This window comes from Hyperoodon ampullatus, assembly GCF_949752795.1.
Source record: "Hyperoodon ampullatus genome assembly, chromosome: X".
NCBI classification, from domain to species: domain Eukaryota; kingdom Metazoa; phylum Chordata; class Mammalia; order Artiodactyla; family Ziphiidae; genus Hyperoodon; species Hyperoodon ampullatus.
This window is the reverse complement of record NC_136913.1, coordinates 101,014,302-101,302,659: the sequence shown is the minus strand read 5'-3', so window position 1 is coordinate 101,302,659 and position 288,358 is coordinate 101,014,302.

The following is a 288,358-nucleotide window of genomic DNA, read 5'->3' as shown; positions in this document are numbered from 1 at the left end:
CAATTTCATTCTTCATTCTTCTGCACATGGATATCCAGTTTTCCCAACACCCGTTCATTGAAGAGACTATCCTTTTCCTATTGTGGGTTCTGGGTACCCTTGTTGAAAAATCAGTTTACTGTACATGTGTGAATTTATGTCTGGGCTCTCCATTCTGTTCCATTGGTCTATATGCCTGTTTTAAGGCCAGTACCATACTGTTTTGATTATTGTAGCTTTGTAATATATTTTGAGATCAATAAGTGTAATTCTTTCAGCTTTGTTTTTCATGCTCAAGGTTACTTTGGTTATTTGGGGGTTTGTGTGTGTGTGTGTGTGTGTGTGGTTCCATATGAATTTTAGGATTTTTTTTTCTATTTCTGTAAAGAATACCATTGGGATTTTGATAGGGATTGCACTGAATTTGTAGATCACTTTGGTAATATGGATATTTTTAACAATATTAATAATGTTAAAATAGTGTAACCACTTTTGAAAACAGTTTGACAGTTTCTCAACAGGTTAGACACAGAGTATACCATATTGCCTAGCAATTCCACTCACATGCATATACCCAAGAGAACTGAAAGCGCATGTCCACAAAGAACGTGTACAAAAATGTACATAAACATCATTTTTCATAATAGAACAAAAAGGGGAAACAACCTAAATATCCAACAATTAATGCATAAACAAATTGTGATATATCCATACAGTAGAATATTTTCATCCCTATAAAGGAATGAAGTACTGACACATGTTATGACATGGGTGAAACTTGAAAACATTATGCTAAGTAAAATGAGCCAGACATAAAAAGACCACATATGATATGAAACCATGTATATGCAATTTGTAGAATAGACAAATCCATAAAGTCAGAGAGTAGATTAGTGATTCTAGAGGTTTGGAGAAGAGGGTAAAAAGGAGTGACTGCTAATTGGTACAGAGTTTCTGTTTAGAGTGATCAAATGTTCTGGAATTAGTGGTGACCACTGTACAACCTTGTGAATATATAATGTGGTATTAAGAAAAAGTGGATTGCAAAAACTAATTTAGTAAAATCTTACATCAGTTGTCTAAAACCAAATTGTTACTGCTTTCTGTGGTTTTTATGTCCTTAGTCTATGAACATAGCAATATGTACTTTAAAATGAAGACAGGAATCAATTTAGAAGATAATGGCCAATGTCCTGCCCTCAGAAATATGACAATTGAAATGAATCCAATGCTTCTGATTTTGAATCATATCTGTTCTCCCTGAAAGAATAATAAGCAGGCCTTTTCATCCTACTGATCCTTGAAAATAAATGGCAAAGCTTTCCTTACTGGATTTGGTTATGAAATAGAATACTAGGATCATCTACTAATAAAGGCTAACAGAGGGCAAACATGAAATAGACACAAAAAATAAGGCAATTTGAAATGATGGGCACTTCTCAAATTTACTCCTAAGATATATTATAAAAAATTCTCCTCAAGAAAAGAATTCTATGGTAAAAGATGTTTGGAGAGCACTGCTTATCCTTTTTCTTAACTATCTTGGATTCATATTGAAGGCCGAAGAAATTCTGCAGTAGTCTGTTAAACTTTTAAATCCAGATTTTGCTCAATATATTTGATCAATAAACACTATTCCAGACTCCTCTAAACATCTCCCAGTACTTCATTTGCACAGAATATACTTTGGGAAACACTGATTGGGCAATTCATAATTTGGCAAATAACACAAGTTTCTTGATAACATGTAAACATGTCACTTAGACCATTTGTGAATCATTCATGCCTTGCTACAAAGATGGCTACAGTAAACATAGCTAGGATACTTGCATCTGGAACTATGAAAGTAGGAAGCAGGAGGCTCATGTGAGGTATGGCCCAGGGTAGCTTTGGGCTAGGAGGAAATGCTGGATTTCATTAGCCCTTTTTATTCAAGGCTTCATTCCCCTAAGAATTTTCCAGTGGAAAGTAGAGCTTTCATTAGAAACCTTGTCAAGAATATGGCTGAAGGTGGAAAACACTCATTTCTCAGTCCAGGAATAATAATACCCAAAAAATAGAACATTGGTGGGTATGTCAAGAGACTAACACCCTAGATTTGGAAATACTGAAGGAAATAGTGACTTGCAGATACAATATATATATATTTTTTCTCCCACCTCTCACCAGCCCTCAGGAAGAAAACCTCTAAAACCTGCATTCAGAGATCTCAGGCACTGCACTAGGAGCAAAGATTATATAGTGCCAGTAAACTGCAGCACATCTTAAAAGCATGTAACCAGGCTTCTCTGGTGGTGCAGTGGTTGAGAGTCTGCCTGCCGATGCAGGAGACACAGGTTCGTGCCCCGGTCCGGGAGGATCCCACATGCCGCGGAGCAGCTGGGCCCGTGAGCCATGGCTGCTGAGCCTGCACGTCCAGAGCCTGTGCTCCACAACGGGAGAAGCCACAGCAGTGAGAAGCCTGCGTACTGCAGAAAACAAAACAAAACAAACAAACAAAAAAGCATGTAACCAATTTCAGCTGAATTTGTGAAAATAGGCAACTAACACTGATTAGCAGGAAAAAATGTCTGACCACCTCTTGCTGATAGACAAAGAAGGGCATGACTTTTGGAAAGCTGGTGAGACTATTATAGTTAATTCTGATCTCATTTTTCCTCCATTTGACTAGCCAAATCAGATTTTACTCTGGACCCAAGGACTACCTTGTTTGATGTTATTCAACATATGCCATTGTTTCTTCTGTTTTGGAATCTTTTGAATTGGATAAACTTGACCCTCCCTAACTTCTTAGTTTATCTTTGTAAACGAGAAGAAAAATGTGATGGAAGGAAATGTTTTTTGCTTTAGTAAATCATTACTAGAACATCAACTACCACCACCAGAAACCGTGCGTGCCAATATTTTATCTGCCTATGTAGCAGAAGAAAAAATATCCCTTTGTTTTATAATTTAGAATAGTTATCATATCTGTTACCAATAATTATATTTTTTAATGAATTTAAGTATGTTCCCATTCTGAGAGATACTCGAAATACTTATAAATGATTGTTTCCCTTCTGGATGATTCTCGTATTTAAGAGTTTAGATAAGAACACTGTCCCTGTTATAGGAATTTCAGGCCTCTGGAGGTAGGGGAGGTACACGTCAATAATCAAGAGGTCTTACTTTCTAATGTTTTGATGAATCATACCAGGTAAGCAGTAGCCACTCTGCCTGTGTATAAAGATAGCTCTACAAATGACACGTAACAATAGCCTTTTAAAGTTCAAAGAATGTCCTGATTGGAAAAAACAAACAAACCTAATTTTCTATGGTCTGTTATTATTATCCTTTGGGGGAGAGTGGGGCTATAGGCAATAGTGTTCATATAGGAAGCAAGTACTTTTTGTAAGAGATGGCCACCAAACAGAAATTGACTTTGTTCACTTTATTCTGTTAAGAGGTGCCAGTTATTACTAGATCTGCTTCATCTGGGCAACAAAAGAGCACTTACCAACACAGGTTAGGTCCACCCAGTGCTGCTATGTCTCCTTAACAATACCTGCATAGGGCTGAAACTCAAGACATCATAAAGATAAAATTGTATCCACCTTGTGGAACAAACTATATATTGGACGTTCAACAGTTTTCATAAGCATAAGCCTGTGTTGTATCATAAACATAGAGTGAATTATAAATATATTGATAGAACTTTTTAAAGCATAGATTGCCTGCAAAGCCCAGGAAGTTAACACAAGTAAGCGGGCCAGCTATAAGCAAACAGTGTGATAGAAACTGGGAAATTGGGGAATACACGCTCACTCTAAATAGGGCATCTATTATTTGTCTAACACAGGTTGTGGCCACGTGGAAATGCAAACACAGGTGTGCCAGATTTTCTGAGTTTTCAAAAGAAGTTGGCAATTGGGATTTGTATTAGTTTCCCAATTTTGAAATCACCCGATGTCTGTAAGTCAAATGTGGCCCATTGATTGCCAGTTTGGATCCTGTTCTGGCTGCCAACCCTCCTCTACAGGATATTAGCAGAAGCACTTGGTCTGAAGTGGCTAGGATGGTGTCTGTCCCAGTTCTCATCTGTATTACTTCTTCCACCGGCCTTATTGGCACTTTTATGTCCATATCCGGTGCTAATCTAGACCCTATGAATTCACATCCTACATGCTACTTCTCTTATCAGTCAATGTATATTACTTAATATTAATAGCTAATACTAATCTTTGGATTAGTATTAGCTCTTGCTCAATGTTCAGCTTTTAAAATTTAAAATGCTGTCTTGCACTATAAAGAAAATCTGCTGGGTATCTGTTGTTCTAGCTATTTCTTTTCCTATTTTCTACCCTTCAATGTGGTCAGTGCTGAAATGCAGAGTGCCATGACCTCAGAATAACAGTCGTCTCTGCTAATGGCTTCTGCAAAATAGCTTTTGGAACTGTAACTTCTCTGACTTCTCTGTAACTTCTCTGACTGTAGGGAAGGAAAAGAACATCTTCCAGGTTAAGTCCTGTTTGGAAGACATTGCTCCCTGAAATACTTACTGCTCTAGTGGTTACCGGTTTCCCACTATCAACAGTTGAAATTAAAAGGAATTAAGTGACTATATTCTTTATTTTTTTCACTGACATGTTAAGTTTTCTTATTTTTAATTTTTTTATTGAAGTATAGTTGATTTACAATGTTGTGTTAGTTTCAGGTGTACAACAAAGTCATTCAGTTATACATATATATATATATATATTTTTTTTCAGACTCTTTTCCCTTATAGGTTATTACAAAATATTGAGTATAGTTCCTTGTGGTATATAGTAGGATCTTGTTGGTTATCTATTTTATATATAGTAGTATGTTTATGTTAATCCCAAACTACTAATTTATCCCTCCCTGCTTCCCCTTTGATAACCATAAGTTTGTTATGAGGTGACTATAACAATGTATGTTATACATACATTGTATGTATAATTATGTGTAATTGCACCCACTATAAAACTCTATCATAGTCCTATTGTCCATCTCCTCTACTAGACTGAGTGCTGAGGACACTCTTATTCATTTCAATCTGCATAATGTCAAGCACAGTGCTTGGCACATCATAGATGCTCACTAAATATTTGTTGAATAAATTAATGAATAAATACATCCATCTGACACAGACACTTGCCACCCCTCCCTCCAGTGAGTTAAATCAGAACTAGCCGGTATTCTTGGTAATGAAGTATGAAAACCATGCCAGGAAGTATCCTTATGTGTAACCCACAAATCACCAATCAACACTTTGCACGTATTTTAGTTCTGAAGAAAACATCAATGTGAAGCGAATACTCTGTAGAAATTTGGTAGGCTGAATAATGACCCCCCCAAAGATGTGCATGCCCTAATCCCCAAAACCTGTGAATATAAACTGTTACCTTACATGGCAAAAGGGATATTGCAGATGTGATTAAGGTTACAGACATTCAGATGGGGAGATTATCCTGGATTATCCGAGGGTGGCCAATCTATTCACACAAGTCCTTGAAAGCAGAGAACATTTTCCAGTGTTGAGAGAGAGATGTGATGATGGAAGCAGGGTCAGAGAGATGCAACATTGTTGGTTTTCAAGATGAAGGAAGAGGGCCATGAGCCAAGGAATGTAGATGGTTTGTAGAAGCCTTCTAGAACCTTCAGAAGGAACACAGCCATGGTGACATTTTGATTTTAGCCCAGTGACGCCCAGGTGAGATTTCTAAGTTACAGAACCATAAGATAATAAATTTGTGTTGTTATAAAAGCCAGTAAGTTTGGGGTAATTTTTTTTTTTACAGCAGCAATAGGAAACTAATACAAGAACAAAGCCAGTTGTCACATTAAGAAGTTTCTGCTGATACTCATATTGCTAGATTTGATTTTTCCTTTATTGAACATTTGTTAACTGTTAGATAAAAATGATCATTTAGCCTTCATAGGCCAAACTAGAATATGCTTTAATGGCAGCAATGTTCAATAGAATATTTTATAAGCATCCTGTTTATCTTTAACAGCATCCATTTCGTAGAGTATGGTGATTAACATTAAAAATTCTGAGTACTGGGCAACATTATCCAGCTGGCTGGGAGAACAAGGCCTTCAGATGGTCCTGTTAACACTGGCATTTACAAAGCCCTCTACAAGGTCCTGGAAAATAGGGGCTATAACAGGAATTGCAAGGAGGTGAGTCCATTTTTTTAAAGTATTTAATGTCAGACAAATTTGGGGACTACAAAAGCACTGCTGGCCAGATATTTTTCTTCACTTACAGAAGAGTCTCTTGGAGTTTTAAAGTAAATGGGCCCCCTCCTCCTATCCTGGGGAATGAGACTGGTTCTGTGACACTCCAAGATCATCAACAATAATGTCTCAAACGAGAGCTCATATATGAAAGCACCTTGAAACTCTAAATTGGTATATAAATGGAAGGGACTATTATCGCTGCCACACTCCCTTCAGTGGATTCCAGGTCTTCTTCAAGGCTCTACTCACATCTAGCATCTCATTAATAAATGACTATAGCAACTCATATTTCCAGAGGTATTTTAACCTTCCAGTGTTACTTTATTGTATCTTCTCATTCTATTCTTCTGAGAAACCTGTGCCATAGGAGGTTCAGGTTGTATTAACCCCATGGGCAGAGGAGGGCACTGAGGTTGAAATTAGGTGACTGCAACTCAGCAAATATACTAAAAGCCATTGAATTGTTACACTTTAAATGGGCAAATGGAGTGGCATATGAATTCCATCTCAATAAAGCTGTTATATAAAAAAATCATTGTTACCTACAAATTTTTAGAAAACTATTAAGTGACTGGCCCAAGGTCTCATAGACAGCTACTTTCAGTGCTGGATCTTGCTGGCAATGATGGAAACTCAGGGAAGTGGAAGAAACATAGAAGCAGAACAGTGATTATTATAAACCACTAAATGTCAGATCACGAGACATGATAATTTCAAGCTCTGCTCAAAACTGAGTTCTCCTCTCCTCACTCCCCGCCACCGCGGAAGCTTTTAAATTTCTTCATGCCTTAATCAACTCCTCAGGAGCTATGTTAAACCTGAACCTAGAGGTGAAGGCTGTCAACAGATGCAGCTCTGCAAAGCAGGTCAGACAGAAACATGGCAACAAAGCAGAATTGCCAATGTGCTTTCCCAATGGACTGTGCTTACTGACATTTGTTCTGTTTGTCTTGTGCCACATAAAGAAGCTTTATCTGCTGAGTATGCTCTATAATAATTTCCAATCCTAACTTTTAACCGGGAAAAGAAAAGCGGCAATCACGTCCAAAGTTACACGACAACAAAAAACAGAGCTCAGAATAACCATCATTCTTCATTTATTTTTCCATTAGAGAAAGAATATGGATCTTGTTATGAAACAAATATTGGTGAGAATTTTCTAGGCAGAATTGTGCATCTCTCCCAATCCCCATAAATGATGTATGCTGATTTTACTTCCACATAATTCCCAGGGTGCACCTGATCTACAAGCTGACATTTCTTTGTGAATCTTTAAGCTAATGTCTGCTCTGGTCTCTTGTGCAGAATCAAACGAAAATTTGCCTACTCAACTTTAGTTAAGTATTATGCATTTGCTTATGAACGTTGCCTGGGAAAAAATGGGTCATCTATTTTAAAGAGATTATTTTGTATTTGTATAAATGAGGGTCCCTAAAAGGCTTTTGGGGGATTTTATTCGCAAGAACACATTTCAAAGAAGCTTTACATTTACCCAGACTATAGAAAGCTGTCCCAGCTGGAAAATGAAAATACCATCTCACTAATTACATCCTTTCATTATTGGAATAAAGTTCTGTTTGATGTACCGTGGCTGTTTCAGTAAATAAGTTCAAGTGTCTTTCTCTGAAGATCAAGGGCATTTAGTAGACTTCATTGTCCTTAGAGGTGTGTCACCTAAAAAAGGTGTGATGGGGGCTTCCCTGGTGGCGCAGTCGTTGAGAGTCCGCCTGCCGATGCAGGGGACGCGGGTTCGTGGCCCGGTCCGGGAGGATCCCACATGCCGCGGAGCGGCTGGGCCCGTGAGCCATGGCCGCTGAGCCTGCGCGTCCGGAGTCTGTGCTCCGCAACGGGAGAGGCCACAACAGTGAGAGGCCCGCGTATCACGCAAAAAAAAAAAAAAAAAAAAAAAAAAAAAGGTGTGATGACCTGCTAACTATGGGAAGCCTTTTGCAAGTGTCATTTTCTGTTCCAGAATTTTACCATTACTGAAACTTTTCATTTCAACTTATCTACCTGTAACAAGCTTTTATTTTGCAACTTGGATAACTGACCCATAAGAATACGTGCTAACTCTTCAGTTTCCCAAGTAAAAAGATTTTCAATCTTGACTCAAATTTTTACTGACTTTACATACAACCACATCCTTATGAGCTTCTGTTATATGCCGACCCATTCTGGCCACTCTTAACTTGGTGACCTTTCCTTCATATGTCTAACATTTTTTCACTAGACCCAAGTTTCACCTCCATAATCCTTTCTTGACAACTGAAATCACTACATATAGATTAACCACATTGTGTTAATGATTTATTTTAATTTGTCCATCAACTTGGTGAGTGGTGGAGAGTGAAGCTAACACACAGAGAGAAGGAAGCAGAAGCACTTATAAATCAGAAAGGATGAAAGGGGCTTTAGAAATTATCTGGTCTACAGTCAGAATGGCCATCATCAAAAAGTCTACAAACAATAAATGCTGGAGACGGTGTGGAGAAAAGGGAACCCTTCTACACTGTTGGTGGGAATGTAATGGAGAACAGTATGGAAGTTCCTTAAAAACTAAAAACAGAGCTACCATATAACCCTGCAATCCCACTCCTGGGCATATATCCAGAGAAAACTCTAATTTGAAAAGATACATACACCCCAATGTTCATTGCAGCACTATTTCCAATAGCCAGGACATAGAAGTAACCTAAATGTCCATCAACAGGTGAATGGATAAAGAAGATGTGGTATATATAAACTATGGAATATTACTCAATCATAATAAAGAATGAAATAATGCCATTTGCAGCAACACGGATGGACCTAGAGATAATCATAGTAAGTGAAGTAAATCAGACAGAGAAAGACAAATATCATATGATATCCCTTATATGTGGAATCTAAAAAAAATGATACAAATGAACTTATTTACGAAACAGAAATAGACTCACAGACATAGAAAACAGACTTATGGTTACCAAAGGGGAAAGAAGGGGGAGGGATAAATTAGGAGCTTGGGACTGAAAGATACCATTACATATAAAATACACAAACAACGAGGACCTACTATATAGCACAGGGAACTATATTCAATATCTTGCAATAATCTATAATGGAAAAGAATCTGAAAAAGCACATATATATATGTATAACACACACACACATATACACATACATATATAACTGAATCACCTTGCTGTACACCAGAAACTAACACAGTGTAAATCAAATATATTTTGATAAAAAAAATTATCTGTTCTACATCCTCATTTTACATATATGGAAACTAAATGTCACACAAAATAAATTACTTATCAAAAGTCACAATTAATAATCATGAGAAATGTGGCCCCTAGAACTCAGGTTTCCTATAGTATTTCTGTCTATGCTTCTAACTTTTACTGCTTCATAGATCTATATGAGTTTGGGCATCTCTTCAACCTTACAGTTTCCTAAACACTTCTCCTCACTCACCTAGCTTGCTTTCCCCTCTGTTTTCTTCTTTTATATTACCATAATACTCTGTGCATACTTTTATTGCAGCATTCATCATGCTGTACAGATAGAGTTGATTTTCTTATGTTTATGCTCTTGGACTGTGGATTCCTTGAGAGAAAGAGCTGGGTCTTGTTCAACTCTGACTCTTCATGTACAGAACTACACCTGGCACAAAATAGGTACACATCAATTGTTTGTGAAATAAAGTTGGATTTAAAATATTAGCCTCAACTTTCAAATTAAAACTGCACTAAGATACCATTTTCACCTACCCAATTGAAAATAATCTCTAAATCTAACAATATACCTTTTGTTGGTGAGGCCATGGGGAAAGAGCCATCTAAATCATTGCTGCTGAGAACGCAGAAAACAATAACTTCAGTGGAGGGGAATTTGGCAATATCTAGGAAAATTACATACATATTTAGCTTTTGACCCAGCAATCTCACTTGTAGGAATTGATCTCAATGACATGCTGGCAAAAGTATGGAAAGATGTGAGCATAGTACTGTTTACCGTAGCACTATTTGTAATAGCAAAAGACTGGAAAATCACCCAAATCTTCACCAAAAGAAGATTGAATGAACAGACTACAGTACATCTACAAAATGAAGTATTATGCAGTTTGAAACAGGGTTGGAAAGTATCTGTACATCCAACTGTCAAGTAATCATGAGGATTTTTTTAAATGAAAAGTAGCAAGGTGGAGGAACGGCTGCATAATATTCTAGCATTTATCTACTATTTATCTAAAATGTATTTGCTGTGTTAAAAAGAAAAATGAAAGGATAAATTACAAAATAACAAAGTAATGGTTACTAGCAGAAGAGAAGGAGTAGGGAGAAATGAACAGTGATAGAAGCTAGGCTTCTTGGTTTGTAGATTTGCTTAGGAGAATATACCTTGTGTTTGAATATACCTTATTTTGTAGCTTTGACTTTAAAACAATGCAAATATTTTTATAATTATAAAACAAAATTCCATTTAGAAAAGCAATCCTAAAATAAAAAACAATGTAAACAAATGAAACTAACCATGTATCCATGACATAATCACATAAGGAGGAAGAATTCTGAACAACTGTAAATCACAGTAATTTGGTGGTATTGACTTACAGGGATGTGCCCTATGGATAAACTGCAGAAAGCATCTTACAGGTTTTTTTTTTTTCAGTAATCATATCATATTAGTAATATTGGCATTGTTATTCTGAGGTTCGATCAAATGGGCATTCATAGAGTGGTCATTGATAAGCATGCTTTTCAGTGTAGTTAAAAGGAGATACATGTATAAAATCAATAAGGTTAATTAGAATAGGAATAGAAAGTATTAGCATGAATTTGTAATATATTTTACCTTAAAAATAAATGAAAACAATACATATTCCCTAGCTCTGAACACTTAAGGGACTAGAAACAGTGACTATCCCACCAGCACTAAGCATCCCAGTGTCTAAATTATGGTTTCAAAATACAACTTCTTACTTAAAAGAAACCACAGCTCTTTGGGTAAATGACTAATTTCAACAATGGTACAGGGAATGTACAAAATAAGCCTGGAACATGTGTTAGTACCATAAAACAAGAAGACCATCAAAAACTTCTGGAGTCATGTCAAAAGAACTCAAGAAAAAATCTGAATAAACTCAGAATGGCTTAAGGTGGGATCATATGAGCATCAATAAGGATATGAGTTACAAAAAATTTAAGTAAATTTACATACTTTAAATATGTTGATATTCATAACTTCATAGTGATACTAAAAAGAATCATGGTTCACTTTTGGAGGATGCCAGGAAAGAAATCCATTATTTTGAAAACTGGTAAATGAGGAGAAATAATCATTTTTCTTGCTTTTCCTATATGCCCTACACATCATGGTTACTAAAGAGCAGATTAGGGAAAGTTCCTCTTTGTGGAAGTATCCCAGCTAATAAATGAAGAAAATATAATTGAATGAGAATATCAGCATTTGATAATCCCTATTAAAGTGATGGTTCTGGGCAATAATCATCAATGACTGACAACATCACAAAAAAGGACAACCAGGTATCAGGTACTTCTAAGGGAAGCATGCTGCACCATCTATGATGTAGTCTTGACCCCCCAAATTGAATACATATCTGATCAAGCCTATAGATCTAATGACCAATTTACAGGAAATATGAGGGACAGAGAAATATGTTAATGACACCATGAGGATGCAGGCAGCAAAACCAAACTGTGAGAACTTCCACAGACAAAAAATTAGTTTCTCAAAAAAAAATTACAAAGAAAAATCAGTTATTTGTGTACCTAGAGATTAAAAGAGACTGAAGAGCTATATCCATTAATTCTAATATATGGATGTTATAATTTTCTGGGGTTTTTTTAAACCAGAAATGTTTTTATTCTACTTTTATGCTTAACTCGTCCATTTATTTAGCTGAAAATAGAATCCTTGATTGAAAATCATTTGCTTTCAGAACTCTGAAGGCATTCCTTCATTATTTTCTAGTAGTTAGTTTCGTCAATGAAAAAAATCTGATGTCAGACTAATTTTATTTGTTGATTACCTGTTTTTTTCCCTTGCTGGAATATTTTAGGATCTTTTCTTTACCCTTTATGTTTAAATCAGACAATTTATATATGTTAGGTGGACCTTATTTGGATTCTTATTCAAACAAACTATAAAAAAATAACTACTGAGGAATGGCTATTTGATGATATTAAAGAATAATTCTCATTTATTTTTAGGAATAATTTTTAAAGCACCCTTAACTTTAAAGATATATTCCAAAATATTTTTCAAATAAAATAATATTATGTCTAACATTTGTTTTAAAATAATCCTGAGTCTGGGGCTGGGGTGTAAATGAAACAAGATCAGTTATGAATTGATAACTGTTGAAGCTGAATGATGGGTATATGAGGATTTGTTATACTATTCACTCAACTTTCATGTATGTTTGAAAATTTTCATGGTAAGATACTCAAGACTTCAGCCTGAAGTTTATCAATAAGAAAATAAAATTTGGCTTAATATTTCATTATCAAACCTTCCATTGTAACCATTTTAGTGTCTCCTGCCTAAATCTCATTAGAAAGAGAGAATGGCAGATGGATCTATTCTACAATATGTACCACAGTCTTTAAGAAAAAAATAGTTGATTTTTCTTCCTCAGTCACACTTAGGGAAAGGTTGAAAAAATCCTTCAGTGTCCTCTTCCTACATTCCATCAGGATAACTTCTGTCAGCAAGTTTAAGAAGGGTCATGATGAAGCTAAGAGGATTTACCCTACTAATGAACTAGTTCCAAAGGAGAAAAGAAGTAAATGAAATGGTCTGCTGTGTAAAGCCCAATATAAAAAAGATGGGTAAAACTGGGCTAATATAGGTTGGTCTAACTAGCTAAGGAGAAGACCTATTTATCGTAGCAGCAGTCTTCATAAACTGAAACAATGCTCAGAACCAGATGGGTAGCATCGTCTTCCATTTTTGTCTAATGTTCCATTTTTATCCAATAATAGAACGATAGCTAGTGTAAGGTGAGAAGGGCATCAAGACCCAGCTTCAAACAAAATGGAGCTATCAAGAGATAGTCAGGGAATCTAGGACCCTCTCAATTAGTCTAGGAGTTCCAGAAGGAGCTTGGTGTACAAATTAGGGAATCAAGACAGACATCACATGATACAGACTTGACAAATATAATAGTATTGGGAGAAGGCTGCAGCTTAGGCAACTTGAAGTGTCATAGCTGTTCAAAGCCAGTACTAGAACCTGGATAATGAATACGATCATAAACACCCGACTGACTTGTCACATATGGTTTAAAAAAAAAGCATGGGTCTAAGCTTGTAGGCTGAAGCCATTCAGTGACTACAGCTAAACAGGGATGGGAGAAGCAGGGGCTGACACACTCTGCTTATTTCCATGCTGTTAGCCCTGCCTGTAATGCATATTTTCCTGCTGAGGTACCACTTCTCATCCTTTAAAAACCGGGTCAAATATCATAGCTTCTAGGAAACATTTCCTGATGGAGATGGAAAAGATCGTTCCTCCTTGAATTCCCCAGAGTATTCTGCCTGTAATTCTTTTATGACATTTATCTTACTTTGCCTTTTCCTTTCTCTTGTATAATTAGCTTGCCTTTAAGAGATTATAAACTCTTCAAGGGCACGGATCATGTGCTCATCTTTTTATCACTCTCACCACAGAGTAGATACTATAAAAGTGATGTGTTTGATTGAAAGTTTGTCTTCCAAGTTGAAAAGTTGATTCAGAACTTCAGGTTTAAAGTGATGCGAGCTAGTAGTTTCTGTTTCACACGCACCCACTTTCCTACAATAATACCTATGAAGACAGGAAAAAAGACCAAAAAAAAAAAAAAAAAGAAGATTGACAAGCAAGTAATTATCAGAACCTGGAATAGGTTTTGTCTAATTATAGGACATCCAAAATGAAATTGGCAATGGCAAGTGGAAGTTGGCAGATGCTTTGCAAGCAGAAATGAAAAACACCTGTTGTCCTGATAGCACTGGGGAGAGGCGTCATCCCTCCCACACTGCCTGGCCCCAGGGTAGGTACCATTCAGAAAAACAGGCAGGCCAACCAATACAAGGCAGGTATTTTTTTTAGGTGACCAAGGTACTATTAAACTCTCCTATCAGGTCTTACCTTTCTCATTCATTCAGTGCCTATAACTCAAGAAAACCATGTGACAGAAAACGTGAAGTGAACTAGGAACTGGCAGTGATATACTGCATTCTGCAAGGAATAGACCCAAGTTCACTAGCTTTGTTTGAATTAGGAAGAGACACTCCCTCTTAGTGGATCCAGCCTTATACATGCACATCTTGGGGAATGAAGTACATGCTGGGTTACACCCCACATTAAACCAGATGACCCTGTGTAGAGCCAAACCTGCACAACCATACTCAGCAGCTCTGAAGAGTCCCAGGAAGTAAAAGGCTATAGTTGGAGGAAGGGGTGGAAGCGTAACTAGCACTGGTGGGTGCTGGAGCTTAGAGTTTTTCATTTTCTTCTTTAGTTCAGTGTCAGAGAAATGAGCATGGAGAGAAAACTAAAACATAAATGGGGATCCCACATCATTCTAACAAAGTCTGCTTAGATAAATGGTTCTCAGCCCAGGGGCAATTTTGGCCTCCAAAGGATATTAGTCAATGTTTGGAGACATTTTTGGTGGTTATACTAGGGGAGGACATCATCTTTGGTGGTCACACTGTCATCTAGTGGGTAGAGGCCAGGGATGCTGCTAAATATCCTATAATATACAGGACCACTCCCCCCCCCCCAACACACACACAAAAGAATTATCTGGCCCAAAGTGTCAGTAGTACCGAAGCTGAGGAACCCTGAATTAGATAAATGCCTGCTAGCAATGTAAATTGAGTGAGGAATAGAAATATCAATCGAATTTGAGAATAAGATTTTATCTATATATATACTGGAAAAGATGAGGGGAAAAGGGATGCTTCTCATACCTCATGACATTGGGACAGACTAGAGCTCTTCTTGTTCCAGGAGAAGGAGAACAAATGATGAACATGGGGTCTATGAAAGCATACTGCAGAACAGAGGAAAGGTGATATTTTTGAAGGCTTAGTGGAGAAGCGGATTTTGACAATTATTTGTCCCAGGAAACAGAGAAAAGAAATTAAACTTCTTAGCATTCTAAACAGAATTCAACAAGACGTGGTCTCTGTGAAATAAGAATAGAGAAAAATAAATAAAAGATAAGACAATGCTATGCAAAATCATCTAGATAAGCTGAAAAGAAGTTCTGTGGGAAAACGATTCTGAAGAAACTAAAAGAGCAAACAATGAATAAAACACACTCTACAAGCAGAAAACAACAGAACTAACACTAAGGAAATTCCATGAAACAGCGGGCAAGTTGAGAAACTGTAGCAGTGAGGAGAAGACAGTCAAAAACAATGAGAAAAATAAAAAGAGAGATTCAACCACAGATAATTGTCATTCCAGAGCAAAAGACTAGAATAAATGGAACAGATATAATAACAAAAAGTATAATAATTGAAAACTTTTCTGAGCTGAATATATACCAGAGTCCAAAATTCTCAGGGTTTCCTGAATACCAGCAGAAGAAGTTTTTTGGTTTTTTTTTAATAAAAAGATCTACAGCTACACATTTTCTCACAAATATTTCATTTGACTTTATTAACAATAATTAAAAATATCCTACAAATTTTGAGGCATGCATGGATAGGGACATAATTATCTACATAGAAATAAAAATCAGCCATTTCAGATTTCACAAGTCTTCCTTGATATACTCAGAAGAACATGTTAATAATTGTGAAATATATACAGAATCCTGAGGAAGAAACATTCTGCAACAAGAACTGTATACTTAGACAAGGTGTCATTTATTCATATCAGATATGAAAGAGCCTGAAAAATGCACCAACCAAAAGCCTTTCTTAAAACAAGCAAACAAACAAAATACTTGACCACATGGTGTTCCAGACCACCTAGCAATGAAGCTCGATGGATAAGTCAAGCAAGGGCTATTTCTACCTTAAGAGAACTGTCATTGCTCACTGAATGGAATAAAGCATGGAGCCTCCCAAAGGATATAGATATGATTGTAAAACTTGAATGCAAATGGCAAAAAGTTGTATTATAAGAGATCTATGATGAGAAAAACATAATGGCATACCAAAACACTAGATCTTAAACTCTAATGGAGGGAGATGGACAATTAATAAGGAAATGATTGAGCATATAAATAAATACATAAATAAACAAAAGAAATCATTATAAATGCTATTAATACTATGAAGGAAAGAAATAGGATTCTGTGATGGAGAATAACTGGGTAACCTACTTTCATGGAATAACTTTTCTAGGATGTTTCATTGAAGCTGAAATACCTGAAGGATGAGTAGGGAGTGAGAGGAGCAGAGTGCGCTATGGGTGAAGGTCATGACAGGCGCACAAGCCCTTGTGGTGGGAAGGAACATGGCACATTGGGAGAACCAAGCTACAGCCTCACTAGCTTCTTTCAGAGTGAGCCTGAGAAAGCATGGTTGAGACTTGATGCTAACGAGATAGGCAGGAGCAGCCACATCATCTGGGATCTTATAGTCTGTAGCAATGGTTTGTGGGTTTATTCCAAGAGCAGTAAGTTTTAAATTGAGGAGGGGTAGAATCTGATTTACTTTTCAAAAGAAAAGTATAACTGCTCTGTGGAAATATATTAAAGTTCTTTTATATGACACAGAGACAAATATTTTGTCATGTACATAAACTATTTCAAAGCACAGAAAAATATGAACAGCTTCCCATATGATTTTTTGAAGAGAATATAACGCATAAAATCTGAAAAAGATAGCTCAAAGAAAGAAAGCTAGAGATAAATCTCATTGTTAATATAAATGTGAGTTCTAATTAAAATAATGATAAAACAAATTTACTGGTATATTAAAAGCAAAAGGTACCATGACAATCCCAGGGAAATATAGATCCCAAGGATTAATCCATTAAATTAAAAAGCTGAATGAGAAAAATGAGATAAATATCATCAAAGATGGAAAAATAAAGTACTTGATAAAATTAAAGGCCTATTACTGACTTTGAAATTTCCAAATAAACTAGGTATAGAGGCATCCTTTCTTAAGATGATGTAATTTATCTACTGTAAACACCCCCTAAAATGGATTATCCCAGTGTTTTCAATATCTTTCTTCAAGCTGCCAAAAAATGTAACAACATCAATAATAGTAAGAACCGCCATAGAAACATTTATAGAGGATTTACCATATGTAAGACAATGGTTTATTTTATGTGACTTATTCCCTTTAATTTTCACAGCAATCTTCACAATAAAATGAGTTCTATTTTATCTCCATTTTACAGATAAAGAAATTGAGATTTTGAGTAGATATGATATATAGAAAAAAATATGCAAAATTAACATTATTTGTGAACAATAGTATTATATGCCTAAAAATCGAAGAAAATACATTTCAAGTAGAACAGAGAGTTCAGTTATGTTGGCCAGATCTTTTTTAAAAAGACATAGTTGTACAGCAGAAAAGAAAAACAAATACATTGAGACATATATTTTATGTATTCAAAATTGTAAATTTGTTAATTCTTGCCAAACTAATTAATATATGTAAATCAACTCCAATCAACTAAATTCAATTATTATTATTTTTTATTGAAGTACAGTTGATTTACCATACTGTGTTAGTTTCAGGTGTACAGCATTGTGATTCCATATTTTTGCAGATTATACTCCATTATAGGTTATTACAAGATAATGGATATAATTCCCTGTGCTATACAGTATATCCTTGTTGCTTATCTATTTTATATATAGTAGTTTGTATCTATTAATCCCATGCCCCTAATATTTCCCTCCTACCTTCCCTCTCCTCTTTGGTAACCACAAATCTGTTTTCTATATCTGTGAGTCTGTTTCTGTTTTGTGTATATACTCAGTAATTCAGTTTTTTTGAATTGATAAATGGGTACCAAGATGAATAAAAGGGTGAGAATATCTGTGGAAAATGTGGAAAAAGAGTAGTAAGGAAAGATTTGTCCTATCGGATAAAACACACATCATAAATCTAAGAAAATGAATATCGTAACATTATTGCAAAAGTAGAATATCTAATCAATAGAACAGACTAGAAAGCCTGAAAAAAACTTTAATATAAAAGTAATGTGGAATAAAGTATGTTATTTCAAATAAGAGTAAAATGATGAATTCTTCAATTAATTTTCCTGATACAACTGATTTGGAAAATATTATGTTTGAACTCAATCTGATTTCATAGCACTAAACTATATAATAGGTAGACTAAAAAATAAACTGTAAAACAACAAATACGTAATAAAGCCAGATGGACTTCCCTGGTGGTCCAGCGGTTAAGACTTCACCTTCCAATGCAGGAGGTTTGGGTTTGAACCCTGGTCAGGGAGTTAAGATCCTACGTGCCTCATGGCCAAAAAACCAAAACATAAAACAGAAGCAATATTGTAACAAATTCAATAAAGACTTAAAAAGAAAAGAAAAATGGTCCACATCAAAAAAAAAAAAAAAAAGCCAGAAAAAAACATAGGTGATTATTTCTCACAACTTGATTTTTATAATTGAAACCTATTATCGCTTTGGAAATAAAAGTACTAAAAAATGATTTAGAGCAATATAAATATCACTACCCAATAGAAAGAGGGCAAGGCATATAAAGAGACAGTCATTAAAAGGAAAATAAAAATAGTAAATAAACATTAAAAAATTTAACTGAAATATATGTATGATCTTGGGCAAGAACATACTTAAATTCTTATAGGCTCAAAATCCTCATTTGTAAAATGATAGAATAAGAAAGGGGAATACTTTGTCTTCACTGTCCATGAGTGTAAAGCCAACTAGTCATAAAATATCTACTGTGATAAAAATTAGTACATACGGTCTTTGAATGGGGGCTGCCTCCTTATTAAGGCATTTACCATGCCAAGGAAACGCAGGCTGTAGTAGATACCCAAGTGGATTCGTTGATAGGAAAGTGGGTCACAATGCCCTTTCAGCATAGCCAAAGTGCAGTTCAGTCATCAACATTTTGTAAAGGATCATTTTTCTACTTGATTTATATAGGTGATCCCAGCCAAGTCCGTATTTCTGTGCTTCTGGGGAAGACGAAATTTGTTAGGTGTTTTTGTCACTTTGCAATTATATGTCACAATTCGACTATTCTTTTCTCTTTTTAATTATTTTATTTATTTTATTTTTGGTGCATTGGGTCTTTGTTGCTGTGCGCGGGCTTTCTCTAGTTGTGGCGAGCAGGGGCTACTCTTCGTTGTGGTGTGCGGGCTTCTCATTGCAGTGGCTTCTCTTGTTGTGGAGCATGGGCTCTAGGCACATGGGCTTCAGTAGTTGCAGCACACTGGCTCAGTAGTTGTGACACAGGGGACCTAGAGTGTGCAGGCTTCAGTAGTTGTGGCACATGGGCTCAGTAATTGTGGCTCCCGGGGTCTAGAGTGCAAGCTCAGTAGTTGTGGCACATAGGCTTAGCTGTTCCACGACATGTGGGATCTTCCCGGACCAGGGTTCAAACCCATGTCCCCTGCATTGGCAGGCAGATTCTTAACCACTGCGCCACCAGGGAAGCCCGACTATTCTTTTCTCTTGGAAATACAGTGTCTCAGAACAGACTGCAGATTATGTTGACCCTTCATGTCCTATGTAAAATAATAAGTACTTTGTTGAAAACAATTGCTCTCACAAGAGAAAAACAAATCTACGAATTTTAATTTGTCTTTAAATCTGAGGGAAAAAAAAGATGCCAAAATATGGAGGAAAGAAATGGCACCAACAATAAACCTTTTGCTACAACCTCACAGCAAATTTATAAACCAATTTTTAAAATGTGGGATACATTCAATAATAAATAATAAATAAATAAATAAAATGTGAGGTAGGAAAAAATTAAGCGCTTCACTTATCTGGTGCTCAGATCTGTGTTATCCAGAATTTTTGAACAAATATATTTACTGAATGAGTGGATGCATAAACTCAAAGGTTGTTTATCTAGTATTCCATCTCACAACAGATTATAAGAAGCACATTAGAAGGGGCCAGATTGAAAAAGCTGTTGAAGACTGATAGTCTGTAATAAAAGAAATAGCATATTGCAAAATTATTTAAACACACACACACACACACACACACACACACACACACGAACACAGCCTAGAGCCATTTGCTGCAGGGACAAACAGCTCTGTAAGCAATAATGGACCCTGGGGATGTCAGAGACATTACAAGTCTGAGCAGTAATAGACATAATAACAGCTCTTATTGACGGAACATTTACTATATGGACAGGTACTATACCAAGGGCTTTATACACGCCATTTCACTTCATCCTCACAACAATCTTATGAGATTGGTACTATTATTATCCCAATGTTATAGTTGAGGAAACAGAGAGATTAAGCAATTGTCAAAGGTCACACTGATCATAAGCAACAGAGTTTGGACTGAATTCCAGCCTCTCTGACTCTAAAGCCCTGTGGCCTTATTCATTCTGCTGTGTTGTCTTCCCCAGTCAGGTTCACACACCCTACTGTGCTGCAGAGTCCGAATCCCCATTTCTTGTCCAACACTGTTTGTCAATCACTCATTTCACAAGTATATTAAGCGCTTAATGGGCCTAGCACTGTTCTAGGGACTGTCCTAAAGGAGGGTTGTCCTATAGGATTGTCCTAGTCTAATGAGGCAGTGCGTGTGCAAAAAAAATTATCAGCAATGCCATAAAGTAGCTCTAGCATTTTTCTTGGTTGGTAGAGGGGGATAAATTATCATTACATACTTGCAATTCTTTACAACAGAATCTAATTTCAGTGCATATTTTTCATCTCACTTTTGTTCATAGTTATCCAAGAATGCTGCCTCCTGAAGCCCAGTGACATTTCCACCAGCCCTTCAAAAATGATGGAAAAGGGGGAGGGAATTCTAAACATAGAGAGGAGAATACACAAATGTATGAAAGTAACAGAATAATAATGAATGCAGCGACTGGAGAGTCTTCTGGATAGCTCACAGTGGTTCTCAAACTTGAGGGATCTGGAGCATCTGCAAAAAACCAGATTCCTGGTCCCCATTCCAATGATTCTGATTCAAGAAATCTGGGGTGGTGCCAAGAATCTGCATTCTAAGCAAGCCTTCACCCTCTCACCCAGATGACTCTGATGCAAGATATGGGGAAGAAACCCTGCACTAGAGTTTTCTGAATGCAAGAAACAATGAAAGGCCAGACTCAGGAAACCTAACAAAGAGCCTTGTACAACTTTGGCATCAAACCTGAGGCAGACTCTTGGGCCCCGGCTCTGGCCCCTCTGCGGGGTTATGTACTACCACACAGACCTTTGAGTCATTTTGCCTATAGGCTGCAGGTATACATACAAGCCCAGCCACCTATGGTCTTTTTTTTTCTAAGCATAGACTCCAGTGCAGTCCTCGGAATGAAGCTTCTTAGTGGAATCTGTGTGCCAGGGGAATGAACACAACCAAGAGCACGTCATGAATATTAGTTATTGGCCAAATCTATCCTTAAACAACCCATCCCCTACCCCCCCATCTCCCCCACCCCCACCAGTCTGCCCCTTTCTCTCTTGGCAGATGGCAGGTCTCCAAGATTGCTCATGAGCTACAATTAGTCCATAAACCAAAGAGGAACTGTGTGTCTTTCAGGAATGATTTGCAGACCTTTGGCCCCAAAGGTATGGAATGGGGCCAGTTTCTGGCTACTCCCCTTGAAGTATGAAGCTACGAACCTATATTTCAAGCACACAAGTTTTAAACTCTCTCTCTGAGATATCTCAAACAGGAAGGTGGGGAAAACGAGTCTGCGGGAAAGAAAAACAACCACTACACCACAACAAAATTTAGAGCCAATTTAATATTTGACCAGTATTCATTAAACAACTGATGTATTCCTGGAACTGTACAAAATGCTACAGGAAAGGGAATGACATTACTCCTGTTCCCAAGTAGCTTAGAGTCCAGGTGTGAAGGAGAAAACTAAAGCACATGAAGATGTGTCTTTAGGTCTTGCACCCAATTCTGTGTATTGAGGTGTAATGTCCCAGACACCAGCTGGGTGTCTTACAGTTCAACTCAATTCTGACAGTATCTACCAGGAGACAGCATCAGATTCCACAGGTTAAGGTTCAGTCCCACAAGGCTGTCGCCCACTCCCAACCCACACACACTTCAGACACCATTCTCAAGTCCAGGTTATCACCTGTGCTTCTGACCAACTCTATAGACCAGAGGTTCCAGTGACCCCTCCTTGGATTCTTGGCTCATAGAACTCAGGGAATCACTTACTTATGTTTACCAGTTTATTAAGGATATGATAAATGATATCCCAGATGGAAGAGAGGCACAGGGCAAGATATGTGGGACGGGACACGGAGATTCCATGCCATCTCCAGGTACACAACTCTCCCCAAATCTCCATGTGTTCACCAACCCAGAAGCTCTCCAAGCCTTATCCTTTTGGGTTTTTTATGGAGGCTTAATTACATAGATACGATTGATTAAATCGTTCAGCATCGGTGATCTATTGACCTCCAGTCCCTCTTGTTGCCCCAGAGGTCTGGGGGTGGAACTGAAAATTACAACCCTCTAATCACAAGGTTGGTTCTGCAGGCAACCAGCCCCTATCCTTGGGTGCTTTCCAAAAGTTACCTCATTAACATAACAAAAGACACTTTGATCTCTTTCATCACTTAGGAAAATCCAAGTGTTTTAGAAGTTCTGTGCAAGAACATGAGTGAAGACCAAATACATATTTCTTGTTGTAAATCACAATATCACAGTGTGTCAAGTTGGACTATAAAGGCCAGTTTTATCAGTGTTGGGACATTTCCTTCAAGCTGATTAACTTTGTATGGGGCTGGGAGTTGAGGGGAACTAGGCAGGGCCCTGCTCCCTGCAGATATCCTAACTAGGTGGTAAGGGAAGATACCAAGAACTCAGAGATGAAGCCCCTTTCCTCTGAGTTGTTACGTACAATAGGGATTCAAAGACAAGACAAAATACTTAGAAAATTACTCAAATCACAAACAACAAAATGTGGATACATTTATAATCAGCAGCAGCTGGACACAGCTATATACAATAAAACCTCAATTAACTAATCAAATTTCTTAATATTTGGGTTTTTTCCCACATTCTAAATTTAAGCAAAAGGCTGAAGTAAGTCAGTCAAAGACAAATATCATATGATATCGCTTTTACGTGTGGAATCTAAAAAAAATGGTACAAATGAACTTATTTACAAAACAGAAATAGAGTCACAGATGTAGAAAACAAACTTATGGTTACTGGGGGAAAGCAAGGGGCGGGGGGATAAATTGGGAGATTGGGATTGACATATACACACTACTATATATAAAATAGATAACGAATAAGGTCCTACTCTATAGCCCAGGGAACTCTTCTCAATACTCTGTAATGACCTATATGGGAAAAGAATCTAAAAAAGAGTGCATGTATGTATATGTATAGCTGATGCACTTTGCTGTACACCTGAAACTAACACAACATTGTAAATCAACTATACTCCAATAAAAATTAAAAAAAAATTTAAGCAAAAGTCAATGACCAAAGAAACTAATACAGAAAATTTCAATAATAATAATATCTATTAGGTATGTCCAAGAGTCAAAAGAGACTTACTTCTTTCATTTAATTAACAGTCCTGCATAAGTTATTGAGAACAATAAAGTACATTTGCAGATTACTATACTATTGGCAAAGTACTATTCATATATATTATCTCATTTAATCCTTATATCAGCCAGTGAGACAGGTATTTTTATGACTAATATCACAGGTGGGGAAATTTGAGACTCTGACAATCAATCCCAAATCAGTAAAAAGACCCTGAGTCATCAAAAAAATGTCCATTTTACCCAGTGTATTATTTTTACTAAGAAGAAAAAGTCATCCTACACACTCTAAAAGAATTTTAAATAACAACTGAAACAAATCAAAACATTTTACACTTTTAAACAAAATTTTCTAGTTAATTTGAAATTTTAAACTCAGAACACTCATACATGTTATACAACAACCAAGCATTATGGATAATCAGGGCCTCAATGTATATAATCTTTGGGGAGTATTTAGTCTGATGGAGTGGTCAGAGGGGCAGGGCGAGCCAGGGACACTGGCAGGAAGGGTGTGGAGTAGGTCTGACAGTAGAATTGAGATGTTGAAGAGCAATTTCAGACGTACGAGGGGGAGAGTAAATCCAGGAGTGGGTGATGACAGTTAGAAAGTCAAATATGGGACTAAGGAAACCAAAGTTAAGAATGGACAGGTTTGTTTGGTTGAGGATGAATATGAATTAGAGGATAAGGGAGGATAAAGTCAATGTAATTAAGCCCGTTTAAAGATTTTTAGCTAAGTATTATTGACAGGGCCACAATTACTCTTTATTTCAGAGTCAAAAGCCCACATATTTTCCATTTAGAGCTGTTCTATTAAGTTTTGTACAACCTATTCACTTTATAGTGGAAAGAACATGGGATTAGGAGCTTGACATATTTATGTAGAAAATATAGATTTTATTTCTCCAAAGAAGACATACAGATGGCCAACAGGCACATGAAAAGATTCTCAATATTGCTAATTATTAGAGAAATGCAAATCAAAACAAGAAGGTATCACCTCAGGCTGGTCAGAATGGCCATAATTAAAAAGTCTACAAATAACAAATGCTCAAGAGGGTGTGGAGAAAAGGGAACCCTCCTACACTATTGGTGGGAATGTAAATTGGTACAGCCACTATGGAGAACAGTATGGAGGTTCCTTAAAAAACTAAATACAGAGCTACCATATGATCCAGCAATGCCACTCCTGGGTCTATATCTGGAGAAAACCATAATTTGAAAAGATACATGCACCCTAATGTGCATAGCAGCACTATTTACAATAGCCAAGACAGGGAAGCAACCTAAATGTCCATTGACAGATGAATGGATAAAGATGTGGTATATATGCACAATAGACTACGACTTAGCCATAAAAAATGAAATAATGCCATGGATGGACCAGAGATTATCATACTAAGTGAAGTAAGTCAGACAGAAAAAGACAAACATCATATGATATCACTTATATGTGGAATCTTTAAAAAAAAAAGATACAAATGAACTTATATCCAAAACAGAGACACACAGACATAGAAAACAGATTTATGGTTACCAAAGGGGAAAGGGGGGGTGGTGGAAGAGGGATAAATTAAGAGTTTGGGATTAACATATACACATTACCATATATAAAATAAATAAACAACAAGGACCTACTGTATGGCACAGAGGACTATATTCAATAACTTGTAGTAACCTATAATGGAAAAGAATCTGAAAAAGAATATATATATATATATATATATATAGTTGGATCACTTTGCTGTACATCTGAAACTAACATAACATTGTAAATTAACTATACTTCAATTTTAAAAATGGTTAATAAAAAAAGAAAGCATAGGTCTTGACACTCACTATTAAAGTGGTCTTGGCCAAGTCACTTGTACTTTTGTGGTTTCTGCAGAGTAGAATGTTTAGAGTAAGACCAAGTTTGAAGCCTAACTCTTCCACTTACAAGTTGTCTGGCTGTGGGCAAGTTAAATAACCTCTCTGTGCTTCTCCATAAACTTCACAGGATTGTTATTAGAAATAAGTAACATACTTTACACACCCAAAACAATACTGAGCATCTCTAGGAGCCTAATAAACATCAGTGATTATTATTTCCCTTTGAGAGCCAATGGGAGTTGGCAATTATCAGATAAATACAGATTGTAAGCTTGGCTGCTAAATTCAACCAACACACTTACATTTATTTTGCCACAAATCCCTGCCACAAAAGGCAAGACTCACACCATGACGCACAGAAAACCTCACTTGAACCTCAGTAAACATTGTATTTCTGCAAGTCCTTCTGCTGAAATGTTGTCTTGGAAAAGTTTGGATTTGCTAATAAGGGACACCTATCTCAGCCTAAAATAATGGATCTGGCACTCTCCCTTCAAAACTGGTACCAATTAAATCACAGAATAAGTGAGGTTAGCCTCAGCTGAACTCAATAACTGGAGAGAGGTTAACACCAACCAACTGCCAGTTGGTTAGCCTAGCAAGCTAGCGCTGTGAAAAAGGTGTATGAGTTGGGGCCACAGAGATCTCAGTTGAAGTCTTGGCTACAGGCTTACATAATGTCTCTAATTCTCAGATTCTACATATGTAAAATATGAACAACAATAGCTGCCATTCAGGGATTTTGGTGAAGATTAGCGATATCTAATGCACTAGTTAGGGCCAATAGTAGATGCTCCATGAAGAAAGTCTTTACTATTATAAGTTAAATTTACCTTTTGGTCTCCAAGTTAACTGAGGTGGTAGGTAGTTTTATTCTTAATCCCACCTTTTGATGGCTCTTTAATGAGAACTCTTCCAACAAACTGAAGATAGCCGGCCAACATTCAACCACCTTGGTTTATAACAGTGTGATGTGTAATCACCTAATGTTTTTAATAAAATAAGTATGCATAATAGAATCACTGATAATTCTTAAATTTGTTTTAGCCAATGCTTTCAACTTCTTCAATAAGTCTCTTGATTTTTGCAACAAAGAAACACAAAAATTGCTGTCAGTTTCTATCATTTTTATTTCTTTTCCCCACAATCTGAGAGTGGTGATACTAAATAAAAATACTGGGAGGCAGGGCTTCCCTGGTGGCGCAGTGGTTGAGAGTCCGCCTGCCGATGCAGGCGACACGGGTTCGTGCTCCGGTCCGGGAGGATCCCACATGCCGCGGAGCGGCTGGGCCCGTGAGCCATGGCCGCTGAGCCTGCACGTCCGGAGCCTGTGCTCCGCAACGGGAGAGGCCACGACAGTAAGAGGCCCGCATACTGCAAAAAAAAAAAAAAAAATACTGGGAGGCAATAGGAAAAAAGAAAGGAAATTAACATTTATTGAGCTCCAATTATGTGCCAGACACTGTTAGGCATTTACATGTATCATCTCATTTTACCAGTACAATATCCCTAAAAGCAGAGGAATTCAGAATTCTTCTTATCCCCAATTTACAGATGGAAAACTGAGCTTACAGTTTCCCCAAGTCACACAGCTACTAAGTGGCTAAGACAAACTGAAACGAACACTTTGGTCTTTTCATACAAGAGCCTGAATCTGATTGCCAATGGCTCTTAGGTCTGAGATAATCAGCCTCAGGATACTGGGACAACGGCAGTGGCAATTTCATTTGTAGAGCGAGGTACATCTTGTGTCCAGCCAGAGTGTTAGAAGGCCAAAATCCAAAAGATCGGGGCCCATTCCTTTTCCTAATTTCTGTTAACTTTCATAGTCAGTTGGAGCTGTGCTGCTGTTGTTCCCTTCAGCCTATTTGTCCTGGGGATTTGCTAATTCAATTATTTTATTCTTCTATATTGATCCTCATATTGTGCTCTAAGCCTTTGCTGGTCCTGTTCCCTGAAGCACAATGATTTCCCATCAAGTTTTTTTTTCTTTCTTTCTTTTTTAAAAAATATTTTATTTATTTATTATTAGTCAATGATTTTACACACATCAGTGTATACATGTCAATCCCAATCTCCCAATTCATCACACCCCCACCCCCACCCCATGCCGCTTTCCCCACTTGGTGTCCATACGTTTGTTCTCTACATCTGTGCCTCAATTTCTGCCCTACAAACCGGTTCATCTTTACCATTTTTCTAGGTTCCGTATATATGCGTTAATAAACAATATTTGTTTTTCTCTTTCTGACTTCACTCTGTATGACAGTCTCTAGATGCATCCATATCTCTACAACTGACCCAATTTCATTCCTTCTTATGGCTGAGCAATATTCCATTGTATATATGTACCACATCTTCTTTATCCATTTGTCTGTCGATGGGCACTTAGATTGCTTCCATGTCCTGGCTATTGTAAATAGTGCTGCAATGAACATTGGGGTGCATGTGTCTTTTTGAATTATGGTTTTCTCTGGGTATATGCCCATAAGTGGTATTGCTGGGTCATACGGTAATTCTATTTTTAGCTCTTTAAGGAACCTCCATACTGTTCTCCATAGTGGTTGTATCAATTTACATTCCCACCGACAGTGCAAGAGGGTTCCCTTTCCTCCACACCCTCTCCAGCATTTGTTGTTTTAGATTTTCTGATGATGCCCATTCTAACTGGTGTGAGGTGATACCTCATTACAGTTTTGATTTGCATTTCTCTAATAATTAGTGATGTTGAGCAGCTTTTCATGGACTTCTTGGCCATCTGTATGTCTTCTTTGGAGAAATGTCTATTTAGCTCTTCTGCGCATTTTTGGAATGGGTTGTTTATTTGATATTGAGCTGCTTGTATATTTTGGAGATTAATCCTTTGTCAGTTGCTTCATCTGCAAATGTTTTCTCCCATTCTGAGGGTTGTCTTTTCGTCTTGTTTATAGTTTCCTTTGCTGTGCAAAAGTTTTCAAGTTTCATTAGGTTCCATTTGTTTATTTCTGTTTTTATTACCATTACTCTAGGAGATGGATCAAAAAAGATCTTGCTGTGATTTATGTCAAAGAGTGTTCTTCCTGTGTTTTCTTCTAAGAGTTTTATAGTGCCCAGTCTTACATTTAGGTCTCTAATCCATTTTGAGTTTATTTTTGTGTATGGTATTAGGGAGAGTTCTAATTGCATTCTTTAACCTGTAGCTGTCCAATTTTCCCAGCACAAATTATTGAAGAGACTGTCTTTTCTCCACTGTATATCCTTGCCTCATTTGTCATAGATTAGTTGACCATAGGGGTGTGGGTTTATCTCTGGGCTTTCTATCCTGTTCCATTGATCTATATTTCTGTTTTTGTGCCAGTACCAGATCGTCTTGATTACTGTAGCTTTGTAGTACAGTCTGAAGTCAGGGAGCCTGATTCCTCCAGCTCTGTTTTTTTCCCTCAAGACTGCTTTGGCTATTTGGGGTCTTTTGTGTCTCCATACAAATTTTAAGATTTTTGTTCTAGTTCTGTAAAAAATGCCATTGGTATTTCGATAGGGATTGCAGTGAATCTGTAGATTGCTTTGGGTAGTAGAGTCATTTTCACAATATTGATTCTTCCAATCCAAGAACATGGTATGGCTCTCCATCTGTTGGTATCATCTTTAATTTCTTTCATCAGTGTCTTATAGTTTTCTGCAATCAGGTCTTTTGTCTCCCTAGGTAAGTTTATTCCTAGGTATTTTATTCTTTTTGTTGCAATGGTAAATGGGAGTGTTTCCTTAATTTCTCTTTCAGATTTTTCATCATTAGTGTATAGGAATGCAAGAGATTTCTCTGCCTTAATTTTGTATCCTGCAACTTTACCAAATTCATTGATTAGCTTTAGTAGTTTTCTGGTGGCATCTTTAGGATTCTCTATGTATAGTATCATGTCATCTGCAAACAGTGACAGTTTTACTTCTTCTTTTCCAATTTCTATTCCTTTTATTTCTTTTTCTTCTCTGATTGCCATGGCTAGGACTTCCAAAACTATGTTGAATAATAGTGGCGAGAGTGGACATCCTTGTCTTGTTCCTGATCTTAGAGAAAATGCTTTCAGTTTTTCACCATTGAGAATGATGTTTGCTGTGGGTTTGTTGTATATGGCCTTTATTATGTTGAGGTAGGTTCCCTCTATGCCCACTTTCTGGAGTGTTTTTATCATAAATCGGTGTTGAATTTTGTCAAAAGCTTCTTCTGCATCTATTGAGATGATCATATGGTTTTTATTCTTCAATTTGTTAATATGGTGTATCACATTGATTGATTTGCATATATTGAAGAATCCTTGCAGCCCTGGGATAAATCCCACTTGATCATGGTGTTTGATCCTTTTAATGTGTTGTTGGATTCTGTTTGCTAGTATTTTGTTGAGGATTTTTGCGTCTATATTCATCAGTGATATTGGTCTGTAATTTCCTTTTCTTGTAGTATCTTTGTCTGGTTTTGGTATCAGGGTGATGGTGGCTTCACAGAATGAGCTTGGGAGTGTTCCTTTCTCTGCAATTTTTTGGAAGAGTTTGAGAAGGATGGGTGTTAGCTCTTCTCTAAATTTTTGTTAGAATTCACCTGTGAAGCCATGTGGTCCTGGACTTTTGTTTGTTGGAAGATTTTTAATCACAGTTTCATTACTTGTGATTGGTCTGTTCATATTTTCTGTTTCTTCCTGGTTGAGTCTTGGAATGTTATACCTAAGAATTTGTCCATTTCTTCCATGTTGTCCACTTCATTGGCATAGAGTTGCTTGTAGAAATCTCTTATGATGCTTTGTATTTCTGCAGTGTCTGTTAAAACTTCTCCTGTTTCATTTCTAATTTTATTGATTTGACTCCTCTTCCTCTTTTTTTGATGAGTCTGGCTAATGGTTTATCAATTTTGTTTATCTTCTCAAAGAAACAGCTTTTAGTTTTATTGATCTTTGCTATTGTTTTCTTTGTTTCTATTTCATTTATTTCTGCTCTGATTTTTTTTTTTTTTTTTTTTTTTTTTTTTGCGGTACGCGGGCCTCTCACTGTTGTGGCCTCACCCGTTGCAGAGCACAGGCTCCCCACGCACAGGCTCAGCAGCCATGGCTCACGAGCCTAGCTGCTCTGCGGCATGTGGGATCCTCCCAAACCGGGGCACAAACCCGTGTCCCCTGCATCGGCAGGCGGACTCTCAACCACTGCACCACCAGGGAAGCCCTCTGCTCTGATCTTGATGATTTCTTTCCTTCTGCTAACTTTGGGTTTTGTTTGTTCTTCTTTCTCTAGTTCCTTTAGGTGTAAGTTAGATTGTTTATTTGAGATTTTTCTTGTTTCTTGAGGTAGGCTTGAATAGCTATAAACTTGCCTCTTAGAACTGCTTTTGCTGCATCCCATAGATTTTGGATCATCATGTTTTCATTGTCATTTGTCTCTAGGTATTTTTTGACTTCCTCTTTGAATTCTTCAGTGATCTCTTGGTTATTTAGTAACGTACTGTTTAGACTCCATGTGTTCCTGTTTTTATGTTTTTTTTCCCTGTAATTGATTTCTAATCTCATAGCGTTGTGGTCAGAAAAGATGCGTGATATGATTTCAATTTTCTTAAATTTACTGAGGCTTGATGTGTGACCCAAGATATGATCTATCCTGGAGAATGTTCCGTGCGCACATGAGAAGAAAGTGTAATCTGATGTTTTTGGATGGAATGCTCTATAAATATCCATTAATCTATCTGGTCTACTGTGTCATTTAAAGCTTGTGTTTCCTTATTAATTTTCTGTTTGGATGATATGTCCTTTGGTATAAGTGAGGTGTTAAAGTCTCTCACTATTATTGTGTTACTGTCAATTTCCTCTTTTAGAGCTGTTAGTAGTTGCCTTATGTATTGAGGTGCTCCTATGTTGGGTGCATATATATTTATAATTGTTATATCTTCTTCTTGGATTGATCCCTTGATAATTATGTAGTGTCCTTCCTTGTCTCTTGCAACATTCTTTATTTTAAAGTCTATTTTTTTCTGATATGAGAATTGCTATTCCAGCTTTCTTTTGATTTCCATTTGCTTGGAATATCTTTTTCTACCCCCTCACTTTCAGTCTGTATGTGTCCCTTGGTCTGAAGTGGGTCTCTTGTAGACAGCATATATATGGGTCTATGTTTTTGTATCCATTCAGTGAGCCTGCGTCTTTCGGTTGGAGCCCTTAATTCATTTACATTTAAGGTAATTATCCATATGTATGTTCCTATGACCATTTTCTTAATTGTTTTGGGTTTTTGTTTTTCTTCTTTTTTTTTTTTTGTGGTACACGGGCCTCTCACTGTTGTGGCCTCTCCCGTTGCGGAGCACAGGCTCCAGACGCGCAGGCTCAGCGGCCATGGCTCACGGGCCCAGCCACTCCGCGGCATGTGGGATCTTCCCGGACCGGGGCACGAACCCGTGTCCCCTGCATCGGCAGGCGGACTCTCAACCACTGCGCCACCAGGGAAGCTTGGGCTTGTTTTTGTAGGCCCTTTTCTTGTCTCATGTTTCCCACTTAGAGAAGTTCCTTTAGCATTTGTTGTAGAGCTGGTTTGGTGGTGCTGAATTCTCTTAGTTTTTGCTTTTCTGTAAATCTTTTGATTTCTCCATCGAATCTGAATGAGATCCTTGCTGGGTAGTGTAATCTTGGTTGTAGTTTCTTCCCTTTCATCACTTTAAGTATATCATACCACTGCCTCCGGCTTTCTGCTGAGAAATCAGCTGTTAACCTTATAAGAGTTCCCTTGTATGTTATTTGTCATTTATCCCTTGGTGCTTTCAATAATTTTTCTTTGTCTTTAATTTTTGCCAATTTGATTACTATGTGTCTCAGCATGTTTCTCCTTAGGTTTATCCTGTATGGGACTCTCTGCACTTCCTGGACTTGGATGGCTATTTCCTTTCCCATGTTTGGGAAGTTTTTGACTATAATCTCTTCAAATATTTTCTCAGGTCCTTTCTCTCTCTTCTCCTTCTGGGACCCCTATAATGCAAATGTTGTTGCATTTAATGTTGTCCCAGAGTTCTCATAGGCTGTCTTCATTTCTTTTCATTCTTTTTTCTTAATTCTGTTCCACAGCAGTGAATTCCACCGTTCCGTCTTCCAGATCACTTATCCATTCTTCTGCCTCAGTTATTCTGCTATTGATTCCTTCTAGTGTATTTTTCATTTTAGTTATTATATTGTTCATCTGTTTGTTTGTTCTTTAATTCTTCTAAATCTTTGTTAAACATTTCTTGCATCTTCTCGATCTTTGCCTCCATTCTTTTTCTGAGGCCCTGGATCATCTTCACTATCATTATTCTGAATTCTTTTTCTGGAAGATTGCCTATCGCCATTTCATTTAGTTGTTTTTTCTGGGGTTTTATCTTGTTCCTTCATCTGGTACATAGCCTTCTGACTTTTCATCTTCTCTATCTTTCTGTGAATGTGGCTTTTGTTCCACAGGCTGCAGGATTCCCCCATCAAGTATTAATTGTGCAGTGCACTGAACTAGATCAACATCACCTTCTCCTTGGTATTCATCTGCCCAGACTTCCTAATTAGTCTTTAAAATTAGATTTCTCTGCTGCCTGAAGCAGGGCCCTCTACTTTGTTGCAACGGTGGAATGGCTTCAGCACCTTCTCAAGGAAGTTGATATGGAGCCACAGCCCAATTTTCAAAGAAAGGGACCATATAACCAAAGTTTGATGCAGTTCACTAGTTTCAAATGCAGATGTAGCCCACAAAAAAAGTCATAGCATAATTATTATTAATTCAAGAATCCTCAATGTTTTGGTAGAGTATTATGAAATATTTTATTTAAAAAATTTCTTAGGAGAGCATAATGTAGATGAAGGGTGACAAGATTAACAAGAGTGGGGGAATGAATGAGAATGATCTGAAATCAGGTCAAAAGCATTTGATTATAGTACTTTAAGAAATGACACTTGAGAAATTAAATGTCACTTTTTCTGTTGAAGGCCTATCTTGTCTTTTCTGATAACCTACATAATGACAACTGTAAGACCTATCTTTGAGATCCAGATAGATCATATATAATTGAAAAAACATGCCAGGTGAATCAGCCAACATATTTGACAGAAGGTATCATGGTTTAGGTGATTTAGCACTGGACTAGGACAAGAAAGATTCGGCCTCATCATGAGAGCAGTTTTAGTCAAGCAGTGAAGACAGAAGTCTTTGGTTTTAAACAAGGATGAGTTGATGGGAATAAGCAGCCATCTTTCAACAAGGGTAGTGATTAAAAGTCACTTGTGGAGGTATCAGGGGTGAGGGAGAGTTGTTCTAAGATAGGAGAAAACTGACGTACATTATTTTGGTCAACGTCATTATTTTTAGCATAATCCCTAACAACTTAGTTCTTACCATATGCCAGGTATTCTGCTAAACACTCTATGTAGACTATCTCACTTAATGCTTTGAAACCATCCTGTTTGTTCATGGATAGGAAAATAAACTCAGAAAGGCTAGATGACTTATTCAAACTCACACAACACTGAAGTAGTAGAATTAGGGTTCGAGTCTAGAGTCTGTGCTTGTAAACACTATGTTATATTAGCTTTCAAGTATAAGCAGAAGAAAAAAAAAGAAAAACATGAAAGAAGGGCTTAAAAATACTTGAAGAAGGTTATAATTGATGCAGTATGGTCCCAGAAGAAGAGTGAAGACAAAGACAAGAGATATTTGCCTTGGAAATAAAAGGGAAACTTCTTTCAGACATCCAGAACAAGGAGAGAAGCTAAGCAAAAAAAAGGAGAGAGAGAGAGAGAGATCTTGAAATGGAGAACTGTATCTTTTTTTTAAAAAATTTTTTCTTTGATGCAGACAATTTTTATAGTCTTTATTGAACTTGTTACAATATTGCTTCTGTTTTATGTTTTGGTTTTTTGGCCACGAGGCATGTGGGATCTTAACTCCCCAACCAGGGGCCGAACCTGCACCCCCAGCATTGGAAGGTGAAGTCTTAACCACTGGATCACCAAGGAAGTCCTTGAGAACTATATCTTGAGGGAGCATAAAATATATAAATCAAGTAAGAGGCCACAATCTAAACAGTCTGCAGTGGTAATTGGGTCTTGGGATAGGGAGTCTCTAAGAATATGAAGATTCTTAAATATAATGAGGGCCCTCTAAGACTAAAGAAGATGGATTTTCAATGAACCTCGTGAACATTGTTTGATAATTTTCTCAGTGTAAATCCCTACAGTCCATGATATGTTATCTGTGAAAGGCAATAAGTTTTAGCTAGGACAGTATTTAATATTAACAATAATAATAGTGTCTAAGGGACTAGAGATTCTAGGAAGGGAACATGGTGGGGTGGCTATGGCATCTACTAGCTCAAGCCACTGCCTCTGTTCTCTCTTGGTGGCGACACTGTGCTGGACTCATCACAGATTCAAGATTGGCAAGATAAATGCTAGTTCTTTGGGCAGCCCCAGATAAATTGGGACACTGCACACTTAGCCCAACTTTTCCCTCCACAGGGGGAAGCTGAGAGCTCAGATTTTTCATCTGCTCACTCTGTGATGAACACGGATCTATGGCACCTACCAGCCTAAGCTATTACCTCCATTCTCCCCTGGGCAGCTAGTCTGTGCTGGACCCATTAGGGCTCCAAGACTAGCAAGATAGAAGCTAGTCCTCAGGGAACCCCCTTGGAATAGTTGGGCCACTAGGTGAAGTTGCAAGCCAGGGAGTCTCCTCCTGATCTTATGATTTTGCACATATGGGCAGGGTCTCCAGTATAAGGGTGTCTTCAATTTTCTACCAGCTTCAGTGAGTCTGGTTTCAGGCTCAGCTGGGGTACAGGAGATTTTCAATTGATTTTTGATTCCTCACAGATGGAATGTGCCTGTGGATTGTTGCTGAATCAGTATGCTTGTTGGGGGAAGAAGGGTCTAGGACTTCCTACACTGCCATCTTGCTAATGTCAAGCCTCCTCCACCCCCATTTTTTAAAATTAGATTCTGCTTTCTTTTACTGGTATTGGTTGTTTTGGTAGAATAAATCTTTCAGTAGATTCAGACAAAAATGTGCAGAGAAGTTAAATTTTCTTTTGTGTATTCTTTTATATTTTTTATTTTATTTTATTTTTTGACTTGACATATCTAAGCACATGTTTATTCTACTCTCTTGCTTGATCAATATATTTTTTTGATCAATATTTTTTGACTGGGTATAGAATTCTAAGTGGAAAATAATTATCTCTCAGAATTTCAAAGAAATTACTACACAGTCTTATAGCTGTCAGTATTGCCATTGAGAAGCCAGGTGTCATTTTGATTCCTGATCTTTGTAAGGAAGAAAGAAAGAGGAAGAAATTTTCCTCTACCCTTTTAGGTTCTTTTAGCTGGCCTAAGGATTAAATTGACATGAGACAGATTAGTAGGAGAAAATCATGCAAAATTTTTAATGACATGTATACATGGGAGAGACCCAGGAAAACTGGGTAACTCACCAAAATGGTTGAAACCCTCACCTTAAATACCATCTTCAGCTAAAGACAAAAGAGGATTTAGGGGCTAGTGGTTTGGGACTTCAAAGGCAATTCACATGGAGGTGGAAAAGCAAATGTTTTGTAAACAAATGTTTGCTGGGCCAGGCAGAGACAATGGGACCAGGAGTGGACTCTGATTTATAAGAGTTCCCCCCACCACACCTAGCCCATATTCACTGCAGATAGCTCCAGTGATAGCTTTAGTCCAGAAACAGATCCTCTATCTACATTCTTTTAGGTAGTTAGGGGGAAGGTCAAAGTTTCTTCCTGAGTCTTTTTGTCCTTCATTGTTTTCAGCTCAAAATAATCTATATGCCAAAGAGACATTTTAAGGGGGCAGGTTTTGTTCCCCTACTTAAGTAACCTACTTCTTCCTACCTGAAAGCATTTACAACTGTATCTTTGTCCCTATTGTTCTGAAACTTCACTATGATGTGCTTTCTGTGGGCTAGCACATCAATATGTGGGCTAGCACATCAATTTTTGTGGGCTAGCACATCAAAAGCCCACATTTGTGGGCTTTTTCCATATTGTTTTCAGTGGGTCCATTCAATCTGGAAACTCAGCTCTTTTCTTCTGGGAAACGAAAATCATCTTGAATCAATTCCTCCCATCTCACAATTTTTTCTCTCCTTATGGAATTCCTATTACTCAAAGATTTCACTTCCTAGGGTGATCCTCTAATTTTCTATCTTTATATCTTTTTATCCAGTTTGGTTTTATGTACAAGTCCCTCAGCTTTGTCTTTCATCCATTCATGAATTGTTTTATTTTTGCTAGCATGATTTTAAGAGCTACTTTTTATAACCCTGATATTAAAAATGTACAAGAAAAAAATGAGAAAATACAATTATAGATGAATCTTACTAATGAATATAAATATATGTCATATAGCTTCAAAATTCCTTAAAAAATGTTTGATCAACTGAATCTAGCAAGACTTTAAAAATAGTAATATAACATATCATGGCCAACTAGAATTTATCCCAAGAATGCAAGAATTGTCCAACATCAGAAATTCTATTGGGGATAGTGACAACAATATTAGATTAAAAAAGAAAAGATATTGTCATCTCAAATTATGAAGAAAAAAAACATTTAGATCAATTTAATTTTAAAAATGTATGTATATATTTTTAGCAAATTAGGAAGAGAACTTTAGGACTTTGAAAGTCAAGCATCATACTTAAGAATGAAGCAAAGGAAGCATGTTTATTACAATAAAAACCAAACAAAAACAAACAAAAAACCAGGACAAGTATTCTTGCTACCACTAAAATTATTCAACACCATGCTAGAAGGCCTAACCAATGTAATGAAACAAAAATAAATACATAAGACATGAGGACTAGAAAAGAAATTCTTAAAAAAAATTATTAGAGAAAATATACAAATTTAGCCAGGTTTTTTTGAGTACAGTATCTATATACATGAATAAATAGCAGTCATAACAAATTAGAAAATGTAAATGAAGAAACAATCTTACTCAGAATACCATCAAAATATTTTAATAATCCACTTTGCTACCTTGGACTAAAAAAAGCAAAAGCTATAGACAGCCTTCAAGAAGAGAATTATGAAGCAGCACTGAAGAACATAGAAGAGTTAATAGAGAAACCCAGTGGTTAGGAATAGGAAGATTCAATTATGTAAAGATGTGAGGAAACCCCAAATTAAGCAACCCAGTGTACTTTCATTCCCAATGGGATTTTAGTACAAAGTGATTAGAAGACCCACATGGCAGAATAAACATAAAAAATAACAAAGACAGCTCTTGGGGATAAAAAGAACAAGTAAGGAGGATTTGCCCTACTGAACACAAAATTTACTGTCATGCTATAATATTTAGTTATTACACTCTGGTTGTATGGTATACTACAAGCCCACCTATTACAAAACAACAAAATCTTTCTTAAAAAATAATTTCTGCCATGTTCCAGGGATTACAGGAAATGTGAAAAGTTATCTAAAAGAAAAAAAGGAAATTTTAAAGGAAAATCTCATGGTAATGAGTGCTGAAATGGTAGTTATAAGGCATAAGTATGTAAGAAGGGTAGATTGCCCTGAGAGAAAATACATTTCAACACTATGATATGGAATTCAAAGTTTGGCTTAGATATAAAGTAGTTGTTAGGCTGAGTGACTACCAGATTAGCTTGAGTAGAAGAGGACTGAAATCCCTCTTGGTCCCAAGTCAGTAATTCTCCTGAGACTATTTGCAGAAAAAAATTCAAATTTCCTATAAAACAGAGAACCTTCAATTTACAACCTTAATATTTTCAGAGATTAGTGTCAATTAAATTAGTTCACAATAAAAAATAACCAATTGATAAAAGGCAGTGAGCCAGGATAGAGAACAAATATATTTAGACAGCCCTCATCTAAGGAATTTACATCCTGGAATTATCATGTTCAAAATATAAAATATCAGTGGATTTTTTGAATGAAGGAGTGTATGAGTCAGAGTTAAACCAGAGAAGCAGAACCAGTAGGATATGTACAGTCTTGCTCTCCCTCTTGCTGTTGCTCTGGTTATCACTCTCACTCTCTACACTATCCTCCCCTGTCCCCCCTTCTTGAGTGCCTGCCTTATAGATTCTGGACTTTCTTAGTCTCCATGGCTGCAAGTCCAAATCCACAGGGCAGAAATGCAGCAAGCCAAGTTCATGGGGTAGCTCAAACTCCACACTCGTGGGTTGAAGCTATAGTCCCCAGATAGCATTTCTTCTCTTTAGCTCAAGGGAAATTTTAGCCCTGCTTTTAAGCCCTTCCAAAAAATTTCATAAGGTTCTCCAGTATTGTCCTAGACAATCTCCTTGACATAAATTTACAATTTAATCACATGACTTTAATTTTATCTTCAAGATACCCTCACTTCAACACCTAGGTTAGGGTTTTATTGAATAACTGTGTACTGTAGACTAGCCAAGTTGACATATCAATATAGCTATTACACAAACTCTAGATAAAATACAAAATTTAACGACTTGAAGGCTTTGGAAAATAAACAAAAAACCAGCAGATTTTGGAGAAGAATTGATATTTGAAAGGTCAACATGGGTGAGTTCACTGTTTTTATAAATTTAGCCTAAGTATAGGTCACAGTAGAGATGCAACATGAGGTCACAAAAATTGTGTTTTTTTAAAAAGCACCTATTTTCTCTCCTGAAGAACCAGAGATCGTAGCCACTGAACAACATCAGCCACTGGGAAGTGAGGAAGGAATCTCAGAGAGGAGAGAAATAATAAAAGGGAATCCTAAATTCTGTGTATAATCTCTGCTTAAATTTCTGTCAGATGGGTGAACCAAGCATGTGTGAGACAGTCTAAAAGCAGAATGCAACTAACACTAAAATAACTGATCTGGGATTTGAATTTCTGTCCACCACAAGCAAGATAAAAACTGCAGTTTGAACATAAAGAAGGTAATTGCTTGCTAAAACAAAAACATCAACACTACAAAAGATGTTCAATGAGTTAATGAAACAAATACTTGTAATAAATGAAAAGATAGGGAATCTAAAGAGAAAAATGTAAACAATAAAAATGAACCAAACTTTACCTAAGCTTCACTACTTGACCTTAACTTAAATCTTGCATGTTATATAAAAATTAACTCAAAATGGATCAATGACTTAAATGTAAAATGTAAAACTATAACATTGTAGAAAAAGAAACGGGAGAAAATATTTAGACTATAGGGCTAGGCAGCAAGTTCATAGACTTGACATCAAAATTACAATTCAAAAAAAAAAAAAGAATTGAGGGGCTTCCCTGGTGGTCCAGTGGTTAAGACTCCATGCTCCCCATGGAGGGGGCCTGGGTTCAATCCCTGGTCAGGGAACTTGATTCCACATGCCGCAACTAAAGATCCCGCATAACGCAACGAAGATCCCACATGCTGCAATGAAGATCCCGTGTGCCGCAGTTAAGACCCAGTACAACCAAAATAAATAAATAAATAAATAAATAATATTAGAAAAGAAAAAATTGATAATTGAATTTCATCAAAATTGAAAAGTTGTGCTTGGCAAAAATCTTTGTAGAGAGGATGGAAAGACAAGCTTTAGACTGGCAGAAAATATTTGCAAAATACATACCTAGCTAAGTATTAGCTTTAAGAATATATGAGGAACTCTCAATAATTAACAATAAGGAATATATAATATACTTAGAAAATGGAGAAAGCACATGAACATATATTTCACCATAGAATATATACAGATGGCGAATAAGCACAGGAAAAGATATTCAACATCAATACCATCAGAGAAATGCAAATTAAAACCACAATGAAATACCACTGCATGCAATAAAATGGCAAAAATACAAAATACCAAATTCTGGTGAGGATATGATGAAACTGTGTTAATCATACATTACTGGTGGGAATGTAAAATGGCTATCTTGAAAATTGTCTTGGTCTTTTCTTTAAAAACTGGAACTGAGGATTAGATCCATTAAACTATAACTTGCTTGTCTAATAAACAGTAAATCGTGGGACTTCCCTGGTGGCGCAGTGGTTAAGAATTTGCCTGCCAATGCAGGGACACGGGTTCGAGCCCTGGTCCAGGAAGATCCCACATGCCGCGGAGCAGTTAAACCCATGTGCAACAGCTGCTGAGCCTTCGCCCTAGAGCCTGCAAGCCAGAACTACTGAAGCCCATGTAAAAGCAACTTTCAAAGACCTAGAGCCCATGTTCCACAACAAGAGAAGCCACCGCAATGAGAAGCCCAGGCACCACAACAAAAAGTAGCCCCCGCTCACCTCAAAAAAGACCCAACGCAGCCAAAAATAAATAAATTAATTAAAATAATAGTAAATTGTAGGAGGCTTCCCTGGTGGCACAGTGGTTAAGAGTCCGCCTGCCGATGCAGGGGACACGGGTTCCTGCCCCGGTCCGGGAAGATCCCACATGCCTTGGAGCGGCTGGGCCCGTGAGCCATGGCCGCTGAGCCTGCGCGTCTGGAGCCTGTGCTCCGCAACAGGAGAGGCCACAACAGTGAGAGGCTCGTGTACCGCAAAAAAAAAAAAAAAAAAAAAAGTAAATTGTAACCTTCCTTCACTAATCAAGATCACTTTAATTATTCTTGCAAATTGCATACCCTCTAAGCTTCACATAGCTTAAACAATATATCACAAGATTCCTTTAACTGTCCCTATAGGTAACACCTCTGATGGTGTTATGGGTCACTATATATATATCTATATATATATAGATAGATAGATAGATCGATACATATATATATATATGTCACTATATATAATATATGACATATATATATATGTCACTATACTAACGGTTGCCTAAGTTGTTTTTCAGGAACTTAGAGTTAGTTCTTGCCCAGCTCAAGTCAGTCAAGACCACTGACCATTCAATTGGGCTTGTGTGAGTGTCCAATGGATGATCTTTTGGTGTCAGAGGGCCAAAAACTCCTTTCTCAGAACATGCTAACGTGGCCATTTTCTGAACATGTGTCCTATGAAAAATCATGAAGTTTGACTATGCTTGCACAGACCACCAATTACCTCACTTTTGTTACCTCCAATCACCTTTCCCCATGCCTCAGACTACCCTACCTCTTTATCCCATACATATTCCTAAACCCTATCTCTGGGGAGGTGGATTTGAGATTTGTTCTCCCATTTCCTCACTTGGCTGCTTTGTGAATAAAACTTATCTCTGCTGCGAACCTTGGCATCTCAGTGTTTGGCTTGCTGTGCATTGGGCAAATGAACCTGGTTCAGTAACAAAACTAAAAATGCAACTACCATACAGACTAGCAATTGCACTCCTAACATTTGACAAGTGAGCCAAGAATGCTCAATGAGGAAAGAATAGTCTCTTCAACAAATGGTGATTGAAAAACTGAATAACCACATGCAGAAAAACGAAATTGGATTCCTATCTTACACCGCTCACAAAATTAATCAAAATAGATTAAAGACTTAAACATAAGACCTGATACTGTAAAACTCCTAGAAGAAAACTTAGGGAAGATGCTCCTTGACATTGGTCTTGGTAATGATTTTTTGGATATAACACCAAAAGAAGAAGCAACAAAAGCAAAAATTAACAAATTGGATTCAATCAAACTAAAAGTTTCTGCACAGTAAAATAAACAATCAACAAAATGAAAAGGCAACCTATGGAATAGAAGAAGATATTTGAAAACCATATATGGGATAAAGTGTTAATATCCAAAAATATATAAAGAAGTCATATAACTCAATAACAACAACAACAAAATCCCCAAACAATCCAATTAAAAAATGGGCAGAGGAACTAAATAGACCTTTTTTTCCTAAGAAGACATTCAGATGACTAACAGGCGTATGAAAAGATGGTCAACATCACAAACCATCAGGGAAATGCAACTCAAAACCACAATGAGATATCACCTCCACATGTTAGAATGACTACCATCAAGAATAACAGAAATAACATGTGCTGGTGAGGCTGTGGAGAAAAGGGAACCCTTGTGCATTGTTGGCAGGAATGTAAATACTACCATATGAACCAGGAATCTCACCTCTGGGTATATATCCAAGTGAGATGAAATGAAAACAGGATATCAAAAAGATGTCTGCACTCCCATGTTCATTGCAGCATTATTCACAATAACCAAGATGTGGGAACAAACTTAGTGTCCATCAGTGGATGAATGGATAAAGAATATATATATATATATATATATATATATATATATATATATATATATGAATATTATTCAGCCATGAAAAAGAAGGAAATTCTGCAATTTGCGACGACATGAGTGAAACTTGAGGGCATCATGCTTAGTGAGACAAGCCAGACAGAGAAAGATAAATATTGTATATCACTTGTAAGTGGAATCTAAAAAAGCCAAGCTCACAGAAACAGAGAGTAGAATGATGGTTACCAAGGGCTAAGGGGTGAGGGAATTGAGAAGATGGTGTTAAAGGGTGAAAATATACAACTAGAAGATAATAAGTTCTGGAGATCTAATGCAGAGTATAATGAGTATAGTCAATACTTTTTTATATACTTCAAAATTGCTGAGAGACTAGATTTTAAATGTTCTAACCATAAAAAAGAAATTATAATTATGTGACATGACAGAGATGTTAGCTAAAGCTTCAGTGTCATCATATTGCAATATATAAATGTATCAAACCAACATGTACACCTTAAACTTACACAATGTTATATGTAAATTATATCTCAATAAAAAAAGGAGTGTGTCTTCACTAATTCTTTTCAGAAAGGAAAAATAGTGGTATGATATACCAAGTTCCTTTAAGTATATATCAAATGGTATTATCATTTTTTAAAAGTATTTAAAAATGCTTTTAGAAATATTTGGGATACTTATATAATCATCTGATTAGGAGAAGTGGGACTTTTCAGGGTAAATAGGATCATTATCTAATGAAGGATAACACAGTCTAACATATCTCTTAGTCAGCCCTGTCTCATATCATATGTGTGCACTTGTGGACGCACACATGTAAATTCTAAGAGCATAAGAGACCATGCTGGACTAGACTTCTCAGTCTCACTTCTCTGATACAAAGTTTATTTCCATTGCTCTTCAGCCAAATTTAACTGCCTCTCTATAATTTAACTCTGTGAGAATCTGGAGATTTGATGGTAAAGTCATTACTCATTAGACAGATTTGTAAGGAATAATTTTTAATTATGTAGAATGGATGAGGAATGAAAACACTGCAAGCAGAACAGTGGAAAAAATTAAATTACTTGGTATGGACTTGGGAACAGTTAGAGATAAGGACCTTCCTCTTTGCCCACTCCCACCCACATCTACTAGAAACAAACAGGAATTTACAAACACATCTACAGATTTTATAGAAAAAAAAACTTATAGTCTATAAACATGTAAATTTCACCACAAGTGTTTAATATACAGTATGAACCATCCCCTATAGTTTGCACGGAGTAGTGTGGCAATCTTTTTTTAAAAAACTCTCTTGGATGTGAACACTGGTTTCTTAGTAGCAGACCTGATTGCTCCAGGAACACAAGGAGGTACCGAAATGATTGTTCCAGAAAATACTACTTTTCAATTCCTCTTTTCTCCCAACACATTCTCATCACCACTATTATATGAAGAAAGCAGCCAACAGATACCACCTTTTGATTGCTACGTAGTTTAAGGAATCCCTGTTAAATGTTAAGTACCCCAGCCTCAAGCCAGATCACACAAAAGCAGATCTACATTATAAATAGCCTAGAATTTTGTTTTACACTGGGATTATTCCCAAGCTATGTGAACACTGAGCCAGTTCTGGAGATCTCCACACTTAGCTTTCCTTTCTCCAATCTCCTTATTATCTCTCTTCCAATGCTGAAACAGCTCTAAATCATTGTTACTGTAAGTTTAAATTAAGTCCCTGTCAGAGAAGTCCTTGTTGAAGGACTTTTAAGCAGCCAGTGAGGGAAATCCACCCTCCTCCTTTGCTTCTGCTCTCTGAGCTATTATAGACTGCCTAAGCCATCTAAATTGAATGAGGTTGAAGTTAAATGGCTCCTCTGATCAAATGCCACAGAGTGTTTGTATCACTTCCCTTGAGAAGCCATCTAATTTGCCAGAAAACCATACATCATGCATGAAGCACCCACGCCTGAAATTTGAAAGAGCTATCTTTCCAAATGGAATCTGAACCTTTTCAAATAGTCACCATACACCTTCAGAAGCCAAAATGATTTCCGATTACTGCTGTCTCATGAGTCCCAGGGTACTCTGTCCCAATATACCTCCATCTGAGGCAATTTTTCTCCTCCTATCTCATCATTTAGAGCCCTGAGAATTGGTGACTACATGTACTGAAACAACGCCCAGAATTATATTTTTGATATAATATCTGTAGTGCCTCTCAAGGGAACAACTCCTCTCTACAATTTTCTAAGATAAACAGAAAAGAACATTTTACACTGCTTCTTGGGCATTCTAAATGCCTAAGCTAAATCAAAGGAGTCTTTAAGCTCCCCTGCCATCATAATATCCACAATTCCCTTTGTCTATTTCAGTTGCTGTGGCTCTGAACAGTCATACTTTAGGAAGAAACTGCCATTCTTTAATTGAAACATTAGTGAGTACATTTCTAAACAAAAAAGCTCTTGTTTAGAAATCGTTCTTTTTCCACAAACCATGCAATTAGGCCCTCAACATAGTAACAAAGCTTAGAATTTAACTCTAAACTTATCCTTTAACATTTTTAAATGAACTTTAAATTTTGGAATAGTTATGGATTTACAAAAAAGTTGTGAAGATAATACAGAGAGCTCCAATATATCTCATATCCAGTTTCCCCTAGTATTAACATCTTAACATCAGTTTGGTATATTTGCCATAATTAACAAACCAGTATCAATACATTATTATGCACTAAAGCCTATACTTTAGATTTCCTTGATTTTTAACTAATATTCTTTTTCTGTTCCAGAATCCCATTCAGAATACTACATTACACTTGGTCGTCATCTCTCCTTAGCTATTAGACTTTCTCAGATTTTCCTTTTTAAGACCTTGACAATTTTGAAAAGTACTGGTCAGGGATTATATAGAACGCCCCTTAATTGTGACTTGCCTGATGTTTTTCTCTAGAGTGGACTGGGATTACAGATTTTGAGGAGGAAGACCACAGAAGTAATGTACCATTTTCATCATACTATATCAAGGGTACATAGTATCAACATAACTTATCACTGTTCATATGAACTTTATGCACCTAGCTTGAGGTTAGATTCCTCCACAGTAAAGTTACTCTCTTTTCTCCCCCTTTTCATACTCGTAGGAAGTCACTAGGCACAGGGCACACTTAAGGAGTGGACAGTTACTCTACATTCTTGCAGGCACAGTATCTATATAAATTACTTGGAATTCTTTATGGGAATTTGTCTCTCTTCCTCTATTTATTTATTAATTAAATCATTTAGTTATGTAAGTGGGGGCCCTAATCTTGTACAACATGAATCATTCTAGCCTTCTCCCCTTGCGTGCTTATCTGTAAATTCTTTTTCTTTTTTTTGAATTTTTGAATTTTATTTTATTTTTTTTATACAGCAGGTTCTTACTAGTTTCTGGAAATTCTTACTCCATCCACGGGAACCCTAATTCCTGCCATACGCCATCCATTTACGTTAATTGTTCAATTCTTGTATACTCATATAATGGTTTCAAAATTGTTAGCCCACTTGTGTGGGAGCAACATTATCAACTGGAGCAAGGTTCTTATGTACAGTTCCTTTTGCCTTTAGTCTTAACAATCTCTATTCATTTCTAAAATGACTTAGGTCAGCACTTATTTTTCCCGCACACCCTCAACTGAGATTGCTTATACATTTTTTTTGTTGTTGTTTAAAAACATTTTTTTAAATTGGAGTATAATTGCTTTACAATGGTGTGTTAGTTTCTGCTGTATAACAAAGTGAATCAGCTATACATATACATATATCCCCATATCTCCTCCCTCTTGCGTCTCCCTCCCACTCTCCCTATCCCACCCCTCTAGGTGGTCACAGAGCACCGGGCTGATCTCCCTGTGCTATGTGGCTGCTTCCCACTAGCTATCTATTTTACATTTAGTAGTATATATAAGTCCATGCCACTTTCTCACTTCGTCTCAGCTTACCCTTCCCTGCCCCGTGTCCTCAAGTCCATTCTCTATGTCTGAGTCTTTATTCCTGTCCTGCCCCTAGGTTCTTCAGAACCATTTTTTTTTTAGATTCCATATATATGTGTTAGCATATGGTATTTGTTTTTCTCTTTCTGACTCACTTCACTCTGTATGACAGACTCTAGGTCCATCCACCTCACTACAAATAACTCAATTTCATTTCTTTTTATGGCTGAGTAATATTCCATTGTATCTATGTGCCGCATCTTCTTTATCCATTCATCTGTTGATGGACACTTAGGTTGCTTCCATGTCCTGGCTATTGTAAATAGAGCTGCAATGAACATTGTGGTACATGACACTTTTTGAATTATGGTTTTCTCAGGGTATATGCTCAGTAGTGGGATTGCTGGGTCATATGGTAGTTCTATATTTAGTTTTTTAAGGAACCTCCATACTGTTCTCCACATTTGTAATACAGTAAGATTGTTTTGTCACAGTCTGCCTTCCATGCTGGGAACGGAACCTCCTAAGTGATTTTTTTAATTTGCATACATTAATGTTTACTCTTTGTGCTGTGAAGTTCTATCAGTTATGACAAATGCATAGTGTCATGTACCCACAATTACAGTACCATACAAAATAGTTATTTTGCCCTAAAATATCATCTATGTTTCACCTATTTAACCTTCCTCTTCTACCCCCCAAAACCCCTAGCAACCACTTATCTGCTTACCATTTCTGTAGTATTGCTTTTCCAGAATGTCATATAAATGTAATCATACAGTGTGTAGCCTTTTCAGATTGGCTTCTTTCACTTAGCAACATGCATTTAAGATTCACCCATGTTTTTTGCATGACATGATAGATCTCATGTGTCCCCTACATAGTTTCCTTCAATGGTAGAATATTGCAAAATTATAGCAAAATATCACAACCACAATCTGACATTGATACATTCAAGATACAGAATATTTCCATCACCAGAAAGATTCCTCATTTTGTCATTTATAACCACACCCACTTCTCTCTCTTTTCCCCTCCTAAACCCCTGGAAACCACTAAACTCTTTCCCACTTCTATAATTTATTATTTCAAGAGTATTATATAAATGGAATCATAAAATAAGTTTTGGGGATTGGCTTTTTTCACTCAGCATAAGTCTCTGAAGATTCATCCAGGCTGTTGCATGTATCAATAGTTTGCTCCTTTTAATTGTTAGGTACTAGTATTCCATGGTATGTACCATAGTTGTTTTTTATTTTTTAATTAATACTATAGGTTTATTTATGATTTATAAATTTAAAATCGAGCTTATGATTACATAATTCAAACATACACAAATTTAGTAGAAAACAAACATTTTTTATTTGAATTCTTATTCTGGTAAAAACTACATAACCACAGTTTCTTTAACCATTCATCTGTTAAAGGACATCTGGGTTATTTTACTTTATTTTTTAGTTGACATATAGTTGATTTATAATATTATATTAGTTTCAGGTGTACAGCATAGTGATTCAATATTTTTATAGATTATACTCCATGTAAAGTTGTTGCAAAATAATGGTTATAATTCCCTGTGCTGTACAATGTGTCCTGCTGCTTATCTATTTTATACATAGTAGTTTGTATCTCGTAATCCCATACTCCTATATACCCCTCCCCACTTTCCTCTCCCAACTGGTATCCACTAATTTGTTTTCTATATCTTCGAGTCTGTTTCTATTTTGTTATATATATTCATTTGTTTTATTTTTTAGATTATACATATAAGTGATAACATATAGTATTTGCTTTCTCTTATTTCACTAAGCATAATACTCTTAAGGTCTATTCACATTGTTGCAAATGGCAGAATTTCATCACTTTTTATGGCAGAGTAATATTCCAATGTATATATATATACCACATCTTCTTTATCCATTTGTCTGTTGATGGACGCTTGGGTTGCTTCCATATCTTGGCTGTTGTAAATAGTGCTGCTATGAACATCAGGATATAGGTATCTTCTTGAATTAATGTTTCATTTTTTCAGATATATACTTAGAGTGGAATGGCTGGATCACATGGTAGTTACATTTTTAGTTTTTTGAGGTACCTCCATACTGTTTGCACCAATTTACATCCCCACCAACAGTGTACTAATCTTCCAACAGTATTTTGAATAAGGGCAGTGAGAACAAACATCCTTGCCTTGTATCCCAACAAGGGAAAGCATTCTGCTTTTCACAATTAAGTATAAACTTAGCTGCAGGTTTTTTATGGATGCTCTTTTTCAAAGTTTAGGACATTTCCCTGTATTCCTATTTTTCTGAGAGTTTTTACCATGAAAAGGTGTTGAATTTTTTTCAATGCTTTTTCTTAATTGATTGATATGATTATGTGACTTATCTTCTTTAGCCTGTTAACATAATTTATTACAATGAATATTTTTTTAACATCGATATAGCCTTTCATCCCTGGAATAAACAATTCTTGATCATGTTGTATAATTCTTTTTGTATATTGCTGATTTATATTTGTTAATATTTATTAAGGATTTTTGCATCTATGTTCATGAACGATTTTGGTTTGTAGTTTCCTTTTTTGGCACTTTTTTTTCCAGGTTGATATCATGCTACTACAGGGCTCATAAAATGAGTTGGAAAATGGTCTTTCATTTTCTATTTTCTGGAAGAGATTGTGTACTATTGGTGTTAATTCCTCCTTAAATGTTTGATAGAATTCTCCAGTCAAACCATCTTGGACTAGAGATATCATTTTTGGCAGTCTTCAAATTATAAAATCAATTCCTTTAATAGTTATAGGGTTATTCAAGGTATTTATTTTATATTCAGTGAGTTGTGGTAGTTCATAGTTTTCAAATGATTGGTCCATTTCTACTGAGCTATCAAATTTAGAATTTTTTTAGTACTCACTTATTATCTTTTTGGTGTCTCCACGGTCTGTAGTTAAACCTCCTGTTCATTCCTAACACTGGTGATTTGCAGACGGATTTTTTGTTTTGTTTTTGTTTTTGGTTTTGGGGGTTTTTTTGGTCAGTATTGCTAGAAGTTTGCCAATTTTATTGATTTTTTAATTGAAGATTCTCCTTTTTTCAAAAAAATGTGTGTCCATTGTTTTTCTGTTTTCATTTTCATTGATTTACACTCTTAGGTTTATTATTTCCTTCCTTCTATTTGTGTTGAGTATATTTCCTCTGCTTTTTCTAGTTTCTTGTGGGAGAATCTTAGGCTATTGAGTTGAAATCTATACAATTCTCTCACTCAAGATTGCCACCACATTGCACAACACCAGGGAGCACCAAAGCATTCAATGAGAAAAGTGCCCACTGGAGATGTGCTACCCAGTGGCCCTACTCTTAACAATATAGGAAAACCAAATACCAGCAAATGTGTTCAGCAAAAAGATTGTACACCAGTTACAACAATGATTCAACTATGACCTTTTTTCCTTGAAAATAAATAAACCTATCACAGGCAGGAGTTACCATGATGTCACTAAAAATATTTCAACACAAAGTAGTATATCTTTTTGTCCATAGTAGATATAGCTGTATCTGCCATTCATATCTTTTCTAATTGCTAAATAAATTAAATTTTGCCTTTTAACATTTCTCCTGCAGATTTTCTGAAATTTTAAGTGTTTTATAGTTTAAAAATGTAATTTATATATTCAAATTAGGCTTCCTAAACCCTTCTGTTGCCTGCACCTTCTCCTAAAGTACAAACAAACAGTTGTGGTTGATTAAAAATCATTTTACTGGTCTTTTTAAAAACACTTACAAGTGTTGGTTTAAAAGGGAGGGTGGGAGGGGTAATTGCTTTAATAGTTGGCTTTCAGGAAACTAAAAGCTGCAAGACTAGTTAGTAAGTAATTTCCTACAAATTACCTGGAGTTAGAATTGACCCAACTTGGCAAATGACTGGCTCTATAGCCAAGCGGCTGTGAGAAGTCAAAGATTATTTCAAGTTTTTAAATCTGTGTGGCTGAGAGGTGTTTGCTCTATTAAACAAAATAGAGAAAACAAACAAACAAAAAGCTGAAGGTGTGGAGATAGGGCAGAACATCCAGACAGAAATACCCAGCTCAACAGGCCTTTGCAAAATTGGAAATAGGTGAGGGTCAGAAATATAGAACTCATTCCTTTCAAAAAAGTTTATTGAGTGACTACTAGATGCCAGATTCTGTTCTCTGCTGTGGGACGCGTTTGCACAGAAAGTAGACTTGCAGTCCTTAGTGAAACCCAGCTGTACACTGTGGGACTCCTGGGCACGGAAGTCTTTCTGTGTCCCCCATTCCTTGTTTGTAGGGAACAGATTCCAGCCTCCATGACCTTCCCTGAGTTCCAAAGGGCAGATTCGAACAGTTTCTAATCAGGGAAGGGAGGGGATGCAGAGGGAAGGGAGGGGATGCAGAGGCAAGGGAGGAGCAGCCAAGAAACAATAGTGCAGCCTTGGGGCAGGGTTCTCCTCAAGGGATACACATAACAATATCTTTGAGCTCTTCTGCAGAACTAAAACCTCCAGAAAAATGGCAAATAGCATTCTTCATTCCAGAGAAGACCACCTGAGGCCAGAGTAAAGGAACCAGAGAAGCTCATCAGGACACTACCTGAGACCAGATTAAAGGAATGCAGGCCCTTCACACACACCCAATCCTTATCAGCAGCCCCACCCTTGAACCACTGCTATAAAACCCCTCACCAAATCCTCCCAGGTTGGGACACACAGTTTTTGAGAGGCACAAGGCTGCTGTGCCCCCCTTTGCCTGGCAAAGCAATAAAGCTATTCTTTTCTGCTTCACCTGTAACCAAGCAGGACCCTATGGGGCCTTCCCAGGACAGGCCTTCCCCCATAACCTCTACTTAGGTCCTCTCTGAAGTACCTAGATAACAGTATTTGATGCACATTTCCTGAGCTGTTTTACAGATGTGAAACCCCCCCACCAAATGCAAGATGTTAACTACTTCATGATCATGAGCACATAACCCCAGGCCTCCTGGAGCCTGAGGACTGATAATGTTAACCCCTGTGACAGCACCCTGTTACCTCACCATCAACCAGTCAGAGAATTGTACACGAGCTGATCGCATACCCTGAGACTCCCTTCCTTCACCGGCTTTTAAAAATGCTTTGCTGGGGCTTCCCTGGTGGCGCAGTGGTTGAGAATCTGCCTGCCAATGCAGGGGACACAGGTTCGAGCCCTGGTCTGGGATGATCCCACATGCCGCGGAGCAACTAGGCCCGTGAGCCACAACTACTGAGTCTGCGCGTCTGGAGCCTGTGCTCTGCAACAAGAGAGGCCGCGATAGTGAGAGGCCCGCACACCGCGATGAAGAGTGGCCCCCGCTTGCCACAACTAGAGAAAGCCCTCACACAGAAACGAAGACCCAATACAGCAAATGCTTTGCTGAAACCCTCCAGAGAGCTCAGGGTTTTGGGTGGCATAAGCCACCCGTATCCCTGCATGGCTCTGCAATAAACCTTTCTCTGCTCCAAACTGTGATGTTTTGGTTTGTTTTGCCTCATTGTGCGTCAGGCACACGAACTTGAGCTAACACACCCAAAACTCTGTCTCCAAAATTTGATTTGGCACCAGTGCACAGAGGCTGAGATCTCAGCAATGTTACCACTGGATGAGACTATAAAGGGTGAGTATGAGGAGAGGAGACGAACCAAAGCCACATGCTTCTGTCTCTCTTACTCTTAGGATATGGGAAAAGGGAAGTGGGAGAAGGAAACATTAAAGAGGTTAATAGAAGAAGCAGGAGAATGCAGTTCAACAGAAGCCGAAGGAAGAGAGAATTTCAAGGAAGGGATGATAAACGGCAAAAAAAGGGCTTAGGAACTGAAAAAAAAATACTGGATTCTGTGTGTTGAAGATAACTAGTAATCATAATAATTAGTATTTATTGAACACTGTTTCACATTCATGATGTCATTTTATCCTCACTTCAATTCTGTAAAAAGGGACATTATTATCTCTACTTTACAGATTGAGGAGACGGGCTTATTGAAGGAATCCAGAGCAAGTAGTTAAGGCAGTTAAAACAGATTTTATTCAGGAACTGTTGCCATGGGGAAAAATACCTCAGTATAGAACTAAGCTCAATTCTGGATACAGCAAGGACAAGTGAGAATGTATAGCCAAGGTGGATGATGGTGAGGAGGTGGAGGAAACATCAAGGGTAGGGTCATCCTTGCTAAATCAACTTAAGCAGATTATTGTTGAAGGCAAGTCAAGATGATCAGATATTAAGCAAGAGTGGAGAATAAGGAATTTGGTCAGATATCAAGAGTATCAGAGATCAAGAGTGGGAGGTCCTCTATCTACAAAAAAGAAACAAACTCATAGACATAGAGAACAGACTTGTGGTTGCCAAGGGGGAGGGGGGAGGGAGAGGGATGGACTGGGAGTTTGGGGTTGGTAGATGCAAACTATTACATTTAGAATGGATAAACAACAAGGTCCTACTGTATAGCACAGGCAACTATATTCAATATCTTGTGATAAACCATAATGGAAAAGAATATAAGAAAAGAATGTATGTATGTGTATAACTTTGTCGCTTTTCTGTACAGCAGAGATTGGCATAACAGTGTAAATCAACCATACTTCAAAAAAAAAGAAAAGAAAAAGAAAATAAAAAAAAGAGTGAGGGTTGTCTTTTGGTCTTGTTTATGGTTTCCTTTGCTGTGCAAAAGCTTTGAAGTTTCATTAGGTCCCATTTGTTTATCATTGTTTTTATTTCCATTTCTCTAGGAGGTGGGTCCAAAAGGATCTTGCTGTGATTTATGTCATAGAGTGTTCTACCTATGTTTTCCTCTAAGAGTTTGATAGTTTCTGGCCTTACATTTAGGTCTTTAATCCATTTTGAGCTTATTTTTGTGTATGGTGTTAGGGAATGATCTAATCTCATACTTTTACATGTCCCTGTCCAGTTTTCCCAGCACCACTTATTGAAGAGGCTGTCCTTTCTCCACTGTACATTCCTGCCTCCTTTATCAAAGATAAGTTGGCCATATGTGCGTGGGTTTATCTCTGGGCTTTCTATCCTGATCCACTGATCTATCTTTCTGTTTTTATGCCAGTACCACACTGTCTTAATTACTGTAGCTTTGTAGTATAGTCTGAAGTCAGGGAGCCTGATTCCTCCAGCTCCGTTTTTCGTTCTCAAGATTGCTTTGGCTATTCGGGGTCTTTTGTTTTTCCAAACAAATTTTGAAATTTTTTGTTCTACTTCTGTGAAAAATGCCAGTGGTAGTTTGATAGGGATTGCATTGAATCTGTAGATTGCTTTGGGTAGTAGAGTCATTTTCACAATATTGATTCTTCCAATCCAGGAGCATGGTATATCTCTCCATCTATTTATATCATCTTTAATTTCTTTCATCAGTGTCTTATAATTTTCTGCATACAGGTCTTTTGTCTCCTTAGGTAGGTTTATTCCTAGATATTTTATTCTTTTTGTTGCAATGGTAAATGGGAGTGTTTTCTTGATTTCATTTTCAGATTTTTCATCATTAGTGTACCATAAACAAGACCAAAAGACAACCCTCAGAATGGGAGAAAATATTTGCAAATGAAGCAACTGACAAAGGATTAATCTCCAAAATTTATAAACAGCTCATGCAGCTCAATAGCAAAAAAACAAACAACCCAATCCAAAAATGGGCAGAAGACTTAAATAGGCATTTCTCCAAAGAAGATATACAGACTGCCAACAAACACATGAAAGAATGCTCAACATCATTAATCATTAGAGAAATGCAAATCAAAACTACAATGAGATATCATCTCACACCAGTCAGAATGGCCATCATCAAGAAATCTAGAAACAATAAATGCTGGAGAGGGTGTGGAGAAAAGGGAACACTCTTGCACTGCTGGTGGGAATGTGAATTGGTACAGCCACTATGGAGAACAGTATGGAGGTTCCTTAAAAAACTAAAAACAGAACTACCATATGACCCAGCAATCCCACTAGTAGGCATATACCCTGAGAAAACCATAATTCAAAAAGAGACATGTACCAAAATGTTCATTGCAGCTCTATTCACAATAGCCCGGAGCTGGAAACAACCTAAGTGTCCATCATCGGATGAATGGATAGAGAAGATGTGGCACATATATGCAGTGGAATATTACTCAGCCATAAAAAGAAACGAAACTGAGCTATTTGTAATGAGGTGGATAGACCTAGAGTCTGTCATACAGAGTGAAGTAAGTCAGAAAGAGAAAGACAAATACCGTATGCTAACACATATATATGGAATTAAAGAAAAAAAAAATGTCATGAAGAACCTAGGGGTAAAACGGGAATAGAGACACAGACCTACTTGAGAATGGACTTGAGGATATGGGGAAGGGGAAGGGTAAGCTGTGACAAGGGGAAAGAGAGGCATGGACATATATACACTACCAAACGTAAGGTAGATAGATAGTGGGAAGCAGCCGCAGAGCACAGGGAGGTCAGCTCGGTGCTTTGTGACCGCCTGGAGGGGTGGGATGGGGAGGGTGGGAGGGAGGGAGATGCATGAGGGAGGGGATGTGGGAACAGATGTATATGTATGACTGATTCACTTTGTTATAAAGCAGAAACTAATTAAAAAAAAAATAAAAAATAAGAGAAGCCACCGCGATGAGAAGCCTGCACACCACAACGAAGAGTAGCCCCTGCTCACTGCAACTAGAGAAAGCTCGGGCACAGCAAAGAAGACCCAATGTAGCCAAAAATAAATAAATAAAGTTATTTAAAAAAAAAAAAAAAAAAAAAAGAGTGAGAGGTTCTTGCTAAACAGACTTTGCAGGATTCTTGCTTCAAATGGACTAAGCAGGTGAAAGACAAGCTGTAAGAACAAGGCCTAGTCAAAAAGTAAGCTCAGAGGAACCCGTCTAAAGTTTGGTTAAGGAGAATATTTGCCAGGTTCAGTGGTTAACTTTCTTGCTGAAGGGAAATGGTAGAGTAGAAGTTTAATCTCATCTCTATCTGGTCCTAGAATTATCTACATTTTAACCTCAGAATAAAGAGTTTCAGTCAGTGTAAGCAAAAGCCAGCAGCTCCCAAACTTTGTTGCACGTTAGAAATAACTAGCGACCGGGACTTCCCTGGTGGTGCAGTGGTTAAGAATCTGCCTGCCAGTGTAGGGGACACAGGTTTGATCCCTGGTCTGGGAAGATCCCACATGCCACGGAGCAACTAAGCCCATGCACCACAGCTATTGAGCCTGTGCTCTAGAGCCCTCGAGCCACAACTACTGAAGCCTGTGCACCTAGAGCCCGTGCTCTGCAACAAGAGAAGCCACGGCAATGAGAAGCCCGTGCACCAGAATGAAGAGTAGCCCCCAGCTCGTGGCACCTAGAAAAAATCCGTGAGCAGGAACGAAGACCCAATGCATCCAAAAATAAATGAATGAATGGAAGAAAGAAAGAAGGAAAGAAAGAAAGAAAAAAGGAATAACCAGCGACCTTTTCAAAATCTCGATGCCTGAGTCATAACACCCATACCAATTAAATCAGGATATTTGGTATCAGTATTTTTTTTTTAAAGATTCACTAGATGATTCCAATGTTCAAAGTTTGGGACCCCCTGGGATAATGAATAAGTAGGCCAAAAGGAAGAAGAAATCAATGTAAATGATGGCTTCAAACAATTTGCTGTTGTAAAGAAGGGAATTAAGTTAGACAAGTTAGGAGTGTTGGAGAAATAGAACTAAAAGAAACAAAATCTTCTACTCACCCAGAACACCTCTCCACAGAGGTAGTAGAGACAGAAAACAGTTTTATTATTGAATAAACATTAAACCAGAAGGCGATGCACATCACAGGCAATCCGTTATGAGATCATAAAAACAGAAAGCAATTTTAACCTTTATATAAAAGACTAAACAGGTAAAATTCATTATGTACGTATTTTCAAGAAAACAATCACTAGTCCTTATGTAAGAGGACTTGACAGCATCTTTTGTCATACTTAATTCATCCTAACTTTATCATGAAATTTGGGGAAACCATCCGTATTAGTTGATTGACTTTATCCGGTAGGTAAAAAAGCTTTTCATATCTTAATGATGAGAGGGAGTTTTATAAATTAGAGCAAAGTGCCCACTGACATTAGAGTCTGACCCTCATACAGGAATGGGAAATAGGGGTGTTATCTCCCTTGATGTTTGCAACTCAGAATGATGGCTTTCAGGTCCTTCAGGAAACAGTCCTGAGTTGTGAGACTGCTAAGAGGACTATTTAGTCATTATAAAGATTTATATACATTTGAAAAGGACAGAGAAACAAATTCTCAAACAGAAGGGGAGGGGAGAGTCTGGTCTCTTATTTTCAACAGGCAGAATTAAGCCTCTTGTTTTTAACTTGTATCTGCCCTTATAGGAGATATCAGGATTAAAGAGACTTTCTTTTCTTTTCTATTGTAGCGGAAGAAAAACAATTTTCCCTCTACCCCTCTAGGGTCTTGGCTGAGACACCCGCCCACCCGCTACCACCCACCTCCGTATAAAAGAGAGATTAACAGGAGAAAAACAATGACATTGAATAACATGTATCATTTTCTGTATACATGGGAAATAACCAGGAAAACTGAGTAACTCCTCCAAGTGGCTTAAACTGTGGCTCTAAATATCATCCTCAGCTAAAGACAAAGAAAAATTGGGGTGGAGGGGACCAACTGTGAGAGGTTATCAGGAAAAACTCGGTAAACACGGATAAGGTTGTTATGCAGATTCAAGTCTCTGCCTTATGCATTGATAAGAATTTCTAGAGATTCATCCTCCTCTTGCTGGGACTGAGAGGGAGACATCCTTACAAATGGAGATTTCCCTTATAAATGTGTGTTTCTTACAAAATGGTAACTCCTACTTGGTTTTCAGAGTTTTCCCCATGTCTTCTGTTTCTTAAAAATAACCAGCTCAGAATTAATCCTTATGCCAAAGAGGCATATTTTAGGGTGGCATATTCTGCTCCCCTTTACTATTTTTACATGGAGAAATGTGAAAAAGTTTGTAAGCTGAGGGTAAAAATCTATGCAAAGAGAGGACATTGAATATGCAAGAGAACAGAGGTATTGATGGAGAAAATTTCCAAGGCAGGAGAGAAGTAATGACATCAAAAATCTAAGTGAACTGGTAAGTTTGGGCCAGGAGGAAGGATACCTCTTTCTCTGAAATGAGAGAGTAAAGATGTGGATATATGATTTTATGGAGGGAGGGAAGTTACCTGTCTTCCTCCTCTGGAAGCTAGTGTTCCTCTGAGGCCAGAGACAGATGGGCTCCAGGCTGAGTAGCTGGAAGTTGTCCTTTGTGGACAGATACTCCAAGATGAAGACAATAACAGGAGGGAGGAGAAGCTGAGCTCTGCCCAGATAAGAGATAAGGAGACCATGTATTACTCATTCTCAAAGTCAAGGAGACTTTCCCGACTACATATGCACAGAAAGGCTCCTCGGAGATCAAAAGTGAGGGGGCACCACCCCATAGTAGGTGATGTCAACCTACCCATAGGCCTCTTTGCTAGAATCCTTCTTGGCTAAGAGATGTGCACACACATGGGAGGACCCTGAGATAAACCAAATATGGACTCAGAGCCAGGCAAAGCATGATGATCGGCCCCAGGAAACCCAGAAGAAATACCCCATATGAGTGATTCAAACTACCACGAGGGTGGGACTGTCTCTCTGAGTCCGCCTGTGTGTCTATCCACACATACTCTTTTTCCTCCTAATAAACACTTTACTTGTTTTACTACTTTCTGTCTCTTTGTGGGAATTCATTTCTACAAAGCCGACAGGCCAGGGACCTTGTCACTGGCCACTGGCCCTCGTGGTCTAGTGGCTAGGATTCAGCACTCTCACTGCTGTGGCCTGACTTCAATCTCTGGCTGGGGAAATGAAATCCTGCTTCAAGCCGCTGCACGCTGAGGCCACCCAAGAACACTTCCATTAGCATCATCTCCAGGGACCAAGCCCACTTTCAGCAGTAACTGCCCAGTGCTGGAACATTTCAGAAGGATGCAGTTAACAGCAGCATTCCTCCAATCATCCACTGGTGAGGAAGATTATAACAGACAATGCCAATGATTTATTTGAATTTGCTCTGATTCATATTACCAAAATATGCTTCAGGCATTATCAGAGGCCTTACATTTCCAAGCAATACAGGGTCATATAGCTGACAAAGGGGAACTCTGTAGGATGTGTCAAACCCAAGTAGTTTTTGACAGAGGTCTCTCTATTTTATCTAAGACCTCTTTTATAAATTCGAGAGATCAAACAGAGTTATCTCTAACAAACACAAAGAATAAAATGAGTTAAATGGAACTCAAAGAGGTTTGTTTGTTTGTTTTCCCTGCTGCCACTTCAGGTTTTCATCAAGTGTCAGGTGTCCCACATCCAAGGTCACTTGAATCCTCCTGTTAAGTGCTCCATGAAATATTTGTATTTTCATCTATTTAAATAAATTGAAGATGGAAGAGGTAAAATCTTAGATGAGAAGACCAGATTTGTGTAGAATTGTATGATAATATGGACACAGCGAATTGAAGGGCAAAGCCATAGGCCTAACAGGATTCTACAGTGACAGCTTGTATGCAGGAGAAAAAGCACAGGGTTAAAGATTCTAACTTTGTCCTTTTCAATACTGTTAGTTGGGTGACCTAGGGTAATGCCCTGAGTTAACCCCTTTTTGGTCCTCAGTTTCCTGTTTGTGTAACAAAAGTGTTGTATTTGTTCAATTAATTAAACAAGGAGGCCATTAGACTGGGGTGGCTCTAATAGCACCCACAGAAGCAAAACAAAATCTAAGCCTGTAAATACATCAAAGTTATGAAATTGAAACCAAAGGACAACCAATCACAAACAGTCAACTAGGTTTAAAGCTATAGCTAATCAATAATTTCCTTACTTTGATTCTGCCTTTTCTCTATAAAATTTTTTCGCCACCTCCTGACAGCAGAGCACTTCTAAACACTTTAATTTGGTGTTGCCCAATTAAAATTGATTTTTGCTCAAATAAATTCTTAAAATATTAATATGTCTCAGTGTATCTTTTATCAGATTTCATAATTTATCCTTCAACTTCTACTGAGAAAGGAACAAGATAAAAAGACTTTAAATGGCAGCGTAAGGAGTTAGGTCTTGGTATGAGAAAAAAAAACTTCCAGAGTATTGCAGCTGTACTGGAAGAAGGCTTGAAAGTCTTCCTTGGATACTTTTTAAATAGGAAAACTCCCCATGTATGAAACAGTTGTGAACAAAGGTACAAGAAAGAGTCTCATTTGATAATCCTTCTTGACCATGAATATAACTGATTCTACTAAAAATAAGTAAGTTAAATCTTCTCCAGAATCTAGCTTCACTGGAATCAGGCAACTGGCAGTTAGAAATATTTGATTCATGCACCATGGGTGAGCAGCTCCCACTGTGGTCCAAAAGTAACCTGACCACTAGAAAGCTCTGGATTTGTCTCCAGAGCATTAGCATTTTTATTACTTTATTATCCATTCATATCCATATAAAAGTGATTTACTCCCTTGGTATGTGCAATATAATATTAAATAATTAGCACTGGAACAGCCTCAGGGGTCAATTAACCCAAACCCAGAATTCTAAGCAGTACAGATTAGTTTTTGGAATGTCTCCCAGTAATTAAATCTAGCAATGAAGGTGATTCCACCACTTTCCTTAGTACAATTTTTTTTCCAACTCTTAACTATCACTGAGCCTCATCTCCTCATGTGTATAAAAATTACTTAGGGATGATTATGAATATTTATATTGTAGGAGACCAGTATAGGCCACCCCAAAATGTGACTGTAGGATTTCAGAATATGCTATCTTGAATATGTCTCTTTGGCATAAGGATTGGTTTGAGCTGATTATTTTGAGAAACACCAGACATGGGAGAAGTTTGAAAAGAGTAGAAGTTACCCTTTTGAAAGGGAAATCTGCATTTATAAAGGAAATCTCCATCTGTAAGAGTTTCTCCCTCTATATGGGGAAGAGAAGGGTGACTCCAAATCACAAGAAGATCTTAACAATGGAGAAGGCCCAATTTAAATCTGCATAACAAACCTTACCCTTGTTTACCTAGCTTTCCTGGGTCACCTTCCTATAACCTGCTTCTTCCACACCCTTCTTTTGTTTTGGCTGAAGATTATATATTTTTTCCAGAGGCATAGGACTTTATTTTTACAATTCAGCAAGCATTATGTGAGCATTGTCAGAGAGTAAGAAATTTTTCCTCCACCCTTCTAGGTTCTTCCGACTGGTCTAAGAACTAAATTTACATGGGAAGTTGTTAGGAAGAATTTAATAATTGTATTCTCCATTGATCAGAGTATCTAGAGATTTGGTCATCCTCCTTTTCCTGGTTCAGTGAGGGAGACACTCTTACATATGGAGATGTCCCTTATAAATCTAAATGTTCCTTACAAAAGATAACTCCTACTTGGTTTTCAGAGTTTTACTCCCCCCCCCCCATATCTGCTGTGTCTCAGAGAATAACCAACTAAAAATAATATATCAAAGAGACATATTTTGGGGTGGCAAATTCTGCTCCTCTACAGCATCAACAGCATCAGCCTCATTCCCTTGCCCCCCTCCCCCGTGTTCTTCAGGGGTGATACAGAGGGCCCTGATGGATTGATTGCCTGCACAGCATCCATCTTACTAGAATTCAGGCAGCTGAAGCAGAATTACCTTTTAATCTCCTAGCTTCCCTTCTGGCCAGGCTGCCACTCAGAATATGTACCAATCAGGCCTACCTGAGGTTACTAGTAGGAGAAAGAGACACATCATGCCCAGGAATGCTCAGGGAAGAATCCTGAATTTTCAAAAGTTTTATATACTTCTCCTCCCCTTTCCCCTTATTATTACCCAGGAGGAAGCCAAAGGAGATCGACCCCCTCTGGTGTTAAAAAAGGAAACAATAGGCCCAAAATGGAATCACTTGTGCTAAGCCTCACATCAGCAACCCAAAACTTAATACCAAACCTAATTGCAGTTTCAGCTTCTCCCAGGAATGGAATTTTAAACCAATCAGTCTGAAATTTTCTCATCAACACTAGTGAGGTAATCTGCATGATAGACCCCTGCCCTTCCCCCAAAGGAAGTTGACCCTGCTTGAAACAATCCCTTCTTTGGTTTATGACTTCCTTGTCCCACCCCCTTCTGCCTATAAAAACTTTCCATTTTGTACAACTCCTCAGAGTACCTTTCTACTTGCTAGATAGGATGCTACACCATTCATGAATTATTTAATAAATCCAATTAGATCTTTACATTTACTCAGTGAAATTTTTTTAACACATTTTGTGGCAGTGGTGGGATATGAAATGAACTTCTATTGACATTCAGGGACAATGAGAAACTCAGGCATGGTACCCTGCAAACACTTTGAGTTCACTCTCTTTCTCACCATTTCTGAGGGCTGTGGTTAAGTAAGTTCCTCTTGGTTCTGAGCTCTACTCTCTTTTGTTGAGTTCATGATCTAATTGACTTTCCTTTACATGGAAGTTCAGCTTGAGCTGGTAGATGATTCTGCCTGGAACCCAAATGAGCTGACAGATGGTTCTGCCTGAAGCCTAGCCTCTAGCCTTTCAGACTCCAATTCCCAGGTATTTTAGTGGAAAACCAGATTCCACATTAGGAACTGCTGGTGGTTTAGTCTGCAGATTCCCATTTATTTGAAATCCCTCCCCATTTGGGAGTTGTTGGTAGTAGCTGTAGTTCTCCATTTATTTAGAATCAGTCTGCTGTCCACATTTTTTTGAGGTCTGCTGATTCAATTCTTTCCCCAGCCCCTAGTTCATTGGTTACTGCCAATATTAAGGTGCACATGTTTGTTTGTCTTGTTTTTTGTAGATAAAGGCTAATTGCTCATGGGAATCTAGGAAGCCAAAAAGACACATATTGGTGGGCACAGATTGAGCATCTAAAAGCTGTTAGAGTGCTTTCCACCAAACCCAAAGTCTCCCATGTAAGGATAAGTTGGTCATGGAATGGCTTAGTTTGACACTGGGTTACTTGCCAACCTCAAGAAAATTTCTGTGCAATGAGGTACACTGTAAACACATGATATCCAGCCCAGTAGCACATTCCCTTTAGGTATTAATTGGAGGTGAGAGACCCAAAGGCTTAGCTACAAAATAAATAATAACACAATGATATCCTTAGAATCCAAAGAGTTAAGTGCACCACCTTCTGTGAGAACTATGGTCCTCAAAACTATAGTATCTATAAAATGGACAAAATCTTATTAAAGACAACCTAGAACTTTGTGTCCTGAGAAACTACAATGGCTGTTATGAGAAGCATTCCAATTAGATAAAATCATTTAAGAAGTGCACTTGAAAGCAAAGGCTTCCAAATCAAATAGAATGAGACACTTATTTCAGCTGGCATGCAGAAGGCTCTAAGAGGTTCAAAATTCCAAAATAGCTTCATTGAAAGATTTGGTGCAAAGGTTAAAGAAAAATTAAAGATATAAAAGGTACCTAAAACAAAAGACTATAAGATTGATGTAACTCTTACTGCTCTCCTCTATCCTTTGAGTACTCATTCTAGTAATTTTCTCTGAATTGCCTTTCCACTCTGAAGAGACTATCAAACAGTTATTAATACCACCAGAAATATTTACTGTTTGTCCCGACTGAAACCTGGCAAGATATTTGAAAGAATTTAATAACTGTATGATTAGAAATTTGGCCAAATTTGAAGCTGATATTCAGAGCCCGATAGGAATTATTTTTTTGGCCTTCTTCTTTAACCTAATGTATCCAGAGAGAAAGAAAAACATTCCAACACAGGTGGATAGGTGTTGTAATTCCTTTGATATCATTTAGGTGGTAACCCAATTCTTTGAGGAATTAAAAACAACTGTTCTTGTTTTACAAAGATAATCTTTACAAGACCAGCGATGTGGTTCCAGAAACAATTCAAAGTCCACCAATCCTTTTTATCAATTCTCAAACTACCCTGTGTCACCAGGGAAGTCTTTTTTTTTTTAACCAATCCATTTTAAAATTATTAAATTCTTGACATTACAGAACTAAACTGAAATTTATTAACATTCCACTCTTACATTTCTTACCGACAAACAGAAATAAAATTCATGACCCCAAAACCCAAAACAAAACTAAAAACAGGGAAAAGCTTATAAAACTAAATATGGATCCCAGCATTAACAGCTGAACAGAGAATGTGATTTTTAAATTCTTAGCAGATGATAAAGTTGTGTAGAAACTGAACACTTACAAATTTATCTCAGAAGGCTTGTCCTTGTGTCTTTGAGATGTAAATATTCTACCTGGTCCTCTCCAGGAATTCTTATCTAGGTCATCTCTTTGAAATGCAAGCTTCAGGGAGGCAATTCCTATCGAAAGGGAGAAAGCTCATCTGAAACTAAGGCAAATGAAAATCCTAAGCGTCATTAGCCATCTGAGTAAGTAACCTTAACATACTTCGTCTACCAGAAAAATAACTTAGATCAAACTTCTTTTATAACTAGTGAGTTTTATATTATAATACCTGATTCATGGTGGTAATTTTAAAACAGAAGTTATAAGGTCTCTGTATCTGTCAGTATGTGTGTGTCTCTATATGTATGTTGTATGGTATTTTTCTACCTCTGGATGGTATTGCCAAAATTAATTTTTAAAAGAGCTCTATTTAATTGGCCTAAAGAAAATTAAGCACTTGTATGAGTTATGTACACATAAAATTCTTAAAAATGTAAAAAAAAACCCAAAAAACCCAAAGGCTTTTCAGGTTCACATGATTTGAGATAATAAAAACTAGTTTACTTGTTGGTTTAATTAAAATAGGTATGTCTTTAGAGTTATCAACATTAAAAATAATGTAGACATACAACTTTTATTCTACCTAGGCTTACTAAAGGTCAAATAAGTTCATGTTATTTCTTACAAAATTTTTCAGCAAGCAAAATAGCTTGAGATGTGGCTATGTCTAATGTCTCATTAACTTTTGTGGGTAATCTAAACATAATTCGTAAGAACAATAGAGGGAAGTAGTATAAAAAGATTTTAGGTGAAATTTTTTTTTTTTTTTTTGCGGTATGGGGGCCTCTCATTGTTGTGGCCTCTCCCGTTGCAGAGCACAGGCTCCGGAAGTGCAGGCCCAGCGACCATGGCTCACGGGCCCAGCCGCTCTGCGGCACGTGGGACCCCCCCCCCGGGCCGGGGCACGAGCCCGCGTCCCCTGCATCGGCAGGTGGACCCTCAACCACTGCGCCACCAGGGAAGCCCTAGGTGAAATTTTTAAATAGTTTCCCCAAATCTTTTTGGTAACCTGCAAACTTTTTTGCTAACTTAAATGATAAGCTAAGTTAAATTCATTAAATATCCAGATCATTTCCAAGTAAGACAAAGTACTGAAACGTTAATTACTAAACACAGGTTTATCCAGTTTGGGCTTCTTTTTACAAACTAAAAGATATTTGGGTTTATTAGGAAACATGTTTTATGCCACACTAAAAGATTATACTATTTATAAAGGCATATGTTTCTAGAAATTATAAAATATATTTATAAGTTTGCCAAGCCATGGTATGCTAATGTAAGAGTTCACAATTGCTTACTTTTTTATTCTCACTAAAAATTAAGGTTTTTGTTTGTTTGTTTGTTTTTTGCGGTACGCAGGCCTCTCACTGTTGCGGCCTCTCCCGTTGTGGAGCACAGGCTCCGGATGCGCAGGCCCAGCGGCCATGGCTCATGGGCCCAGCCACGCCACGGCATGTGGGATCTTCCCAGACCGGGGCACGAACCCGTGTCCCCTGCATCGGCAGGTGGACTCTCAACCACTGTGCCACCAGGGAAGCCCCAAAATTAAGGTTTTTAAGGATTAAATTTTTCAATATATAAAGCTGCTAGAAATAATAATGCAAACATCTCTGTCTGCAAGGAAAGTAGGATGTGTGTTTTCAGTAAAATAAGGTATGAGGAATGGAGATACATTTCTGTTGACAAAAAAGAAAGAGGAAAAACATAGGATAAAAACTGAATGTAAAAAAGAAAGTTATAAATAGTATGTGGAAAGGAATCTTTGGGAAAAAATTTTAATGTGTTGTCAAGCTGGCTAAGATTAGAATGAATTTAATTAATTTAAATGAGCTCTAATAACAAAAGCAAAATTAGAATTTAGTCTTCTCTCTGTTAAAAGAACAATTTTTTAAAAACTATTGGTCTGCTCTTGATAAGAGATTGTAAAATGTTTTTCTTTACCTTTTAAGTCATCTGGCTAGAAAGCAAAAAATGTTGTGTTTTGTCAAAATAATTTCTTGTGCTTCATGTTTTCTTAATCAGGTCTTTGATTACTTAAGAAAATAATCTTCTTAATATTAAAAGAGCTGTTTTGCTCACAATTATGTAACCTTTGGTATTTGCATTTAAAATCTTTATCAATTTGGTTAAATACATAACTAACTATTATTTTCATAATCTGTGATCCTTTTTAGTCAAGTGTCCAAACCTTTTGGATAGGTTTTTTTTTTTTTTTTTTTTGCGGTACGCAGGCCTCTCAGTGTTGTGGCCTCTCCCGCTGCGGAGCACGGGCTCCGGACGCGCAGGCTCAGTGGCCATAGCTAATGGGCCCAGTCGCTCGGCGGCATGTGGGATCTTCCCGGACCGGGGCACGAACCCGTGTCCCCTGCATCGGCAGGTGGACTCCCAACCACTGCGCCACCAGGGAAGCCCCTTTTGGATAGTTTTGACAAACTTCCCCAAAGTAAATTCTAAATGAATAATTTTTGACCTGGAAGTAACTTTGGGATTTTCCGGAGGGTCCCTAGAACATCTCAAAATATTTGTTCTCTCTTCTTATAAAAAGGGAGATCAACACTAGTGAGATAATCTTCATGATAGCTCACTGGCCTTCCCCCAAAGGAAGGTGACCCTGCCTGAAATAATCCTTTCTTTTGTTTGTGACTTCCTTGTAGCAACCCCTCCTGCCTATAAAAACCTTCCATTTTGTACAACTCCTTGGAGCACCTTTCTACTTGCTAGATGGGATGTTGCCTGATTCATGAATTGTTTAATAAAGCAAATTAGACCTTCAAGTTCATGCAGCTGAATTTTGTTTCTTAACACAGGAAATAGCCATATTCAGTGACCAAACTGTCTTACTAAAGTATGTTGGCCAGGAAGAAATAAGGTAGGTAGAGTCAAATAATTTTTAGATGATTTTAAAAAATCCATTCCACATCTCAGTGATGTCAGCATCTGAAGATGATAAGGGAAATGAATGCCCATCAAATACCATGATCATCAGTCCATTTTTATGTGGCCTTTATGACAAAAGGTAAACAACTGTCAGACTGTAGATGATTTTGAAAGCAGAACATGGTGGAGTTTTGATTCAAGGGTCATAATTGGGTAGCCAGAGTTATCTGAGCAGACAGGAACAGCAACACAATGAGCTGAAAAAGTGTTGACAGTCATGAATTACCAGAGATAGCCTTAAGAGAGGGATCAAAGAGTCCAGTAGTCAATCTACCAGAGAAAGACAGGAGCAATCACTGTTGCAATGTGTCTTCCCACTGTGAGTCAAATGGGTCTACTTTTGGCAAGAGTCACAAGTTTGTCTTGAAGTGGTAATTTCTGCACCAGAAACATATAGTCCTTTTTGCCCCATTTACAAAAGTGTATGTGTTGCCATGTCCAGTATGATGATAGACAGGTAGTGATGATGTCCACCAAGCAGGCGTGATTAGAAGCTTGATTCCAATTGGTCTCTTCAAAGAATTGGTCCTTACTGTAGACATCTACTTTAGTGACTCAGTCTGTCTGACTGCCAGCTGAGATTTGTTTCCACAGTTCATGACTCCAAAGAGGGGTGCATTTAATCTGCCAGTCTGTAGTCTTCCAAGTGGCAGACCAGATACCTAGGACATTGACAACATCCCAAGTGTTAGCAAAAATGTGAAAAGATTCATCAAGGAGAGCACTGGCCAGGGCTATTAAGACTGTCTTGAGTTTAGCCCACTGAGTGGCATAACCACATTCACTTTTGTTTACAAACAGCTGGCACCTAAGCCTGAAAATCAGTAGTGGCCCTATAGACATAATGAAGTTTTAATTTAATTGAATTTCAGAAAGTCAGGCCTAGAGATTTAGAACATCTATGAATCAAGGGTCTCATTGAGGCAGCAGCATTGTTTCATGAAGGCAGTAGTGTTGAAGATAATAATTCCTCCAAAGCTGTAACTGCCTCTTTTTGATATAAAACCAAAATGTTGTTCCAGCCAGTCCACCTGTGCTCTTGACTATTCCATTTCCATTGGATTTGAGGCATGTTGTGCTCTTTCCTTGTTAATAAGCCTGGACAAATTTTTATCTGTTTAATGGCTATTTCTCTTCATTTTCTGTGAATTGTCTTTTCAGTTGTTCATACCTATATTGCTTTGTTGACTTTTTTAATATTTTCCAATGAAGATGATATTTAAGCCCAAATTTTAATCCACCTCTTTTCCCCTGGGTGTCTCTCATGTATATATGATATATATGTGTTAATAAACGTTTTCTCTGCTTAATCTGTCTTGTTTCAGAGGCCTCATCTGAGAATTTAGAACAGTAGAGGGAAAATTATTTTTTCCTCCCCTACAATATGCATAGAAGTGTTATTGGAGATTAATTGTCTCTGTGCTTCTACAAGACTCCCAGGAGAAACTATGACCTACACAGAGATTATTATTTTTGGTTATGAGGCCCAGGTAAGAACCCTCCACACTGCACAGCAGATAAAACATTTTTATCAGGAAAAAACTGCTTATAGCCCAGTTTTAGCCTATGTGTGAATGTGTATATGCTAATGACCAATAAAAGGGAATATTCACTATGGAAATAAACACAGGTGTTTCAACCAGATTGAGAAGAAAGAAATCAAGGGTAACAAAGGAACAGCCCAATTTTTATAGATCGTGGAGGACCAGAAGACCTAAAATGTAGAAAGACATGGACTGGTGGCTAGGAGACAGTCTTTAACTACCCTGCTCTTTGAACAGGTGAAATGTACTTACCCCAAAGCTAATACTACGCTGTTGTAAGTGCTTGGTACTGCTGAGGAGGACTCTCTGCAGAGTTGAAGGGAGAGAGTCTCTCAAAGAAAGATGAATCAGAATCAGATTGAAATGGTCAATTAGGAGAGTCACAGGATCATAGAATTGTGAAGGAACCAAAGAAAATAGACCAAAATTCTCATCCAATGCAGAACTCCCCCTATAACACCTGGGCCTGTTGAACATTTAGTTTCTGCTTGAATACTTCTAGTGATTGGAAGTCCTCTGGAAAAGGAAAATGTGAGAATAGTCTTCCTTTGGTTGGGCAGGAACCTGCCTTCTATAAATGCTATTCATTGACTTTATTTCCGCCCACAGAAGCTACACATGTAACCCCACATTCATGAAACCTGTTCGAATATTTGAAGATAGACCTATTTACCTTGAAGTGATAATGTAAGAATTAAGTTTATAATCTATGTAAAACACTGCAACACGCATATACAGAGCTGAACATGTTGCTCTAGATATATTTTGAAGAGTACAGTCCACAATAGACTATTAACCCTCCCTTTTGATAGACTTCTATTTTCTATTAATGTAGCCTAAAACTGCCCTGCTGCCACACACCATGTCACACTGATGGCGCATACCAAATGAAATCTGGTGTTTCTCATATAACCTTACTATTAAGCCCAAAGGCCCCCCATCCTATCCTTGATACCTATTTCCTTGACCTTTAATGAAACATGTTATAGACAGTGTTGGATTTTACCTGAGCCCTATGCACCTGGAAAACAGAGGTTAAAGGAAACTTCCACTCTTTTGTGTCCTGAAAAACAGCTTATTGCAAAAAGTTGTCCTTCCTCATATGACTTAGATAAGACACACAAATGACCCCCTAGTTTATCTATGGCAAGTCCAGACACAGATCCTCCAAAGTCCTATTCTTTACCTCATAAATGATTAGATGAAATGCTTGTCACCACTGATATTTAGGAAAAAAATGCCTGTTAGCCAAACTTTGGTTAAGATTCTGTCCTTCCCATAGGCCCCTGAAATTTGGCTTAGTCTCAGTGTGATACAGTATACAGCAACTCGGCCCCTCCTGGAAAACAGGCTGGCCTCAGGCTAAAACATTATCCAGTTTAGTATCTGATTATGCCTCTTTAACCCACTTCTGTACACCTGTTTCTTTCCAGCCTTGTTTACTCCTCTCCATAAAAGAAAATTTTTTTACCCAACCCTTGAGATGCTTTGCAGATCTTATGGTCATAGTGTTCTCCCTATTATGATTGTTCCCCTTCCCCTATTGCAATAGTCCCTTCTCCACCCTTTGCAGTAAACCTTTTGAATAAAATCTCTCCTCACTAAGTCAGGATTTTTAAAAATTTGGCATCATATATATCCTTACTGAATTCCACCTTGTTAATTTCAGCCCATCATTATGGCCTGTCCAGAACCTTTTGAATCTTAGTTGTTACCTAGCATCTTAAATTTTATGTCACCTGCAAATTTAATGTGTTCCTTCCATATGTTCCCTCAACGTACTGATAAAAGTGTTAAATAGGACTATCAAGGTCAGAGCTCTTCAGCAGAATACATTCCTTCAATTTGACACCCAACCTCTTAGGTTATAGTAACCCAACTATCTCCAGATATTCCTAACAATGCTGTTTCCAAGTTCACTTTTTTTTTCCATAAAGACACCATGAGTCATACTGCCAAATATCATGTTTGATATATCCAGACATAATCCTTATATATAATGTCTGTGTATCCCTTGATCTAATAGTTTTTGTTACTATTCTTTTAAAGGGACTCAGAATCTTCTCTAACTCTAAATGGGAAGAGAAGAGCATTAGAGAGATCTCTCTCTCTTTCTCTCTCCTTCTCTCATCCTGTTTCTTTCTCTTTCAAGGAAAAAGGAACCGAGATTTGAAATTTTATGTGCCAAAATAATCTTACTGACATAGGCCAATTCACAAACTACCTAGAATATCTCTGCTATTCAGGAAAATTGAATTGTTTAGTGTCTTTTCTCTCAGGGTTCAGGGCTGATTCAGTCTAATGGTTGGAATTTTACTTTCATAATCAATACTGTAAAACAAGGAATGTTACTCACCATCCAGTTCTACAAGGATTAAGTCATTAGCCACTGCAGTCACTGACCAACAGTGCACCCTGAGAGGAGTTTGAGATGAGAAACAGGGTGAGGCACTCTGTGCTTTGGAAACAACAGGCCCCTTAGATAGATGTATATCTTAGGAAGAATTTTAATGAACCCAGAGTTTTGCATCTTTCTATACATAGAAAAGCACTAAAGTCATTAAGATATTTGTTCCTTGTGACTAGCAGTAATCTTTTACCAGGACGTATGCTTGACTGCACATAATCCCTAGCCCAAAATCATATATATATTGGCTTCTCCCCTACCTCTGTGGAGCAGTTCCCTCAGAGCTACTGAGAGGCTTTTTCCTGGGCTATAGTCCTCAGTAAGGTCCCTAAATAAAACTGAAATGCTTAACTCTTATGTTGTGTGTTTTTCTTTACCATACATTTGTTTAGTGTTTTGCTAGTTTCTGATATTTGTCTTGAGAGATTCTAGCAAGAACAGGCTGCCTTTAGCCTGTCTTATATTCTCTCATTGAACAAATATGGTTTGAAGTCCATGCCATGGTGGACTGTGTTGATGCTTTGAGAAAATGTTTTCAATCAAACAAATATTTGCATAGGTTTTCCTGTCTCCATTCTCATCTTCTTGATATATGCTCATGAATGAACACCTGAAAGGGGAATACAGGAATTATATCTTCTGAGTAATGTAAACAAATATCAGTTGAGAAGAACTAAATCCTCACCAGAACTACATATAATTTAACAGATAAGGTATATAAATAGTAAACACATATGAATATACTCACTCAAACAATAAAACAAATTAGAAATGTAGACTGCAAGGGTAAGGTGATGACATTTTCTTCAAGGACCTTCCCCTCCTTAGGATGACTCTTGAAAGTCTAATTGGCTGAAGAAGAGGCCAACACTTTTGACTTTATAATTCAGTTCACATATCATCTATCCCTTGGAGCTATAAACAAACACTTCTGAAATTAAGTCTCTCAGGAGATAATCAAGAGACAACCACATGTGTATGTATTTTTCTCTCAGGGAGATAAGAGAAGTTTTCATTGTTCTGTCTTCTGTTTCAGGGTATAAATTTATGTGAAAGTCTGTCCAGACTTTGTAAATTGATCTGAGTGCTGTGCTACCTTACATGCATGTGAATGTGATAATGCTCATTAAGTATTAAATTGTGTTCTCTCTTCTCTATTCATGCAGAGGGGTCTACTGCTGGCAGGATTTTAAAATTTCCCCATCAAAATATCACTAGGATCTCTAATCCCCCCTTACTAGAGCATTGATATAAAGGCTTTTCTTATTTTGACTACAGTAGTCCTGAATTTCCACATTACTCCCAATTCACCTCCTTATTTTATGATTTTGGTTCTATGGCCAGTGGCGGAGGAAAATCATTTTCCCTCTTCCCTTCTAGGGTCTTGCCAGAGACCTCCCTGTAATAAAAGACAGATTAACAGGAGAAAAATAAACAGAAATTTAATAACATATATGCCTCCTGTACACAAGGGAGAGACCCAGGAATACTGAGTAACTCCCCTAAATGACACAAGCCACCACCTTAAATATCATCTCCAGCTAAAGACAAAAGAAGTTGGGTGGAGGGTGTGGGAATGGGGGGAGACCAGTTGTGAAAGGTGACCAGGAAAAGCACAGTAAACAAGGGTGAGGTTGTTGTGAAGATTTCAGTCCTTGCCTGCTCCACTGATAAGTTTCTAAAAATTTAGAGCCATCCGTTTCCTATACAGAGAGGGACAGCCTTACAAATGGAGATGTCCCCTATAAATGTAAATTTTTCTTACAAAAGAATAACTTCTACTCAGTTTTCAGAGCTTCTCCTCTGTCTGCTGCTTCTTAAAAATAACCAGTTTAAAATAATCCTTATGCCAAAGAGGCATATTTTGGGGTAGCAAATTCTGAGCCCCTTAAGACCCCAATTCCTATGTTCACATGAGTTATAAGCAGATCTTAATAATTCATGGTACTATGGCAAAGTATTTGTAAACTATCTATCCTTAAAGTCACCCCCCCACACATGTACACATACACACACACAAAGACTATTTGCCTAAAACACAGCTAAACTGTCATCAGTTCCTATTTGCAAGGAAACATTTTTTAAAGTGATATTACTATGCATTCAAGTTTTCAGATGGATTAAAAATAACAGATTTGGAGGGACCTTCAAGACGGAGGAGGAGTAAGACGTGGGGGTCACCTTCCTCCCCACAGATACATCAGAAATACATCTACATGTGGAACAGCTCCTACAGAACACCTACTGAATGCTGGCAGAAGACCTCAGACCTCCCAAAAGGCAAGAAATTCCACACGTATATGGGTAGGGCAAAAGAAAAAAGAAAAAACAGAGACAAAAGAATAGGGACGGGACCTGCACCAGTGGGAGGGAGCTGTGAAGGAGGCACGGTTTCCACATACTAGGAAGCTCCTTCGCGGGCAGAGACTGCGGGTGGCGGAGGTGGAAAGCTTCGGAGCCGCGGAGGAGAGCACAGCAACAGGGATGCGGAGGGCAAAGCGGAGAGATTCCCGCACAGAGGATCAGTGCCACCAGCCTGAAAGGCTTGTCTGCTCACCTGCCGGGACAGGCTCCGGCTGGGCTTTGGAGGGCAGATCGATCCCTGGGAGAGGACTGGGGTTGGCTGAGTGAACACAGACTGAAGGGGGCTAGTGCACCACAGCTAGCCAGGAGAGAGTCCAGGAAAAAGTCTGGAACTGCCTAAGAGGCAAGAGACCAGTGTTTTGGAGTGCACAAGGAGACGGGACTCAGACCACCACATAAACGAGCTCCAGAGACAGGCGCGAGCCACAGCTATCAGCACAGACACCAGAGACGGGCCTGGGATGCTAAGGCCACTGGTACCGCCACCAAGAAACCAGTGTGCAAGCACAGGTCACTATCCACACCTCCCCTCCCGGGACCCTGTGCAGCCCGCCAATGCCAGGGTCCCGGGATCCAGGGACAACTTCCCCGGGAGAACGCACGGCGCGCCTCAGGCTGTTGCAACGTCACGCTGGCCTCTGCCGCTGCAGGCTCGCCCCGCATCTGTACCCCTCCCTCCCCGCAGCCTGAGTGAGCCAGAGCCCCCGAATCAGCTGCTCCTTTAACCCCGTCCTGTCTGAGCGAAGAACAGATGCCCTCAGGCGACCTACATGCAAAGGCGGGGCCAAATCCAAAGCTGAACCCCGGGAGCTGTGTGAACAAAGAAGAGAAAGGGAACTCTCTCCCAGCAGCCTCAGTAGCAGCGGATTAAGTCTCCACAATCAACTTGATGAACTCTGCATCTGTGGAACACCTGAATAGACAGCAAATCATCCCAAAATTGAGGGAGTGGAGTTTGGGAGCAACTGTAGACTTGGGGTTTGCTGTATGTGACTGACTGGTTTCTGGTCCTATGTTTATCTTAGTTTAGTATTTAGAGTTTATTATCACTGGTAGATTTGTTAATTGATTTGGTTGCTCTCTTCCTTTTTTTTCATATATATAGATATATATATATATTTTTTCCTTTTTCTCTTATTGTGAGTGTGTATGTGTATGCTTCTCTGTGTGATTTTTGTCGGTATAGCTTTGCTTTTACCATTTCTCCTAGGGTTCTGTTTGTCCATTTTGTGTTTTGTTGGTATAGTTTTTAGCACTTATTATGATCGGTGGATTTGTTTTCTGGTTTGGCTGCTCTCTCCTTTCTTTCTTTCTTTCTTTTTTTAAATTACTTTTTAATTTTTAATAATTAAAAACTTTTTATTTTAATAACTGTTTTCTTTTATTCTTTCCTTCTTTTTTTTCTCCCTTTTCTTCTGAGCTGTGTGGCTGGCAGAGACTTGGTGCTCTGGCCGGGTGTCAGTCCTGAGCCTCTGAGGTGGGTGAGCTGAGTTCAGCACATTCGTCCACCAGAGACCTCCAGGCCCCATGTAATATCAAAAAGCAAAAGTTCTCCCAGAGATTTCCATCTCAATGTTAAGACCCAGCTCCACTTAACGACCAGCAAGCTACAGTGCCATGCCAAACAACTAGCAAGAAGGAACACAACCCCACCCATTAGCAGAGAGGCTGCCTAAACTCATAATAAGTTCACAGACACCCCAAAACACACCACCGGACATGGTCCTGCCCACCAGAAAGACAAGATCGAGCCTCATCCACCAGAACACAGGCACCAGTCCCCTCCACCAGGAAGCCTACACAACCTACTGAACCAAACTTACCCACTGGGGGCAGACACAAAAAACAATGGGAAATACAAACCTGCAGCCTACAAAAAGGAGACCCCAAACACAGTAAGTTAAGCAAAATGAGAAGACAAAGGAATACACAGCAGATGAAGGAGCAAGGTAAAAACCAACCAGACCAAACAAATGAAGAGGAAATAGGCACTACCTGAAAAACAATTCAGAATAATGATAGTAAAGATGATCCAAAATCTTGGAAATAGAATGGAGAAAACACAAGAAACGTTTCACAAGGACCTGGAAGAACTAAAGAGCAAAGAAACAGTGATGAACAATGCAATAAATGAAACTTAAACTTCTCTAGAAAGAATCAATAGCAGAATAACTGAGGCAGGAGAACAGATAAGTGACCTGGAAGATAAAATAGTGGAAATAACTACCACAGAGAAGAATAAAGAAAAAAGAATGAAAAGAATTGAGAACAGTCTCAGAGACCACTGGGACAGCATTAAACACACCAATATTCAAATTATACGGGTCCCAGAAGAAGAAGAGGGAAAAAAAAGGGACTGAGAAAGTATTTGAAGAGATTATAGTTGAAAACTTCCCAAGATGGGAAAGGAAATAGTCAACCAAGTTCAGGAAGCACAGAGACTCCCATAAAGGATAAATCCAAGGAGAAACACAAGACAAACATTAACCAAACTATCAAAAATTAAGTACAAAGAAAAGATATTAAAAGTGGCAAGGGAAAAGCAACAAATAATGTACAAGGGAATCCCCATAACGTTAACAGCTGAGCTTTCAGCAGAAACTCGGCAAGCAAGAAGTGAGTGGCAGGATATATTTAAAGTGACGAAAGGGAAAAACCTACAGCCATATTACTCTACCTAGCAAGAATCTCATTCGGATTTGACGGAAAAATTAAAACCTTTACAGGAAAGCAAAAGTTAAGAGAATTCAGCACCAACAAACCAGCTTTACAGCAAATGCTGAAGGAACTTCTCTAGGCAGGAAACACAAGAGAAGGAAAAGACCTACAATAACAAACACAAAACAAGAAAATGGTAATAGGAATATACATATCAATAACTACCTTAAATATAAATGGATTAAATGCTCCAACCAAAAGACATAGACCTGCTGAATGGATACAAAAACAAGATCCGTATATATGCTGTCTACAAGAGACTCACTTCAGACCTAGGGACACATACAACTGAAAGTGAGGTGATGGAAAAATATATTCCATGCAAATGGAAAATAAAAGAAAGCTGGAGTAGCAATTCTCATATCAGACAAAATAGACTTTAAAATAAAGACTATTACAAGAGACAAGAAGGACACTGTATAATGTTCAAGGGATAAATCCATGAAGAAGATGTAACAATGGTAAATATTTATGCACCCAACATAGGAGCACCTCAATATGTAAGACAAATGCTAACAGACATAAAAGGGGAAATTGACAGTAACATAATCATAGTAGGGGATTTTAACACCCCACTTTGACCAATGGACAGATCATCCAAAATGAAAATAAATAAGGAAAGCTTTAAATGACACATTAAACAAAATGGACTAAATCAACACTTATAGGATATTCCATCTTCTCAAGTGCTCATGGAACATTCTCCAGAATAGATCATATCTTGGGTCACAAATCAAGTCTTGGTAAATTTAAGAAAACGGAAATTGTGGGAAGTATCTTTTTCGACCACAAGGCTATGAGACTAGATAACAATTACAGGAAAAAATCTGTAAGACATACAAACATATGGAGGCTAAACAATACACTACTAAATAATCAAGAGATCACTGAAGAAATCAAAGAGGAAATCAAAAGATACCTAGAAACAAATGACAATGAAAACGTGATGACCCAAAACCTATGGGATGCAGCAAAAGCAGTTCTAAGAGGTAAGTTTAGAGCAATACAATCCTACCTCAAGAAACAAGAAAAATCTCAAATAACCTAACTTTACACCTAAAGCAATTAGAGAAAGAAGAACAAAAAACCCCCCAAAGTTAGCAAAAGGAAAAAAAAATAATAAAGATCAGATCATAAATAAATGAAAAAGAAATGAAGGAAATGAGAGCAAAGATCAATAAAACTACAAGCTGGTCATTTGAGAAGATAAACAAAATAGATAAACCACTAGCCAGACTCATCAAGAAAAAGAGGGAAAAAACTCATATCAATAGAATTAGAAATGAAAAAGGAGAAGTAACAACTGACCCTGCAGAAATACAAAGGATCATGAGAGATTACTACAAACAACTCTATGCCAATAAAATGGACAACCTGGAAGAAATGGACAAATTCTTAGAAAAGCACAACCTTCTGAGACTGAACTAGGAAGAAATAGAAAATATAAACAGACCAATTACAAGCACTGAAATTGAAACTGTGATTAAAAATCTTCCAACAAACAAAAGCCCAGAACCAGATAGCTTCACAGGCGAATTCTATCAAATATTTAGAGAAGACTTAACACCTATCCTTCTCAAACTCTTGCAAAATATAGCAGAGGGAGAAACACTCCCAAACTCATAATATGAGGCCAGCATCACCCTGATACCAAAACCAGACAAACATGTCACAAAGAAAGAAAACTATAGGCCAATATCACTGCTGAACATAGATGCAAAAATCCTCAACAAACTACTAGCAAACAGAAACCAACAGCACATTAAAAGGATCATACACCATGATCAAGTGGGGTTTACCCCAGGTATGCAAGTATTCCTCAATATACACAAATCAATCAATGTGATTCACCATATTAACAAACTGAAGGATTAAAAACCATATGATCATCTCAATAGATGCAGAAAAAGCTTTTGACAATATTCAACTCCAGTTATGATAAAAATCCTCCAGAAAGTAGGCAGAGAGGGAAATGATCTCAACATAATAAAGGCCATATATGACAAACTCACAGCCAACATCTTTTTCAATGGTGAAAAACTGAAACCATTTCCACTAAGATCAGGAACAAGACAAGGCTGCCCACTCTCACCACTCTTATTCAACATAGTTTTGGAAGTTTTATCCACAGCAATCAGACAAAAAAAGAAATAAAAGGAATCCAAATCAGAAAAGAAGAACTAAAACTGTCACTGTATGCAGATGACATGATACCATACATAGAGAATCCTAAAGATGCTACAAGAAAACTTCTATAGCTAACCAATGAATTTGATAAAGTAGCAGGATACAAAATTAATGCACAGAAATCTCTTGCATTCCTATACAGTAATGATGAAAAATCTGAAAGAGAAATTAAGGAAACACTGTCATTTACCACTGCAACTAAAAGAATAAAATACCTAGGAATCAACCTACCTAAGGAGACAAAAGACCTGTAGGCAGAAAACTGTAAGACACTGATGAAAGAAATTAAAGATGATACCAACAGATGGAGAGATATACCATGTTCTTGGATTGGAAGCATCAACATTGTGAAAATGACTATACTACCCAAAGCAATCTACAGATTTAATGCAATCCCTATCATACTACCAATGGCATTTTTCATACAAGTAGAACAAAAAATTTCACAGTTTGTATGGAAACACAAAAGACACCGAATAACCAAAGCAATCTTGAGAAAGAAAAACAGAGCTGGAGGAATCAGGCTCCCTGACTTCAGACTATACTACCAAGCTACAGTAATCAAGACAGTATGGTACTGGCACAAAAACAGAAATAGAGATCAATGGAACAGGAGAGAAAACCACAGATAAACCCACACATGTATGGGCACCTAATCTTTGATAAAGAGGCAAGAATATACAATGCAGAAAAGACAGCCTCTTCAATAAGTGATGCTGGGAAAATTGGACAGCTACATGTAAAAGAATGAAATTAGAACACTCCCTAACACCATACACTAAAATAAACTCAAAATGGATTAAAGACCTAAATGTAAGGCCAGACACTATAAAACTCTTAGAGGAAAACATAAGCAGAACACTCTATGACATAAATCACAGCAAGATCCTTTTTGACCCACCTCTTAGAGAAATGGAAATAAAAACAAAAATAAACAAATGGGACCTAATGAAACTTAAAAGTTTTGCACAGTAAAGGAAACCATAAATAAGAGGAAAAGACAACCATCATAATGGGAGAAAATATTTACAAACGAAGCAACTGTCAAAGGATTAAACTCCAAAATTTACAAGCAGCTCATGCAGCTCAATATCAAAAATACAGTGCTTCCCTGGTGGCTCAGTGGTTGAGAGTCTGCCTGCCGATGCAGGGGACACGGGTTCGTGCCCCAGTCCAGGAAGATCCCACATGCTGCGGAGTGGCTGGGCCCATGAGCCATGGCCGCTGAGTCTGCAGCTCCGGAGCCTGTGCTCCGCAACGGGAGAGGCCACAACAGTGAGAGGCGCACGTACAGCAAAAAAACAAAAAAAACAATCCAAAAATGGGCAGAACACCTAAATAGACATTTCTCCAATGAATATATATATAGATTGCCACAAACACATGAAAGGATGCTCAACACCACTAATCATTAGATAAATGCAAATCAAAACTACAATGAGGTATCACCTCACACAGGTCAGAATGGCCATCATCAAAAAATCTACAAACAATAAATGCTGGAGAAGGTGTGGAGAAAAGGGAACCCTCTTGCACTGTTGGTGGGAATGTAAATTCATACAGCCACTATGGAGAACAGTATCAAGGTTCCTTAAAAACCTAAACATAGGGGCTTTCCAGGTGGCGCAGTGGTTGAGAGTCCGCCTGCCGATGCAGGGGACACGGGTTCGTGCCCCGGTCTGGGAAGATTCCACATGCCGCAGAGCGGCTGGGCCCGTGAGCCATGGCCGCTGAGCCTGCGCGTCCGGAGCCTGCGCTCCGCAACGGGGGAGGCCACAACAGTGAGAGGCCCGCGTAACGCAAAAAAAAAAAAAAAAAAACCTAAACATAGAACTACCATATGACACACTAATCCCACTACTGGGCATATACCCTGAGAAAACCATAATTCAAAAAGAGTCATGGACCACAATGTTCATTGCAGCTCTATTCACAGTAGTCAGGACATGGAAGCAACCTAAGTGTCCATCAACAGATGAAAGGATAAAGAAGATATGGCACATATATACAATGGATATTACTCAGCCATAAAAAGAAATGAAATTGAGTTATTTGTAGTGAGGTGCATGGACCTAGAGACTGTCATACAGAGTACGTCAGAAAGAGAAAAACAAATACCATATGCTAACACATATGTATGGAATCTAAAAAAATAAAATAAAAATTTTCTGAAGATCCTAGGGGCAGGACAGGAATAAAGACACAGACGTAGAGAATGGAATTGAGAACTTGGGGAGGGGGAAGTGTAAGCTGGGACGAAGTGAGAGAGTAGCATGGACATATATACACTACCAAGTGTAAAATAGACAGCTAGTGGGAAGCAGCCGCATAGCACAGGCAGATTAGCTTGGTGCTTTGTGTCCACCTAGAGTGATGGGATAGGGAGGGTGGGAGGGAGATGCAAGAGGGAGGAGATATGGTGATATATGTATACATATAGCTGATTCACTTTGTTATACAGCAGCAACTAATACAACATTGTAAAGCAATTATACTCCAATAAAGATGTTAAAAAAATAACAGATTCATTTTTCTCTGTGATTTTTAGGCCTTTAATGGCACTCAGGTACTGCAAATCACTGATTTACGTGGGCCCTAGGATGATAATAAAGAAAAAAAAACTTTAGCAATATTTCCTAATGTGTCACCGATTAAAACAAAATACCATTTTAAAAAAGTGAATAAAGTATCTAGGTAAAAATTACATTTACATACCCTCATCCTGACCCTGTAGTTCTTTCAGTTGTTATTCTTTTGTTTAAAAAAATGCTGTGGTGCTATGGATCAATGGCTTCGAATATGAGTCCATTTTTTCAAATTAATAGACGGTAACTTATAATGAGCAATAATAGACAAACAAGAAATTCAATTCCAGCATAATTATTGTTAATGGAATTAAGAAATGTTTCATTGAGTAAGAATATAAAAATAAAATTTCATTTTCCATAGCTCAAATGAATCATTATAGGATTTACCTGGTGGCCAGAAAAGTAGCCAAACAGGAAGTTCCAGAACTTCAACCTCTTCTTATTAAGTGTGATTAAGTTTCAATTTCCTGCTCTGGATGTTCCTGCTCTGCATAAGGCCCACAATAAAATACATACAATAAAAGGCACACGGAATATCTGATGTACAGACAAATGTTTTGCTTTCTCTGTGTCTACTTAGTAAGGAGATGAGGTGTGATGTCAAATGACTCACTAAACTCCAAATTTTCCACTAATTTGAAACTTGCTACCTCAAACTTTTGTCATTTCTACCAAAATGCAGGACAGCTGGCTATCTGGTAAAAAGGTGAATGCTGGTGTAGATTTAAGGGTTTCAGGATATTTGGTTACATTAGCATGGGCTTGATTTAATAGAAAAGGCCTGGAATGTTAAAGCTTAAATTAATTAAACAAGGAGGCCATTAGACTGAGGTGTCTCTAATGCCCTGGTGACCTCTATAAGCAAACCAAAATATAAGCCTGTAAAGGCCTCAAGGTCACGAAATCAAAACGCTAAGGACAACCAATCACAGCCAGCTAGGGTGTAAGCTGCCTCCAATCAACAATTTCCTTTCTTTGCTTTCTCAATTTCTCTGTATCAGTCTTCCCCTTGGTTCCTGTCAGTCAGCACTCCTAACCACTTCTGGTTTGGCACTGCTCCATTTGCATGGATTTTTGCTCACATAAACTCTTAAACTTTTTAGTATGTCTCAGTTTCTATCTTTTAATAGGTGTGCCTGTTTGGTGATGGGGAAGAGGATTGCTTCATTTTGCTTAGACATAAGGAAGGGGCCTAGTTTTACAGGCATTTAAAGTCTGCATCCTGATGTTTCATCTAGCATGTTCTTAGGTGTAAAAAGTTACACTGTCCATTGAAGTTCTTAAGTAGATGGTTGGGATTCTGTTCTCAGGCATGGTAGCAATCCAGGACATATTTATGTTCTAATGTCTAAAAGACAAAGAGTTAATGGTAGAAGAAAGAACTGATTTTTATTGTTTTTCTGAGTTAAATATGGTCATAGTCTTTCCTCTCTTTCTTGAGCACGGATGCACAAATAGTGGCTAGAAATGATTGCAAATACATAAGTTTGCTTTAGAAATACACGATTTGAAAGATTTAAAATAAAATCTGTTCCAGTCTTTTTCATTCTTCAGCTTTGTCCTTTTGTGATGTGTTATTTATAGCCAAAGCTTCGGGAAAAAAATTTCAAGTCAACTCACAGTGTAGATTAAGCCACTGAAAAATGGTGATTGTGAGACGTATTCAATAGTGTTCTGTAAAAGAACTCATTTCACCACCATCACGATGAGACACTGATATTTGGCACAGCGATTCCATAGATTTATAGCTTCATCATCTGCTTTGCTGATTGCTAGTCTCTGAAGGACAAATGGGCTCTCAGACACAATTGTAAATATCCAGGATAAAGCAATGTTAAGTCTACTCTGAATGGTTATGCCATAATTAGGAAAAAGTTGCTAAATAAACTTAATTGAGCATTTAGAAGGCTATATAAAACATTTTTTAAATTTCTTCCCTAGAGGACCATGCTGGGTTTTTATTTCAAACTATTATCCACTCTCTCACTGGCCATCTCTTTCTTCTTATATGTTAATTGCCTCAGTGGTATTTGGTGAGAGGGGTCACCATTTTCACAGAGATGTGTAACTCCCCCACTCCAAAGTGTCCAGGGATCATTCATTCATGTTCGTTCCTTCATTCCTTCCTTTCTTATTTTTTTAAATACTGGAGAAATTTGACAATGACTAAGCCCTTCAGGTATGAGATGAAGGACAGTCAGAGTTTGAGAGAAACATAAGAAACTTTAGAGAGAAAAATCTATTTGGAAAAGAAGACATAATTCTGCTAAACCCTCAGGGTAGGGAAAATAGCCTAGAAATGAGAGTGAGCAGTGATTAAACACTAAAAATGGTTCCTTTCAATCACCTCTTGACATTTATATGGTATCATAACACCTCTGGTAACTCGGGTTTATGAAAACAACAATAGAATCACTGAAATTACTCAGTGATTTATTCAAAAAGCAATAGACAAGTCCATTGAATAGAAAGCATTTTTTTAAGTTACTAAAGCAGAGAACTTTAGCTGCAGGGATGCCTGTTAGGAAAGCACTGCACATATTCATAGCAGTATTGAGGGCTTGATGGACATTTAAGCTGTTTCCAGTTTTTTGCAAATGGAAACAATGCTGCACAGCCTTGTACGTGCATCTTTGCTCACCTGAGTAAGCACTGCTTTAGGAGGCATTTTTAGAAATGAAATAGCTGGGTTAAAGGGGATGTGCATTAAAAATATTGATAGAGGGCTTCTCTGGTGGCGCAGTGGTTGGGAGTCCGCCTGCCGATGCGGGGGGCACAGGTTCGTGCCCCAGTCCGGGAAGATCCCACATGCCGTGGAGCGGCTGTGCCCGTGAGCCATGGCCACTGAGCCTGTGCCTCTGAAGCTTGTGCTCCACAGTGGGAGAGACCGCAGCAGTGAGAAGCCCACGTACAGCAAAAAGAAAAAAAAATATTGATAGATACTGTTAAATTGTTCACCAAAGAGGTTGCACAGTGTATGAATGTGCTCACAACAGGGAGCTGTCAGGGTTTTAATCAGCTTCAATGATAGGGGGAAATGGTGGCTGGTTGTTGTTTTATTTTGCATTTCTTAACGAAGGAGTGAAATTGATCCTTTACATATATATACTGGTCTTGAAAACTACATCTTTTAAAAGATTTTTAAAGCATCTTACAAAGCAAGTTTTAAATAAAACTAAATCTAACATAAGATTTTTAATCTTCATCAACTTATTCTAAGAGTAATTTAATATGGAGCCACTGATTAAACTGATGAGAGCATTTCTGTGACTCACCTTGGCATGCCATAGTTTGGGGTTGAAGTTCTTCCTCCCAGTTTTCAGACAGGCTTGATTTTAAAGGGCCTCTGGCTACTTTTCTCTCAGAGCTAAGTTTTGGATCACATCTAAACTCTCCCTTCAGCTGTCGGTGATGGAAAGGACAGGAATGGGAGAGACAAAAAGTGATAACACCAATAAAAACACCACCACCACCACTAATAATAATAATAGCAGCTAGCCTGCATTGAGTGCTTGCTTTGTATCTGGCATTACTCTAAGTCCTTTACCTGTAGTATCTTATTTAATCCTTGCAAAAATATATTTAGCTATTAAGTAAACTAATTCAAACAAGTTAAGCGGGTTACCTAAAGACTCATAACTATTAAGTAGCAGAACTGGGACTAGAAACCAGAAGAAGAAAGTATTAAAAATATATACTCTAGAAGCTGATTACTGAAGATTTCCTGCCTGTGTGACCTTAGTCAAGTTGCCTAAACTCCCTGTGCCTCTGTTTCCTAATACAAATATTGGGATAATGGTAGTGAAACTGAGCAGGACCCTGTGGGGCTCCTGGGCATGAAATTCTTTCTGTGTCCCCCATTTCTTGTTTGTAGGGAATAGGCTTCAGTCTCCATGACCTTCCCTGAATTCCAAAGGGCAGGTTCAAACAGTTGCTAATCAGGGAAGGGAGGGGATGCAGAGACAAGGGAGGAGCAGTCAAGAAACAATAGCACAGCCTTGGGGCAGGGTCCGGTTCCGCCTCAAGGGATACACATAACAATATCTTTGAGATCTTCTACAGAATTAAAACCCCCAACAAATGGAAGATGTTAACTACCTGATGAAGCATTCTTCATTCCAGAGAAGGTCACAGTTTGATAACTTTGAGAACCACAGAGGCTCATCAGGAGACCACCTGAGGCCAGATTAAAGGAGTGAAGCACACTCCCTCATTGTTAACAGCAACCCTGCCCTGTACCATTGCTATAAAACTCCTCACCAAATCCCCCAGATTAGCCCACTGCGTCAGCCTTTGCCTGGCAAAGCAATAAAGCTATTCTTTTCTACCTCACCCAAAATTCTATCTCCAAGATTCGATTCAGTGCCGGTGCACAGAGGTCGAGTTTTCGGCATCGGTAGTACTTACCCTCATGGGATTATCACAAGGATTAAATTAGTTGAGATATGTAAAAGTTTAGAAGATTGTCTGGCACATAATAAGCATCATGGAAGTGTTAACCATTTTTATCCAGAGGCCATGACTCTCCCCCAAATATCCCAGAGCATTAGCTTTTCTCTCCATCCATTCTAGCACTGCTGGAACTATCTGCTATAGTCAAAGGAACCTTCACTTACCATCTTCATATAAACTGTGTATACCTCTTGCCTCTGGGCCCAAAGAACACTCCTCTCCCCTTTATTTCCCAACCCTAACTTCATTCTTTATATCAAATTCCAGCTGTTTCTAAGTATACCCATAATTGGATAGAATGCCAAGGAATGATTTGAACTTTCCCACATGGCACCACCTGTCTTCCTTAGTCATACAACCACCATGATAGCAGAAACCTGAATACTACCACTCAGCCACAAATCAGAACCATGAAATCAATTAATTGCAACCCAGTAAATATCCTGCTCAGAACTTAAGTTCTTCTTTAAGACCTTACAGAGAAGCAGTAAATAGTCTCAGTTGGGGAGGTAAAACTCATATTATATCAGCAGCTGGTATCAGAATTCTTGGGGATAAAACTTCTTAGGAAAAATAATTTTCAAGGCCCTAGGAATGGAGGGTGAGATACAGAGCCAAGACAGTGAAAGATAATGGCCAGTTTTTTCTTTTCTATATTATACAAAGAAATAAATGTTTTTGTTTTGTTTTCTCTTGCTTTTTTCTTTCCTTTCCTTCTCACTCTCTCTTTTAAATTTTTTTGACTCTGAAAAAGGAGAACACGAGAAGGACAGAGAAGGAAGTGAGGTGCCACTAAAATGGTAGAAGATTGGGTACCATGTGGGGTGAAGGACCAGAAAGAAAACTCTTCAGGGGTGTAGGGGAGCAAAATTTGCCACCCCAAAATACTCTTTGACACACAGATTATTTGGAGCTGAAAATAATCAAGGCCCAAAAGACTTAGGAAGAAACTTTGACCTTCCCCTAACTTCCTAAAAAAATGTAGGTAGAGAGCTTGTTCCTGGAACAGAGCTATCACCAGAGCTATCTGTAATGAATATGGGTTAGGTGTGGTGGGGGAAACCCTCAGAGATCAGGGTCCACCCTGTGATCTCATTGTCTCTGCCTGGCCCAGCAAACATTTTTTTACCAAACATTTGCTTTTCCATCTCCATGTGAATTGCCTTCCTCCCCTCTGAAGTTCCAAACCCCTAAACCCAAGATCCACTTTTGTTTTTTGCTAAAGATGGTATTTAAGGTGAGGGTTTCAGCCATTTTGGTAAGTTACTCAGTTTTTCTGGATCTCTTCCATGTATACATGTTGTGAAACTTTTGTGTGATTTTTCTCCTATTAATCTGTCTCATGTCAATTTAATTCTTAGACCAGCCAGAAGAACCTAGAAGGGTAGAAGAAAATTTCTTCCTCTCTTACAGTGACAAAGTTGTATTTTTTCCTTAATTTTAAAAAATTGAGATAATTGTAGGTTTACATGCAGTTGTAAAACATAATACAGAGAGATTCCCTGTGCACTTTGTCCAGTTTACCCCAATGGTAAATTTTGCAGAACTATAGTATAATATCATAACCAAGATATTGATGTTAATCTGTTTCAGATTTCCCATTTTCCTTGTATTCATTTGTGTGCATGTGAAAGAATTTTAAAAACAGGGTGTCTAATATTCAATTTGAAAATAGTTTTATTTTTTCAATGTAAGCCTTCTTTCCAAGTCTCCACAGACTTTTTTACATCAATATGTTTTTGTTTTGATTGTTTGAGTAAATAAAGTGTAGGAGAGCAAAATTTTGCCACCTCAAAATGTGTCTTGTTGGTATGAGGATTATTTTAGGCTGATTATTTTTAAGAATCAGAAAACTCAAGCAATTTTTCTTTTTATCTACCTACCCCCACCCCGCTTAACTGCCTAAAATAATTTAGATAGAGGTTCTCTTCTTGGAAGGAAACTATCACCAGAGTTAACTACAAAGAATATGAGCTAGGGATATTTTTTTCTCATCTGAATCAGAACAGTATAGAAGACAGAGAGCACACATAGGAATAAGAGTCCAGAAGTAAAGGGAACCATGGGAATGTAATCCACCTAAAATTCATGGAAATCTTCAGGAGGTATTTGAACTTCCAAATGGTATGGAATAGAGTTGAAGTGAATCTTATTAAAAATAGAGGAACCCAGTTGATAAGGGGTTACACATGTCATTGTAGTGTTCATCCTTGAAGGAGGTTGTTGTTTATGTGATATGGTTTAAGGAACCCTACAGAGACCCTTCCCCTAAATTCCTAACCATAAACCATGCTGCCTCAAGAGCTACTGTCATGAATTTATTTTATATTCTTGAAGGCACTTATTCTTAAATAATCTGTATGAAGTACAAACACTTCTGGAAAGAGATCTCTGGTTGAGATGGTATAGTGAGATCATGTTTCAGTTAGCTCTCTGTTACAAACACAAAGTTATGATTTACAGAATATAAAAAGAGAAAAACCAAAAACACATAACTGGAATCAAAAATAAGATGGCTGTCACTGCAGAAAAATCATTTGACAAAACTCAACATCCATTCATGATAAAAACTCTTACCAAAGTGGGTATAGAGGGAATATATCTCAACAGAATAAAAGCTATTTATGAGAAACCCACAGCCAACATAATAATCAATGGTGAAAAGCTGAAAGCCTTCCCATTAAATTCAGGAACAAGACAAAGATGCCCACCCTCACCACTTCTATTCAACACTATATTGGAAAACTTAGCCACAACAGTCAGACAAGAAAAAGAAATAAAAAGTATCCAAATTGGAAGAGAAGAGGTAAAATTGTCATTATATGCAGATGACATGATACTATATATAGAAAACTCTAAAGACTCCACACAGAAACTACTAGAACTGATAAATGAATTCAGCAAGGTAGCAGGATACAAGATTAACATACAGAAATCTGTTGCATTTCTTTACACTAACAATGAAATATCAGAAAGGGAAAGTAAAAAAACAATCTCTTTTAAAATCTCATCAAAAAATAAATAAATAAAATACTTAGGAATAAACCTGACCAAGGAGGTGAGAGACTTATATGCTGAGAACTATAAAACATTGATAAAGGAAACTGAAGATGATTCAAAGAAATGGAAAGATACCCCATGCTCTTGGATTGGAAGAATTAATATTGTCAAAATGGCCATACAACCCAAAGCAATCTACAGATTTAATCTACCAAATTACCCATGACATTTTTCACAGAACTACAAAAAATAATCCTAAAATTTATATGGAACCATAAAAGACCCAGAATTGCCAAAGCAATCCTGAGGAAAAACAAAGCTGGAGGCATAACCCTCCCAGACTTCAGACAGTACTACAAAGCTACAGTAATCAAAACATTGTGGTATTGGCACAAAAACAGACATACGGATCAATGGAAAAGAATAGAGAGCCCAGAAATAAACCCATACACTTACAGTCAATTAATCTTTGACAAAGGAGGCAAGAATATACAATGGAGAAAAGACAGTCTCTTCAGCAGGTGGTGTTGAGAAAGCTGGACAGCTGCATGTAAATCAATGAAGTTAGAACACACCCTCACATCATAAACAAAAATAAATTCAAAATGGTTTAAAGACTTAAATGTAAGACATGACACCATAAAACTCCTAGAAGAGAACATAGGCAAAACATTTTCTGACATAAATTGTACCAGTGTTTTCTTAGGTCAGTCATTCAAGGCCATAGAAATAAAAAAAACGAATGGGACCTAATCAAACTTATAAGCTTTTGCACAGCAAAGGAAACCATAAACAAAATGAAAAGACAACCTACAGACTGGGAGAAAATATTTGCAAACGATGTGACTGACAAGGGCTTAGTTTCCAAAATATACAAACAGTTCATATGACTCAATAACAAAAAACCAAACAACCCAATCCAAAAATGGGCAGAAGACCTAAACAGACATTTCTCTAAAGAAAACATACAGATGGCCAATAGGCACATGAAAATGTGCTCAACATCACTAATTATTAGAGAAGTGCAAATCAAAACTACCATGAGGTACCACCTTACACCAGTCACAATGGCCATCATTAAAAAATTCTACAAATAGCAAATGCTGGAGAGGGTGTGGAGTAAAGGGAACCCTCCTACACTGTTAGTGGGAATGTGAATTGTTGCAACCACCATGCAACACAGTATGGAAGTTCCTTAAAAAACTAAAAATAGAGTTTCCATATGATCCAGCAATCCCACTCCTAGGCATATATCCAGAGAAAACTCTAATTCAAAAAGATACATGCACCCAGTGTTCACAGCAGCACTATTTACAATAGCTAAGACATGGAAACAACCTAAATGTCCATCAACAGATGAATGGACAAAGAAGATGTGGTATATATTCATAATGGAATACCACTCAGCCATAAAAAAAGAATGAAATAATGCCATTTGCAGCAACATATATGGACCTAGAGATTATCATACTAAGTGAAGTAAGTCAGAAAGAGAAAGACAAATACCATATGATATCACTTATATGTGGAATCTAAAATATGACACAAATGAACTTATTTACAAAACAGAAGCAGACTCACAGACATAGAAGGCAAAATTATGGTTACCAAAATAAGTTTTGGAATAGGGGTGGGGGAGGAATAAATTAGGAGTTTGGGATTAGCATATATAAACTACTGTAAATAAACAACAAGGTCCTACTGTACAGAACAGGGAACTATATTCAATATCCTGTAATAAACCATAATGGAAAAGAATATGAAAAAGAATATGTATATATATGTATAATTGAATCACTTTGCTGTACACCAGAGACTAACACAACACTATAAATCAACTGTACTTCAATTAAAAAAATAATATGGCTATCATTGAGGACCAGAAATTGGACAAAAGCATAAAATGTTGTGTGAGCCTGAAGTCACTTCCAGGTTCTCTGTTTAGAAGTAGGCAGAGGCAGCTGGAAATCCAGCCATTGTGGGGTAAAGCATCTAAAGGTACTCCATGCAAGATGTGCAGCCTGATCCAGGCTTGAGTCTAGGAGCTTGAGGGAATCTCATCCTTTGCATTAGTCATTGAAATAAAAGATGCTCTTGACTTGACAGAATTGAATAAAGAATTGATGAATTGGAAAATATATCTGGGAAAATCAACCCAGGACATGGCACTAAGGGACAGAGATTTTAAAATATATGAAGGATAAATTAAAGAGACATGGATAGCCCAAGAGTTTCCAATGTTTGTCTCATAAAAGTCCAGGAAAAGAGAATGAATGGAATGGCAGACAAGAACTATTTGAGGTTATAATGGCTACAAATTTTCCAGAACTAAACACATAATTCCTCAGATTGAAAGGGTTCTCCAAATACCAAACATTTTAAATAAATATAAATTTTTATCAAGGTACATCTTGTAGGACTGCAGAGCATCAAGGTTAAAGAGAGAATCTTAAAATGTACCAGAAATAAAAGACCAATGACATACAAAAAGACTGAGCTGATTTCTCAATTAAAAAAAAAAAGTCCATAGACCTTGAAATAATACAGGCATACCTTAGAGATATTGCAGGTTCAGTTCCAGACTACCACAATAAAGCAAATATTGCAATAAAGAGACTCACACAATTTTTTTGGTTTCCCAGTGTATATAAAATTTATGTTCACACTATACTGTAGGCTATTAAGTGTGCAATAGCATTGTCTAAAAAACAATGTACATACCTTAATTTTAAAATACCTTATTGCTAAAAAGTGTTAACCATCATCCGGTAAGGCAGGGTTGCAACATACCTTCAACTTTTAAAAACCACAGTGTCTGTGAAGCGCAATAAAGGAAAGCACCCAAAAGCACAATAAAATGAGATATGCTTGTGCCTTCAAAGTACTTCGGGTGGGAGGAGACTATGAACCTGGTATTTTATAGTCAGGTAAATTATCATTTATAAGCAAGGGCAAAATAAATGCATTTTTAGACATGTAAAGACTAAGTTTATCAGAGATTCTCCTAAAAAATTATTGAAATGTGTATTTTAGAAAGAAGGAAACTGAACACAGAGGGTGTTATTTCTGAAAACAGTGGTAAGTACAGAAATTGATTAAATACCTCGGTAAATTTAATTTTCCACTGTAAAAATGAATTATTATTATAATTTTTTAAAGTTGAAGTATAGTTGATTTACAGTGTGTCACTTTCTGGTGTACAGCAAAGTGATTCAGTTTTACATATATATATACTTTTTCAGATTCTTTTCCATTATATAATAGTTTATTATAAGATATTGAATATAGTTCCCTGTGCTATACAGTAGGACCTTATTGTTTATCTATTTTATATATCGTAGTTTGTACCTGCTAATCCCAAACTGAATTTTATCTATTTATTTATTTTTTGGCCACACCGTGCGGTATGTGGGATCGTAGTTGACCAGGGATCAAACCCATTCCCCCTGCAGTGGAAGTGCGGAGTCCTAACCACTGGACCACCAGGAATTCCTCTGAATGATTATTTTTAAGGGTAAAACCACAACTTTAAACTAGGGGTTGGCAAATTTTTTCAGTAAAAGTCCAGATAGAAAACATTTTAGGTTTGAGGAGCATATAGTTTCTGTTGCAACTACTTAGCTCTGTTATTGTAGAGCAAAAGCAGCCACAGACAATATGTAAATAAATAAGCATGGCTTTGTACCAATAAAACTTTATTCATAAAAACAAGTGGCTGGTTAGCAGGTTGTAGTTTGCTGTCCTCTTCTCTAAATAAGGATATATCTTCATAAGTTTTTTTAATGTTTTTTATTTTTATTATTTTAAAATTTTATTTATTTCATTTATTTATTTTTGGCTGCGTTGGGTCTTCGTTGCTGGGCGTGGGATTTCTCTAGTTGCTGTGAGCAGGGGATACTCTTCGTTGTGATGTGCGGGCTTCTCATTGCAGTGGCTTCTCTTGTTGTAGAGCACGGGCTCTAGGCGCACAGGCTTCAGTAGCTGTGGCACGCTGGCTCAGTAGTTGTGGCCCTCGGGCTCTAGAGTGCAGGCTCAGTAGCTGTGGCACACGGGTTTCTTCGCTCTGCAACATATGGGATCTTCCCGGACCAGGGCTCGAACCCGTAGCCCCTGCATTGGCAGGGAGATTCTTAACCACTGCGCCACCAGGGAAGCTCCTCAGTATAACTTTTTAAAGCATGCTAAGTTCGTTTTTATAGTTCAGAGAAGGATACGAAGATTGGATAATTGTAGACTTGTTTAGAATATCTCTAGAAGGAGAAATGCCTTGAACTTTTATCAGCTATTAATACAGTGAAGCTCAGTTGAGAGCAAGGTCTTTTGGAAATGGAACACCAGACAGAAATCTGTCAGATACACTACTCATAGGAAAATGGTGGGGGCAGGGAAGGCATTTTATCTATATCATCTTTTTGCCTAGGGGTGGCTCAGGGGCTGACTGCAGTAGTGATTAAGCATAAACTGTTTCACACTAATTAATTGCCATTCATCTTTCAGGTTCAATTTAGATTTTCCTTACTCTCAAGTCTGGTTGAAGCTTTCTCCCTATTTGCTGCCCATAGCACCTTAATACTTATACTTAATGTAGCACTTAACATAGTTGATCATATTTGCCAGCCTGTTTGTACTTATTCCATAGAAAATGAGTTCTGTGAGGAGAGATCATGTTTGTCTCATTCACTATTATGTCTCTTATGCCAAGACAATGTCTACCGCATGATAGATTCTGCACAAGTGTTTGTTAAATTAATAAATGAATGAATAAACACTTCTGTTGAATTAATGACACACGAGCATATGCCAAGATACATAAGCTTCATTTCTGGGGTCACAATTTCCTCTTGATCTTTCAAATTCATTCAACCAAGAAATAATAAATTAGCACTCAATATAGACAACGCACCATTCTAAGTTCTGAGGATAGAGCAGTGAGAAAAATGGACAAAATCCCTGCCTCATGTAGCTTATATTCTAATGGAGGTGGGAGATGATAAACATATAGAAATGTTTGCTAGTTGAAAACCTTGATTACCAGCAAAAGAATTGCTTTTTGATGATTTAGGACTTCAGAGTTAACACCAACCATCTCTAAATAAGAAAGATGGTGGAGATGGACAAGGAAATTGAGCTGAATCTGTATTGAGCTCATTCAGTCCTGGCATGTTACACTGTTCAATAAATCCGTAATATCGGCTTATTTTTCATTGAATGCAAGATGGTGTAAAATATCCAGGTAACTATGCCTCTTCTTAAATAGTAAAGTAGGAAAAAGAACACTGCAATGAACACTGGAGGAATTAAGTTCTAGACTCAGATTTGCCATTGTCTTACTATGTGACCTTAATCAAATTATTTCCCCTCCCTGGGCCTCAGTTCTTCCCATAGAGAATTAGGTTCAATCAGTATTTCCAAAATGTCAGTCATTTTCTTATCACCTCCACGATTTTTGCCATATTTGAATTCCATGTCTGTTATCATTTACCTAGTAACTACCTTTAAATTAAAACATGACTTGTTTGGGTAAGCTTTGTCTTTAGTGGTTAACAATGTTAGTTAAATCATGAGTGTGATGTACTGGTTACTGTATTTCCTAATGAATCTTATTAAATTCATAACTATTAAATTGTTTTAAAGTACCATCCAAAAGCATTTCACATACCATAGGTGGTATTTCTATTTCATTTGGAAACCTTGGATTGGATGATTTTTCAAGTCCTCTTCGAACCCTAAATATTATTATTTTATGAGGCTCTTCTGTATGATCATTTTATCTCAAAATGCTCCAGCTATTTTCTTCCTTCAAGATATAAAACACCTGCATTTAAATAGCAGGTGTGTAAGAGAATGCTTTAATATGTGAAAACAAATAAAGCCTGTACTTTGCTTGAATTTTTTTTTTCTTTTTCTCTGTCATTTAATATCCTAGAATATTTGCCAGGGTACATTTCTGGTTCTTTCTCAGATATATTTGTAAAACTTATTTTTTGCGTGGTGTATATTTTCTATCCTTTTACTTTCAGCTTATAAATGTCTTTAAATTTAAAGTACATCTCTTGTAGGTAGCATTTAATTTGGTCTTGTTCTTTTAATCCAATCTGGCAAGCTTCTACCTTTTATGTGGAATGCTTAGTTAATTTACACTTAAATTAATTATTGATATGGTTGGTTTTAAGTCGGCCATTATTTTTATTTATGTGTATGTCAGTTGCTCTAGAGCTTACAATTTACACCTTAACTTATCAGATATATTTCTAAGTGAAAATTATGTAGGTAAAAGGTCATTTAATAAGCTACAGAGCATAACAAAATTCCCACATCACCTCCAAACTTTCAAAAAATCAAAACCCCAGGGCTACATTTTACCTAGGGGCTATGCTATATTGTTTATGGAAACAATTGTTTTAAGGAAACAATGTTCAGTTCCACTCAGAATTAAAAGGAAGGATAGGTAGTAGGGATGTTTCCAGAAGGGTTCCATGAAGGAAGCTCTATCAGTCAGGATCGTTTAAAGTTATGTAGCAGTAACAAACCCACAAATCTCCTATTTTGCCTTTTCCTAAGACCCAGGATGGATGATGGAACAGCCATTCTCTGGAGCATTTCTTGTTGTCATGGCAGAGAGAAAGAGAGCTCTAACTGATAACGTAATTAAGTGCTCAGCCAGAAGTGATACATGTCACTGCTGCTTGCAATTCATTAGCCAGAACTGGTCACACAACCTTACCCAAGTATAAGGCTATAAGTGTCCAGAAAGTACAACTCTACCATGAATCTAGAAGGAGAAGAGAACTGTAATATTTGGAAAACATCATTAATGATTACCACATGGGATTTTTTTTTTGGCAGGTTCCAGAGTCTTAGTTCCTAAAGCGTTAATGGTCCTTCTGCTTTCACTGGGTTTAACCTTAACAATTAAATAATCCTCACAAAAGGAAAAATATTTCTAAAGCATTGATAAATAGATAGTTTGGGGGAGTGTTATTAGGTGTTGGGAAGAACAGGGCTGGGAGCTACATGTTGGTAGTAATGCTTCCTTCCACCGGACTTGGAAATGCTCTGAGCTAGAATGGATTTCTTTTCACAAAGCTATTTCTAGTGTGAGGGGTAAAACCAATCCTATTGGTTTTTTTTTTTGTTTTTTTTTTTTTTAAAGGAAATGTCTTTTTTTTTTTTAAGATGTTGGGGGTAGGAGTTTATTCATTTTATTTATTTACTTTTGCTGTGTTGGATCTTCGTTTCTGTGCGAGGGCTTTCTCTAGTTGTGGCAAGCGGGGGCCACCCTTCATCGCGGTGCGCGGACCTCTCACTAACGCGGCCTCTCTTTTTTTGCGGAGCACAGGCTCCAGACGCGCAGGCTCAGTAGTTGTGGCTCACGGGCCTAGTTGCTCCACGGCATGTGGGATTCTCCCAGACCAGGGCTCGAACCCGTGTCCCCTGCATTAGCAGGCAGATTCTCAACCACTGCGCCACAAGGGAAGCCCAATCCTATTGGTTTAATAATGACGGGTCAGTTTCATCCAAAGCTAAGGAATCTGGAGGCAAAGATTTGAAATAAAGGCAGGGAGATACTCTGAGGAAAAGGGAAAGCATTTGTAACCAAACTACCCATACAGCTATAGACAGCTTAGGATCTTGACCTTCTTAAGGAGGACTGTAAAATTGGGGTTTGAAAACTAGATGTATGCTCCTCCCAGAGAAAGCAGGAAGTGAAGAAGAAGGGCAGATAACCCCCATTAATTGGGTGCTGGTAAAACTACAGGTATTCTTCTAGGTGTATGCAACATCCCTATTGAAGGAGTGATTTCAAAATTCAGTATTACAGAAAGCATCACCACAGTTCCTTGAGGAAAAGCTAGAAGATAAAACTAGGTGATACAGGAGCCGGAGGAAGATGGCGGAAGAGTAAGACGCGGAGATCACCTTCCTCCCCACAGATACATCAGAAATTCATCTACACGTGGAACAACTCCAACAAAACACCTACTGAACGCTGACAGAAGACCTCAGACCCCCCAAAAGGCAAGAAACTCCCCACATACCTGGGTAGGTCAAAAGAAAAAAAGAATAAACAGAGACAATAGGATATGGACGGGACCTGCACCAGTGGGAGGGAGCCGTGAAGGAGGGAAGGTTTCTACACACTACAAGCCCCTTCGAGGGCGGAGACTGCAGGTGGCGGAGGGGGAAAGCTTCGGAGTAGCGGAGGAGAGCACAGCAACAGGGGTGTGGAGGGCAAAGCAGAGAGATTTTGGCACAGAGGATCGGTGCCCTCAGGCACACACCAGCCCGAGATACTTGTCTGCTCGGCCGCCGGGGCGGGCGGGGCTGGGAGCTGAGGCTCGGGTATCGGCTTTCAGTCGGAGCGCAGGGAGAGGACTGGGGCTGGCGGCAGGAAGAGACCCTGAAGGGGTTAGTGCTAGCCCGGAGGGAGTCCGGGGAAAGGGTCTGGAGCTACCGGAGAGGCAAGAGACTTTTTTCCCTTTTGTTGCCTGGTGCGCGAGGAGAGGGCATTCCCCTCCCTCCCCTCTGCCTGAGTGAGCCAGAGCCCCCGAATCAGCGGCTCCTTTAAACCCGTCCTGTCTGAGCGAAGAACGGACGCCCTCCGGCGACCTACGCGCAGAGGCGGGGCCAGGTCCAAGGCTGAGACCCGGGAGTTGTGAGAGCAGAGACAGGGAAATCTCTCTGTGCAGCCTCCGAGGCAGCGGATTAAAGCTCCACGGTCCATTTGATGTGCCCTGCGTCTGTGGAGTGCATGAATGGACAGCGAATCATCCCAAATTGAGGAAGTGGACTTTGAGGACAAGATTTAAGACTTCCCCCCCCCTTTTTTTTCCTCTTTTTACAACGAATTATCTCAAATTAAGGAGGTGGACTTAGCAAGATTTCAGACTTTTCGCCCTTTTCCTCTTTTTACAACGAATTATCCCAAATCGAGGAGGTGGACTTGGAGAGCAAGATTTTTGATTTTTCCCCCTGCTCTCTTTTTGTGAATGTGTATGTGTAATCTTCTGTGTAAGATTCTCTCTGTATAGCTTTGCTTCCACCATATGTCCCAGGGTTCTTTCGGTCCGTGTTTTTTTTCAATAATTACTTTTTAATTTTAATAACGCTACTATATTTCATACTTTATTCTATTTTACTTTACCTGCTCTTTCTTTTTTTCCTCCCTTCCCTTCCTCCCTCCCTCCCTCCGCTCCTCCTTTCCTTCTTTCTTTTTCTTTCCTCCATCCCTCCCTCCCTCCCACCCTTCTTCTTTCCACTTTCTTTTTCTTTCCTTCCTCCCTCCCTCCCTCCCTCCTGTCTTTCTTTCTTTCTTTCCTTCCTCCCTCCCTCCCTCTCTTCTTCCATTCACTCTTCCTTTTGCTTTCATTCCTCCCTCCCTCCCTCCTTTCTTTCCTTTCTTTCCATCCTTCCTCCCTCCCTCCTTTCTTTCTTTCTTCCTTCCTTCCTTCCTTACTTCCCTTCTTCCTTTCTTTCAATCTCTCTTTCTTTCTTCTACTAATTATTTCTTTCTACTTTTTCTCACTGTTATTCTGAGCCGGGTGGATGAAAGGCTCTTGGTGCTGCAGCCAGGAGTTAGTGCTGTGCCTCTGAAGTGGGAGAGCCAACTTCAGGACACGGGTCCACAAGAGACCTCCCAGCTCCACATAATATCAAGCAGCGAAAATCTCCCAGGGATCTCCATCTCAACACCAGCACCCAGCTTCAGTCAACGACCAGCAAGCTACAGTGCTGGTCACCCTATGCCAAGCAACTAGCAAGGCAGGAACACAACCCCACCCATTAGCAGAGAGGATACCTAAAAACATAATAAGGCCACAGGCACCCCAAAACACACCACCAGACGTGGACCTGTCCACCAGAAAGACAAGATCGAGCTTCAACCACCAGAACACAGGCATTAGTCCCCCCCACCAGGAAGCCTACACAACCTACTGAAACAACCTTAGCCACGGGGGACAGACACCAAAAACAACGGGAACTACAAATCTGCAGCCTGCAAAAAGGAGACCCCAAACACAGTAACATAAGCAAAATGAGAAAGCAGAAAAACACACAGCAGGTGAAGGAGCAAGATAAAAACCTACCAGACCTAACAAATGAAGAGGTAATAGGCAGTCTACCTGAAAAAGAATTCAGAATAATGATAGTAAAGCTGATCCAAGATTCTATCTCCCAGATCCAAAATCTTGGAAATAGAATAGACAATATGCAAGAAACAGTTAACAAGGACCTAGAAGAACTAAAGATGAATCAAGCATCGATTAAAAACACAATAAATGAAATGAAAAATACTCTAGATGAGAACAATAGCAGAATAACTGAGGCAGAAGAACGGATAAGTGAGGTGGAAGATAAAATAGTGGAAATAACTGATGCAGAGCAAAATAAAGAAAAAAGAATGAAAAGAACAGAGGACAGTCTCAGAGACCTCTGGGACAACATTAAACGCACCAACATTCGAATTATAGGGGTTCCAAAGGAAGAAGAGAAAAAGAAAGGGACTGAGAAAATATTTGAAGAGATTATAGTTGAAAACTTCCCTAATATGGGAAAGGAAATAGTTAATCAAGTCCAGGAGGCACAGAGAGTCCCATACAGAATAAATCCAAGGAGAAATGCGCCAAGACACATATTAATCAAACTGTCAAAAATTAAACACAAAGAAATCATATTAAAAGCAGCAAGGGAAAAACAACAAATAACACACAAGGGAATCCCCATCAGGTTAACAGCTGATCTCTCAGCAGAAACTCTACAAGCCAGAAGGGAGTGGCAGGACATAATTAAAGTGATGAAGGAGAGAAACCTGCAACCAAGATTACTCTACCCAGCAAGGATCTCATTCAGATTTGATGGAGAAATTAAAACGTTTACAGACAAGCAAAAGCTGAGAGAGTTCAGCACCACCAAACCAGCTTTACAACAAATGCTAAAGGAACTTCTCTAGGCAAGAAACACAACAGAAGGACTATACCTACAATAACGAACCCAAAGCCATTAAGGAAATGGGAATAGGAACATACATATCAATAATTACCTTAAATGTAAATGGACTAAATGCTCCCACCAAAAGACACAGAGTGGCTGAATGGATACAAAAACAAGACCCATATATATGCTGTCTACAAGAGACCCACTTCAGACCTAGAGACACATACAGATTGAAAGTAAGGGGATGGAAAAAGATATTCCATGCAAATGGAAATCAAAAGAAAGCTGGAGTAGCAATTCTTATATCAGACAAAATAGACTTTAAAATAAAGACTATTAGAAGAGACAAAGAAGGACACTACATAACGATAAAGGGATCGATCCAAGAAGAAGATATAACAATTGTAAATATTTATGCACCCAACATAGGAGCACCTCAATACATAAGGCAAATACTAACAGCCATAAAAGGGGAAATCGACAGTAACACAATCATAGTAGGGGACTTTAACACACCACTTTCACCAATGGACACATCATCCAAAATGAAAATAACTAAGGAAACACAAGCTTTAAATGATACATTAAACAAGATGGACTTAATTGATATTTATAGGACATTCCACCCAAAAACAACAGAATACACATTTTTCTCAAGTGCTCATGGAACATTCTCCAGGATAGATCATATCTTGGGTCACAAATCAAGCCTTGGTAAATTTAAGAAAATTGAAATTGTATCAAGTATCTTTTCCGACCACAATGCTATGAGACTAGACATCAATTACAGGAAAAGATCTGTAAAAAATACAAACACATGGAGGCTAAACAATACACTACTCAATAACGAAGTGATCACTGAAGAAATCAAAGAGGAAATTAAGAAATACTTAGAAACAAATGACAATGGAGACACGACGACCCAAAACCTATGGGACGCAGCAAAAGCAGTTCTAAGGGGGAAGTTTATAGCAATACAATCCCACCTTAAGAAACAGGAAACATTTCGAGTAAACAACCTGACCCTGCACCTAAAGCAATTAGAGAAAGAAGAACAAAAAACCCCCAAAGTTAGCAGAAGGAAAGAAATCATAAAGATCAGATCAGAAATAAATGAAAAAGAAATGAAGGAAACGATAGCAAAGATCAACCAAACTAAAAGCTGGTTCTTTGAGAAGATAAACAAAATTGACAAACCATTAGCCAGACTCATCAAGAAAAGAAGGGAGAAGACTCAAATCAGTAGAATTAGAAATGAAAAAGGAGAAGTAACAACTGACACTGCAGAAATACAAAAGATCATGAGAGATTACTATAAGCAACTCTATGCCAATAAAATGGACAACCTGGAAGAAATGGACAAATTCTTAGAAATGCACAACCTACCAAGACTGACTCAGGAAGAAATAGAAAATATGAATAGACCAATCACAAGCACTGAAATTGAAACTGTGATTAAAAATCTTCCATCAAACAAAAGCCCAGGACCAGATGGCTTCACAGGCGAATTCTATCAAACATTTAGAGAAGAGCTAACACCCATCCTTCTCAAACTCTTCCAAACAATATCAGAGGAAGGAACACTCCCAAACTCATTCTACGAGGCCACCATCACCTTGATACCAAAACCAGGCAAGGATGTCACAAAGAAAGAAAACTACAGGCCAATATCACTGATGAACATAGATGCAAAAATCCTCAACAAAATACTAGCAAACAGAATGCAACAGCACATTAAAAGGATCATACACCATGATAAAGTGGGGTTTATTCCAGGAATTCAAGGATTCTTCAATATACGCAAATCAATCAATGTGATACACCATATTAACAAGTTGAAGGAGAAAAACCATATGATCATCTCAATAGATGCAGAGAAAGCTTTCGACAAAATTCAACACCCATTTATGATAAAAACCCTGCAGAAAGTAGGCATAGAGGGAACTTTCCTCAACATAATAAAGGCCATATATGACAAACCCACAGCCAACATTGTCCTCAATGGTGAAAAACTGAAACCATTTCCACTAAGATCAGGAACAAGACAAGGCTGCCCACTCTCACCACTCTTATTCAACCTAGTTTTGGAAGTTTTAGCCACAGCAATCAGAGAAGAAAAGGAAATAAAAGGAATCCAAATTGGAAAAGAACAAGTAAAGCTGTCACTGTTTGCAGATGACATGATACTATACATAGAGAATCCTAAAGATGCTACCGAAAAACTACTAGAGCTAATCAATGAATTTGGTAAAGTAGCAGGATACAAAATTAATGCACAGAAATCTCTGGCATTCCTGTACACTAATGATGAAAAATCTGAAAATGAAATCAAGAAAACACTCCCATTTACCATTGCAACAAAAAGAATAAAATATCTAGGAATAAACCTACCTAAGGAGACAAAAGACCTGTATGCAGAAAATTATAAGACACTGATGAAAGAAATTAAAGATGATATAAATAGATGGAGAGATATACCATGCTCCTGGATTGGAAGAATCAATATTGTGAAAATGACTCTACTACCCAAAGCAATCTACAGATTCAATGCAATCCCTATCAAACTACCACTGGCATTTTTCACAGAACTAGAACAAAAAATTTCAAAATTTGTTTGGAAAAACAAAAGACCCCGAATAGCCAAAGCAATCTTGAGAACGAAAAACGGAGCTGGAGGAATCAGGCTGCCTGACTTCAGACTATACTACAAAGCTACAGTAATTAAGACAGTGTGGTACTGGCATAAAAACAGAAAGATAGATCAGTGGATCAGGATAGAAAGCCCAGAGATAAACCCACGCACATATGGCCAACTTATCTTTGATAAAGGAGGCAGGAATGTACAGTGGAGAAAGGACAGCCTCTTCAATAAGTGGTGCTGGGAAAACTGGACAGGGACATGTAAAAGTATGAGATTAGATCATTCCCTAACACCATACACAAAAATAAGCTCAAAATGGATTAAAGACCTAAATGTAAGGCCAGAAACTATCAAACTCTTAGAGGAAAACATAGGTAGAACACTCTATGACATAAATCACAGCAAGATCCCTTTGGACCCACCTCCTAGAGAAATGGAAATAAAAACAAAGATAAACAAATGGGACCTAATGAAACTTCAAAGCTTTTGCACAGCAAAGGAAACCATAAACAAGACCAAAAGACAACCCTCAGAATGGGAGAAAATATTTGCAAATGAAGCAACTGACAAAGGATTAATCTCCAAAATTTATAAACAGCTCATGCAGCTCAATAGCAAAAAATCAAACAACCCAATCCAAAAATGGGCAGAAGACTTAAATAGGCATTTCTCCAAAGAAGATATACAGACTGCCAACAAACACATGAAAGAATGCTCAACATCATTAATCATTAGAGAAATGCAAATCAAAACTACAATGAGATATCATCTCACACCAGTCAGAATGGCCATCATCAAGATATCTAGAAACAATAAATTCTGGAGAGGGTGTGGAGAAAAGGGAACACTCTTGCACTGCTGGTGGGAATGTGAATTGGTACAGCCACTATGGAGAACAGTATGGAGGTTCCTTAAAAAACTACAAATAGAACTACCATATGACCCAGCAATCCCACTACTAGGCATATACCCTGAGAAAACCATAATTCAAAAAGAGACATGTACCAAAATGTTCATTGCAGCTCTATTCACAATAGCCCGGAGCTGGAAACAACCTAAGTGTCCATCATCGGATGAATGGATAAAGAAGATGTGGCACATATATACAATGGAATATTACTCAGCCATAAAAAGAAACGAAACTGAGCTATTTGTAATGAGGTGGATAGACCTAGAGTCTGTCATACAGAGTGAAGTAAGTCAGAAAGAGAAAGACAAATACCGTATGCTAACACATATATATGGAATTTTTAAAAAAATGTCATGAAGAACCTAGGGGTAAAACGGGAATAAAGACACAGACCTACTTGAGAATGGACTTGAGGATATGGGGAAGGGGAAGGGTAAGCTGTGACAAAGGGAAAGAGAGGCATGGACATATATACACCACCAAACGTAAGGTAGATAGATAGTGGGAAGCAGCCGCAGAGCACAGGGAGATCAGCTCGGTGCTTTGTGACCGCCTGGAGGGGTGGGATGGGGAGGGTGGGAGGGAGGGAGATGCATGAGGGAGGGGATGTGGGAACAGATGTATATGTATGACTGATTCACTTTGTTATAAAGCAGAAACTAATAAAAAAAAAAAACTAGGTGATACAAAAACCTATGCAGAATTAGAAACAAAGCCATCTCTTTTTCTCCTTGTCACATGCTCCTCATTTTACTTCCATTTATTGCTATTTCATTTTAAAGTGCCATTTAATATTGGGCAGATACTTAAATACAAATGCTAGGGATTAATACTTGCCATTTTAATACAGTTATAAGTAAAAATTTTATAAATCCCTTTGCTGGAGGAGCTATGCTGCCATTATTAGAGAAGGCAAACCAATGGAATTTTCCAGAAAGACTAAATTATATGTGATGTCCCACAAATCAGGTTGGAATGGACCAGTCGGGCAAGTCTCCAACTTTTCTATATTAGAATGCACTGTTTACCCACAAGTGCAATTCTGGAAGGCTAGGTGGCTGCCAAGTGCTTTAGATAGAGCCAATAAAATTAAAGGAGGAGGGCTTCCCTGGTGGCGCAGTGGTTGAAAGTCCGCCTGCTGATGCAGGGGATGCGGGTTCGTGCCCCGGTCCGGGAAGATCCCACATGCCGCGGAGCGGCTGGGCCCGTGAGCCATGGCTGCTGAGCCTGTGCATCCGGAGCCTGTGCTCCGCAATGGGAGAGGCCACAGCAGTGAGAGGCCTGCGTACCAGAAAAAAAAGAATAAAAAAATAAATAAATAAAAGGAGGAGTTTGTTGCTAGAGTACCCTAAACATCATGGTCTAGGTCAGTGCTGGTCAAAGTGTGCTCTGAAGGCCAGTGCTAATCAATAGGTTGGTGTCAGTCTACAAACTCTTTACTGGTCCACCTAGAAATTTGAAGTGTTGTGCCAGAATGTGAAGCAATGCACCACTTCCAACATCAAAAAAGTCTAACTGCAATTGCATGTGTGTGTGTGTGTGTGTGTGTGTGTGTGTATCACCCCATATATATATTCTTTTATATACATCATATATATTCATATGTGTGTGTGTGTGTGTGTGTGTGTGTGTGTGTGTGTGTGTGTGTGTGTGTTTAGTGACATAGTTGATTCATACATTGGTGTAAGCTCTGTATCTCATTATGGACCAGTAACAGGTCTCACAGTTTCAAGTGATATTGGCATATCCACTAGTGTGGATACCTCTGTGTCAATAAAAATGCACTATTTGAGACTGTATCAGAAACATTAACCAGGCATAGTTAGTTTGAGAACTGTGTAGAAGCAGTAATGCTCCCTTTCTGATATCAGGTATGTCTTGAGAGACCAGATGTAGCCATGAAGATTTTAGACTCTATATAATGGAGTTCTGCTAATCCACTGGTACTCTTCTTAGCTGTTCTGTTGACATTTTCATTGATCACTTCTTTCTCAAATATCACATATTGTTCTTAAATATCTTGTCAAAAAAGGCTATCTTTATTAAACCAATTATCTTAATAGTGTAATATGAAAATACTATCAAACACTCTTGACAGCTTACTATGTGCTAGACCCGTCCCTAAGTGCTTTACATTATTTGAGACATTTAATACTAACAAAAATCCTATGAAATGAGCACTATTATTATCACCATTTTACAATGAGAAAAATGAGGAGCAAAGTCTAAGTGATTTGTCCTAAATCACACATCGGCAAGGGGACGAAATAAGGAGCCCAACTCATGTATTTTAGCCCTCGAGTCTATATTCATAACAACCATGGTGTATTTCCTTTCTAAGGGGAAGAGAATCAACATACATTTAATGAAAAGACTCCAGGACTAAGAATCAAAAGCCCTAGGTTTTTAATCCCACTCCTGCCCCTGACTGTCACCATGGGCAAATCCCTTCCCCTACTTGGACTTCAGTTTCCCAACATAGAAAAATGAGCAGGGTGGACTAGATGTTTTCTCAGATCCTGCTCAGTTTTAAGGTTCTCTGAGCCCGTAAGTTTAGATTTCTTACTAAGAGCAGAGGCTTTTGAATGTATCTTTTATAGAGAATTTCTTGTTCAAATAGAATTCTTTGTTTCTAGTACAGCAAAGCAGTAGTGCTCCAGGCTATGTGCCTGGATGTAGGAATAGCCTTACAGTATAAAACTGGATGTGAGCAGGAGGGTCATTGAAATAGGATCCAATCCCTTTGCTTTCTGCTAAAGACAGAATGGAACAATTACACATAAGTAATAAGTATGACATTTAATATTTTGATTTTTCTTACTGCTGTCCTCTAGGAATAAGGCTAACCTACCTTGTGGCTTGACTTGGCATCATAAGGAATGAGTTTTTCTCCCTGCCTAGAGTCTTGTCAGTCTGGAAATGTTTAAATATTTAGGTATTTTGTTTCTAACATACAACAGATTTTGCCAAGTTGCATAGCTCAACAGTCCACCATTTCTGGTACGAAGCCATAGTGAACAAAGAATACACTGTTAGGATAGTCTTCTCCCACTTAGGGAAATGTGTGATTTGTAATGAACGGTGGGTATTAATGCTTACAGATTTAGATCCATTTGTACCACAAATAATCACTTTGGAAAGAAAAACATTTCTGCTCTCCAATTTGAAGAAAAAACAAACTAAATATAAGTAAGTAGCTATGTTCCCTTAAATATTCATTTAAAGGCAGGATGATGGCTCTGTGCTTCTGTCTGCTGAGAAGGAAATGGCAGGAGACCAGTTTTCAAAAATATCAGAGGGTTTTTAAGTGTCAGGTTTACCACCTATCATTGTCATTTTGCTTTGCCTCTTGAGCCACGTTAGATTTAGGCTTGCTGTGGTAATCTGAAGCATCCTCTCCTTGGGTGACAAGTACATTTGCCCAGTGATTCTGATAGGCATCAGGAGTAGAGTTGTTTTTGTTCTTTTGAGGTTTTTTTGGTTTTGTTTTTCAGCTGATCATTAGTTTAGTGGAGCCAAGTGAGGTTTTTTCTGAAGTTTTTACATACATGATGAAAGGTCACGAGGCTAGAGTCAGCTAAGCCAGCAGGGAAGCTGGGCCAGGATCCCGTGGAAAAATAAAAGGCATAATTCTCACAGTATGACTTTTTAGTAATTATGAATGTTCTGTGTGTTAAGGGAGATTATGGGTCAACACTCAGGCTATTCAGATCCCAAGACTATAAAAATATGTTTGCTCACCATTACCAGGATGTGTTCAATTGATATTTACCACCATAGGGCCCCGATCCAGAAGGGTGGTAGACCTTTCCTCAGAAATAAGTGTTCATTTAGATCAACATTTTCAAGCTTGTTCTAAGGCAACCAGTGCCAGGAAGTTTAAAACTAAAGTTTTCTAGTAGCTGATTTATGGTCCCTTTCTTATCTGCAGAGTGCAATGGAAAGATATGAATTATAATTCTCATCTGCTAGTATCTGTATAACTTTAAGGAAATCTCTTAAATTACCTTGGCTTCAGTTTCTGCTTCTGTAAAATGAGGTATTAGACCAGATGATCCAAATCTTTCTAGTTGAAAAAAGTTATGATTGTAAGGCATTAGGATATAAAGATTAAGTCCTTGTAACAACGCATCCTAGTTTTCCCTCAAACCCTTGTCCTATGGTTTTCTCGAAACATTTATAGACTCAAATAGTCCTGAATTAATAGAATGATACATTCTATTTCAATGATGCTTGATCCAAGGGAACTTTGCAACATTCACATTAAGTTCAATGAAAGAACTCTGCATACCTATAATTACCAGCATGATCAAGAGGTAGCATTTTATTAAGCACCTAAAATGTACAAGTCACTTTATTCACATTTTACTTACATTGTCTAATCTAATTCTTATGACAACCTATTAGGGTAAATGAAGGCACCCAGGAAACAGGATCTCTTTTCCATGCCTTTGTTCTGATGTAATTGAGATCACAGAGATCAGTATAGGAGAATAAAATTTTACCTTTACTAATAAAACAATTAGAAATAAATTAGTGTGGCTTATATATGTGGACAAATAGGGTTCATAATACTGAACAAAAAATTAGACAGACTCAACACCCAAAACTGGGTGTTATGAGAAATACAATCAGTCATGGGCATCACTGGAACACTGCAGGCTTTTCCTGCCACTTAGACCCCTACAGCATGGAGGAGCAGAACAGAATATGTGCTCCTTGTAGCCAGCTGGTCTCTCAAGAGAAAGGAAAAGAGGATAAGTTGAGTTATAAATACCTTGCTTCTCTTCCAGACAAACCAATTAGGAAACTCACTGCAGCTCCATGAAAAATAATAGGGATGGGGCTTGAAGCCAGGAATGTAATAGACCTTCCTCTGAGCACACAGAGACTTTGAACATGGAGGAAAAGCAAATAATCTTTAAAGAAACTGAGGTTCAGAGAAACTACGTATTTTGTTGAAGATCACACAACTAGTAAGAGGAGGAATTAGGATTCAATCCCAGGTCTGCCTGACTCCAGAACCCATACTCATGCCCCCATTTCTTCCCCCACATTGTTACCCTACAGTTTTTACCTTAGCTATATTTTACTAGTAGCTGAAGACACACTCAGCAATTATTTCTTCAATCAAAAAATCTCCTGCTATGCAAGGGTCTTAGATCATCTCCAACACTATCAGCACACATAACCCATCAGAGTGGTAATAGTATAGGATTATCACCTGAGACAGATTAGCTTGCTCCTCAAAATGACTGATAAGAAGTGACCTTCCCTATGTCATAAAAATAGGAACTTTCTGGCTTTTATGTTCCTCTTTTTTGTAGATTGAAAAATGAAAGGAATATTAAATACTCTGCAATCTGCCATTTTAATCCTGCCTCTTCTTGCACTAGACCATATAAATAATGAAACAATGTTTCTAATGGAATATTTTTCTAAGGAAAGACAAGGTCTGATAATGTTTTCCAAGTTTAAAGAGTCTAGCCATATACCATGATACTTTAATTAACAAATCTTCAGAGGTCCAATTGAATCATAAAAAAATTCACCTGGGATCAGAAGGACTGGGATAAATTTCAGTCTCTCCAGCAAAGAGTTAGAGGTGATAATAACTTATGAGGAACGAGTAAACACTCTCTGAAGTATAAGACCTGAACCCAGCAGAACGGAGGGCCACGTATCTGGGCCCTGCATGAAAAAAATAGCAATTGTGTGTTAATAGGGATTAGCATATTATTCCAAGAGAGACAGGAGTCCCTGGGGTGGGTCACTGAGCTCCAAGAGATAGGAAGCAGCACTACCATGGCAACATGGGGCTAAGATGCTATTTCCCAGATCTCTTAAATATTATTACTTCTGTTAGCAAAGCTTCTGACAACAAAATCTATCATTGGAATGCATCCTCTTCATTAATAGAGGTCTAGCTACTTTGAGTAGATACTTGGCCTTTGGATGCTCCTTATCTGCCAAATCTGCATTACAGGAAAGAGACAAAAAGGATACCAAATCACAGAGGAAAAACGACGGTGCAAACATTCCATCTTTCCCGATAAATGGTGTGAAAAGATTTGAGCACGCTGAAGTTGAAATCGTCCAAAAGTAGGTTTTTAAATCTCAAAAACCTGCACAGGGAGTTCTGGAACACACCGTAGTGAAAATGCTCATTAAATGCATCACTAAATCACGTAAAATGCAGTAGGTAGTCACACATTCACAGGGTGCATTTTATTCTCTGCTACAGAAAGCATCTCCTCATTACCAACAGAGCTGGGAAGCTGTTAAAGATATCATTATTCTTAATAAGGTGATTTATTTATTTTCTTCTTGATGGTGACAAGAGCTAATATGAGAAGGATAGTGGAGGATGGGCAGCATTACCAAGTACCCACACACTATTTCCAGGAAAGACATTATATTATTTGTGTAAATTAGGAGTAATAGATGAGAAGACATCAAATAATAAGAAGCTGATATTCCAGCCAGACTATCTAAATTTAAATCTAAATCCTAGTCTGTTAAAGATATCAATAAGGTAATATCATTCACCCATATTAAAAGGACTTTTCAAAATTAAAATTAATGCTGGCAATTTCAGAATATAATATTTCCACAGTTTTTAACCTCTGGGAACCTACATGATCATCATGTAAAAAATAATGAAAATGTCTTTTTGTTTGTCTCCTTTGTTTGGGTCTTGTCAGAAAAGGTCATGATCAAAAACTTATGCTCTGGTTTTCTTCTCTGGTTATCACAGGTTTGCATTTTGCTCTTAATATATATCTGATAAATGTGCAAATGAATGAACTGTCCTTTGTTAGGTAAGCTTGGCATATAGCAATGAACAAGAGACTGTTCATTAATTATATTCTCTAATGACTCCATAGTTTTCAAAGGAAAAAAAAGGGGGGATTAGCATCTCATTTATTGAATAAATATTTATTGAGAACCTACTATCTGCCAAGTGTTCTGATAGGCCCTTGAGGGATACAGAATAATGCAGACATCACTGGCTCATAAGGACCTAAAGCAATCAGAAAAAGCAGACATTAAATAATTAAACAATTAGAATACTAAAATTTTGTATTAGTCAGGTTGGGCTGACATAGTAAGATACAGGCACACCTTGTTTTACTGTGTTCAGATATTCCAGTTTTTACAAATTGAAGATTTGTGGCAACCCTGTGTTGTCAGATTATGGTTGGCATTTTTTTCTAATTAAGTACTTTTAAATTAAAGTATGTACATTTTTTTAGACATAATGTTATTGCACACTTAATAGACTGCAGTGTAAAAATAAATTTTATATGCACTGGGACACTGAAAAACTTGTGTGACTTGCATTATTGTGATATTCACTTTATTCCTGTGGTCTAGAACCAAATGCAAGATATCTCTGAGGTATACCTGTACCACAGACTGGGTGGCTTACAACAGAAATTTATTTTCTCATAGTTCTGGAGACTAGAGTTCAAAATCAAGATGCTAAAAGGACTGGTTTCTGCTGAGGCCTCTCTCCTTAACTTATAGACAGCTGCCTTGTTGCTGTGTCATCACATGGCCTTTCCTCTGTGCACATGGAGAGAGAGAGAGAGAGAGAGAGAGAGAGAGAGAGAGAGAGAGAGAGAGAGAGAGAGAGAGAGAGAGAGAGAGAAAGAGAGAATGCACTCTTGTGTCTCTTCTTCTTATAAGGACACTAGTCCTATTAGATTAGGGCCCCACCCAGCCGGGCCCCACCCACCCTTATGACCTTATTTAACCTTAATTACCTTCTTGAAGGCCATATCTCCAAACAGTCACATTGAAGGTTAGGGCTTCAACATATGAATATTGGGAGAACAATGTTCTCCCAAATAACAAGTTTTGGTATATGCTTCAAAAAATAGAGGTGTAAATTATGCTCTCACAACATATCTATGAGTGTGATACCTTAGTCTAGGAGGTCAAGGAAGCCTACCCTGAAGAAGTCATTTAAGCTGAGCTTGAACCATAAGTCATAGTTAGCTTGGCCATGAATAGGGGGACAGTATTTAAAGCTGCAGCAACGTGTACAAAGGTTAGCAGACAAGGCACATTAAAAGAAATGAAATAATGTTAAAGCAGCTGGAGCAGAGAGGGAAGACAAGAATGATATGATGTTGAGAGGTAGACAAAGGACAGATCATCTATGAGTTGCATGAAGGAGGTTCACCTCTAGCCTAAGGGCAATGAAAAGCCATTATACGGTTTCAAATAGGGGTGAGGTTTACTCTTTAGAAAGAAGACTCTGATTGTAGCATGTGAGTGCAAGTGCAGGTGTGCCAGGGCCTGCATACTCTTACTTATTTTACACTTGGTCTTAGAGTACAATGGTGTCTGGCTACACACTGTCAAGAATGTCTACTTTCAGGACTTCCCTGGTGGCACAGTGGTTAAGAATCTGCCTGCTGTGCTTCCCTGGTGGCGCAGTGGTTGACAGTCCACCTGCCGATGCAGGGGACACGGGTTCGTGCCCCAGTCTGGGAAGATCCCACATGCCGCGGAGCGGCTGGGCCCGTGAGCCATGGCCGCTGAGCCTACGCGTCCGGAGCCTGTGCTCTGCAACGGGAGAGGCCACAACAGTGAGACGCCCGTGTACCGCAAAAAAAAAAAAAAAAAAAAAAAAAAGAATCCGCCTGCCAATGCAGGGGACACTGGTTCGAACCCTGATCCAGGAAGATCCCATATGCCGCAAAGCAACTAAGCCCGTGCGTCACAACTACTGAGCCTGTGCTCTGGAGCCCAAAAGCCACAACTACTGAGCCCACTTGCCACAACTACTGAAGCCCACGTGCCTAGAGCCCGTGCTCCGCAACAAGAGAAGCCACTGCAATGAGAAGCCTGCACATCTCAACGAAGAGTAGCCCCCACTCGTCGCAACTAGAGAAAGCCCACGCACAGGAACAAAGACCCAACACAGGCAAAAATAAATAAATAAAAATAATTAATTAAATAAATTTACCAAAAAAAAAAAAAAAAGAATGTCTACTTTCCACATTCCACAATACTTCGGCTATGCTGCTATGTGAGATGCGTACCTTTGTTCCTCTCTTTCATGGGGGAAAATATGGAAATGAAAGGGCAGCAAGATGGTGTCCTTGGCTTAATACTCTCTTCTCCTTCTCTTCCTTCTTCAATGATAATAGTATTTAAAAATACATTTATGAGAGTAATTAATATTTATTGTTCACCTACGATATGTCAGACATTGTGATATTTTACATGGGTTATCTTATTTAATCCTCAATACAATCCTATGGTATAGATACTATTATTTTTCTATTTTACAGATTATAAAACTATGGCTTTGAAGGGGGTTCCATAACTTGCCCCAGATAGCAAACCTGGGGAGTGATAGAGCTGTGATTTGATCAGTTAACACTACAGCCTGTATTCTTCAAAAGTAGACTGTTTTGCCTCTCAGTGATGTGTGCCCAGGTTCAGTCCTAGTAGCTGTGCCCAGTGAGGGGATACAAAGGGAATCATACCCTTCTTCTCTGCTTACACCACTGCATCCACTTTTACTGCCTCTGCATTGAAAAGTTTCAACAGGTTATAGAAATGCCTGTTATCAACTTAAGAAAGGATGGTCTCTTTATTTCATCATCCTGTGGAAATAATGCACAAACCTAAGAGTATAAGACCTCTAAACTTCACTGAAGGGAAGGGAAGAGGGGAGGGTAATGGATTTTTCCCATAAAGTATCTATTATTTAACCTAGTCTTTCACCTCACCAAGGAGAAGCCATCTGATCCCATACTTCAACTGCAGAATGGTTAAAAGAAAATAACAGGAAATTGGAGAATGGCTTTGCAATGTTTACTTCCAAGTTAAAGTACAGATTGAATCTTCTAATATCCTTAATGGGCATAATGCTAGTCTGGCAAATTATTAACAGTTTGGATTTGATTCAAAAACTTGGTTATATATTTAATTACGCTCATATTTACTGGAGCACAAGGCAACCTACAGTAACAAGCATCAAAAGTCTATTTTACTGCCCACATTATGAGCAGATGGAGCATAGACATTTAAAAACGCCAAGCCTTTTGATTAAGAACCTGATTATAGTCAGATCAGGATGAAGAATAATGGCCCTATACGAAGGTTCTCTGAATTTTAAAATACTACTGGACCTTTATTTGACTTCTTTGAAATCAGATATTAGAGTTTTATAAAACTGGGACTTCGGAAAAAAAAAAAACAAATGTCAACCTCACTAAAATGAACATAGATAGGAAAGAGCTAGTTTTCAGCAGATCAAGAATAGACCTTCCCCCAGTGTTGCCAGATCAGTGAGCTATTACTGTTATCACACAACAGGGAGTAAGCTTTTGGAAATAATGGTTTATAAAGGTAGTACAGGTTGAAAATAGACATGTGCATAGGATCAGAATATGGTTTCGGTTATTGAGATAGTAAAGAAAATCAGGATAATTTGGGGGACATGATCTACTCAGGCACCATAAATAAAATACCAGATGGTGAAAGTATAAGGGCTCCTGCTCCTGGGAACCAGATCTTTCTTATTCCCCTTGGAATGACTATGGTTAGGCCTGGGGCCTTCTTATCCAAGTCTCTAGAGACTTAACATTCCTCTAGGATTTCCCCCATCTTTTCAAGAATGTATTCCATAAGAGGCTACTAGGAAGAGAGTGAACCTGGTCAAAAACTAGTGAGGGCCCTTCAAATATAAAAGCACTGAGGAGGGAGATCTGAAATGTTTCAACATAAAAAGTAGTATAATATGATAGTACATAGGTTTTGAAGTCTAAAAAAATTAGGCTGAAAACCCAGTTATGCAACTTACTTAGCTGTATAATCTTGGGTAAGTTCTTTATGGTCTCAGTTTTGTCATCTGTAAAATAGGTCAAAATAGTATCAGCCTCCTAGGGCCGTTGTGAGTATTAAGTAAGTATGTAAAAAGCCAGGCATATATAGTCAGCAGTTGATTTTTGAAGGTATCAGAAGCATTCCAGCAAACGTTGAAACAACACTGAACAATTATTAATAATCTCTTTGGATTTGCTACAATTAAAAACCTAACTGGATTGCTACAATCACAGACTCCTATATGCTGTCCTGCATTGCTTCTTCAACTTTAGTTCCTAATACTGCTTTGCAGATATTTCAGATACTACCTGGGGCTCCTGGACCCTTATATATTGCCTCCCTTCAAAATGAATTTGAAGTGGCTTAGGTGCAACTAGAACATGTCTTTGTCTTTTCCTTATCATCTGGCATCTGACTACGCATGCTGCTGGCAGGTAGTATTGTATAGTGATGAAGAGATGGGCCAGATTGCCAGTTCCAATCTCAACTTTTCCCACTTACTAGCTATGTGACAATTACTTAAATTCTTTGTGCCTCAGTTCCCCTATCTGAAAAAAAGTGAAGATATTATTCAGAGAACTTATCTCATAGCATTGTTGTGAGGGTTAAATGAGTTAATACATGTAAAATATCTGGCACATAACAAGCACTGAATCAGTGTTAGCTATTATTAATTTTTCCTTGTGCCTAACCATTCATGACCCAGACTACCAAATGGTTGTACAGTCTTCTGTTGACGAAAACAAGAAGCATACCCAGAGGTGGTAGATGAAACATACATGAACTCTAATATGGCAGTGGTTCTAAACTGTGAGCAGACGATCCCTTGGGGTTCACAGAGTTACTGTAGGCACTCTATAAAACCATATGTGCACCTGTATTTTCTCAAAGAGCTGCAATTTTTTTAAAAAGACACTGGAGGGGGAGACATCAAATCGTTTGACTGTTGAAAAGGGGTCCTGATACATATATCATTCTTGTCTGTCAACAAGTTCTGAAAACAGATAATACTGAAAGAAATTACAGCTGTAAATGGCATCTTGGTGTCTCTATCATCATCTCATATTCCTCAAAATAGAGTACATCAAATAACTGAAAACATATTCATAGTCTGCTACATTAAAAAAATAATAGAAGCATAGCTCTTTAAAAAAAAAAAAGATTGTTAATATTAATGACTATTTCTGCAATTGATGATATCCAAGCTTCCAAGAATCCAGAACCTGGTAATTACAAATGTCCTAAGTCACATAAAATATGAGTCTTAGTAAACAAAGAATAAACCCTCTCTTTGCTGCAAACCTCTACATCTCAGCATTTTGGCTTGTGGGATGTCAGCAAGAGCAACCTGGTTTGGTAACAGGTTTGGAGATCTTCTCTTGTGGCTGCCCAAGACAAGCCTGGCAAGGAATCAGATCCAGAGAAGAGACTTGGTTGAACTGCAAAACTGCCATGTGGCTGATAGGGCCTTGGTGCTCTGGCCGGGTGTCAGGCATGAGCCTCTGAGGTGGGAGAGCTGAGTTCAGGACACTGGACCACCAGAGACCTCCCAGCCCCATGTAATATCAATCAGTGAGAGCTCTCCCAGAGATGTCCGTCTCAATGCTAAGACCCAGCTCCACTCAATGACCAGCAAGCTCCAGTGCTAGACACCCCATGCCAAACAACTAGCAAGAAAGGAACACAACCCCCGCCATTAGCAGAGAGGCTGCCTAAAATCATACTAAGTTCACATACACCCCAAAGCACACCACTGGATGCGGTCCTGCCCACCAGAAGGACAATATCCAGCCTCAGACAAAGGAACACAAGCACCAGTCCCCTCCACCAGGAAGCCTACATAACCCACTGAACCAACCTTAACCACTGGGGGCAGACACCAAAAATGACAGGAACTAGGAACCTGAAGCCTGCAAAAAGGAGACCCCAAACACAGTAAGTTAAGCAAAGTGAGAAGACAGAGAAATACACAGCAGATGAAACAGCAAAGTAAAAACCCACCAGACCAAACAAATGAAGAGGAAATAGGCGGTCAACCTGAAAAAGAATCCAGAGCAATGACAGCAAACATGATCCAAAATCTTGGAAATAGAATGGAGAAAATACAAGAAACCTTTAACAAGGACCTAGAAGAACTAAAGAGCAAACAAACAATGATGAACAACACAATACATGAAATTAAAAATTCTCTAGAAGGAATCAATAGCAGAATAACTGAGGCAGAAGAACAGATAAGCGATCTGGAAAGTAAAATAGTGGAAATAACTACCACAGAGCAGAATAAAGGAAAAAAAAGAAAAGAAAAGACTTGAAGAGAGTCTCAGAGACCTCTGGAGCAACATTAAATGTACCAACATTTAAATTATAGGGGACCCAGAAAAAGAAGAGAGAAAGAAAGGGACTGAAAAAATATTTGAAGAGATTATAGTTGAAAACTTCCCTAATATGCGAAAGGAAATAGTTAATCAAGTCCAGAAAGCACAGAGAGTCCCATACAGGATAAATCCAAGGAAAAATATGCAAAGACACATATTAATCAAAATATCAAAAATTAAATACAAAGACAAAATATTAAAAGCAGCAAGGGAAAATCAACAAATAACATACAAGGGAATCCCCATAAGGTTAACAGCTGAGCTTTCAGCAGAAACTCTGCAAACAAGAAGGGAGTGGCAGGACATATTTAAAGTAATGAAAGGGAAAAATCTACAACCAAGATTACTCTACCCAGTAAGGATCTCATTCAGATTCGATGGAGAAATTAAAACTTTTACAGACAAACAAAAGTTAAGAGAATTCAGCACCACCAAACCAGCTTTACAATAAATGCTAAAGGAACTTCTCTAAGCAGGAAATACAAGAGAAGGAAAAGACCTACAAAAACAAACCCAAAACAATTAAGAAAATGGTAAGAGGAACATACATATCAATAATTACCTTAAATGTAAATAGATTAAAGGATCCATCCAAAAGATACAGACTGGCTGAATGGATACAAAAGCAAGACCCGTATATATGCTGTCTACAAGAGACCCACTTCAGACCTAGAGACACATACAGACTGAAAGTGAGGGGATGGAAAAAGATATTCCATACAAATGGAAATCAAAAGAAAGCTGGAGTAGCAATTCTCATATCAGACAAAATAGACTTTAAAATAAAGGTTATTACAAGAGACAAAGAAGGACACTGTATAATGATCAAGGGATCAATCCAAGAAGAAGATATAACAATTGTAAATATTTATGCACCCAACATAGGAGCACCTCAATACATAAGACAAATGTTAACAGCCATAAAAGGGGAAATCGACAGTAACACAATCATAGTAGGGGACTTTAACACACCACTTTCACCAATGGACACATCATCCAAAATGAAAATAAATAAGGAAACACAAGATTTAAATGACACATTAAACAAGATGGAGTTTATTTTTATAGGACATTCCATTCAAAGACAACAGAATACACTTTCTCTTCAACTGCTCATGGAACATTCTCCAGGATAGATCATATCTTGGGTCACAAATCAAGCCTTGGTAAATTTAAGAAAATTGAAATTGTATCAAGTAACTTTTCTGACCACAACACTATAAGACTAGATATCCATCACAGGAAAAGATCTGTAAAAAATACAAACACATGGAGGCTAAACAATACACTACTTAATAATGAAGTGATACTGAAGAAATCAAAGAGGAAATAAAAAATACCTAGAAACAATTGACAATGGAGACACGATGACCCAAAACCTATGGGATGCAGCAAAAGCAGTTCTAAGAGGGAAGTTTATAGCAATACAATCCCACCTTAAGAAACAGGAAACATCTCAAATAAACAACCTGACCTTGCACCTAAAACAATTAGAGAAAGAACAAAAAAACACCAAAGTTAGCAGAAGGAAAGAAATCATAAAAATCAGATCAGAAATAAATGAAAAAGAAATGAAGGAAACAATAGCAAAGATCAATAAAACTAAAAGCTGGTTCTTTGAGAAGATAAACAAAATTGATAAACCATTAGCCAGACTCATCAAGAAAAAAAGGGAGAAGACTCAAATCAATAGAATTAGAAATGAAAAAGGAGAAGTAACAACTGACACTGCAGAAACACAAAGGATCATGAGAGATTACTACAAGCAACTCTATGCCAATAAAATGGACAACCTGGAAGAAATGGACAAATTCTTAGAAATGCACAACCTGCCAAGACCGAATCAGGAAGAAATAGAAAATATGAACAGACCAATCACAAGCACTGAAATTGAAACTGTGATTAAAAATCTTCCAACAAACAAGAGCCCAGGACCAGACGGCTTCACAGGCGAATTCTTTTGAACATTTAGAGAAGAGCTAACACCTATCCTTTGCAAACTCTTCCAAAATATAGCAGAGGGAGGAACACTCCCAAACTCATTCTATGAGGCCATCATCACCTTGATACCAAAACCAGACAAGGATGTCACAAAGGAAGAAAACTACAGCCCAATATCACTGATGAACATAGAAACAAATGACAATGAAAACATGACAACCCAAAACCTATGGGATGTAGCAAAAGCAGTTCTAAGAGGGAACTTTATAGCAATACAATCCTACCTCAAGAAACAAGAAACATCTGAAATAAACAACCTAACCTTACACCTAAAGCAATTAGAGAAAGAAGAACAAAAAACCCCCCAACATTCGCAGAAGGAAAGAAATCATAAAGATCAGATCAGAAATAAATGAAAAAGAAATGCAGGAAACAATAGCAAAGATCGATAAAACCAAAAGCGGTTCTTTGAGAAGATAAACAAAATTCATAAACCATTAACCAGACTCATCAAGAAAAAAAGGGATAAGACTCAAATCAACAGAATTAGAAATGAAAAATGAGAAGTAACAACTGACATGGCAGTAATACAAAGGATCATGAGAGATTACTACAAACAGCTATATGCCAATAAAATGGACAACCTGGAAGAAGTGGACAAATTCTTAGAAAAGCACAACCTTCCGAGACAGAACCAGTAAGAAATAAAAAATATAAACAGACCAATCACAAGCACTGAAATTGAAACTGTGATTAAAAATCTTCCAACAAACAAAAGCCCAGTACCAGGTGGATTCACAGGCAAATTCTATTAAACATTTAGAGAAGAGCTAACACCTATCCTTCGCAAACTCTTCCAAAATATAGCAGAGGGAAGAACACTCTAAAACGAATTCTACAAGGCCAGCATCACCCTGATACCAAAACCAGACAAAGATGTAACAAAGAAAGAAAACTACAGGCCAATATCACTGATGAACATAGATGCAAAAATCCTCAACAAAAAACTAGCAAACAGAATCCAACAGCACATTAAAAGGATCATAGAACATGATCAAGTGGGGTTTATCCCAGGAATGCGAGGATTCTTCAATATATGCAAATCAGTCTATGTGATACCCCATATTAACAAATTGAAGGATAAAAACCATATAATTATCTCAATGGATGCACAAAAAGCTTCTGACAAAATTCAACACCGATTTATGATAAAAACCCTCCAGAAAGTAGGCATAAAGGGAACTTACCTCAACATAATTAAGGACATATATGACAAACCCACAGCCAACATTGTTTTCAGTGGTGAAAAACTGAAAGCATTTCTACTAAGATCAGGAAAAAGACAAGGTTGCCCACTCTCATCATTATTATTCAACAGAGTTTTGGAAGTTTTAGCCACAGCAGTCAGAGAAAAAAAAGAAATAAAAGGAATCCAAATCAGAAAAGAAGAACTAAAACTGTCACTGTTTGCAGATGACATGATATTATACCTAGAGAATCCTAAAGATGCTACCAGAATACTACTAGTGCTAATCAATGAATTTGGTAAAGTAGCAGGATACAAAATTTATGCACAGAAATCTCTTGCATTCCTATATACTAATGATGAAAAATCTGAAAGAGATATTAAGGAAACATTCCCATTTACTATTGTAACAAAAAGAATAAAATACCTAGGAATCAACCTACCTAAGGAGACAAAAGAAAACTTTTGTAGGCATAAAACTGTAAGACACTGATGAAAGAAATTAAAGATGATACAAACAGATGGAGAGATATACCATGTTCTTGGATTGGAAGAATCAACATTGAGAAAATGATTATATTACCCAAAGCAATCTATGGATTCAATGCATTCCCTATGAAACTACCAATGGCATTTTTCACAGAACTAGAACAAAAAATTTCACAATTTGTATGGAAATACAAAAGAACCCAAATAGCCAAAGCAATCTTGAGAAAGAAAAATGGAGCTGGAGGAATCAGGCTCCCTGACTTCAGACTATACTACCAAGCTACAGTAATCAAGACAGTATGGTACTGGCACAAAAATAGAAATAGATATCAATGGAACAGGATAGAAAGCCCAGAGATAAACCCATGCACATATGGTCACCTTATCTTTGATAAAGGAGGCAAGAATATACTATGGATAAAAGACAGCTTCTTCAATTAGTGGTGCTGCGAAAACTGGACAGCTACATGTAAAAGAATGAAATTAGAACACTCCATAACACCATACAGAAAAACAAACTGAAAATAGATTAAAGACCTAAATGTAAGACTGGAGAGTATAAAACTCTTAGAGGAAAAGATAGTTAGAGCACACTATGAGATAAATCACATCAAGATCCTTTTTGACCCACCACCTAGAGAAATGGAAATAAAAACAAAGATAAACAAATGGGATCTAATGAAACTTAAAATCTTTTGCACAGCAAAGGAAACTATAAACAAGATGAAAAGAGAACCCTCAGAATGGGAGAAATTATTTGTAAATGAAGCAACTGACAAAGGATTAATCTCCAAAATTTACAAGCAGCTCATGCAGCTCAATATCAAATAAACAAACAACCCAACCTAAAACTGGGCAGAAGACCTAAATAGACATTTCTCCAGAGAAGATATACAGATTGCCAACAAACACATGAAAGGATGCTCAACATCACTAATCATTAGGGGAATGCAAATCAAAACCACAATGAGATATCACCTCATACCAGTCAGAATGGCCATCATGAAAAAATCTACAAACAATAAATGCTGGAGAGGGTGTGGAGAAAAGGGAACCCTTTTGCACTGTTGGTGGGAATGTAAATTGATACAGCCCCTATGGAGAGCAGTATGGATGTTCCTTAAAAAACTAAAAATAGAACTACCATATGACCCAGCAATCCCACTACTGGGCATACATATACTCAGAGAAAAAAATATACTCATCTACTCAGAGAAAAAAATATACTCATATACTCATAATTCAAAAAGACACATGCGCTCCAATGTTCATTGCAGCATTATTTACAATAGCAAGGACATGGAAGCAACCTAAGTGTCCATCAACAGATGAATGGATAAAGAAGATGTGGCACATATATACAATGGAATATTACTCAGCCATAAAAAAAACGAAATTGAGTTATTTGTAGTGAGGTGGATAGAGCTAGAGTCTGTCATACAGAGTGAAGTAAGTCAGCAAGAGAAAAACATACACCGTATGCCAACACATATATATGGAATGTAAAAAAAAAAACAAAAAAAGGTTCTGAAGAACCTAGGGGCAGGATAGGAATAAAGACACAGATGTAGAGAATGGACTTGAGGACACGGGGAGGGGGAAGGGTAAGTTGGGACGAAGTGAGAGAGTGGCATGGAGTTATATATACTACTAAATGTAAAATAGAAAGCTAGTGGGAAGCATAGCACAGGGTGATCAGCTCGGTGCTTTGTGAACACCTAGAGGGGTGGGATAGGGAGGGTGGGAGGGAGACGCAAGCAGGAGGGGATATAGGGATATATGTATATGTATAGCTGATTCACTTTGTTATGCAGCAGAAACTAACACAACATTGTAAAGCAATTTTCCTGCAATAAAGATGTTAAAAAAAAGAAAATAACTATAAAGGAATAAAAACTAAAATACTCTATTACATGTCTAAACTTGTGAGATACAGCTAAAGTGAAATTTAGAGAGAAACTTAGCTCAATTTATGTATGAAGAAATGTTAAATATTTGTGAACAAAGCATACAGCTTAAGAAATCAGAAAATAAAAATGGGTTAAAACCCGAAATAACTGAAGGGGAAAAAAATAAGGATAAGCACAGAAAATAATGAAGTGAAAATGATACAGTAGAAAGGATCAGTAAAGTCAGAAGTTGGTTATGTGAAAACTAAATGCAACTGACAACTTCTGTCAAGACTGAACAGAAGAGGGACTTCCCTGGTTGTCCAGTGGCTAAGACTCCTCACTCCCAATGCAGGAGGCCCGGGTTCTATCCCTGGTCAGGGAACTAGATCCTACATGCTGTAACTAAGAGTTCACATGTTGCAACTAAGACCCAGCACAGCCAAATAAATAAATAAATAAATATTTTTAAAAATGACTGAACAAAAGAGAATGCACAAATAAATAATATTAGAAATTAAAAGGGGTATAACTATATATACAGTGATGGATTTTTCAATCTCCCAAGATAATTCTATAGAAAACTTTATGCCAATAAATTTAAATATTTTAATAAGGTAAACAATTTCCTGTATCAAAACTGATTCAAGAAGAAACAGAAAACTCAAGTAGATCCCTAGTCATTTAAAACATCAAGTCATTAATTAAAAATAATTTTGCATAAAAGACACCAGACTCAAACACTTGTAAAGATGATTCCAACCAAGTTGGGTTTTTTGCATGATAACAACATTGGTTTTGTATTGAAAAGTTCATTAATTTATAAATTCACGAATTAAGAGAAAATTTACATAATCTTATCAGTGAATGGTGAAAGAAATAGCATTTGAAAACCCATTCATGATTAAAGGGGTTAGTTTAAACCCTAAAACAGAAAGACTTTTTTTTTGGTAATTGAGGTATAATTGACATATAATATTATAGTTTCATGTATACAACATAATGATCCCATATTTGTATACATTGTGAACTGACTGCTACAACAAGTCTAGTTACCATCTGTCACCATACATAGTTACAAATTTTTTTTTCTTATGATGAGAACCAGAAAGATTTCCTTACATACTGATAGAGTATCAGCAAAAAGCTTACAACAAATTTCACAATTAATGGTGAAAGTTTACAACCATACTTTCTGAAAATCAGGAACAAGAGAAGGATACCTGCTACAACTATTTCTATTCAACATGTCACTAGAGTCACCAGCCAGCACCGTAAGGCAAGAAAAGAAATGAAAGATGTAAGGACTGGAAAAGAGGAAACAGTCATCAATTTCACCTGATGGGATTATATATATAGAATGAATAAGAGCTCAGAAAGACTATGTTTTATTCCCATTTTACAAAAGAGGAAAAGGAAACTAAGAATGTACAGCATCACATAGCTAGTATATAGTGCTCCTTCATTATTCCCTGTCTTGGTCAATGACACCATCACCTATCCACTCATGTAAGCTAGAAACCTAGAAGTTACCTTTTTAAATAATCTTTTCCTTACCTTATCATGTCCAGTACATCACCATATCTCTCTCCATACCTCTCCTAGCAATGGCCTCCAAACTTGCACTTGCTGTTTCCCTTTATTTATTGAACAACACTAAATAGAACTTGCTATGAGACATGAACTCTCCTAAATGCTTTACAAATATGAACTCATTTATTCTTCATAACAACTCTATGAAGTAAAATTTATCATCATCCCCATATTACGTATGGGGAAACTGAGACACAGTGAGATTCAGCAGCTTGCTCAAGTATACAAAACTAGCAAGTAGTAGAGGCAGGGTGTGAATTCAGGTGGTCTAACTCTAGAATCTATGCTCTGCCTATCTCTTATATTTCTCTATTATGTAGCCAGGATAACCTTTCAAAAATGTAAATTTGATCATATCATTCTAATACCAAAAAATTCTTTGTTGGCTTACTATTTCTTGGTAAACTACAAAAAAAAATCCTTACCATGACCAACAAAGCCTTGCATGTTTTTGTCCCTACCTATCCAGTATCATATCCCATTCTCTTCATCATTCTATACTCCACAGCCATAATAGTTTAATGACTGCACTGCCCCTTAACCCACGTCAGGGCCGTCACACATGCTATTTATTTTGCCTCCCCTTTCCACCTGATTAAATTAACGGTTCATATCTCAGTTCAAGTCTCACTGCCTCAAAAAAGCCATTCCTGACCCCTCTATGGGCTGTCAACTCACTGTGAACCTCCCCTTCATAGAACTTAGCAAACTGCAATTTTACATTTTATTTATGTATTTATATTATGTATGATCATAGACTATAAGGGAAGACAGGGACCATGACTTTTGTTCCTGTGACTTTATCACTAGGGCTTAACACAGTGCTTGGTACAATGTAAATGCTTAATAAATATTTGAGGAAGGGAGCAAGGAAGGAAGGAAGGAAGGAAGGAGGGAAGGATGGAAGGAAGGAAATTCCCTGGTAGTCCAGCGATTAGGACTCCGTGCTCTCACTGCCGAGGGCCAGGGTTCAATCCCTGGTTGGGTAACTAAGATCCTATAAACCGTGTGGCACAGCCAAAAAAAAGGAAAGGAAAAGGATCAGTATTCTGTAATAACCTAAATGGGAAAAGAATTTGAAAAAGAATAGACATATTAATATGTATATTCTTTTGAACTTTGCTGTACACCTGAAACACATTTTAAGTCAACTATAGTCCAATATAAAATAAAAATTAAAAAAAAGAAAGGAAAGGAAAAAAGGAAGGGAAGGAAAGAGGGAGGAAGGGAGAGAACCAGGCCTTAAATCCAAGTCCTTCTTATATCAAAGCCCTGCTACATGGTGTCCTACAATGTTAAGTAGATTTAAAAGTATATGTATAGTCCCATTTTAAAACTCATTAAATATTTATTGAGCAACCACCATGTGACAAATACTATGCTAGGCCATGATGGTGGCATGTGTATATGTATGTGCACATGAATGTGTATATATCACATGGAAAAGATTATTAGTGGTAATCTCTCAGGGCTGGGATTATGAGGGTTCCTTATAATGATAGTTGTGCTTTTTCATATTCTTTAATTAATATGTATTCTCTTTACAATAGAGAAAACAATTATTCTTAAAAGAAGTATATAACCTGACAAAATCTGATTCTCTCTGCAGAACTAGAAACTGACCTACACGGTCTCCTCTACTCAATGATATTTTCTTCTGCTCCTTCCTAGATCAAGGATTGTGGACATCATCTCACTCCTGATAAAAAGATTGGCAAGGGAGAGGTTAAAAGCCATTTCCAGCATAGGATACAGTTCATTTTCATATATCAATAAATATTCTTCTACATTACTTACAGAAAACTTTCAAAAATAGTACAGAGAATCCTCATACATCCTTCACCTAGCTTCCATCTTACATAACCATGGCATTTTTATCAAAACTAAGAAACTAATATTGGTACAATACTATTAACTAAACTATAGACTTTATTCAAATGTCACCACTTTTCCCACTAATATCTTTTTCTGTACCAGGATCCCACAATACATTTAGTCATGATGTCTCCTTATTATCCTATAATCTGTGATAGTTACTTGGTCTTCTCTTTTATGACCCTGACGTTGTGAAGAATATTGGTCAGGTATTTTGTAAAGTGCTGCTCAGGCAAGCCCTCAGTTTAGATTTATCTGATGTTTTCTAATGATTAGACCAAGTTTATGAGTTTTTGGAAAGAACACCATGGAGGCATTGTGCCCTTCTCAGTGCATCATATCAAGAGGTACATGATGTTAACCTTGATTGCTTGGTTAAGATGGTGTCTGTCACTATGAATTTACTATTTTTTTTCTTTGTAATGAATATATATTTAGGGGGAGATAGTTTGAGGCTATGTGAATATTTTGTTTCTTCTTAAACTTTTGCTTACTAATTTGGATATTTACCAGTGAATTTTGCCTGTAGCAATTATTATTATAGTATTCTAATGATTTCTATCGTTACTTGCACATTTATTACTTGAAATTCTTCTGTAAGGGAGATTTGTTCCTTCTCCTCTATTTATTTATTCAATTATTTTTTAATAAAAATTTTTATTTGAAATTATTTTAGACTCACAAGAAGTTACAAAAATAGTACAGTGAGCTTCCATGTAACCTTCCTCCAAAGATAGTATCTTACATAAGCATAGTAGGGTACCAAAACCAGGAAACTGACATTGGCACAAAATATACTGTTAACTATAAAATTTATTGGATTGCACTAGTTTTGTTTATTAATTTTTATTGGAGTGTAGTTGCTTCACTAGTTTTTATATTCTCTCTCTCGTGTGTGTGTAGTTCTATGAAATTTTATCATATGTATAGATTTGTGTAACCCCACCACAGTCAGGATACAGACCAATCATTTATTTATATCATTATGGATGCATTGATATTTATTTTATTTTTTTGGATATAATACTATCATCGTTTATTTTCTGTTTAAATTGTCCAACTTTGGCTACTGGACACTCTTTTGGGTTGACTACTGTGTCCTTTTAGCCTAAAACCATCATTTTTTTAAAAAAAAGAACACCTAAATTCTTGGCACCAAGATCATCTTGTATTTTTCCTAGCCTAGCTCTAGAATCAAACATTTATCCAAGGATCCCTGATTCCTTTTATTGGAGAGCTGTATTTAGAAACCATGATCTGTGTGCTTGGTATACTTATTGCTAGTGTGATATCCCTCTTAGAAGGCCCTCTCAGTCTATATACTGATAGCTAGGATATTTTACATACATATCTACCCTAGGAAATTTTATATACGTATCTATCTATCTATCTGCCTACCTACATACCTACCTATCTATCTAATTTCCAATACAGCACCACAGAATTCATTCTAGTGTTCCCCCTTTGCTTATTTATAATTTCTTTTACCAATAATGAGAAACCTGGATTTTGTTATCTACAATATATTTCCTTATTTGTTCATCCCTAGCATACACATAAAGTAGTTTCAGAATTGCTGACCCATAGAACTATAAGAAACAAGACTGACCAAATTTTTTTTTTTTTTTGCGGTATGTGGGCCTCTCACTGTTGTGGCCTCTCCCGTTGCGGAGCACAGGCTCCGGACGCGCAGGCCCAGCGGCCATGGCTCATGAGCCTAGCCGCTCTACGGCATGTGGGATCTTCCCGGACCAGGGCATGAACCCATGTCCCCTGCATTGGCAGGCGGACTCTCAACCACTGCGCCACCAGGGAAGCCCTGACCAACTTTTAAAACACGAATGCTTCCAGGAGGTATAAAAGCACTAAATTAATTTATACTAATGTATAAGTAACTATGAGGCCCTCTTAGGAGGGATAACAGATAGTAGTAGAAACTGAAATGATGGGGTTCTGGTTGAAGAAAACAGGGCTGGAAAGGAATGAAGAAAAGGAAACTGAAAGGCAGAGGACAAATGCTGCCTCCTTCCTGCTTTGACTAAGGTATAAATTTGATCATGTGGCTCTCATAGTCTGGAAATTCCTAAACTCTCCATCTCTATGATGCTAGCCCAGATAAAAGAGAGATGGCAACAAATACCTGACTTTTGGAAAAAACATATGGCATGGTACTGAGTAGTAGACATTAAGCTATATATCTGCCTGTGGTACTTTGGCTGCCTTTGGCAACTTTGATTTGCATCCAGCAGTGATGCTTTGGCATTTGCTAAAGTATTGCTGTATATCCATCCAGTGGCAGTGCAATAAAAGGAGGAAGAATGAAAAGCAATAAAAAAAAATACTGTCAAACAACTGTTGGAAGGAAGATAGCAAGTATAACAAAGCAGCCAGAGACACATCCTCTAATTGTTATTCCAGACAGTAACCAGTTTTCTAGGTGGGTTAAGGCAGCCTTCCATGAATCTAATCTCCTTGCGCCTTCACCAACTTAGTCTATTCTTTACACAATTCAAGAAGCTTCAATAAATCCCAAATCAATAATTGTTTCCTATCCTCATCATCATACGCTATACTCCACTCCCTCTGCCATATATACTTTCAGGAAGACCTAGAACATTATGAACATATTTTTCAGTTGTTGATTGATAAGGCAATGTTGGAAAATATGTACTTTTGGGAATTTCCTGGCGGTCCAGTGGTTAGGACTCCATGCTTTCACTGCCGAGAGTACAGATTCAATCCCTGGTTGGGGAACTAAGGTCCTGTAAGCCGTGCAGCGCGGCAAAAATAATAATAATAATAATAATAAAAATTGGTCTTTTAAAAATCATATACACTTGGCTTCAAATCTTGGATCCAACACCTACTCCTAGCTCCCTGAAGTCCATGAAGCCTCAATTTCCTTATGTGTAAAATATCTCATACTGCGGCAGAAACTAGGTAAAGGTTAACCAATCCCATTTCCTTTACCTGACTATACAGAAAGAATATTTCCCAGTCTCCCTTTAAATGAGGTAGTAGCATTTGACTGGGTTCTGGCCAATGCAATAATATGGACAGAAATGATGTATACCACATCCAGGCCTGGCCATGAAACAGCCCATGTGATCCTCCATGCTCTCTCTCTTGGCTTGTTGGCTCATGGAATGCAGAGCATCTAGTACAGAATTCTGAGGAAGCCTTGTATCATGGGGAATGATTAAATACACAGAGCCTGTGTCCCTGAGTCACTTGCTTGGAGGAGAAGTCTATGGAAAGCCACCCACCAATACCTGAATAGGCTGAAATATGAGTGAAAAAAAATTGTAGCATGCCAAAAATATTATGATATTGCTTATATTACTTTTGTATATTTTAATATATTTTAATATACTATTTATATATTTATATTGGTATATTTAGTTACCTATTGTTATATTGCTCATATTACTTACTTTGATTAGTACATACCTGTTTCTATTATTCAATAAGATATTATTGGTAAAGTACCTGGCACATGGTAGGGCTTAACATTTATTGACATAAAATCTGACATAAAAGATAGACTTACAGGGAAACAAAAGTTAGTTCAAAGTGTGTCTGTTTGTTGGCAAGGACAATGAAACTATTTTACTTGAAAATATCTGCAGATTTTTATTTCTAAATCATTTTGTCTTACCTTCATAAATTTTGATTTCCAGTTTCAGGGCTTATATTGTCATTTTTCCTATATATTGATTTTATTCCCTAAAATCTGGGGAATACTTTGGAAGATAGAGACTTGATTTTTGCCTGAACTCAATGAATTTCAGCTAACTCTAGGTCAGATCAGGTACTTTTCCCTCTACCTCTTACGCATTATCAATCACAGCTTTATCTAACCCTGGTTTTATCTGCAGCCTTTGGGTAGAAATTTCTAATCGCCCTTGATTATTATCATAGGGTGAAACACTGACTAGGGCAAGTATATCATTCTAACATTCCTGATTAGTTTGACCACAAATGGCCTTAAAGTTTCTCTCAGCCACCAGGCAGAAGTACTTCAGCTCCAGAAATGATTTGTGTAACTGTCCTTGTTTATAGAGTATTTCTGATGCCACCTCTCTTCTTTCAGAGATATTTTCCTTCTTTCTACAAGACAGAAGGAAGAGAAAGGACACCATCAAGTCTATGTTATATACTTCATAACTGAAATTTTCTGCAGCCATAGAACCTTCAAAGCTTCTGTTATTTATGTTTTTACCTGGAATGGATGACTGGGCCCACTTAACATTTTCCTATATAGGTAATTCTCTTATCAGCGCTAAAGCATTGGCCTGGAAGCCTTAATATTGGACAAATTGACCCATTGAGAGTGTTTTGAAAGTCCACACCTGCTCAGGTTTTCATCTATGAGAAAGAGATCTCTCAGCACCAAATAAATATTAAAGTAACAGTGGGAAGCAAAATAAAGATGCTTTCAGATTATATGCCTTGAATTCTGATGGTTCAGTGCACCACTTATATTGATTTATCCCATTTATAAAAGAAGTATATTTTAATACTTGCCCTGAATACCTTAGAACAGCGGTCCCCAACCTTTTTGGCACCAGGGAATGGTTTCGTGGAAGACAATTTTTTCACAGACCGGGAAGGGGGGCGATGATTCAGGTGGTAAGGCGAGCGACGGGGAGCGACGGGGAGCAGCAGATGAAGCTTTTTGCTCACTCGCCCTCCGCTCACCTCCTGTTATGCAGCCCAGTTCCTAACAGGCCACGGACCGGTACTGGCCTGCGGCTTGGGGGCTGGGGAGCCCTGCCTTAGAACAGCATCAGCTGCACCTGGGAACTTGTAGAAATGTTAATTCTTAGGCCTCACCACATACCTTTTAAATCAGAAACCCTGGGAGTGATAAATCCTGAGTCCTCAACACAAGGGAAAAAATCGTTTTTCTATTTCTTTAATGTTCTATTAATATGAGATGATGGATGTTCACTAAACTTATTGTGGTGATCATTTCATGATGTTTGTAACTCACATCATTTGTGCTGTATACTTTAAACTTATACAGTGCTGTGTGTCAATTATATCTCAATAAAATTGGAAGAAAAAAAAAAGAAAGAAAGAAACCCTGGGAGTGGGGCATAGCAAGCTGTGGTTTAGCAAAGCCTCCAGGTGATTCTGAGGCTGGCCAAAATTTGAGTTATTGCCTTAGAAAGTACTGTGAAGATAAGGCAATGGATCTAAGAATGGATCTATTCTTCTACCCAAATATATACCATGAGGTTGGTCTGTGCAATTCTTAAAGGTGTTTAATCTTTATTCCAAGTTGGCATCTGTCAATAGGTTTCGGCAGTGCGAAAGCATTTAACCTGGATATGGGTTCTCTATAACACAGGGGTTGAGTTTCTCTAAAGTTGTATATAAATCAGTATTTTTAAATTGAGTATAATCTTCTGTTGACTTCCTTATAACTCTCTTATGTGTTATATTTTCTATTCTTCCATTAATACTGGTTTTTAACACTTGCATTTTCACTTTTTCTGTCCATCAGCCTTTCTGTCAAACATTTAATAATCTGTAAATAAATGCAGAGATGCACTATGGAGTTCAAGAAACTTTCTGTAATTAGTCAAGTGAAGACTTTTTGAAATGCAAATAATGACTTCTTACTTGGCAAATATCTATTGTTCTTAAAGCTAGGCATAGCCTTATAATATTTTTTTGACTAATTATAAAAGGTTGAAAAACAACATTCTGGAACAGATTAATTTTTTTCATCCTGGCATCACAGAACTATACGAAAGCCTCCCCAAAATGAAGTTTCCACTCATCTTTAACAGTTTACAATCATTTAGACATTCTGGAAGTGTGAAGTAAAAGGAAAACTGCTTCTCTCACTTGTGGCTGAGGGCAGGCTTGCCTTTCAGAGAGCTAGGAGCCAAATAAATACCCTAAATACTTCAGAGAAAAAAGGTGCTTCTTTTTCTTTTTCTTCTTCAGCCTTAATCCCATCAGTACCCTAAACACATATGCTGATGTGAGACATCAACTTACAACACTGGGGTCTGTCATCCTAATTACACTGCAAAGGAGTCCTCTCAGGGAAGGTCATACAGGCTACAGAGCAAACAGGAAGGTCATACAGGCTACAGAGCAAACGAGTAAGGGCCGCACAGCTCCTAAGAGACACCATTCATAAGCTGGAGTAAGCATGAATGAAGCATTATTCTTTTGGTGGAAATACTGAAAAGGATGACCTCGGTGGAATGAGTGCAAATTTGCATAATGCTTCATTTCCTTAGAGCAACTCAAGGGTTGGTAACCATTACATGAGGCCAGACAGCATCACTGAGAAGATTAATGGGACTCGGGTGTCATTACTTCCAAATGGAGAGGAGTCATGCCAAGGTCACTGCAAGGTTGATCGAGGAAAAGATGTTTGCTCATTGGAATGGGTGATTTGTCTCTCAGGCTGACAGGGTAAAAGGAAACCAATTACACATCACTAAATGTTACACTGTCCAGTAAGGCCGCTTCATGTTAAAAAGCATAACTGGGTGAGGCATGGTATGGATGAGATTTGTAAAAACTTGCTGGTTTACATCATTTGGCAAAGACCATGGTATGAAAACCCTTTAGCCAATGAAGAGTTATTTCTCTCTCTTTTTATCATAGAAAGAAAAAAAAGAAACAAAAGAATAAAATTCAAATTTTTGCTGCAGTCTTGGCTCCAATTATCCATGTAACATGTTGATAAATTGGTTGATTTACTTCCTTAATGCAACATCAAAATAGCCCCAGGGACTTAGGTGAAAGTGAGGTGGAAGATTTAACCCAAAGAGTGTCAATGAAATACCAATAAGCAGTTAGTCTCTTAATGGGGATCAACCCCACAAAGATGTATTGATAAGTGGTTTTCCACAGAGAATATTTTCTGATCACTGAATCTTCCTGCTGTGCACCCTTGTCCTGGCTTAGAATCAGAATGACAACTAATGATGTCAGCTCCCAACCAAATTTATGGACAATGAAGTTCAAGATTTGCCAAGAAGAGAAGTAAAAAAAGTGGGTAAATACACAGAAAGTTGGTATTTTTAATGGAGAGAACGTGCAGACTAACTATATTAAGTCTGTCTATATGAAGGAGCAGAAAAGGACCCACCTTTCCTGTTCACTACCAGCCATCCTAAAACTCTTCACAGGACTTCAGGTTTCTCTGGCCAGATGCAATACTCAGGGTTACCAGAGTCACAAACATTGAGCTCACCTGAATACAGTTTCTAGTAAAAGTACTCCAGACTCTGAATGATGATTGAGGCAATATTTTATAAATTGAATTAACCTCAGGACAAGCTCTGGGTACCACTGTAGTTCAGACTGTAGTTAGGGTACTTTTTCATAAAGAAATCTGCTTGTAAATATTTTGTGGTTCTTTATCCCTAACTGTGGAACAGTAGAACTGCCTTGATAATTGGGTTGGACAGAGGCACAGTATGTGACTCTGAGGGTTTTCAAGTCTGAGATATAGTGAAGGTTTTTTATGATGTAACCTCACTATTATTTTTAAATAGAAGAGGGTAATCTATGACCCAAAATGAATCCCTAAACATTGATATTGTTTACTATTCGGATTTGTAGCTCATTTGATATCTATTACTTGCAATTTCAAGGTGAAGTCTAATTAAACACAACATTGTAGATCAACTATATTTCAATAAAAATTTTTTTTTAAAAGGTGAACTCTAATGGCCTCACATTTCAAAAAGAAAATGCAACTGTGATAGAAAGAGGAATAAGATGAAAGATTGAGATTGTTTTTATGGAACTTACATAGACTCTTAGAAGCAAAATTATTCTGAACAGATGGTTAGCACTTTGAGAGCAGGATTTATATAGCATTGATCTCTCGATACCTAGAGAAAGCCTGGAAAATAGAAGAACTCAAGAAATAATTCTGTATGAATGAAAGAATGCCTGAATGAATGGGTGCATACAATATCATAAGCTTGTAGGGCTCTCATCTGAAGGGCAGAATGTTGTTTTAGCCAAACCATTTCCATATCTCTAAAGTAATTTTCATGTTTATTCAATATCTGGGAAAGACAATAAAAAAATAACAAAAATAATACCCCTAATCATAGTGACAACTGTAACCCATGAACATTTCAAGGTTATTGGGTTTGCATGACTAAATACGTAAAATGAAATGACAAGTTGTTCCCATAAGAGGAAACACAGGTAAAACAATAGGGGAGATGGAGGTTAAAAGGACACAGTATTTTAAGATGAAATCATCTAATTATTTTTACTCTCCCTCTGGTATTTGTAATAGTTCGTCTGTCAGGAGTTTCCACTTTGTTTTCTCTTCTCTGACTACTCAATGTGCTGTGCTGTCTCTGTGGATTTTCCTTAGTGTCTGCCCTCATTCCTTTGCATGGACAATTCCATTTTCTCCAGCCAAGGCCTCGGAAAAGATGATGGCTATGACAGCGCAGGTACCACACAGTTTTCACTCTGCCAGAGTGTAAAATCCTGATTTTTCTCAGAATATTGGCAGAGACAAGATATTTACTTAGTTCTCTGTTCTGTGCTCTATTAAAGCTCATATGTGGCTCAGGCTATCCTGACACTGTCTCTGAAAATTAACTCTTTTATAAAGCATCACCTTGCCTTGCACTGTTTTTGTTCGTGTTCTATAAATTAGGAATAACAACACTTAGTGTCTGGGATTCATTGACTTCATGATCTTGACACATTTCCAGGGGTAACAATCAGTCTAATAGAAAAGTCAGAACTTCCAAATCATGTCTAAATTTATAGATATGCCCTTATCACCTTCTGTGAGAATGGGCAGAAGCAAGAACTCTCTAAATAAATGCTCCAAAGTAATAAATAAAATACTTCAAGGGAGGGCTTCCCTGGTGGCGCAGTGGTTGAGAGTCCACCTGCTGATGCAGGGGACATGGGTTCGTGCCCCGGTCTGGGAAGATCCCACATGCCGCGGAGCGTCTGGGCCCGTGAGCCATGGCCGCTGAGCCTGCGCGTCCGGAGCCTGTGCTCCGCAACGGGAGAGGCCACAACAGTGAGAGGCCCTCGTACCACAAAAAAAAAAAAAAAAAAAAAAAAAAAAAAAAAAATACTTCAAGGGAAACAATTTGAGTGATATACTTCCAGCTCCCTAGTGTCTGTCCATAATACATGACATGATAAAAATCCTCTACCATCAACATAATGTTGAATACTAATTAAAGCAAAGATTGGGCATCCTCTCCATGCTCTCCATTTATGGACTTTCCATTGCGGTCACTTCTCTAGTTTGATTATCAGATCTATAGCTCACTCCTCACTAACGGACTTCAGAGACAATGAACTTTCCACAAAGAATGACCTAAACAGAAACTTGAATGATGCCATATGACACACAGGATGGAAAGTAAAGAGAGAAAAGGGCTTATTGATTTTTGTCCTCCTGTACTCTCACTTCTCATTCTATTATCCAGAAAGAAACACTAAAGGTTTACTTGTAATGAGCAGTGATTCCTCTCCTTCTGCAAACCATCTCGTCAATGTCCCTCATTACCGGTTACTTGATTTTCTGAAGGTTGGTCTGTCATTTTTCTTCTCAATCCCCAAGTACCCTTCATGTCAGCTGCTATAGTAATGTCTGAGATTAAGCAGTGTGTTTAAGTGGCAAAGGCTACTATATATGTGTAGACAGCTAAATAGAGACTGCATTAAATGATGTAGAAGGGATTTGGAAGACCTTGCAGAACTTTCCTGAAACCCAATTCATATTCCTATGATCCATTTCATAACTGTGTACCCCAGCTTCCAATCTCAGCTTTCTTTCTACATTACGGCTTTGGAAAGTCCTCACTAGATTCTCAGCATCTTCCCTTGAAATTTCTTTCCCTCCCTTGTCTTGATATTGCTTCTCAGTATATGCCTTGTGTCTGTCTTCTATAAATGGCTCCTGATGTATAGCTAAACCTCACACAGAACAAAGAATGAAGGAAAATTAATTTATTACTAAACAAATACCCTTAAAGCATGGATCTCCAGCCAATTTCTCCTTCTGAGCTCTCTAGTCCCAAAAGTCCAATAGGACATCTCCACTTTGAATGTCTTATATGCAGTAAGATAAACCTTCCATATCCAAAACTGAACTCTTCTCCTCAGCTCAATCTCTCCTTCAATGTCTCAGGGCATGGCCATGCCATCCCTCTATATTCTATATTCTGTATATTTTTATATGCATAACTGATCTTTTCATTTCTCTGACGGTATCTGTTCATCATCTCCCCATTGATCCTGAACGCTACCTCTCCACTGATCCTGAATGCTACCCACACACACACAAACACACAGTCCTAGGCAAGGTGGCAAGATGGTAAACACATAGATGCTCAAATACGTGTTTGAATTAACAGACTAAAAACAAAAATTTCTGCCTTTTACTTTGGTGATTTTTCAAATCCATTTATTCCATAGGACATATTGAGTGAATACTACATGAAAGAATCTAAGTGCTAGAATGCACAGAATCCTGGCAATCACAGAATAGTCCATGTGGAAATTATCTTAAAGATTTGTTAAGCCTAACCCTTCATCTTACGTATGGGTAAGCTGAAGCTCAGAGAGGAAAGTTAATTGCTCAAAGTCACGTAGTAAATTACTGGATGGTTTCACACCCATATGGCTAAGTATGTATAGCTGCTAATTTTTAGCAACCACAGAAGATAACATTTAGATCTATGCCAGCTTGTGTAAAACTTACATTTCTCTGTGGCATTCATACTTCTATATTTTGTCACTCCTTTTTAATTTGTAACTTCCAATTTAGTGTAACTATATAAGATAACTTATATCCATCAATACTGCTCCATTCTTGAACAATTGAAAGTTGAATCTCTATCATAGGTGTGTCTTATGCTTACACCACTTAAATAAATTGGAAAATGCCAGAAACAGTACTGTACTAGAAAATTACTTTGGAATTGGGTCATTCTGAGTTTGAATCATGCTTCTGCCATTATCTTGTTTTGGAGACTCAAATTAATTCTCTGAACCTCAGTTTCCTCACCTATGAAATGAAGGATAATAGTAACTACCTCATAGTGTAGTTCTAAAAATAAATTGAAATAATGTATTAGGTTGAACTATATGCAATTGCTATTTATGTAGATCAACAATGGTCAAAGATGGCACTGTTATACTTCAATCTAATAAAGCAGTGTGCCTGGCATCTAGCATATGCTCAATAAACAGTGGTTATTATGATATTTTTAAAGAATGAAAGGGGACAAAATATTGGTCTATGAAGTACATGCATGGAACACATCTAAATTTTTTTTAAAGTTCTTTACCACCCTAGTAAACAAGAAATGTTCCTCATTGAATATGAGAATCATTTCTAAAATTTTACATGGACAGTGGAATTATTTGGAATTTTTGAAATCCTAGGTTTTGTGGGAATAGGCAGATGCCTGTATTTCAGCATTTTCTTTCAGATCCTCCCCCCTCAACCTTACTTATCAATCGGATTGTATCAGTTCCTCATAGGTAGTTCTTAACAGCCATGATGAAATTCATTAACACCCCTTTAACATTCCAATTTGAATTAATAGACAACAAGGTTCGCATCATTATCAAGAGCATAAGTGTAATAGCCTCACCAGTGGACTTGAGGCCTCTCTTTAGTTCACCATCAACAGATACGGAGGTTTCCACAATGATGAGTTTTGTTTGTTTCTTTGTAACTTAAAAATTTCTCTTCCCATGGAAAACACATAGGCCATAATTTCAACTTTCCCCGTTCTTCCTATAACTACATTTTTATCATTCATTTTATCTGTAAGTTATTGTACTTTCATTTTTTGTTTTGAGAATGAGTTCTGCTCCTAAATCTAATTCCATCAAATATATTGATCAAATAAATATGTTTATCTTCGTAGTAAAAGTCAAACCTCATTAATTTGAGGGAGAGCTAAAAATGTTTCTACCACATCAAGTATTTCTGTAAAATCATTCAGAACTTTGGAAGTGTTAGATAGTATCTCATTTTGTAAGACATATTCAATAAAAAATCAGCATTATGGAGAAATTATTGATAGAGCAAGTACCATGAAGCTGGAACAAAATCTCAAATCCACATAAGCTAAGACCATGGGATAAAAAGAGTATTTTTAGCTGCTCCTCTCCCTCTGCTGTAAAAGCAAACAAAAACTCCTTCTTTGCTGTTATATGGTAAAAAAAAACCCACATTAATTCAGTACCCATTTATTCAAAAGAGTACAGAACAAAAATAACCTTCTTCAACAAACTAAATATAAATCTAAACCCAGTCAACTGAAAGTCAAATTAAAAAGATTGCCCTGCTTGTGAATATGGTTCCCTTTTAGATTTCCTTTGTTAAAGACAGTTCAATGGGGGCTTCCCTCGTGGTGCAGTGGTTGAGAGTCCGTCTGCCGATGCAGGGGACACAGGTTCGTGCCCTGGTGCAGGAAGATCCCACATGCCGTGGAGCGGCTGGGCCCCTGAGCCATGGCCGCTGAGCCTGCGCGTCCAGAGCCTGCGCTCTGCAACGGGAGAGGCCACAACAGTGAGAGCCCTGTGTACTGCAAAAAAAAAAAAAAAAAAAGACAGTTCAATGGCTTTCTGGGCAATGTGCTTGTAAGACAAAGTGCTGAATTAGCCATTGGACTGGAGAAATCATGGCGAATTAGAGAGCCATGGTAAATTACCTGACAGGCTATTCTATTACTTCACTTTGAATGTCTTTAAGCTGTGAAATTTGGTTTTAAAGCATTCTTAAGAGGCAGATAAGCTATTAGGTACCTTTAAAACCTTTAGCCCAAAGGTTGTCAATCCTGTCTGTACATTAGAACCAACTGGAGAAGTCCAAAAAACCCCATGCCCAGCCACACTCCATACCAATTAAACTGGAATCTCTAGAGGTGGGCCTGGACACCATATTTTAAAAGCTTCGTAGGTGCTCCTAATGTGAAACAAAGTTGATAACCACAGATCTAGCCCCATTGGCCAGTGGAACAGCTGTGGCTCATGAATTAGCTCTGAAACAAAATTGTAAACTATTTTTAGCAATGACAACTGGGATAATTGTGCAGGCTCCCAAGGTGTCTACTTTGAAGGTCAATGTTCATTAGCACATACGTTGTTGTTGAAGTTGGTCTCATTATTTTTCAATCCTTTCTCATACATAAAATTAGGGTTTTTATACACTTCAACATGAAAGTAAAAGAGGGAGGAAGAATTTGTGAAAGGATAAAGACATTTGGAATCCACAAGTTTGATGAAAACACATGGAAAATATAACTAGAATTACTGGAGCTGACATTCAAAAATACTTTGTTCTCTTCACTACATTTCTATCCAAGTTGTTGAGTTAGAATATCCATGGTATAAAAGGCTGACTTCTAAAATATGCTATTAATTTAGGTAGTGAATGTCACAGAGAGAAAAGCATTTTGCAAATAAGTGACTCAATTTTTCTTTATCTGGTCCAACAATGATCTTCTATTTCTCATTCAAAAAGTGATACCATCTCTCATCATAAAAAAAGAATAATGTCATGTCAACGACTGCAGAAGCCAAATGTTAGAATATAGATAAGAACAGGTCAGGAAAAAATAAATGGATTATGTCATATACTTTTACTGCATGAACCATTTGCTTTATTCTTTACAATTTTGAGAAAAACACCTGAGGTCACAATAGTCTAAACTTTCCTTATGTAAAGAGAAAGTATACTTAAATTCTCAAACTAATGGCTTTAAAAACTGATTATAAAAAATTGCTCCTTCCCCAGACATTAAAAATGTGAGAACTAACTCAGAAGCAAAAGGAAAACTGATCAACATAGAGGGGATTCAAGCATCAGAAATGCTGTTGGGTAAGATGAACTTTAATATTCCTGCCAACCCAGAAGACACACAATTCCAAAAGAAAATACTCTGATCTTAATCTTAGCAACATAAACAAAACTGCTATATTATTTTCCACTTACAGTTTTGGTATTAAATTTTTACCTCATGCTAGTTTCTATGCAACTTGAGTCTCTGGACAATGTCAAACTAAGGGATAAATTATACGAATTTGCTTGAAGTGGAAATTACCTTTTCCCGAAAATACTTTTGGAATATACCACTTTCCTGTAACCTTTGGGTCTAGCTTCAGAGTACCAAAAAGTGCCTGTGACAGTTTAAAGCCGTGATTCTTAACCTGGGGCTCATAGATGAGTATCTAGGGATCCGTAAATAAACTAGGATTGTTATGAAAAATTTTTCTGGGGCAATCATCCATAAGTTTCACATGATTTTTAAGGAGTTTGTGAACTCAATAAGATAACAAGTATTAGTCTTCCCATCTGGAATAATCAGTGGTCAGAGCAAAATCTGTTTAGGTCAGGTTCAAGAACCAGGAACTCCAAGATTCCCACTTTGGAATCAAAGAGACAAGACTCATCAGCCAGTTTAGGTAGGGAAGACTTGAATTCTGGGGTGTAGAAGGTTTGTCCTGTCAAACGCCAGAGCTGAGAACAAGTCCATAAAGGAGATCCCTGAGACTGATACAAGTGCTCATAAATCCTTCAAAGAGACTGAGTGGGGAAACTAGTAAGACTTCATCTGCTGCAAGTCTAAAGGTAGGGACTTCAGGAAAGTATCTAGATTAAAAAACCAAACAGGCCTAGCCACCATGAGCATAATAAGGCAGTAATAATTGTTAAATGCACATTTTGTTCATATTTCACTTGAAAGAAAAAAATGTATTATCCATATTTGCAGTTCATTGCTGTTCCCTTAGATCAATTTCAGGTCTGTTTCAAGTGAAAGCATTTCAAAAAGTTGATCCAAAGTTATAATTCTATCCTCTTCAATGCATAGACTTATCTGTATTGTTATTGATCATCATTTATTAAATGCCCACATTGTTCTAAGTACTCTAGAGAACTAATGTACACATGGCCCCGAAGTGATCTCTGGTTGCAGGTAGAAAGGTTAGCATGGTATATTGATTTCATTGTTAACTGATTCATTAAGTGCCTAGGTACTATAATTATAAGCATGAGAGAAATTCACGAAAGATCGATAAATAACTTTGCACATTAAGATAATAATAATTGAACTTGGAGCTTGTTTGATATGTCACTGTACATGAGGAAGGTGCTATGGATTCCACTTCACTATGCAATTCTCAAATCATACATATTAAAGAGATTTTGGATCTGGATACTTAACACGTATCCTGCCATATACAGATATCCTATTCCAAGATTACAGTTCAAACTTCTTTATCCTTTCTAGTCATATTTTTAGCAGTTATCTGCCTTACTTTTTTCCAAAGGCTAACTATCATCTTAGGTGTATACTCAAAGAATATGTAGCCCAGACTTTTAACCCTGAGATTTAAAGATTGTTCTCAGGAATGATATTAATTGCTATTTCAGGGTCAATATGAATTTTGCATTTTAGATGAGAATATTTAAAAATTTTTAAAAAGTTTTTCACATATAAAAATGTTGTCACATTTCTCGAGAGAAGATATACAGATTGCCAACAAACACATGAAAGAGTGCTCAACATCATTAATCATTAGAGAAATGCAAATCAAAACTACAATGAGATATCATCTCACACCGGTCAGAATGGCCATCATCAAAAAATCTACAAACAATAAATGCTGGAGAAGGTGTGGAGAAAAGGGAACCCTCTTGCACTGTTGGTGGGAATGTAAATTGATACAGCCACTATGGAGAACAGTATGGAAGTTCCTTAAAAAACTAAAAATAGAACTACCATATGACACAGCAATCCCACTACTGGGCATATACCCTGAGAAAACCATAATTCAAAAGTGTCATGTACCACAGTTTTCACTGCAACACTATTTACAATAGCCAGAACATGGAAGCAACCTAAGTGTCCATCAACAGATGAATGGATAAAGAAGGTGTGGCACATATATACAATGGAATATTACTCAGCCATAAAAAGAAACGAAATTGAGTCATTTGTAGTGAGGTGGATGGACCTAGAGTCTGCCATACAGAGTGAAGTAAGTCAGAAACAGAAAACAAATACTGTATGCTAACACATATATATGGAATCTAAAAAAAAAAAAAAGGTCATGAAGAACCTAGGGGCAGGATGGGAATAAAGAAGCAGACCTACTAAAGAATGGACTTGAGGACATGGGGAGGGGGAAGGGTAAGATGGGACAAAGTGAGAGAGTGGCATGGACATATATACACTACCAAATGTAAAATAGATAGCTAGTGGGAAGAAGTTGCATAGCACAGGGAGATCAGCTCGGTGCTTTGTGACCACCTAGAGGGGTGGGATAGGGAGGGTGGGAGGGAGGGAGATGCAAGACGGAGGAGATATCGGGATATATGTATATGTATAACTGATTCACTGTGTTATAAAGCAGAAACTAACACACCCTTGCAAAGCAATTATACTCCAATAAAGATGTTAAAAAAAATAAGTCACGTCACCAAGTTGATGCATTTAAAACATGAAAATAGTTTAATGAAATGGATCACTCTAAAGCAATGGACAGAAAGCAAAATAAATCTGGAGGCAGAAACATGCGCCTATATCTTGAGCCTTGTGTTTCAAAAGGTTAGCTCATTTGACCCTGGTTACTGAGCAAGCAATTGAACAAATCAACCAAGCCCCCTGGCTAACTGTGGAATTGGCCATCATCCATGGGTCACTTATTCCAGAGGTTTGACCACAGCACATGGTACCTTCTTTCTGTCTTTTCATCTACATTAGCCCATTTCTTCTTGCTATTCTCCCTAAAGAAATCAAGGACAATATTCCTTCATAAACTTGAAGATGATTAGGAATTCACTCCTCAGACTTCATTTGGCCTGACAAAACAATTCCATTTGCATTTTTCCTTTCCTCCAATACACTATTTAAAAATATTTAGTATTTCTTAATATTCTTCTGAAATGTATTCACATTCTTCTGGCCATATGATTTTATAAAAATTACTTAACCTCATTGGGCCTCAGTATACCTACACCTTAAAGGATATTAAGTATGAAATGAGGTAAGGCATGCAAAGATGCTTGTCCAAGGGCCTAACATATAATAAGCATTCAATAAAACTATACTTAGGGCTTCCCTGGTGGCGCAGTGGTTGAGAGTCTGCCTGCCGATGCAGGGGACACGGGTTCGTGCCCCGGTCCGCGAAGATCCCACATGCCGCGGAGCGGCTGGGCCCGTGAGCCATGGCCGCTGAGCCTGCACGTCCGGAGCCTGTGCTCCGCAACGGGAGAGGCCACAACAGTGAGAGGCCCGCGTACCGCAAAAAAAAAAACAAAACAAAAAACGATACCTATGCTAATATTATTACTATTAATAAAAAAAGAGAACCTCATAATGGGAATAGCACTCTAATAGCATGATGATCCATGCTTAACATAGGAGAGGACAGTACAGATACTCGATTGCCAAAAATATTTGCAGGAATAAGAGGATGAAGGAATTGTGAGAAGTGAAAGAGGAATCTTCGTAGTTTCTTCTCTGATAGAACCAGGGAAGGCCATGTAATTGTTGCCTAGAACTTTCTCCCTTTTATGGACTCCTCACCTATTTCCATTTAAGACACTCAGAGGTTTACCCAGGAGCATGTTTCCTCCCAAAGGGACACACCCAAGTGGAGCTTCCCACTACCCTCTGTTCATGTATCCACTCATTTTTCAAATAAGTGCACCACGTTTATCAGCAATAGCAATGTGATATTTATCTTTATAAAGTCCCTACCCCGTGACAGGCAGGCATTGCACTGTTTTGCATGCACTGTCTTGGTTAACTAACACACATAAAGGGCCTAGAGAGGTAAACAAAAAGCATCACCTTACCCATCTTATAGATTGAAAAACCAAGCTATATTCCATGTTTCTATCTTCAAAAAAAAGTTCTCTCTCTATGGACTATGTATTGCTTCTTAAGATACTACTCTCAGTCATATAAAGGGGCACATCAAGTTTCCGCCAGTTTCCTCATTGGGTACCAGATGGAAATACGCAAGATATCAGGGGGCCATCCAACTCTTGTGCTCCTTTCATCTTCCATATAATCCTGGAGCAGCGATACTTTAAGTAGATCCACCACCACCGCTCCACCCACCCCAGAGCTGTCGCTCAACTTCCGCAGGTGCAGGCTGGTGGGGGGGGGGGAGACTAGCACTCAGGATGATTATTCTCACTACCTGAGATGCCACTTCTTTGAGAAATGTAATCAGAATTCTCCCAATGTTTTATTTATTTATTTAAATAACACCTGTCTGGCAGTCGTCACAACCCATTCAGAGCTTTTGATTTAGAGATAATGATAAACAGCTGCAATTCAGCCAGAACATTTCCACAGAGAAACTATACATCTCTATTGCTGATAAACACGGTGCACTTTGTGATTATAAAAGGTAGCCATGACCAAGGGGCCCTCTTTATCAAAGAGGCTGTTTCATGCATCCAGACAGTTTTCCAGACAAATAACCCAAATCAATTTAGCCACTTCCCCTTCAAGGGACAAAAGACAAATGTCTCTGATGTTTCAAACCGAGCTGAAAGCTGTCACAAGTCCAATTGAGAGGCAAACTTAGTACAAATTGTGTTCACCCGAGCCATCAATTTCAAAAGCCCACTCCCTCTTCCTTTGTTCCATTACTCTTTGGTGAATACGTGTGCGTTAATAGCAATATTTTCAGTAAAAGTTACCCACAGATAGATTTTTGAAAGTCTTCCATTTGCTGCTGCACTTCCCACTTGGAAGACCACAGCTGAAGAGCATAACAAGGTTAACTTTGGGGAGAAGTTGCTGTCTGACAAGACACCAGTGGTTCAGAGGGCACCAGCAAGAAGAGCTCCAACCCGGTGTTCAGACGCCTGATGCCTCCCAGATAAGAATCCATTTTCCCAATAGGCCAATCAAGTAGGAATATGCTTATTCAAGAAACAGTGCCAGAGAATGTCAGAGAGCCAGGCAAATGTGTTGGAGTCAAGGCATTCATCTGACTCATCACCGCAGCAGTTAAGAGGACAGGCACTTACCCTGGTTCAGTCTGGCCCAGGAGACTCCTCTATGCAATGCAGAAGGACTAAGAAGTGGGAGAGGATAGCCAGATTCACACAATCATATCACTGAACATTTATAATGCCCTTCATACTTCTTTTTTGCTATTTTTAAAAATTAATTTTTATTGCAGTATAGTTGATTTACAATGTTGTGTTAGTTTTAGGTGTACAGCAAAGTGAATCAGGTATACATATATGTATATCCACTCTTTTTTAGATTCTTTTCCCATATAGGTCATTACAGATTATTGAGTATATTTCCCTGTGCTATACAGTAGGTTCTTATTAGTTATCTATTTTATATATAGTAGTGTGTATATGTCAGTCCCAATCTTACAATTTATCCATCCCTGCCCCCTTGCCCCCTTGGTAACCGTAAGTTTGTTTTCTACATCTGTGACTCTATTTCTGTTTTGTAAATAGGTTCATTTGTACCATATTTTTAGATTCCATATATAAGTGATATCATATATTAGTCTTTCTCTGTCTGACTTACTTCACTCAGTGTGACAATCTCTACGTCCATCCATGTCACTGCAAAGGCATTATTTCATTCTTTTTTATGGCTGAGTAATATTCCATTGTATATATGTACCACATCTTCTTTATCCATTCCTCCGTCAATGGACATTTAGGTTGCTTTCCCTTCATACGTTTTAACTGTTCTTTCACATACAGTAATTTGAGCTCCATGTACGAAAGCCATTCCAAGCTCCATTTTCAAAGATGAGGAAAGTGAGGCTTCAAAAGGTTAACGTAAGCAGCTCTTTGCAGGAAACCACCCCCAGCAGGAAGCCCTTTTCTTTGTCACTTTAGCAAAGCTCTATTGTAACTAACTGTTAACCAGCCTCCCCCATGCTCTACTCCAGGAGTCCCCAACCCCCGGGCCGAGGACCCATACCGGTCCACAGCCTGTTAGGAACCTGGCTGCACAGCAGGAGGTGAGCAGTGAGCGAGGGAAGCTTCATTTGCCACTCCCCGTCACTCGCATTACCTCCTGAACACCCTCTACCCCCCTGGTCCATAGAAAAATTGTCTTCCACGAAACTGGTCCCTGGTGCCAAAAAGGTTGGGGACTGCTGCTCTACTCATCTCTGGCCTGAGCACAGCTTTCAAATCTTTTAATCACACAATACCTTGCCAAACTTGTCGGTTCTTTCTGTAGATCAAAGAAGTAGACACGAAGAATAAGTAATTAACAGACGACCAGATCTCTTTCCTAGCTTCCCCTTCAGTAATCCAACAAATAAACTGTGTGACCAAACTGTGTGAACAAGACAACATCTAGAGGAAGATCACGAGGAGTTGAAGAGCCTGCATTCATTGGGGGATCATGATGACTCTGACCCTCCTATCTCAGTGATTAACTGAGATTACTTTACTTTTGCCCTTTCCTTTAAAACTTTCATGGCCGAGCAGAATCTTCAGAGGTGGTTCTTGGGGGACACTGAGTCCACCATCTCCCCAGATTGCCGGCATTCTGATTAAAGACAATTTTTCCCCTCTACCAATGTTTAGGAGTTTAATTTTGTAAGCGGCGAGCAGCAGGGCCCAATTCAATCGGTAACATTAAGTGACTTGTCCATCATAGTCCCCCAAAGACTCTGAGCTCACTGAGGGCAGAGACTTGGTCTTGTTTCCCAATGGTCCACATTTTTTCCAGTCCATTTTTCTTGTTGAACTTCTAACCATCTCTGTAGCTCAATTTGAATACCTCCTCCCTCATTGAGACTTTCCTCTTTTCTTCTGTCCCATCCCCCATCACCCATCAGTCTGATGCCTCTCCATCTTTGACTAACATGGCCCTGTTCTTCTAGCTAAGAGTTCCTATATCTGACCTTGCATTAGAGTTATATGAGTATTTATACCCAAATGCTAGACTGAAAATTACTTGATTCCAAGAACTTGTTCATCTCTGTATTCTCACAAAACCTATTGAGCGCATAGTAGGTGCTAAAATGATCATTGTTGAATTTCATGATTGTGGTAGCAACACTAAACTCAGCCATTAACCACTATTTAATCTAACCCTGATTTCCTTGATTCTAGATCTTCCAAGGCTTTATTGTTCTCTAGCCTTTCCCTGTCACTGTAGCTAGCCCTTCTTGCAAGCCAAGACGGGAGAAAAAAAAGATATAAACATGATGCAACATTTGCTGTTTCTGTCACTGTTTTTTTCCTCAGCAAGATATTTTCTTTGCTTCATGATTAATTTCTCCTCTCTGACCCTTCGAAGCCCAGATTTATCCTAAAATCTGCCTTGAATCTGTTTGCTTAAGAGAATACATTAATCACCTTAGCAATGTTTGTTTATAAATATCTAAAGCTACATGTCTATGTGTGTGTTTCTGTGTATAAATACATATTCCTCTTATCAATTCCTACCTTCTATGTACAGTGATCAGATTCACTTACATAAATAGCTATGGGGAAATGGGCTTTCTGGAACACTGCAGAGCTCAAGGAAGAAATACTTCTCAGGGGCACCTTAGTACTCACTGACTCTGCTTTTTCACCCCAGGTGTCATGTAGCCTCATGATGCTGAGTTCAATTGAAGAAGCAGGAGAACAGTGATGTTTATTAATATCCCCTTAAACAGAAGTGCAAAGATTATTTAATTCTTCCTCAACAGTGATATAAGCCACACATAGAGAAGGGTACAGTGTAACACAAAATCATATTTCTTGCACCCAGAAAGACTCTGCCTTATTCAAGCAGTATTACTGCTACTGTGTGCCTCACATTAGGGACTCAAAGGGTTACAGGAATTATGCTGTTTTGCTCCTGCTCTCATAGACACCTCACTTCTGGTAAATTTGTATATCCTTGGGTAAATAAATCAAGAACTGTGCCTGTGTGTGTGTGCACGTAGGTGCATGCAGGCTGTGAGGGTCTTCCTATCAATCTGTAGCACATCTGAAACAAAGCAGTATCTCATCCACTCTACTAGACTATAAGTTCCTAAAACTTAAGGCTCTTATGTTTCATCTCTGTAGCCTTCATATTACCTGTACAGTGATTTGTACTAGTTAGTGTTCAATAAGTATGCTGAATAAATGAAGTGTAGTCTCACCATATGGCTCATGTACTAGTTTTCTATGGTTGCTGTAACAAGTTACCACATATTTAGTGGCTTAATTATCTTACAGTTTTGGAAGCCAGAAGTCTGGTACAGGTCTCATTGGATTAAAATTAAGGTGTCAGCAGGGCAGCATTCTTTTCTGGGGGTTCCAGGGAAGAATCCATTTCCTTGCTTTTTTCAGTTTCTAGAGAGCCCACATTCCTTGGTACCTGGCCCCCTTCCTCCATCTTCAAAGCCAGCAATGGCTGGCCAAGACTGTCATTCCATCAGTCTGATAGTCTTCTTCCTCCCTCCTCCACTTATAAGTACCCTTGTGATGACATTGGGCCCACCTGGATAATTCAGGATAATCTCTCCATTTCAAAGTCAGCTGATTAGCAACCTTAATTCCATCCGCAATCTTAATTGGCCTTTTCTAAGTATTATAACATATTCACAGGCTTCAGGAGTTAGGACATGGACGTATTCACAGGCTCCAGGAATTAGGACATGGACATCTTTGTGGGAGGCATTATTCTGCCTACCAAAGCTTCTTTCTTCTTTTTTTTTTACACTGCTTTAAAACATTTAACAATGTAATAAATTCTTGAACAAGGAATTATGCAGTTTAACTTCTCTTTCACTTCTTCTTTTTTTTTTCTTTTTAAGAAGCCCAATCTCCTGCCATAGATCTTTCTCAGACTAAATAAGTAGAAAAAAAAATGAGTCTGTATAATTTCTTGCTGGCAGGGATAGTTCTGAATAAATGACTGAGATATTAATAGGTCTCAGAATTGCATAAAATATCTTACTGTAACTTGAAGCTATATATATGATTATCTGATGTTTGGATTTACATAATAAGTAAAGGTTAGCTGAAAAAATTCCCACACAAATACCTGAATTGCCTTTATGAGATTTCAACTTACTATCTCCTTATAATTCTCTCACTACAGTACTTAGGATAGGTGTTTGAGAGACAACTGATGAAGGGTACACTGATATTTTCATTAATTAGTAATAGTCCCAAGATTGATGGTGTTCCCTAAAGTATAGAAAAATAAAATTACTTTTGTTACCGAATCAAACTTGGGTCCACTCACCTATGCACAGTAAAGCCAATCTACTGACACCGGGCTGTTGTGAAGGAAAGTGCAGCATTTATTGCAAGGTGACAGACAAGGATTCTGGGGCAGCTAATGCTCAAAAAACCCAAACTCCTCAATGGGTTTCAGGGAAGAGTTTTTAAAGGCCATGTGAGGCAGGGAAGTAGCAGGGTGTGTGATCAGCTCATGCACAATTATCTGATTGGCTGATGGTGAGGTAACAGGGAGGTGTCACAGGGGTTAAAATTATCAATCCTCAGGCTCCAGTAGGTCTGGGGGCTAAGTACTCATGGTCATCATGTAGTTAGCTTCTTCCATTTGGTGGGGGTTTTAGTATTTGTAAAGCAACTCAGAATGTACATCAGATACTGTTATCTATGCACTTCAGGGAGGAACTAAAGATTCTGCAACTGCCATGTGGCTGATTTACTGTTTAAGTTGTTACCAGTTTTCCTGCTCCAACTACTATTTTTGTCACTACATGTTCACATCCTTTCAATCATTAATTTGTGAGCCAGGTTTTTGTGACTCATGGGAGGCCCGGAAAAACTATAGCTTTTCTACAAACAAGAGGTAGGCAGAGGACATGGGGTCGAGGGGTCCTGTCTCAGCAACTCCTTATAGGGTCCTGCTTGGTTACACTTTCTACAGGACCCTAAGAAGTATTGCTGAGTTGAAGTCAAAACAATCTTCATATACAGGCTACTTTAATTAACAGCCTTTCAGTTAAGGCTGCACTAAATCACCTGTAATCACAGGTAAACAGAGAAGAATGTAGAAACCACCTTGCTTATAGAAAACTAATGGGTAAACAAACTTCTAGTTAAATATGGCAAACTGACAACATGAATTTATCTTGTTTTCCTCCCAAAATTTTAGCAAAATATCAAGGAACTTCCCTGGTGGCACAGTGGTTAAGACTCCATGCTCCCAGTTCAGGGGGTCTGGGTTCAGTCCCTGATCAGGGAACTAGATCCCACATGCATGGCACAACTAAGAGTTTGCTTGCCACAACTAAGGAGGCTGCATGATGCAACTAAGTAGCTGGAGAGCTGAAACTAAGGAGCCCACGAGCCACAACTAAGGAGCCTGCCTGCTGCAGTTAAGACCCAGCGAAACCAAATAAATAAATTTTTTTTAAATGTCAAGGATAGGAATAATGAAAAGTATTCACTGACAGGGACTAAGAAAATAGGAGAGGAGACAACAGCAGACAAAAGATTTCAACAGATTTTCAGAAAACAAAAAGTGGAAGGAAAAGTGTAAATGAATTCTGCAGAATAAAGAAATGTGTAACTTAAGTGCCTGCAGAGGGGGAAGAGTAATGAGAAGTGACCCCTGTATCCTGGCAGAACCTGAGGGTCAGTGCCATAGAAGGTAGGGAAGTGGCACAGAATGAAGACAGAATGATCGTTTGAAAGATATTATACAGAGTTTTTGGACTCACCAGGTCCCCTCTTCAGATCCATGCAGGTGGTGACTACCTCTCCTTCTCCAATAGGAGATAAGAAGCTTAGTCTCTGGAAAAATTGAACTGGGGAGTCTGCAAACTCAAGGATGATAGTGTAGGTCAAGGATAAATCACGGAGCTGAGAAGAAGTGTAACCAAGCAGGACCCTATGGGGCCTTGCTGGGACAGACCCTTCCCCCATATCTTCTGCTGTAGCTCCTCTCTGAAGTACCTAGGTAACAGTATCTGATGCACATTTCTTGAGCTGTTTTACAGATGCTAAAACCCCCACCAAATGGAAGAAATTCATACATCCCCTTTGGAGTCTGGCAAGAACCAGGAAATATTTGCAACAATTTATTGTCTTTTTACTTTGCTTCACCATCAACCAACCAGAGAATTGTGCATGAGCTGAACACACACACTGTTGAAACCATGCACCTCAGATTGGGACTTAAACCCATGTGCATGGAGTCGATCCCAGCCAAAACCCAGATTGGGACTTGAACCCACGTGCCGGGACTTGAACCCAGTCAAAACCCAGATTGGGGACTTGAACCCATGCGGCCGGGACTCAAACCCAGCCAAAACACAGACTGGGACTTGAACCCATGCAGCTGGGGCTCAAACCCGGCCAAAACCCACAGTCTTCCAACTGAGATCACACACCTGGTTTCAGGACTTAATGAAGCTCAGGTTCTTGATGTCTCATCACAGAAAGAATTCAGTGAGAGACAAAGTGATAGGTAAGAAGTGTATTTATTTAGAGAGAAACACACTCCACAGACAGAGTGTGGGCCATCTCAGAAGGCAAGAGCGGCACCAGGGTATGGGGTTGTCAGTTTTTATATGGGTGGGTAATTTCATAGGCTAATGAGTGGGAGGAGTATTCCAACTATTTTGGGAAGGGGCAGGGATTTCCAGGAATTGGGCCACTGCCCACTTTTTGATCCTTATGGTCACCTTAGAACTGTCATGGCACCTGTGGGTGTGTCATTTAGCTTGCTGATGTGTTACAGTGAGCTTATACTGAGGTTCAAGGTCTAGTGGAAGTTGACTTGTCCACCATCTTGGACCCATTTGGTTCTAACCCGTTTATATCATGTCCTCGGGCTATGTCATTCTTTCAAAGGTTGTGTCCTGCCCACTTCCCTCCTGTTTCACGGTGACTCCCCTATCCTGCCTTGCCTTTAAAAATGCTTTGCTAAAACCCATTGGGGATGTCAGGGGTTTTGAGCATTAGCTGTCCTGACTCCTTGCTTGGCACCCTGCAATAAACACTGAACTTTCCTTCACCACAACCCAGTGTCAGTAGATTGTCTTTAGCTCGTGTGGGAAAGTGAACCCAAGGTTTGGTTCAGTAACAAAAAGGACAGTGGGACCCTCACTCTTTTCCTGTACCCTATTCTTAGACACAGCCAGGTATATACTACTACTGCTTTGCTCAAGATAATGAAGTGGGTAACTATTCTTAGAGAAACTAAGGTCCTTAGAGAAAAAGAACTCTGACATTTGGAGTGTCCCTATGAAGAGGCCAGCTTCTGCCTGGTCACACATACACATAGAGACTCTAATCACTTTTGAAACTGAGCAGGACTCTGTGGGGCTCCTGGGGATGGAAGGCTTTCTGTGTCCCCCATTTCTTGTTTAGGCTTCAGCCTCCATGACCTTCCCTGAGTTCCAAAGGGCAGATTCAAACAGTTGCTAATCAGGGAAGGGAGGGGATGCAGAGACAAGGGAGGAGCAGTCAAGAAACAATAGTGCAGGGCTTCCCTGGTGGTGCAGTGGTTAAGAATCCACCTGCCAATGCAGGGAACAGAGGTTCAAGCCCTGGTCTCGGAAGATCCCACATGCCGCGAAGCAACTAAGCCCGTGTGCCACAACTACTGAGCCTGCGCTCTAGAGCCCGCGAGCCACAACTACTGAAGCCCATGCGCCTAGAGCCTGTGCTCTGCAACAAGAGCAGCCACTGCAATGAGAAGCCCACGCACCGCAACGAAGAGTAGCCCCCGCTTGCCGCAACTAGAGAAAGCCCGTGTGCAGCAACGAAGACCAAAGGCAGCCAAAAATAACAAATAAATTAAATAAATAAATTTTAAAAAAAAAGAAACAATAGTGCAGCCTTGGGACAGGGTCCTGGTTCCTCTTCAAGTGATACACATAACAATATCCCTGAGCTCTTCTGCAGGACTAAAAATCCCCACCAAATGGAAGATGTTAACTACTTGATGAAGCATTCTTCATTCCAGAGAGAAGGTCACAGTTTGATAACCTTGAGAACCACAGGAGCTCATCAAGATACCACCTGAGGCCAGATTAAAGGAATGCAGGCCCTGTACACCCTCTGATCCTTATCAGCAACCCTGCCCTTGAATCATTGCTATAAAACTCCTCACCAAATCCCCCCAAGTTGGGCCACACAGTTTTTGAGGGCACGAGCCCATTGTGTCCCCCTTTGCCTGGCAAAGCAATAAAGTTATTCTTTTCTACTTCACCCAAAGCTCTGTCTCTGAGATTCGATTTGGCACTGGTGCACAGAGGCTGAGTTTTTGGTATCACTTTCATAATGTATCACTATTATATAGCCAAGAATTGCCAAGCAAGTCTCCAACTTGAGCAAAACCGTTAAGATAAGACAGGTTACAAGAACTCAAAACTTTACTTTTTATGTATCTTTTCTCGGGTTGCATATGCTTTATCAAAGTGAGGGAGTAAACTGAAAAAGATAATAGGATATAGGAAGTAGGTGATCCAACACAGAATGATGAAAGCAGGTTATAAGAGAAGAACTGTGCCCCAGGCCTGCAGTGCAGAAGCACCCATTCTAGATTGAAATGGGAGGATAAAGGACAGTGAAAAAGAGGCTTATAGGGAAAAATGGAAATGGTAGAGTTTTTGCAATTTTTTCTAAGTATTTGAGTGCTTGTAAAAAATATTGATGGGCATTTGACAATTCTGGATGGACATTTGGAGGAAAAGTTAATGTTAGGTAAACAGAAAACAAGGCAAATGAAAACAAACAAAAAAGAAAATTAGTGACAAAAAATTGTATGAGAAAAGAAATGGAATCATGGTAGAATACTTAGTTCAACAGTGAATATTATTTACTGATATTTTAAATAATAATAGAAGTAAATCTGTGAGAGGAAAGCAGAGAGCTTAAATTTTTCATCTGCCATTATAAGAAGTTAATAGACAATCAAGTTTTACAAAGTTGACAAGTCAAAAAATTGCAATATAAGCATATCCCTTAGAAATATGGAAGGAAATACTAGAAGAAATAGTTGAAAGTTTCAAGTGGGTCTGGGCAGTGGAGAAATATGAATAAAGGGACTGCTTTTTTCAAGTTAAACTTTATTTTTAAACTATATACATATATTACCTTGGTAACATTAAAAATTAAATAAAAAGAGAAAAGTAATGAAGCAAAATGAAATGAGTCGCCAAAGCAGGATGTGAAATAGTCATGGTGTGTCTGAAAGGAAGGTCTTTATAATGAACAAGAAATCAGCTGGTTTTGCCTCAAAAGCAATGATGAGGATAATACTACCAGCCAACCTTTAAAAATGCTCTGCCATGCTTGCTTCCAACTATTCTCTGGGGCTCATTTGGGGCTTTTAACAAGGATGGATGTTAAGAACCATATATATCCTAAAATAGATGTTTCTGAATAAAAGTGGCATTTTCATTACAAATAATGTGTTATTCTTCATTTAGGGAGAAGGAATGCCCTTTGGATGATTTTTCTATTGTTATGTGTATTTAGGCCATTTACCTGATCTTTGGTCTAGTTCCGTTGGGGCCAACAGTGTACATTAGCCAAAGATCTAGCTAAGGTTAGGAGGTACATCCTAGAGCCCGGGAACAGAGCTGAGCCAACTAGCCTCACCTCTGGGAAATAAACTCAGGTCCTTCACAGAGTGTTGTACCAAGCCAATGTTTACTCCCAAGTTATTTGATTTTTAAGCTATCTGATTCAATAATGCATTTTCCTTACATTATTTATGGGTTTATTTTGGTAGAGTTAACTAAAAATTCAAGACCGTGTCTCATGTCTATGTGTTTCTTGCTTACTAATACTTCTGATAAGGCTACTATCTCTCTCTAACCAGGTTAGGGAAGTACTACATAGAAAAATCCCTTTCACTGTAACCACATTATATTTTTCTAATTCAACTCTGACACACAAAATTCCACCCCACTCCGTGAATGGCAGCTTAAGGGTCTTTCATACTCTAATTTATGGCTCTGAAGATACTTCCCAGTTTCTTCTTTTCTGATGGGAAAATAAGACTTACATTTTTATATGGTTATTACATTGAAATTACCACCAGAAAATTAATGTATTTAATAACTGTCAAAAAGAGTGAAAGATGTGTCTAAAACATGAAGACAACTATATTTATAAATCCCTTCAACCTCTTAGAGGTGTTGAATAACAGGATAAATGTCATTATGATTTTGATCCAGGGCACTCTATCACTTAAAATTTAGGTGAAAAAAAGATGTTCTTTATTCAGCCAGAGCAGAGAGCATCCTAATGAATAAAGCTCATTTTCTTTATGTTACTTTTCATTTGTTCAGGGTTAAATATCTTTGCATTTTAAGCATTGGCAAGAAAATGCACTTCTTATCTGGGATAAATTATAAACAATATGGCACTATGAAGGGATTAAATAATTAGATCTTAAAATCTAGAAAGAGTTCCTCAGTGTAGGGAGATCAACTAGTGATTAATAAAAGATTAGCTTCCTAGACATTTTGTTCTCCCATCCTATATTTTACAGGCAGTAGAGTTTCCATTCTCATCATTCAATTGAAATAGAAAGGACCCACTCATTCCTTTCATTACCTTCAGCAAAATCATGAGGTCAGAGAAGTTTGTTTCCTGTTCCACACAATATCCACTCAAGACTTTTTGAGGGTGTACCTGACAACAGCAGGCAGAGGAGAAGAGAGATTCTGCCTGGCTCCTTTTGCTTTGGGCACTCAGTGTAACTTTTCTTTCTCTCTGACCCGGAAAAAACCTTAGAATATCTGCCCCCCTAAAGAACTACTCACAAAAATGTAGCCTGCTGGCGAACCCTGGGTTCACCTTCTGTGGGTCAGAGCTATGGAAAATTTTCAGTACCCAGCTCACGCTATTGAGCTGCTTGTAGGACTGCTGAGCTGCTTGTTGGACTGCATCATTGTCCTAAATTGCTGTTGGGCTTGGGTTATAGGCTATTCCAGAATAATGGCATTCAGGATTGTGTGTGTGTGTGTGTGTGTGTGTGTGTGTGTGTGTGTGTGTGTGTGTTTTATTCTACTTCCCCAGCATCCTGGGTGTCTACTTCTTTTCTAAAACTGCCTCATGGTCCTTCTTTGCACTTTACAAATCTGGCTTTGACAACAGCAGAATTGAAAAAGAGCTCTTATAAGATCCAGTAGAGTTTCTGGCTTATCTGGAAGGCTCCTCCCTGTTTGTTTTGTAGGGAAGCAATATCTGCCACCCCTAATTTTACCTCTTAAACATGAGAATTAATTTAGGTTGATTATTCTTAAGGCCCCAAAGACTCAGGAAGAACCTTTGACCTTTCCCCTAATGTAACTGAGCAGGACCCTAAGGGGCTTTCCAGGAACAGACCCCTCTCCTATGTCCTCTGCTTTAGCAACTCTCTGAAGTACCTAGATAATAGTATCTGATGCACGTTTCCTGAGTTGTTTTGCAGATGCTAAAACTCCCACCAAATGGAAGAAGTTAGCTACTTGAAGATCATGAGCACAGACCTTTCTGCACCTAAGGATAAAGTTAACCCCATGACACCGTCCTGTTACCTCACCATCAATCAATCAGAGAATTGTGCACTAGCTAATCATATACCCTGTGACTTCCCTCCCTCACCTGGCCTGTAAAAATGCTTCCCTGAAACCCATTGGGGAGTTTCCGTGTTTTGTCCTTGGACTCCTTGTCTGGCACCTTACAATAAATGCACCTTTCTTCACACAACCTGGTGTCAGTAGATTGGCTTTACTGCATGCAGGACCCAAGCTTGGTTGGTAGCACTAACTACCTAAAAGAATATAGAGGACTTGTTCCAGGAAGGGTTATCACCTTGGATAACTATAGTATGAACTGGGTGTGTCAGGGAGGAACCTAGCAAAGTCTGCTTGTTAAAAATCTTCTCTGTGTCCCATTGTCTCTGTGAGGCCAGCAAAACATCTGTTTACCAAACATTTGCTTTTCCATCTCCAGGTGAATTGCTTTCCTCCCCTGTGAAGTCCCAAACCCTTACCCCGAACATCCTCTTTTGTCTTTAGCTGAAGATGGTATTTAAGGTGAGGGCTTCAGCCTTTTTCATAAATTTCTCAGTTTTCCTGGGTCTCTCCCATGTATATATGCTATTAAACTTTTGTTTGATTTTCTCCTCTTAATCTGTTTCATGTCAGTTTAATTCTTAGACCAGCCAGAGGAACCTAAAATGGTAGAGGAAAAATTCTTCCTCCCTGACAGTTTTGTACAGTCTTCTGTACTCCCTCTTTTCCTTTTGCCTAAACCCAGGTTTGTCCTGCTCTGCACCCCACCCCTGCTATTCCCTGGAACCACATTACAAAGGCTGTACCAGTGCCTTTTGGGATTTAGATCTCTGCCAAGTCAGAGCCCCTGACTCTATACACACACCCAAGGGGAAGAAAAGGAACCTCATGAAATGCTATTCCAAACTTCTGTTAAAATAATTGTTTCTGCTTCTTTGAGTTCCAATTTAAACTCTATCATTTCTTTCTTTAATTCTTATATTTACACTGCCACAACTTCTTAATACATCTTTTCTTAATTTTCAAGACTCTGGTTGGAAAAATTTACAAGTACCCAGTATGGAATTTCTCTCCTTATGTGGTTCATAAATCCTTCTTAACTTTGATTCATGAACTCCACTTTTCATCTATAGTTGCCATTGTTTCCATTTTTCCTTTCTTTCTCATCATACAGAGGCCAAGAAGCTGTATATCTTGGATGATCTTTCCAGACTATCCTGTATGGCACATTCCTCTTTCTGTCTGGTACAAACTCTCTCTCTCTCTCCCCCCCTCTCTTAATTTCTCTTTCTCTCATGAGACAAAAAATGCATAACTTTTTGCATCCCCTTAACCTGTCTCTATCTTATCTTACTAATTTAGCCATTAAAGTCATCAACAAAATAAGACAGAGCCTGTTCTTTCTGTCCTTATTACACTTATGCAGCATCCCTTAAATATTGAATGTTTATCCTAAATGATCAGGTTAGCCACAAAGATAGCATTTATTTGGGGTTACATGTAACAGTTGCAGTGTGTGTGTGTGTGTGTGTGTGTGTGTGTGTGTGTGTGTGTGTGTGTGTGTGAGAGAGAGAGAGAGAGAGAGAGAGAGAGAGAGAGAGAGAGAGAGAGAGAGAGAGAGAGATGCTGAGCTTTGACTTTATTTGGAACAGAAATTCCTTCCTCATACTCTTCACTGAATGGGGCCAAGACCTGTGGGCCAGAAATAAGTAAACAAAGTCAAACTATAACTTGAGTTTACCATGGGAACAAACTGCTCTGAGGGTATTTTGGAAGATCCATAAGAATGAGCTCAGACAACAGCAAGTCCAAAATAAAATCCCCTCTTGGAGAAATCATGTCTTAAGGAACTCAACTTTCCATGGTCAGAGAAACCAGCCTTTCCATGAGAAAAGTCAGCCTGTGCTTGAAACTGAGTCCCCCTAAAACCGAGTCTCTCTGCGGAGTTTATGATTAACTTCTCTATCCAAAATGGTATTCCCTTTCTTGTCCAACACCGGTTCCCCTCAAGATTGAGGGGAATCAAAGAAAAGGGGGGATTGAAACTGAGCAGGACCCTGTGAGGCCCTCCAGGACATAAAATCCTTTCCATGTTCCCCATTTCTTGTTTGTAAGAGAAAGGCTTTCAGCCTCCTAGACCTTCCCTGAGTTCCAAAGGGCAGTTTCAAAAAGTTACTAATTAGAAGAGTGAGGGAATGCAGAAAGAAACAATGGTACAGCAGCTATAAAGCAGAGTCCTAATTCCTCCTCAAAGGCTATATATAACAATCTGGTACACATCTCTGAGTTCTTGTATAGTAACTAAGGCCACTGCCCAGGTGGAGGATGGTAACTTCAGGGTGAGCACAAGCACATGGACCCCAGACTGGTTGGAACCAGAAGGCTGATGACTGAGATTCCTGGAACACCATCCTGTTACCTCACCACCAACCAATCAGAGGAAAGTCACACATCCTGTAGCCCTCCGCACCAAACTTTGCCTATAAAAACTCTTCTCTGAAACCCATCAGGAAGTTTGGGTTTTTTCAGCATGAGCCACCCATTCTCCTTGCTTGGCCCTTACAATAAACCTTTCTCTGCTCTAAACTCCAACATTTTGGTTATGAACTTGGGTTCGATAACATGCTTACTTTTCCAGTCATGTTAGGCTATAGCACAATTTATCCTCGCTCAGTACCTTTCCAAAATGTGCCCAAAAGTCTGTTGTCATGTGTTTGGGGCTTTGACTTATTTGTGTCTCTGGCCAAAAGGAGAAGTACAGGGAGGCAGATTTTAGGTCAACATAAAGAGTAAGTTTAGAACTGCGAAAGTTGCCTGAAAATCAAACAGGCTGCCCCAGGAGGTTGTGTTTGAGCAGAAGCTAGGTGACCTCTTGATAGGAATGTTATCAAAAGGACTTAAGGATAAGCCTGGTGGGGAGGAGTCTAGTATTTTTTCCTGACCCCTAATAATCCATAATTTTATCATCTTTTAAAATTGTCTCTAGCAACTGTTTATCTGAATATGCCATGACCACTCCATCCAGGCACTCCTACTTAACCTATTTCTTTCTACAGCTCTAGGTTAGATAAGCCTTTGGACTGGTCCTTGCACTAATAGAAACATACATGAAGTTTCCTGGCTGGGACAGGTATTCACACGAAATTCAAATATCCTTTGTGCTAGTGCTCTAGGTTGTTTTCCAGTCTCCTTTGCCCTGGCCTGCTCCTTCTTTGCTTGAGGCTCTTCTGAGCTTGCCCTTTTGATCAACTGCTGGCCTTGCTTTTCAATAAATTGGTCCTGCAGGTTTTTGTTTCCCCCAGATTGGTGACTCATTGCTCTGAACTTTGATTTACATGAGCTTTTATTTTTTTATTAAAAAAAAATTTTTTGGCTGCGCTTTTTGGCTTACAGGATCTCAGTTCCCTGACCAAGGACTGAACCTGGGCCATGGCAGTGGAAGCCTGGAATTCTAACCACTAGACCACCAGGGAACTCCCCTGCATGAGCTTTTAGACTCCAGATTTCCTACATCACTTGCAAAATTTAAACATGTGGGCTCTAAAAACAAACTGCATGAGTTTAAATCCAGGCTGCTCTGCCACTTACCAGCTCTGTGACCTTGGATAACATGGGTGTCCTCTTAGGACTTCAGTTCCTCCTTCTGAGAGGTGGAGGACAAAAGTAACACCTACGTAATTGGGTAGTTGTGAGGATTAAATAATCCTTCAATAATCACATGAGTGATTTTTTTAAGGCGTCAGAAGCACTCTAGGAATTTGGAGCAACAATTAACAGAGATCTGTTTGGGTTGCTACAGCATTACCCCTTCAACGGCAACTCCTTGCAGATGTCTCAGTCACTACCTGGGTCTCCAGAATTATTTTTGTGTTATCTGCATCTTGAACTGCCCCATAAGAAATTTAGAGTGGCTTATAGTAAGACAGACATAGTATAGATGCCCTAATTTTACCTTCCTCTATTAGATGGCATTTGAGTGACCATGTGTCTGAGATGCAGTGTAGCAGAGTAAGGAAAGAGGTGGGCTCTGGAGTAAGACTGTTTGAATTCACATTCCACATTTACCACTTATTGACCATGTGAGCCTGGCAAGCTACTGACTCTTTTTGTGCCTCACCTCCCCTAAATGAAAAGTAGAGATGATAATAATAGCACCTACCCCACGGAGTCTACATGTGGATTGTACAAATTAACACACCTTAATACTATGTTCCTGGCACATAGTAAGTATTCAATTGATGTTAATTATTGTTTCTTCTTGTACAAAGAGGATATGTCACAGTTCTGTAAATAATAGTATTTCTTAAGTCTGGGGGGAAACAGCATTAGACAATCCAGGAAAGGAAGCAAATGTACTTTGAATTCCACCTCCTCAGGCGGTTTGGATAAGACTACCGTACATGTGATGGAGCTCAGGGCAGGCGGCCCCAAGATATGCCACTCTGGCATGAAGATTATTTTGAGCTGAAAGCAACCGAGCCCCAAAAGACAAAGGAAGAACCTTTGAACTTCCCACTTACTGCCTGAAAGAATTTGAGGTAGGAGGCCTGTCCAGGAAGAAGATATCACCATAGATAACTATAGTAAAGTATTAAGTGTGGAGACAGGGAAGAACCTAGCAAAGCTCATTTGATCCAAGTCCTCTCTGTGTCCCATTGCCTTTGGATGACCCAGAAAACATCTGTTTATTACCGAACATTAACTCTTTTTACCTTCTTGTAAATTACCTTACTTCCCCTTGAAGACTCAGACCCCTACCTCTTTCTCCTTAATCCAGAATATACCTATACCTCACCTTGCTGTGGCATCTTTGGAATTCTTCAAACTTATGTGAATTCCCAGTGCACACATAATAAATTTGATTTTCTCTTGTTAATCTGCCTTATGTCATTGTAATTGCAAGTAAAAGAACTAAGAGGGGAAAGGGGAAATTTCCTTTCCCCCCCACATGCAAACAAGAATCTTTACTTCACATGGTTAAATATAAAACATAGCTTATTTTATTTTATTTTCAGCAATACTTTTATATGTATTTCTGAAAAGGCAATACATACACATGGTACAAAACTCAAAGTAAAGGATGCGGAATAAAATGTCCCCTCTCTCCTCTGTGCTCAGGCAGTGCCCAACTAGAGGCAGCTGCTGTTTGTTAACTTTTTCCTATTCATATATTTTGCACATTTCCTTATTAACTATTTTATTGTTTTCTCACTGTCATTTTATTTTATTGTCATTCTCATATAATGAATAACTTCCACTGTGGGGGAAAAAAAACCTGAAACAAACTGACTTACTCAGTTGCTCACCTTGACTTTAGCATACTCTTTGTTTTCTCAGTCATAGCTCTTAGCCTGTCTCTATGTTGTTTTATTATCACCCATAGTCCTGACACTGAACTTCTCTAGGCTGCTGCAAGGGACATAACCCCATGACCTAAGGACTCTGAGCAGGTACCATGTTCACCTAGCAATATTAAATTCCAAATACACAGACCCCAAACCTGGTGATTCTTATATTTGTGTCTGGGGAAGGGAGAAGCGCCTTAAGGTGCTCACTAAGCATTAGGAGTGTTAGCCTAGAACAGTCCAGACTAGGGAAGAAGCGATAGAGGCAGACAGGAGATAACCCACTTGGAGAAGAGAATGGAACTCACCTCAAAATTCCATGGAGGTTAGGAATGAAAAGGCTGGGGTTCCACAGTTTTTGCTGAGGAAGAATTTAGGGGAGTGGCATTGGAAGGAAAGGAAGAGGGCTCAGTGAAGATATTTTTTAGAATATGGAATTCTAAGACAGGTTCGGAAATTTCCTATGTCTCTGATTTAGGCATAGCCTGGGAATGTAGGTAGCCAGGATTGACAACTCACAGGCTCTGTTCCTGCACCTGCCACACCTTCGATTTGTTAATCTGAGACAGCCTTCTTGCCCTCTCAGTGCCACTTATGTTCACCATTAGTAAAATAGGGATAAAATACCCTTGAACCCCAAATCTGGTAAAAGAACACAAGGAATTGTATCAGTGTTTGTCTCTGGGAGCAGCAGCAGAGATCTAAAAAGCCGTGGCCTGCTCTTTGTTCCGTAGGCCTGTGTATAAGCTGGACTCTAGCCAGAATTCCAAACAATGACTTATTTGCTAAAAATACACTTCTTTCCAACAAGCTGTTTTGTAAGGGAAGAGCTTAAGAAGTAGGGCTTCCCTAGTGGCACAAGTGGTTGAGAGTCCGCCTGCCGATGTCAGGGGACACGGGTTCGTGCCCCGGTCCGGGAAGATCCCACATGCCGCGGAGCGGTTGGGCCCGTGAGCCATGGCCACTGAGCCTGCGCGTCCGGAGCCTGTGCTCCACAACGGGAGAGGCCACAACAGTGAGAGGCCCGCGTATCGCAAAAAAAAAAAAAAAAAAAAAAAAAGAACGAGCTGACCATGCCCTCTCTGAACCATTACTATAAAACTTCTCGCTAACCTCTCCAAGTTGGGACACACAGTTTTCCGGCTCATTTTAAAGTCTGGGACAATCAAGAAGTTCAAGGCAGGGCTTCCCCGGTGGCGCAGTGGTTGAGAGTCCGCCTGCGGATGCAGGGGACGCAGGTTTGCGCCCTGGTCCGGGAAGATCCCACATGCCGTGGAGCGGCTGGGCCCGTGAGCCATGGCCGCTGAGCCTGCGCGTCCGGAGCCTGTGCTCCGCAACGGGAGAGGCCACAACAGTGAGAGGCCCGCGTACTGCAAAAAAAAAAAAAGAAAGCAAAAAAAGAAGTATACTTATACTGGGATAAGTAGTATACGTATACTTCTGGGATAAGAGGTACACTTATACTCATCCCAGGAGGCCAGGGTTTGGAATCAGATCTTGCTGTCACACTAACAAGTTGTATGACCTTGGGCAAGTTAATTATTCCTTGACTGACTTCATTTTTCTTCGTTGTAAAATGGAGGAAAATACAGTATCGACCTCATAGGGCTTTTGTGAGGCTTGAGGTCAAGCATGTGAAGGACTTAGTTCGGTGCTTGGCACACAGTACATTCTAAATAAATGTGACCAGTTGTTATAATTTAGCCTGACTATTCCACTTTTGGATGCATCAGGGGAAATAGAGGGGGATGAAGAAAGGAACTAATACAAAGAAAGGCATCACACGAGCTGTTGCAGAGGGAAGAGCTCAGTGTCCCTGAGGAGTACATGTTGAGCAGGTGTGTGAGATAGCAAAATCAGGGTGCACATACGGAAGGGAAAAGATTACACAGTAGCCAGTGGTTTCGCTTTCTGCCATTTCAGTTACCTGTGGTCAGCTGCAGTCTGAAAATATTACGTGGAAAATTTAAAAAATAAACAATTCATAAGTTTTAAATTGTGAGCTGTTCTGAGTAGCATGATGAAATCTTCTGCCCTCCCTTTCATCCCACCCAGGACTTGAATCATCCCTTTGTCGAGTGTGTCCTGCCATTGGTCACTTAGTAGCCATCTTGTTATCAGATTGACTGTTGTGGTATTGCAGTATTTGTGTTCAGGTAACCCTTATTTGACTTAATAATGAGCCCCAGACACATTCATATTGCTGCTCCTTCATTATCAATGCATGTATCATTTTACCTGTAAATAAATATGAATTTCTTTTTCACATTTTTCACATTAATTTCTTTTCATTTTTTGATGTCTAGTGTTAGTAATATATACAATGTCTACAGTGTTTTGTATCATATAAGACAATATTGATGTAGGTACTGATGATTCATCTTGTAAACAGATAACATAAACTTATAGTATAGATAAATACACTACTGTATATAAATGTATTTTCTCTTCCTTACAATTTTATTAATAACACTTTCTTTTCTCTACTTTACTTTGTTATAAGAATACAGTATAGAATATATATAACATGCAAAATATGTATTAATGGACTGCTTAGGTCATTGGTAAGGTTCTGGTCAACAGTAAACCATTAGTAGTTAAGTTTTTGGAAAGTCAAGTTACATGTGGATTTTTGACTTGAGGGAGAAGGTTGGCACCCTTAACCCCACGTTGTTCAAGGGTCAACTGTATACTTCCAGAGACTATCTTGCCTCTGTGAAGTCCTGAGCCAGGCTACCATTCATAGCCCTTGTCACTCATTCAATTAATATTTATTGAAAATCTACTATGTGCCAAGTATTGTAGTAGGAACTGAATATATAAAGAGAAAAGAAAGGAAGCAAAAAGACTTCAGTAGCAGTCTATCTTGTGTGCTCCAGGCAAGGGTCTATCTACTTTGCTGATCACCCTACCTCCACTGAGTCCCAAACACTGAGACTCAGGAAGCTATTGTTTCCATTGTTGCATGATCCATGGAATAACTGAATATGCCTCTTGTAAGTCACAGAATTTCCTTACATGATCATCTGACTTGATTCAGAACATGGTTTTCTTACAAGTTACAATTTTCCTCGGATTCAGTTCCCTGATTCACCTCTCATAATGCTGTTCCCAGAGCAGACACCTCCCTACATCAAGGGTTTTACCACTGTGATTCAAAGACCTTGAAGATTCCTCAAAGAGGTTATGCTGTTTCTGAAAGCATTCAGTTTGAATTACAATAATTATATTTTTAAATATCTTTCAAAGTATAGTAAAATGACAACACACTCAAATGGAATAAATAGCAAATTGTATATATTGGAAACCACTACAATGTTAATTTGTGCTACCATGTAAATTAGTTTTAGGGGCAGATCTTGACTGAGAGCTACTCCTACCATTTCCACTTAATTCAGGAGTACCCTGAGACTGCAAGTTGAGCTATCCAAAATACTGTTTCTATTTGCAATTTATCTGTGTGAATTAGGAATATCTTTATACTGTGCAACCAAAACCTTATAGAAAAAATTAATTAGATACTGAAGCTGAACATAAGAATACAACTGTCACCCAGAACCCCCTATTTCAAAGGTTTGTATTTATCAAAACTTCATTCACAGAGTGATTACACCCTAAGTAAATGGTATAAATTTGAACTTAAAATATTCTAACATATGTTTACATATTACAGAACCCTGTAAGATTTCATTTGATAAAAATAACCTACTGTTAAAAATAAAATTTAGAATACTACTCAGCCATAAAAAGAGGAAATCTTGCCATTTGAGACAACATGGATTGACCTTGAGGGTATTATGTTAAGTGAAATAAGTCAGATGGAGAAAGACAAATACCATATGATCTCATTCATATGTGGAATATAAAAAGCAAACAAAAAAACCCAAATAAATGACCAAACCAAACCAAACAAAAACAAACACATAGATAAAGAGAACAGAGTAGTGGTTACCAGAGGGGGAGAGGGGGTAGAGGTGGGATAGCAAAATGGGTAAAGGGTGGATCAAATGAATGGAAACTAAACTTTTGGTAGTAAGCACACTGTAGTGTATACAGAAATAGAAAAATAATGTTCTACACATTAAACTTATATAATGTTATAAATCAACATTACCTTAATTTAAAAAAACAAAAAAGAATGAATGAAATAAAATTTAGTAACCACTGTCCTAAGTAAACTCTGATCTGCCCACCAAGTTTAGTGGGAAGAAGTCAATAACAAAGCATAAGCAAACACATGACACCCCAATGAGGAGCCTTTATAAAAGAGATGCCTGACAAAGATGGGCACCTGTTTCCACATGAACACATCTCTTCAAGAAACTGGAGGGCATTTTCACAGAGCTCTCCACTACTGTTAAGGCTCTTTAGTCTTACAGCACTCTCTCTGCTCACTCCAACTAAAATTCACTGTTCTCTTATCATGAGTATAAATACTCCCCTTTGAAGCAGTAAATGGCTCAGAAGAATATGAAGTACAGATTGCCCTGGATTCCCAATTCCACATAAGGGCTAAATACTTAAGAGACTTAGAAGAATATGGACCAAAGTTTTATATCTGAGAATTGACCACCCATTGCTATGCTTCACTCAGTATCCTTTCATCTATGCCACTAAAATAATGCTCTTCCCACCTCACTTTGGTAGGATTCTCAGAGTTCTTCAAACCTAAGATCAAGCAATTTTGGTGCAACTCATTTCAGTAATGTAACTTCTCAATTGTGGCCCTTTCTTGCCAATCCTGTTCCCTGGGCACTCAACCTGGTCCACTGGAGTAACTGAAAAGGATCTTATGGTGCTTTCCTGGGGCAGGCCCCTCCCTCCATGTCCTCTGCCTGCCTCTTGTTTGTATAAAAGCTGTAGTCTCCCAGACCTTCCCTGGGTCACAAAAGCCTGGCTCAAGAATTAATAATTGAAAGGATGTGAACATGTAGTGACAAAAATAACAGTTGGGCCAGGAGAACTGGTAAGAATTTAAACAGTAGATCAGCCATATGGCAGTCACAGAGTCTTTAGTTCCTACCTGAAGTACCTAGATAACAGTATCTGATGCACATTTCCTAAGTTGTTTTGCAGACACTAAAACTCCCACCAAATGGAAGGCATTAACTACTTGATGACCATGAGCATGTACTTAGCCCCCAGACTTAATGGAGCCTAAGGATTGATCATGTTAACCCCTGTGACACTTCCCTGTTACCTCACCATCAACCAATCAAAATTGTGCTTGGGTCGATCACATACTCTGAGACTCCCCTCCCTCACCCTGCCCTTAAAAACCTCCCTGAAATCCATCAAGGAGTTTGGGATTTTTGAGTATTAGCTGCCCTGGATTCCTTGTCTGGCACCTTTCAGTAAATGCTGCAACTTTCCTTCAGCACAATCTGGTGTCAGTAGATTGGCTTTACTGTGCTTGAGCGAGTGGACCCAAGTTTGGTTTGGTAACACTGGCAGTCTATTTGAATGGTCCTTAGACTTCTGTATTCCTGTCCCTGAGCAGTTTGATTGAGCCCTCTCTCAGTTTTTGCCCTGTTTTCTGCTCTAGCTCCTGCCTTGCTTGATCCACTTCCCTTTCTCCTTCTCTTATGCTCTCTCAGCAATGGCCTTAGCCCTGCTCTTCATGTCTTGTCTCTCCTCTGTCAACTCCCAGAGCTTCCCAGGGTACTCTGAACCATCTACCTCTCCAATGATCACACCTGCCTTAGCCTACCCCATTTTTGGCTGAAAACAAAAGGTGATATCCATGTCTGCTTTGTGATCATCTGGAGGGATGAAGATGATTCCACCTTTTATAAAAATTGTAAAGTAAAAGATGGTGTTGCAGATAATTTTTTAAACAGTAATTCGGACTGCCTGTTCTCTTGATCCTGTAAACATATACCAATAAAAACTGCAAACACAGGAATAAAAAAACATAATATAGTTAACAATTCAAATAAATCCCTCTGTGCCTAGGGCTTTTCAAACATATGTTATTTTACTGTCGGCTTGCCCAGCTAGGTGCCTCCATTCTCTGCTTCCTGTTAACTGCATTTTGCTTTTTTTTTTTTTTTGAGAATTTCCCAAATTCCTTTCCTTGCCTTATTTCTAAAAGCCTGAATTACCATTTAAATTACATCTCAAAGCAACCAATTGTGTTTCCTCTGAAGCATAGCTGGCAAAGTGAGTGGGCAGGTTCTGGGGCAAATCCCACTGGGAGCTCACTGCCTTTCCCCTCCTTGGGTACATTTATCCAAATGAAATCACATTAAGGTAAACATGAAAGACATTCTTGAGGGTCAGGGCAGACAAAAACTTGCAGCCTAAAGGGCTTATGCAAAAACTGGAAAGGAAAAATGCTTTGGGCTGAAGATGGTGATTTAGGGGAGGAGGTTTCAGGTGTAGATGGTCTGTATGTAATCCTCAGCTAAGGAGTTCTCAGTATTTTCCCCATCATCCTACAACCCACTGCATCCTCTGTGGGCACTGCCTACTGCCCTACCCACTTTGCAGAAAAGGAATTGGGGGAACTTTGGTGAAGTAATTAATGGAATATTAAGCTGATATGAAAAGAATAAGGTAGGGGCTTCCCTGGTGGCGCAGTAGTTCAGAGTCCGCCTGCCGATGCAGGGGACACGGGTTCGTGCCTCAGTCCGGGAAGATCCCACATGCCGTGGAGCGGCTGGGCCCGTGAGCCATGGCCGCTGAGCCTGCACATCCGGAGCCTGTGCTCCGCAACGGGAGAGGCCACAACAGTGAGAGGCCTGCGTACCGCAAAAAAAAAAAAAAAAAAAAAAAAAAAAAAAAAGAATAAGGTAGATCCATATGTGCTGATATTTAAAAACTTTCAGAAAATATTGCGAAAATGAAAAGAGGAAGAGGTTTTTATCTGTATCTATACATTTTATGCTGATGATACATAAAATGATACATTTTATGCTTTAAAATCCTAAAGACTGTAAATAGCATGTGAATGTAAAGGCATTCAAAAGAAGTGAAGATGGGGTTTCCCTGGTGGCGCAGTGGTTGAGAGTCCGCCTGCCGATGCAGGGTACGCGGGGTCGTGCCCCGGTCTGGGAAGATCCCACATGCCGCGGGGCGGCTGGGCCCGTGAGCCATGGCCGCTGAGCCTGCGCGTCAGGAGCCTGTGCTCCGCAACGGGAGAGGCCACAACAGTGAGAGGCCCGCGTACCGCAAAAAAAAAAAAGAAGAAAAAAAAGAAGTGAAGATAAGGCCAGCAGGATATTTATAACTATGTTGGCTACCTTTGGTAAGGGATGTTGACAGGTGTTGATGGGGATTTTCATCTCTCATTTTATATACTTCGAAAATTTTAACAATAAACGAGGGTTATTTTTGTAACATACGGAAGAATAAAGAAAAGGAAAATGATTTCAGGATTGGAGATGAGACCAGTGTGATCCTCATAAGCCTCGCCCTTGAATCTTCTATTCTCCTCATCCACCAACACAAATTCAAAATAGCTTAGGCTACAAAGGGCCAATTCAGTTCCTCAGAGAGTCCAGGCTTTCACATGTGCTTTCCTTTCAGCCTAGAGTATCCTTCTCCTCCTTCTCCTATTTTCACATGGTTAATTTCTTCTTGTCCTGCTGTTTCTGCTTAGATGTCACCTCCTCCAGAAAGGCGGCCCCCCATTCCACTCCACACCATCTTCCTCCATTCCTTCATCCATCTGCCTGCAAGGCAGGGCTGAATCAAGAACCAGGGTGAGCATGCTGTCAGTTAGCCCAGTTAAATAGCCAGTGAAAGGGAAAGTAACAAGTTCAAGGAACTATTGCTACCGAACCAAAACTTGGGTCTGCTCACCCACACACTGTAAAGCCAATCTACTGACACCAGTTGGTGGTGAAGGAAAGTGTAGGGTTTATTGCAGGATGCCAAGCAAGGAGTTCAGGGCAGCTAATGCTCAAAACACCCAAGCTCCTCAATGGGTTTCAGGAAAGCATTTTTAAAGGCAAGGAGAGGAGGGGACTTGCAGGGCAAGTGATCAGCTCATGCACAATTCTCTGATTGGTTGATGGTGAGGTAACATGGTGGTGTCACAGGGGTTAACATTATCGATCCTCGGGCTCCAGTAGGTCTGGGGGCTACATGCTCATGGTCATCAAGTAGTTAACCTCTTCCCTTTGGTGGGAGTTTTAGCATCAGCAAGACAACTCAGGAAAGGTGCATCAGATACTGTTATCTAGGTACTTAAGAGAAGAGCTAAAGCAGAGGACATGGGGAAGGGGTCTGTCCCGGGAAGGCCCCCTAGGGTCCTGATCCATTAAGCTATAAGAGAAGAGTTATACTTCTAAGGTGAGTTGCCCCCAAATGCCTGGTCTCAACAAATCCATATCGAGCTCCCAGAGAACCTCAGCATTTGCCATTACAGCACTTACCATTCAGCATTGTAATTATCTGCTTGTCTGTGTGCCTCACTAAAATGCAAATGATATGGGACTGTAAGGGAAGCCTGTCTATCTCATTCTCCACTGTAACTCAGAATTAGCACAACAGATGCAAAATATTTGTCTTGGCTCAAGCTGTTATAACAAAATACCATAAACTGGGTGGTTTAAGAAATAAACATTTATTTTTCACAGTTCTGGAGGTTGTAAGTCCGAGATCAGGGTGCCACTGGGGTCAAATCCTTGGAGAGAGCCCTTTTCCTGGTGGCAGAAGGCTGACTTCTCATATCCTAACATGGTTGAAAGGAAGCAAGCTAGCTCTCTGGCTTCTTCTTATAAGGACACTGATTCAACTGATGAGGGTTCTACTCTCATGACCTAATTACCTCCCAAAGGCCCCACTTCCTAATACCATCACACTAGGATTAGGGTTTCAACATATGAATCTTGAGGGGACACATTCAGTCCATAACAATCTTCATACATGGGATAGATGGGTAAATCACAAAGGTCAGAGACTTACTCAAGAGGAGTTTGTAGATAGAAAAAGTCTGTATCCTTTACTCTAGAGACTGTAGATTCTCCTAATCATAGGACTGAGACAACTTAAGAGGAACAAAACACTGGGAACCAAACACAGCTTTTAGTGGGAAAAATTAAGTTTCCTTTCTCTGAATAGATGATTCCCTTGACATAGATGATTCCCATGATTCTTAGCGTTAACACTACAGACATCTTGGGCTGGATAATTCTATGTTGTAGGGGACTGTTGTGTGCATTGTGGGATGTTTAGCAGGATCCCTCCCTTCTACCCACTAGATACCAGTAACACAACTCACCAAGTTGTAACAACCAAAGTCTTACCAAATATTGCCTGGAAGGCAAAATCACTGGCATAGAGCTTTCACAGATATAATAGAGCAGTGCTGGGTAAAGGAGACAACACTTGCATGCTCATATGCAGCCCCTTTTTGACATATGATTTGAGCCTTACAAGCAGAAGGGTCCCAAATGAGCGATTATGATTACTGGGTAGGTAAGGGCATGGGCCAAGAGTCTTACCTTAAGTGACAAAAGGGTTAATGTATACTCAACCTTTACTAAGCATTCCTAGGTTTGAAACTCAGTTCTAATTATTCTCAAGTGATTCTGAAGGTTCATGACACATAGTCATTTGTCAGTGTTCTGGGGCATGAAATTGGACCGTGTCCTCTCTGTAGCTGGTGTGTGGAGGTGATTTACTTAGCTAGTAAGTGAAACTACCTGATCAGCTACCACAGACATCATTTTCTTTTTCTTTAAATGCCTGCTTTTTAAACACAGCTTTGTTGTTCTCTATTGGAAATGGATGACACAGCAATGTTTAGGAATAGGCTGGGGCAAAGTAGCTTTCTTGTCCAAAGGTTGTACAGAGAATGCCAATTTCCAAGTAATGGTGATGAAAGTGAAACGATCTAAGAGCATGGTGGCTTAAAATATTGGTAGACTTTAAGAGCTTTATGAATTATTTTAGACTGTATTTATAGGATTGTTAAAGACCCAAAGCGTTCCCTTAAAATTTTCAGTCATACTTCACTACATTTTATCCCCATAGCATATCCCCATATTATATGCTAGAGTGGTATTCATGAATTTGAAAATCTGCAAAGATCTCAAGAAATAGCCCTCAAAATTCTAAGGAGCTCCTAAAATTTACAGGTCTCACATGTGTCTCTTCTTCTCTATGCCCCAAATCAAATTGCAACCAGCTGGATGACTACTTGCCTCCTTAATGCCACTGTTGGGGGAGGGGAAATTTCCCTTCTTTCCCCTCTTAGTTCTTTTGGCCGGCAATTAAAATGGCATAAGGCAGACTAATGGGGAAAATTAAATTTATTACATGTGCATGGGAAATTCACATAAATATCAAGAATCGCAAAGACATCAAGGCAAGGCGAGATATATATATTCTGGATTAAGGAGAAGGAGGTAGGGGTCTGAGGCTTCAAGGGGAAATAAGGTAATTCACAGGAAGATAAAAAATTAACGTTTGGTAAACAAATGTTTTCTGGGTCATCCAAAGGCAATGGGACACAGAGAGTACTTTGATCAAATGGGCTTTGTTAGGTTCCTCTCTTTCTACCATACTTAATACTTTACTATAGTTATCTATGGTGATAACTTCTTCCTGGACAGGCCTCCTATCTTAAATTCTTTTAGGCAGTTAGGGGGAAGCTCAAAAGTTCTTCCTGAGTTTTTTGGGGCTTGGTTGTTTTCAGCTTAAAATAATCTTCATGCCAGAGTGGCACCTCTTGGGGCAGCCTGCCCTGAGCTCCATCACCACCAAGTGTGCTTCCCCACATAAACAAATATATTCCCTAAGTGATATTCAGATTATGTAACTCCCCTATTCCCAAGCCTGTATGTAGTATATCACCCCTATAGCATGTCAAATCCAAACAATAATTTTGCTTGTGAGTGAACTTTTAGGTTCTGCATCCAAAGTCTTCACTCCATGATTTCCCATCCCTTATTTTTCTGAACATTCTCATTCAGTTCTTCACTGTGGTCTCCTTTTCCTAAACCTAGATTCTTTCCCGCTACCTCCACATTGTCCATCAGGCCAGGAGAGGTCCAGTTAAAGAGCTCTCTTTACTTCCTGTCTGCCATACCACATTACTTCTTGCCTTACACATGATACGTAAGACTCACTACCATGAAAATGCCATGTGGTATAAACTAAAAGAGCATAGCTTGTGGAATCAGACAGACCGAGGTTTCAATCCATTTCTGCTACTTATCACGTATGTGACATTGAGCAAGTTACTTCATTCATCTCTAAAATCCTCACGTTTGTTGTGAGAATTATGAGAATTGATTATCTAACCCACCCCCACACACTTGCTACCTCAAACTGACTTTGCTTTTCATTTTCCCCACCATTCTTACTTCAGTCAATGGCATCTGGTACCTCATTTTAGAATCTTCCTATCACAAAGTCCTATCAATTCTACCACCTATTATCTTACATATACTCCCATCTCTCCATCCACACTATTACCATTCTTCCTTCATATCTTACCTAGACCACATTAGTCTCCTAAGTGGTCTTCTTCCTTTCATCCTTCCTATCCCCAATCAATTCTCCTTACAGCTTCCAAGGTGGTCTTAAAAAAAAGATTAATTCAATTGTATTCATTACCTGTGTAAAACCTTCCAATGGCTTCTACATGAATTTAGGATACAAACCACATTTTTTATCATGGCCTTCAAGATCCCAAGTAATTTAGCCCCAGACTACCACTCTGGCCTCATTTCCTACCAGTTTTCTCTGTCTAACACCACTAACTCCCCATTCCTGGATTATAACTGGTCTCCCTGCTTCCACTCTTACCCCCCTTCAATCCATTCTTCACACAGCAGCCAGAGTAATCTTAGAATTCATAAGAAGATAAAGAGGGAGATATGTTTCTATCTACCAATTCGACCTCTAAAATATATTTTGAGTTCATCTACTTCTTTCCATTTGCACCCTGGTTCCAGCTATCATCATCTCTCACTGGAATTTCTACAATAGATTCTTAACAGGTCTTCCTACTGTTTGACTTGACCCTCTCCAAGTCATTCTCCACACAGCAACTAGAATGATATTTTGATAGTTCATTATGATCATCTCTCTCCCCTATTTAAGACTCTTCAGTAGCTTTCCAATGATTTAATCAGTACAGCTGAATGGTTAAAGAATTGGGCTCTAGAGAAAAACTGGCTGGATTTTAATCCAAGCTCCACCACTTACTAGCTGTAGAATCTTGGAAAAGTAACTCCTCTAAAACTGAGTTTACTCACCTGCAAAAAGGAACCAATAACAGTAACCTACTTCTTAAGGTTATTGTGAATCTTATACATAATACACATTCAGTAAAAGTGATTTGTTATTACTGTTGTTAACAATTCAAAATCTTTAAATAGGGCTTACAGAGTCCTGCCAAATCTCATTCCTACTTACCTTGCCAGCTTCCTCTTTTGCTATTTCTCCCTTTGCTCACTATGCTCTACCACTTTGGCCATCTTTCAGGCTCTCAGAGTAGGCCAGTAGTTCTCACACTTTAGATCAGAATCTTCTGGAGGGCTTGTTAAGACACAGATGGCTAGGCTTTACCCCCAAAGTTTCTCATTAAGTAGGTCTAGGGTGGGGCCTGATAATTTGCATCTCTAATAAGTTTCCAGATGATGCTGATGCTGCTGGTTTGGGGACCACACTTTGGGAACCATTACAATAGCATTCTTTCTTGTCTCAGAGCCCCCAAACACATACAAACCTTTACCCTGGTCATATATCAAGTGTAAACTTTAACAATCCTTCTTATGAAAGGCTTCCCTTGACCTTCCAGACTAAGCTAAATACTCCTGATGTATTTTTCATAGCATGCATAGTATTTGTAATTAGTTACTTGTGTAATTATTTTTGACTTAAAAAAAATATGTCAAACTGCCTCATGAAGGCAAGGACCCTGTATGTTGTCTTGAAGTCTTATCTCCAGAGCCTGGCACACTCTTGGCTCATAGCAGGCACTCAACAAATTTTGTTGAGTAAATTTTTAATGAACAATTGTATTCTATATGTAAAAAAAAAATAATGGTTAAAGTCACTCAGTGATGCTGTTTCCCTTCACAAATATTCAACCTTTTCTTTCTGAGACTATGTCAGCTTGCTTGTACTTTCTCCAATCACTACCTTTTGGCCACAGATTCTTCCCTCTTTCAATGCCCTTACCTGTGCCCTAACCAAATATAGGGCTTTCAATTCAAACTATACCTTAAAATCACCTGAAGAGCTTTCCAAAATGTACAAGGTCCCACATATCTGACCAACTGAATCAGAATTTCTACATTTTTAAATAGAGCTTCTGCATATTTAAAAAATTTCCTCAGATGATTCTGATGCACAATAAGAGTTGAAAAGCACTATGCATGAATGAGTCTCCTCTCGAAGTAAAAATATTTGTGTACATGTTGATGGTTCTGCAACAATACCAGCCACATGGTTGGCATTCATCTTATAAACTCTGAAAAAGGCATTTGTTTTGCTGCCTTCATTGCAAGTTCCTAGATCTGTGTTTCTCAAATTGTGATCTATAGACCTCTGCATCAATATGGCCTGGTATTCTTGTCAAAAATACATGCTCCTGGGCCCTACCTCAAACCCATTGATTCAGAATCTTGGGTGGGGCATGTGGGTCAGGGCCAGGAATCTGGGTAATTTCAAATCAGTTTCCTGAGTGATCCTGATGCACAGTAATGTACAAGTACCACTGCACCAAAGAGTAGTAGGGCATAGCGAAAGAAAAAGAAATAGCCAAGCTTCTACTCAAGATATAAAATTAAACACATGCATTCACAGGCTATAAATTAAGTAAATCTATAACAATGGAACCAATACCAGCCCTCTGATTGATCAGAGCAGTGAATTCCAATCACAAAGGAACTATGTTTGACAAGGCATATTGGCAGTCATTTTAAGACAAAGGGCTGGTAGGAGAAAAGAGAATAAAAGGCTGCCCCTAGACCACTATCCATGGGTAGCAGGGGAGAAGGTGTGTGAATGGGGTAAGAGCAGGGAGCAAGCAAGAGGGGTAGATTTCATAAGTAGATCTACCAAATGACAGCAGCTGTGATTTGAATACAGCTATACCAAGTCCTAGATCTCATACTCTTAATCCCTATAGCAGTGATTCTCAAATGTCACTGGGTATCAGAACCACTTGAAGGTCTGTTAAACACAGACTCCTGGGAACCCCAGGGTTTCTGATTAATTAATCTGGTGGTGGGACCTGAGACTGCATTTTAAATAAGTTTTCAGCTGATACTGATGCTACTGGTCTGGAGACCACATTTTAAGAACCATTGCTCTACAGTGTTCATGCTTTTGTTCATATTGTTGCTTCTTTCTGATCTGCCCTTCTCCCCAATCAATGACAGTGGATCCTGACCATCCTTCAAGGCACAGCTCCATACAGCCTTCTCTATGAAGCCTTCCCTGATCTCATGTCCTCTACCTGCAAGAACTATAATGTCTTCTGTGTCTATGGGATGGGATATGAGGAGTTGGCAATTCTGGAACACTAAGGGGCAATGGGTGCAGGGAGGGAGGGTTCTAAGGTTTGCAAAGATATTTTTCCAGTGAGTTCCATGCATTGCAGTTGTGGTTGTTCTAAAAACATTGTAAACTGGGTGACCCCAAAACAAAGCCATCAATACTTGGGTTTAGAACAGTGAGACCAAGCCATTCAGCAAACATGACTCAGGAGGAGAACTGGCAACCATTTCAAGACAGGAGACTAGAAGGAAGAGGAGGTAAACAACTGGACAAATGGATATTTACAGAAAGGAAATAATGGGAATAGTAATACCTACTCAGGAGGCTTTCTCTGCCCAAGGTCAGAGGAGAATACCCTAATTGAGTATGCACAGAAAAGAATATTACAACAGAGCAGAACGGAGATGAGGACAAATTTGAGGTCCCTGATATACAGGTAATAAGTGATAGACCTGGGATTTTAACTCATTTCCATCTCACTCTAAATACCATACATATAACATCTACAGCATTCTCTCAAAGGGTGGTCCATGACCCACTGTCATCAGAATTACTTAGGGGACCTAATAAAATAGTAAGTCCCTACATCTCTCCACCAGAGAGTTCAATTCAATAAACTAACGCCCAGAAGTCTGAATCTTAATAAGTCCCTCCACATGACTGTGGTGTAGATGGTGGATAAAACACATATTGACAAATAATACCAATCTCTAGTTTGCTTCACATGAAGACAAGGAATGTTTCGTTTGCAGAAGAAAAAAATGTATTGGGAGTGGGGGGTGGGGAAGATCTGGGGATTGGAGAAATGGCTCTGGGGAGGACAAAAAGGAGCTCAACAGGTTGAAATCTCTAGGAGGAGCTAGATTTTAAGGAAGAATTTTAAAACCAGAACTTTTCAAAAGAGAAATCTGCTACCTGAAGAATTCACGAGTTTTATCCTTACTGGAGATGTTACAGTAAAGGTGACAGAGGCATTTTCTGGGCTGTTGAAAATCAGTATTTCTCAGTATAGATAATGATCCACTTGTATCTTTATCATCTAAGGGTACCTTTTTACCAAGGTAGATTGGGCTCCATCCAAAATCTACTGAATCAAAATCTCTAGGGGGTGGAGCCTTTTCAAGAACTACCCAGATAATTCTGATACAGTTGGACCATGGTTTACATTTTTAAGAGAAAAACTGTTAAAGAGGTTAAGTTCATATGCTTTGCATGAAATGGAATTGAGTTTTAAATTTTTGGACAAAGACCTTATCTAATCTAGCACTGAGAGTAAATTCAGTAAGAGGTGAACAAGAGATTGAATGGGGGAGATAGGAGCCTTGGCACATCGTAGATCAGTGTTTTTCCATATAATTTGGCATTGACAGTCAAGAAGTGGTAGCTAAACATTTGTGTTTTTTAATCTCCCCAGAGGATTCCAGTGTACTGCAGATGTTGAAAACCACTATTCATGAATACTGTCTATCTCTAGAGTTAAAAGTAGTTTGATCAAGGATCACCTGCATCAGAATCATCTTGGGAAGATTATTGGAAATGCAGATTGCTGGGCTTTACCCAACACCTAATAAGGCTAAATTCCTGAGAGGGAGGACCCAAGAATTTCCATTTTAAACAAGCTCCCCAAGTTATCCTTATAAATGCTAAAGTGTAAGAACCACAGCTCAATACATAATTCTATGTCTTCAGCTTCCTTTGCATCTCAGAGTTTATTTCTGTCTTTGGTGCTACAAAGTGAATTCAGTAAATTTCATTGACCAATTGACTGGTACAGCTGGAATTGTCAAATTGTATATTTTACCAAATATAATTACTAAATGAGATTTTCATTTGCTTCTATTTATAGTCAACAAAAGGTCTTTTAAGAAATTCATTCAATAAATGTGTACAATCACTATGGAGAACAGTATGGAGGTTCCTTAAAAAATTAAAACAGAGCTACCAAATGATCCTGCAATCCCACTCCTGGGCATATATCTGGAGAAAATCATAATTCAAAAAGACACATGCACCCAAATGTTCATTGCAGCACTATTTACAATAGCCAAGACATGGAAACAACCTAAAGGTCCATCAACAGGTGAAAGGATAAAGAAGATGTGGTATATATACACAATGGAATATTACTCAGCCATAAGAATGAATGAAATAATGCCATTTGCAGCAACATGGATGGACCTAGAGATTATCATACTAAGTGAAGTAAGTCAGACAAAGATAAATATTGTATAATATCACTTATATGTGGAATCTAAAACAAACGAACAAACAAAAAAGATACAAATGAACTTATTTCCAAAACAGGACTCACAGACATAGAAAACAAACTTATGGTTACCAAAGGGGAAAGGGGGGTGGGGGTAGGGAAAAATTAGGAGGTTGGGATTAACATATACACACTACTATATATAAAATAGATAACCAACAAGGACCTACTGTATAGCACAGGTAATTATATTCAATATTCTGTAATAACCTACAAGGGAGGAGAATCTGAAGAATATATATATATATATAACTGAATTGCTGTGTTGTACACCTAAAACTAACATGATATTGTAAATCAACTATGCTTCAATAAAAATAAATACATTTTAAAAATAAAAATAAATAAAAATTAAAAAACCAAAAAACAAAAATAATTTTTAAAAGAAATTCATTCAAGAGAAATAAAAGGAAAAAATATATGCAGTAGTTTTTCTTTGAAATAATTAAAACACCTTTTTTAAAGGGTGGAATTAGTTGTTGGTGGATGTAGATATATTTAGTTTTCCCAATTCTTAACTCATCTAGATGAAAACAATTTCTAGAAATACGTTTGTGTGAAGGACATGGGGATAAAGCCCGTTGTGACATTTAAACCAAAAAACAAATGCCAAATTTAGCAGATTATCTGGGTGTTGCTAAACATATGTGTATTTTACATCTGGATTTTTTCACACAGATGTTTTATCAGCATATTAACCTGGTCATCATAGAGTACTAAGATGCAAGATTGCTATAATGGCCTAGTTATTTAACTAAAATGCTTTTTAAAAAATATCTATTTTTTTTCACAGGATACTATAAATTCTCCAAAATCATATCTAAGCAAAAGATTATCTAAAGGCTCTGGGAATATCATTATCATAATTATTTTCTCTTACTGTTTATAATTATAGTCTCTCAAACCATTTCTAATATGTTTCTATGGATTTTCAGCACATTTTCAAATACAAATGGGCTTTCCCAAGAAAATGCTTACTCATGAAATCATAACTTCAGATTTATATGTTCAGAGATACAGCCAACAATCCTACTGCCATTTTATCCCTTGCTCTGGCATAAACCTCACAAAGACAGAACTCTCAGTGGCACTGTGAGACCTGGGATCAATGACCTGTTTTAGGCCCATCCCTTACCCTATCTGCCTCTTTCTAATGCCACAGGGCAGGTAGATAGCCCAAGGGAATCACCTCTGCCTCAAGCCTGCCTTACCAGTATAACACTCTTATCTCAGTCTTGACCTGCTCAAATATATCATCCAATGCCTACTGAGGTCCTGGAGGAAGGAAGTACCACTGTCACCATCAGCAGCAGCAGTATGTGTTGAGTATAACACTAGGTACTTTACACATATTTCCTATAATCCTCAAAACTGAATTATAAGCATAGAAACTGTATTATTACCTCATCACACAGTTGCAGAGACAAACGGTCAGAACAATTAAGCAACTTATCCAAGGTCAGAGTCAGTGATCTTGAAAAGCCAGAACTTTGACTATTATCTTTGGTTAGTACTGTATTTAAGCAAATGTTCAAGGGAAGCATTCTAGCATGGTACTGAATAGCACTGGCTCTGGAGCTACATTGACTGCATCTGAATCCAGACTTTATCAATCATTGACTGTGTAATCTTGGGCAAGTTAACCTTAAACTTTCACACTCCTAGACAAATTTTAGACTCCTTTTTAGAGCTTAAAATATTTCTCCAGACATATATTGTTCCCTATTTCAAATGCATATCATCAGCATTCCTTTTAAATGGCCTTTTTCAAATTTGCTAATTTATGACTATGAAATGTCCCCTCCCCTTCTCGGGAAGAACATCAGCAACCAAACCAATTAAGTGGCTCTTTATGATTAATGAATCACATTGGATTCCTACCTTCACGAAATCTACCTGCAGTGTCTCCTCAGTTTTACCCCATGAGAGGGAATATCATCCTGTAAGAAGTTTTTCAATCACTGTCCTCAGGTTGACCTCTGATTACTGTTAAGTACACATATAAGACACTGAAAGAAATCAAAGATGACACAAATAGATGGAGAGAAATACCATGTTCTTGGATTGGAAGAATCGATATTGTGAAAATGACTATACTAACCAAAGTAATCTACAGATTCAATGCAATCCCTATCAAACACCCAATGGCATTTTTCAAAGAACTAGAACAAAAAATCTTAAAATGTGTATGGAGACACAAAAGACCCCAAATAGCCAAAGCGATCTTGAGGGAAAAAAATGGAGCTGGAGGATTCAGACTCCCTAACTTCAGACTATACTACAAAGCTAAGTAATCAAGACAATATGGTACTGGCACAAAAACAGAAACATAGATCAATGGAACAGGAAAGCCCAGAGGTAAACCCACATACCTACTGTTGAATAATCTGTGACAGAGGAGGCAAAGATATACAATGGAGAAAAGACAGTCTCTTCAATAAGTGGTGCTGGGGAAACTGGACAGCTACATATAAAAGACTGAAATTGGAACACTCCCTAACACCACACACAAAAATAAACTCAAAATGGATTTGAGACCTAAATGTAAGACCGGACACTATAAAACTCTTAGAGGAAAACATAGGAAGAACACTCTTTGACATAAATCACAGCAAGATGTTTTTTGATCCACCTCCTAGAGTAATGGAAATAAAAACAAAAATAAACAAATGGGACCTAATGAAACTTCAAAGCTTTTGCACTGCAAAGGAAACCATAAACAAGATGAAAAGGCAACCCTCAGAATGGGAGAAAATATTTGCAAATGAATCAACAGACAACGGATTAATCTCCAAAATATATGAACAGCTCATACAGCTCAATATTAAAAAAACAAACAATCCAATCCAAAAATGGGCAGAAGACCTAAATAGACATCTTTCCAAAGAAGACATACAGATGATCAAGAGGCACATGAAAAGCTGCTCAACATCACTAATTATTAAAGAAATGCAAATCAAAACTACAATGAGGTATCACCTCACACCAGTTACAATGGGCATCATCAGAAAATCTGCAAACAACAAATGCTGTAGAGGGTGTGGAGAAAAGGGAACCCTCTTGCACTGTTGGTGGGAATGTAAATGATACAGCCACTATGGAGAACAGTATGGAGGTTCCTTAGAAAACTAAAAATAGAATTACCATATGACCCAGCAATCCCACTACTGGGCCTATACCCAGAGAAAACCATAATTCAAAAAGACACATGCACCCCAATGTTCATTGCAGCACTATTTACAATAGCCAGGTCTTGGGAGCAACCTAAATGCCCATTGACAGACTAATGGATAAAGAAGATGTGGTACATATATACAGTGGAATAATACTCAGCCATAAAAAGGAATGAAATTGGGTCATTTGTAGAGACGTGGATAGACCTAGAGACTGTCATACAGAGTGAAGCAAGTCAGAAAGAGAAAAACAAATATCGTATATTAACGCATATATGTGGAATCTAGAAAAATGGTACAGGTGAACTGGTTTGTAAGGCAGAAATAGAGACATAGGTGTAGAGAACAAACGTATGGACACCAAGGGGGGAAAGTGAGGGGGTGGTGGTGGTGGGATGAATTGTGAGACTGGGATTGATATATATACACTAATATGTATAAAATAGATAACTAATAAGAACCTGCTGTATAAAAAATAAATAAAATTTAAAGAAAAATGTATATATGGAGTCTTTTCAAGTCTAGATATAAGTCTCTATCTATGAATACTCAACTCCCTTTGAATCACTAAATCACAGTATGGTTTTTGTGGGCAATAAATTGTAAAGAAACAGGTGCCAAAATTTCTAATATTCTTTTTTTTTTAAATAATTCAAGAACAGTTAAACCATATGTTCCTAGTGACTAATTAACCCTAAATTATCTTCCTGGAAATACTTTGGACAGTGAGCACATAGCTTGTCTACCACAGAACATGAGATTTCAAACCTGTGAAATATTTTATCTGTTTCTTTATTCCTTTTTTAAATTCAAAAGATTATCCTCATTTCACAGTGACAAAAGCTGAAGGTCAAAGAGGCTATGAGTGGTGTATTTGGTTGATGATAGCATTAATATTACTACTAAAGATTATATCGAATATGGTACCCAATGTTCAAGTTACTACTGCTGTGTAACAAATGACCCTAAAACTTAGTGGTTTAAAATAACAAAAATCATTTCATTCTCTCTCATGGGTTTCTGTGAGCCAGTAATTTCAGGAAGGGCTCAGCTGGGTGGTTCAGGCTCAGAGTCTACATGTGACTACTGCCACGTGGTGTTTAGAGTTGGAATTGCAGAGGTGCTGAAGCAGGAAGGGGCTGACTGGGCATTCTTTTTCCTTCATGTAGCCTCAGGGCCTTTCCATGTTGCCTCTCCCTTTGGCCTTCCTCTTTGCACTGCATGGAGCCCTCAAGACACTTAGACTGCTTACATGACAGCTCAGGGCTGCAAGCAAATATTAAAAAGAACCAGGCAGACACTGTGTCACTTTTCATGACCTAGCCTCAGAAGTCACACTGCAACACTTCTGCTGTAGTTACAAGCTCACCCAGACTAAAGGAGAGGCCACATAGATCTCACTTTTCCAGCAGAGAAGTGTCAACATTACTTTGTAAGAACACGTGGGACGGGAGGTACTGTTGCAGTTATCTTTGGAAAATACAATCTGTCACACTTGGCATCTGTAGTTCTTTATATATTGTTGATTTATGCATCGTATTTAAACAAAATGTTTTAAAGTATTTATTTATTTTATTTATTTGGCTGTGTTGGGTCTTAGTTGCAGCAAGTGGCTCTTCATCGCGGCATGTGGGCTTCTCTCTAGTTGTGGTGTGCAGGCTCAGTAGTTGCAGCTCACAGGCTTAGTTGCCCTGTGGCATGTGGGATCTTAGTTACCTGACCAGGGATTGAACCCATGTCCCCTGCATTGGAAGATGGATTCTTAACCACTGGGCTACCAGGGAAGTCCCAACAAAATGTTTTCTGATGTCTTGATAATGTTTTCATAGAAAAAGTATCATTAAATGGGTAGATATGCTTTCCCGCATTCATCCAGGACATTAGAAAAATCTGTTTAGATTAGGAAGACATAGCTAAAGAACCACCATCCACAACTCTCCAAACTTATTTGGTCATGGAGCCCTTTTTATATAGCACTTCTATCAACATTTCCTGAAATAGTATTCCATGGAATAGAGCTTGAAAAATTCTTCCATGAACCAACAGTAACAACTTTTTCTAAAGAGTTATAATTGTCATAATTACAAATGACCCATTTTAATAGTGTCCTCATGTCTGTTAATACACTTCTAGTCAAAAATGACAAGAGATGCTATTTCTTCTGTGTTAGCATTATGTATAAATATGTTGCTTCATTTTTGTTGAGATGTATTGTTGGATGTTATATCTGCCATTGATAAAAGGACTTCCTAATTGAATTTCATATCTTTAGTATTAAACATGGTTTAGCACATGATATCAGTTGGCATTTCCAGTGAAGGAAAAAAAAAGGTGAAGATTCATTGCTAAATATCTAACAAGAAACTACCTTTGTGTGTCCATAGTTCATTCTACTTCACTCCATTTCATAAATGATGGGCATATCCCCCATCATCCAAAGTCTTGGAAATTATTGTTTTATAATAAGTTAATCACAGGGTGTAGATCACAACACTTAAAAGATAGCATGTGAATACATCATTTACTATCCTAGACCAAGTTTAGCTAGAGAATAATTTCAAATGTTTTAATTGATATCCACAATGTATTTTTGTTCGATTAGAGTTTTAAATGAGAGTCAACAGCAATGGTGACCTTCAAATATCCTATTCATTTTAAGACTGCAGTAGATGATTTTAAATCAATTAATTGTAAGCATTATAAGTAAATGAGTTATTAGCATTCATGAATTCTATAACAGCCAATTTGTTCCCAAACCATTGAAGTGCCTGTTTTATAATGTCTTGGAGATGTAACCATAGGAACTAAGTGGTTGCCAACATAAACTTTTATAGTTAATGAGGGTAAGTTTTTACTTTTTTGAATCATTTTGAAATATATACAGAACCCAGGTAATATACCTCAAGGATTATAGTTTTGTTCAAAGTTAAAAAGTTGTCTTATAGCTATCCAACCCCTAGAGTTCATTTATTCAAGGTGCATCCACAGAGTACTTGCTTTGTGCCAGGTACTATGTTACATAACATGAAGGATAAAATAGGAAACAAACACGGTTACTACCATCTAGGAATTTAAAATATAGGAGGAGAGGTACAACATTTACCCAGGTTAGTGTGCAATCAACCAGAATATATAAAGTATCATAAGGGAGAAATAAACCAAGTTGTTTCCTTATAAAAACATTTTTTGCACAACTGGTAGTGCCTAACACCTCTTACCGCATAAAAGGCTATGAAAAATGCAAAAAAAACAAAAACAACAACAACAAAAAACAAACCACCTGTGATCTACAGTCCTGGCAATATATGTAAATCTATAAAATGGATTAAGGCCTTGATCAAGAAAAGCTTATCACTTCTCCCCTCTCTACCTCCCTTCCTCCCTTCACCCAGCCCCAACTATAACCCCTCCCTTGGGAGATCTATATTTATTGATACAACTATATCATCTATATCTATCTCCATATCCCAAGGGAGTAGTATGGTATATTTATATGTAAATATTTGTATTTGTATAAATACATATATTTGGTATACTAAAAAGAAATATAGATATGTATCCTATAAATATGGATATTGGATAGGTATATATTTCTATATGGGATAGAAGGAAAGAAGGCAAGTAGAAGAGTCAAAAAAAGAAAGAGAATGAGACTAGTGTCTTTCTAGAATCAGGGAATTGAATGATACCCAACAGAAGATCCTGAGAATCCTTTCTCAGTAACCACTACTACCTAAAAGACAAGACTTCATAATCTCCATTATTTAACTGAGTCAATCACAGCAACAGATTGTTTGTAAATGTTATGGTTTTAATTATGTTAATAATACTTGTCTATATAAAGGACTAGTTATCCAAAATAAAACGAAAAGACAACCTACAGAATGGGAGAAAATAGTTGCAAATGATGCAACCAACATGGGCTTAATTTCCAGAATATACAAAGAGCTCATACAACTCAATGACAAGAAAAACAACCCAATAGAAAAATGCACAGGGCTAAATAGACATTTCTCTAAAGAAGAAATACAAATGGCCAACAGGCACATGAAAAGATGCTCATCATCACTAATTATTAGAGAAATGCAAATCAAAACTACAATGAGGTATCACCTCACACCAGTGAGAATGGGCATCATCAGAAAATCTACAAATAACAAGTGCTGGAGAGGGTGTGGAGAAAAGGGAACCCTCCTACACTGTTGGTGGAAATGTAAATTGGTCCAGCCACTATGGAAAACAGTATGGAAGTTCATTAAAAAACTAAAAATAGAATTACCATATGATCCAGCAATCCCACTCCTGGGCATATATCCAGATAAAACTAATCCAAAAAGATACATGCACCCCTATGTTCATAGCAGCACTGTTCACAATAGCCAAAAACTGGAAACACCTAAATGTCCATCAACAGATGAATGGATGAAGATGACATGGTACATGTATACAATGGAATGCTAGTCAGCCATAAAAAAGAATGAAATAATGTCATTTGCAGCAACACAGATGTAACTAGAGATTATCATACTAAGTGAAGTAAGTCAGAAAGAGAAAGACAAATACCATTTATCACTTATATATGGAATCTAAAATATGGCACAAACGAACCTATCTATGAAACAGAAACAGACCCACAGACATAGAGAACAGACTGGTAGTTGCCAAGGGGGAGGGGGTTGGGGGAGGGATGGAGTGGGAGGTTGGGGTGAGCAGATGTAAGCTATTATATATGGAATGGATAAACAACAAGGTCCTACTGCATAGCACAGAGAAATATATTCAGTATCTTATGATAAACCATAATGGAAAAGAATATTAAAAAAGAAGGTATATATATATATATATATATATATGTATAACTGAATCACTTTGCTGTACAGCAGAAATTAACACAGCCTTGTAAATCAACTATACTTCAATTAAAAAAAAAAAGGACTAGCTATCCAAAACACTGACTCACGCATGCTGCTCTACTTCTGCCATATAAGCACAGTCTTGGTGTGTCTCTAAATCTCTAGGTCTTGGAATTGAACTGTAGAACTTTTAGAGGAGAAAATCAATGCACTGGCATAACAGACTTTGCTACCTCTTCCATAGTGTTGGCAGGACAGAGTTAATTCACATTATATTTCCTGCAGTTGAATGCATGTGTTTTGAATCACTTTTTGCCTTGATTTTCATGATAACAAAAAAGATATACTCCTTGCAAAAGACAAAATGAAAACAAAACACAAGGATCACAAAGGAGAATAAAGAGTGGCATTCTGTATGATTTGAAACTGTATATTTAAGGAAGTATGCTAATTTTCTGACAAAATGTTAATACTATTAAACTATGGTGTTTAAATGTATTCATAGTCAGCAGAAAACTTTAGAATTCCTAGAGATATAAAAACCTGACAGCTTTATTAAATCCACTAGGAAAAAAATGTACCCAACTTATATCAACCAACTCTTCTTTCTCAAGTTCTGAGGGTCAATGCATGTGGATTTTGGAGTCGTGTTTCCTACTACTTTGTAGATGGTACTAGCTTATTTTTAAATATAAACACTGGACAGAACAGAGAAGAGGGGAATATGAAAGAGATAAGAAAGCAGCAGAATCAACAATCCATAAAGAAAACGGAAAGGACAGTTCTTGTGACACATAAGTATTAAATGGGTAATGGCAGGAGGTTAAGGAGTGGTGCTGGGGATCGAAAGAGCCTTATGATAAAGGGAAGAATACATTCAATAAATTACCAGCAGAGTATACAATATATTTTATCAAGCTCTGAAGTTGAGATATTTTAAAGTTCTGATTTTTCTTTATCAAAGTTCCATTTAGCAGGATAGTTTTTCCCCTCTAAAAGGCTAGTTTTGGGTTTCCCTGGTGGAGCAGTGGTTAAGAATCTGCCTGCCAACGCAGGGGACACTGGTTCCAGCCCTGGTCCGGGAAGATCCCACATTCCGCAGAGCAAATAAGCCCGTGAGCCACAACTACTGAAGCCTGCGCACCACATCTACTGAAGCCTGTGCACCTAGAGCCCGTGCTCTGCAACAAGAGCAGCCATCTCAATGAGAAGCCTGCACACCACAATGAAGAGTAGCCCCCGCCTGCCTCAACTAGAGAAAGCCCGCGCACAGCAACAAAGACCCAATGCAGCCAAAAAAAAAAGAAAAAAATTGAGGTCTTCACATGACCTTTGCTTCTAAAAATAAACAAATAAATAAAAGTCTAGTGTTCTCATTTGCTAAATGCTATATAGTTCTTTAGACTTTTTCTGTGCAGAGACTTGTTTCATGAATCACAGGAGGGAGATGCCTAAATATTCTTTACTGGTTGCTGCTTCTCCCAACACTGCATCTCTCTCTGCCACTGACTTTGATATTGGTTCAAATAGTCCTGTAATGTTGCTCCTTCTGTTGATTTAATCAATACATAGAATTAGTGAGCTTTTCTTTAAAGGTGTTCAACCTATTCTTTGCCAGAGGCATAAACTTCTCTGACAAGGTGAGAGCCATGTTGTGCTCTCTGGCACCTGTTGAGGAGTGAAATTAGTGTCCTTACAGAAGCTGGGACTTTTGGGTGTTCCTTTTTAGCTGACACTTCAGAGAGCAGGTGAACCCAATATGCACCGAAAGCTTTCACATCATCCTTTAAAATGAGCCAGAAAACATTTTCCCAAGGTTTAAGAATTCATCCAAGTTTACCATGCTGTCACCAGGGAACACGCTGAAATGACGGAGTACAATGCTCATCAACTAGCTAAGGTTTGACATTGGCTTCAGAATGACTAATGCTCAGAGAAAACCAAAACATCAGGCTTCTTTGCCTCCCTCCTTCTCCATCTGGAGTTTGCAGTGATTTCCCAGATCAGGCTAAATGCCAGCACCATACAGAAGTTACAATCAGCCCTTGAGGGTAGTTTCTTGCAGCAAAAGGCAACTGAGAATTTTTTATTCCTAGTTTGAGCACACCATCCCTAAGTAGCCTTAGGGACTAAGAAAATAACTCAGATGAAGAGTATCTAGAAAGAAGGGGAAAGTCAACAAATTCTGAGCCTTAGTTGAACACCTTATTAATGATTTAGATTGATTTTAATTACCTCCAACTGTGGCAATGTCTCTATTTAAATAAACTTCTTATATTAGAATAGTTCTAGATTTGCAGATTAGAGCTAGTACAAAGTTCTTGAGTACCTCCCACAGTTTCACCTGTTTTAACATCTTACATTAATAGGGTATACATGCCACAATTAATGAACCAATACTGATACATTATTATTAACTAAAGTTCATACTTTAGAGAGTTTTCCTTAGTTTTTACCTACTGTTCTTTTCCTGTTCCAGATTCCGTCAGGATACCATGTTGCATTTAGTTGACATGCCTCCTTAGTTCTCCTGGCTGTGTCAGTTTCTCAAAGTGCCTCTGGTTTTGAAGACCTTTGTTCCCAAACGCAAATTCGTGTGCCCAATGCACACTGAGGCCAAACAAACCAAAACAGCAGAGCTTGCAGCAGAGAAAGGTTTATCGCAGGGCCATACAAGGAGAGCCGGTGGCTCACACCCCCCCCCCCCCCCAAAAAACTCCAAGCTCCCCAAAGGGTTTCAGCAAAGCACTTTTAAAGGCCAGGTAAGGGAGGGGCTTCACAGGTCAAGTGATCAGCTTGACAATTCTCTGACTGGTTGATGGTGAGGTAACAGGGCGGTGTCACAGGCGTTAACATTATCAATCCTTAGGCACCAGCAGGTGTGGGGGTCATGTGCCCATGATCATCACGTAGTTAATTTCTTCCATTTGGTGGTGTTTTCTAGCGTCTGAAAAACTCAGGAAATATGCATGAGATACTATAATCTCGGTACTTCAGAGAAGAGCTACAGCAGAGGATATGGGGGAGGGGCCTGTCCTGGGGAGGCCCCATAGGGTCCTGCTCAGTTACACCGTGACACTTTTGAAAAGCTGGGACAAAGTGAGAGAGTGGCATGGACATATATACACTACCAAACGTAAAATAGCTAGCTAGTGGGAAGCAGCCGCATAGTACAGGGAGATCAGCTTGGGGCTTTGTGACCACCTAGAGGGCGGGGATGGGGAGGGTGGGAGGGAGGGAGACGCAAGAGGGAAGGGATATGGGAACATATGTATATGTATAACTGATTCACTTTGTAATAAAGCAGAAACTAACACACCATTGTAAAGCAATTATACTCCAATAAAGATGTTAAAAACAAAGTACCGATCAGGTGTTTCATAGAATGTCCTTTAGTTGGTACTTTTCTGATGTTTTTCTCCTGTTTAGACTGAGGTAATGGATTTTAAGGAGGAAGATCACAGAGGTAAACCATTTGCATCACATCACATCAAGGGTCCATGCTCTCCACATGTCTTATCACTGATGATGTTAACCTTGATCACCTGCCTGAGGTAGTGTTTGTCATGCTTCTTCGCTGTAAAGTTAGTTTCACCCCCTTTCAATACTCTACAGTTTGGAAGAAAATCACTATGCACACACAGCCTCCACTGTGCTCCACTCCTTGAGAGCAGAATATCTAGATAAATCTTCCAGAGGGAGATTTGTCTATTCTCCCCCATTTATTTCTTTATTCAATCATTTATTTATATTAGTATAAATTCAGATATTTATATTTATAATTAGTGTTATAATCCAATACTACTTAATTTTGTTGCACAAATTATTTCAGCTTTGGCTATTGGGAGCTCTTTCAGTTGGCTTCTCTGCCACTTTGACATAGCTCCATTATTGTGTTTCTGTTTTGTTTTGTTTTGTTTGAAATCTGCTTTATTTTCTGACACTAGAAGGTGCTCTGGCACTAAAAGATGTATATCTCCTGCACTTGTCCTAGAATCAGTCATTTCTCCAGGAATGCTCAGTTCCTTTTATTGGGGAATGGTATTAGAAACAAAGATCTGGGTGCTAGGCATCCACATTGTTACTGTGGTATCATTCATTTTAGGCCTTCTCAGCTGACAGAGCAAGAAAAGTTATGTGCATACACTAACCCATGTAACTACACATATCTATAAATATTTCTACAGGTACTTATCTTTACCCATATTAAGGCACATACAAGGTCATACTAATATCACCAACTCTTATAATTCAATGGAATCATTCTAGCCCCCTGCCCTTGCTTATCTGTAACCTCACATTTCAACAAGAAACCATCTGCCAATCATTTACTTAATTGTTCATTTCCAACATACAGGTATATTGGTTTCCAAACTGTTAACCCACACCCCTATGAGAAATGTTTTTATCAAGTAGAGTACAGTGCTTATGTACAGTTCCTTTTAACTTTAAAGAGTCCACTCATTTCCAAAGTTATTTAGGTCAGCATCTTCTTCCCCCAACCCTTCGGTGAGGTTATTTAATGCATTTTTAATTTAGTTGGATTTTTGTGTTACATTTTGTATTTCATCCTGGGATCCCCTAACTTCCTAATAAACTTAAAAATTTTTGCATATGTTAAGGTTCACTCTCTGTACTGTCAAGTTTTATGGGTTTTGACAGATACATGATGTCATGTATCCACTATTATGGTATCATATGGAATAATTTCAGTGCCTTAAAAAATCCCCTCTGTTTCACCTGTGTAACACCTTTCCCCATTGGCAATCACTGATATGTTTGCTGTCTCTATAGTTTTGCCTTTTCCAAAATGTCATATAAATGGAATTATATAGTATATACCCTTTTTAGACTGCCTTCTATCACTTAAGAATAGGTACATAAGATTCATCTATGTCTTTGTATGGCTTGAGATCTCATTCTTCTTTTTTTCCCTGAATGTATTCCATTGTATGGATATACCCCAATTTGTTTATACATTCACCTATTGAACAATATCTTGGTGGCATCTAGTTTTTGGTGATTATTAATAAAGCTGTTATAAACATTTGGGCACAGATTTTGTGTGGGCCTAAGTTTTCAAATCAATTGGGTAAATATCTGGGAGCATGATTGCTGGATTGTATGGTAAGACTATGTTCAGCTTTGTAAGAAACTGCCAAACTATCTTCCAAAGTGGCTGTACCATTTTGCATTCCCATTACCAATAAGCAAATGAGAGTTCTTGTTGCTTTGCATCCTTGCCAGGAGTTGGTATTGTCAGGGTATTTGTTTGTTTGTTTGTTCATTTCTGCCATTCTAATACATGTGTGCGATGTTTTCTTTGAACTTATCTCACTGAGCAAATGGTTTTCTATCCCTTCCTTGCAGGAAATCAAACTATATTGCTGATCTGGATGTATGCATGAAAGGAGGAGAGAAAGAATTTATTCAAAAATTACTTGGCAATTTTCCTACAAACAGCACAATAGTAATGATTTGATTTTTTTAATGGGTTTGATTTCCTACACAGTAATGGGCTTTGTGCAAGTGTTTTCAGAGCATCTCCTTTCTCCTTTAAGTTTCCTTCAGAGGCACATAGGTGGTTTAGGGGAGTGAAGAGCCCTTTGACATTCTGTAACAATCCTCTGTAAAAATCCTGTTCTACTACCACATGATAGGTGCAGGCTGGAAAGTTGGATATAAATTTTCTTTTTACTTGAGATTGATCATTTAAAAAAATCAAAAAAATCAAATGTACATTCAAAAAAATCAAATCTTCTACTATTGTACATTTAAAAAAATCAAATCAAATTACTCAGCTTTTCCCTAATAAAAAATTCTATTAAAATTTTTAGCAGTAATAATAGTTTTATTCAGCCACTGATATTTTTATACCATCTGTCAGAGTATTTACTTACAGCCATTTTAGATTAAAGTTGATAACTACTTAATTTTTCAAGTTCAGAAAGATGGAAAGTTCCATAAAGAATACAGTTGTCTTAGATTAGCACTGGTTTCTTATGATATTCAATAACTTTTGTAAAATCTGCTTAGTTTTAAAATCAAATGCTATACTTTCAGAGATACAAACATGGCTCACTATAAATTCCCCAAAGTCTAAATGTTCCTTAACACATTTTCCTCATAAGTCGGTTAGTTCAATAATAAAGAGGTCAGGCTTTGGAGTCACACGTATCTGGGTGTATACCCATGCCCTTCCAATGTTTAATTTTACATCCTCAAAAATATTATGTATTTATGATCATTGTCCTCATCTGTAAAAGAAAGATAATATTAGCATCTATTTATTAAAGTTCTGAGAATTGAATACCATAATGCATGTACAATTCCTGATACAGTAAGCACTCAAAAAATGATAAATATCACCCTTGTGAGCAACAGCAGCAGGTGTGACTCAAGAAGAACATGCCTTTGCAGGTTTAGCAACCTAATCAAGAAGCTTTAACTTTTCTTTACTCCCACCCACTGTATTTCACAGAATGTCATTCTAGTAGCTCCTGTTGACCACTGTGGTCCTATCTTTAATGGGGTTGTGACATCTGAGGTGGCCAGATAATTCTACTCTTTCTGTTTATCACACTTCAGAAGAGAGCAACCAGTCTGTTGCTTAGGAGCCATTTCCCATACCATGAAATCACAAGAAAAAAGAAAAAGCTGACACAGGAATGGGCACAGACGAGCCATCTGAAGGTCCAGGTCCAGAGATTTTATTAAACAAATGGAGGAACCAGAGTATGGGTGAAGCACCCAATTTCTCTCAATGATCTAGCTGAAAACCCAGAAATAGTACACCAGGTACTCCATCCTGAATCTGTTGCCCTAATCATGTTCTCTGCAATTTCTCTGCAATTTCAGTGTAGTCATTTTGGTTTCTGTTTGAAAGATAAATGGTCTTTGGTGTTCAGTGACTCTTGGATGAAATCATGCTTAGGACATGGATGAAAAGTGAAGAATTAGAATCCAAAGAGTACTTCCAGCCTTTGTCACTTTATTTTCCATTTGGTTGAAAGTATACTCACTGAGCATGTGGATAAGGTCCCTCAGATAGTGACAACTGATAAAAAAGGAAGAGTATAGTCAGGTGATGAAAAGTTCTGGATTACTTGTGGTACAAACACAACGTAAATATTTCATAGAACATTGTATGTCAGAGTTGGAAACAGTCTTAGCATCTAATCCAGTCTTCTCAATTTGCAATGAGTAAACTTATCCTTGCTTTAGGAACTGCCTTGCTCAAGGTTATAAACCTATACCTGTCAAAGACCCAAAAGCTCAAATTAACTTACAGAGAATACAACATATTTATTTTTTGTTATAAATAAAATGAGATTAACGTGTAAGAAAAAATTTCTGAGCCTCATTTTTCAAGGAAGAACCAATATATTTAAAAGATAAGATTGTATATAGAAGCAAATAATTCATAATTTCACTTAAATCAATTAAGTCTAGAAATATAATGATTTATGTAGCATATTTAAATATTGGATCCATCTTTTCAATGTATTTTACAATAAATTCACTTGAAATGTTTTAGTTAATAATTTTTATTTATTTTTATATTTTAATCAATTGTACGACTTCTAAATGAATGTGAAAGAGCATTGTAAACTGTAAAGTATAAGTAGATTACTAATAACAGTAACATTTTTGCAAATCAGGGTTTTTTTAACTTTTTAATCTACATTATATTCTTAAGATTATTTCTTGAAACATTCTGCATTAAGTAAATAAAATGATTCGTATCATTCATGCAATTTATTACTAAAACTTCCATCTCAGTGTTAATATGTTTGCACCCAAGCTATACTCTTTTTTATAATCAAAATATTTCTTTGACTGCTTCTTTCCTTTAATCCATATATAATGATATTGATGTACCATATCATTGGTCTGATTTGTGTTTCCTTCCCTTTCTTATCACTCCAGATAGGAAGAGAAGATTGTATAAGAAGCTGGGTCCCAATGCATCTCTGGAAATTTTTGTTAAATTGTGTATTCTCTACACCATTTGCTAAGAATTAGTGATTCACTCAGATTTATACAGGAATCAGGGGTCATTGTAACTGGAATTGAAATCCCCTATCATTTTCCCCTTGTTCAGCAGTTTCCTTCTGCTTAAAAGCAAAAATAACCATCTGAAAATCACTAAGAGGCATGGTTTACGTCTAGGGTTTCCATCCTTTCCAGGTTTCAAAAGCAATATTAAAAATTTTACTTCACACTAAAACTTCATTGTGCAGAGAAAATGTAATTTATTTATTTTGTCTATAACTAATTTAGGCTTCCTATTGAGTTTCCCACTCTTTGTTTGGTGAGGGTAAAAATTAATTTAATGTCCAATCCAATTTAAATCTTAGTCTGATCTAATAAACAGTCTCTTTAGGGAGTGTTCAGTTTCTCTTGGTAAAAGAGCTTAGTCTCTAAGACAGCTTCCCCCTCCTCCTTACTTCTCTCCTAGATCGAAGCATAGTTGTACAGAGGAAAGGGATAAGGCTTCAGTGACCTCATGGCAGAGGGAATGCAGGGACCCGTGCATGTTAAGTCTCTGACCTCCTCTGGTCTCTGCGGTAATATCCTTTGCCCACATGGTTGCACGTTTCTGTGCTGTTATGTAGAACCAAAGATGTGGCTAGTGTAACTCACGATCCCCATCTCTCTCTTGGCTTTTTCAGAGCTAGTGCCATTCTTGACTAAGTCAAAATCACCTCAGTTCCCACTAGTTGTTTATTCCTCATTTTCTCCACATCCTCCATTGAGCCAACTCGCCCAACAGTCCAGGCCTAGCCTGGGCTTCTGGATCACCTTTTGCTGCCTTGGAGCATCCATAGGCAGTGCCACTGACTCTTAATCTAACATCTAATCCAGTCAAGAATAAGGTAACTCAGTAAAGCCAAACCCTAGGAGTTCTGTTTGCACAGCTAAACTAATACGGAGGTACCCCAGGTTAATGTAGGGACAGCCTGAGAGGGTATTACTTTCCAGAGTCCTAAGTGGGGAATGAGGAGGAAGAACCCTCTGCCCCCAGGGTTACCCTTACTATTTTAATAAACTAATCGGGACCCACAATTTGGCTGTCACTTATTTAGTAAATCCCATCAGCAATCCTTGTCATAATTCCCTATGGCCAGAAAAATGCAAATCTTACCTTCGTCTTCATATAAGCATAACCGCTCTATGCACCTCTGTCCTAGCCTGGGCTTAATATACTAAAGGAGGAAAAGAAGGAATGTACAAGTCAACTGCTTGGATTACAAGGCTTTTTTTGCCTCACAATAAGATTTTTTAAAATGTTTGATTTTTTCCTTTTTTAAAGCTTGCATTTTTTAAAAGAGAATAAGCAGTAAGTATGTAACTTTCAAAGCAACAATGGAAAAACATTTACCAGTCAAAAAGAGCACAGGGCTTCCCTGGTGGTGCAGTGGTTGGGAGTCTGCCTGCCGATGCAGGGGACACGGGTTCGTGCCCCGGTCCGGGAACATCCCACATGCCACGGAGTGGCTGGGCCCGTGAGCCATGGCCGCTGAGCCTGTGCATCCGGAGCCTGTGCTCCGTGGTGGGAGAGGCCGCAGCAGTGAGAGGCCCGCGTACCGCCAAAAAAAAAAAAAAGAGCACAGTAAAGAAAAGGTAAAAGGAAGTAGAGAAAAAAATAGGGATAAATAGAAAGCAGAAAATAAGATAGGAGGCATTATGCAAATAAATAAGTAATCACAATAAATGTAAAGTTACCTAAATCACCAATTAAAAGTTAGATATTCTAACACTGACTTTTTAAGGATACAGCTATATAATTTTATAAAAAATAAACTTAAATGTAAAAACAAAGAAATGTTGAAAATAAAGGATTAGGAAAAATACACCAGGATAAAAACAACTTAAAAATGTATTGATAGCAATATCACATAAAATATAATTAGGGGAAAATAGTAACAGCATGGTGAAAAACATTCAAATTCATCAGGATGATACGAAATTCTAAAACCTGGGTGAACATTAGTAGCCTATCTTCAAATAATTAAGGGGAAAATTGACAGAATTACATGTATAGATGAACAAATCCAGCATGATAAAATCTCTCTAACAAATCTATTTCAGTAATTGATAGGTGAAGTGGACAAAATAATTAATAAGGTTTTGAAAAGTTTGATAAACTTAATTGACAAATTGGTTTAAAAAATGTATATCTGTATATTACCCAGTTCTAGCAATTATAGAATCCATATCCTTCTCAGGCATATAAGAAACATTTATGTGAAAGTGAAAGAATTTCTAGGTCTTAAAGCAAGTCTGAAAATATTTTAGAAAATCAACTATATAGACTACAGTCTCTTATTCAACTATAATTATTTTTAATAATGAAATAACAAAAAATCATTGAAATCATAAATAATCTGTGTAAGATAGGGTTAACTTGTGATTGGTCTCTGCTAGTGCTATGCTTATCCTTAGGGCCACCTAGGTGTATGCTACTGGCCCTTGGTCAAGGCAGGGATAAAATGTACTAGCTAGTGCTTTAAAATGTGTGCATAATCAGATTTTGAGCGCCAAAAGATGAATATCCTCCTTCTTTGCATTCGTTTTGTAACATCATTATTTTTCTCTATATCATCACCCACTGCAGATACCTGTAAATGTTCTGGGTAAACCAAGGTGTGAATCTTGTACTGGTAAAGACACACTAATAATTTTTCAATACACAGTATTGCAAGGGCAGGAAGAAGGGATGACTTTTCTATTCTTATAATAAGGAAGATAGAAATGGAGTTTTTTTTTAAGTAAGAGAGGTGAGATACAGCTAGTGTTATCCAACTCCCCCTCCCCATTCTGTTCAGCCTTCCACACAACTGCAAACATTGGTAAACCTTTAATATTACAGATCGTCAAAGACAAAATTAATTCTGCTTAGAGAAATCTCTACTGCAGTATCAGTTGATATTTAAAAAGAGGAAAAATAGGTGGGGAGAAAAATCATAGGGCTTACACATTTTCTTCTTCACCTCTCCTCCTCTTCTACCTCCTCCTCCTTCTTCCTCTAAGTGGAAAGGAGAAACTATTTTAGAAACAAGATATGCAAGCAAATACAATATTCATTTAAATGACAATTTACCAAATGATTTCTTGAACTTACACTAAATTTTTTCTAAAAGCTTCCAAAGGTTGGAATGATAGATATATTTCACAGTTATTTGTTGGCATGTCAGATCGCTCTTTTGTAGGAATGCACAAGCTAAATTTAACTATTTGGGCTACCAGACACTTTCAGAAACAGGCTAATGGTGCCCCATTCATTAAATATGAAAACATCCCCTCTTCTGGGGATAGAGGCTGGTGGGTGGCATCTTTTTGCTTTCCTTTTGCCTAGTTCCAGCCAGTGGGCACCTTCTTTTTTTTTCCTGTTTTACACCATCTTTGGGGTCTCCCTCTGCCACACTCCAGAGTGACAGTATCTCCTGGAGGATAGCTTTCACTCATTTCTGGTGCCCCAGTTTTTGTGGCTGTTGCCCAGAGGGCGTCCCTGATCAAGTGAACCTGGAGGCCAGGGGGTCTTGCATTCCTGGGTCCCATGGGACTGCAACAATCACAGACAGTTCTTGGCAGACTACAGCCCCACCTCCAACCCAGGGCACTGCACAGACAGCAGACTGAAACACACCCACAGTCTCTCTGTGAAAGAGGCCTATTTGCTTGTCCTGGAGCCTTGCCTGAGGGGCAGGCTTCAGATTTTGCACACATATAGAGGCCTATGGAGGCGCTCTCAGGGAACATAGGCTGGTGGAGGCCATCTTTGCATTCTCTGTTACCTCATTACTGCTCACTCGTATAGCCCAGAAAAGTGTTTAGACACTCATCTAGAGCCTCGATTTTTGCAATTGTTGCCCAAGGACACCTCCAGATTGCCTGGCTCTAGTGGACAGCAGGTCTTACACTTGCTGTTCCACAGGACTATATATATTTACATACTTTAAAACCTGTTGCCTAAGGGTCTGGCTTCCAATCAGCCTGAATCTAGGTGTTACTGAGATTCTCTTCTTTGGGACACTGAAAAGACTTGGCACACTCTTAACTACTGAGAGCTCTTCAAAATAAAATACGTTGCTTGGACAATCACAAAGGTTTGAGAGGCACAGCCAAAATCTGGGACAGGGTGGAAAAAAAATTTTTTTTTAGGTGGTAATATTTTCCACAATTTTTTCTTTTTAACATCTTTATTAGAGTATAATTGCTTTACATTGTTGTGTTAGTTTCTGCTGTATAACAAAGTGAATCAGCTATACATATACATATATCCTCATATCCCCTCCCTCTTGCGTCTTCCTCCCACCCTCCCTATCCCACCCCTCTAGGTGGTCACAAAGCACCGAGCTGATCTCCCTGTGCCATGCAGCTGCTTCCCACTAGCTATCTATTTTACATTTGGTAGTGTATATAAGTCCATGCCACTCTCTCACTTCATCCCAGCTTGCCCTTCCACCTCCCTGTGTCCTCAAATCCATTCTCTACATCTGCATCTTTATTCCTGTCCTGCCCCTAGGTTCTTCAGAACCACTTTTTTTTTTTTTTACATTCCATATATATGTGTTAGCATACGGTATTTATTCATCTCTTTCTGACTTACTTCACTCTGTATGACAGTCTCTAGGTCCATCCACCTCACTATAAATAACTCAATTTTGTTTCTTTTTATGGATGAGTAATATTCCATTGTATATATGTGGCACATCTTCTTTATCCATTCATCTGTCGATGGACACTTAGGTTGCTTCCATGTCCTGGCTATTGTAAATAGTGCTACAATGAACATTGTGGTACATGACTCTTCTTGAATTATGGTTTTCTCAGGGTATATGCCCAGTAGTGGGATTTCTGGGTCGTATGGTAGTTCTATTTTTAGTTTTTTAAGGAACCTCCATAGTGTTCTCCATAGTGGTTGTATCAATTTACATTCCCACCAACAGTACAAGAGAGTTCCCTTTTCTCCACACCCTCTCCAGCATTTATTGTTGTATTTTTTTTTTTCCTGCGGTACGCGGGCCCCTCACTGTTGTGGCCTCTCCCATTGCGGAGCACAGGCTCCGGACGCGCAGGCTCAGCGGCCATGGCTCACGGGCCCAGCTGCTCCGCGGCATGTGGGATGTTCCTGGACCGGGGCACGAACCCGTGTCCCCTGCATCGGCAGGCGGACTCTCAACCACTGCGCCACCAGGGAAGCCTGTTTGTATATTTTTTGATGATGGCCATTCTGACTGGTGTGAGGTGATACCTCATTGTAGCTTTTTTTTCGGTACGCGGGCCTCTCACTGTTGTGGCCTCTCCTGTTGCAGAGCACAGGCTCTGAACGCGCAGGCTCAGCGGCCATGGCTCAAGGGCCCAGCTGCTCTGTGGCATGTGGGATCTTCCCAGACCAGGGCATGAACCTATGTTCCCTGCATTGGCAGGCGGACTCTCAACCACTGTGCCACCAGGGCAGCCCTCACTGTAGCTTTGATTTGCATTTCTTTAATGATTAGTGATGCTGAGCATCCTTTCATGTGTTTGTTGGTAATCTGTATATCTTCTTTGGAGAAATGTCTATTTAGGTCTTCTGCCCATTTTTGGATTGGGCTGGGTTTTTTTTTTGATATTGAGCTGCTTGTAAATTTTGGAGATTAATCCTTTGTCAGTTGCTTCATTTGCAAATATTTTCTGCCATTCTGAGGGTTGTCTTTTCGTCTTGTTTATGGTTTCCTTGGAACAAAGAATTTTATCTCCTACACAAGGCCATTCTTTCAAGACTGGGAAAGATGCCTGTTTTATCTGTTGCAAAGAAAAAAACAAGGAAAGTCAAGCAAAACAAAGAGACAGAAGAATATGTTCCAAACAAAAGAACAACATAAAACCTCAGAGGAAAACCTTAAAGAAACAGAGATAAGTACCTGATAAATAGTTCAAAGTGATGGTCACAAAGGTGCTCCCTGAACTTGGGAGTAGAATAGATACACACAGTGAGAAATTCACCAGACAAATAGAAAATATAAGAAAGTACCAAACAGAAATCAGAGAATACAATAATTGAACTGAAAAATACACTAGTGGGATTCAATAGTAGACTAGATGAAGCAAGGAAAGGATCAATGAACTCAAAGACAAGACAGTGGAATTAACCCAATCAGAGCAGCAAGAAGAGCAAAGAATGAAAAAAAAAGTAAAGATAGCTTAAGGGACTTGTGAGACAACATCAAGCGACTAACATTTACATTACAGGGGTCTCAGAAGAAGAGAGAGATGTATTTGAAGAAATAATGGCTAAAGACTTCCTTAACTTGGAAAGAAAACAGATATTCAGATCCAGGAAGACCAGAAACTTCCAAAGAAACCCACATCAAGGCAAATTATAATTAAAATATCAAAAGTTAAAGACAAGCAGGAATAGAAAGCAATAAGAGAAAAACAATCTGTTATATACATGGGAATCCCCATAAGACTATCAGCAGATTTTTCAGCAGAAACTTTGCAGGCCAGAAGAAAGTGGCATGATACATTCAAAGTGCTGAAAGAAAAAACTTCCAACTAAGAATACCTTACCTGGCAGTTATCATTCAGAATTGAAGTAGAGATAAAGTTTTTCAGGGCTTCCCTGGTGGCACAGGGGTTGAGAGTCCACCTGCCAATGCAGGGGACATGGGTTCGCGCCCCGGTCCGGGAAGATCCCACATGCCGTGGAGCATCTGGGCCCGTGAGCCATGGCCGCTGTGCCTGCATGTCTGGAGCCTGTGCTCCACAACAGGAAAGGCCACAACAGTGAGAGGCCCGTGTACCACAAAAAAAAAAAATTTTTTTTCAGATAAGCAAAAGGTAAAGGAGTTCATCACCACTAAACAGACCTAAAGGGAGAAATAGACAGCAATACAATAATAGTAGGGGATTTTAATACCCTATTTACATCAATGGATAGATCATCCAGACAGAAAATCAATAAGAAAGCTTTGGCCTTAAATGACAAGGTGGATTAAACAAACTTAACAAATATATACAGAACATTCCATCCAAAAACTACAGAATACACGTTCTTTCAAGTGTATGTGGAATATTCTCCAGTATTGATCATATGGTAGGCCACAAAGCAAGTCTTAATATATTTAAGAAAATTGAAATCATCTTTCCTAACCATAATGGCCTGCAACTAGAAATCAATTACAAGAAAACTGGAAAACTCACAAATATGTGAAGTTTAAGCAACATGCTGCTGAATAACCAATTGAAGAACAAAGCCCAAAGTTAGTAGAAAGAAGTAAATAACAAAGATAAGAGCAGAAATAAATGAAATAGAGACAGGAAAACAATAGAAACGATCAATGAAACTAAGATCTCATTCTTAGAAAAAGATATACAAAATTGACAAATTTTTAGCTAGACTCACCAAGGAAAAAAGAGAATGGATTCAAATAAAATTAGAAATAATAAAAGAGATGTTACAACTGACACTGCAGAAGTACAGATTATAATGAGGCTCTGAAAAATTACATGCCAACAAATTTGATACCCTAGAAGAAATGGAATAATTCCTAGAAACATACAACTTACCAAGACTGAACCAGGAAGAAGTAGAAAATCTGAATAGAACAATTACTAGTAAGGAGATTGAATCAGTAATCAAAAAACATCCCAACGAACAAAAGTCCAGAACCAGATGTCTTCACTGGTGAATTCTACCAAAAGTTCAAAAAAGAATTAATACCAATCTCTGTCAAACCCTCCAAAAAAACAGAAGAGGAGGGAACACTTTAAAACTCATTTAACAAGTCCAGAATTACCCTGATACTAAAACCAGACAAGGAAGCCATAAGAAAAGAAAATTACAGGCCAATATCCCTAACAAACATAGATGAAAAAATGCTCTATAAAATATTAGCAAACTGAATTCAACAATATATTAAAAGGATCATATACCATGATCAGGTGGGATTTACTCCAGCGACACATGGATGGTTCAACATCTGCAAATCAATCAATGTGATACACTGAATTACTGCATTGACAAAATGAAAGGTAAAAATCATATGACCTGAAACACTGTAAATCAACTATAGTTCAATTAAAAAAATTTTAATTATCTCATCAGATGATCTCAACAGATGCAGAAAAAGCATTTGCCAAAATTCAACATCCATTTGTGATAAAACTCTCAACAAAGTGGGTACAGACGGAATGTATCTCAACATAATAAAGGCCATATATAACAAGCCTACAGCTAATATCATACTCAACAATGAAAAACTGAAAACTTTTCCTCTAAGATCAGTAATAAGACAAGAATGCCCACTCTTGCCACTTTTATTCCACATAGGATTGGAAGTCCCAGCCAGAGTAATTAGGTAAGAAAAAAAATAAAATAAAAGGCCTCCAAACAGGAAAGGAAGAAGTAAAATTATCACTATTTGAAGATGACATGATATTATATATAGAAAACCCTAAAGACTCCACCAAAGGGCTTTCCTGGTGGTGCAGTGGTTGAGAATCTGCCTGCTAATGCAGGGGACACGGGTTCGAGCCCTGGTCTGGGAGGATCCCACATGGCGCGGAGTAACTAGGCCCGTGAGCCACAACTACTGAGCCTGCACATCTGGAGCCTGTGCTCTGCAACGGGAGAGGCCGCCATAGTGAGAGGCCCCTGCACCACAATGAAGAGTGGCCCCTGCTTGCCACAACTAGAGAAAGCCCTCGCAGAGAAACGAAGATGCAACACAGCAAAAATAAATTAATTAATTAATAAACTCCTACCCCCAACATCTTCTTTAAAAAAAAAAAGACTCCACCAAAAAAAAAACTATTAGAAATAATAAACAAATTCAGTAAAGTTGCAGGCTACAAAATCAATACACAAAAAGCTGTCCTGTTTCTATAAACAACAAAATATCAGAAAGTGAAGTTAAGAAAATAATCCCATTTACAATTGAATCAAAAAGAATAAAATACCTAGGAAAAAGAAAGATGAAAGAGGTGAAAGACCTGTACAATGAAAACTATAAAACATTCATGAAAGAAATTGAAGAAGACACAAATAAATGGAAAGACATGTCATGCTCATGGATTAGAATAATTAATATTTTAAAAATGTCCATACTACCCAAACAATCTACAGATTCAATGTAATCCTTACCAAAATTCCAATGGCATTTTCCACAGAAATAGAACAAACAATCCTAAAAATTTTATGGGACTACAAAAGACCCCCAATAGCCAAAACAATCTTGAGAAAGGAGAGCAAAGCTGGAAGCATCCTACTCACTGATTTCAGACTATAATACAAAGGTATAGTAATGAAGGCAGTATGGTATTGACATAAAAGCAGACAAATAGATCAATGAAACAGAATAGAGAACCCAGAAATAAGCCTCCACATATATAGATAATTTATCTATGACAAAGGAGCCAAGAATATACAACAAGGAAAGACAGCTTCTTCAATAAATGATGTTGGGAAAACTGGACAGCTACATGCGAAAGAGTAAAACTGGACCATTATCTTACACCATATACAAAAATTAACTCAAAATGGATTAAAGACTTGAATGTGAGACCTGAAACTACAGAACTCCTAGAAGAAAACATATGTGATAACCTATTGGTCTAGGAGATGATTTTTTGGACCTGACACCAAAGGCAAAGGCAACAAAAGTAAAAACAAACAAGTAGGACTACATCAAACTAAAAAGCTGCACAGCAACGGAAACCATCAACATAATGAAAAGGCAACCTACTGAATGGGAGAAAATATTTTCAAATCATATACCTGATAAGGGGTTAATATCCAAATATACAGTCGACCCTTGAACAATATGGTGGTTAGGTACTGACCCCCAGCACAGTAGAAAACCCATGTATAACTTTACAATCAACCCTCCATATCTGTGGTTCTGCATCCTCAGATTCACCCAACTGCAGATTGTATCGTACTGTAGTATGTATTTATTGAAAAAGGTTTGTGTATAGTGGACCCATGTAGTTCAAATCCATGTTGTTTAAGGGTCAACTCTATATAGCGAACTCATACAACTTATTAGCAAAAAAATCAAACAATCCAATTAAGAAATGTGCAGAGGATCTGAATAGACATTTTTTCAAAGATGGCATACAGATGGCCAATAAATACATGAAAAGATGCTCAGCATCACTAATTTTCAGGGAAATGCAAATCAAAACCAAAGTGAAATATCACCTCACACCTGTCAGGATGCTGTCATCAAAAACGAGATAAGTGTTGGTGAGGATGTGGAGTAAGGAACACTTGTGCACTGTTGGTGGGAATGTAAATTGGTGCAGCCACTATGGAAAACAATATGAACGTTCTTCAAAAAATTAAAAATAAATCTACCATATGATCTAGCAATCCCACTTCTGGGTATATATCCGAAGGAAATGAAAACAGGATATGGAAGAGATATATGCTCTCCCATGTTTACTGCATCCGTTCTGTATAGAAATTTGGAAACCTTCACTGGAGGTGAGACTTTTATAACAGGAGCTGACAGTAGATGCTTTAGTCAGAAACTATCCTAGGAATAACTAGTCCTAGCTCTACTGGAGAGGGCTGAAAAATAAAAAATTCCATTATGATTAGCATTAAAAATTCCACAAAATATCTCAAATATCCAGGTGTCTCTATGACTATGATATAAGACCTACAATTGTTTCCATATAATGTGTGTTTTCTCCTCTGGGGAAAACTGGGAGGGCCTCGAATGGACTAACTGCAAGTTCTCTTTCCCCTGTGTTCCCATCATAAGGTCCTCTAGCCAAACAACCTTCCTTATCAAGGGGACCAGGCACAGTGCCTGCTTATCCCTGAATAGCAGGTTTCAGTTCCCTGGTAGCCAGAGGAATTAGTCAAACAAGTCTCTCACATACTTTAACAGGAACCAAGGGTCATCTCATTCTCTTGCTACTACAAAACCTGTGTCTTACAGCTCCTACTCGTTCATTCTATTCCCGAGTGCAACCCTAGTGTGGTCCTTAGTGGTATGTTTCGAATATATATGACTGATAAACTGCTGTCAGTCTCATCTGTTGAATTTCAGTGTTATGTGTTCAGCCATCCCCATAAACCTAGGGAGGGAAACCTTCTCTCACCAATGGGGTGAAGTAGAAGTGAATAAAACAATTGGCATCATGAACAAGGTGGCTCAACAATGACCAATGACACCTGGACCTGGTCAGCTTTAAATGCTCTTGGCTAATGAATCCTGTGATACAGCAGCAGCTGCCTGGGACAGAACTGCCAATTGCTGGTGGGCTTGTTCTTTGGCTTGTAGGGCACTTTGTTGTCTCTCATGTGTTGCCATATCTTCCCACCCACCCTAAAGTACTCTCGTCTCTGAGATAAGATATGATGTTAATTGGTTATACCCCAGGGTGACATGCCATTGGGTTCAGCCTGTGTTTGGCAGTGGTCTCTGAGGCTCCCATCTGTAACGGCAGTAACAATAGTGTCCTAACCTGTTGGTGCTGAGTCCTGCTTACCAAGGTTTGGGCTGGTGACCATCACTGGCTGCTTGGGGCAGCCATAAGGACATTTTTTGTGATTGTAAACTCCTGTGATTGACCCAGGGAAAGCTCTTTGCGAAGTTTCAGTTAAAGAAGGAGACCACCAACACAGGGTGAATTAAGCATAGCATCCCAATTGCCAAATAGTCATTGTTGTTTAGGTAAGGAGAGCGACCTTGCTTGTTTCCTGTGCTGCTCCTTTGCTGCTGTCGTACACTCTCCAGACCCCTAAAGCTGTTGAGGTGAAAATCCATTACTGAGGGCAGCCTGTGGCCCAGACACTAACAAGAAAAGAAAAACGGAAGGAGCATTTGGTCTTAGCCCTTCCCGAAATACCAGAGGTAACTCAACTGCTCTTCCAATGCAAAACTCCTAGCCAATGTGCCTCGCCTGTGCTTACCAGGATGCCAAAGGGCGAATCTTGCCATCACAATGTTTGATGACCACCAACTAACTGGTCCATAGACAAAATGACCTTACTGCATGTGTACACTGATCTGGGGAAATTGACTGGAGGAAACTACGACTGTTTGTAAGGTGGGGGCCCAATCTTCTGCATCATTCCCTGTAACTACCCAGAAACTCCACACCATGGACAGAAAGACAGAAACTAAAAACTTCAACTTTACATGGCTAGAAATCCAAAATATTCTAAGAAACTACATCCAGAGTGAAAAGAAGAAATGAAGAATGAAAGAAAGAAAGAAAGAAAGAAAGAAAGAAAGAAAGAAAGAAGGAAGGAAGGAAGGAAAGGAAGGAAGGAAGGAAGAAAGAAAGAAAGAAAGGGAGAAAGGGAACAAGCCAGCAAACCTGTGCAGCAAGAGAAAGCAGGATCTTAGTGGAAGATTGTCTTAAGCCATTGACCCCAGGGTTCTGAGCCCAGCATTCTTCTGCTGCACCACTCTGCTGCCTATGCCCATCCTGCAACAAAAGTCCTGAACGGGAGTTATAAGGAAAAGCACCCACGGTACCCCTATGGCACAGCACAAGGGTTAATTCTAACCCAACGTAAGCCTTGAGTCCTTAAACAATACAACCATTGTTGTGGGGGAGGCTCCCAACCTTGAATACACTGATTTTTTTAGGGGAACCACTGACTGGAACTGCACACCCTGGTTAGGTAACCATTTGCTTGAGTTGCTTTACAACAGGAGGTTCTGGTAAGGAACATGGAACTAACAAGCCACCACCAACCAGAAGAACTTGGGAAAGGTCAAAAGGAGAGAGGAGACACCAGTCCATATGTCCTACCAAGCTCCCAAAATCCTCGTTGCTGGAATTCATCTTGGCTGAGCTATGCGTGCACCACCAGGAAGGACCCTGAGTCAGAATGATTGGCCAGAGACAACCCGGAAACTAACCCCATCACCATAAAACCCGAGACTGTGAGCCACGTGGCAGAGCAGTTCTCCTGGGTTCCCTTACCCTCCTGCTCTCCGCCCAGGCACCCCTTCCCAATAAAGTCTCTTGCTTTGTCAGCACGTGTGTCTCCTCAGACAATTCATTTCTTACTGTTAGACAAGAGCCCATTCTTGGGCCCTGGAAAGAGCCCCCCTTCCTGCAACAAGGTGAGGCTCTCTGTAGGAAGAAAGTTATGAACATGAGCAGGGTAAAGAGAACCCCTCATTCCTGTAGTATATCCAGTGACAAAGTGATAATGAAAAAAGGGGGAATAAAATTTAAAAACCTGGATACTACTGGAGGAAAGAAACAAAATAATGAAAGAAAAATCCAGAATTTGACCCAATTGGAAATTTGAAATTTACTAAAATAATGTATACAACAAACAGATAAAAGTATGCTGTTTGGCTTTTGCATCTCTGCCACATAGGTTCTGAATTAACTTGGACATCTGTTAAGTCACACCAATTGGCAAAACTTCATGAACATCATCAATACTGGGGCTCAAATTAGAGTTATGCCTAGGAATGCACTAAATTTAAACATGGTTCTCCTATAATCTTAGGGGAGTTACAGTATATAAAAAAGAGGACAAATAGGTATGCCTCATCTTAACCATCATTTCCATTGCCTAAATTTTCCATAGTTATAGCACTGACAGGCTTGAAATATCCAAGTAGCATGGACACTCTAACCCAATGAGTAATAAATTAAAATTAAATAAATAGTTGACAGAAATTGGCTTAACAAAGTAAAATCCCATGGACAACACTCCTCCCAGGTAAAAATAGTTAATATGGCCCAATCAATGTAAATTAAACCAGGGTCTTTAAGGATTTAAACTTATTTATAAGACCTAGTGGTTGAAGGGGTGATTATCTCAGCTGCTTCTTCATTAAACATTTCATTTTGGCCTGTTCTTAATCCTGGAAAGAATGAGTCGTGCCTCATAATGAAAAAGGGTAAGACCCAAGGGTCAGCACAATTGATCACCTGTCAGGCAGTCATTGTAGAACTGGCTTCCCTGGGCAAGAAATGTCCGTATCTGCACAAGTTTACAGACTCCTGGACCATTGCCTAAAAATTGACCCCTGTGGGGTAAAGAACTCTGAGAAGCTCTTGGCCTCACAGATACCCAAAATGTAAATCAAGGTAACAGATGTCTCTACATATACTAAAGCCACAACACAAAGCTGCACCAGGACACTCCTCATGCCCTTTGGAATTCCAGGCATTACTGGTAGTGACCAAAGCACTAGTTCCACTTCTCAAAATATACAATGTTGAGCTCTTGAAGAAGGTATTCAATGGAACTTCCACCTCTCCTATAGGCCCCGGCAGCTGGCTTAATTGGGAGGCATCATGGGCTTCTCGAAGAACTCCTATTTTAGTTTTAAAATGTCAAGTGGACCCCATGCTGGTTATTACCTTTGCCACAGGGATTGATTAATCTAAATGTGTCCCCTCTGGGGACATGTACTCTCTACCACAATGCCACACAATCCCCTCAATATACTTTATTGGCCATAAAAAGGGACACTTCTAAAGATTATATTTTTTACAACAATCTCACCAAGTCCTTTTCCCCCTGGTCAAAGTAACTACTTTGCTTTCTAGGGAGGTACTTCTCTTACTCCCTAGAAGTCTTACTCATCATCAACGTTTAAAGTGATGTCAAGGGTAAACTGTAGAATAAGTCCTAATATTATGGGTGCCTTTACATCTTGGGAAAACCAGAGGGGTCTCAGATAGCCTAACTGCAAGTTCCCCTTTCCCATTGTGCTCATCTGAATGAGGTCCCCTAGTCAAACAACACTCCTCATCACAGGGACGAGGCATAGTGCCTGCTTATGCAGGTTTCAGTTCCCTTCCAACCAGCAGAATTACTTCTACAAACCAATCACATGCTCCCATAGGAACCAGAGGGCACCTCATCCTCTTGTTTACTAGAAAGCCTGCCTTCCACAGCCCCTGCTCGTCCATTCTATACCTGAATGCAACACCTGTGTGGCCCTGCATGGCATGGTGTTCTCCTTCCCCAGGTTGTGAATATATATGACTAATAAACTGTTGTCAGTCTCACTTGTCAAGTGTTTGTCATGTGCTCAACCATCCCTATAACGCTAAAATAGGACTCCCTCCCTCCCCAACAAGGTGAAGTGGAGGTGAATAAAACATTGACCACTCAAGGATCAAGGAAGTAGGCATTAATTTTTTTAATTGAAGTATAGTTGATTTACAATATTATATTAGTTTTAGGTGTACAACATAGCCATTCAATATTTTTATAGATATGCACCATAAAAATTATTATAATTTATTGACTATTCCCTGTGTTGTTTATTACATCCCAGTGACTTATTTATTTTATAACTGGTAGTTTGTATCATTTAACCCATTCCCCTACCCCTCTCTTCTCTGGCAACCACTAGTTAGGTCTCTGTATATATGAGTCTGTTTCTGGTTTGTTATATTTGTTCATTTGCTTTATTTTTTAGATTCCACATAGAAGTGAAAGCATACAGTATTTGCCTTTCTCTGGCATACTTATTTCAGTAAGCATAATACCCTCCAGGTCCATCCATGTTATCAAATGGCAAGACAACTAAATATCAAAAAAAAAATCTGATTACAAAATGGGCAGAGGACCTGAATAAGCATTTTTCCAAAGAAGATATACAGATGGCCAACAAGCACATGAAAAGATGCTCAACATCACTAATCATTAGGAAAATGCAAATCAAAACCACGAGATACCACTTCACACCTGTCAGAATGGTTATCATCAAAAAGACAAGAAATAACAAGTGTTGGTGAGGACATGGGAAAAAGGGAACCCTAGTACCCTGTTGGTGGGAACATAAATTGGTGCAGCCACTGTGGAAAGCAGCATGGAGGTTCCTAAAAAAATTAAAAATAGAACTACCATATGATCCAGCAATCCCACTCCTGGGTATTTAGTTGAAGAAAATGAAAACATTAATTTGAAAAGATATATGCACCTCAGTGTTCATTGCAGCATTATTTACAATTGCCAAGATATGGAAGCAACCTAAGTGTCCATTGACATGGATGGATAAAGAAGATATATTTATATGTAATGAAGTATTATACACATATCAATATATATAATGGAGTATTACTCAGCCATAAAAAAGAATGAAATCTTGTCATTTGTGACAACAGGCATTACTTTTTTTAGGTATAAATTAAGAACAGAGTGGGCAAAATAATTTCTGAAAAAGAAAAGCTACGAGACAGGCCTCACCTGACCAGATATTAAAATGTACTATGCAGGCATGGTAAATAAAAGTGTTTGGCACATACACAGTCAGTTCAATAAAACAGAAAACAGTCCAAAAGTAGACCAAAGTAAATATGGGAATTTAGTATATGATAAGAGTACTTGTTTTAAAGTGGAAAAGATAAATTGCTCAATAAATAATGTTGAGACAGCTGGTTATCTATTTTGAGAGAAAAAAAGATAAGCCTGGATTCTTTTTTTTTTTTTTTTCAGTACGCAGACCTCTCACTGTTGTGTCCTCTCTCATTGCGGAGCACAGGCTCCGGACGCACAGGCTCAGCGGCCACGGCTCACGGGCCTAGCCGCTCCACGGCATGTGGGATCTTCCCGGACCAGGGCATGAACCCGTGTCCCCTGCATCGGCAGGCAGACTCTCAACCACTGCGCCACCAGGAAAGCCCTAAAGTATTTTTAAATTAAGGTATATACATTGTTTTTTTGTGGTTGCGGTTCGCGGGCCTCTCACCGCTGTGGCCTCTCCCGCTGCGGAGCACAGGCTCCGGACGCGCAGGCCCAGCGGCCATGGCTCACGGGCCTAGCCGCTCCACGGCATGCGGGATCCTCCCGGACCGGGACACGAACCCCTGTCCCCTTCATCGGCAGGCGGACTCTCAACCACCGCGCCACCAGGGAAACCCTATACATTGTTTTTTAAGACATGCTATTGCACACTTAATAGACAGCAGTATAGTGTAAACATAACTTCTATATGCACTGGGAAACCAAAAAATTGTGACTCTCTTCATTGCAATATTCACTTTATTTCAGTGGGCTGGAACTGGACGTGCAATATGTCTGAGGTATGCCTGTATATGATTAACTGTACAAAAGGAGAATACAGAACAGTGTGAAAAGTATGCTCTTATTTGTGTAAAAGAAAAATGGATATCACTTCTGTATGAAAGCATACAGAAGACACTGTAAATAGTGTGTGCCTCTAAGGAAAGGAGGATCTGGTTGTCCAGGGTGGTAGGGAGATCTCTCTTATATTCTATACGCTTTGCCTTGTTGAAAAATTTTACCATTTGCATGTATTACTGTTTCAACAGAAGAATGTTGTGAATTAAGAAAAAAGAAGGAAAGAGAGTCATGGGACATTTGTTTTGAGAACCAGACAGAAAGCATTCCTCTTAGCATGTATATTACCTGAAATAAAAGAGATATTTATGAGTGTTGCCTTGAAACAGCAGAGGAAGGGTGTGTGGTTTAAAAGCTTCTAGCAGGCAAGGGATGGTAAATGGAAATTAATTGTACAAATACCATTATTAAGAATTTAAGATTTGTAGAATATCATTGGTGAGCTCTTTGTTTAGTGTGCTGTTCTTGTTGTTGTTTTTAACTTTACTGAGGATTAATTGACAAATATAATTGCATATATTTGAAGTGTACAATGTGATGATTTGATATGCGTTGTGGAATGATTACCAAAATCTAGATAATTAACACATTCATCACCTCATTTCACATACTTAATGCTTTTGTTGTTTATTTACTGTTTAAGAGCTTTCATCAGTTCACTCAAGATTTTCGTTCCCCCAACATTATTTTCCCATGTATTTTTCCTAATATTGAAATAATTTTTTGGTGTTTCTCTCATCATAAAAACAATAGACATTCATTATAAAATATTCATATAATATAGAAAAGTATAAAGAATATGTAAAATGTATCTCTAAACCTGCTACCTGGACAAAATGACTGCTATATTTTGGTGTCTAGTCTATCAGAATTATACATATGTATTAGTAAATATTATAATAAATACTATAAATTATGCATTTAACAGTGTAATACATACAATTTTATAATCAAATTTTACAACCAATATTAAATAACAGACAAGTTTCTATGCCAATTACTAAGGCTGTATATCATCATATCATCATACATATATCATCATGTGTAATGAATGCAAAGTGTACTGTAGTGTTGAAGTTTTAAAATTTATTTACCGAGTTTATTATTTGTGGATGTAAACACGGTTTTTAATTTCTTTTTATTTTTTTCTTTTTATTTTTTTATTAGTTTCTGCTTTATAACAAAGTGAATCAGTCATACATATACATCTGTTCCCACATCCCTTCCCTTATGCATCTCCCTCCCTCCCACCCTCCCCATCCCACCCCTCCAGGCGGTCACAAAGCACCGAGCTGATCTCCCTGTGCTATGCGGCTGCTTCCCACTATCTATCTACCTTACGTTTGGTAGTGTATATATGTCCATGCCTCTCTTTCGCTTTGTCAGAGCATACCCTTCCCCTTCCCCATATCCTCAAGTCCATTCTCAAGTAGGTCTGTGTCTTTATTCCCGTTTTACCCCTAGGTTCTTCATGACATTTTTTTAAAAATTCCATATATATGTGTTAGCATACGGTATTTGTCTTTCTCTTTCTGACTTACTTCACTCTGTATGACAGACTCTAGGTCTATCCACCTCATTACAAATAGCTCAGTTTCGTTTCTTTTTATGGCTGAGTAATATTCCATTGTATATATGTGCCACATCTTCTTTATCCATTCATCCGATGATGGACACTTAGGTTGTTTCCAGCTCCGGGCTATTGTGAATAGAGCTGCAATGAACATTTTGGTACATGTCTCTTTTTGAATTATGGTTTTCTCAGGGTATATGCCTAGTAGTGGGATTGCTGGGTCATATGGTAGTTCTATTTTTAGTTTTTTAAGGAACCTCCATACTGTTCTCCATAGTGGCTGTACCAATTCACATTCCCACCAGCAGTGCAAGAGTGTTCCCTTTTCTCCACACCCTCTCCAGAATTTATTGTTTCTAGATTTCTTCATGATGGCCATTCTGACTGGTGTGAGATGATATCTCATTGTAGTTTTGATTTGCATTTCTCTAATGATTAGTGATGTTGAGCATTCTTTCATGTGTTTGTTGGCAGTCTGTATATCTTCTTTGGAGAAATGCCTATTTAAGTCTTCTGCCCATTTTTGGATTGGGTTGTTTGTTTTTTTGCTATTGAGCTGCATGAGCTGTTTATAAATTTTGGAGATTAATCCTTTGTCAGTTGCTTCATTTGCAAATATTTTCTCCCATTCTGAGGGTTGTCTTTTGGTCTTGTTTATGGTTTCCTTTGCTGTGCAAAAGCTTTGAAGTTTCATTAGGTCCCATTTGTTTATCTTTGTTTTTATTTCCATTTCTCTAGGAGGTGGGTCCAAAAGGATCCTGCTGTGATTTATGTCATAGAGTGTTCTACCTATGTTTTCCTCTAAGAGTTTGATAGTTTCTGGCCTTACATTTAGGTCTTTAATCCATTTTGAGCTTATTTTTGTGTATGGTGTTAGGGAATGATCTAATCTCAAACTTTTACATGTCCCTGTCCAGTTTTCCCAGCACCACTTATTGAAGAGGCTGTCCTTTCTCCACTGTACATTCCTGCCTCCTTTATCAAAGATAAGTTGGCCATATGTGCGTGGGTTTATCTCTGGGCTTTCTATCCTGATCCACTGATCTATCTTTCTGTTTTTATGCCAGTACCACACTGTCTTAATTACTGTAGCTTTGTAGTATAGTCTGAAGTCAGGGAGCCTGATTCCTCCAGCTCCGTTTTTCATTCTCAAGATTGCTTTGGCTATTCGGGGTCTTTTGTTTTTCCAAACAAATTTTGAAATTTTTTGTTCTAGTTCTTTGAAAAATGCCAGTGGTAGTCTGATAGGGATTGCATTGAATCTGTAGATTGCTTTGGGTAGTAGAGTCATTTTCACAATATTGATTCTTCCAATCCAGGAGTATGGTATATCTCTCCATCTATTTGTATCATCCTTAATTTCTTTCATCAGTGTCTTATAATTTTCTGCATACAGGTCTTTTGTCTCCTTAGGTAGGTTTATTCCTAGATATTTTATTCTTTTTGTTGCAATGGTAAATGGGAGTGTTTTCTTGATTTCATTTTCAGATTTTTCATCATTAGTGTACAGGAATGCCAGAGATTTCTGTACATTAATTTTGTATCCTGCTACTTTACCGAATTCATTGATTAGCTCTAGTAGTTTTTCGGTAGCATCTTTAGGATTCTCTATGTATAGTATCATGTCATCTGCAAACAGTGACAGCTTTACTTCTTCTTTTCCAATTTGGATTCCTTTTATTTCCTTTTCTTCTCTGATTGCTGTGGCTAAAACTTCCAAAACTAGGTTGAATAAGAGTGGTGAGAGTGGGCAGCCTTGTCTTGTTCCTGATCTTAGTGGAAATGGTTTCAGTTTTTCACCATTGAGGACAATGTTGGCTGTGGGTTTCTCATATATGACCTTTATTATGTTGAGGAAAGTTCCCTCTATGCCTACTTTCTGCAGGGTTTTTATCATAAATGGGTGTTGAATTTTGTCGAAAGCTTTCTCTGCATCTATTGAGATGATCATATGGTTTTTCTCCTTCAACTTGTTAATATGGTGTATCACATTGATTGATTTGCGTATATTGAAGAATCCTTGCATTCCTGGAATAAACCCCACTTGATCATGGTGTATGATCCTTTTAATGTGCTGTTGGATTCTGTTTGCTAGTATTTTGTTGAGGATTTTTGCATCTATGTTCATCAGTGATATTGGCCTGTAGTTTTCTTTCTTTGTGCCATCCTTGCCTGGTTTTGGTATCAAGGTGATGGTGGCCTCGTAGAATGAGTTTGGGAGTGTTCCTTCCTCTGATATTGTTTGGAAGAGTTTGAGAAGGATGGGTGTTAGCTCTTCTCTAAATGTTTGATAGAATTCGCCTGTGAAGCCATCTGGTCCTGGGCTTTTGTTTGATGGAAGATTTTTAATCACAGTTTCAATTTCAGTGCTTGTGATTGGTCTATTCATATTTTCTATTTCTTCCTGAGTCAGTCTTGGCAGGTTGTGCATTTCTAAGAATTTGTCCATTTCTTCCAGGTTGTCCATTTTATTGGCATAGAGTTGCTTATAGTAATCTCTCATGATCTTTTGTATTTCTGCAGTGTCAGTTGTTACTTCTCCTTTTTCATTTCTAATTCTATTGATTTGAGTCTTCTCCCTTCTTTTCTTGATGAGTCTGGCTAATGGTTTGTCAATTTTGTTTATCTTCTCAAAGAACCAGCTTTTAGTTTGGTTGATCTTTGCTATCGTTTCCTTCATTTCTTTGTCATTTATTTCTGATCTGATCTTTATGATTTCTTTCCTTCTGCTAACTTTGGGGGTTTTTTGTTCTTCTTTCTCTAATTGCTTTAGGTGCAGGGTCAGGTTGTTTACTCGAAATGTTTCCTGTTTCTTAAGGTGGGATTGTATTGCTATAAACTTCCCCCTTAGAACTGCTTTTGCTGCGTCCCATAGGTTTTGCGTCGTCGTGTCTCCATTGTCATTTGTTTCTAGGTATTTTTTTAATTTCCTCTTTGATTTCTTCAGTGATCACTTCATTATTGAGTAGTGTATTGTTTAGCCTCCATGTGTTTGTATTTTTTACAGATCTTTTCCTGTAATTGATGTCTAGTCTCATAGCATTGTGGTCGGAAAAGATACTTGATACAATTTCAATTTTCTTAAATTTACCAAGGCTTGATTTGTGAACCAAGATATGATCTATCCTGGAGAATGTTCCATGAGCACTTGACAAAAATGTGTATTCTGTTGTTTTTGGATGGAATGTCCTATAAATATCAATTAAGTCCATCTTGTTTAATGTATCATTTAAAGCTTGTGTTTCCTTATTTATTTTCATTTTGGATGATCTGTCCATTGCTGAAAGTGGGGTGTTAAAGTCCCCTACTATGAATGTGTTACTGTCGATTTCCCCTTTTATGGCTGTTAGTATTTGCCTTATGTATTGAGGTGCTCCTATGTTGGGTGCATAAATATTTACAATTGTTATATCTTCTTCTTGGATCGATCCCTTTATCATTATGTAGTGTCCTTCTTTGTCTCTTCTAATAGTCTTTATTTTAAAGTCTATTTTGTCTGATATAAGAATTGCTACTCCAGCTTTCTTTTGATTTCCATTTGCATGGAATATCTTTTTCCATCCCCTTACTTTCAATCTGTATGTGTCTCTAGGTCTGAAGTGGGTCTCTTGTAGACAGCATATATATGGGTCTTGTTTTTGTATCCATTCAGCCACTCTGTGTCTTTTGGTGGGAGCATTTAGTCCATTTACATTTAAGGTAATTATTGATATGTATGTTCCTATTCCCATTTCCTTAATGGCTTTGGGTTCGTTATTGTAGGTCTTTTCCTTCTCTTGTGTTTCTTGCCTAGAGAAGTTCCTTTAGCATTTGTTGTAAAGCTGGTTTGGTGGTGCTGAACTCTCTCAGCTTTTGCTTGTCTGTAAATGTTTTAATTTCTCCATCAAATCTGAATGAGATCCTTGCTGGGTAGAGTAACCTTGGTTGCAGGTTTCTCTCCTTCATCACTTTAATTATGTCCTGCCACTCCCTTCTGGCTTGTAGAGTTTCTGCTGAGAGATCAGCTGTTAACCTGATGGGGATTCCCTTGTGTGTTATTTGTTGTTTTTCCCTTGCTGCTTTTAATATGATTTCTTTGTGTTTAATTTTTGACAGTTTGATTAATATGTGTCTTGGCGCATTTCTCCTTGGATTTATTCTGTATGGGACACTCTGTGCCTCCTGGACTTGATTAACTATTTCCTTTCCCATATTAGGGAAGTTTTCAACTATAATCTCTTCAAATATTTTCTCAGTCCCTTTCTTTTTCTCTTCTTCCTTTGGAACCCCTATAATTCGAATGTTGGTGCGTTTAATGTTGTCCCAGAGGTCTCTGAGACTGTCCTCTGTTCTTTTCATTCTTTTTTCTTTATTTTGCTCTGCATCAGTTATTTCCACTATTTTATCTTCCACCTCACTTATCCGTTCTTCTGCCTCAGTTATTCTGCTATTGTTCTCATCTAGAGTATTTTTCATTTCATTTATTGTGTTTTTAATCGATGCTTGATTCATCTTTAGTTCTTCTAGGTCCTTGTTAACTGTTTCTTGCATATTGTCTATTCTATTTCCAAGATTTTGGATCTGGGAGATAGAATCTTGGATCAGCTTTACTATCATTATTCTGAATTCTTTTTCAGGTAGACTGCCTATTACCTCTTCATTTGTTAGGTCTGGTAGGTTTTTATCTTGCTCCTTCACCTGCTGTGTGTTTTTCTGCTTTCTCATTTTGCTTATGTTACTGTGTTTGGGGTCTCCTTTTTGCAGGCTGCAGATTTGTAGTTCCCGTTGTTTTTGGTGTCTGTCCCCCGTGGCTAAGGTTGTTTCAGTAGGTTGTGTAGGCTTCCTGGTGGGGGGGACTAATGCCTGTGTTCTGGTGGTTGAAGCTCGATCTTGTCTTTCTGGTGGACAGGTCCACGTCTGGTGGTGTGTTTTGGGGTGCCTGTGGCCTTATTATGTTTTTAGGTATCCTCTCTGCTAATGGGTGGGGTTGTGTTCCTGCCTTGCTAGTTGCTTGGCATAGGGTGACCAGCACTGTAGCTTGCTGGTCGTTGACTGAAGCTGGGTGCTGGTGTTGAGATGGAGATCCCTGGGAGATTTTCGCTGCTTGATATTATGTGGAGCTGGGAGGTCTCTTGTGGACCCGTGTCCTGAAGTTGGCTCTCCCACTTCAGAGGCACAGCACTAACTCCTGGCTGCAGCACCAAGAGCCTTTCATCCACCCGGCTCAGAATAACAGTGAGAAAAAGTAGAAAGAAATAATTTGTAGAAGAAAGAAAGAGAGATTGAAAGAAAGGAAGAAGGGAAGTAAGGAAGGAAGGAAGGAAGAAAGAAAGAAAGGAGGGAGGGAGGAAGGATGGAAAGAAAGGAAAGAAAGGAGGGAGGGAGGGAGGAATGAAAGCAAAAGGAAGAGTGAATGGAAGAAGAGAGGGAGGGAGGGAGGAAGGAAAGAAAGAAAGAAAGACAGGAGGGAGGGAGGGAGGGAGGAAGGAAAGAAAAAGAAAGTGGAAAGAAGAAGGGTGGGAGGGAGGGAGGGATGGAGGAAAGAAAAAGAAAGAAGGAAAGGAGGAGCGGAGGGAGGGAGGGAGGAAGGGAAGGGAGGAAAAAAAGAAAGAGCAGGTAAAGTAAAATAGAATAAAGTATGAAATATAGTAGCGTTATTAAAATTAAAAAGTAATTATTGAAAAAAAACACGGACCGAAAGAACCCTGGGACATATGGTGGAAGCAAAGCTATACAGAGAGAATCTTACACAGAAGATTACACATACACATTCACAAAAAGAGAGCAGGGGGAAAAATCAAAAATCTTGCTCTCCAAGTCCACCTCCTCAATTTGGGATAATTCGTTGTAAAAAGAGGAAAAGGGCGAGAAGTCTGAAATCTTGCTAAGTCCACCTCCTTAGTTTGGGATAATTCATTGTAAAAAGAGGAAAAAGGGGGGAAAGTCTTAAATCTTGTCCTCAAAGTCCACTTCCTCAATTTGGGATGATTCACTGTCCATTCATGCACTCCACAGACGCAGGGCACATCAAATGGACCTTGGAGCTTTAATCCGCTGCCTCCGAGGCTGCACAGAGAGATTTCCCTGTCTCTGCTCTCACAACTCCCGGGTCTCAGCCTTGGACCTGGCCCCGCTTCTGCGCGTAGGTCGCCGGAGGGCGTCCGTTCTTCGCTCAGACAGGACGGGTTTAAAGGAGCCGCTGATTCGGGGGCTCTGGCTCACTCAGGCAGAGTGGAGGGAGGGGCGCGCAGTGTGGGGCGGGCCTGCGGCGGCAGAGGCCGGCGTGACGTTGCAGCAGCCCGTAGCGCTCCGTGCGCTTTCCCGGGAAAGCCGTTCCCGGGTCCCGGGACCTCGGCAGTGGCGGGGTGCACAGGCCCCCCGGAAGGCGGGGTGGACAGTGACCCGCGCTCGCACACAGGCCCCGCGGCGGCGGCGTCCCACGCCCGTCTCCGAGGTCCGCGCCTTACCCGCGGCTCGCGCCTGTCTCCGGTGCTTCCCCAAGCAGCCCTCTTAATGCCCTCTCCTCGCGCACCAGGAAACAAAAGGGAAAAAAGTCTCTTGCCTCTTTGGCAGCTCCAGACCCTTTCCCCGGACTCCCTCCGGGCTAGCCGTGGTGCACTAACCCCTTCAGGCTCTCTTCCTGCCGCCAGCCCCAGTCCTCTCCCCTTGCTCCGACTGAAAGCCGATACCCGAGCCTCAGCTCCCAGCCCCGCCCGCCCCGGCAGCCGAGCAGACAAGCCTCTCGGGCTGGTGTGTGCCTGAGGGCACCGATCCTCTGTGCCAGAATCTCTCCGCTTTGCCCTCCGCACCCCTGTTGCTGTGCTCTCCTCCGCTACTCCGAAGCTTTCCCCCTCCGCCACCTGCAGTCTCCGCCCTCGAAGGGGCTTGTAGTGTGTAGAAACCTTCCCTCCTTCACGGCTCCCTCCCACTGGTGCAGGTCCCGTCCATATCCTATTGTCTCTGTTTATTCTTTTTTTCTTTTGCCCTACCCAGGTATGTGGGGAGTTTCTTGCCTTTTGGGGGGTCTGAAGTCTTGTGCCAGCGTTCAGTAGGTGTTCTGTAGGAGTTGTTCCACGTGTAGATGAATTTCTGATGTATCTGTGGGGAGGAAGGTGATCTCCGCGTCTTACTCTTCCGCCATCTTCCTCCGGGTCCGGGTTTTTAATTTCTTAAGCAGCATCTCACCTGCAACTGAGATTTGCAGAAGAACTACTTTATATCCCACATAACATTCTGTAGAAATGAATATATTTGAATGACATTTGTTAACTGCTCGTTGAAATTGAGTTATTTCCAGGGTCTTTGAGGATTCATAGATGAATCTATTATAAGAATCGAGAAAAAGTGTTTTACGAGTACAAAGGAAGGAACAATTTATTTGAGATGAAATGGTGGAAAAAGCTTTATGGGGAAGTTAACATTTGCACTGGTCTTTGTAGGAGGAACGAGGAAGTGCATTCTGTGAAGGAAGTTTAGAATTTTTAAAAAGGTGAGCAAAGAGTCAGCGGGGAGAGCCTGGTTAGCTCTCTAGACAGTGCTCATAAATTGACAATTAACTTGGTGAACTCTCTACTGTATCCAGAAACTGGCATTCAGGCAGTTTATCGGGAGTCCTTTATTTATTTATCATACATATTGTGTGTAATATTTATAGTGTAAAATATAATGGAGGGTATAATTAATAATAACTTGGTAGCTTGGCATTTTTTTCAAACTATGAAGCAAATTTAAAATGCAACCAAAATTATATAAGTTTTTATTAAATATCTTCATAAATTAGACATCAATTTTAGCAGTGGAACATGAAGATGTATACATTTTTCCAGTTTAAATTAAAAAATATTTTTAAAACTACAGAGTTCATATTTGTCAATATTTTTGATTATGTTATTTATAAGTGTACAGTTAAGGATAAAATGTACTTTTGTCTTTCTGCCAACCAGAAACATATTTATTTTGTAAAATGTTTTGGAGCTTCTGTTTTCACCCCAAAGGTGTAGAGAACTTGAATGAGCATTGCTGTCAGTTTAAAAACAGAGAAAAAGCTAGACAAACTGAAAGTGAATGAACTTTCTTGAACCTTCCAGAGAACTAAGTTTTCAGGCCAAATGAGTAACTAAAACTCTGGAAAAAACAGGTCTCTAAAGGGAGAAAGAGGACTTACTTTTATTTATTTATTTATTTATTTATTTATTTATTTATTTATTGGCTTGTGGGATCTTAGTTCCCTGACCAGGGATTGAACCCGGGCCCTTGGCAGTGAAAGTGTGAGTCCTAACTACTGGACCACCAGGGAATTCCTGGGACTTACTTTAAAATGCATATAGTAGTCCTTATCTTCACTACTAAAAACATTAGAAAAAGAGGTACGAGTAATACACAATTAGTGGAGATGAAATAGAATCATAAAAATGCTCAATTAAACCCGGATCATGTAGAAAGAGGGGAAAAGAAACATAGAACAAGGGGTACACACACACACACACAAACCAAATGTTTTCATATGTTTAGTGCAACTATTGGCACATTGTAGGATGCTAGTAGGCTCAGTGAATATTGAATGGAATACCCTATAGGAGTATTTGAAATTGAAGTGATCAGGATTGGCCAAGGTTTGCTTATAGACAAGGTTGGACCCATTTGTAGCCTTGTTGGATGACCAGGATGACCAGAGCAGAGAGGATATTCTTAGAAGGGGAGGGGGGTGGGAAGAGGGGTGTGTGTGTGTGTGTGTGTGTGTGTCTGTGTGTGTGTGTGTGTGTGTGTGTGTGTAGGATCGGGGTGAAATTAGAAAGGGGCAAATATGGATGTGAACCAAGACTGATGTATAAGATGATAAATCGTAAATCCCTGAGGTAGTTCAAGTTACACACACCAAAAGAGCAAGGCTAAGGATTTCTAGTTTATAAAACAAAAGATGGAAGTTTCCTGTTTGCTGATTCTCATGGATCCAGCAGTGGTATCTGTGCCCAAGAAAATCAATCTTGGTGCCATTTTGACTTCGTAGTGGCGTGATGGTGGGGTGCAGGCTGTGGTGAAAAGAGGCTGCCAACTCCTGTTAGGTAACAAAGCCCTTTGGAACCTGCAAAATTCAAGGTGAGTTCTGTAGCAGCTGTAGGACAGAAGACACCTGGGATTAAATTCAGAGAGCTTCATCTTTCCTCATACCCCCCATTATTTGTTTCCCAAAGTGATGTTGAACCTCAGCAAATCTTCAGGGAACTGCTGCATTTGGAGACTCCAGCTGTGCTTTGTTTCTATCTGCAAGCCGCTAGCAACACCCTATGGTGAATCTGCCCCTGGGGGATGAGACCTGGAAAAAGAAAAAGGGAAGAATCTCTAAATGTAAAGCTTTTCAAAATGGAGACAATGTAAAGAATCCAGTGGAGCCAGTGAAGTAAAATATTACTTCTGTATTACAGTCACCTTATTGCAATCCTGACTAACCAAATGGGGCCTTGGTTTGCTTGGTTTCTGCCTGCTGAGCTTGGGGGATGATGGAAATTGAGCTAGTATAATGCCATAAATGCCAAAGAACAAGGACAGCACACTAGATGCCTTCGTGTGGAGGAGTAGAGAGTTGCATTTTATTCTGATGTGCACTTATGAAACATTGGGACAAAAGTGGGAAGAGGGAAAGTGGGACTGGCACTCAGTTATTTCTCAAATTCATGTGAAATAAAAACAGTTGATAGTATAATGTGAAAAATGTAGAACATTATGCTGTCTCATTCATTAATTCAGCTCTATCCTGATCTCCCTCACTTGTCTTAACCTGGCCCTTTCCATCCTCCACCATGGCTTTTCTTAAAAGTAAATCTGAGCATGTCTCTCCCCTACTTGAAAACCTTCAATGACTCTCTAATACCAATAGGAAAGAGCATAATATTCTTAACAGATACTTTGTGATCGGATCCCACGAATATCTCCAGCTTTTTCCTCTCTCTGAAACTGTCCCCCCTCATGTAATTTATGCTCCATAAATATCAGAAAGCTTCTAATTTCCTGCACATACCCTATTATTGGCATGTTCCTATATCTTTGCACAGCCTGATCCTTCTCTGGAATGCTGTTTCTGCACTATTCTGCCTGGATAACTCCCACTTCCTCTACCATGATCCAATAGCTTTTCACTCTCTCTCTGAGATTTCCTCCAACCTCAGGGAAGACTATTTCCCTGTGCTGCCACTGTTACTTGTGCATATTTTTATTGCTGCATTCATTACAATGCATTGGAAATTATTTACTTATATGCCTTCCATCATAGACTGCAAGTTCCTTGAGGCTAGAGACTTCTCCTTCTTTGGTTATGAGAGATTTAGTATATAATAAATATTCAGTGCATGCGTGGTCAATGTGGGATAGGTCATTGTGGTTCTTAATGACTCCAAGAGCTATAAGAAGATAGAATCTGAGCAGCATCTTCTATGGCTTGTTTGTTTTCAGACCCATCCTCCCAGGTAATCACTTAGACTGCAAGACTTTTCTTTAGACAATTGGTGGATAGTTTCTTTTTTCCCAAACCTTTTAAACTCTTCAATCTGTTGATCAAACAGTATGTACTGGGTGCTAAAGTAGACCTATAAGTCATGGCTGCAGCCTTTGAGGAATTTGCAATCTGGTTCAGATTCCTGGGTTTGTATATGGACCGTGGTTATCAACCATCCGGATGGCCTGGGATTGTCCCAGTTTTAGCACTGAAAGTCCCATGCCCTGGGAAACCCCTCAGTCCCAGGCAAACCAGATGGTCAGTCATCCTAGTGAAACAGAGCAGAATCCTATGGTCCTTGTCCCCCATATCCTCAGCCTGCCTTTTGTCTGTGGGAAAACTTTAGCCAAAGAATAAGTTTAATCAGAGAAGTGAGAAAATGCAAAAACAAAGGAAAACACTCCAACAAGACTAAATAATAATAGTTTAGGCATTAAACAAAGTCAAGGACTTTTAGTTCCTCTTCAAGGGCTATAGATAATATTCTGAACCATATCATTTGAGCTGCCTTGTAGATACTGAAACCCACACCAGGTGGAAGAAGTGAACTACATGATGACCAGGCTATAGCCATGACAGAAGCTGCCGTAATTCCGAGAACTGGCCTCAAAGAAATGGGAACAAACTGACCCTGGAACTGAAGATTAATTCTACCTAAAACAATCAAGGTGACGCTGGTCAGACCATCACATGACCAAATTCATGATGACTGTCGGAGCTGACTGTGCTGATTCTGCATGTAGCCCCCTCCCTCTACTAATAAAAGCTCTTGCCCTGATTGTCGGCCGGGGGGCAGTGGGGGGAGTCGGCCTTTGGATGGGCATCCACCCTCCCCATCCCTCCAGGTTGCCAGCCTCCAAAATAAAGCAAACATTCCTTTCCACCAACCTTGCCTCTTTATAGGCTTTTGAGCAGGGAGCAGCCAGACCCCCACTTTTGGTCACACTAGGAGATATTCAGTGTATCTTCTTTCTTCCTTATCCCTAATATAAACCAGAACAAGGGCAATCACATTTGGAATGTGAATACTACTGATATGAATTGTGTCCTCACAGGGCCTTTCAGGGATGAAAATAGAAGGGGAAAGGAGGACCTAAAATAAAGAGATCCCTCTACTCTGAAGTTTTCCAGAGAAAACTAGTGAGTAAGGGTCTTTACTGATATTTTGGATTCAGGGCCATGAATTGAAATCTCTCTTGCTAACAGAGGGTGGTCAGTTTGCTTAGAAGGTGATTGCTCATTGTTTTGGGTAGTTGGACTAGCAGAAGAGATATCTTTTGTATACACACAGTGAGGCTTGGTTGAAGCCTCATTCTACCCCTTCTTAACAATGAGGTTTGTGTGATCATCCCATGTTTTAGTTTCATTATCTTTTGTACAGAATAGCCAAAGTAACTACCTCAGAGGGCTGTGAGGAAAATAAAATTAAATAATGCAAGTGAAATTTTACATTGTAAAACGTACTAAAAATTTTCATTTAGCTTGGGCCACTGGGTAACAAAATAGAAGGCTGTGTTTTGACATTTTGAGCTCTTGATAATGGTGGAAATCAGCATCTAGGGGGATATTATCATTTCTTCACACAATTATTGCCTTTTAGATAAACATTTAATCAACATATTCTATGAGTCAAGCACTGTGCTAAAGGTTGAGGAAACATTGATAACTGGTAAGAAAATCAATTACTGTTTCAGTTTTAATGAATTCATATTCTGGGAAAGTGAAGGTGAGCTTCTTTGTTACCTTTTTACATTAGGAACGAAAGTGGTCTAATCCTGGATTAAGTAGTGACGATTAAGGGGGCAATGGTATCCAAATTTTTAGATACCAGATGATAAGGGAAACTTGGATGATCTTAGAAGCTAGGTGAAATTACTTAACAAGTCTGAGCCAGGTTATTTGAATAGTCTGAGTGGTAATACAATTTGTTTGGAAGTTCAATTTTTTTAGAAGCAGCCAAAATTTGGAGCCAAAGCTGTGAATAAAGTTGGTGATTAAACTAGGGAGCAAGATTTTCATTTAAAGAAATAGGTTGTGACTATTAAAATGGTGATCACATTTTTCTTATGTGGCTTATAAACTTACTCTGAAGATATTTTTCAGAACGGAATTCTAAAGGGTCTTGGAGGTATAGCATAATTGCTGGAAAGTGTGTATTTTTCTAAGATGACAGCTTTAAGGGAAGAACTTTCATTGAAAGTACACTTTTTTAATGTTTTTATGTTTGTGTTTTTCAATCACATTTTTTAATAACTTATAAGCCCATTATTAAAGCTAGTTAGAGAAAAATAATGCCTGTGACCCCATCATCCTCACAAAGTTAATTTTTTTTATGTTTTGTTACATAACTCACTTTTCATTATGTGTTATTATTCATTTATAAGGTGGAATTTCATTTTGAGATATACATCTCAGTCATCTGAAGCCCCAGATAAAAAAATAGACAAACAAAAATAAATAAAATAAAATAAAGTAAAATAAAATAAAAAGTTTGTTTTAGGCTGGAAAGACTATCCATTATTTGCTGACCTTTTGGATACAATTAACAAATGCAAAGTTGCTCAAAGTATTTTGTGTAGCTTCTTTGGTTTGAAAGTTTCAGACATGCAGCTTTGAAGTAGCAATGTTCTGGCTCTCTTTTGTTTCCTGCTATGAGTCCCAGCTTCCCAGAAGTGACTGCTGCTTGAGGAGTCTGTAGCTAGTTAAATGAGGATTACTGTATATAACTTCATATAACTTACCAAGGAGCATGACAGGGCTCTCCATGGGGAAGCAACAAATGTAGAAGATCTGGCAGTTTAATGGAACACACACAGAAAATTCCAAATGTTGTGCTGTAAACACAATTGTTAGTAGACTCCATGCAATGAAAAAGTCTGGTACGTTCTTGGAACCTAGAACTTCGTATTACAGTTAGAAAATTATTTTCAGAATTATAAGTAAACTAAGGTGTATGAAAATGATTACGGTAGATGGAAAATTACTAGAGCTACAACTTTGGAAACTGCAACACTCTGTGGGGAAAACAACAACAACAACAACAAAACTTTGGTTGTGAAAAATAAAAACAACAACAAAACAAAAACAACAAAAAACCTTAAAATGCAAAAGAACACTTTCTTACTGGTACCACAAGTTGCTCCAGGTTTACCTTGTATTTTCTCTGCCCAGCCAAAGAATCAACCACTTCTGCAACTCAAAAGGGTACAGGAAGAACATGGAATAACTCCCAGTGGCTTAAGGTGCTGTTTTAATCTCCTCCTCTTCACCCTATTAGCGAGGGAAGGATTCCTATCCTAGGATTATGAGAATGGCCAAACACATGACACCCAACACTAGACAGATGAGATTGATAAAAGTTTATTGGTCACATATACTCACAGCCCAGGGGACTAGGGCATCACATGTCACATAAGGACACAAGGGTGTTGCACTTGGGAACATAGTGACCAAGCAGTGTCCGCAGGAGGCAAGCTTGTAGTATCAAGAGGGTGGGGACTTCCCTGGTGGTCCAGTGGTTAAGACTCCTTGCTTTCAATGTAGGGCGCATGCAGGGGTTTGATCCGCATGCCGTGTGGCGTGGCCAGAAAAAAAAAAAAGGAGGGTGGATTCCCCCTGGTTCCTACAGGAGGATGCAATTGGCTTGTTTGAATAATTCTGCCGTTTGGCAGAGAACTGAAACCCACTACTCAGGGGTAAGCAGGCACTGTGCCTGGACCCCTCGATAAGGAGAATTGTTTGGCTAGGGGACTTACCTGCAGGAGCAGAATGAGGAGGGAAACTTGTGATTAGGCCATTTGAAGCCCTCCTGATCTCACCAGATGTCAAGGCAACACATAATAATAGACCTTCATTTTAGGCCTTACATCACACATGGATTAAGTTGAACAATAAAATAAATAACAGTATTGAATTACAACCCATAGAATAAAATAAATATCCATGAGTTCATACTGAGATAAATAATAGAATAGGAAATAACCTTTCCTTACAGAAGAGATCTACTTTAACAAATCTAGGAGAAAAGAAGATAATAGAAAAATTACCATTAAAACATCCCAGTAATAATTGTTGCTGGAAAGATCTGCTGAAGGATGCTAACATTAGTGGGCAAAATTTAGCGGAGAAACAGCAAATCTGTATAGTCTCAAAGCACCTTCTCCAAGATGTTTATTACTTACAAAGAGAATAATAGTAACCTTACATAGCAGAGAAAGCTAGCAGACACTACCCTTAACCATGTGATCAAGGTTAATGTCACTGGTAGGAAGACATATACACATCATATACCCCTGATATGATGCACTGAGAAGGGTGCGAGCCCACCTCTGTAGTAATCTTCCAAAAAATGCATAACTTCAATCTGATCATCAGAAACCATCAGAGAAACCCCAGTTGAGGAGCATTCTAGAAAATAACTGACCAGTACACTTCAAAAGTATTAGGACATGAAAGACAAGGAAAGGCTGAAGAATTTTCAAAGCTCAGGGGAACCTAAGGAAATATGATAACTCAGTGCAGCATGGTATCCAGGGTTGGATCCTGGAACATGAAACGGGTATTACTGGAAAAGCAATGAAATCTGAAAGTCTGTAGTTTATTTAATAGTATTGTATAAATGTTAACTTTTAGATTTGTAAATGCACAAATTTACCCAGTATTTTTGAAAAGTTCTTGGAAGTCTAGGTCCCTTGAGTTGAGTTTTATTCAGATATTTCTATTCTTTTAAATGAAATTGCCTTCTGTGTTAAAGATCCATTTTTTTAAAATTGAAGTATAGTTGATTTACAACATTATATTAGTTTCAAGTGTGCAAAATAAATGATTCTATTTCTATAGATTATATTTCATTTAAAGTTATTGCAAAATGATGGCTATATTTCCCTGTGCTGTACAATATATCTTTGTTGCTTACTTATTTTATGCCTAGTAGTTTGTGTATCTTAATCCCCTACCCCTATCTCGCCCCTTCCCTCAGCCCTCTCCCCACTGGTAAACACTAGTTTATTCTTCATATCTGTGAATCTGTTTCTGTTTTGTTATATACATTCGTTTTATTTTTTTAGATTCCACATATAAGTAATAACATAGAATATTTGTCTTTCTCCATGTGACTTATGTCACTAAGTGTAATACTCTTGAGGTCCACCCATGTTGCAAATGGCAGAATTTCATTCATTTTTATGGCTGAGTAATAGTCCATTTTGTGTGTGTGTGTGTGTGTGTGTATACACACATTACATAATGCTACATAATTTTATCTTTAAAGTGTGTTGACAGCTTTTTCTAGATTTATATGTAAGTCTCTAATTTTTTGTTGCTATTTTGAATTATAGCTCTCTTTCTATGTTATACCATTGGTAAATTTTAATGAATGGGAACTTGATTTTTTTTGTTGAGATAATCTACTGACACTGAGTTGTGGTGAAGGAAAATGCAGTGCTTATTGCAGGGCACCAAGCAAGGAATCCAGGTAGCCAGTGCTTAAAAGGCCCAAACTCCCTGAAGACTCTCAGGGAAAGGTTTTTAAAGACAGGGTGGGGGAGGGGAGTTGTGAGGTGCGTGGTCAGCTCATGAACATTCTTCTGATTGGTTGGTGGTGAGGTCATCGGGAGTCAGCATCATCAGCCTTCTGGTTCCAACCAGTCTGGGGTCTCCGTGCTTGTGGGTGGCATACAGTTAACTTCTTCCACCTGGTGGGGGTTTCTGTATCTGCAAAACAGCTCAAAGGACAAGGCTCAGAATATTACCTCTAGCCCTTTGAGGAGGAGCTAAAGGTCCTTGACTTTGTTTAATGGCCAAACTATCATTACGTTGTCTTGCTTGACTGTTTTCCTTTCTTTCTGTATTTTCTCACTTCTCTGATTAAACTTACTCTTTGGAACTTGGGGAAGGCCTAAGAGGCTAGAGTTTTTCTGCAGACAAGAGACAGGCGGAGGACATGCAGTATGGGGGTCTGTTCAAGGGAAGGCCCTGTCGGGTTCTGCTCGGTTACATTTTTATGTAATCAATTTATCTCCAATAATTGCCTTTCCCCTCATTCCCATTCCTTTATGCCTCCTCTCCTCTCTCTCCACTCTTCCCCCTTCTTGCCTCCCTTCTCATTTCTTTCTCACTTTATTGCATTAACTAGAAGCTCCAGGATGATGTTAAATAATAGCACTGAAAATAGGTAATATTGTATTTTTCATCATTGAATAAGAATGTTTCTACAATTTTGCCAATATGATGTTAGGATGCTATTTTTAGATGTCTTTTTGACTTTCAAGTAAAAATGTGAGTGGCATTTGGATATGAGCCTGGAAATTAAGGGAGAAATAAACTACAGGTATGGGAAGCCATGGGCCTTAATGAAATTCCCTAGGTAATAAGTATAAATAGAGAAGAAAAATCTTGAAGCATTCCAAGGTTTAGATAACTGTTAGCTATTTTTATCCTAATCTGTTTTTAAACCTTCACAAGTTTTTTATATTCTCAGTAGTTATTTAAATTTATCATAACACCCACCAATTTTTATTAATCATTGCTTATTCCTTTTTTATTGTGAAATAAAACATAAATCTAGAAAAGTACATGAAATATACATTTACAGTTTAATGAATAATTATAAAAGGAACATCCAAGAAACCACCACAGGTCAAGAAATAGAAAATTTCCAGCATCCCTGAAGGCCTCTGCATGTTCTACTCTCATCAGAACTCCATCTCTTCCCCTGACAAACTCTTCTGACTTTTGTAATAATAGTTTCCTTGCTTTCCTTTATAGTTTGATTACCAATGTATGTATCCCTAAATAATATTCATTAAGTCAAAACATATGGCATATGTTTACATTCAAGAAACCATCACCGTAGTCAAGATAATGAACATTTCTTTACCCCCAAAGACTCTTTGTATGTTTTTGTAATACCTCCCTCCAGTACTTCCCAGTTCTTACCTCCACTTATCTGCCTTCTGCTACTATAGATTAGTTTTCATTTTCTAGAATTTTATATAAATGAAATAATTCAGTATTAACTCTCTTTTTTGTCTGGCTTCTTACATTGAGCATAATTATTTTGAGATCCACCCATGTTATTGTATATATCATATTGTAGTGTGTCTTCATTCCCTTTTATTATTCAGTAGTATTCCGTGGTATGGATGGACTACAGTTAATCTGTTCACCTGTTGATGGATATTTGGGTTGTTTCCAGTTTGGGCTATAACAAATAAAGCTATTACAAATATTTGTGGACAAATCTTTGCATAGACATATATCTTCCTAATTAGTTCTTACATAGATATCTGAGAATAGAATAGCTTGATCATTTAATAGGTGTATGCTTAACTTTTAAGAAACTACCAAACTGCCTTCCCACAAAGAGTGTATGAGAGTTCTTGTCCCTCCAACTCTCTCCGATAGTTTGTATGGTTAGTCTTTTGAATTTTATCCATTTTAATACGTGTGAAGTAGAATCTCATTCTGTTTTGATTTGCATTTCCCTAATGATAATGATGTTAAACATCATTTCATATGCTTGTTTGTCTTCCAAACATCTTATTTGGTAAAGTGTTCAAATATTTTTCCATTTGTTAATTGAGGTGTTTATTTTTTGTTGCTGAATTTTGAGAGTTTTTATATATTCTGGATACACATACTTTACATTCAGATGTATTATTTGCAGGTGGATTTTTTCTCTTCTGCTCTCTCAAAACAAGGTAGCCCTTCAATTTTTCTGGCTTTCTTCAGAAGATTCTACAAATTTTAGTTCTAAATTCTATGTTCCTCAGTTCCAAAGTTTTCTCTCCTGCCTCCAAGCAGTAATTTTTGAAATCCAAGCCACTTAAAAAAAAACCAGATGGACCTTCCTCCTTGCAATATCCCACTCTGAGAAGCCAAAGCTTGAGCTCTGCTTGCATCATTTTTTTTTTCAGGTTTTCTCTTTGTATTGCCAGCCCCTGCTCCCACCTCACTTACTTTCTTGCAACCTTTAGCTATTTATATAAAAGGATGTTTGCTACACTTAATCCAATATTTCTAGGATTTACTGATGACAGTGAAGCCAGCCATAGCCATGAACTGTTTATGGAAAGGCACACCAAACCCTTCACAATACAACACTTGCTGCTTATTAGTTTGCCTGTTAATTGTTTTATAAATTTTGAATTGATTTGAAATTCTAAGACAGAGGAATTTGGACTTGATACAATGGTTGACAGGGAGAAAATACGGGTTCCCCAAAAAGGAAGAAGAATGTGATTAGGCCACCATGATCTCTCATCTGGAATATTGCCATAGACTCTTGTAACTGGCCTCCTAAGTTCTGCCCTTGCCACCTACTGTCTATTCTCCAAACAGCAACAAGTGTGATCCATTTAAAATTTAAATCAAATGATGTCACTCCTTTGTTAAAAGCCATACAATGTCTTTTCGTCTCCTGATAATAAGACAAAATCCTAACAATGATCTAAAAAGTCCCTACATGATCTGATCCCTGCCATCTTTCTTACCACATTTGCTAATACACTTTTACTCTCATTCCACTTCAACCATATTGTCTTTCAATTATTTTTTCCCCTCAATTTTATTGAGAAATAATTGACAAATATAATTGTGTATTTTTAAAGGATACAACATGATGATTTTATATATTTATATTTATATATTTATATTTATACAAATGATCACCAAGATCAAGATAATTTTAACATATCCATCACCTCAGACTTGTCTTTTTCTGTGTGTGTGTGGTGAGAATGCTTAAGATCCAGTCTCAGCAATTTTCAAGTAAACAATACTGTATTATTAACTATAGTCACCATGCTGTACGTTACCCTCAAAAGTTATTCTTCTTATAACTGAAAGTTTGCGCCCTTTGATCTATAAAGTTCCTGAACATACCAAGCATATACTTGACTAAGAGCATTTGCATTTTCTCTTCTCTACAATGAATACTCCTCCCTCATATATCTGTCCTGAATTAACTATTTAAACTTTATTAATACTGATAAAACATAGGAACTATATGATTCCAGTAGAGATATTGCTCATTCTTAAAGAAAGTTAATCTTTCAAGACTGAAAAGTTAGACTTAAAAAATACTTTACTGAGATATAATTTGCATATAAAATTTACCCATTTTCAGTGTACAATTCAACAATTTTTCGTAAATATACTGAGTTGTTTAACCATCACTAAAATCCAGTTTTAGAACTTTCTCCTCATCCCAGTAAGATCCTTTGTGCTATTTGTAGTCAATTCCTGTTTCCAGTCTCAACCCCAGGCAACACTGGTCTACTTTCTTTTTCTTTTTCTTTTTTTGGATGGAGACCAAAACTATATTTTTTATTATAAATCACAATATCACAGGCATGCACAGGAGGAGGCAGGAATTGTTGGGAACTACTGTAGAGACTGTCTAGCACATCTTCCTACAGATTAATTGCTAAACAGCTACCCAAGTGATCCAGTTAAAATGTAAATCAATCATAACATGATCCTGCTCAAACACTTCAAAGGCTGCCCATCACTGATCTACTTTCTGATATTAACGATTCCTGTAAATGGAATCATACAACATGTGGTCCTTTGTGACTGGCTTCTTGCACCTAATGTTTTTGCATTTTACCTATGTTGCAGAAGGTATGAGTATTTTATAAAATGTTATTGAAACCCTTAGCCTCAGTTTCCATTTATTCATTAATTCTACTATTTTTCTTTATTTTGATTCATGGATTTCTGCTTTGGTGACTAAATTTTTCAAAATATTTTCCTTAGCTTTATTTTGCTGTTTTTCTAGTTTCTTTAGCTTAAAGATTAGCTAATTTATTTACATTTTCTTGTTTTATAACAAAGGCCTTTAATTATACCAAAATCTTCTGAATAGAGTTTTGTTGTATTACAAAATTAATTGTCCCTATTTTCTAATAACATACACTTTCAGTTTTGATTTGCTTTTTGACTCCATATTTTCTAAAGATCAATTTACAATTTTTTCAAAGTTGTTTGTTTTTTGTTTTCTTAACGCTCAACTTCCAGTTTTTTTGTACTTTAGTCATAGCACTCAACTATTATAATTTCAGCTACACTGAGAAGTTTGAGCTATCTACTTAAAAAGTACAGTTAAAAATACCATATTTGGGGGCTTCCCTGGTGGCGCAGTGGTTGAGAGTCTGCCTGCCGATGCAGGGGATGCGGGTTCGTGCCCTGGTCCGGGAGGATCCCACATGCCGCGGAGCAGCTGGGCCCGTGAGCCATGGCCGCTGAGCCTGCGCGTCCGGAGCCTGTGCTCCGCAACGGGAGAGGCCACAACAGTGATAGGACCGCATACCGCAAAAAAAAAACAAAAACCATATTTGCATTTGAACTGAATATGTATTCTCAATGGTAATATGCAAAGTTTAATATGTTTTTTAAAGTTTAACCTATTAATTTTATTATTCAATTTCCCATAGGTGGTCTGTCAATCAGTCTTCTTTTCTCTTCTATTTTTATAAATAAAAAAATGCAAAGCTCTACAAAAAATATCAAAACATGTATGTGCCTATCATCAAGATTTGATAATTATCACATATTTTCATATTCACTTAAACATAATTTTAATGACAGAACATAGACTTGAGATCCCCTTTGCCACCTGCAGTTCTAATTCCCTCCTTCCTACACAGAAGAAATTATCAAGAATTATTATGTACCCTTCACACCCATTTAAAAATACTTTCATGCATTAGGTTTGTATTCTTTGACCACATATATACATACATAATTATGTATGTATTTTCTTTAATTTGATATATGTGGTATCATGATCTGAAGCTCTGAAAAGTCTTTGATTTCCCTCCAAATTACATTATTTGAGATCTATGTGGATTTTCATCATGTTAGTTACCTATTATTGTTCTTTAGTATTTCACAGTATGCATATATCTTATTATTATACATGAATTCCATTGATACATGTTTAGATTGCTTCCAGTTTTATCTATAACCAAAAAATGTTGAAATAAACCTATAGGTGCATCTTTCATTTTGCACAGGTGAGAATACTTATAGGTAAATAGATGATATATCTAGAAGTGGTATGCACATTTACAATTTTACTGGATATATCTGAATTACTTTTCCTAATTGTTTACCAGTTTATACTACATCTAGCAACATATGGACATTTTCCTTTCCCCTGATCTTTACCAATATTTGATATAGTCATACTTCTTTAATATTGTCAATCTACTTGCAATCTACTTTCATTGCATAGTACTGTTCCCTGAATACTACTAAAATTGAGCATCTTCTCAAATGCTTATTGGTCATTTATAAAGACACTTTTATTTCCTATTGCTGTGTTATTATTTATGTTTATCTTTTTATTACAAACTTGTAAGAATATATTATATATTTGGTATACTAATTTGTTGTAAGTTTTGCTGGTTGCAAATATCACCTTGTAATTTCTAGCTTGATTTATTGTTTTTTATACAGATTTTTAAAACATACGACCTAGTAAATTTATGAAACTTTTCCTTCATGGCTCTTGCTTTTTGTGTCTTGTTTAAGGAGTTCTAACTCAATGTTACAATTATTTTATTTGTCTGTTTTCTTTGATACCTTTCAGAGTCTTGATTTTGACATTCATCTCTATGTCAGGTATGAGTGTAAGGTAGGGATCTAATTTTAAAAATGTAAATAAACCTAAATGAACATACATGTACTCATCACATAGTATCCACAGTTATCAATAGTTGGCCAATGTTTTTTAACATATACCCCCAAAATTTGGGGGAGAAGGCTGGAATATTTTAAAGCAAATTCCAGATATCATGTCATTTCATGCATCTCTAGCTGAAGACATTTTTAAAACATAGCAACAATAGCATTGTAGATGAATAAACAACAGCATTGTTGCTATGTTTAAAAATTCTTTAATATCATCTAATACTGAATCCATATTCAATCCTGTGTATTGAATCCTATGTATTTAAATTCCCCAATTATCTCAAAATTGCTTCTTATTTTATATTTATTCAGATTAGGATTCAAATGAGGTCAAAGTCCACATATGCATTTGTCTGTTATTTGTCCAAGTCACTCTTCCCAATTTTATTTTTATGCCATTGATTTGTTGGAAAACTAGGTGGTTTACTTATGAAATAACTTATATTCAGCATTTGACTGCTTTCTCATCATAGTGCTTAACTTCATCCTTTTGTTTCCTATAATCTCCTAGTTATGATTAGATTCAATTTCAAATCAATTTCAATTTTCTGTGTCACAACACAGGTGCTGTTGTGTGCTTATTACATAATATTTTGAGGTACATAACATCTGCATTTCTCATTTTTAATGATGTGCAGTTTGATCAGTGTGTTTAGATGGTGTCAATCTGGTCTCACCAGTATAAACTTCGCTCATCCAACTTTCACCTACTGGTTCTGGCATATGTTGGGTAATAGCCTGAATCTATTATTTCATTCGAGATTGCAAATTGGTGATTTTCTAATCTTATTCCTTCTGTATTTATTAGCTGGAATTTTCGTATAAGGGGGAATTTCCCCCTTTGACTATTTGATTACTCTAAAATACAGTTTACACAAGAAAGATTGGCTAAGTGATAGATGTTTTTTGTTTGTTTGTTTGTTTGTTTTTGGTGGTACGCGGGCCTCTCACTGTTGTGGCCTCTCCCGTTGCGGAGCACAGGCTCCGGATGCGCAGGCTCAGCAGCCATGGCTCACGGGCCCAGCCGCTCTGCGGCATGTGGGATTCTCCCGTACCGGGGCACGAACCCGTGTCCCCTGCATCGCCAGGCGGACGCTCAACCACTGCGCCACCAGGGAAGCCCTAAGCGATAGATTTTTTTAAATTTTACTAATGTTCAGAATAATGGGTTGATATTGTAGTAACATACATTGTTGACCAATGAAGTTTTTACTTTTTAAATATTGCTCTAATCACACTTTAAAAAACCTGATATGTTTTAACCATTTTCAGACATTTTTCCATCTTTAGCTAGTCAGAGCCCCTTTAATTGGCCTTATGTATTCTTTGACATGACCCCGTTAGACCTTGATAATTTCCTGGTCTGGCACAATTAGACGTCTCCAGCTTACCTGTTTCAATTACTTCTCAAGACTGGATAGATCCTTGATAATGGCAGTAAACAACCGCAGGTGACCAAGTAATAGTTCCAATCATAGCTGCCATGTGGCAGGTGATATTTTTCTAGAGCAGATCAATAATAACTCGTTTACATGGTATGAATTTGGAGAATGCACTCTTTTCTCTCTCAATTACAAACTGTCTATGTTCCCCTCCAGTGGAAACAATGTACCTTTATATATTTAATCACAGTACCTCAACATGCATAGTCATACATAGTTTTTGAAAAGTTCTGTATAATATGGATATCCCATAACAACATTATATAGATCCATTACATTGATGCTATTACGCTGTTCACGTTGGGTGAACAAGAGCATGTTAGAGATCTTTTTTTTTTCGGTTATTATTATTTTTTAATCAACAAACATAAAGAAAGTCATTTAGAACAGGGGTCCCCAACCCCCGGGCCGCGGACCGGTACCAGTCCACAGCCTGTTAGGCACTGGGCTGCACACACAGCAGGAGGTGAGCGGCAGGCGAGCAAGTAAAGCTTCATCTGCCACTCCCCATCCCTCTCCATCACTGGCATTACCGCCTGAACCATCTGCCCTCCACCCCCCATCCGTGGAAAAATTGCCTTCCATGAAACTGGTCCCTGGTGCCAAAAAGGTTGGGGACCGCTGATTTATTTATTAAAAAAATTTTTTTTTAATTTATTTATTTTACTTTTGGCTGCATTGGGTCTTCGTTGCTGCGCGCGGGCTTCCTCTAGTTGTAGAGAGCGGGGGCTACCCTTCATTGCAGTGTGCAGGCTTCTCATTGCAGTGGCTTCTCTTGTTGCTGAGCACAGGCTCTAGGCACATGGGCTTCAGTAGTTGTGGCTCGCAGGATCAGTAGCTGTGGCTCGCGGGCTCTAGAGTGCAGGCTCAGTAGTTGTGGCGCATGGGCTTAGTTGCTCCGCGGCATGTGGGATCTTCCCAGACCAGGGATTGAACCCGTGTCCCCTGCATTGGCAGGTGGATTCTTAACCACTGCGCCACCAGGGAAGTCCCTTAAAAATTATTGAGGACCTCAAAAGAGTTTTTGTTTATGTGGGTTTTATCTATTGATATTTACTATGTTAGACATTGGAACCAAAATGAAAAATTAATTAAATAATAATAAACTCATATGTTAACATAATGTTTTTAAGAAAAATAACTATTTTTCTTAAATATGAGATAGGGACCAAATCTGCACATCTTGTTAATGTCTTGTTTAATTGAAGGCAGCTGGAGCCTCATAGCTACTTCTGCATTGACACTGTTGCCATATCACCTAACACGCAGCCTTCAGAAAACTCCATGGTACACTTCCACGTTGGTTAATCCACATTTAGCACATCCATTGGGGCTGGGGGACACAAACATTCAGTCTATAGACCTTACCTGGGTAGGGCAAAGCGGAGAGACCCCCGCACAGAGGATCGGTGACGAGCGGCACTCACCAGCCCGAGAGGCCCGCCCGCTCGCCCGCCGGGGCGGGCGGCGCCGGAAGCCGAGGCTCGGGCCTCGGCCAGAGCGCAGGGAGAGGACTGGGGCTGGCGGCGAGAACTCAGCCTGAAGGGGACCAATGTGCCACAGCTAGCCGGAAGGGAGTCCGGGAAAACTCCGGAGCCGCCGAAGAGGCAAGAGACCCCCTCCTCCCTCCTGGCCTCCCGGTGCGCGAGGAGAGGGGATCAAGAGCGCCGCTCAAAGGGGCTCCACAGACGGGCGCGAGTCACGACCGAAAGCGCGGAGCCCAGTGACGGGCGTGGGACGCCGGGGCTGCCGCTGCCGCCGCCAAGAAGCCCGTGTGCGAGCGCAGGCCACCGTCCACACCGCCCCTCCGGGAGCCGGTGCAGCCCGCCACTGCCGGGGTCCCGGGATCCAGGGGCGGCCCCCCTGGGAGAACGCACGGCGCGCCTCGGGCTGGTGCAACGTCACGCCGACCCCTCTAGAGATCTTAATAAGACAGCTGAGAAGCCGCTTTCTGAGTTCTGAATTTTATTTTCCACAGGCTTATCTGAACTCGAGTGTTCAAAATGACGCTAGAAAATCGGCCTCTACAGTTTGGGGATTATGTCTTATTCATGCTTGTATCTCCTTACCATGCAACACAACGCCTGGCTCTAAAAAAAAAAAAAAAAAGTTAATATAAGATTTTTTTATTATTATAATTTATAAAGTTCAAATTTTGTACTACACGAATGAAATCCTAATTGGTAAAACGGGGATTTGTACAGTGTGAGCAAGTTTACGAAAACTATGATATACATCAATCAAAAATAGTTACTGTAGGGGCTTCCCTGGTGGCACAGTGGTTGAGAGTCCGCCTGCCGATGCAGAGGACACGGGTTCGTGCCCCGGTCCGGGAAGATCCCACATGCCACGGAGCGGCTTGGCCCGTAAGCCATGGCCGCTGAGCCTGCGCGTCCAGAGCCTGTGCTCCGCAACGGGAGAGGCCACAACAACGCAGGCTCACTGTCCTGGCCTCTCGTTGAGGAGCATGGGCTCCAGACGCGCAGGCGCGCAGGCTCACTGTCGCGGCCTCTCGTTGCGGAGGACGGGCTCCAGACGCGCAGGCTCAGTAGTAGTTGTGGCTCACGGCCCCAGTTGCTCCGCGGTATATGGGATCTTCCCAGACGAGGGCTCGAAGCCGTGTGCCCTGCATTGGCAGGCAGAGTCTCAACCACTGCGCCACCCACCAGGGAAGCCCTATAATCTTTGTATCCACTTCTTAATGAACTCCACTGACTTCCTCAGGCTTTTACGCTAACCTAGCTCTGAAGTAGCTGACTCTACTGAGTTGGTAACCCTCACAGCACAAGGGGGCGTTGTACTTCCCGTAAAGACCGGAAGACTGGTGCGTGGAAAGGTCCCGGATCAGTGGTCACATCCTGTTACCGCGTGCTTTCGGCGGTAAGACGCGTCAGAGAGTGCTTTACTTAGAATGGCTATAAATTTTAATGACCCAGCCTGTGGCTTCTCTCAGAGGGAGGTTGTAGATTTCTTAAATAAGCAAATACTTCAAAATGGAGTCAGTCCCTACTTGTACTCGTTGTGGAAGAGCAAGTCTTGGGGGGATACGGAGGAGTACTTGAGGGACATTGTGACTAACTCAGCTCTATCGGGACGCCTCAAGGAGGGTTGTGCCTGGAGCTCCCTGGCCCTAGCAGTGCGGTTTGCTGAGAGGCAGAAGTTGGAGCATGGAGCAGAGGTAAAAATGCTCCGGGATCAGCTCGAGGAGCAGAAGCTTCTCACGAATGCCTTGAGGGGGACGGTGAGTAGACTCAGGGGGACACAAGAGAGGGAAAAGGAGAAGGCCCAGTCCCAACTTCAGCAAAGTCTCACAATCCTTCATGGAGTAGTGGAAGAGCGAAATTTACTCAGGAGTGAGCTTCATAGGGTTGTCAGCACTAAGTCTCAGCAGCAGGCCAGAACTCAGGGAGAGGAGAAGGAAAAGGAGGCACAGACGTCAGGGATGCTGACGTGTTCTCATGGCACAGCAAGTTGCTGGCTGAGGGGGGAGGCGGGGAAGGGGTCAGACCAAGAGACCACTGCTGCTCCTCGGATGGCTGCTGTAGGGGCAGAGGCAAAGGAGGACAAAGTGATTTGTCTGTGGAGGAACAACGAGGTGATAGCTAATTTTTCTTGCCCTCAGTTCTTGGGTGCCAAGGCCCAGGCTGGTCAACGGCTAGTCCTTAATCGCTGTCAATTCTCTTATTCATCCCTACCTACAGCTTCTCTCGCAGGAGCAAGAGCTGAAGCTGCAGCAGCTCCTCCTGTGAAAAGTTCCAGAACTAGGTGGAGTGGAAAGCATAGCCATACCAGGAAGTTCTTGCCAGAAAGGTTTAAGCAACACCCTGGCGTCTCTAGCTCTAAAAGACGTAGCGTCGGGCGTAGAATGGGAGACTGGTGCTGTGCTCAGTGTCATTCGATGAATTTCTTTTGGCGAACGATGTGTTTTAAATGTCAAAAACCCTGGCACCCAAGGGAAAGTAGAGGCTCTGCCCCCAATTAGGGACCTCACTGAATTCTGACAAATTCATTTCCTGACATCCTCTTCTGATTAGAAAGGGAACAAGAGCATGTTCTTGATTAGATATTATGTACAAACAGACAAGCAGAAAGGAATAAGATATGATGAAACAGCTACCATTTTACCTGTTTACTTCCAGCTCTGACTATAACTACACATACGAGTTCTCATCGTTGTATTCAATAATTTTCTGATCAAAGTAGAATCATTTTGAAAATTAAGTTTACAATTTGCTTCAAAATGTTCTTTACTTGATTTTCCAAAATGTGGAAAATACAGGGAAAAAGTACAAATAAGAGAATAAAAACCACACAAAAGGCCATCACCTAGAAACAATGCTGAACTCAATTTTGCCAGTCTGCTGTTGTGCAGACAGACATACACACCCAAACGCCCACGTACATGCATGAAGAAACATGCGACTTTTATCTCTAAAATGAGATCAGACTGACTATATATTTTGGGAATCTGCTTTAAAAAATTACATTCATTTAAATTTGGAAAATTCAGCAATACACACAGGTACACATAAAATGCTAATCCAACCACCTGGAGAAAGTATCTTCCAATATTTAGTTGCATATATTTTCAACCATTTTTAGTTGTGTTGTGTGTATATATACATATATATATATGTATATATACACACACACATGTTGTTATTATTAAAATCAACTCGTTTTTCTTATTTCTAAAGTAAAAAACTGAAGGTTAGAAACAGCAGACAAGCAAAAAGAAGAAAATATGTTTTCTGCATAACCTCATTATTCAGTAAACCATTATTTTTATCAATATACAAATTATTTTTTTTAATTTGTATATTTTAACTTTACTGATATGTTAATAATGTTAGGCTAAGTATATACATATTACTTAAAGTTTTTGATATGTGTGTAGTATATATAAAAATTAAAAATAACATATATAGATTTACTTTTAATGTTCCAGTTAGTTTAATTAAATAACATTTTTCCTGATTATAAAACTAATATGGTTTTGTTTTAAACATTTTTATAGTGTGTGAAAGGCACTAAGGAAAAACAAAATTCCTTTGTGAACTTTTCACTCAGATATAACTATTGTCATTATTTTGATGAAAATGCTTTTGTTTTTTGATATTTTGGTTTTTGTTTAATTGAATGAAAGTCTTTAAATTCTATAGTGCTTTACAGTTTTCAAAAGTTTCACACACATAATTTCATATAATCCCATAATAACCCTTTTCTCCCCCCTACCCCTATATTGCCCCTGCCTCCTTCCCTCTCCCCACTGGTAACCACTAGTTTGCTCTCTACATCTGTAAGTCTGCTTCTGTTCTGTTTTATTCACTATTTTGTTTTATTTTCTAGATTCTACGTATAACTGATATCATACAGTATTTGTCTTAGTCTGACTTCTTTCACTTAGCATAATACCCTCCAAATCTATCCATATTGCTACAAATGACAAAATTTCTTTCTTTTTATGGCTCATATTCCATTGTTTGTATATCCACATCTTCTTTATCCATTAATCTGTCCATGGCCATTTAGGTTGCTTCCATTCCTTGGCAATTGTACATAATGCTGCTATGAACATTGCGGTGCTTAACATTATTCCCTATCTTTTTTTTGGGGGGGTACTATTTATTAGATTTGGCTATTCATTCCTTTAATGGGTTTGCTGGAGATTAGTTTTTGTTGTTTTTCTCTTTTTGGTCCATTCAGAGAATCTGCTCCTGATTTTATTTATCCGTTCTCTTACTTATGTACTATCAACTTCTTTCATTCATTCCCATTCCTTCTACTTTCTTGAGGATTTGTTGTTATTTTTGTTTGCATTCTAAGTTCTTGATTTTATGCTCAGTTCATTTATTTTCATTGTTTTTTGTAATGTTTAAAAATGAGAAATTTCTGGGCTTCCCTCGTGGCACAGTGGTTGAGAGTCCACCTGCCGATGCAGGGGACGCGGGTTCGTGCCCCGGTGTGGGAAGATCCCACGTGCTGCGGAGTGGCTGGGCCCGTGAGCCATGGCTGCTGAGCCTGAGCGTCAGGAGCCTGTGCTCCATGATGGGAGAGGCCACAGCAGTGAGGGGCCCGCATACCGCAAAAAAAAAAAAAAGAAGTTTCTGCAACTTGATCTTTTGGTCTTTGTACCACAAAATGTGTATGTTTGTGTATCTATACATATACATATATATGTATATGTTTTAAAGTGCACATGTATGTGTTTGTATATATATATATACACAAATATGTATATATGTGTATATATATATATATTTTTTCTTTCCCTCCTACTCTGGGATTCTAATCTGATGCTCGTAATTAAAATGGTAAAAATTGAGAGGGGGAAATTTTACTTGGTAAATTTTTAAACCATGTTTTGTGACTACATTTCAACCTGTGGTGGTTGTGCAATTACCACAGATGGCAAAATTGGGAGAACAAGCATGGTATATTTAAATCCATGCAAAGATTAGGACATTTGCACAAAATTTTTCTATGGCAATAATTTTCGGAGTCTTCTGTGTTTGTTATAATAAGGAACAAAACCTTTTGCAATACATAAAAATGCTCCAATTGTTGTTTAAATGGTTTTGAGGGAGTACTTAATGTAAGGTGACTATGTAAAATAACTAGAATATACTGTAATCCATTTTGTGCATTTCCGGACATCAATGTTACGAAAATATATAAGAACCTATAGAAATGACTCCACATGAACTTACTGCTTGGGGAGTTTAAAAGATGTAATAGTAAAAACTTTCTTCTGTTGATTCTTGATGTGAATGTCATTGTGTTTTCTGACATTTTAGGTTGCTTTGAGGAATTTTAAGATAATGAAACACTCTGATAATGGATCCAATCTCTATATATCTAAAACCCACTGAAACGTTAACATTCCCTACTCAAAATTTTAGTGGGGGGACAATAATTAGAATAGAATAGCATTAATGAAACAGTTGCGATGTGGAAAAGACCTATTTTCAAAATTATGTACTTAAATAAAGTGATACAAGTCTGCACTTTGGCCCATGAAAATGAAAACGAAGAACATTTTTAAAAGAGCCTTGAAAGCCAGTAGTTTTCATATTTTCCTTTCAATTCATATGTCTTAAAGAGGGTTAGGGGACTCTGTGATGTCAGGTGATCTATGCTTTTAGATTCCCTACTCTTCCCTTGGAGGTAGGATTTCCAGGTAAAATACAGGATGTTCAGTTAAATTTGAATTTCAGATAAACAACAGGCTTTGTCTTAGTACAAGTTATGTGCTAAATATTGCATGTATTTTTATTTGCTAAGTCTGACAACATTACTTGGAGAAAGATTGGCATTTATTTTCCTTTTCAAGTAAAAATAGTATAGATTATTCTTGTAGAGAGGAGGATTTGGACCTTTACAATTTGGAGGAAATTCCAGGATCCACGGAGGAAATTCCAGGATCCACGGATGAAGAGCCAAAAAGAAGAAAAAGGAAACAGAAGCTTCTAAAGATTCATCAACAGTGAAATCTGAATGCATTGAGCTGGGTATGACAATATATAGCATTGTATGCCAGTCGTGATTGGTGAAAAGAGATTTGGAAAAGCTAGGGATAAATTGGAAATACGTGCTTTTGCCCTGGAAGTCTGTTGCTCTGTCATTGCAATAGCCTAAATGGTCTCTAAAATCGCCTTACCCATTACCAGTAGTAGCATTGTGGAAAAATCTGTGCTGTACCCTAGCGCCCAGATTTTGGCTCCTTAAACTATTCTCCACTAAAAGGAACCAGGGCTCCTTGGAGGGTAGCTGGCACCAAATCTTGGGGCAGGAGAAAGCAAGATGAGCCTGGAACATCTTGCCATTTCCGGAAAGTGAGAATGCTGACTGGGGGTACAAAGGACAGAGAGACCCGAGGAAGGCTCTTAATCAGGCAGAGTGACATAGTGAGTATTAAAAAACAGGTTTGCCTAAAGAAGCCTCTCACTGGGCAAAGAGTGAAAATTGAGCATCAAAAAAAGAAAACTAGCAAGAGTTGCGGTCAATTGGAACAGTTGAGTCCATTAAAAAATGATAAATCCACAATGATACTAAAAATGTACAAGTAGTGTGACGCATGCTAAAAGATGCCTGTAAGGCATACAAGAATGTCTAATATTGTCTATTAAAATGCTATATATTGATGAATCCAACTTATGCAACTCCTACACTCAACTTTTTTGTCAGCGAAGAAGTTAATACCAGCGGTGGAGATGTGGACTCTATGATTAATTAATATATAAAAAGTATTAGTTTGAACTTGGAGAGAGAAAGATGTGGTGGACTGCAAAGGCGAGCTTCACTCTGTAAGGAGATATAGAAGGACATATGCAACAAGTAGGAGTAATACTCTTCAGAATAACAATTTAGAATTTAGTTGTAGAATTTGAGATTCTGTTGAATTAGAGAGTTTGTAAAGGCTTTAAAGTATTTTGTATGTTATATTGCTTGAAAGGAAATGTTATAAATTAGTGGATTTAAGATTTCTTGGTCAGTGAAATACATGAAGATACAAATAAGAAGGAGGATTCAAAATTGTTTCTATTTTTGTGCCCACATATTGAGCTTGCATACTCGATGTCTTTGAGTATGATATTTACCTGATATTTACCTAGCTGGTGTGATCATAGCTGGCATAAATAAACCAGTTATTGTGCATCCACATTACCTCATGTGTTCTGTGCGTCGCCATTGCCACATGGAAAGAAATCTTAGAGGGAACAGGGTAGGATCAGCATATTTGCACAACATCATTTCTCGTAAAAGCTGAACACCCATGAAATAATTTGCCTGCTCCCTTCCTTCAAATATCATTAATTTATACATTCGTTAGTGGCTAGTAACAGCAAGAAGGGTCCATACTGTGATGTTTGTTGGGTTCTGAGATTACCAATTTATCTTGGGAAATTGTGGGATTTGACCCTTAGGTTGTAAATTTATTGAAAGATCTTCTTTTATTGGGAAATCAGCTGATTTATCTATAATTTTGCAGGTATGGGGCCAGTGTTGGGATATTTTAATGTCCTAGTAAGTAAAGCATTTAGGCACATTGACTAGTTTTTGCATTCTAGAAACAAACCTTTGGTCCTGATATATTCTTTGATGCACCGATAGCTTTGATTTTTAACATTTTGTTTATAATTTTTGCAACTGTTTAAAAAAGTCAGATAGTTCTGCATTTTAAAAAAATGATTCTCGGGCTTCCCTGGTGGCGCAGTGGTTCAGAGTCCGCCTGCCGACGCAGGGGACACGGGTTCGTGCCCCTGTCCGGGAAGATCCCACATGCCACGGAATGCCTAGGCCCGTGAGCCATGGCCGCTGAGCCTGCGCGTCCGGAGTCTGTGCTCTGCAACGGGAGAGGCCACAACAGTGAGAGGCCCGCATACTGCAAAAAAAAAAAAAAAAAAAAGATTCTCTTATTGTTTATAGTTTACAGTAAAGTCTTACGGGGTTTTCAGTTATACAATATATTAACCGCAGGTAGTGATACTTTTGCTTTCTCCTAAATTGTTATACATGTAATTTCTTTTTCCTTTTTGCCACATTGGCTAATATTTTAAACATAATGTTAAAAATATTAAATAGCAGTGATGACAATGCACATTCTTGCCCCTTTCTTGAATGAAGTGCAAGTAACTCCAATGGTTTACTTTCACTATGATACTAATATTTATATATATACATAGACATGTATATATGCAATATATATACATATGCGTATGTGCACATATATACACACGCACATGTGTATATATACATATATGTGTGTGCATATACTGATATATGTGCATAAAATATATACTTGTATATGTTTTACATGAATATTATATATGTATTTTCCATATAAGTCCTGCATTTTTTAGGCTACCTTTATGATGTGCTGGTATTAAGGCTATGTGAGCTGCATTAAATAAATTTGGAAGTTTACCATCATGTACTATACTCTAATAGTGCAATTTTTCATTTAAATTATATCCTTCTAAATGTGTTGTTCGTCAACATGTTCCATAGAGCAAAATTATACAGAAAGGCAACATTAAGAAGTCTCACTATCAGCCTGTGTCTTATCTATTCCTTTCCTACTGCACCCTGCAGACCCTCTAGATAGATACATCTGTTTTATGAATGTGTTCAGTGTTCCTTTATGCAAATACACTCAAATACAAATATGTATTCTAATTTCCACCACTTCTTACACAAAAGGTAGCATCTGTACGGCTTAAAATGGTATCAATACAGAGAAATCTTACTCACTTTTTTTTTTTTTTTTTTTTTTTTTGCGGTACACAGGCTTCTCACTGTTGTGGCCTCTCCCGTTGCGGAGCACAGGCTCCGGACGCGCAGGCTCAGCGGCCATGGCTCACGGTACCAGCCGCTCCGCGGCATGTGGGATGTTCCCGGGGCGGGGCACGAACCCGCCTCCCCTGCATCGGTAGGCGGACTCTCAACCACTGCGCCACCAGGAAAGCCCTTCCTCACTTTTTAACCTGTATAATATTCGATCGTGTGGTTGTACCACACCTAGTGATGAATACTAATTGTTCTCAGTATTTGGTTATGATGAATAATGCTTCAAAGAATAACCTTATACGTATGGCATTTCTTGCTTGTGTAGGCATACCAACAAGATAAATTCCCTGAAATAAGAATCCTGAATCAACAAGCAAAACCTTTGTAATTTTGGTAGCTGCTGCTAAATTCCCCTCTATAGGCATTGAATCATTTTGCATTCCCAAAAGCAATGTGTTATACATATGTAGGAAACAATCTTATGCTTACCAGGGGGGAAGGGGGGAGGAATAAATTGGGAGATTGGGATTGACATATACACACTACCTTTATATAAAATAGACAACTAACAAGGACCTACTGTACAGCACAGGGAACTCTACTCAATACTCTGGAATGACCTATATGGGAAATGAATCTAAAAAAGCGTGGGTATATGTATATGTATAACTGATTCACTTTGTTGTGCACCTGAAACTAACACGACATTGTAAATCAACTATACCCCAATAATATTTTTTTTAAAAAGCAATGTATTATAAGAGTGCCGGTTTTCCCACAGCCCAGAAAGTGATGAGGGAGTTCCATCAGTTTTCATGAAAAGTATTCTAGGTGCTGCTCTGCAGCTGTTGCTGCAGTTGCCAAGGAGATAAATGGCACAGTTTCTAACCAGGTATTCTTCCTCCTGGGCCTGAGCAGAATAAGAAAATTTAAAAAGATGAGGGAGGTGCTTTGTACTTAAATAGGACACTTTTCTCACACTGTGGGAGCAAGGGAGTAGAGACGTGCTTTGTCAGAAGTTTAATTTACCTGTGGAAAGAAAAGACTGGAAATCAGTTGGACCCTATAGTGATCAATTTTATAGAGAAATGATATATAGAGGTGATATATAGAGGGTGTTAAGCATTTTCTGTTATTTACAGTGTTTGCAACTTTTCTCTGATAAACATTTTATAACCGCTTTCTTTGGTGGGCTATGTTAGGTAATTGAGCATAGATGAAGATGGGAAATAGACTAGGTTACTTTTTTGGCCTAATTAATATTAAGAATGTACATTTCACTGATGTTTCCACTTTGATGTGTATATGTCCTTAGTGAATATACTGTGGCAGGATTCAGGCATGTAGGATCTGACCAAACATCTATTTCATGACAAGGTATGACCAAGAAGGGTCACCCCTCTTTCTTCTTGGAACTCTCTCTTCTTGGCTGTGGATCTACTTTTCTTTCCAGGTTTTCCTGTACTCTGACAGCTCAGTTTCTGTCTCTTCCTCTGATTCCTCTTCCTCTAACCCCTTTCTAGATATTTACAAACTCTGGGTTTTTCAAACTTCTTCTCTTCTCACTGTGTACTTTCTCTGGGAATGGTTTCATCCCCTGTCCTGCATTTGAATCCTAAATGCTGTGTCTGTAGGTGTCTCTCCAAACCTGTATATCAAGCTAGATGTACCACAACCTGTCCCAAACTGCCTTCACTAACCCTTTCAACTTGGTTTCTTTTTTAAAAAAACAATTGAAGTATAGTCGATTTACAATGTTTCAGGTGTAGAGCAAAGTAATTCAGCTGTGTGTGTGTGTGTGTGTGTGTGTGTGTGTGTGTGCATACTTTTGTTTTTTGCTCGCACCCATGCAGCATGAAGGATCTTCCCCGACTAGGGATTGAACCAGTGTCCCCTGCAGTGGAAGTATGGAGTCCTAACCACTGGGCTGACAGGGAATTCCCTCTGCATTTTAATTTAATTATATCTGCAAATTCCCCTTTGCCATGCAACAGATATCAGGGATTAGGATGTGAACATTTTGGTGAGACATTATTCTGCCTACCATACAATGAAACGTGAGACGTTTCACCTTTGTGATTTGTGAGAGAAAGTATAAAGTATAGGACTTGGTAACTAACTAACTTACTGATGAATAGAGTGAGGCATGACTCAGGATTATAAAAATGGGACAAGGAGAGTGGTGGTATCATTCCATAAGCCAAGCCTGCCCAAATGGAGGCTACTATGGTTTGAGGCCATTAAACTTTTCAGACAGTTGTGTTTGAAATTATAGCACGTGGCGATGTCCTGCTGACTGTTAGAGGAGGTATTTGTCCCTATAACCTGTGATACTGATTGCATCAAATTGAATGCTGGATTTTCTCTAGCATTAGTCTGTATGTCAAAGCTACATTTAACTAAGAAGTAGAAGACATGATTTTTTTCTTGGGACTGGCTACATATCAGATAAACATTTCTCTGTTGGCAAGACCTGGCCCTCAGCCTTGTAGATTCAAAAATCAGACACTCCTTTTCATGTGTTTGTTGGCAATCTGTATACCTTCTTTGGAGAAGTGTCTATTTAGGTCTTCTGCCCATTTTTGGATTGGGTTGTTTGTTTTTTTTTTTTGATATTGAGCTGCATGAGCTGCCTGTATAGTTTGGAGATTAATCCTTTGTCAGTTGCTTATTTGTAGTGAAGTGGATGGACCTAGACTCTGTCATACAGAGTGAAGTAAGTCAGAAAGAGAAAAACAAATACTGTATGCTAACACATATATATGGAATCTAAAAAAAAACAAGGTTCTGATGAACCTAGGGGCAGGACAGGAATAAAGACACAGACGTAGAGAATGGGCTTGAGGACACGGGGAGGGGGAAGGGTAAGCTGGGATGAATTGAGAGAGTGGCATGGACATATGTACACTACCAAATGTAAAATAGATAGCTAGTGGGAAGCAGCTGCATAGTACAGGGAGATCAGCTCGGTGCTTTGTGACCACCTAGAGGGGTGGGATAGGGAGGGTGGGAGGGAGACACAAGAGGGAAGGGATATGAGGATATATGTATATGTATAGCTGATTCACTTTGTGATACAGCAGAAACTAACACAACATTGTAAAGCAATTATACTCCAATAAAGATGTTAAAAAACATCAGACACTCCTTTATCTGTGGTCTGAGTTCATTCCTTTCTACTAGGTTCTCTGATTGTATTCCTCAGTTTTCTTTTATCTCTATTACTTAAGTAATATTATTGATACGTTGTTGATGTGTTAAAATAAATAATTTTTGCTCAATTACCTGTATTGCTGAAGGTGGAAGCCAAACCTGTGATAGACTATCCAGATTCAGCAGCAAGGACTTGTTGGATGAGTAATTTACCAAATGGTACAGCAATGTTTGACAGAGTTCCTGCTTTCCACAAAGTGAGCAAACTTTTATTTTTGTCTTTTCGCCAACTGAATTTAGCCTTTGATAAAATTCTGGCTTCTTTGCTTTAGCTTCTGTTTGAACCCCAGGTTGTATTTGTCAAAACAGTCCTCAGAAGGATGCTAGCCTTTGAGTATCAAATTTCAAAGTTCTGCTGGTCCAGTATCAATTCCCTTGGTTTAGAATGGATTATCGTACCAGAAGAAAGCTGAATTAAATGGCATTGGCCCTGCCTGAGAGAGCAGATAGCTCCGTAAGTAAGAGCCTATCTTTTCTCACTTTCCCCTACATCCCAAGGCCCCATGTTCTGCTTTCTCCAGTATTCCCTATTTAAATTAATGGCATCAACATTCATAAGAGTCTTTCTTTTCTCCATTTATCCCACTCCTAGGTTTAATCAATCACCTAGTCTAGCTGCTTTTACCTTCAAAATATATGGTAACTATGTGAGTTTATGGATATGCTAATTAGCATAATTGTGATTATTTCACAATGCATATGTATATCAAGTCATCAAGCTGTACATCTTAAATATATACAATTTTTATTTGTCAATTATACCTCGATAAACTAGAAAAACTTATAAGTAAATAAATATGTACATACACAAATACATAAATAAATACACTTCTTACCATGTAATTCTCTTGCTTGATATCATTCAGTAACACCCCTTCACCTGCAGAGAGTATACAATTTGAGAGTCCCTAGCATAATTTGCAGTGTCATTTATGTCCTGAGTTCCTCTGCAGGACGTGTCCCACCACAGTTGTATGAGCCTGCGTACTTTATATGGTTTTTGACCTTTAGTCTTTTTATTCTGTCTATAGTGTCTTTACCTATTTCAACTGAACAATTCCTAACAGTATTTGAAGATGCAGTGAAGGCACCACCAAGAAGCCTTGCATGACTGCCTCTTCCAGCTAAATCTCATAGATTTCCCTCTACTGAATTGCTGTAGTACCTGGCGCTTACCTTTATCCCAGCACTTAACATGTTAACATAGGATAGCTGTTTAGATGACTGTTTCTATCCTTGAAGGAAGGATAAATATTCTCTTCATCTCCATTTCTGCAGTGCATAAAGGACTCCCTGGAACATGTATACATTCAGTTAAATGTTTGACAAATGAATGAGTAATATAATGAATGTATTTCATGGAACTTCATTCACAGTTCTAAAGTAAAAGTGTATGATAAAGGATAGCTGTTGAACTGGGGAAAAGAGGAATACCAAAGGCCCAGATGATAACAATAATGATGCAACTAGACCACCTAATGAAATACCTTATTATGCCAATATAATTACTCAGAGGTGTAGCAATTTCAGGCAGATTCAAGTACATATTGACTGATTCAGGGCGCTCAAGGGACAGTTTGATTGTGAATTCATCCTCTTCTTTAAATGTACTTCACACTGGCTTAAATAACTTCAACTAAGAGCCCCACAGTGTGGCATGATGTCAGGCCAGGAGTCTGCTTCCATTTTTTCTGGATTCTGCTGAGCACTAATCAAAGGTGATCCTAATTGATGGTGAAGACTTGATGTCAAGAACACAGTGTAACGCTGAGTACTTGAACTATTAAACATCCATCATACCTCAATCAGTTGGGCTGCAGTTGGCTATTAAAGTATGTCTTCTGATAATTTCACTTATAGCAGCAGGAAGCCGTCTGTTCTGCATTTGAAATAGTATTGTTTGAAAAGATGGCATTTAATAAGCTAGAATACCAAAAGAACTTGGCTTGGAATTCAATAACGCTTAGTATGAATAAAATAAATCCAAATATCTAATAGGGCTCAGTGTCAATTCATTAACGTTGTACAGCATAATAATTACTGATAGCATTTCAGATCCATTTTTAAGGTCAATGCAGCACAACCAAAAGTTTGGGTTTTACCCATGGAATGATTTTGAGTGATTCAACACTATTCTGTACTTGTGGCTATACAATGGCGTGGAATAGATCATAAAGTTATATCACATAGTTTCCATCAGCACCCTGACCACCTGCTTCTCAGATGTGGGCAGCTTATCAGGATGACTGAAATAATACGGTCGTCTCTATCTCATTTTGTTTCCTATCGGGCAAGTATTTATCTATTTTTGCTTTTGGTTCTAAAGCTAAGCCGTCACCCTATAGTGCTGAAAACAGCACCGTTCACTGTCCATGCACCTCAAACATTGACTAGAATAACTGAACACATTGTGGAGGATTGGTGGGTGTTGTCCTTATGCAAATTTAGGCTCTTTCCCTGAGTTCTTAATTTCTCTTGCCTGATTATTAAAAGCGAAATAATCATATGAAAGCCAGTGCTCTAAGCTAGGAGCAAGTGCTTCACTATTTCAATAGGCATGTTAGATGTTAGGAGATCAAATTGTTAAGAGGCACATTTGTAAACACAGATGAAAGCACATTATTATTTTTTCCCATGACTTTTATTATCAAATTCTTAAATGTTATTTGTCATGTTTATGACTAAAGGACTAGAATCCAGAAAACAAAAATGCTTCTAAAACTAAATACCTTGGTTAACTCTGCTGATAGATGCCTCCTAGTATGTAACATAAGACTATTACATTTTCTTATTTTACCTCTTGTGGGAACCTTAAAAACATGCCACTGGAATTTATAAGGACCTTCGCTATAGAGCGACAAGAAAGTGCTTTTAGGTCTACTCTAATGTGGAGGTGTATTGTTCTTTTCCCTGAATATTCTGGGGGAAATTATCACCTTAGAGTGGAAAGTATGGTGAACTTGGATTACAGCAACCTGATTCTTGTCCCCAGTTTGTTCTTTCACCCCTGAGAAACTAGAGAACGTCATTTAGATTCTGTCAGCCTCTGTTATTCATCCTTAAAATGAAGAGACTGGGCTATTTCTTATTATAAAACTCAAGGAATATTTGTTGACATAAATGAATAAATTTATGAACAGATCTAATAATGATATGTAAAGTCCATTCTTTCCAGGATAATCTGTGGTTCTCTAGTTAGTCCTTTCATTGAACTTATCCAAGCAGAAGCTAAAACTTGTTATGAATGCTATCAGAGGAATTCTTGCACTGGACATAGGTTGAACTGGAGATCTCTCAGGTTTCTTCCACCTCTGCTAATCTATGGTGCTGTTTACATACAAGACACTGTTCTTGGAGCTATTGTTCAACCATCCTGGTCAAAACTGTAGAAGGAAAGAGAGCACTCAAATGACATATAATATGAAAAAAAAAATCAGCCTCACAAATAATTACAGAAAAATAAGTTGAAAAAATAACATGATATGACTTTTTGCCTAGCAAATTGGCATAGAGTTAACAATAAAATTATAGTATTGGCAAAGGTGTTAGGTACTCTCATATACTCCTTGTGGGAGCATAATTTGATCCAGATTTTCTGAAGGCTCTTCATCTGGTTGGCTGCTTCTTATGCTTCAGGTCTCAGCCTAGAAGGTAATTCATCAGACTTTCCTTGACCACAGAAGTAGATTCTCCTTCATCCCCCACTCTACACCATCCCTGCCAATTTTTCCCTTCGTAGCATGTATTGCAATTTACAATTATACATTTATTTGTGTTTTTACTGACGTATCAGTCAAGACTCCAGATTCAAGAGAAAGAATCAATAAGAGTTTGTGTATCTCCTATTATGTATATATATATATACATATATGTATAGATGTATGTACACATACATATATGTGTATGCATATATCTATTTAGAGAAATTTGTTTTAAGGAATTGGCTCACATGACTTGCCAGTGGATGGCTGGCAAGCTTGAAATCTTTAGGGCAAGCCAATAGGCTGGAATCCAGGCAGGAGCTGATGCTATAGTTCTGAGGCGGAATTTCTTCTTCTCCAGGAACCTCAGTTTTGCTCTTAAGGTCCTAACTGATTAGATGAGACCCACCCACATTGTCAGGGGTTAGTTACCTTAAAGTCAGCTGATTGTAGATGTTAAGCACATCTACAAAATACCTTCAAAGCAACACCTGGATTAATTACTAACTAACTACTATAGCATTTCCAAGTTGACACATAAAAATAACCATCACAAGAAGTTTGTTGATTGATTCTCCCACTAGATGATAAACTATATAAAAGGACAGAGACCTTGGTTTTCGTGGTTACCCCTAGCACAGTGCCAGTCACACACTATATGTTCAGTACCTATAGTAGTTGCTTAAATGTTTGCTGAATGAATACACGACTGTATGATATTTGATGACTATTGGCGCTCTCACATCTTATGGCTTGGTAGTCCAATGGTCCTTTTTTGATCAAGATCATTTTCAGTACCTGGTCAGTTTGGGTATACCATAAAGAAGTATTAGAAAGTACAGTGTTTCTAAAAAATTAGTATTTAAACACACAAACAGGCACCAAACAAATACACGAACAGTCAAATCATAAAACATAGAACCATTCAGAATGAATGCTCAGTTTGCCCTTCTCCTTATATGTTTGTATGTTAATTATGCTTTTAATTTCAGATAAACTTGGAGGACATCAGAGATCAATGAAAATCAATATCAATATTGCCCTCATGCAGTACTAATAACCAACTAGAAAATGTAATAAGACAAAAAGATCTCATTCAAAATAGCAATGAACTTTTAAAGTACCTATGAATAAATCTAAACATTAAATAAATTCAAGATCTTTGTCCAGAAATTATTGAGGACATAACTGGAAAGACCTGCTGTACTCATTATAAAAATGTCAGTTCTCCACCAAATTAATCTATAAGTTAAATGCAGTTCTAATAGAAATCCAATATATTTTTCTTGGAACTAAAAAAATGGATTCCAAAATTCATCTAGAAGAGTAAAATCCAAGAAATAAGGCAAACTGAAAAAGAAGACTATGATGGGGGAACAGGTGCTATAAGATTTCAGATGTATTTTAAAGCTGCAATAATTTACAAATGGATGTATTGGCACAGAGATAGACAAATGACCAAAGGAACACACTAGTGCCCTGAAATATGTCTATGTATATAAGAAAATTTGGCAGGAGGACAGATGTGGCATTGTAAATCTGTAGAAATGAATGCAGTTTGGTCATGATGTATTATTATCTTTCTCATATATTGCTGAATTTGGTAACACTTTCTCATACAATTGTACCAGATATGTTTTTTTTCTTATATGGGAAATTTTTAAATTACTAATTTTGATTCTTTATGTGGGATTATAGGAATATCCAGGAATATTTCTTCTTGAGTCAGTTAAGTAAGTTATAGTTTCCTAGGTATTTTTCTATTTTACCTAGATTTTCAAATTTATTGGCATAAAGATATTCTTTTTTTTTTTTTTTTTTTTTTTTTGGCAGTACGCGGGTCTCTCACTGTTGTGGCTTCTCCCATTGCGGAGCACAGGCTCCGGACAGGCAGGCTCAGTGACCATGGCTCACGGGCACAGCTACTGCACAGAATGTGGGATCTTCCCAGACCGGGGCACGAATCCGCGTCCCCTGCATTGGCAGGCGGACTCTCAACCACTGCGCCACCAGGGAAGCCCAAGATATTCTTAATTTTCCTCTTGCTATTCATTCCAGCTTTACTGAGATATAATTGACATCTAACATTATATAAGTATAAGATGTACAATGTGTTGATTTGATAGACATATATTGCAAAATGATTACCACCATATGGCTTCCCTGGTGGCACGATAGTTGGGAGTCCGCCTGTCGATGCAGGAGACGCGCGTTCGTGCCCCGGTCCGGGAGGATCCCACATGCCGCGGAGCAGCTGGGCCCGTGAGCCATGGCCGCTGAGCCTGCTCGTCCGGAGCCTGTGCTCCACAATGGGAGAGGCCACAACAGTGAGAGGCCCGCATACCGCAAAAAAGAAAAAAAAAGAGAGAGAAGTTTCTGCAACTTGATCTTTTGCTCTTTGCACCATAAAATGTGTATGTTTGTGTCTCTATACATATACATATATATGTATATACATATACATATATTTGTATATGTTTTAAAGTGCACATGTATGTATGTGTGTGTATATATATACACACATATGTATATATGTGTGTATATATATATATATATATTTTTTTCTTTCCACCCTACTCTGGGATTCTAATCTGATGCTCCTAATTAAAATGGTAAAAATTGGGAGGGGGAAATTTTACTTGGTAAATTTTTAAACCATGTTTTGTGACTACATTTCAACCTGTGGTGGTTGTGCAATTACCACAGATGGCAAAATTGGGAGAACAAGCATGGTATATTTAAATCCATGCAAAGATTAGGACATTTGCACAAAATTTTTCTATGGCAATAATTTTCGGTGTCTTCTCTGTTTATTATAATAAGGAACAAAACCTTTTGCAATACATAAAAATGCTCCAATTGTTGTTTAAATGGTTTTGAGGGAGTACTTAATGTAAGGTGACTATGTAAAATAACTAGAATATACTGTAATCCATTTTGTGCATTTCCAGACATCAATGTTACGAAAATATATAAGAACCTATAGAAATGAATGCACATGAACTTACTGCTTGGGGAGTTTAAAAGATGTAATAGTAAAAACTTTCTTCTGTTGATTCTTGATGTGAATGTCATTGTGTTTTCTGACATTTTAGGTTGCTTTGAGGAATTTTAAGATAATGAAACACTCTGATAATGGATCAAATCTCTATATATCTAAAACCCACTGAAACGTTAACACTCCCTACTCAAAATTTTAGTGGGGGGACAATAATTAGAATAGAATAGCATTAATAAAACAGTTGTGATGTGGAAACGACCTATTTTCAAAATTAAGTACTTGGGGCTTCCCTGGTGGCACAGTGGTTGAGAGCCCGCCTGCCAATGCGGGGGACACGGGTTCGTGCCCCGGTCCGGGAAGATCCCACATGCCGCGGGGCGGCTGGGCCCGTGAGCCATGGCCGCTGAGCCTGCGCATACGGCGCCCGTGCTCCGCAACGGGAGAGGCCACAACAACGCCGGCTCACTGTCCTGGCCTCTCGTTGAGGAGCATGGGCTCCAGACGCGCAGGCGCGCAGGCTCACTGTCGCGGCCTCTCGTTGCGGAGGACGGGCTCCAGACGCGCAGGCTCAGTAGTAGTTGTGGCTCACGGCCCCAGTTGCTCCGCGGTATATGGGATCTTCCCAGACGAGGGCTCGAAGCCGTGTGCCCTGCATTGGCAGGCAGAGTCTCAACCACTGCGCCACCCACCAGGGAAGCCCTATAATCTTTGTATCCACTTCTTAATGAACTCCACTGACTTCCTCAGGCTTTTACGCTAACCTAGCTCTGAAGTAGCTGACTCTACTGAGTTGGTAACCCTCACAGCACAAGGGGGCGTTGTACTTCCCGTAAAGACCGGAAGACTGGTGCGTGGAAAGGTCCCGGATCAGTGGTCACATCCTGTTACCGCGTGCTTTCGGCGGTAAGACGCGTCAGAGAGTGCTTTACTTAGAATGGCTATAAATTTTAATGACCCAGCCTGTGGCTTCTCTCAGAGGGAGGTTGTAGATTTCTTAAATAAGCAAATACTTCAAAATGGAGTCAGTCCCTACTTGTACTCGTTGTGGAAGAGCAAGTCTTGGGGGGATACGGAGGAGTACTTGAGGGACATTGTGACTAACTCAGCTCTATCGGGACGCCTCAAGGAGGGTTGTGCCTGGAGCTCCCTGGCCCTAGCAGTGCGGTTTGCTGAGAGGCAGAAGTTGGAGCATGGAGCAGAGGTAAAAATGCTCCGGGATCAGCTCGAGGAGCAGAAGCTTCTCACGAATGCCTTGAGGGGGACGGTGAGTAGACTCAGGGGGACACAAGAGAGGGAAAAGGAGAAGGCCCAGTCCCAACTTCAGCAAAGTCTCACAATCCTTCATGGAGTAGTGGAAGAGCGAAATTTACTCAGGAGTGAGCTTCATAGGGTTGTCAGCACTAAGTCTCAGCAGCAGGCCAGAACTCAGGGAGAGGAGAAGGAAAAGGAGGCACAGACGTCAGGGATGCTGACGTGTTCTCATGGCACAGCAAGTTGCTGGCTGAGGGGGGAGGCGGGGAAGGGGTCAGACCAAGAGACCACTGCTGCTCCTCGGATGGCTGCTGTAGGGGCAGAGGCAAAGGAGGACAAAGTGATTTGTCTGTGGAGGAACAACGAGGTGATAGCTAATTTTTCTTGCCCTCAGTTCTTGGGTTCCAAGGCCCAGGCTGGTCAACGGCTAGTCCTTAATCGCTGTCAATTCTCTTATTCATCCCTACTTACAGCTTCTCTCGCAGGAGCAAGAGCTGAAGCTGCAGCAGCTCCTCCTGTGAAAAGTTCCAGAACTAGGTGGAGTGGAAAGCATAGCCATACCAGGAAGTTCTTGCCAGAAAGGTTTAAGCAACACCCTGGCGTCTCTAGCTCTAAAAGACGTAGCGTCGGGCGTAGAATGGGAGACTGGTGCTGTGCTCAGTGTCATTCGATGAATTTCTTTTGGCGAACGATGTGTTTTAAATGTCAAAAACCCTGGCACCCAAGGGAAAGTAGAGGCTCTGCCCCCAATTAGGGACCTCACTGAATTCTGACAAATTCATTTCCTGACATCCTCTTCTGATTAGAAAGGGAACAAGAGCATGTTCTTGATTAGATATTATGTACAAACAGACAAGCAGAAAGGAATAAGATATGATGAAACAGCTACCATTTTACCTGTTTACTTCCAGCTCTGACTATAACTACACATACGAGTTCTCATCGTTGTATTCAATAATTTTCTGATCAAAGTAGAATCATTTTGAAAATTAAGTTTACAATTTGCTTCAAAATGTTCTTTACTTGATTTTCCAAAATGTGGAAAATACAGGGAAAAAGTACAAATAAGAGAATAAAAACCACACAAAAGGCCATCACCTAGAAACAATGCTGAACTCAATTTTGCCAGTCTGCTGTTGTGCAGACAGACATACACACCCAAACGCCCACGTACATGCATGAAGAAACATGCGACTTTTATCTCTAAAATGAGATCAGACTGACTATATATTTTGGGAATCTGCTTTAAAAAATTACATTCATTTAAATTTGGAAAATTCAGCAATACACACAGGTACACATAAAATGCTAATCCAACCACCTGGAGAAAGTATCTTCCAATATTTAGTTGCATATATTTTCAACCATTTTTAGTTGTGTTGTGTGTATATATACATATATATATATGTATATATACACACACACATGTTGTTATTATTAAAATCAACTCGTTTTTCTTATTTCTAAAGTAAAAAACTGAAGGTTAGAAACAGCAGACAAGCAAAAAGAAGAAAATATGTTTTCTGCATAACCTCATTATTCAGTAAACCATTATTTTTATCAATATACAAATTATTTTTTTTAATTTGTATATTTTAACTTTACTGATATGTTAATAATGTTAGGCTAAGTATATACATATTACTTAAAGTTTTTGATATGTGTGTAGTATATATAAAAATTAAAAATAACATATATAGATTTACTTTTAATGTTCCAGTTAGTTTAATTAAATAACATTTTTCCTGATTATAAAACTAATATGGTTTTGTTTTAAACATTTTTATAGTGTGTGAAAGGCACTAAGGAAAAACAAAATTCCTTTGTGAACTTTTCACTCAGATATAACTATTGTCATTATTTTGATGAAAATGCTTTTGTTTTTTGATATTTTGGTTTTTGTTTAATTGAATGAAAGTCTTTAAATTCTATAGTGCTTTACAGTTTTCAAAAGTTTCACACACATAATTTCATATAATCCCATAATAACCCTTTTCTCCCCCCTACCCCTATATTGCCCCTGCCTCCTTCCCTCTCCCCACTGGTAACCACTAGTTTGCTCTCTACATCTGTAAGTCTGCTTCTGTTCTGTTTTATTCACTATTTTGTTTTATTTTCTAGATTCTACGTATAACTGATATCATACAGTATTTGTCTTAGTCTGACTTCTTTCACTTAGCATAATACCCTCCAAATCTATCCATATTGCTACAAATGACAAAATTTCTTTCTTTTTATGGCTCATATTCCATTGTTTGTATATCCACATCTTCTTTATCCATTAATCTGTCCATGGCCATTTAGGTTGCTTCCATTCCTTGGCAATTGTACATAATGCTGCTATGAACATTGCGGTGCTTAACATTATTCCCTATCTTTTTTTTGGGGGGGTACTATTTATTAGATTTGGCTATTCATTCCTTTAATGGGTTTGCTGGAGATTAGTTTTTGTTGTTTTTCTCTTTTTGGTCCATTCAGAGAATCTGCTCCTGATTTTATTTATCCGTTCTCTTACTTATGTACTATCAACTTCTTTCATTCATTCCCATTCCTTCTACTTTCTTGAGGATTTGTTGTTATTTTTGTTTGCATTCTAAGTTCTTGATTTTATGCTCAGTTCATTTATTTTCATTGTTTTTTGTAATGTTTAAAAATGAGAAATTTCTGGGCTTCCCTCGTGGCACAGTGGTTGAGAGTCCACCTGCCGATGCAGGGGACGCGGGTTCGTGCCCCGGTGTGGGAAGATCCCACGTGCTGCGGAGTGGCTGGGCCCGTGAGCCATGGCTGCTGAGCCTGAGCGTCAGGAGCCTGTGCTCCATGATGGGAGAGGCCACAGCAGTGAGAGGCCCGCATACCGCAAAAAAAAAAAAAAAGAGAAGTTTCTGCAACTTGATCTTTTGGTCTTTGTACCACAAAATGTGTATGTTTGTGTATCTATACATATACATATATATGTATATACATATACATATATATGTATATGTTTTAAAGTGCACATGTATGTGTGTTTGTATATATATATATATATATATATATATACACAAATATGTATATATGTGTATATATATATATTTTTTCTTTCCCTCCTACTCTGGGATTCTAATCTGATGCTCCTAATTAAAATGGTAAAAATTGGGAGGGGGAAATTTTACTTGGTAAATTTTTAAACCATGTTTTGTGACTACATTTCAACCTGTGGTGGCTGTGCAATTACCACAGATGGCAAAATTGGGAGAACAAGCATGGTATATTTAAATCCATGCAAAGATTAGGACATTTGCACAAAATTTTTCTATGGCAATAATTTTCGGAGTCTTCTGTGTTTATTATAATAAGGAACAAAACCTTTTGCAATACATAAAAATGCTCCAATTGTTGTTTAAATGGTTTTGAGGGAGTACTTAATGTAAGGTGACTATGTAAAATAACTAGAATATACTGTAATCCATTTTGTGCATTTCCAGACATCAATGTTACGAAAATATATAAGAACCTATAGAAATGAATGCACATGAACTTACTGCTTGGGGAGTTTAAAGGATGTAATAGTAAAAACTTTCTTCTGTTGATTCTTGATGTGAATGTCATTGTGTTTTCTGACATTTTAGGTTGCTTTGAGGAATTTTAAGATAATGAAACACTCTGATAATGGATCCAATCTCTATATATCTAAAACCCACTGAAACGTTAACATTCCCTACTCAAAATTTTAGTGGGGGGACAATAATTAGAATAGAATAGCATTAATGAAACAGTTGCGATGTGGAAAAGACCTATTTTCAAAATTATGTACTTAAATAAAGTGATACAAGTCTGCACTTTGGCCCATGAAAATGAAAACGAAGAACATTTTTAAAAGAGCCTTGAAAGCCAGTAGTTTTCATATTTTCCTTTCAATTCATATGTCTTAAAGAGGGTTAGGGGACTCTGTGATGTCAGGTGATCTATGCTTTTAGATTCCCTACTCTTCCCTTGGAGGTAGGATTTCCAGGTAAAATACAGGATGTTCAGTTAAATTTGAATTTCAGATAAACAACAGGCTTTGTCTTAGTACAAGTTATGTGCTAAATATTGCATGTATTTTTATTTGCTAAGTCTGACAACATTACTTGGAGAAAGATTGGCATTTATTTTCCTTTTCAAGTAAAAATAGTATAGATTATTCTTGTAGAGAGGAGGATTTGGACCTTTACAATTTGGAGGAAATTCCAGGATCCACGGAGGAAATTCCAGGATCCACGGATGAAGAGCCAAAAAGAAGAAAAAGGAAACAGAAGCTTCTAAAGATTCATCAACAGTGAAATCTGAATGCATTGAGCTGGGTATGACAATATATAGCATTGTATGCCAGTCGTGATTGGTGAAAAGAGATTTGGAAAAGCTAGGGATAAATTGGAAATACGTGCTTTTGCCCTGGAAGTCTGTTGCTCTGTCATTGCAATAGCCTAAATGGTCTCTAAAATCGCCTTACCCATTACCAGTAGTAGCATTGTGGAAAAATCTGTGCTGTACCCTAGCGCCCAGATTTTGGCTCCTTAAACTATTCTCCACTAAAAGGAACCAGGGCTCCTTGGAGGGTAGCTGGCACCAAATCTTGGGGCAGGAGAAAGCAAGATGAGCCTGGAACATCTTGCCATTTCCAGAAAGTGAGAATGCTGACTGGGGGGTACAAAGGACAGAGAGACCCGAGGAAGGCTCTTAATCAGGCAGAGTGACATAGTGAGTATTAAAAAACAGGCTTGCCTAAAGAAGCCTCTCACTGGGCAAAGAGTGAAAATTGAGCATCAAAAAAAGAAAACTAGCAAGAGTTGCGGTCAATTGGAACAGTTGAGTCCATTAAAAAATGATAAATCCACAATGATACTAAAAATGTACAAGTAGTGTGACGCATGCTAAAAGATGCCTGTAAGGCATACAAGAATGTCTAATATTGTCTATTAAAATGCTATATATTGATGAATCCAACTTATGCAACTCCTACACTCAACTTTTTTGTCAGCGAAGAAGTTAATACCAGCGGTGGAGATGTGGACTCTATGATTAATTAATATATAAAAAGTATTAGTTTGAACTTGGAGAGAGAAAGATGTGGTGGACTGCAAAGGCGAGCTTCACTCTGTAAGGAGATATAGAAGGACATATGCAACAAGTAGGAGTAATACTCTTCAGAATAACAATTTAGAATTTAGTTGTAGAATTTGAGATTCTGTTGAATTAGAGAGTTTGTAAAGGCTTTAAAGTATTTTGTATGTTATATTGCTTGAAAGGAAATGTTATAAATTAGTGGATTTAAGATTTCTTGGTCAGTGAAATACATGAAGATACAAATAAGAAGGAGGATTCAAAATTGTTTCTATTTTTGTGCCCACATATTGAGCTTGCATACTCGATGTCTTTGAGTATGATATTTACCTGATATTTACCTAGCTGGTGTGATCATAGCTGGCATAAATAAACCAGTTATTGTGCATCCACATTACCTCATGTGTTCTGTGCGTCGCCATTGCCACATGGAAAGAAATCTTAGAGGGAACAGGGTAGGATCAGCATATTTGCACAACATCATTTCTCGTAAAAGCTGAACACCCATGAAATAATTTGCCTGCTCCCTTCCTTCAAATATCATTAATTTATACATTCGTTAGTGGCTAGTAACAGCAAGAAGGGTCCATACTGTGATGTTTGTTGGGTTCTGAGATTACCAATTTATCTTGGGAAATTGTGGGATTTGACCCTTAGGTTGTAAATTTATTGAAAGATCTTCTTTTATTGGGAAATCAGCTGATTTATCTATAATTTTGCAGGTATGGGGCCAGTGTTGGGATATTTTAATGTCCTAGTAAGTAAAGCATTTAGGCACGTTGACTAGTTTTTGCATTCTAGAAACAAACCTTTGGTCCTGATATATTCTTTGATGCACCGATAGCTTTGATTTTTAACATTTTGTTTATAATTTTTGCAACTGTTTAAAAAAGATAGTTCTGCATTTTTAAAAAATGATTCTCGGGCTTCCCTGGTGGCACAGTGGTTGAGAGTCCGCCTGCCGACGCAAAGGACACGGGTTCGTGACCCTGTCCGGGAAGATCCCACATGCCACGGAATGCCTAGGCCCGTGAGCCATGGCTGCTGAGCCTGCGCGTCCGGAGTCTGTGCTCTGCAACGGGAGAGGCCACAACAGTGAGAGGCCCGCATACTGCAAAAAAAAAAAAAAAAAAGATTCTCTTATTGTTTATAGTTTACAGTAAAGTCTTACGGAGTTTTCAGTTATACAATATATTAACCGCAGATAGTGATACTTTTGCTTTCTCCTAGATTGTTATACATGTAATTTCTTTTTCCTTTTTGCCACATTGGCTAATACTTTAAACATAATGTTAAAAATATTAAATAGCAGTGATGACAATGCACTTTCTTGCCCCTTTCTTGATTGAAGTGCAAGTAACTTCAATGGTTTACTTTCACTATGATACTAATATTTATATATATACATAGATATGTATATATGCAATATATATACATATGCGTATGTGCACATATATACACACGCACCTGTGTATATATACATATATGTGTGTGCATATACTGATATATGTGCATAAAATATATACTTGTATATGTTTTACATGAATATTATATATGTATTTTCCATATAAGTCCTGCATTATTTAGGCTACCTTTATGATGTGCTGGTATTAAGGCTATGTGAGCTGCATTAAATAAATTTGGAAGTTTACCATCATGTACTATACTCTAATAGTGCAATTTTTCATTTAAATTATGTCCTTCTAAATGGGTTGTTCATTAATATGTTCCATAGAGCAAAATTATACAGAAAGGCAACATTAAGAAGTCTCACTATCAGCCTGTGTCTATCTATTCCTTTCCTACTGCACCCTGCAGACCCTCTAGATAGATACATCTGTTTTATGAATGTGTTCAGTGTTCCTTTATGCAAATACACTCAAATACAAATATGTATTCTAATTTCCACCACTTCTTACACAAAAGGTAGCATCTGTACGGCTTAAAATGGTATCAATACAGAGAAATCTTACTCACATTTTTTTTTTTTTTTTTGCGGTACACGGGCTTCTCACTATTGTGGCCTCTCCTGTTGCGGAGCACAGGCTCCGGACACGCAGGCTCAGCGGCCATGGCTCACGGTACCAGCCGCTCCGCGGCATGTGGGATGTTCCCGGGGCGGGGCACGAACCCGCCTCCCCTGCATCGGTAGGCGGACTCTCAACCACTGCGCCACCAGGAAAGCCCTTCCTCACTTTTTAACCTGTATAATATTCGATCGTGTGGTTGTACCACACCTAGTGATGAATACTAATTGTTCTCAGTATTTGGTTATGATGAATAATGCCTCAAAGAATAACCTTATACGTATGGCATTTCTTGCTTGTGTAGGCATACCAACAAGATAAATTCCCTGAAATAAGAATCCTGAATCAACAAGCAAAACCTTTGTAATTTTGGTAGCTGTTGCTAAATTCCCCTCTATAGGCATTGAATCATTTTGCATTCCCAAAAGTAATGTATTATACATATGTAGGAAACAATCTTATGCTTACCAGGGGGGAAAAGGGGGAGGAATAAATTGGGAGATTGGGATTGACATATACACACTACCATTATATAAAATAGACAACTAACAAGGACCTACTGTACAGCACAGGGAACTCTACTCAATACTCTGGAATGACCTATATGGGAAAAGAATCTAAAAAAGCGTGGGTATATGTATATGTATAACTGATTCACTTTGTTGTGCACCTGAAACTAACACAACATTGTAAATCAGGTATACCCAAATAACATTTTTTTAAAAAAGCAATGTATTATAAGAGTGCCGGTTTTCCCACAGCCCAGAAAGTGATGAGGGAGTTCCATCAGTTTTCATGAAAAGTATTCTAGGTGCTGCTCTGCAGCTGTTGCTGCAGTTGCCAAGGAGATAAATGGCACAGTTTCTAACCAGGTATTCTTCCTCCTGGGCCTGAGCAGAATAAGAAAATTTAAAAAGATGAGGGAGGTGCTTTGTACTTAAATAGGACACTTTTCTCACACTGTGGGAGCAAGGGAGTAGAGACGTGCTTTGTCAGAAGTTTAATTTACCTGTGGAAAGAAAAGACTGGAAATCAGTTGGACCCTATAGTGATCAATTTTATAGAGAAATGATATATAGAGGTGATATATAGAGGGTGTTAAGCATTTTCTGTTATTTACAGTGTTTGCAACTTTTCTCTGATAAACATTTTATAACCACTTTCTTTGGTGGGCTATGTTAGGTAATTGAGCATAGATGAAGATGGGAAATAGACTAGGTTACTTTTTTGGCCTAATTAATATTAAGAATGTACATTTCACTGATGTTTCCACTTTGATGTGTATATGTCCTTAGTGAATATACTGTGGCAGGATTCAGGCATGTAGGATCTGACCAAACATCTATTTCATGACAAGGTATGACCAAGAAGGGTCACCCCTCTTTCTTCTTGGAACTCTCTCTTCTTGGCTGTGGATCTACTTTTCTTTCCAGGTTTTCCTGTACTCTGACAGCTCAGTTTCTGTCTCTTCCTCTGATTCCTCTTCCTCTAACCCCTTTCTAGATATTTACAAACTCTGGGTTTTTCAAACTTCTTCTCTTCTCACTGTGTACTTTCTCTGGGAATGGTTTCATCCCCTGTCCTGCATTTGAATCCTAAATGCTGTGTCTGTAGGTGTCTCTCCAAACCTGTATATCAAGCTAGATGTACCACAACCTGTCCCAAACTGCCTTCACTAACCCTTTCAACTTGGTTTCTTTTTAAAAAAAACAATTGAAGTATAGTCGATTTACAATGTTTCAGGTGTAGAGCAAAGTAATTCAGCTGTGTGTGTGTGTGTGTGTGTGTGTGCATACTTTTGTTTTTTGCTCGCACCCATGCAGCATGAAGGATCTTCCCCGACTAGGGATTGAACCAGTGTCCCCTGCAGTGGAAGTATGGAGTCCTAACCACTGGGCTGACAGGGAATTCCCTCTGCATTTTAATTTAATTATATCTGCAAATTCCCCTTTGCCATGCAACAGATATCAGGGATTAGGATGTGAACATTTTGGTGAGACATTATTCTGCCTACCATACAATGAAACGTGAGACGTTTCACCTTTGTGATTTGTGAGAGAAAGTATAAAGTATAGGACTTGGTAACTAACTAACTTACTGATGAATAGAGTGAGGCATGACTCAGGATTATAAAAATGGGACAAGGAGAGTGGTGGTATCATTCCATAAGCCAAGCCTGCCCAAATGGAGGCTACTATGGTTTGAGGCCATTAAACTTTTCAGACAGTTGTGTTTGAAATTATAGCACGTGGCGATGTCCTGCTGACTGTTAGAGGAGGTATTTGTCCCTATAACCTGTGATACTGATTGCATCAAATTGAATGCTGGATTTTCTCTAGCATTAGTCTGTATGTCAAAGCTACATTTAACTAAGAAGTAGAAGACATGATTTTTTTCTTGGGACTGGCTACATATCAGATAAACATTTCTCTGTTGGCAAGACCTGGCCCTCAGCCTTGTAGATTCAAAAATCAGACACTCCTTTTCATGTGTTTGTTGGCAATCTGTACACCTTCTTTGGAGAAGTGTCTATTTAGGTCTTCTGCCCATTTTTGGATTGGGTTGTTTGTTTTTTTTTTTTGATATTGAGCTGCATGAGCTGCCTGTATAGTTTGGAGATTAATCCTTTGTCAGTTGCTTATTTGTAGTGAAGTGGATGGACCTAGACTCTGTCATACAGAGTGAAGTAAGTCAGAAAGAGAAAAACAAATACTGTATGCTAACACATATATATGGAATCTAAAAAAAAACAAGGTTCTGATGAACCTAGGGGCAGGACAGGAATAAAGACACAGACGTAGAGAATGGGCTTGAGGACACGGGGAGGGGGAAGGGTAAGCTGGGATGAATTGAGAGAGTGGCATGGACATATGTACACTACCAAATGTAAAATAGATAGCTAGTGGGAAGCAGCTGCATAGTACAGGGAGATCAGCTCGGTGCTTTGTGACCACCTAGAGGGGTGGGATAGGGAGGGTGGGAGGGAGACACAAGAGGGAAGGGATATGAGGATATATGTATATGTATAGCTGATTCACTTTGTGATACAGCAGAAACTAACACAACATTGTAAAGCAATTATACTCCAATAAAGATGTTAAAAAACATCAGACACTCCTTTATCTGTGGTCTGAGTTCATTCCTTTCTACTAGGTTCTCTGATTGTATTCCTCAGTTTTCTTTTATCTCTATTACTTAAGTAATATTATTGATACGTTGTTGATGTGTTAAAATAAATAATTTTTGCTCAATTACCTGTATTGCTGAAGGTGGAAGCCAAACCTGTGATAGACTATCCAGATTCAGCAGCAAGGACTTGTTGGATGAGTAATTTACCAAATGGTACAGCAATGTTTGACAGAGTTCCTGCTTTCCACAAAGTGAGCAAACTTTTATTTTTGTCTTTTCGCCAACTGAATTTAGCCTTTGATAAAATTCTGGCTTCTTTGCTTTAGCTTCTGTTTGAACCCCAGGTTGTATTTGTCAAAACAGTCCTCAGAAGGATGCTAGCCTTTGAGTATCAAATTTCAAAGTTCTGCTGGTCCAGTATCAATTCCCTTGGTTTAGAATGGATTATCGTACCAGAAGAAAGCTGAATTAAATGGCATTGGCCCTGCCTGAGAGAGCAGATAGCTCCGTAAGTAAGAGCCTATCTTTTCTCACTTTCCCCTACATCCCAAGGCCCCATGTTCTGCTTTCTCCAGTATTCCCTATTTAAATTAATGGCATCAACATTCATAAGAGTCTTTCTTTTCTCCATTTATCCCACTCCTAGGTTTAATCAATCACCTAGTCTAGCTGCTTTTACCTTCAAAATATATGGTAACTATGTGAGTTTATGGATATGCTAATTAGCATAATTGTGATTATTTCACAATGCATATGTATATCAAGTCATCAAGCTGTACATCTTAAATATATACAATTTTTATTTGTCAATTATACCTCGATAAACTAGAAAAACTTATAAGTAAATAAATATGTACATACACAAATACATAAATAAATACACTTCTTACCATGTAATTCTCTTGCTTGATATCATTCAGTAACACCCCTTCACCTGCAGAGAGTATACAATTTGAGAGTCCCTAGCATAATTTGCAGTGTCATTTATGTCCTGAGTTCCTCTGCAGGACGTGTCCCACCACAGTTGTATGAGCCTGCGTACTTTATATGGTTTTTGACCTTTAGTCTTTTTATTCTGTCTATAGTGTCTTTACCTATTTCAACTGAACAATTCCTAACAGTATTTGAAGATGCAGTGAAGGCACCACCAAGAAGCCTTGCATGACTGCCTCTTCCAGCTAAATCTCATAGATTTCCCTCTACTGAATTGCTGTAGTACCTGGCGCTTACCTTTATCCCAGCACTTAACATGTTAACATAGGATAGCTGTTTAGATGACTGTTTCTATCCTTGAAGGAAGGATAAATATTCTCTTCATCTCCATTTCTGCAGTGCATAAAGGACTCCCTGGAACATGTATACATTCAGTTAAATGTTTGACAAATGAATGAGTAATATAATGAATGTATTTCATGGAACTTCATTCACAGTTCTAAAGTAAAAGTGTATGATAAAGGATAGCTGTTGAACTGGGGAAAAGAGGAATACCAAAGGCCCAGATGATAACAATAATGATGCAACTAGACCACCTAATGAAATACCTTATTATGCCAATATAATTACTCAGAGGTGTAGCAATTTCAGGCAGATTCAAGTACATATTGACTGATTCAGGGCGCTCAAGGGACAGTTTGATTGTGAATTCATCCTCTTCTTTAAATGTACTTCACACTGGCTTAAATAACTTCAACTAAGAGCCCCACAGTGTGGCATGATGTCAGGCCAGGAGTCTGCTTCCATTTTTTCTGGATTCTGCTGAGCACTAATCAAAGGTGATCCTAATTGATGGTGAAGACTTGATGTCAAGAACACAGTGTAACGCTGAGTACTTGAACTATTAAACATCCATCATACCTCAATCAGTTGGGCTGCAGTTGGCTATTAAAGTATGTCTTCTGATAATTTCACTTATAGCAGCAGGAAGCCGTCTGTTCTGCATTTGAAATAGTATTGTTTGAAAAGATGGCATTTAATAAGCTAGAATACCAAAAGAACTTGGCTTGGAATTCAATAACGCTTAGTATGAATAAAATAAATCCAAATATCTAATAGGGCTCAGTGTCAATTCATTAACGTTGTACAGCATAATAATTACTGATAGCATTTCAGATCCATTTTTAAGGTCAATGCAGCACAACCAAAAGTTTGGGTTTTACCCATGGAATGATTTTGAGTGATTCAACACTATTCTGTACTTGTGGCTATACAATGGCGTGGAATAGATCATAAAGTTATATCACATAGTTTCCATCAGCACCCTGACCACCTGCTTCTCAGATGTGGGCAGCTTATCAGGATGACTGAAATAATACGGTCGTCTCTATCTCATTTTGTTTCCTATCGGGCAAGTATTTATCTATTTTTGCTTTTGGTTCTAAAGCTAAGCCGTCACCCTATAGTGCTGAAAACAGCACCGTTCACTGTCCATGCACCTCAAACATTGACTAGAATAACTGAACACATTGTGGAGGATTGGTGGGTGTTGTCCTTATGCAAATTTAGGCTCTTTCCCTGAGTTCTTAATTTCTCTTGCCTGATTATTAAAAGCGAAATAATCATATGAAAGCCAGTGCTCTAAGCTAGGAGCAAGTGCTTCACTATTTCAATAGGCATGTTAGATGTTAGGAGATCAAATTGTTAAGAGGCACATTTGTAAACACAGATGAAAGCACATTATTATTTTTTCCCATGACTTTTATTATCAAATTCTTAAATGTTATTTGTCATGTTTATGACTAAAGGACTAGAATCCAGAAAACAAAAATGCTTCTAAAACTAAATACCTTGGTTAACTCTGCTGATAGATGCCTCCTAGTATGTAACATAAGACTATTACATTTTCTTATTTTACCTCTTGTGGGAACCTTAAAAACATGCCACTGGAATTTATAAGGACCTTCGCTATAGAGCGACAAGAAAGTGCTTTTAGGTCTACTCTAATGTGGAGGTGTATTGTTCTTTTCCCTGAATATTCTGGGGGAAATTATCACCTTAGAGTGGAAAGTATGGTGAACTTGGATTACAGCAACCTGATTCTTGTCCCCAGTTTGTTCTTTCACCCCTGAGAAACTAGAGAACGTCATTTAGATTCTGTCAGCCTCTGTTATTCATCCTTAAAATGAAGAGACTGGGCTATTTCTTATTATAAAACTCAAGGAATATTTGTTGACATAAATGAATAAATTTATGAACAGATCTAATAATGATATGTAAAGTCCATTCTTTCCAGGATAATCTGTGGTTCTCTAGTTAGTCCTTTCATTGAACTTATCCAAGCAGAAGCTAAAACTTGTTATGAATGCTATCAGAGGAATTCTTGCACTGGACATAGGTTGAACTGGAGATCTCTCAGGTTTCTTCCACCTCTGCTAATCTATGGTGCTGTTTACATACAAGACACTGTTCTTGGAGCTATTGTTCAACCATCCTGGTCAAAACTGTAGAAGGAAAGAGAGCACTCAAATGACATATAATATGAAAAAAAAAAATCAGCCTCACAAATAATTACAGAAAAATAAGTTGAAAAAATAACATGATATGACTTTTTGCCTAGCAAATTGGCATAGAGTTAACAATAAAATTATAGTATTGGCAAAGGTGTTAGGTACTCTCATATACTCCTTGTGGGAGCATAATTTGATCCAGATTTTCTGAAGGCTCTTCATCTGGTTGGCTGCTTCTTATGCTTCAGGTCTCAGCCTAGAAGGTAATTCATCAGACTTTCCTTGACCACAGAAGTAGATTCTCCTTCATCCCCCACTCTACACCATCCCTGCCAATTTTTCCCTTCGTAGCATGTATTGCAATTTACAATTATACATTTATTTGTGTTTTTACTGACGTATCAGTCAAGACTCCAGATTCAAGAGAAAGAATCAATAAGAGTTTGTGTATCTCCTATTATGTATATATATATATACATATATGTATAGATGTATGTACACATACATATATGTGTATGCATATATCTATTTAGAGAAATTTGTTTTAAGGAATTGGCTCACATGACTTGCCAGTGGATGGCTGGCAAGCTTGAAATCTTTAGGGCAAGCCAATAGGCTGGAATCCAGGCAGGAGCTGATGCTATAGTTCTGAGGCGGAATTTCTTCTTCTCCAGGAACCTCAGTTTTGCTCTTAAGGTCCTAACTGATTAGATGAGACCCACCCACATTGTCAGGGGTTAGTTACCTTAAAGTCAGCTGATTGTAGATGTTAAGCACATCTACAAAATACCTTCAAAGCAACACCTGGATTAATTACTAACTAACTACTATAGCATTTCCAAGTTGACACATAAAAATAACCATCACAAGAAGTTTGTTGATTGATTCTCCCACTAGATGATAAACTATATAAAAGGACAGAGACCTTGGTTTTCGTGGTTACCCCTAGCACAGTGCCAGTCACACACTATATGTTCAGTACCTATAGTAGTTGCTTAAATGTTTGCTGAATGAATACACGACTGTATGATATTTGATGACTATTGGCGCTCTCACATCTTATGGCTTGGTAGTCCAATGGTCCTTTTTTGATCAAGATCATTTTCAGTACCTGGTCAGTTTGGGTATACCATAAAGAAGTATTAGAAAGTACAGTGTTTCTAAAAAATTAGTATTTAAACACACAAACAGGCACCAAACAAATACACGAACAGTCAAATCATAAAACATAGAACCATTCAGAATGAATGCTCAGTTTGCCCTTCTCCTTATATGTTTGTATGTTAATTATGCTTTTAATTTCAGATAAACTTGGAGGACATCAGAGATCAATGAAAATCAATATCAATATTGCCCTCATGCAGTACTAATAACCAACTAGAAAATGTAATAAGACAAAAAGATCTCATTCAAAATAGCAATGAACTTTTAAAGTACCTATGAATAAATCTAAACATTAAATAAATTCAAGATCTTTGTCCAGAAATTATTGAGGACATAACTGGAAAGACCTGCTGTACTCATTATAAAAATGTCAGTTCTCCACCAAATTAATCTATAAGTTAAATGCAGTTCTAATAGAAATCCAATATATTTTTCTTGGAACTAAAAAAATGGATTCCAAAATTCATCTAGAAGAGTAAAATCCAAGAAATAAGGCAAACTGAAAAAGAAGACTATGATGGGGGAACAGGTGCTATAAGATTTCAGATGTATTTTAAAGCTGCAATAATTTACAAATGGATGTATTGGCACAGAGATAGACAAATGACCAAAGGAACACACTAGTGCCCTGAAATATGTCTATGTATATAAGAAAATTTGGCAGGAGGACAGATGTGGCATTGTAAATCTGTAGAAATGAATGCAGTTTGGTCATGATGTATTATTATCTTTCTCATATATTGCTGAATTTGGTAACACTTTCTCATACAATTGTACCAGATATGTTTTTTTTCTTATATGGGAAATTTTTAAATTACTAATTTTGATTCTTTATGTGGGATTATAGGAATATCCAGGAATATTTCTTCTTGAGTCAGTTAAGTAAGTTATAGTTTCCTAGGTATTTTTCTATTTTACCTAGATTTTCAAATTTATTGGCATAAAGATATTCTTTTTTTTTTTTTTTTTTTTTTTTGGCAGTACGCGGGTCTCTCACTGTTGTGGCTTCTCCCATTGCGGAGCACAGGCTCCGGACAGGCAGGCTCAGTGACCATGGCTCACGGGCACAGCTACTGCGCAGAATGTGGGATCTTCCCAGACCGGGGCACGAATCTGCGTCCCCTGCATTGGCAGGCGGACTCTCAACCACTGCGCCACCAGGGAAGCCCAAGATATTCTTAATTTTCCTCTTGCTATTCATTCCAGCTTTACTGAGATATAATTGACATCTAACATTATATAAGTATAAGATGTACAATGTGTTGATTTGATAGACATATATTGCAAAATGATTACCACCATATGGCTTCCCTGGTGGCACGATAGTTGGGAGTCCGCCTGTCGATGCAGGAGACGCGCGTTCGTGCCCCGGTCCGGGAGGATCCCACATGCCGCGGAGCAGCTGGGCCCGTGAGCCATGGCCGCTGAGCCTGCTCGTCCGGAGCCTGTGCTCCACAATGGGAGAGGCCACAACAGTGAGAGGCCCGCATACCGCAAAAAAGAAAAAAAAAGAGAGAGAAGTTTCTGCAACTTGATCTTTTGCTCTTTGCACCATAAAATGTGTATGTTTGTGTCTCTATACATATACATATATATGTATATACATATACATATATTTGTATATGTTTTAAAGTGCACATGTATGTATGTGTGTGTATATATATACACACATATGTATATATGTGTGTATATATATATATATATATTTTTTTTTTCTTTCCACCCTACTCTGGGATTCTAATCTGATGCTCCTAATTAAAATGGTAAAAATTGGGAGGGGGAAATTTTACTTGGTAAATTTTTAAACCATGTTTTGTGACTACATTTCAACCTGTGGTGGTTGTGCAATTACCACAGATGGCAAAATTGGGAGAACAAGCATGGTATATTTAAATCCATGCAAAGATTAGGACATTTGCACAAAATTTTTCTATGGCAATAATTTTCGGTGTCTTCTCTGTTTATTATAATAAGGAACAAAACCTTTTGCAATACATAAAAATGCTCCAATTGTTGTTTAAATGGTTTTGAGGGAGTACTTAATGTAAGGTGACTATGTAAAATAACTAGAATATACTGTAATCCATTTTGTGCATTTCCAGACATCAATGTTACGAAAATATATAAGAACCTATAGAAATGAATGCACATGAACTTACTGCTTGGGGAGTTTAAAAGATGTAATAGTAAAAACTTTCTTCTGTTGATTCTTGATGTGAATGTCATTGTGTTTTCTGACATTTTAGGTTGCTTTGAGGAATTTTAAGATAATGAAACACTCTGATAATGGATCAAATCTCTATATATCTAAAACCCACTGAAACGTTAACACTCCCTACTCAAAATTTTAGTGGGGGGACAATAATTAGAATAGAATAGCATTAATAAAACAGTTGTGATGTGGAAACGACCTATTTTCAAAATTAAGTACTTGGGGCTTCCCTGGTGGCGCAGTGGTTGAGAGCCCGCCTGCCAATGCGGGGGACACGGGTTCGTGCCCCGGTCCGGGAAGATCCCACATGCCGCGGGGCGGCTGGGCCCGTGAGCCATGGCCGCTGAGCCTGCGCGTACGGAGCCCGTGCTCCGCAACGGGAGAGGCCACAACAACGCAGGCTCACTGTCCTGGCCTCTCGTTGAGGAGCATGGGCTCCAGACGCGCAGGCGCGCAGGCTCACTGTCGCGGCCTCTCGTTGCGGAGGACGGGCTCCAGACGCGCAGGCTCAGTAGTAGTTGTGGCTCACGGCCCCAGTTGCTCCGCGGTATATGGGATCTTCCCAGACGAGGGCTCGAAGCCGTGTGCCCTGCATTGGCAGGCAGAGTCTCAACCACTGCGCCACCCACCAGGGAAGCCCTATAATCTTTGTATCCACTTCTTAATGAACTCCACTGACTTCCTCAGGCTTTTACGCTAACCTAGCTCTGAAGTAGCTGACTCTACTGAGTTGGTAACCCTCACAGCACAAGGGGGCGTTGTACTTCCCGTAAAGACCGGAAGACTGGTGCGTGGAAAGGTCCCGGATCAGTGGTCACATCCTGTTACCGCGTGCTTTCGGCGGTAAGACGCGTCAGAGAGTGCTTTACTTAGAATGGCTATAAATTTTAATGACCCAGCCTGTGGCTTCTCTCAGAGGGAGGTTGTAGATTTCTTAAATAAGCAAATACTTCAAAATGGAGTCAGTCCCTACTTGTACTCGTTGTGGAAGAGCAAGTCTTGGGGGGATACGGAGGAGTACTTGAGGGACATTGTGACTAACTCAGCTCTATCGGGACGCCTCAAGGAGGGTTGTGCCTGGAGCTCCCTGGCCCTAGCAGTGCGGTTTGCTGAGAGGCAGAAGTTGGAGCATGGAGCAGAGGTAAAAATGCTCCGGGATCAGCTCGAGGAGCAGAAGCTTCTCACGAATGCCTTGAGGGGGACGGTGAGTAGACTCAGGGGGACACAAGAGAGGGAAAAGGAGAAGGCCCAGTCCCAACTTCAGCAAAGTCTCACAATCCTTCATGGAGTAGTGGAAGAGCGAAATTTACTCAGGAGTGAGCTTCATAGGGTTGTCAGCACTAAGTCTCAGCAGCAGGCCAGAACTCAGGGAGAGGAGAAGGAAAAGGAGGCACAGACGTCAGGGATGCTGACGTGTTCTCATGGCACAGCAAGTTGCTGGCTGAGGGGGGAGGCGGGGAAGGGGTCAGACCAAGAGACCACTGCTGCTCCTCGGATGGCTGCTGTAGGGGCAGAGGCAAAGGAGGACAAAGTGATTTGTCTGTGGAGGAACAACGAGGTGATAGCTAATTTTTCTTGCCCTCAGTTCTTGGGTTCCAAGGCCCAGGCTGGTCAACGGCTAGTCCTTAATCGCTGTCAATTCTCTTATTCATCCCTACTTACAGCTTCTCTCGCAGGAGCAAGAGCTGAAGCTGCAGCAGCTCCTCCTGTGAAAAGTTCCAGAACTAGGTGGAGTGGAAAGCATAGCCATACCAGGAAGTTCTTGCCAGAAAGGTTTAAGCAACACCCTGGCGTCTCTAGCTCTAAAAGACGTAGCGTCGGGCGTAGAATGGGAGACTGGTGCTGTGCTCAGTGTCATTCGATGAATTTCTTTTGGCGAACGATGTGTTTTAAATGTCAAAAACCCTGGCACCCAAGGGAAAGTAGAGGCTCTGCCCCCAATTAGGGACCTCACTGAATTCTGACAAATTCATTTCCTGACATCCTCTTCTGATTAGAAAGGGAACAAGAGCATGTTCTTGATTAGATATTATGTACAAACAGACAAGCAGAAAGGAATAAGATATGATGAAACAGCTACCATTTTACCTGTTTACTTCCAGCTCTGACTATAACTACACATACGAGTTCTCATCGTTGTATTCAATAATTTTCTGATCAAAGTAGAATCATTTTGAAAATTAAGTTTACAATTTGCTTCAAAATGTTCTTTACTTGATTTTCCAAAATGTGGAAAATACAGGGAAAAAGTACAAATAAGAGAATAAAAACCACACAAAAGGCCATCACCTAGAAACAATGCTGAACTCAATTTTGCCAGTCTGCTGTTGTGCAGACAGACATACACACCCAAACGCCCACGTACATGCATGAAGAAACATGCGACTTTTATCTCTAAAATGAGATCAGACTGACTATATATTTTGGGAATCTGCTTTAAAAAATTACATTCATTTAAATTTGGAAAATTCAGCAATACACACAGGTACACATAAAATGCTAATCCAACCACCTGGAGAAAGTATCTTCCAATATTTAGTTGCATATATTTTCAACCATTTTTAGTTGTGTTGTGTGTATATATACATATATATATATGTATATATACACACACACATGTTGTTATTATTAAAATCAACTCGTTTTTCTTATTTCTAAAGTAAAAAACTGAAGGTTAGAAACAGCAGACAAGCAAAAAGAAGAAAATATGTTTTCTGCATAACCTCATTATTCAGTAAACCATTATTTTTATCAATATACAAATTATTTTTTTTAATTTGTATATTTTAACTTTACTGATATGTTAATAATGTTAGGCTAAGTATATACATATTACTTAAAGTTTTTGATATGTGTGTAGTATATATAAAAATTAAAAATAACATATATAGATTTACTTTTTTTTTTTTTTTTTTTTTTTTTTTTTTTTTTTTTTTTTTTTTTTTTTTTTTTTTTTTTGCGGTACGCGGGCCTCTCACTGTTGTGGCCTCTCCCGTTGCGGAGCACAGGCTCCGGACACGCAGGCCCAGCGACCATGGTTCACGGGCCCACCCGCCCCGCGGCATGTGGGATCTTCCCGGACCGGGGCACGAACCCGTGTCCCCTGCATCGGCAGGCGGACTCTCAACCACTGCGCCACCAGGGAAGCCCAGATTTACTTTTAATGTTCCAGTTAGTTTAATTAAATAACATTTTTCCTGATTATAAAACTAATATGGTTTTGTTTTAAACATTTTTATAGTGTGTGAAAGGCACTAAGGAAAAACAAAATTCCTTTGTGAACTTTTCACTCAGATATAACTATTGTCATTATTTTGATGAAAATGCTTTTGTTTTTTGATATTTTGGTTTTTGTTTAATTGAATGAAAGTCTTTAAATTCTATAGTGCTTTACAGTTTTCAAAAGTTTCACACACATAATTTCATATAATCCCATAATAACCCTTTTCTCCCCCCTACCCCTATATTGCCCCTGCCTCCTTCCCTCTCCCCACTGGTAACCACTAGTTTGCTCTCTACATCTGTAAGTCTGCTTCTGTTCTGTTTTATTCACTATTTTGTTTTATTTTCTAGATTCTACGTATAACTGATATCATACAGTATTTGTCTTAGTCTGACTTCTTTCACTTAGCATAATACCCTCCAAATCTATCCATATTGCTACAAATGACAAAATTTCTTTCTTTTTATGGCTCATATTCCATTGTTTGTATATCCACATCTTCTTTATCCATTAATCTGTCCATGGCCATTTAGGTTGCTTCCATTCCTTGGCAATTGTACATAATGCTGCTATGAACATTGCGGTGCTTAACATTATTCCCTATCTTTTTTTTGGGGGGGTACTATTTATTAGATTTGGCTATTCATTCCTTTAATGGGTTTGCTGGAGATTAGTTTTTGTTGTTTTTCTCTTTTTGGTCCATTCAGAGAATCTGCTCCTGATTTTATTTATCCGTTCTCTTACTTATGTACTATCAACTTCTTTCATTCATTCCCATTCCTTCTACTTTCTTGAGGATTTGTTGTTATTTTTGTTTGCATTCTAAGTTCTTGATTTTATGCTCAGTTCATTTATTTTCATTGTTTTTTGTAATGTTTAAAAATGAGAAATTTCTGGGCTTCCCTCGTGGCACAGTGGTTGAGAGTCCACCTGCCGATGCAGGGGACGCGGGTTCGTGCCCCGGTGTGGGAAGATCCCACGTGCTGCGGAGTGGCTGGGCCCGTGAGCCATGGCTGCTGAGCCTGAGCGTCAGGAGCCTGTGCTCCATGATGGGAGAGGCCACAGCAGTGAGAGGCCCGCATACCGCAAAAAAAAAAAAAAAGAGAAGTTTCTGCAACTTGATCTTTTGGTCTTTGTACCACAAAATGTGTATGTTTGTGTATCTATACATATACATATATATGTATATACATATACATATATATGTATATGTTTTAAAGTGCACATGTATGTGTGTTTGTATATATATATATATATATATATACACAAATATGTATATATGTGTATATATATATATTTTTTCTTTCCCTCCTACTCTGGGATTCTAATCTGATGCTCCTAATTAAAATGGTAAAAATTGGGAGGGGGAAATTTTACTTGGTAAATTTTTAAACCATGTTTTGTGACTACATTTCAACCTGTGGTGGCTGTGCAATTACCACAGATGGCAAAATTGGGAGAACAAGCATGGTATATTTAAATCCATGCAAAGATTAGGACATTTGCACAAAATTTTTCTATGGCAATAATTTTCGGAGTCTTCTGTGTTTATTATAATAAGGAACAAAACCTTTTGCAATACATAAAAATGCTCCAATTGTTGTTTAAATGGTTTTGAGGGAGTACTTAATGTAAGGTGACTATGTAAAATAACTAGAATATACTGTAATCCATTTTGTGCATTTCCAGACATCAATGTTACGAAAATATATAAGAACCTATAGAAATGAATGCACATGAACTTACTGCTTGGGGAGTTTAAAGGATGTAATAGTAAAAACTTTCTTCTGTTGATTCTTGATGTGAATGTCATTGTGTTTTCTGACATTTTAGGTTGCTTTGAGGAATTTTAAGATAATGAAACACTCTGATAATGGATCCAATCTCTATATATCTAAAACCCACTGAAACGTTAACATTCCCTACTCAAAATTTTAGTGGGGGGACAATAATTAGAATAGAATAGCATTAATGAAACAGTTGCGATGTGGAAAAGACCTATTTTCAAAATTATGTACTTAAATAAAGTGATACAAGTCTGCACTTTGGCCCATGAAAATGAAAACGAAGAACATTTTTAAAAGAGCCTTGAAAGCCAGTAGTTTTCATATTTTCCTTTCAATTCATATGTCTTAAAGAGGGTTAGGGGACTCTGTGATGTCAGGTGATCTATGCTTTTAGATTCCCTACTCTTCCCTTGGAGGTAGGATTTCCAGGTAAAATACAGGATGTTCAGTTAAATTTGAATTTCAGATAAACAACAGGCTTTGTCTTAGTACAAGTTATGTGCTAAATATTGCATGTATTTTTATTTGCTAAGTCTGACAACATTACTTGGAGAAAGATTGGCATTTATTTTCCTTTTCAAGTAAAAATAGTATAGATTATTCTTGTAGAGAGGAGGATTTGGACCTTTACAATTTGGAGGAAATTCCAGGATCCACGGAGGAAATTCCAGGATCCACGGATGAAGAGCCAAAAAGAAGAAAAAGGAAACAGAAGCTTCTAAAGATTCATCAACAGTGAAATCTGAATGCATTGAGCTGGGTATGACAATATATAGCATTGTATGCCAGTCGTGATTGGTGAAAAGAGATTTGGAAAAGCTAGGGATAAATTGGAAATACGTGCTTTTGCCCTGGAAGTCTGTTGCTCTGTCATTGCAATAGCCTAAATGGTCTCTAAAATCGCCTTACCCATTACCAGTAGTAGCATTGTGGAAAAATCTGTGCTGTACCCTAGCGCCCAGATTTTGGCTCCTTAAACTATTCTCCACTAAAAGGAACCAGGGCTCCTTGGAGGGTAGCTGGCACCAAATCTTGGGGCAGGAGAAAGCAAGATGAGCCTGGAACATCTTGCCATTTCCAGAAAGTGAGAATGCTGACTGGGGGGTACAAAGGACAGAGAGACCCGAGGAAGGCTCTTAATCAGGCAGAGTGACATAGTGAGTATTAAAAAACAGGCTTGCCTAAAGAAGCCTCTCACTGGGCAAAGAGTGAAAATTGAGCATCAAAAAAAGAAAACTAGCAAGAGTTGCGGTCAATTGGAACAGTTGAGTCCATTAAAAAATGATAAATCCACAATGATACTAAAAATGTACAAGTAGTGTGACGCATGCTAAAAGATGCCTGTAAGGCATACAAGAATGTCTAATATTGTCTATTAAAATGCTATATATTGATGAATCCAACTTATGCAACTCCTACACTCAACTTTTTTGTCAGCGAAGAAGTTAATACCAGCGGTGGAGATGTGGACTCTATGATTAATTAATATATAAAAAGTATTAGTTTGAACTTGGAGAGAGAAAGATGTGGTGGACTGCAAAGGCGAGCTTCACTCTGTAAGGAGATATAGAAGGACATATGCAACAAGTAGGAGTAATACTCTTCAGAATAACAATTTAGAATTTAGTTGTAGAATTTGAGATTCTGTTGAATTAGAGAGTTTGTAAAGGCTTTAAAGTATTTTGTATGTTATATTGCTTGAAAGGAAATGTTATAAATTAGTGGATTTAAGATTTCTTGGTCAGTGAAATACATGAAGATACAAATAAGAAGGAGGATTCAAAATTGTTTCTATTTTTGTGCCCACATATTGAGCTTGCATACTCGATGTCTTTGAGTATGATATTTACCTGATATTTACCTAGCTGGTGTGATCATAGCTGGCATAAATAAACCAGTTATTGTGCATCCACATTACCTCATGTGTTCTGTGCGTCGCCATTGCCACATGGAAAGAAATCTTAGAGGGAACAGGGTAGGATCAGCATATTTGCACAACATCATTTCTCGTAAAAGCTGAACACCCATGAAATAATTTGCCTGCTCCCTTCCTTCAAATATCATTAATTTATACATTCGTTAGTGGCTAGTAACAGCAAGAAGGGTCCATACTGTGATGTTTGTTGGGTTCTGAGATTACCAATTTATCTTGGGAAATTGTGGGATTTGACCCTTAGGTTGTAAATTTATTGAAAGATCTTCTTTTATTGGGAAATCAGCTGATTTATCTATAATTTTGCAGGTATGGGGCCAGTGTTGGGATATTTTAATGTCCTAGTAAGTAAAGCATTTAGGCACGTTGACTAGTTTTTGCATTCTAGAAACAAACCTTTGGTCCTGATATATTCTTTGATGCACCGATAGCTTTGATTTTTAACATTTTGTTTATAATTTTTGCAACTGTTTAAAAAAGATAGTTCTGCATTTTTAAAAAATGATTCTCGGGCTTCCCTGGTGGCACAGTGGTTGAGAGTCCACCTGCCGACGCAAAGGACACGGGTTCGTGACCCTGTCCGGGAAGATCCCACATGCCACGGAATGCCTAGGCCCGTGAGCCATGGCTGCTGAGCCTGCGCGTCCGGAGTCTGTGCTCTGCAACGGGAGAGGCCACAACAGTGAGAGGCCCGCATACTGCAAAAAAAAAAAAAAAAAAAGATTCTCTTATTGTTTATAGTTTACAGTAAAGTCTTACGGAGTTTTCAGTTATACAATATATTAACCGCAGATAGTGATACTTTTGCTTTCTCCTAGATTGTTATACATGTAATTTCTTTTTCCTTTTTGCCACATTGGCTAATACTTTAAACATAATGTTAAAAATATTAAATAGCAGTGATGACAATGCACTTTCTTGCCCCTTTCTTGATTGAAGTGCAAGTAACTTCAATGGTTTACTTTCACTATGATACTAATATTTATATATATACATAGATATGTATATATGCAATATATATACATATGCGTATGTGCACATATATACACACGCACCTGTGTATATATACATATATGTGTGTGCATATACTGATATATGTGCATAAAATATATACTTGTATATGTTTTACATGAATATTATATATGTATTTTCCATATAAGTCCTGCATTATTTAGGCTACCTTTATGATGTGCTGGTATTAAGGCTATGTGAGCTGCATTAAATAAATTTGGAAGTTTACCATCATGTACTATACTCTAATAGTGCAATTTTTCATTTAAATTATGTCCTTCTAAATGGGTTGTTCATTAATATGTTCCATAGAGCAAAATTATACAGAAAGGCAACATTAAGAAGTCTCACTATCAGCCTGTGTCTATCTATTCCTTTCCTACTGCACCCTGCAGACCCTCTAGATAGATACATCTGTTTTATGAATGTGTTCAGTGTTCCTTTATGCAAATACACTCAAATACAAATATGTATTCTAATTTCCACCACTTCTTACACAAAAGGTAGCATCTGTACGGCTTAAAATGGTATCAATACAGAGAAATCTTACTCACATTTTTTTTTTTTTTTTTGCGGTACACGGGCTTCTCACTATTGTGGCCTCTCCTGTTGCGGAGCACAGGCTCCGGACACGCAGGCTCAGCGGCCATGGCTCACGGTACCAGCCGCTCCGCGGCATGTGGGATGTTCCCGGGGCGGGGCACGAACCCGCCTCCCCTGCATCGGTAGGCGGACTCTCAACCACTGCGCCACCAGGAAAGCCCTTCCTCACTTTTTAACCTGTATAATATTCGATCGTGTGGTTGTACCACACCTAGTGATGAATACTAATTGTTCTCAGTATTTGGTTATGATGAATAATGCCTCAAAGAATAACCTTATACGTATGGCATTTCTTGCTTGTGTAGGCATACCAACAAGATAAATTCCCTGAAATAAGAATCCTGAATCAACAAGCAAAACCTTTGTAATTTTGGTAGCTGTTGCTAAATTCCCCTCTATAGGCATTGAATCATTTTGCATTCCCAAAAGTAATGTATTATACATATGTAGGAAACAATCTTATGCTTACCAGGGGGGAAAAGGGGGAGGAATAAATTGGGAGATTGGGATTGACATATACACACTACCATTATATAAAATAGACAACTAACAAGGACCTACTGTACAGCACAGGGAACTCTACTCAATACTCTGGAATGACCTATATGGGAAAAGAATCTAAAAAAGCGTGGGTATATGTATATGTATAACTGATTCACTTTGTTGTGCACCTGAAACTAACACAACATTGTAAATCAGGTATACCCAAATAACATTTTTTTAAAAAAGCAATGTATTATAAGAGTGCCGGTTTTCCCACAGCCCAGAAAGTGATGAGGGAGTTCCATCAGTTTTCATGAAAAGTATTCTAGGTGCTGCTCTGCAGCTGTTGCTGCAGTTGCCAAGGAGATAAATGGCACAGTTTCTAACCAGGTATTCTTCCTCCTGGGCCTGAGCAGAATAAGAAAATTTAAAAAGATGAGGGAGGTGCTTTGTACTTAAATAGGACACTTTTCTCACACTGTGGGAGCAAGGGAGTAGAGACGTGCTTTGTCAGAAGTTTAATTTACCTGTGGAAAGAAAAGACTGGAAATCAGTTGGACCCTATAGTGATCAATTTTATAGAGAAATGATATATAGAGGTGATATATAGAGGGTGTTAAGCATTTTCTGTTATTTACAGTGTTTGCAACTTTTCTCTGATAAACATTTTATAACCGCTTTCTTTGGTGGGCTATGTTAGGTAATTGAGCATAGATGAAGATGGGAAATAGACTAGGTTACTTTTTTGGCCTAATTAATATTAAGAATGTACATTTCACTGATGTTTCCACTTTGATGTGTATATGTCCTTAGTGAATATACTGTGGCAGGATTCAGGCATGTAGGATCTGACCAAACATCTATTTCATGACAAGGTATGACCAAGAAGGGTCACCCCTCTTTCTTCTTGGAACTCTCTCTTCTTGGCTGTGGATCTACTTTTCTTTCCAGGTTTTCCTGTACTCTGACAGCTCAGTTTCTGTCTCTTCCTCTGATTCCTCTTCCTCTAACCCCTTTCTAGATATTTACAAACTCTGGGTTTTTCAAACTTCTTCTCTTCTCACTGTGTACTTTCTCTGGGAATGGTTTCATCCCCTGTCCTGCATTTGAATCCTAAATGCTGTGTCTGTAGGTGTCTCTCCAAACCTGTATATCAAGCTAGATGTACCACAACCTGTCCCAAACTGCCTTCACTAACCCTTTCAACTTGGTTTCTTTTTAAAAAAAAACAATTGAAGTATAGTCGATTTACAATGTTTCAGGTGTAGAGCAAAGTAATTCAGCTGTGTGTGTGTGTGTGTGTGTGTGTGTGTGCATACTTTTGTTTTTTGCTCGCACCCATGCAGCATGAAGGATCTTCCCCGACTAGGGATTGAACCAGTGTCCCCTGCAGTGGAAGTATGGAGTCCTAACCACTGGGCTGACAGGGAATTCCCTCTGCATTTTAATTTAATTATATCTGCAAATTCCCCTTTGCCATGCAACAGATATCAGGGATTAGGATGTGAACATTTTGGTGAGACATTATTCTGCCTACCATACAATGAAACGTGAGACGTTTCACCTTTGTGATTTGTGAGAGAAAGTATAAAGTATAGGACTTGGTAACTAACTAACTTACTGATGAATAGAGTGAGGCATGACTCAGGATTATAAAAATGGGACAAGGAGAGTGGTGGTATCATTCCATAAGCCAAGCCTGCCCAAATGGAGGCTACTATGGTTTGAGGCCATTAAACTTTTCAGACAGTTGTGTTTGAAATTATAGCACGTGGCGATGTCCTGCTGACTGTTAGAGGAGGTATTTGTCCCTATAACCTGTGATACTGATTGCATCAAATTGAATGCTGGATTTTCTCTAGCATTAGTCTGTATGTCAAAGCTACATTTAACTAAGAAGTAGAAGACATGATTTTTTTCTTGGGACTGGCTACATATCAGATAAACATTTCTCTGTTGGCAAGACCTGGCCCTCAGCCTTGTAGATTCAAAAATCAGACACTCCTTTTCATGTGTTTGTTGGCAATCTGTATACCTTCTTTGGAGAAGTGTCTATTTAGGTCTTCTGCCCATTTTTGGATTGGGTTGTTTGTTTTTTTTTTTTGATATTGAGCTGCATGAGCTGCCTGTATAGTTTGGAGATTAATCCTTTGTCAGTTGCTTATTTGTAGTGAAGTGGATGGACCTAGACTCTGTCATACAGAGTGAAGTAAGTCAGAAAGAGAAAAACAAATACTGTATGCTAACACATATATATGGAATCTAAAAAAAAACAAGGTTCTGATGAACCTAGGGGCAGGACAGGAATAAAGACACAGACGTAGAGAATGGGCTTGAGGACACGGGGAGGGGGAAGGGTAAGCTGGGATGAATTGAGAGAGTGGCATGGACATATGTACACTACCAAATGTAAAATAGATAGCTAGTGGGAAGCAGCTGCATAGTACAGGGAGATCAGCTCGGTGCTTTGTGACCACCTAGAGGGGTGGGATAGGGAGGGTGGGAGGGAGACACAAGAGGGAAGGGATATGAGGATATATGTATATGTATAGCTGATTCACTTTGTGATACAGCAGAAACTAACACAACATTGTAAAGCAATTATACTCCAATAAAGATGTTAAAAAACATCAGACACTCCTTTATCTGTGGTCTGAGTTCATTCCTTTCTACTAGGTTCTCTGATTGTATTCCTCAGTTTTCTTTTATCTCTATTACTTAAGTAATATTATTGATACGTTGTTGATGTGTTAAAATAAATAATTTTTGCTCAATTACCTGTATTGCTGAAGGTGGAAGCCAAACCTGTGATAGACTATCCAGATTCAGCAGCAAGGACTTGTTGGATGAGTAATTTACCAAATGGTACAGCAATGTTTGACAGAGTTCCTGCTTTCCACAAAGTGAGCAAACTTTTATTTTTGTCTTTTCGCCAACTGAATTTAGCCTTTGATAAAATTCTGGCTTCTTTGCTTTAGCTTCTGTTTGAACCCCAGGTTGTATTTGTCAAAACAGTCCTCAGAAGGATGCTAGCCTTTGAGTATCAAATTTCAAAGTTCTGCTGGTCCAGTATCAATTCCCTTGGTTTAGAATGGATTATCGTACCAGAAGAAAGCTGAATTAAATGGCATTGGCCCTGCCTGAGAGAGCAGATAGCTCCGTAAGTAAGAGCCTATCTTTTCTCACTTTCCCCTACATCCCAAGGCCCCATGTTCTGCTTTCTCCAGTATTCCCTATTTAAATTAATGGCATCAACATTCATAAGAGTCTTTCTTTTCTCCATTTATCCCACTCCTAGGTTTAATCAATCACCTAGTCTAGCTGCTTTTACCTTCAAAATATATGGTAACTATGTGAGTTTATGGATATGCTAATTAGCATAATTGTGATTATTTCACAATGCATATGTATATCAAGTCATCAAGCTGTACATCTTAAATATATACAATTTTTATTTGTCAATTATACCTCGATAAACTAGAAAAACTTATAAGTAAATAAATATGTACATACACAAATACATAAATAAATACACTTCTTACCATGTAATTCTCTTGCTTGATATCATTCAGTAACACCCCTTCACCTGCAGAGAGTATACAATTTGAGAGTCCCTAGCATAATTTGCAGTGTCATTTATGTCCTGAGTTCCTCTGCAGGACGTGTCCCACCACAGTTGTATGAGCCTGCGTACTTTATATGGTTTTTGACCTTTAGTCTTTTTATTCTGTCTATAGTGTCTTTACCTATTTCAACTGAACAATTCCTAACAGTATTTGAAGATGCAGTGAAGGCACCACCAAGAAGCCTTGCATGACTGCCTCTTCCAGCTAAATCTCATAGATTTCCCTCTACTGAATTGCTGTAGTACCTGGCGCTTACCTTTATCCCAGCACTTAACATGTTAACATAGGATAGCTGTTTAGATGACTGTTTCTATCCTTGAAGGAAGGATAAATATTCTCTTCATCTCCATTTCTGCAGTGCATAAAGGACTCCCTGGAACATGTATACATTCAGTTAAATGTTTGACAAATGAATGAGTAATATAATGAATGTATTTCATGGAACTTCATTCACAGTTCTAAAGTAAAAGTGTATGATAAAGGATAGCTGTTGAACTGGGGAAAAGAGGAATACCAAAGGCCCAGATGATAACAATAATGATGCAACTAGACCACCTAATGAAATACCTTATTATGCCAATATAATTACTCAGAGGTGTAGCAATTTCAGGCAGATTCAAGTACATATTGACTGATTCAGGGCGCTCAAGGGACAGTTTGATTGTGAATTCATCCTCTTCTTTAAATGTACTTCACACTGGCTTAAATAACTTCAACTAAGAGCCCCACAGTGTGGCATGATGTCAGGCCAGGAGTCTGCTTCCATTTTTTCTGGATTCTGCTGAGCACTAATCAAAGGTGATCCTAATTGATGGTGAAGACTTGATGTCAAGAACACAGTGTAACGCTGAGTACTTGAACTATTAAACATCCATCATACCTCAATCAGTTGGGCTGCAGTTGGCTATTAAAGTATGTCTTCTGATAATTTCACTTATAGCAGCAGGAAGCCGTCTGTTCTGCATTTGAAATAGTATTGTTTGAAAAGATGGCATTTAATAAGCTAGAATACCAAAAGAACTTGGCTTGGAATTCAATAACGCTTAGTATGAATAAAATAAATCCAAATATCTAATAGGGCTCAGTGTCAATTCATTAACGTTGTACAGCATAATAATTACTGATAGCATTTCAGATCCATTTTTAAGGTCAATGCAGCACAAC